We start from the raw sequence: 232,388 nt of genomic DNA, 5'->3' as shown, positions 1-232,388 counted from the left end.
TTTCGCTTTATTTTTTCAAGTAGGAATTTAAGTTTGTAAAAGCCCGATTAAGAACCGGGTAAGGCCCGATGAAGAGTTAAACAGGCCCACAACCCGGTTAAGACCCAATTAAAGCCCGATTTTAGTACCCGATTAAAGACCGACACTGACCGAACTCCGATCGAGCCCGACATGGCCCGGACCGAATACTTAAATGGTCGGACACGGTGCAACCTGTACAATTGGTGAGGCTCGGCTAGGCCCGACCGAGCCCGACCGATTGACACCCCTACTTGTTATTTTATATTTTCCTACTCACAAGAGTTTCAAGAGAAAGGCTATTGGAAAACTCTACAAATTTGGGGATGGACTTCAGTTATCAGCCAAAAAAGTATGAATCTTATTCATTGTCTTCCACAATCTATATGGGATCTTATATTCATGAATGAGTGATAGAAAAACAACAAACGTGACTCAAATCTAGGGTTTTAAAACAAGGAATTTGTATCTGAATTGGGCCCAACCGATTCCAATTCAATTTCGTTTTGGATCGATCAAAATCGGCAAGATTTCACCTGAACCCTAGAAACCAAGTGTGGATCAGCTTTGGAATTGTGGTTTTGTGGACAAAAGGAATGGAGTAGAAAACGCTTTGGGCAAAATCCAACTAAATCCAAATATGTGTGGGGTTGGTTGCTTGCTTCTCTTGATTCACACGTACAATCCCACACTCCACCTTTCCAAAACCTTCTTTAAGTTAAAATTAGAATCGGATAAAAGATAGAGCAGACAGCAAGGGTAAGCCGATTTTAGCAGTAAACGGGCCTTTCATTTCATTTCTTGTCTGCAACATATCACACATTATAATTCACAAAGCATGCGTGGTTGAAAATTTTGAAACCTGGTACTTCTATCTGTACATGTATGCTTCACTTATCGTTAAGTGATGACATCTGTCTCATTCGTTGCCATTAAGTATGCATAAAAAAGGGGAATTGGGCTCAGATTCCTCCAATCGTGATGACGGGAGCTAAAGGATCAGCCCAATCAAAACAGGGATGTTTAAATCATTTCACAGGCGGGCCCTATGAAAAAAGGGGGGAAATGTCATCACCTTAACTTTTAAGTAAAGCATACATGTCCATGCTATATAATAAAACAGCCACACTTTGATCCCTTACTCCAAATTCTCACAAGCACACTTATCAGTAACTAATTAATAATGGAAGAAGCTTCAAAACCTAGAGCTTTCCCGGAGGAGAACGGTCGAGAAGCCACCGATGCCGGAGTTCTGTTCGTGCTTCAATCCAAAGGGAAGTGGTGGAATGCGGGTTATCATCTGACGACGGCGATAGTAGGACCACCTTTCAGGGGGTTGGGATGGGAATTGGGCTTCCTCAGCTATATTGCTCTCAGGGGACTGTATTGAGGTACCCCTACCCTTCGATCTTCTTGTTCTTCATGCTTCCCGTTTTTTGTTATTTTAAAATCCATTTATAAATGATTCACTTATTATTAATTAGATGAAATATTATTTTCACAAGGTAATTTTTTTTTTTGGGGGGGGGGGGGGGGGCGGGGGGAAGATCTATACTTGGTGGTGTTTCTTATGCCCTCTCACAGGGCACCATGAGATGATGTTTCTGCCCCTTGGATTGGTATCCAAATGGACTCACCCATTGACCCAGATGCTTGTGTAGAGACCAATCGATCAAGTAGAGATCTTTTGCCTTTTTTCTAAATACCACACTCATGTGTCTATTCCGACTATTGGCCAAAGAGGACATGATCTTGATTAGTCATATGTTAAATTTTTTAGACTAATTTAATCAAGGTAAAAAGGATTCTATTCGAGAATGTGACTCTTACGCCCAGACATAGAATGAGGCTCAATGTCCGCCCCAACCCCATGAAAGGTGGAAATCCTACCCCTTCTCAATGTTTCTGTGCATGCTCCCATTGATTTCCATGTTGGCACAGGGGCCATGCTCTCAGATAGAGAACACGTTCCTTGTTAATAAGCATCTATGTGTATACACTTGCACCATGTGTATATCCATTCATGCATGTGCACCACTACTCTAGCCCTTTAGGAGAAAGAATGTTACCCGGTTCTGTGCCTTGCCGTGTAATTGCATCCAAACTCATCCCAGCATGAAAAAATCGGCACACCCCTGAAAAGGCAGAAAAGACCAGGGATGTGTCAATCTTTTCGCGCTGGGCTGTGTTTGGACACAGGTACACAACAAAGCACAACAAAAAAGGCCTAAGCAAAAAGGCCGTGAAATAATAGACATTATACCAATAGGGGTTATGCACCAATCAGGTTATGCTCTCGAACAAAAAAATCCAATAGTATCGGAATATTTTTAGATGAATAGGTGACTCACAAACGGAATCTAATCCAATTGGACCCATATCCCATTGCCACTTTTTCTGCTTAATCCTATCTATCTGATCTATCTTTTACCAGTCGGAGAGAATAATATATGATTTTTGGTGGTAATTAGTACATTTTGAATTGCGAATGATCGAATATATTCCTCTGAAAGAAGTAACCGAATCATAGGATGTTGATATTATTCCTTATTTACCCCCTCACCCAAAAAAAAAGGATATTATTCCTTATTTCCCTATTTATTAAAAGACGTATTTAGGATTTCAATATTATTCTTTATTCCTATGAAAGAAAAAGGAGGGGAGCGTGGCTCTATGCACTCGTGGGGGCCAAGGAGATATCATGCAGAAGCATCATGGTGGATTTTCGTCTTTCATAGGGGTGGGACGGTCATTTCACCCCATCGAATGGATAGTGCATTCACCCATAAGGAATTTTTCTCCCAAAAAAACAAAACCATTTAACTAAAATTTTCGTAATAGAATACCAAGAATTTTTTCTCCATCGTTGAAATGAGCTCATGATGGATTCTTGGGTCATCATTACATTTCTATTCCTTGTATGCAGAATAACCCAAATTACCAAGCCCATTCAGTCCATTTGGTTTACCTTACTATTGTTTCCGGTTTCATTCAGTCCATTTTGACTCAAATCGAAGCCAGCCCAGTAAGAATTCGGTTCGATTTGATCAGGAATGAACCAGAATTTCGGTTCGTCTGACCGGTTTGGCTGAAATTTTTTGGCCCAATTAATAAAACATCAGTTGAGAACTTGTTTTGGGTTGCAATAGCATAATTAAGTTTTCCAATTACTGAGAACACAGGTATATTCTGAAGTTGTCTATGAGATCATGGAAAAGAAGTGAGCTGATGTGAATCAAGGACTCTTCTCCAAAAGAAATCTCATTCCAAGTCTACTGCTTCAATCTCTTTACATCATTTTCTGTGGATTTTTTGCTGCAATGTTACCATTCTTTGGAGACATAAATGGGGTGGTAGGTGCCATTGGATTCATTCCCTTAGATTTTATACACCCAGTGCTTCTCTACAATATGATCCATTAACCTGCAAGATATAATTCAGGTGTAGTTGCTCCTCCATCATTTGGCTTTGTATTAAATTGTATCAACAACCACAAACTCAGTAGAACTAATTACACAGAAATGGATCAGAATCTTCAGGGATATCATTAATTGCAGAATCTCAATGGGGGTATGAGACAAAGGCCTCTTATGCGTGAGATCATTGAATTTGTGAATTAATTTTGAGGGTATTTACACATTCTCAACCGTGGAGGGTGGGTCTTGATGCAACGGTAAGGGTGCTCCATTGTGACTAAGTGGTCATGGGTTCAAGTTTGGAATTGCAAATGTAGGGGTAGGGCTGCGTACATTAGGAATCGGATCCTCTATGGCTCGGCTGCCCACGCTTGGGCAGGGGTAAGGTGATCTTTGCATGCGGCCCTGTGTCTGCGCAATATAAGTAAGATGGGCAGCTGCACCGTAAAGGATCTGAATCCCGTACATTATGATCCTTCCCAGGCCCCACAGTGGCGGGAGCCTCGTGCACTGGGAATACTCACACACTGTGAACAGTGAAACTCCTATCCATGTAATTTATTTCAAATCAGTCAAAAGATCCAAAACCAAGCAACATACGACACTGAACTTAAAAGGAAAATCATGCCAAAAAAAAAAAAGGTAACAAACAAGACCAAAGAATAATGATCCAAGGCCAGCAAAAGCTCCATGAAACTAGGGCCAGGTCTGGATTAATTTCACATACGCAAGGCTAAGGAACAGAGAAGAAGCCAAAACTTTACCTTGTTGACTCGAATGCTCTTGATGGAATTGGAAGATGATTTCATGATCCTATCATGATTATAGTATGTTAAGTACTTTGTCGATATGCCAAAAGTTTCAGGGCTGATGGAAGAGTTAAATTAAACCCTTTAATCTATTTCATATTTAGACTGGCTCAATCTAGCGCCCATACACTATATCAAACCCAATTAGACACATAACATAGTGTTGGATTGTGTCTTGTATATATTCCGCAATCAATTCCCAGGAAGTTATTCTTGGGCTTAGTGTTAACTTGGTCAGGGTTTGAGTCCATTACATGTTTCTGGTTGAAATTATATTTGTATAGGAATTAAGATTTTTAGGGTTTCTATTTATTGTCTATTTCAAGAAAACCCTAGAGAGACCTTATAATAAAGTGGGGAGAGGTGTAGAACACCTAACTAATCGAGTGGTTCCTGCGTTACACAAGACCGTGTGAATTTATTGTTTAGTCACCAGTGAATTAAAAAATCTCATCCAGGCAAATCTCCTTGTGCGTACTCTCATTGGCACCCGTGCTATTGTAGTCAATACACGACTAGAGACAACGATCTCTTGCCCTATTTTTTTGATTCTCTTGGTGAGGATGTAACCATACGGACCGAACCACAATAAATTTTTGTACATGTGTGTAGTTATTTGCATTTATTTTCGTTTGCTTTCTTGTACCTAACACATTGTAATGGTGTAGATAGTAGATTCACATGTGACATCCTGTGGACGAGGATGAAGTAAACTATAAACTTTGAGCTCATGACACCCATATCTCTTTTAGACCATTTCTCTATCTCTCATTTAAAGAGAAGGGACATGTACGTGAATGCCAAGTTGATCTTATCTTAACTACCTACACGTAGTATTACCATCAATTTCAGGGACCGTAAGATCATCAATATTCTTAGGATTCCCGACTGTATTTCTAAAAGGCTCTATCGATTATGTGTACGACAATTTAATAAAATATCATTATGTGGTTGATGGATTCACATACGTCACCACCTGTTCCACACACTCTGAATAGACATCCTTTTACCCCAAAAAAAAAAACATACACACACACACACTAACGTTAATGAAAATTGAAAAAGTAAACGTGTGTTTGGGATATTTCAATGGCGGACCCCCCTATGAAATGATCAAACCCCCTCTGTTTTTGCTAGGTTGAATCCTCTAATTTCCGCCACGGTTTGGAGGAGATCCAGGTCCTCATTGGAGAGGATCTGGACTCGTAACCAACCATGGCGAATGGAAAAGAAGGACAAAAAGAGGGATCCAGAAAGAACCATCACATGTCCCATTGATTCAATGCCTACCTACATTATATTACAACCACTACCATGTCATTATATGGAAAAATTAATAATTACTTTGAAAAGTCTATATATTTATAAAGAACCATACCCAATGAACAATACACAATGGGTCAATGACTACACCAGTACTATATATATACAAATTGGGAAAAGCTTTTCCCAATTTGTAAAGAGAGAAAGCTTATTAACACAAAATTGGGTTTTTCCCATCCAATTCCAACTAGCTTGAAGCTCCAAGAACAGAGAAGATGGACAAAGAAGCCCAGCTGGGGCAACAGAAGAAGTCTCTGATTTGGGATTGTGGAAGCTCTCTATACGACTCTTTCGAGCTGAAATCATTCGAGAACCAGATTCAATCGGCCATCCTCACCTCAAGCCGGACCTTATCCATGCCTCACTTGTCCTCTCATTCTCATCATCAACCTCTACCACGGGCACAGGCTAATAAGAGATCCTCCTCCTCCCTCTCTCCCTTTAAGATTTCTCGATCTCTTCAGAAGTTAATTCGCTTGGTTTTCAGGTCCAAACCAGCTTCAGGTTCCTTATTCCGGGTGAAGGAAGACCAATCCGGTTCAGTTTCAGGTGGGCTTTCAACGATTCCAGAGGTTCCAGAGATGGGTTTTGATTCGTTACCAAGAAGAGCCGCTTCCCAACGGTTTACACCTTCTACTCCCCTCGGCGTTTCCTGTGCTTAACACACAACCCTCTCACTCTCACTTTCACAGAGATCAGATTAGGTAATTAGAATTAATATTTTTCTGTTCATATTAATAAGTTTAAACTGGATTGTATGACTAGGCTTGTGCTATCTCTCTGTAGTACTAATTAAGTATTTGGGATTAGAACTTAATTAGGAATTAGCAGGAAGGATGGATGGTTTGTTCTAAGTTTGTATTATTTGACATCTCTTAATTGACTCTGGGTATGTATAAATCTAAGTTTTAAACCCCAAATTAGGGAAATTTTTATGTATGAACAAGAGATGACGCATATAATTATTAAGCTTTGTAGATGGGATTTAATGGTCCTTTTCATCTTTCTTTTTCTTAATCTTAATTAATCTTCTTAATGCCACTGATGATGAGGAAAATATTGACCAAATGTGATTTGGAATATGTGCTAATCTTCCGACCTTGTTGGAGTTTCCATGTTTCCATTTTCGTACTCTTTGATCTCTCAAATGCAATTTTATGGGTTTTGCTAACCTGAAAGGTCCTAGACGGAAATTTATCCTCTCAAGTTCGTCACATAAAGTTTTTAGTTTTGTCATCGTAATTGTGTAGAACGAAACCTATAACGATGCAGAAAATGAATGGAAATCACAAATAACAATCATTTAGTCGCGCATAAAGATTTACGTGGATCGACAAAATTACTTACATCCACAGTGAGATGAGAAGTACTTCACTATTAAATTATTATTTTTTTCGGTAAGTACTTCAGTATTAATAGAGAATAGTGTTAATTAGAGTCACTTCATGTCCTCACACCGTTACAGAAAAAACAATCATCGCTATAAATTTATAATGAAATCTTATACAAGAATTTTACCGAAGTACTATATATATGGTTCTAAAAAAATATTCCTCAAAGATTACCTCCCCAGAACTCCTACACAGTATCTTAACTACCTTCAAAATCAGCCTAATTATGTAAGCGACGGAATACAAAACATCGTACCACAACTACACATTTTCACATTATTTCTTTCCCTTGTAAAAAAATTATATCTGAGCATTTTCCCTATATTTAATATTGAGCAAATTAAGTTAAGGTCCTACAGATTAGGTGAGCATATATTACAGATCATCCAGTTAGTATTTTATTCTCCATTGACCCTATTTTGTAGGGTTCCTATCCCAAAGGATCCCATGTGAGCTGTTCGTGTTGGGTTGTGGCTGACTTTTTTACTCCCACAATTTTAAGAAATGGAGAGGATTAAACCCACATACCACTGGCAGAAGCTGCCTTTTTCATATGAATTTTAAGCGTCAAAGCTTCATTAATGGCGGACAATGGAAGTTTACGTTGTTGTTTAGAGGAAGGAAGAAAGCGTGAAACGTAAGCCACCAAGTGTTGAGAAGAGACTAGCAAAGTCATCCTGTTAACGCGTACACTTTCTTATAGTCAATTTTTTTGGGATTTGGATCCTCGGCGGCCTGAGGTTGAGCGGCCATCGTGCTGCGCTCAACTCCCAGGTGGCCACATTGGATTTCATGTCGATCCAATAGTTGGTAGACAAGCTCTAATCATTTTGAATTTTGAATTGAACTTTTCTACCAACCATTGGATCGGCATGGAATCCAACGTGATGACCTAGTAGTTGAGCGCAACACGATGGCCGCTCAATCTCAGGCCACAGAGGATCCAAATCCCTTTTTTTAAATATTTAAATTTGACAATTCTAATCGTTAGATAGATAGGGGAAATCACATATATAGGTCACATGTGATATTTGATGACTTATTTCAATCATATGAACATTTTTATCTTCTTCAAAAAATTCCATTGTTTGAATATTTCCAAAGAGAATTAGTTTTTCGGATGAGTTTTCAAAACACTATATTAACTCGTGAAGAAGTTAGATTAGTCTGAAAAATATCTAAAGAGTAAGTATAAAGAGTCGGTCTCCCAAGAAGTAGTCATGCGACAATCATTTTGAGAGAGAGAAAGAGATCATATGGTATCTATTGAGGTAATAATCCCATATCGGCTGTGGATGCTCAAACTATATCAAGTATAAGAGCCACAAGAAACCATCCCACTTTGAACTAATTGGTTTTACGATGAAAGCTTTATAGTATGAAAATGTCTATTTGGGAAACCTACCCCATTTTTTTGAAAGCTGTGGGTAGATAAGAGGAGAGTGTAGACGCTGAAATCCTACTACTAGTGGGATTCTGCATCAAGTCTAGAATGTCAACTAGCTACTTACAATTGACGAAGATATGGTGCACTTAGCCCATCCTCACTAGGAGGTCTCAAGTTCGAGTTTTGTAGTCCTTATCTTTCTTCACCCCACTTTCTATAGAGTAGGTACCAATCAAGGAAAAACAAACCCTAATGGAAACCAAGAGAAGAGGAGCAGCGGAACAAAGTTATGGTTGTATTGTTGTCATCCTCATCCTCCATTAGATAGGAAAGACCAAGAATTACTTCAAGAACTTGCATGTTATTTGTTTGTGAAATCTCACACGTTTTTTGAGTTCATATGTGAAATGATAAAATTTTATCTTCATTGACAAAATAAAAATTATCTTATACTAAGAGGGCAAAATAATAATCTTACAAATTATATGACACATGAAGATATGTCAATAAGAAAATCCCTATGGATTTTGAGAAAAACTGAATTTTTTTATTTTTTTGATGATACCAACCTTGCATTATCCCTTGGTTAAATTGTGTGAACAATTTTGTTTTTTTGTTCGAAACTATATGAAATGATTTCACCTTGCTTTTCAAATGCACTCTTTCCAAAATCCAATTATAGCGTCAAATCACTGTTGACCCTGTTTTCACCTACTAAAAGAAAAATTAAATAATCAGATTTCGTAGTAGCGTGGCTAAAAGAGAAACTGAGTTTAAGTGTCTAACACTAAATCCTTTATCTTTCATTCTTTTTCTAAGTTTTATTTCAAGGTCAAGTTATAGTTGGAAAGCAAGGTTTTGACTTAAGTGAGTCACCTGAGTTGAGTCAAAAAAAAAACATGACCCCTACTCAAAAGTCATAAAGACTTGCCCATGTTTAAGAAATGACAAAACTACATTCAAGTTAGTCCGAGTTTTCATTGACTCAGTGTTTTATCCCAAGTCATGTGAAACTCACTAAATCTTGGTTTTTTGTTTTTTTGATTGATCCATATCCTATTCATAGACCATAAGTTTAGTCTATAACTATGCAAAACCTTATATATATTTTTTTCTTTTCAATATCAGCCCACTGTTTTCTTCTCAATATAAAGCGACCATATAGCCTCAAGTCCTTTTTCACTCAGAGAAAGAGAAAAAGGAATATACAACAACAACACAACAACAACAACAACAACAACGACAACAAACTCAGCCTTATCCTAACTTATTGGAATTGACTACATGGATCCAAACAGAACATACTAAGGAAAACAAAATTTCTAACTAAACAAGAGATATACAAGATGGGAAAAGAGGGATAGAAAAAAAAATGAAGGATAAAAAATAAAAAACATGACTCGTTTTGATTAGGTTTGACTTTCTCTACTCTTCAGACTTTGAAAAAAGCGAGTTGAATCGAATAATTTTTCCGATTTTCCAACTAGGGGTCGAACAGGAAGGATTTATACCTTCAAGAAGGGGGACACGTAGAAACGGTGTTGGGCCGCTTGTAAGGTCTAAATCCATTTAGGCCCAAGGATATTATGGTTTAAAATTTCAACCTGGGTGGGCCCTATTGCTGGCGATGGCCGGCCCATTAATAGCCCTAGTGCCTATGCCCGCCCTATCCAACTCTATTGTGTAATCTTTGTCATATCAAGCAGGTGAGTATAATGGTCGAATGGTACAATTAACACAAAGGGCAAGCTACGTAGTATTTGGTATGAAGGAGAAAACAATACTAGGGACCACGAATGTCTGGTTCACTTGCTTCTCATAATAATGATCCATAAAAATGAGAGTGTGGAAATCTGAATTTTTCTCCTCTCAGCTTCCCTGTCCGGTTAGGTTTGTAGGTTCCTCTTATAGGGAGAGCGGAAATGACGACCTCACCCCACCCGGGCAATGTGTTTGGGCAGGGGGTGAGGGCATCATTTCCACCTCCTATCAGAGGAACCTACGAACCTAACCGGGCAGGGAACCTAAGAGGAGTTAGACTCGTGAAATTTTTATTGTTTTTTTGGGTATAAGAGATCGACTAAGAGTGATGTTATAATAATGAGGGTTCTTTGAGCAAGTGGCATAGGGAGCGCACCAATGAGGAACACTATAACAGTATTATTGTATGTAGGGGATACAGAGCCTGGGTGAGTCCATGCATAAGAACACCTACTCAAATTTCACTACGTACTCAAATATTATCACCAAAACAAGTAGAAATGGTTTAATCTTAGGCTATGTGTGGAAGCCAAGAAAAATAAAAATGAAATTAAGGAGAAAGAAAAACACAAAAATCAATTATTATTTCATCATGATTTTTGTCATTTTATATATTATTTTTTCTTTTCTTGGTTTCCAAACATATCCCCATGTAGCCCATATGGGGATTGCATTCTATATCTGTTCTCACATAATAAGCTATATATATAGGCTTACCCTATCTATTTTGAAGCACCATGTGGTTCCATACTGAATCAAAATCATTCCCACACTCTCTCTATTGGTGGTGGACGAAATTTTATTGTTACCAAGGTGACAGGAATGTACGCAGGCAACCAAGGAAATGGAATCTTAAAGGATATTTTTGAAAATACTAAAATCTATGAAGGTATTTATTTATGAATCCAAAAGGAAAGTGAAATATTCCATTTCCTTGACTGCCAGCAGGGATAGCAGCAAAAAAAAAAAAATCCGGTGGTGGCCACATGGAAACCCTTGCCCTAAAACTTAAAAGGTGAAATTCGATGATGTTCCTTAATGATAGAGTATTATTGTTAAGGGAATTCAAGTGTGATGGGAATATGGGATCCAATGGTTTTAGGTGAGAATTGAAGGATGTGATGTATGATCTTTTTTTTTTATCATATGGATGGACCCACATATACATATATGGTTTGGTAACATGGAATTGAAACTCATGAAGGATTGATTGATTGATTCTAAATGTTGGTTTTTCTAAGCAAATCAAAAAGATATTGAGAAGGTAGGGGAGTTGGAAGCAGTCTCAAAATCAAAACAATTAAGGAGCATTGAGGAGGAAGGAGTCTTCTCTGTCCCACATTGGATTCCTTCCTTTATTCCCAACTCAATCCCACGTCAGCGACCAGACCACCTACCTCATTAGATATGGAGTCATGGGTAGTTGTTGGGGTTCTTTCTTTTTCTCTCTCTCTCTCTTAAAAGGTGGCCCCCATTTAATTGGTAGAGAAGAAAGAGAAGGTGTATATATAAGCCAAGCCAATACTGATGATGAAGTGAACCACATTGAGATTGAGATTGAGAGAGAGGTAGAAGAGGACCGAAGATGAAGAAACGAATAAGATAAAAGAACTGCTTCAATTCATCTGAACAGGTGATGAATGAATGAATGAATGAAGAGAGAAGAAAGTGACAAAATTAAAATACACTACTTGGAATTGAAGATGAAGAAGAAAGAAGAAAGAAGAAGATCCAAGTGGGCCCGGGTATCCAAAATTAATCCTTTTAAATTAATTACAAGTGATGGATGGATGGATGGATGGATGGATGGATGGATGGATTGGATGAGCATGAGGTAGGTAGCCTTAGCTTATCTATTAATGCTAGCTAGCTTCCTCATTCATTTAATACCATGCATCGATGTATATCTATCAGAAACTGATCAGAACATTGGATCTGCAATTTATAACTTCCGTTACTTTTGCCGGCGGCTTTTTTAATTTGTTATGTACATTTATATGTATGGGACTCTAATCTAATGGGACTGTAGAAGTGGAGCCCATAAGCCATAATAAACGGTGTGTAACGGACTAACCATTACACTTCACCTCAACTTCTTTGTTTTTTGGTTCGGCAACTCGAAAGGGAAACTCAAGTAGTGCTTGCCCCGCATATATTTCACTCATACCACCTTCGTGCTGCTATTTAATTTTGATGCTTAAATAAGAGAGAGATGCGTCAGATACAGCGTTAAAGGCGAAGAACAGTGGGAGGGAAGGAGTAGATCCCATTTATTTATTACCTTTTTCATAAAAACCCACCACAAAAAAAAAAAAAAAAAAACCCCTCTTTACCACTTGATGAAAATAGGATCTTAATTTATCCCCTCCAGTTCTGATCCAATTCCTCAGTCCCCCTAACGAGGAGGCGTAATGACCACCCTACCCTTGCCCAAACATTCTGCCTAGGTGGAGTCAACCTCCTTATTATAGGTATTGGGAGAACTAAGAATTGGAGGAGATAATTTTTCATGAAAATACCCCCAACGATTTTGAATGTAGGGAAGGGTCTCTGGGATCTTTGTCCCCTCCAGTGCCCTACCAGACACAGTTTCCCCAGTGCCCGTAATAAGGGGGGAGGGAAATGACCGTCCTATCCCTGCCCAAACACTCTACTCGGATGGAGTCCATCCCCTTTATTACAGGCACTGGAGAAGCTGGGCTGGGCAGAAAATTAGAAGAGATAATTTTCCAGGGTATCAGGTCAGATGTGAAAGTACAAGCCTACAAAGGCGATTAACGAATTGGGATTTAAGCATTTTCTTTTCCCTCACTTGTTTTTTTTTTTTTTTTAATTTGAGGGAAGGGGGTTAATTAATCAAGGGACATGGCCGAGGCAGGCGAGAGGCATAATCTCTTGTGACAGGGAGTGGAATGCGGTCAAATTATCGTGCTTAGTATCCCATCCTTACAGAATTCATAAATGAGTAATTTGTATTTTATTTGAATCTTTGGATTACTAGTTAAAAGGTTCGGGTTTCTTGAATAAATGCTCAGGGTTGAGTCTTGCAATGTTGAAGGTTTGGACTGTCTCCAAACTTGAGAGAAGTCATTTTCTTATATATTCTCTCCAAACTTAACTTAAGAGATCACTTTGAGCGTAAAAAATGCCAAAGGTTGGGATTGTCGATCTCCAAACTAACCCCTCCGAGAGACCTAGATAGGCAAGACTAGCATTGAGTAGTAATGGTCTTGTAATGTTTAAGGTCCTTTATATATAATTGTATTAAAAAAAGAAAAAATCCTTTTTTGCTCCATTTTTTACCCGTAGAAAAGGCTATGATACTTTCTTTGATTTCAATCTCAATTTATGTTTTCTACCCCGAAAAAGGAAAAATAATTTCTCAATTTTTGTTTCAAGGGCTTTATACGTACCCAATTTTTTCTCTCTCTCACTCTCTACTAGCCGTTAGCATTTCAATTAATTCCATTTTCAAAATTGGAATGAAATTATCGTAGCTAGGAATTCTGTGACACCACAAGTAAAGGACAACGAAACGTGTAGCCCTGAGAGGTTCGGTTCGGTTCCACCAAAAAATCTAGCTAGAGATCAGCTGTGGCTTTTTGTGTTTTTTTTTGTGTAATTCAGGGTCCATCGAACGTACCCAAAGGCTCCACTTCTTGGAAAGCAATTAAATGTGGATTAAATGTCGTTAAGAAGACTTGAACCACTAATCAAGTGTCTAACGCAGTTCTCCCAAGGGAGTAACGAACTACCAGAGCAAGCCTTGGATCGACAGATCAACTGTGGTTGGACAAAGATGGAGGAGAGTCAAAATCATTTTACATACTTTCAAAATTCAAACGGCTTTATATCTCTTCTATTCAGAGAGGTAGGAGAGGAACCGAATAAGTGAAGGGGAGCTTAATTAAATTAATTAATTATAGGTAAAGTTAAAAAAAAAAAAAAAAAAAAAGCTAAGAAAAGGAATGAACGAGAGCAGAGTGAGCAGCAGCAGCAGCAGCAGCAGCAGAGACTGAGATGTTTGAGAAGTTAATAGAGTGAGGGTCGGAGGACGACGACCAACTCCAAAACTTCTCTCTCTCTCTCACTTTAATGTAAACGGACTTTCATGCAGAAGTCGCAATTACTCAAGTGGGAGATTGCCTAGCTTCTTCCATTAACCGCCCCTTCTCTGATCTCTCTCTCTCTCTCTCTCTCTCTCTCTCTCTCTCTCTCTCTCTCTCTCTGATCCCTCTGGGCGAATTGAAGCTGCTGGAGTTGATGTGAGAGAGAGAGAGAGAGAGAGAGAGAGAGAGAGAGAGAGAGATTTGTATGGAATTTAAATACTTAATCATCATCGGCACGGAGATACCGTGTCTGCAAAATTGAAGGCGGCCTTCTTCCACCTGCTATCTCTCTGAATAAAAAACCCAGAGACACATTTCTGCCTGCTGTCCTTGCTGCACACCTGCCAACCAGCTTCCCCTCATTTATTTCTCTCTCTCTCTCTCTCTCTCTCAATAGTAATTAACTCTTCATCTTTGTTTTGTGATTTTCAAGTACTACTGCAAAGTGTAGTGCGTCATCACCATCTTCATTCCTCCCTCAAATTTATTTGTCCTTTGATTGTTCTTAACCACCCCTCAAATTTACCATATTTCCCTCAACATTCTCTCCCTCACACACATTTATTCTGGCTGTGCTTCATTCATGTCAACTGGTTGGAAGAGGTAATTTGTTTCATTTTGGTAACCATAGAAATAAATGTGAGTGCTTAGGATCACCTTAACCCTATAAAAAAACTGGATCCATTTCCAATGTGACTAACGGCTACATCCGTTTAAATAAATTACAAAGACTTCCCAAAAAAAAAACAACAATTTTTATGGTACAGTTTTTTTTTTTTTTTTTTTTGGTTACTATTTTTGGTAAAGTAGTTATCCATGTCACGATCAATATGCATCTATATTTTGAGAAAATGCACATTGGTATATTTTTTGGGGGAAAGAGAACGCTACCCGGTCACATAGTGCATGCCGTCCATGTGTCCAGGCACAAAATGATCACCGTACCCCTAGACATTTCCATCTTTTTAGGGGGTGCGGTGGTCATTATGCGCACCCCCATGTTTGGGCGTAGGGACGCGTGCGTTGTGCGACTAGGTGGCGTTATTTCTCTCTTTTTTTTTTTATGAGAATGCACATTGATCCACATGTGTGGATTTAACCCTTCACTCCCCCCCCCCATCCCAGTCCCCCACACTCCAACAAAAAAAAAAAAAAAAAGATACACATGCATGGATATACATAGGATGCGTGTCAATAAAAAAATAGGTATTTGATTGAACAGAAAAAAAAATGTTTGTAGGTTGTGTAGCATAGTGCCTCCCTATGACAATGTCTCTCCTCCCACAATAGGGGTAGATATGTCATTTCATAAGAGAGAGGAGAGAGATAAACACAAGGAGATGCTAGCTATATAGCAAGACAGGGAACTCAATACCTAAATTGAATTGGACTCCAGAATTTGATACATGGCTAATCTAGACCATCTCCTGTTTATCTAACGGTCATAATGGATACATCATCAATCCACATGGTAGAGTGGATATCTTGTGATATTTGAAAAAATAAAAATAAAAACCCTTGAAAACAATGATAATTTTCCAAAAGAAATTACAAAGTGTTTTGTTAATATTGTTAAAATTTGGAAGTAAATACCACTTCATTTAACAACTAAGGATTTGCTAATTGTTTAATCATTTTTCAAACACAAATATGGATAATCTTGATAACTCAAATCGTTGACTATATAGAACAATCAATGGATGGTTAATAAGTACAATTTTTGTAGCCTATCTCAATACAACCCACCATGTAGGTTATTTTCTTTCAAATCAAGAAAGGGTCAAAGGGTCAATTTGTCAATCACACTTATTAATTAGATAAATAGAGGACCATGTGGATTGACCAATTGTTAAGTTTGAAAGTCAAAATTTTTTTTACCAAAAAAAAGAAAGCCAAAGTTTCTCTTATGTGTCTAATGGGATTCACTCTAGTGTATAAACGCTAGATTGAGCCAATCTAGTATAGAATAAATTAAAGGATTTGACTTGACATATTCTATCAGTTATGGAGCTTTTGACGTATTGACAAATACTTAAAATTATGAAGGATGGTGTTAATAGTAGAATTTTTATCTATTGCTGTAACTACAGCATTGCTGTGCGCATCGTGCGGTGCAACAATGGCCATATGTGCACAGTAGACTCCACTAAACACACATGATCACTGTTGAACCACACGATACGCATAGCAGCGGATAAAGGTCCTTAATAGTATGTCCTCAAATTTTGAGATCAAATTAACATGCCAAATTTTAGATTGATAGGATTATTTAGGAAAAGGAAAACCTATTTTGAAATTTGTCACGTGAGAGAATCTATAGATTGGTGAAGCTTTTGATTTCTATGGCCCCCATCTCGCCCTTTATGGGAAACAATGCAAAGAGACAAAGGCCATATTGCTGCCATGAGTCTGCGAGGGGTTCCTATCCTTTTCTTGGGCTTTTCCTCGTTTTAAGGGCCCCAACGGAATCAGCCTTTCTACGCCTTTGCTGTTTTGCGGCTTTTATCAATTCTTCTTCAATTATTGACAAAGACGTGTGCTAACTACTCGGGTTCAGTCCAGAAAAACACGTAAATGTGTACGGGCGTTCCTCGGGCGCCCGATAGAATGCATCTATAGTGGGTCCCACGATATTCGACGGCTGGGACGCACCAGTAATGTAAACGCGTGACCCTTGAACAAAAAAATAAAAAAAATTCTTCAAACCACTGATATGGTTTCTTGTGGGTTATTGGGTTATGGATCTTTATCCGTTGCTGGAACTACAGCAGTATTGCTGTGCACGTCGTGCGGTGCAGTAACAGTCATGTGTGTACATTAATAGGGTCCACTATGACACATGGCCATTGCTGCACCGCACGATGCACATAACAACAGATAAAAATTCATTGGGTTATGATCCACGACATCTTGTTGATGTGCTCCTCTATGTTGTTTGTTCAAAAAACTCTCTTTCTCTCATAAGTAAATTTGCATCTTATAGAGGTCATAATGGTTTTGGTTCTAATTGGCTTCTTTTTTGGGTTCTGTATCATTGTTGGAAACCTAGGTTTTGAATTGGCCAAGCCATCCATGTTGAGTTTAAAAAAAATAAACACATGAAATCTAGTGATACTACATGGTGAGGACTCACCCAAGTTTAAGAAATTATCAAATCAGTTTGATTATTTAATATATATTAGATTATTATTCATAGATCATAAGTTTGGTCCATGACTAAACGAAACCCTATAATATATTTGTGTGTTTTGTCTTCAATATTAGTCACTTTTTTAATTTTTTCTTTTCATTTGCAAAACAATCATAACCTCACTCACTCCTTGGTTGGAAAAGGAGAAGGAAGATATTAAAAAACATGATTCGCTCGACTCTCCAAGTTTTGAAAAAGGCAAAAGTTTAGTAATAAATCCTAAAAAAATAATTCGTTCAACTCGTTGGAAAATCCATCTCATTCTATTTACTAATCAAATCCAAAATCAGCATCCAAAACCATCTCATTTAGTAGCAAATGGGTTTCGAGTTTCAGTGGGTCATTTCTACACGATTTTCGGATCCAATCCCAACTTGACAACTTTATCTATATTGAAGGGAATCGTGTAGCCTTGCACCAGAACGAATCAATGAGAGTGCGCACAAAAGCATTTGTTTGGATATGTATTTCTTTTTCTCATTTATTAATTTAAATGATTATTGAAAGGCTATAAATTTCCCACGGTGCCCTAAATCCCGTATCTGACAGCAGAACATTCAAACTGTCATGTTACAGGGGATCCAAGTCGAATCGCAATTCCCTAGGGACACCCCGTACCATAAAAAGAAATCACCAGGGGCAATCTTGTCACTTAATCAAGAGATAATGGTAGCATCGTAATTTCTGCAAATGCCAAGACCCATTTTCTCTGTCTCATGGACGTTATTAGATAAAACCCCAAAATTTGAAAACCACACCACGACGAAGAGAAGAAATGGGGAAATTATCACCTCTTGAGAGAGAGAGAGAGATTCAGTGTTAGAGGAGCTCAGAGTATAGATCCGATGGGCTGACTCGACTTGCTTTGCTTTTTGTTCAATGTATATATATACACACACAGACACACTTGTGCAGAATCCATTCTTCTTCTGTGCCTTTTTGTTTTGTTTTTCTGGATTCTTCCCTTCCTGAATCACTCTGCCACATAACCTCCCGGAAAAGAAGGAAAGTGATCAACAAAAGACGAAAGATGATGATGGCGATAGTTTAATTACTCACTTTCACATCATATTTGCTCTCTCCATCTTTGGGTTTCTTCTTCTTCTTCTTCTTAGTATCTCTCTCTCTTACTCTCATGGACATGGGAGAGAGTGGCGGCAGCTTTTCTAACCTTTTTGAGGAATCGGAGTTCGGAGACCCCAACCAGCTAGCAGGAGCTTCTTCTCCAGAAGATCTCTTTAGCATCTTAGAGATTCTAGAGGGTGCCCCAGACTTCAATTCCTTAACTTCTTTCGATGAAACTACTGCTCTCATTAGCCCCAAACTTAGCACTACCTCTTCGACTAATAATGCTGCTTTCCAAGAATATTCCGAGATGGAAGCCGACACTGAAATGGATATCAGAGGCGAAGCAGAAGCATCCGACGCTGCCGCTCGTAAGCGGCGAAAGCTATCAGAGACGACGTCGATGGAGGATGAAGAAACCAACCCAGATGGACAACCAAGAATGACTCACATTGCTGTGGAAAGGAACCGTAGGAAGCAGATGAACGAGAACCTCTCAGTCTTGCGTTCCCTCATGCCTTGCTTTTACGTTAAACGAGTAAATATAAAACAAAAACCCACTTACTTATCTCTCTCGTCTTTCTCTTTGCTTTTTGTTACGATTCCATATCAGTCATATTGCGGCATAAAGTGATTTGGTGTGAGTTGACATTTTCTTGGGATCTTTTTCTTAAGTTTCAAAATCCGTATCATTGGTATCAGAGCATTGTGATACTCGAAAGGATAACCTAATGTTAGAGTGAAGTCACTAGGAAAGGACTATCTACCAGATATTACTTTGACTTCGCTTACATGATTTTGTTTACACCATACATACAGGGAGATCAAGCATCAATAATAGGAGGAGTGGTGGATTACATCACTGAGTTGCAACAAGTTTTAAAGTCATTAGAAGCAAAGAAGCAAAGGAAAGTTTACAGTGAAGTTCTAAGCCCAAGGGTACTTGTTTCAGCTGGTAGTCCAAGACCCTTATTACCTCTGAGCCCAAGAAAGCCACCACCACCACCATCCCCTTTAAGTCCAAGACTGAACCTACCCATTAGTCCAAGGACCCCTCAACCAGGGAGTCCTTACATGTCAAGAATGCAACAACCATCTGGTTACCTCTCACCTACCACCACCACCATGACTACTAATAACTGCCATGAACCCTCCCCAACTTGTTCTTCTTCTTCCTCTTCTCTTGATAATGTGAAGGAACTAGCTGCAAACTCGAAATCAATCATTGCAGATGTAGAGGTTAAATTTTCGGGAACAAATGTTCTGTTAAAGACCATATCCCCTAGGATTCCTGGTCAAGTTGTGAAGATAATTGCTGCCTTGGAAGGACTTGCACTTGAGATTCTCAATGTGAGAATTAGTGTTTTTGATGATACCATGCTTAATTCCTTCACCATTAAGGTACCATTAATTACTACTTAACTTGGTTTCTTCTTCTTCTATTTTAGAAGTGATTAAGAAATCTTTGGGGGTTTTGTCTCATTTAAAGCTAATGAAAAAGTACTGTTTGTTTGTTTGGATAGATTGGATTTGAATGTGAACTTAGTGCGGAAGAACTGGCACATGAAATTCAGCAAACCTTCAGCTAGCTAATAAGCTCTAATAATAAAGACTGCCTTTGTCTGTCTCTGCCTGTCTCTGCCTGCCTGCCTTGCTGCGTGACTGCTAGCTTAGTACAAGAAAAGGTGGCCTGGGAGGAGGGCTGATAGAAACATCTAAAGCTGTGTGCGTGCAAGAAAATGTAACTTGACGTACCTTGACTTTCTAGTTGTTAATGTAGTTGTGACACTACAATTATTGTGCATTGAAGCTTTATTTTCATTGTGAGGTTGTATTATTGTCTTTGTTAATTTTACTCTTTTTTTTTTAATCCATCTATCTGATATTTCTTCTTGATCTAGAATTTTAAAATTCGAATACCCGTGGCGTCAGATGTATTTAGAACTTGTAACCTTCTTTTGAGTGTCTTGTCTTATTCTCAAAAATCTTTAAAGTAAGACATTAAGGAGAGTTGTCCAAAAAGTTTTTGAAAATGACTTATAACTATGTCATTATCATAAACTATATATCATTGTCTTGCACATTTTTTGAGTATACATGTGAAATGACAGCATTTATTTTTATTAGAAATAATTGTGTTATACTAAATGGGCACTAAGCAAATCCCTTTAAAATTTTCCCATTTTGCTAAATGTACATGATTGAGTATGGAATATAAGAAGCTTTGGATTGGAATGAGTTTCACCGCTATCAAAACCGAATGTACATGGTTAAGTATGGATTGGAAGAACCTTTGGCTTGGAATGAGTTTCACCACTATCACAAGTGTGTGAATTTAACTTTGATCTATTTTGAATCTCTATATATCCAAATTTACTGTAGTATAAGTGGAAGTAAAAGGAAATGAGAAGAAGTGAAATCAATTTAACAGAGAGAACATAAGCTTTTGTAACCGTTATTATGTAACTTAATACTATTGGTCCTTCTAGGCGTCATTATGCCTAATGAAATATAACGCTTCAATATTTGTCACTTGACAGTATTTGGGTTAGTCCATGTGATAGAGGATCTCACATACATCTCAATGGCCAAATTATAGTCCAAAGTAAGCAAGAAAAGTTACTCAAACTCTAATTCAAAGTTTTAGTAAAATTTTGAAAATGCCATCAAATGGAGATGAATATAAAATTCAAAATGACATCTTTTATAATTTTAGCAACTTCCTATACTCCTTTTAAGCTGAAATTGTACCAATGAGTTGTTTGTCTAGCCATCTATCACAGTGACTAGCCCATGTGCTGCCATGTGATAAATAGTGAAGCATTATACTTCACAGGGCATTGTGACAGTGAATAAAACCCTAAAAATATTAACAAAATTAAAATGATAGTTAAATTTGAAGTGAATTTTTTAATTTTCTATTCAAATCCAATAAATTTAATTGAAAAAAAAAAGGAACAAACATAAATATATAATCAAAGAACATTTCATATTTTATAAAAGGGAAAGGATGTACATCTCTCTCTCTCTCTCTCTCTCTCTCTCTCTCTCTCTCTCTCTCTCTATTTTTGCTGAGATTCTGTTGGGAAAAAAAAAAAGAAACGTGAATCCAAATGGTGGTTTAAATCGTTTAATTTGCTTTGGAGGAAAAAAGTTAAACCAAGTCATATTGTGAGTAACCCAATGTGGCGACCCCTTTATATATATTCCGGCACACTATTTTCGACGGTTATATATGCCATTTTTCAGCAATTTGAGATCGAAACGGTCCTCCAAAGATCTCAACTGCACTTTCTGGACGAAAATCAAGCTTCACCAATAACAGGATGACTCCATATTTTGTCCGGCTAGTAAGAAATTAAGGCTTCGATCTTTGTCCCCAAGTAATAAAAGTCTAAAACTCTCCCTCTCCTTCTCCCTCTCTAGCATGGCAAAATGAGTGTACGTTTCAACTATATATGAAAATGAAATCTTCACAGAATCAGAGGAGGCTAGAGAGGGGAGCTCTAGGGTAGTAGAGTAGGCTTCTAGCTAGCTAGACATTCTAATTGTCGATGATCGCCTCCTTCATTTCTCTAGCTTCTTCATATTAAGGAGTGTCAGAATCTTTTTAAAGTATATAGTTGCTGCATTTCCGTTCCTGTTTATATATGTAGAGATCGATCAATGCATGAAGATCGAAGCAGCCCTTCTCTTCTCAGCTCAGGCCTTCTTTCCTATAGGCCCTACCTAGCTAGCAAGCAGGCTACCAGCAACTTGTGACCAGGAAGGAAGGGGGACACAAAGGGGGACACAAATTTATTGTTTTCAACATTGAGGAGGAGAAGGTTTTTACGTTTTTTAATGAACTTTGGTCTTTGCCCAACAAAGTCTAAAGCCCAATTTGTTTCCATATAAAGCCTCCAGGCTATATGCCATTAATTATAAGCTAGTAATTTCTGTACCATGTAATACCTATCTATATATGGATCAAGATCCTCAACTGCCGAGCTGCCCGGCAATACTGTGCTATCAGACACAGTGCTGCGTGCAATGACCGCCTTATCTCCACTTGGACAAGGCATTTGGGCAGAGGTAAGGTGAACATTGAGTGCAACACCGTGTCTGGGCAGCACGGTCCTACCGAGCAGCTCAGTAGTAGAGGATCCAAATTGTCTATATCTTATGGGGAATCGATGGCAAGCTGCATGGCGTGACCCCTGCACCAGCGTGGGGCATCCATTAGGGCCGAATTTTTCATATCATCAGAAACGGGACGACGCATGCGCCATGCATCCTGGTTGTCTTCTTTTTTCCATATCTTAATTATAGTAGGTGCCATGCAACCTAGTAGTCTTTTTTTTTTCTCTCTCATATCTTAATTATGAAAAAAAAAATGCTAATCGATCGAGTGGTTCATGCTCCTAAACACAGGATCATGTGAATTTACATGCACTCTCATTGGCCCACGTGCTGGTGCAGACGCTACATGACTAGACAACTATCTCTTATCCCTTAATTATAATAGACAAAAGTTTTCCTTCTACAAAAATGGTTCAACCATTTATCTAAAGTCATTATTACTCTCTTATTATACAACATTGATAATACCTACTAATAATTGCCTAGCTCAATTGGTGAGCCATGGTGCGCTTCATGCCCATGCTCACCAGGAGGTCTCGAGTTCGAGTCTCTTGCATGGTACCTTACCCTCACCCCAGCTCACTCCCCCCCCCCCCCCCCCACCTTATATATATACCCAAAAATTGATAATATCCCCACTGTTTCTTAATACCTTCAACTCACCATCCGAACCCCTCCGTCAAGGGGCCAAGGGATTCTCCCTTCTCCTTTGAAAGTGGGTGAAGGAAAACTTTGTCCATTATAATATATGGGAAAGGGTTCTCTAAACATGAGGTGTAGGAAATAACTACACACTTTCACTTTTTTTTCTTCCTTTTTTACATCTGAAAAACTGAGATTGGAACGATTTTATATCAATAAGGAGGCCGTTAAAAGAATTTGATAACGGATCGAAATGGGCCAGATTAAACCAAAATCAATTGGATACCTTATCAGTCTGGTTTGGTCTGGCCTAATATATGCATAAAACGGGGAAAAATGACCGAAACCCCAGCAAACCGACTATTTGACATCTCTACTTAACACCACATGCAAATATAAAGAGCAATGGATCCAACAGTACTAATACTGGGAGAGGGTTCTCTCAGTAAGCACAGTACTCTCCACCCTCTCACATAAACATTGTTTATTCATTTATTTAAGGAGAGAGAAGAAAAAAAAAGAACGAAGAAGAAGATGTGAAGAGGCATAGTGTACACCTTAGGTCAAGAGAGCTTTTTCCCTAATAATAAATAGGGAAATTTTCAGCGCCCCCCCCCCCTATGTTGGACCCCAGTATTAATGCCAACCCATTAAGTCCTAAAATTTGAGTTTGAACCCAAAAACTAACGGACATCACTTGGGAACAGTTAAACAATGACGTCAGCTTGTAAATTAAAATTTAATTCCAATGTTGCCCTTCCCATTTCAAGTGAAAAACCCTTATTTTCATCGTCTTCCTCAATCTAGCTTCTCGTCTCTGCTACTCTCTTCTCTGTCTTTGAAAGCTTGCACCCCACTCTCTTCTTTGTCTTCTCTGTCTTTGAAAGCTTGCACTCCACCTCAGTCGAACGAAGAAGAAGGCGGCTCGCATCAGCTACTGCAACTTCTCAAAATCACCTCTCCAACTTTTCCATCGGCTCAAACTCATCTCTCCAACCTACGGTTCACCTCTGCAACTCTGCTCCATGTCTTGGCACACATTCCGACGACCAAAGAGAAGGAGACAAAGCTCTGAAGGAACGACTTCACTCCAAATGTAAGTTCTCACAAAACCAGACTCCTCAAAATCGAATTTTTTCCCCCTAACCTACCTGTGTAAATTGCATTTACACAGGTTTAATGGAGTTGGGTGTGCTGAGTTTGTCTAAGAAGCTGGTTTAAGCTTTGGAGGGAGAGTTGTCCTTTTCAATTTCTTATCTAAATCGGATTTAACCAATTAAATCCTAACAATGAACAACCGAACCATGTAGATAGAGAGAGAGAGAGAGAGAGAGAGAGAGAGAGACCATAGGAAGAAGAAGAGGGAGGAGGGGACTATGAGTTCAATAATTTCAGATTCTTAAATTAACCCTTTTCAGATAGTTTAGTAATGGGTCCTTTTTTACGTAAGTTTTCTCTGCTCCCTTCTTTAGGGATTATACTTCATTGATTAATGAGGACCCTCTAACCAGTCGTGAACAGGAAAACAAGTTCTTACACATGAAGTGGTTTGGATCTTGGATTATCAAGAACTTGAACCATCCCCCCCCCCCCCCTCTCTGATTAGATGAAACATTCATGTAGTTTTCTTTTGGTAGGAATATTCATGTAGTTTATGTATTAAGAAAGTGCTTTAATTTTGAATTTTTCCCCTCTTTGTTGGAAAACTAAATATGGGTTAGTCAAGGAATAATTTAGAACTCCATTTAGGACTATATTAATAAAGCCCGGCCAGACCAAATGAATGAGATCACTTGTGTCGTCGTCAGTTAAATGGTTTGGAATATGATCTTTCTTTCCCAATCACACACCCCTCCTTCTACCTTCTTGCATATAATAGACATACATGCCCCTTTTTGCTCTTATTTGTGGAGTGTTTTATCAAAAATATGTGCTTATTTGTGTAATGAGTGCAGGATGGATTTATTCACAATTTATTACTATTATGATGGGAATGTGTCACATAAGATAGTTGATAGAGATAGGTATGGATATATTGATATGGTACAAGACATCCACAGCACGGTCCTAGGTCATATACCAGATGGTAGAGGTGTGACTTTCAAATGCAAAACTATACTACCTGGTGGGAATGAGGATTTGGAGGTGTGGGATGATCAGTCTGTGATGCAGCAGTTTGACATCTTTGAGGCTGACAAGGTAATCAGATTGTATGTCTCTAATGTGCAAGAGAGTGAGCCTCAGCATGGAACCAAATCTTATAAGATTAATGGGTTTGAGCGGGAGGTGATTGGTAGGACCACTAATACAAGAAGGCAAAGATATGTGGTTGGTGAATCTACAAGGGTGAGACAGCAAAGTGCTATTGTTCCTAGTAGTAGTAGACCGCCAAAGAAGACAGTAAAAAGAGGGGGTGGTACAGCAACTGGTGTATCAAGTAGGACACCTTCTAGTCTTGCAAGAACTAATGAGTATGAACCTGTGGAATTGAATGATTCAGGTGATGATGATAAATGGCAACTTAGTGAGGATGATCTAGATAAAGAAAGTGATGGAATTTCAGATGTGGTGGAGGAATATTGGAGTTGGATGAAGGGATGGCTTTTGATTGTGTGGATGAATAGAGAACCCACTTGAAGAACTATGCAATTCAAGAGGGGTTTGAACTATATAGGGTAAAAAATGAGAAGACTAGAGTAATTGTGATTTGTGCAAGTGATGGTTGCCCTTGGAGGGTACATGCTTCTCTTGCACTTGATGGCAAGACTTTCATTGTGAAATCATTTGTAGACAAACATACTTGTAGTGGAAGAAAGACAGAATTGGCAGCAGCTAACTCCAGATGGATAGCTGGTAAACTTGGTCCCCACATCAGGGCAGATCCTGCAATGACTATTAAAAGCATGGAAGCAATGATGAAGGTACAATATGATTTCCAAAGAAGAGATTGAAGGCAACCATACTAAACAATTTGCACAGTTGCCAGCGTATCTTGATATGATTGATCAGTATAACCCATGAGCAGTAGTCAAGATTCAAATGATGGATAGACATGATATGAATCAAAATCCAGTGTTTCAAAGGGTGTTTGTGTGTTTTAAAGCATATATAAAAGGTTTTGTACAAGGTTGCAGGCCATTTCTGGGACTGGATGGTTGCCACTTAAAGGGAAAGTATGGAGGTGTTTTTTGGCAGCAATATCATTAGATGAAAATAATAGTTTATTTCCAGTTGCTTTTGGAGTAGTAGATGCTGAGAGGAAAGACAGTTGGATGTGGTTTCTTGAGTGCTTACACATTGCTATACAATCAGAGACAGACTTCATACCCCACTTGACCTTTATGTCTGACAAACAGAAGGTTAGTACATGTGGTGAATTTAATAGTTGTGCTCCCCATTTTTACATTTATATGCTTTAATTAATATATATATTAATTTTCATTTACAGGGTCTAATTGATTCAATTCAACAACAATTCCCTCGATGTAATCAGAGACATTGTTGTAGGCATTTATATGCCAACTTTAGGGGTGTTTATCCTGGAGCAATGTTGAGGACTGCCTTTTGGACTGCTGCCAAAGCATCCACTGCTGCTGATTTTCAGAAAGCTATGGGGAAGCTTAAAGATATAAAATGTAGAAGCTTATGACTGGTTGATGAGAAACTCACCTGCAAGCTGGGCAAGACATGCCTTTGATCATGGTACCAAGAGTGACCATGTGACTAACGACCGAGTCATTCAACCAATGGATTGCACCTTATAGAGACAAGCCAATAGTGACACTGATTGACCAACTTAGGATGCAGTTGATGACAAGGTTTCAACAGAGGTATGCTACTGCATGCAGTTTAATGGGTATAATTACACCAGCTATTAAGAAGAAATTGGATTCTATTGAAAGGGCAGCAAGGGGATGCACTGCACATGCAGCAAGATTGTATGAGTTTGAGGTTAATGATGGAAATAAAGTTGTTGTGGTTAAGTTGGATGAGAGAACTTGTACATGTAAAGTATGGGAAGCAACTGGGCTGCCTTGGAAGCATGCAGCCCATGCTATTGCTGTGAAGAGCCAGAGCATTGATGACTATTGTGATCCATACTATACTGTGCAGAGATATCAACTAGCATATGGAGAGATGATCCATGCATAGCCAGATACAGTTGGATTATCTGAGACTAATTTGTATGGTGTCGTGTAGCCCCCCCTTATGAGAAGGAGACCTGGCAAACCCAACAAAAATAGAAGAAGAGCTATTGATGAAGGTGCCCCTCCAGTCTTCAGAAAAAGATCATCATCAGTAAGATGTAGCAAGTGCAATACAGTAGAACACAACAAGAGAACCTGCAAAGGGGGTGTTGTGAAAGGGAAAGGAAAAAGGAAAAGAGGGGGTAGTGAGGTAAGGTTTTTTTATTATAAATCTAACTAGTTATTCATTAGATAAATTTATATATTTATATTCATATTCAGTTTTTTTTTTTTTTTTTTTTGGTGTAGAGAATGGAAAGTGGAACCAGCAGTCAGGGTGATTCAAGTAACTTCCAGAGACAAACAAGATCAAACACTGCATCTACTGGGTCTCCAATTGGGTCTATACAAGAGAGAGTGAGATCAAAGATGGCGGCCTATAGAGCTAGAAGGAATTCAAAAATTGCTAGTAGTTTAGCCACAGAGGGTAGTGGTCAGTAGTTCTAGTGAGTGGTTTATTTTCTGTTAGGAGTGTTTTTAGGGAAATTTGAGAAGTTGTAACTGTGTTTGGGAACTTTTGAAGTTGTAATATTTGTGATGGAACAAATGGAGTCGATGAACCAATGCTTTGAATGTTTTTTAAGTTGTAATATTGGTGATGGAACGGATTGGATGCTATGATTATGCCAATGAATATGATTATCTTAGTATAATTATCTTGATTGTCTACACGCTCTGTAGCTATGTGTTCCTTTAATAGATTGAAATGAGCAAAATTTTTGAAAAAGTAAAACAACTCAAAGCCAACAACTTACAATTTCATTACTAATACCATTTCATTACTAATACCAACAACTTACAGGACCAGACCAACAACTTACAAGACCAGACCATGACCTTCTAATTACCAAGTTTCAAAGTTACATCATACTTTAAAAGCCAGCAGTATAAAGTTCACCATACAGAGAATCAGTACAATTAGACACACAAGATATATTTTGGCAGACATGTCATCCTTCATCACACACACTCCATTTGGGTGAATTCCACTCCCATCTATTGTTTCGTGGTATAGCTGTAGACATGGACAGGTTTCCCATATCTTCCTTTGGATAGCACCATGCAAAGAAATCACAGCCTCCTTTGCCTTTTCTAGGACAGTTGTAGTAGAGCCTATTTGGATTTTGCTCGGACTCTGAAATCCTAACTACAGCTCGTAATCCACAGTCACATTTCAAGTTCTCAAATTTCAATGCCCTTGAATTCGTACTATTAACACTAACGGATGCTGACATCATTATCTACAAAATACACAAAATATATTAGAATTTTATTTCAAGTAGTCAAATTTGTGTGTGTGGTACAACAAGGGGTGTGTGTGTGTGTGTATGGTGTGTTGCAGCTAGGTGCAGGGTGTGTGTGTTGGGTGTAGTGCAGCAGGGGTGTGTGTAGGTGCAGCAGGGGTGTGGTGTGTGTGTGTGCAGGGGTGTGTGTGTGTGTGGGTGGGGTAGTGTGTGGAGTGCAGCAGGGGTGGTGTGTGTAGTGCGGGGGTGTGTGTTCAGGTGTGTACAGGTGTGTGTGTGCAGCTATGTGGGTGGGGTGGGGTGGTGTGTGTGTGCTGGGGTGTGTGTGTGTGTGGGTGCAGGTGTGTGTGTGTGTGTGTGTGTGTGTGTGAGTGGGTGGGGTGGTGTGTGTAGTGCAGCAGGGGTGTGTAGGTGCAGCAGGGGTGGTATGTGTAGTGCGGGGGTGTGTGTGTGTGTGTGTGTGTGTGTGTGTGTGCAGTTGTGTGTGTGTGGGTGGGGTGGTGTGTGTAGTGCAACAGGGGTGTGTAGGTGCAGCAGGGGTAGTGTGTGTAGTGCGGGGGGTGTGTGGTGTGTGTGTGTGTGTGCAGGGGGTGTGTGTGTGTGCAGGTGTGTGTGCAAGTGTGTGTGTGCAGTTGTGTGGGTGGGGTGGGGTGGTGTGTGTGTGTGTAGGGGATGTGTGTGTGTGGGTGCAGGTGTGTGTGTGTGTGTGTGTGGGTGGGGTGGTGTGTGTAGTGCAGCAAGGGTGTGTAGGTGTAGCAGGGGTGGTGTGTGTAGTGCGGGGGGGTGTGTGGTGGGTGTGTGCAGGGGGGTGTGTGTGTGCAGCTGTGTGGGTGGGGTGGGGTGGGGTGGTGTGTGTAGTGCAACAAGGGTGTGTAGGTGCAGCAGGGGTGGTGTGTGTAGTGCAGCAGGTGTGTGTGTGTGTGTGTGGGTGCAGCAAGGGGGTGTGTGTGGGTGGGTGGGGTGGTGTGTGTAGGTGCAGTGGTGTGTGTGTGTGTGTGTGTGTGTGTAGGTGCAGCTGTGTGTGTGTGTGTGGTCTCAGGTACAACAAGGGGCAAAGCCCCTGCTGTGTGGGTGCTCTCAGGTACAGGAGGGAGGGGTGTGTGTGTGTGGTGCAACAAGGGGCAGGGGGTGTGTGTGTGTGTGTGTGGTCTCAAGTACAGCAAGGGGCAAAGCACCTGCTGTGTGGGTGCTCTCAGGTACAGGAGGGGTGTGTGTGTGTGTGTGGTGTGTGTAAGTGCAGGTGTGTGTGTGTGTGTGGTCTCAGGTACAGCAAGGGGCAAAGCCCCTGCTGTGTGGGTGCTCTCAGGTACAGGAGGGTGGGTGTGTGTGTGTGGTGCAACAAGGGGCAGGGGGTGTGTGATTCAGCAAGGTGTGTGTGGTCTCAGGTACACAATTATTACTTTAAAGATTTTTTTTAATCCATCAATATGATATTTCTTCTTGATCTAGAATTTTAAAATTCGAATATCCGCGGCGTCAGATGTATTTAGAACTTGTAACCAACCTTCTTTCGATTGTCTCTTGTTTTATTCTCAAAAATCTTTAAAGTAAGACATTAAAGAGAGTTGTCAAAAAAAAATTTGAAAGTGACTTATAACTATGTCATTATCATAAACTATCATTGTCATGCACATTTTTTAGTATACGTGTGAAATGACAGGATTTATTTTTATTAGAAATAATTGTGTTATACTAAATGGGCAAAAAAATAAAATTTGAAATTATCTAACAATAAGGAGTATCAATAAGAAAATCCCTTTAAAATTTTCCCATTTTGCTAAACGAACATGATTGAGTATGGAACATAAGAAGCTTTGGATTGGAATGAGTTTCACCTCTATCACAAGTGCGTGTGAATTTAACTTTGATCTATTTTGAATCTCTATATATCCAAATTTACTGTAGTTTAAGTGGAAGTAAAAGGAAATGAGAAGAAGAGAAATCAATTGAAGAGAGAACAGAAGCTTTTGTAACCATTATTGTGTAACTTAATTATATTGGTCCTTCTAGGCGTCACCATGCCTAATGAACTATAACGCTTCAATATTTGTCACTTGACAGTATTTGGGTTAGTCCATGTGATAGAGGCTAACATACATCTCAATGACCAAATTATAGTCCAAAGTAAGCAAGGAAAGTTACTCAAACTCTAATTCAAAGTTTAAGTAAAATTATGAAAATGCCATCAAATGGAGATTAATATAAAATTCAAAATAACATCTTTTGTAATTTTAGCAACTTTCTCTACTTCTTTTAAGCTGAAATTGTACCAATGAGATGTTTGTCTGGCCATCTATTATGTTGACTAGCCCATGTGCTGCCATATATATGTGATAAATAGTGAAGCAGTACACTTCACAGGGCATTGTGACAGTGAATAAAACCCTAAAAATATTAACAAAATTAAAATGATAGTTAAATTTGGAGTGGAATTTTTTAATTTTCTAATCAAATCCAATAAATTTAATTGAAAAAAAAGGAACAAACATAAATATATAATCAAAAAAATTTTCATATATATTTTATAAGAGGGAAAGGATGTACATCTCTCTCTCTCTCATTCTATTTTTGCTGAGATTTTGTTAGAAAAACAAACAAAAAAGAAACGTGAATCCAAATGGTGGTTTAAATTGTTTAATGTGCTTTGGAGGAAAAAAGTTAAACCAATGTGGCAACCCTTTTATAGATATTCCGGCACTATCTTCTCAATGACTAGCTTTTACAAATGTGTTTTAACCAAATCCCTAACAAATAGTATGTCAAGATTGTGACAATCCGATGTGCCTCTGAAAATGAAGTTCAAATAGATTTCACAACACACTATTTTCGGCGGCTATATACATTATTTTTTGACAATTCGAGGCTGAAATGACACTCCAAAGATCTCAATTGTATTTTATGATCCGAAATCAAGCTTCACCAATAACAAGATAGCTCTATGTTTTGTCCAGCTAGTAAGAAATTAAGGCTTCGATCTTTGTCCCCAACTAATAAAAGTCTAAAACTCTCCCTCTCCCTCTCCCTCTCCCTCTCTAGCATGGCAAAATGAGTGTAGGTTTCAGCTATATTTATGAAAATGAAATCTTCACAGAATCAGAGGCTAGAGAGGGGAGCTCTAGGGTAGTAGAGTAGGCTTCTAGCTAGCTAGACATTCTAATTGTCGATGATCAATGCATGAAGATCGAAGCAGCCCTTCTCTTCTCAGCTCAGGCCTTCTTTCCTATAGGCCCTACCTAGCAAGCAGGCTACCAGCAACTTGTGACCAGGAAGGAAGGGGGACACAAAGGGGGACACAAATTTATTGCTTTCAACCTTGAGGAGGAGAAGGTTTTTACGTTTTTTAATGAACTTTGCCCAACAAAGTCTAAACACCAATTTGTTTCCATACAAAGCCTGCAGGCTATGCCATTAATTATAAGTCTAGTAATTTTTGTACCATGTAATACCTATCTATATATGGATCCAGATCTTCTCCTGCGGAGCTGTCTGTCAGTACTGTGCTGCTTAGATACGGTGCTGCATGCAATGACCATCTTACTTCCATTCGGGCAAAGCACTTGGGCAGAGGTAAGGCGTACATTGAGCGCAATACCGTGTCTGGGCAGCACGGTCCTGCCGAGCAGCTCGGCATTAGAGGATCCAAATTGTCTATATCTTGTGGGGAATCGATGGCAAGTTGCGTGGCCCCTGCACCAGCGTGGGGCATCCATTAGGGCCGAATTTTTCATATCATCAAAGACGGGATGACGCATGCGCCACGCATCCTGGTTGTCTTCTTTTTTCCATATCTTAATTACAGTAGGTGCCATGCAATCTAGTAGTCTTTTTTTTTTTCTCTCTCATATCTTAATTATGAAAAAAAAAAATGCTAATCGGTCGTGTGGTTCTTGCGCCTAAACACAGGATCATGTGAATTTACATGCACTCTCATTGGCCCACGTACTAGTGCAGACGCTACACGACCAGACAACTATCTCTTATCCCTTAATTATAATAGACAAAAGTTTTCCTTCCACAAAAATGGTTCAACCATTTATCTGAAGTCATTATAACTCTCCTATTATACAAAATTGATAATACCTACCAATAATTGCCTAGCTCAGTTGGTGAGCCGTGGTGCGCTTCATGCCCATGCTCACCAGGAGGTCTCGAGTTAACGAGTCTATTGGTTGGTACCTTACCCCAACCCCAGTTCACTCCACCCAAAAATTGATAATACCCCCACTGTTTCTTGATACCTTCAACTCACCATCCGAACCCCTCCGTCAAGGGGCCAAGGGATTCTCCCTTCTCCTTTGAATGTGGGTGAAGGAAAACTTTGTCCATTATAATATATGGGAAAGGGTTCTCTAAACATGAGGTGTAGGAAATAACTACACACTTTCACTTTTTTTTCTTCCTTTTTTACATCTGAAACACTGAGATTGGAACGATTTTATATCAATAAGGGGGCCGTTAAAAGAATGATAACTGATCGAAATGGCCAGATCAAACCAAAATCAACTGGATACCTTATCAGTCTGGTTTGGTCTGGCCTAACATATGCATAAAACGGGAAGGAAAAAACATTCAATTTAGTCTGGTCCAATGTATGCATAAAAAGGGGAAAAATGACCGAAACCAAAGCAAACCGACCATTTGACATCTCTAACTAGGACCACATGCAAATAAAAAGAGCAATGGATCCAACAGTACTAATTATGGGAGAGGGTTCTCTCAGGAAGCACGGTACTCTCCAACCCGTCACATAAACATTGTTTATTCATTTATTTAAGGGGAGAGAAAAAAAAAAAACCAAAGACCGAAGAAGAAGATGTGAGGAGGCACAGTGTACACCATAGGTCAAGAGAGCTTTTTCCCTAATGATAAATAAGAGTTGCCTTTTTGGGAAAATGCAATGCAACACAATTGTGGATGCCTTTCTAAGGTAGGGGTGTCAACCTGTCAATGTCCATTGGGCTTGTCTCGCTCGGGCCTCAATCAAGCTTGCACATCTGAATCCCATTACTGAAACTGATCCTTTAAGTAAAGTAAAGAATTTTCTTATGGTTTTTTGCCCTTTTAGTGTAAGACATATTTTTGTTCTAACAATCTAACCAGGATTATAATATCATTTCATATGTATATTCAAAAAATGTGCACGACAATGGTATATTTATTTTCTCGCTTTTTAAATAATCAATCCTTAATTGATCTGGTAATGGTCTTTACTTGGATTCATTCATAAGGGGCCCTTAAATCAGGTTTGGACCCGGATTGAATAAGAAAAAAAGGGCATACCCAATGCACGAGGCTCTAGCCACTACGCGGTCTGGGGAGGGTCATAATTTACAAAACCGTACCTCTACTTTTGTAGAGAAGTTGTTTCCAGACTCAAACTCGTGATCACTTGGTTACAATGGAGTAACCTTACTGTTGCACCAAGGACCTGAATTGAAAGGGATCAAGATTCTCTCCAACTCCAACTCCTCTCCAACCACTTATTCAACGGCGGGGAGGACTTGGACACCCAACAGTTGGAGAAGATCTTTTTCTGATTGAATGATTACTATAAAATCTAAAATAAAAACAGAACTATTTATTAAACAATCAATTCTATTTCGGACTTGAACGGGTGGTTTCAATTGGGACCAACCATCTGTGTCCGAGCCTGATTTTGACATATCCTGTATTTATAGCATTCTTACATGACAACAACAGAACAGAACAGAACGACATATATGAATGCAGACCAAAGAAAGACAAATAATAGGCACAATCAGTAAAGAGGATCGAATTAACTCCTGATGCGATTATCTCTATTGGTATTATAACATGGAGAGGACAGTTTCATGTCTATTGTTACACCAGGTTGACATGCTCATTATATATCTAATAGCGTGTCTTTGCCTTCGTCCATCCCTAGCTACAATATTGCTAAGACCTCTCACAGGGCTTTAATCAAACAATTTATTGACGTATAATCTGATCTAGTTACTGCAGTTCCTGTTTATTTCCGAAGGGTATTGTTATTGCAGAAGTAGCATAATTATGCCCCCCCCCCCCACCTTTGGTTGCTAGCACTGTTTAAAAGATAGAAATAGGATCAGTTGGATCGGCCGATTCAGATTGAAAAGGCCATGATCGATTCTGATTCTAGATGTTTCAGAATGACTGATTGTAAGGTTTTTAGGACCAGAACACTGGGTTTTCAGATCTGAGGAGCCCATTCTAGGGTTTTTGGGATTGATTTCGATTCTATTGAGATCCGAATCAATATGGACCATTTTGACCACTTGGATTCCGAGTTGGTTGCAAGTAAAAGGAAGTGAAAAGAAGCAAATTTTTTCCAAAAAAAAAAAATGATTTTTTTTAAAATCTATCTAAAACTGTAATCATATTTGATAAATATGCTCTTTGGAGAAAAGTTTCCTTCAACAATGGAGAAAGAAGAATCCTCCAACTTGTCATCGAACTCCTATGTAATCATAAACTCCCACCCTCTATTGTACATGATCGAAAACATCTCTCCTTAGTTCCAATCATATGGAACTGAAAAAAATGGTGAGTGGATTCTTTCTTCACCGTGAGTGAAATGTATTAGCTATTTTACTTCTCAAATAAAAAGAAATTGATTGCAAAGTATTGAAATTTGTTAAACAGCAATGTGAGATAATGATTACAAAAACTTCCACCAAAGTATTAATTTGATTTCACTTCCCTTCCCTTTGTTTCCCTTGCAACCAATGGGAACTAACAAGAATAACCTTGTGTATTAAACAAGAAATTCGTTTTCTTCGCCTAGGTGAAGAGAATAGAGATTCTCTACACTTGTGGTGATTTGACGCTATAATTAGGTCCTAAGCATAAACCTACTTTGCACAACTGCTTACAAAAATTTCCCCCCTTTTTTCTTTCTGTGCGAACAGTCTTCATTGCACCAACTGCTATGGCTGTTATCCACATTTTTTCCTTTTTTTTGGAAAGTCACCACAGCATTGTTAAATACAGGAAGAAGACAAAACAGAGGGGGGGGGGGGGGGCGCTACAGAACGAATTCAATTTCTATTTGAACAATGAAGAAGACACATGCAAAGAATTCTACAAATGGAATGAATGATCACAAGCTACCTATTGCAAATTCACGAGGAAGAAAGGGACAGTGTTCCATTATTGTATGAATAGTTAAGGTGCTGCAAGAAGACAGACATCAATGGATGAGAAATTGGACCACCTACTTCATTATTGCATTAAATGTATGAACAAAGGAATCAAATATATCATGGAACTTCATGACTTAAGGACTTTTGACAAACTAGATCAGTATCAAGGATAAGATCATCAGCCATCAGATACCCTTTACCTCTAAAACATTTCTAGTCAATTACAAGACGAAGTTTTGAGATGACATATCATTTAGAAAAGAAGGAACAACTACCGCCAGCTGAACGACAAAGCCAGATTTCCGGCACCTTCAAGAAGCTTCACTTGTGAAGGCCCATCTGGACAAAATGCAATTACAGCTCCTCCACTTCCAGTAAATTTTGATGCTGCTGCCACCCTTCTGGCTTATTCCACCATTTCTATATTCATAGATCCAAGAGCATCATCTCCAAACATATACCTGTGTTACACCCGCACAAATAGGAATATGAATTCCAAAGAGAAGGGTGGGTGGAGGGTACAAAAAAATTATTATGAATAAAATTCACCAAAGGCTCAATGAGAATGAGAGAAACCAATTTGGCTACAGGGTGTAAGAATCAAGGCAAACGATAACTTCTGGATATAATAGAACCTTTTTTTTTTTTTCCTTCGAAGATCAAAATTAAGATTAACAAGTTTCGCAAGTCTGGTGAAGTCCTTTTTAAGTAAGGCTGCACGGCCTTCTAAAGCAATATTTGCAACTTCTGTCATTGATGACATTATAAACTCATCACCGTCAAGCCACCTTTTGCAAACAGTACTATGTACCTGCTTTGACATGTATTTTATGAAGAATCCATTTCAAAATAGAAAGCTAATGTATATGATACAAGGAAATAATAACCAGTTACCAAAATGTAAAAAATAAGCTTCCCCACCTCAACCCCCCTTTTGGGGGACCCAAAGTAATAAGTGGAACTATGCATTATCTAGATTCTTAGAGCTAAAGTTCTAAATATTTTGAAGACAATCATAATATCCTAGGATAGGATGATCAGGCGAATTTTCTCAAGTCACTCTTCAATTAAGAAGATGAAACAATGCAACCCTCCTCAAAAATGTCACAGCATGCCACATTAATAGATAGACAGAATTTGTAGCTTGCCCAACTCCAGAAACACCAGCACTCCCTGATGTGTGTGATGCAGCAACCACAAACTTCAGTGATGATGTTTTGCAGAACATTTGCTTTTTCAATGCCTATCTTTCTGATTAGGTGTTAAACGTGCAAAGGTAAAGGATGAGAACACCCAAAACAGAAATAACCCTGGTTATGGACAACCATTACAAGGTAGATCTGTGCATCAACCGAGTAAGAAAAAATAGGTTGAGAAGAGAGATTAATAAGACAATAACAGAAGCCAAACCATCCCAGAATCACTCGGAAATTCAGCATAAATGAGATAGAGGAGGGAGACCACTGAGATCCATGGGTGTATAAATGCCATGCCCCAAATCCATATATTCCTTGCTAAAATCCTGCAAGATATCAATGTTGAAAGTGGTAATTGGAAAAATATAATTGAATGTCAATTAGGTGTCTGTATCACAATTTAAATATTGTGTACCATGTAAACAAGTCCTCCATAGACCTGTGCAACCCAGTCTTGAAGACCAGCAACAATTCCAATCTCCTTCTCCGCATCACGAATAAGGTTAGGCCTGATCTCAACTTTAACCAGATGCCGGACTTTATAGAAGTCAAGGAGGCAATTCAGGGCAACACATACAATGGCACTGGAACCTTAAAGTCCTGTTGGAAGTGTGAAAATGTTAAGCCATACTCCATCCATCTGATGGAGAATAAATAAATAAAGGCACTCACATGAGCTCCTATGAGAAAACATTGTCCTAATATAAAACAAAGACTACACGCGCTATTAAAAATGACCAATGTGATTATAACCTAGAATACAAGTGCCACAGATCAAATCATATCAAAAAGGAAGAAAAAAGGTAAAGAATAATAAAGGAAGATAAACATTCCAAGTAACACAACATCTAAACGGTATGGGATTTGCAAAAGAAAATCAAATAACAAAATGTGCAGTTTTGAGATGCAATCATATCAATGTTCTGTAGGCTCCGTTTGTTTCGGCATAAAATTTGACAATTTTACTTCGTAAATGTAAAATTTTACATGTTGAAAATTTTTATAATGTTTGTTTCTGTCAAAAAACAAACATTGGAACACTTTTCAACATTTAAAAATTTACATACTAATTTATTTATTTTTTGTGAAAATTTTCAAGTAAAATTTTACGCCGAAACAAACGGAGCCTTAATAGAAAGAGGAATGTCTTAATTTATTCCCACCATAATGCCAACTAGTAGTCAGGGTAAGGTTGCTCCATTGTGACCAAGTGGTCACGGGTTCGAGTCTGGAAAAAGCCTCTCTGCGAAAGCAGGGGTAAGGCTGCGTACATTATGACCCTCCCCAGACCCCGCAGTGGCGAGAGCCTCGTGTACTGGGTATGCCCTTTATAATGCCAGCCAGTGTGTTGGCCAAATAAATACTTCTTGGGAAGGGGGTATGCTTTGCAATGTGAAAACAGCAAACTGAAACAGGAATTGATCTATTAGTGGTTTGAACATGTGTGTAAAGACTTGGAAACAGCCTCACCTGCGAAGCACGGGAAAGGCTATGTAAATTTGCCCGTCCCAGACCCTGCAGTAGTGGGAGCCTCGTGCACTCGGACGCTCTTTTTTAACATGTGTGTAACTGAATTCATATCTCTAATTGACACTCCAACAGTAAAAAATCATTTTATCAAAAGACCTATCCTGATTTCCAAAAGAGAGAGAAACATGCTATCACATCTAATGACAGCAGGTAACCCTCTCTGAATTTCATGCAGAGCACTATGGTGTTAAACTGCAAATCTGTAAATAAAGTTGACCATATGATGCTTGAGCTTGTAAACTTGACTACTGATAAAGTTTCAGATATAAGGTTGTTTTGGTTCAGCTGCCACATTACAGATGAACGAACAAAAGGTAGAACTAACCCTATTCTTTTTTCTTTTTTTGATTGGAAGTAGAAGGAAACACAATTTAATTGGTACAGAAAGACAAAAGTGGGTGATTTGACTAATAGACTGTCCTTGGATTGGCAAAGCTAGAGTGGCACTAGCAGTTGTATCACTCTTCCTTTGTCCTCATTAATACCAAATACCGTTACCAAAAAAATGAAAATAATACCAAATACAACTGAAAAAACAAATTACATATAATGGAATGGAGGAAGGACAAAATTAGGAGTAGCTACAAAATATTGATTAAACATGATTTTAAATATCTGAAACACTCTTATCCCATAAACAACCTCATTGGACCACCTACATGTAGAAACCCTTATTAGATTTAGTAGGGACTAGGGTTTGTCAGCCCCCCCCCCCCCCTCAAAAAAATCCCACCCCTTATTCATAAACCACCTCACGATGCAGCCAATAGTTAGAAACCCTGATATGATATGGTAGAGATGATTATAGTTCATCACACCCCCCCCCCCCGAAACCAAAATGGAGGAGAAGAAACAGAAAAAAGGGGTGGACTGGGGGTTTGTTACGATCATGACTTCAGTAATTGTACAACTTAACATTCAATCAATTGAGACATCCTCATGGAAGAGCAATTCACAACAAATTTCCATTCATTTTCCCAAATGATAAAATTAAAGGAAAAAAGTGTGGGTGCCACAATAACAAGTAACTATGATATCAAAGGAGTAAAAATACCACACTGCCAATTCGCTACACTACTGCTACTGCTCCTGATGACAGTCTCTAATACACCTTTTGGACCCCACCAAAAGCCACAATTAATGGATTCCCTAAATCAATCGAAACCAAAAGGAGAAAAAACAATGGGATGGTCTGAGATGATTTTTTATAGGAAAAAATTTATGAAGGAAATGCCCAGGCTTTATATGGCCTTTGATTGCCTCATAAAATATATAAGAAATAAAAATAGAACTAGGTAACTTTCTTAAGATATTCTCAGAATCAATGGGTGAATGAAACAGAAACTAAGACTATTCTGCAACAGCTACAAATAAAAACCTCATGAGAATTACGGGAATAGTGGCACTGAATGTTCTTGGAAGCACAAGAGAAGGAAAGAAACCACCTTATTGGTTAGTAAATGAGCACTTGTCTTCTCTCATACACCAATATGTTAAGGTTGTGCAAGATATAGCAGATACATTAGCTAACCTATGTGCAAACTGAGGCTTTTGGAGAAGGAAACATTCTTCCCATTCTGTCCATTATTACTAGTTTTGTTATATATTCCCGCAGGAGAGTCACAGATGTTGAAATAAGTTGTTCCTTCCCATAGAATCCACCTTCTTGAATAACATCCCACTGGACCAATTATTGTAATTCATAACATTAGCATTACATTTCCCAAAGTAAGATTTTTCGCAGTTGATAGGAAACAATGCAGCAAGCTTCAAAAGTATATATATTCACATTACTATAACAAGGAAGTCACACTAACATATATATATTTTTTTCCCAATTGAGCATTGCTGTAGTCAAACCACCCCACCTCCAAAAAAAACCATCGTTGCAGTAACCCTTTACCGGCGATGAATGCAGTAAAGGGTTACTGCAACAATGGTTCTTTTTGGAGGTGGGGTGGTTTGACTATATTACCTATTCGATTCAGTAAGTTTGTGGTACGAGGGCTCCAACCGAACGGAAGCATAGAAATTGGCGAGACTGAATGACATGGTCCGACCGAAGTAGACATCGCTAGGGTTTCCAAGGAGGCCAACTCTGGCATAGTCCTTTACTCCTTTTGCTCGATGGATGATGGAAAAGGAACCAACATCGTTAAGGACAGTGTAGGAATCGATGTCCCTCATTGTAGCCCAGCTTTTCTTCTTTCCCGAAGAATACCCATCAGCCAACACCACTATTTCTCTCTTATGTTGCTCACAAGGGGATCTGCACTTCTCAGTTTTTTACGAGAAGAAACTGCTCTTCTTTTGTTCCAGAATTTCCATACCAATATGTTTCTATTTCAAAATACTGTTTGATCTGATTTTTTCACATTATTTCAGAGAAATAGAAATCAAACCCCCACCCCCAATTGAAATAGTAAACAGAGACCCTTTGGCGAATTAAAATCCTCTACAATACCGGCGGGGCAGGAGTGAACTCCATCCCGTTTGTTCAGGTAGGGTGGGAGAAATAAGGATGTTCACGGATATTCAAAAATTTATATTCGATCCGGGTGGTTTGTATCCGTTTAGGAGAATTTGAATTTATTCGAAAACTAATCAGATACGAATACGAATATAATAATTCTCCTATTCAACCGATAATTATCTGATTCACTGGCCAATCCGATGGAAATAAAATGGGTGAATTATCTTTATTTTCGTTTATCCAATTAAGTTTTTTTTTTTATATATAATTTTATAAGTTAAGATAACGATATTCTTTTTTAGATTTTCTATTGGTTATATATATTGTTTTATGCATTGTGATACATAGAATCACATATCTATTAAACTAAATACATGATAAAATCAAAAGTTAAAAACATTAAAAAATCAAAGACGAAGAAAGGGTAGGTGTTGAACTCTCAAGTCTCAACCCTAACCCTCATCAAAAAAACGGAAAAAGTGTCAACAAATAGGATAATATCTAGGGGTGTAAATGAATAGCCGAAATCCGTTTCCATATTTGTGTCCGTATCCGTTTAGCACTATCCGAATCCGTCCGAAAGCTAAACGGATGCAGATACGGATAGGCTATAGCTATCCGAAAGCTATATTTACATGTAAACGGATAAAATATCCGATCCGTATCTGTATCCGTAGAGCACTATCCGAATCCGTCCGAAAGCTAATCAGATGCGGATGCAGATATAGCACTATTCGAGCCAAATCCGATCCATTTACATCCCTAATAATATCCAAATCCATTCAACCATTTTTGCTCGTACTAGTGCCCCCCAAAAATTCTTGGATTTATTGCAATATGAAATTGAATGCCAAAACAAAAAAATGTCAACGAATAGGATAATATTCGAATCCATTCGAATATAATCGGATACGAATATGGTAATGCCACTTTTCAACCGAATTGGATCCATTTATATCTTTAGGGAGAAGTGGAGTGAGAATTTGGGTGCCATTAAAATGCAACATGCTATGTCATTTGTGAAATGGACCTAGGCATGTTTGCCACATAGCAAATAGTGACAAGTCAAAATGCACAAGCCGTGGTGGTATTACCCTATAATCAACTCTGAAATTGCACATTTATACTTTCTTTCTTCGTTTTGTTTCGTTCTCGTCCCAGAGTTGCGATTTGAAGTATGTGGGCAGTGAGTCGGCTTACAAACCTCTGGATTCATGGTACCTTTCTCTTCCAGTTCTCACGTCTGCACTTCAGACTGAAATGCGTCTCCTCGTGTTCTAAGGTTTGCTTTAGATTCACCTTTCTCTATTCGCTTCTATGTTCACTCTTTACATCTAAGCTAAAATCCGGCGATTCGTCGAGAGTTTCTCACTGTACATTTTTAATTGTTTCAGGCTGTGCCATGCCTAAGTGAAGATTGCGATGAGTTCTTGCCGTGGTTAGAGCGGAAGGCAGGGGTCGAAATTTCTTCACTTCTTTCGATTGGGAAATCTGGACATGGCAGGTTCTTCATTTATGGAATTTCCCACATCCAATTTCTGAAGATTTTGTGAGTTACTCGCTCTGCCTTTATCCATGTACTTTGATTCTGGATTCTGTATTCTAAATGCAGGTCATTGTTAGCATCGAAGTTCATACGAGCTGGAGATTGCATACTGAAGGTTCCTTTTAGTGTGGTATTTCATCTTCGAATTAAATTCAAAGTGCTTTTTTATAGTTTGTAGTGTGCGTCATTGAGTTGCTTAAGACCTGAAGCTTCTTGTTGTGTTTTGTTTATGCAGCAGATTACACCAGACAAAATCCTTCCCGAAATTAGCTGGTTATTAGGAGATGATGTTGGATATACTGCACGGCTTGCTATTTTTATTTTAGTCGAGAAGAAAATGGGCCAGGTATTGTCAATTGGTGATGCATTCTTTGGGGGGAGTTTCTAGTAGTGGACTTTCTTAGACCGTGGAACTAAACTGGTAATTTTATAGAACTGATAACTATTCCCCCCCCCCCCCACTCTTTCTGTCTCTTTAATTGCAGGACTCCAGATGGGTCCCCTATATAAGCCGTCTTCCTCGGCCCGGGGAGCTTCATTGCACTGTACGAGCTATTAGATTTACTATCTACAAGAAGTATAACTGTGCAGAAAACTAGAATGGATTTCTTGACTCAGTAATGAGTACCATTGCTCTTTTTGTATTACATACTACAAGATTCATCTCTTTCAACTTTGGTCCTTAAAATTTGTTCAAGATATATGGTCAAATTATTAAGAAATAATCAATAATGGCTTGATTGATGTATGGAAGAATAAGTTTTAAAGACAGGAAGGATGAAATCAAGTCTACGGAAAAGAAGAAACAAAGTTACTGTTAAAATTATCCACTCTCATTTAGTATTTTTTCACTTTCTTTTCTATCTCATTTTTGTTTGGTAATTCTTACAATGAAAAGAATTAGTCAAAACCAAAATGAAAGATGCATGAGAGTTTATAGTTATGAAACATAGAATGTAAAGTACAGAGGAAATGACTGTTACAACACAGTGAACACACTATGGATAGAAGTTTATGTTAGGGAGTAGGTCTAGGCTGGAAGAAGCCGGGCTACTACTAAGTTGATGGCACTTAACAATTTTGCTTGGCACTTAAAGGCCGATTACAGATTGCACAATGTATTTTCTTTTTGCCTTTCATCCAAGGATAAAGAACTCAGTGCTGCCCTAGGTTTCGACCAACCAGAAACCAAAATTTGGTCGAAACCTGGTCTTTTTTTGGCAAAACTCGACATGTGATGGGCTGGTCAAAACTGATCGAAACTACTGAAACTGGGTTGGTTGAAATTGGTTAAAATTGGCCGAAACTTGGTATTTTTTGGTTGAAACTGATCGAAACTATCGAAAATTCTGAAATATTGTCAAAATATGTCAAAACCTGGTTGAAACAGTAGTACATATAGGTTTCATCTCGGAAACTTGGGAAACCGAGATATCTCGGTCGAAACCACTGGTTTTCAACTGAGTTCTTCTTCCATGCTTTCATCCCTCAAACCTAGCAATATCACTCTCTCTAATCATGATAATTTTGATTATTTAAAAAAATGTGACTGATTGCTTCTTTGGTTCTTTCCCTGCCCCCTCTTGGGGCTCGGTAATATATTTATTTACCAAAAAAAATTAGAGTCTCCTGGCTTGATTTATGGTAGTTTCAACATAGCCATTGTTCTTACCAGATAACCTGTGAATAAAAGTTTTTTGGAATTATATTTTTTTGTATCATGGTATATTCTATGAGCATAACCCTATTACTGATTTTTTTTTAAGGATAGGTATTCAATGGATATTTAATAGCGAATTGTTTGATATCTTTCTAGATATTCTGGAGTGAAGATGAACTGGACATGGTTCGAAAAAGTGCAATATATCATGAAACTGTCAATCAACAAGCCCAACTTGAAAAGGAATTTTTGGCAATTAGACCAGTATGTATTCATTTGATTCTTTCTCCCTCTTCCCTGTGTGTATCTGTGTGTGTGTGTGTGTGTCCCTTCTTTGATAAGAAATTATCATATTATCTTTATAATTGAAGATAAGTGTGGTTCCCCAGTATCCTCTTGTCTTTCTATTGGACTACCATTTTGAGGGAGGTCAAAAGAATCAAATATCCATTTCTTTTACAGAGAACTGGGCAGGCTTATTTCTTTTTTTATTTTGTTGAGGGAGTTCAAAGGAATCAAATAAAAAATAGACAGACTTATTATTTTTTTTAAAATTTTGTTGATGAATTTCAAAGGAATCAAATATCCATTTCTTTTACCAAGAAGTGGGTAGACTTATTTCTTTATTTATTCATTGTAGCTTTACTGTATCACAATTTCATTTCTGATATCTTAAGTCAAGACGATCTTGATATACTTGTAAACATTAGGGTTTATCCCTTAATTTAATGAATTTTACCTTATTAATAAGAAGGGTGAGACACCTTGGTGTTTAGTCAAAAAATAGGTACAAACAAAGAAACCCACCAAGGCAGGGATAATACAAATGTACATTGATCAGAAGCATCTTAGTGAATATGTTTAGTATTTTAGTAAATCCAAATTTATATGTTAATTTTAATAAGGTGCTATATATAGTAATTTTGATTTTACAATTTTTATATTAGTTTTTCTTTCAAACTGTACTATTGCTTTGGTTTTTGGTAAGACTAGTAGGGCTGTGTGATTGATTATTTTTGGGTAATTTCTAATTTCAGCTGGAGCTTGTTCTAAGCTTGAATTCAAATAGGAATATTTATTTTGGGAGCCTCTTAATATGTTTGTAAGGAAAATGACTAGGCCCCCATTTTCATATGAATGAATTGTCTTGCTTCATCTTTGTTGGTTATTTGATACTTCCCATAGCTTTTCTTATTTTCTTAAGTTTTTCAACAACAACAGCAACAATTCAACATTGTCCCAACTAATGGGGTCGGCTACATGGATTCTTTCCTTCAATCAGCTCTATTCGAGGTCATACTTGATACAAGGCCTAAGCAATTGCATGTCTTTCCTCACCACTTCTCCTAAGGTCATTTTAGGTCTGCCCCTGGCCCTTTTAGTTCTTTCAATCTAAGTCAAATTGCTCCTCCGTATTGGAGCATCCAAAGGCCTCCGCTGAACATGGTCATGCCACCTCAAACAACTTTCTCGTAGCTTGTCATGTATCGGAGCTAACTCCCAAACCAGCTCTAATATGATCATTCCTTACTTTAACCTTCCTAGTTTGGCTACTCATCCATCTCAACATCCTCATCTCTGCTACACTGAGTTTATCTATATGATGCTTCTTAAGTGTTTCCATCTTCATAATTATTTACATAAATGCACTGTTTGATTGTTTCCAATAGCACTGCTGAACTATTTTGCCATTATGAATCAAATGTAACAAATTAAATTAGTGCTTGTGCAGTGGGTTGAAATAGTACATATCTGGGATCCTAATTTCTTTAACACAATGGAATGTTGGAACAATGAGATTTTCCACTCGGTTTCTTTGAGTATGGACCTCTGTAGGGATGTTTCAAGGACTAAATTTCCTGTATAGGAGTTTTCAATTTTATTTTTATTTTATTTTTATGTTAGTATTGATGTGACAGTGGTGTTTTCAATTGTTGAGGTCATTTGGTTGCTTCCATTGGCTTCATGATTGCCCAATAACAGTTAATCTGTCATCTCCATTAATCTATCATATCCAATATGTTTTGAAATTTTAGTACTGGAGGTTAGACTTCTGAGATACCATAATAGTTCTTTAGTAAGATTTTAAATATATTTCTGGTGACTAAATCTGGTTTTCAACTTAGCTCGTGACTTTTTTAAACTAAGGAATATTGTAATCACTGTTTGCTGGTTCACTGTCCTGTTTGAACAGCACACTTGGGACCCTGGCATTGGAAACCCCATAAAATAAAGGGGAGGGAGGGGGAATAAACAACATTTATGTGACATTTGATTGGACTGTGATGTCACAGAATGCTTGAGGTTTACATTTTCCTTATAATAACTACATTTCTTTGACAGTTAGTATGTCTTATGGTTCCAGGTTCTTGATCATTTCCCTCAGATTTTTGAAGATGTTACACTGAAGGATTTCATGCATGCATATGCTTTAGGTACTAAAATTTTGTATGCATTTACTGCTTGTAGTCTTATGACTTATACTTTTACCTCATTGGGGGTATGCTGCACAATTGCTTTTAATTTGGAATCATTTTATAAACTTTGAAGCTTATTCCCTTTTGCATCACACTATAGTCTTAAACTATTCTGATTGGTTATTTGTGAACCTTCCAGTTGGATCCCGTGCATGGGGAAGTTCTAAGGGTCTATCTCTGGTATCATTCTTGTACTTATTTTTCCATCACTTATACATATTGTGCAGTGGCAGTAAGGGCTATTTCTAAATTACTTATACATATTGTGCAGTAGATTCCATTTGCAGATTTTCTAAATCATGATGGGTTTTCAGAGGCAGTGTTGTTAAGTGACGAACATAAACAAATCTCTGAGGTATTAGTTCCTGTTTATTGTCAAGTTTAAGTGGTATGTTTGCGGAATAATTATTAATAATACAGGCCCATCCCTTAATTTTTTTTTATTTTTGTAAGTTTGTGCTTGGTTGTTGCAAATTGTTCGGTTGATTGGATGTTCATGAAATTTAATTGGTTAAACTATTTTGACTTAAATACGAATACACCAGCTTTCACATGCTTGACTTGTCTTTCTGAATCCTCAATTCACAAAGCCTCCCTTAAGCTACTCTTCCTCAACATGGTAATCTCTTATGGGCATTCCAGCAATGTTGCTCTCCTGCCGGGAACACTGAGACAACAACTACAACAAACTCAGCCTTATCCCAACTTAATGGGGTCGGCTACATGGATCCAAACAGAACAAAGTAGGGAAAATAAAGTTAAAAAAAATAAAATTCATATCTTGCAGATGTCGTTAAATTTATCAACTTGGGTCTGGGGAAGAATCTGGAGTTCCACTGCCTTCCATTGTAGTGGTTCATCACTTCATCTTTCCTGCAGCTCCTTGAAAAGTTGGACCATAGAACTATTATCTTTGTACTCATCCTTTTGGTTTAGTCTTTTACTAGATATGGATGGTATAAAAGGATAAGACTTAGATCTGATCTGGCATACCCAAATTTGTCATGGTGACACATCTACAAGATCTGAATGCAATCAGAGAACCAATAAATCTGAAAATATTGTTTCCATGTTTGAATCAATTAGCTTTGGATCAGATTGGGATGTGTACCTTAATTTCTATCAATGTGAAATATCATCATTGGATTTTGGACTTGCAACCTTCTATTTATAACTTTACACTCAAAATCTTCAGCATGCATGTATTAGATGTCCTTCAACCATGCTGAGAAATGGATCCAATTTCCAAGGGATGTGAGTTTTAACTTTTAAGAACCGACTGTGTTGCTTGACTACCAGGTTGGGTTTTGGGTTAGTATTGTTAATCTTTGGTATGTATGGTATCATGAGAAAGAGTTCTTAAATGCTTGATTTATAAAATAAACATTTGTAAGGCAGCACTGCAGAATTGCAGAGGAGTTTTTTGCATGTCTGTCTTTGCTAACATTAGTAGAAACCTTTTGGTCTTGCTTTAATTCCTTCGTTCTGTCTGTGCAGGTTATTGCTGATAGGGATTATGCTCCTGGCGAAGAGGTTATATGGTGCTTAATGAATTTGTTATTACTTCTGTGAATCTTTTCATGTTTCAGAAGTGAAATGTATGTTGATTTAATATTGTGATGATGAAAACAGCTAGATGTTGTGAGAATTCATTTCTTCTTCTTCTTGATCATTTTTACAGTTCATTCCTATGGGCTGTGTGCTACTCGTTACATAGTTCATTACTTTCGATGATCCTTGATTCCACTGTCCCTACTTCTACCATTTAGCAATCCAGCAATGAGTTCAATATTAGTGGTCTCATATGTTAAATTTAGTGAGAGATTCATGGGTAGCATTTGATCATGGTAGATCCTGATTGGTGTAATTTTGTCACCTAAATGTAGTGTTTAACATTATTGCTGCTTCTTGTTGCCTCGGCCCCATTCCGCACCCCTCCCCCCCCCCCCCCCCCCCCAAAAAAAAAAAAAAAAAAAAAAAAAAAAAAAATCCCTACCCTAATGCAGATTTCCAGCAGAAAGAAGAGGAATTTTCAGGAATCTTATCATCAAGACTAGTTGTGGGTTGAATTAGGACTTTATTTTCTGTGTTTTATTTAATATTCAGTTGTGTAAACAAATTAGGATAAATCCAGTCCAGATAAGAGTCTGTTATGTCACAAGTTGTCAGTTAAGGACTCTCCAATGCAGCCTTCGGCTGGGAGGAAAATCCTTTTTGGCTTAGGTTGTTTTCTTTATTATTATTGAAGTATTTGGTTAAATTAGGATATCTCCTGGACCTCTGGTCGATGGAGAGAGTTTATTTGGGTGTTTTCTTTCAGTTTTTATAAATACATGTAAGGCTTAAACAACCCATACGATTTACAGAGTGAATGAGAATTTTGGCTTGTCTTTGGTTCTTTGGTGATTCAGAATTCTCTCTGCTGTGGTGGTTCAATAGGATCCGTGGTGGTGATTCCAGAATCCTCGGTAGTGATTCCAAGGGTGGGGTACTGGTGGTGATGCCAACCCTGCAGATTAGTTGGTGATTCCTGATCTTATCTTTTCTGTCGTTCTTTTCTTTTCTATTGTAGTTTCAGTTCAGTATAAAAAACCCTAAAATCCTATTGTTTTTCAAGAGTTTTAGTTTGTTTCTGCTTCTTCAAATTCTCCTATTTTCTGGATTTGTTTTCTGTTAGCTATAATTTCATAAATCATCACCATTCGATTCTATTCTGAGCACCCAAAGACCTGCCATCAGATTTATTGTTTTGCATGGGTTTTGGATTCCTAATTCAAGTAAACTTCGTCAACATCCTAGAATCCTACCATTGGATTTCTGTCATACTTTGATGAGATGTTCAGCTGACCTAGCAGAGTCTCAGACCAATGACCAGAATTTCATGCATACTTTGAGTTTATTGAGTTATCTGGTTTTCTATCAAATCTGGTTCTGTCCCTATACCTGTGATCCTTGTTGATATACATTGTTTTCCCTTACTTTACAACTCGAGCTTTTGGGATAAACGGTTGCATTATGGTATCGGAGTAGGGAGGTTGAGTGTTCAATCCCTGGGAGGTGCAACGTGGTTCCCTGACACATTCTCCCTTGGTGCCACTTGATGGTGTTTCTGAGCGAGTATGTGTCACGTACAGGGTCATGCGTGTACAGGACTGCTCATTGGGGGGAGGGGGATGTTGATGTACATTGTTTTTGCCCTTAACAGCTCAAGCTTTTAGGATAAGCAGTTGTAATAATCCAGTCACAAGCTGATCTCCCACTGGCATCCACTAGTTCGGGTTCGCACCGCATTATGCCCTTTTATGAAATCCTTGATGTGAGCATAGGCACAGGTGAAGAGACATGCACAGAGCTACTAATGCTTGTAAACATGGCATTGTAGATATTTGTATGCACATGCTGAGTTGCATTTTCTGGTGAACTAATTCTATTCTCTTACACCTGCATGAATAAAATGTTCACCTTTTTTTTTTTTAATAAAAAAGTTCAAGTTTGATGTATCTTTTTTCATTTGTGAAAGTGGTGTTCATACTGCATGCTTTTGTAAATTGCCAGGTTGCTGTAAAACAAGTTTTAGTTTCTTACTCTATTACTTTAAAAAACATTAAAATCTGAGATGTACAAAAATGATTGCATTTCAGATATACTGCCATTGATCAGTTAATTGCAGTCCCAACTACTGGTGATTCACTTGATTCATTTTGCCATTTTGATTTTAGGTTTTAATAAGGTATGGGAAGTTCCCAAACACCACACTCCTGCAGGACTTTGGATTTACACTTCCATACAACGTTCATGATCAGGTCTGTCATAGACTTATCGTGAAAAAGTGTATAATTGTTCTACACTAATGCCATTTTTGAATTGAACTGATTCATATATCCTAAAGGCTTGTACATTTGTTTTTGTTTTAATTATTCAAAGGCTTGCATCATCCTTTACAAATAATTTCATTCACTCAGGTTCAGATTTGGGTTGGTGTACCTCAACATGATCCTCTACGTATGATGAAATTGGACCTTTTACGTAAACATTGTGCCCAGACGGTCACAAATACCGACGGTTTTGACTCGTTCAAGACTAATTTTACAATCAAGTTGGTACATGCTTTATGGCTATAACTTCTGTGCTTTATGTTAAAGCTCCTTCTATTTTTACAGTGTCTTTTTGCTTCATTAAATGGTATTTAACCATTATTTGCTTAAAGAGAGACGTGAGACTTCAGTTTACGGGAATAATAATGACAAAAGGACCGTATTTACCTATATTAGAGACAAAAGATGCATAAATGGTGTCCAAACGAGTGTCTAGCAGTGTCTGACACGACACATTTTACAAGTGTCTGACACAACACATTTTACAAGTGTCTGACATGACACATTTTGACAAAGGATAAATCTACAAGGGGAAGCGTCCAACAAATCATAGTAAATAAAATATTTTTTTTTGCTAGGCATGGCCTGGGTCCTGAACTCTTCTGGTTTGATTCTTTTACTTGATGCAAGTTTAATTATCAGAAACCATCTGGACCGAACGGCTAGCCATGTATTGGATTCTTTCTCTAGTATTTTGAGTTGTCCATTTTTTGTTAAAGGATTTACTTCGCAGTCCATCCTGAAACCTGTTGACATGTAACAAAATCTGCCTGATTGGGCTGACAGGAGTAGAGGGTGACACAGATGACAATGTCCGGAGTTTGACAATCGACTGGACTGCCATGCACTAGATATACCCTCATGCCATAAATGCTTTCTTGTCCACCAGACAAGGAAAAAGTTCTCTATTATTTCTTGTCAACCTCATTCAGTTGGGATAAGGCTGAGTTTGTTGTTGTTTCATCCCTTTTTTAGTTTGTGGTTCATTTTTTGTGACCTGGTTCTTCAGTTTTGCTTCTCTGCTAAAATGGTACCCATATTAATAGGGAAGTAAGATCTGCCAGTAGAAAAGGGAAGGGGATTCCACAACCACTTCGTGCATTTGCTCGTGTTTTATCCACCACTTCTGTTGAAGGTGTGTTGTTTTCCTTTTTCTTTTCTTCTACATCATTTCTTTTACTCCATGGGAATTGGTTGTTGGAAGCTGTCTCTTCATGTTTATAGTTTCTTGATCAAACTAACCTCAGAACTGGAGGATTTGGTTTCGGAAGCTGCACAAAATGATGGCCGTCTGGCTCGACGTCCTCTACAGAACGAGAGTAGGGAGATCCAAGCCCATCAGTTCCTGCTTTCGCAAATTTCACAATTGATTCAGGAATATGAAGTGTCTATCAAGGTAACTGTTATCAATATTTACTTGAATTATTACAACCCCCCTTTAATCTTCTTGTAGTGAAACAGTTTGCTACCAAATGCAATACGGAATAGAAAAATAAAAATTTTATATTAGCTTTTTACCCTGTTCCCAATATTCCATTTGAAAACTTGTATAATGGTTTGCCAATCTCTCATGCAGCAATCCCTAAAGCACTTTAGTCATACTATTTATTGTTTATGGAAATATTAGTATCTAAACTCATTTGTCTAGTCTGAGAACACAATAGAAAAATGGCATGACTGATCTCTTTCAACTGCATAGTGTTTCAAAAATGCATCTAAAATACTGCAATGGATCAAGGCCAGCAAAACATATACATAAAGTGATTCAGTTTGATATAAACTAACAGTGGCAGTATAATTTGGTTTTAGGGATGTGTTCCTACATAGCTTATCTAGCAAGAATTTTCAATTGCTTAAGTGGCAGTTGAAAAGATGTCCTCATGTCCAGTTGCTTCATGTAGCAAAAGCGACTCCTCCCTCATCTTGCGTTATTCAAGGGGAAGACCTCAAGTTAAAGTGGATGGTTGAACGGTACACATGACCAATCTAATAGTGGGGGAGAATCCTAAATGGTCTGTCCATGAAAATTTTCTTTTGCTAGGTCTTCTCCATTGAAACCCTGGATTGCTTGCTTACCATATTGTTATACATTTGCGTCTTTATGACCCTTAATGTTTGCAAATTGCAAACCAACCATATGTGAACCAGAAAATACCATCTATTACTCAAAAACTTGCTAAACCCACTAAGCCTTATCTCAAGTCCCTAGTCCAAAGTCCCAGTTACTTGGGGTTGGCTAAAATTAATCCTGTTCTTCCATTCCACTAAGTTGTGACTGCGGTAAACTCCATTAACATTAATGGTCTTTTCCAAAACTTTTGTCTTGATCATCTTTGGCCTACTCCTTGTCCTTTTACCACCTTTCGTTGTTTTTTTGTTTTAGGATTTGCTATTTTTCCCTCAGCTGATCTTTTTATTGTGTTTGTTGGCTAAATGATTTGATAAATGTCTTAAACAAATGAAATTATACCATGGATTTATGACTTCAAATGAAATTATCGTTTTCATGTGAGTTTGAATGATAAGTAACAAGAAGCATATTTGTATATCCCTGCATGCTTCCTGTCTTTTTTCTTCATTTTGATCTGTCCATTTAAATTTGAAGTCTCTGAAGAAGTTGTTTTCCAAGGAAAACCAAGCTAGTCAAACTTCTGAACCTCTGTTGTGCATTTACAGTCACTGAATACTGACAAGCCTACCTCAGTTGGACGGCTCACTATCCGAGCACAAATGGCTCAAGATCTCCTTGCTGGGGAACTTCGTGTCCTAAAGTCAGCATCTACGTGGCTGAAGAATTACTGTGCAACCTTATCTACAGCAGAAGATCAATCATGAGAGCATGGTAATGCCACCGGTGATTTTGAAAATTAACTGGAGAGTGAGTGGCCAAGAAGAGTGTGACAAGAAATGTGGCTTCCAGAATTCGAGTCGAATAAATATCATGGATGTGAACTATTGCATTATATTATGTGAATCTGCACTTGAACTGTATGCAAATTGGTGTGTGCATGTCAACTTGCAGCAAGGATGGCCCCAAAGGACACAAGTTATGTGAGGACTGTTGGGATGTGGAATAGTCCTAGTACCAAGACATCTACCTGAAACTGTACTGAAGCTATAGAACTTGTGTTTTTGGATTTCCAGAAAGAAAGGGGAATGGGGATGGTAAGGAAACTTCACATTTAAAAAACAAAAAAGGCCGTACCCAATGCACAAGGCTCCCGCATTTAGTAGGCTGATTCAGTCCCAGGATATAAAAGAAAAGAGGGATTAAGAACACTGTAAACATTTCTTCAGAAATAGTTAATGTGTAAGAGTTGCTCTTTGTCCGTTTGTCATTATGTTGTCATCAATAGTTGTCATTGTTCATATGAAATTATAGTAGCTACCCTCGTGAGAAAAAGAAATGTGTTATTCTGAAAAAGTAAAAAAAGGTAAGGTTACAACTTTTTCACGAACCTATATATAGTTAGTTAATTAAGGAAATAATCCCTCTTTAATGGACATCATTGTTTACTGACATTGAGGAGTACATCAATGAGGAGCGATAAAACGGTTTTGTACATAATGGAGAGAAGTCATTTCATGTGAGAAGGAGAGGTTTTTAGTGTACCATCATCTATGGACGTTTCAAAGAATCTTTACCCATCTGGATGTTGATTATGTTATTAAATTTCACTTTACTTTGCATCCATTTCCTTTTGGTTTAAAATGTAAAATGTAAAATGTATCTTTACTAGATATGGTAAGAAATTTAAGTAATTTATACAATCACATGGGGTAATGATTACAAAAGTTTTGTTTTTTAGGTTTGAAAATTTTCCCTTTAATTCCCTTTGCAATCAAACGGAGCCTAAAAGATAATGATCTTTTATCCAATCATTTTCAGAAAAGAAAAAGTATATAGGGGTATATCAATAATTAAATATCAACCTGATCAAATACATAAATACCCATTACATCTGTTTTTTTTCCATGTCAGGTTAGGGTGTTAATTTATAATTGGATAATTGAAATTTCGTTCAATTCAATTTTGGTTTAAAACTAAAGGCCATATTAAACCCTACAATCATTTGTCTTTGTTGAGTTGTGTGAAATTGCCTACTATGAGTTATTTGATTAGTTGTGTCAAAATGATTGAAAAGTATCAAATTTGACATTATGGGACTCTATCTTCATGATGTTGTAATGTCTCTCTCATTGTTATTTGTTCAAGGGGGAGCATTCTCTGTGCGAGAGCATAGGGGCCATGTGCATACAATAACCAATGAGAGCTCACATTGACATATTGGGGGAGGGATTTTTTGCTTTTCATGGGTGGTGGGCAATCATTTTTTATTTCACAACCCACCCCCCCCCCCCCCAAACTATGGGCGGGAGTGGCCCGTGTCCCCCACGAAGAACTTTTCTCCTTGTTTCAACAGGTTATTTTCATTTAAACTGAATTACTCAAATTATTTACGAACCAAACATAAGCCGAATAAAATCAAACTGATTTGGTTCAATTTCTATTTTGGGATAAAGAAAAGGGAGAAAGAACACCACCCGATCGCACTAGACACGTATCCTTTGTGCCATGACACAGGAGCATGTGAAATGGCTGCCACACCCCTAGACATTTTTGGTGATCGAGAGGGTGTGGCAGTTATTTCACATGCACCTGTGTCAGGGCGCAGGTACAGCATGTGCTGCGCGACCTGGTAGCGTTCACTTTCCCTATAGAAAAATATTTTACTTCAAATCGATTTGAGTTTGTACATATTTCTTGAATCGAATCGAACCGAACCGAACCGATTGAATATTGACACCAGAGTACCAGACTCGGCGTCCTCGGATCCTGTTTAGCATTTTCGCTTTCCTTGTTCGAATACAAAATCCCCGCCGCTTCGATAGTGCAGGGGACTGGCGGGACGCGGGAGAGAAAAAGTAGGAACGGATGTTAGGTTAGGTTAGATTAGTGCAGTTGATAGATAGGGATCAATGGAGAAATCTCTGATATCACTCGGTAAGGGCACAAATTGTTCTTCATGGAATTACTGTGGCCAGAGACTGGCCACTGGATCGATCGATGGAACGCTTTCCATCTTTGATTCTCCAGAACCAGATTCCTCGGCCTTCACCTGCACTTCGAAATTCAAGGTTCGTAAGTCCTTCTTCTTCTTCTTCATCTTCCATCTCTCTACTCCTCTTTAACGTCATTTTATGACACAAACTTGGGCCTAGGTCTCTGAACAACTGTGGATCCTTATTTCATCGTTATCTGGAATCATCCCCTTGTCGTTTGGTTAATCAACATAAACATATTCTTTTCCATTAGCTTTTAATTTCTCCAATTTTGCTACAATGCCACCTGCTTTACGACTGCTTTTCTTTAACTGTTCTCTCCTCGGACCCTCTACTACTTTCTCTTGAGACTGGGTGTTTGAATCAAGTAATGCTTAACTATTGTAGAGAGAGAAATGTTTTCGTGCATGTCATCCTTAACTATTGAGTTGAAATTATGAGTTAAGTTACGCACTTGCAACGTTCAGTTATCTGGAGATATTTTTATACCTTGCCAGTAGAAAATAGATGGTGCGAAAGGTCAAGCCATTTATGTGTTTCAGAAGAGGTTCTATAACCTTTGGTTACAGTAAGTTACCTAGAGATTACAGTTTATTCTTACTGAGAGAATCTCGACGTTTTCCATGTGTGTCTTCAACTTGGACATATGGACTCATCAACTGTTGCCCAGTAATTGTAGTAAAAGGGATACATGACATTTCTTCATATTGAGACCTCATAGACGTGATATGCATTGTATAAGTAGACATTCACGAAATATCCCCTCGTCTGTTTCATAGACAGTAAAGTTTTGAACTTGTCCTTTATAAAGTTGCTTCTTTGATGGCATTTTATTTCTATGTGCTGAAGTTAAATTTCTTGTAGGCACATGAATCAAGCATTTTGAAAGTTATTTGGATCCCCCCGGAATATGGTGATGCAGTTGCATGCATTAGCACAGATGGAACATTTTCATTGTGGGAGGAAGTTGAAGAAGGTATGCAATACAATTTTATTTCTAAACATGTCATGATCTTTGTACCTTTAGTAGTTGTTGTCTCCTATCCATCCAATAATGTCAATAGGATGTACTTTTCCATTGCAGGCAGAATACAGAACACTTTTGTTGATTCATTAAGTTAACTACAAAGTGAAGTGGTGATTCAATTTTTGACTTACAAAAACCAAACAAGTCCATACCTGTGTAGCTTTTTTAGGGAAAATAGGGAGTAGATTTCCAGTACAGCATGTCAAGAGAGGTTTCCTTGCAAGCCTAGTTCTGCCACATGGCATGTCCAGTGGGACTGACATTGTGTGGAAAGGTAGACCCCAAAGTCCCCTGCTACATGTCAAGCTTTAGCACAATGGAGTTGGCCAAGTGGCAAGATAAAGCTTTGAAAATCCAACAGAAAAATTGAAAAGAATGGATGGGTATACAAAGAGAATATGCCAATACATGACAGGGTATATGATTGTGTTTGTTTATGAAATGTTATACATGGCCAATCTATTCCATTTCCTAGATATTCAATGGTTAGATTTACCACATCACCCTTCCATGTGGCACAACGAGGTGGGCAGTCTAGAGATTCCATCTTGATTGCACAGTCCAGACTCCAGAGAAACATTTTTTTTGCAGAAAAAGAAAACAGAATGGAAAATTTTATTAGAGAAGAAAATATTTTGTACAAAGATGTAAAAATACTGCAAATAACAACAAGAGTTATAAGCGGTCCTTGATAAGGAGCAGCACTTCTCATCGCTAATGTCATTTGTTCTTCTAGATGGTCAACCTCTCAAATGGAAGGTGTGCAAATGCTTTGAAAGAACTGCAGCTCTAGTGCTGGATCTCCAATTTGGAATTTCCACTTCAAGTTTGAGAATGGTGAGTATTTTGTGCTCTCGCTCTCTCTGACTTTTTTTTGTAAACCTCCTTCCTCTATCTCTATTGCTTTTGATCTTGTTAAAAGCCAATTTAGAAATGATTTTTCAGGTCTCTTTGCTGTCATTTATTTATATTTCTACTCTGTAATATCATGAGTCTTTGATTACTCTGTGGAAATCTCACTGCTGTTAGTATTATTTCCTTACAAGAATGGAGCTTGGTGAATTTCCTTTTGTTGTGTATCTCTATAATATTCTCCTTCAGTCCTTGTCAATTCTTCTGAAGATGGAAAATGGGCCTTTGGTTGTCCATTGAATTTGATGTTGTAGCTTTCCATATTTTTTAACTAATGGAGGTGAGCTTGACAAAAACTCATGCTTGTTCTCTTTCGTCAAAGAGCTAATAAGAACTCATAGATATTCACTCCTGTGATGATAGTCAAGGAATGTAGAACCTTATAAAAGTGGAGATGGTGCTGAGCCATATGGTCTGGGAAAATAGACAAAATATGAGGTTTGCTATGTAGTTTCATCACTTTCATCAAATAGTAGTCTTTTGAATGGCCCACCAATGAAAATTTGAATGAACCACTAAAATTGTTGGAACGCCTCGAAAATGGTTTGAATCATTGGAGGATCCTTAGCTTTCCAACTGGTCTTCCTCAATACTAGAGGGAGGAGTCTTCTGGGATGACTGGGAGGCCTGTCGCAAATAAACTCTGTGGCACCTTGGTAAGTTGTCCTACGGAGAAGTTTCCAAACAGATAGGATCCTCAAAATTAAGATATCAGATATGGGATGCAAGCTGCATGAGATCCTCAGTATGGCTTCAATGTCAGGCAGTAATAAAAGAAAAAAAAATGACATTAAGTGAGTGAATGATGAGGTAGTAGTGGGAATCTAACTTTGGAGGGGAGGTCTGAAGTTCATTTATTACCAATGCTGGGCAATTTTTCACAAACAATAGCGTACTGAAGGCCGTTGGAATCATATGCCAACTTGCCATCTGATATTGGAAGGCATTCGCCTTTAGAAACCCGGGACTGTTTAATCTTAAGTGCAACCTTGCAAGAAATGTGTCTCGATCTTCAATGATTGAAAGGGCCACAGTATTTTCCCATATATCAGTGTAGTTTTTGAATGAAAAATGGAAGCAGGGTTTTGGAGTGGTTTAGAAATGTATAGTGTAAAAGGAGTAGGCTAACATATCTTTCCCTGACCTGTCTACTCTTGCACTTTATTGAGTCTTCTAAATTTTTTTGCTGATATTCACCAAAGAGTTGACATGTAATGGACTTAACATAACTGGACCAATTTATCCACTATTTACATTGCAGTGCCAATCTTTTAAAATTTTGACAGGAATTGTCTAGGATTTCTTTGACGCAGGGACTGGTTCATCATTATTATAGCCATTGAAATTTGTTCAAGGACTGGTTAGTCAGTCTTTTTTTTTTTGTTAGCCTAAAAAAAAGGGCGTACCCAGTGCACGGGGCTCCCACCACTGCGGGGTCTGGGGAGGGTCATAATGTATGCAGCTTTACCCCTGCTTTTGCAAAGAGGCTGTTTCTAGACTCAAACCCATGACCACTTGGTCACAATGGAGCAGCCTTACCGTTGCACCAAGGCCCGCCCTCCTTTTGTTGGCCTATAGATGGAATAATAATATGATGGTGCACTTATGTCACATTGTATTCTTTGCAACTACCTCATAGTCTATCTTTATAGGGTTTTTTTCCTATACTAACAAAAACTCATGTGTGTGAATTAGCAAACCATGGCAACTAAATGTGTATCCTAGCAGGCAATAAGTTTGTGTTTTCTGAAGGTACTTTGTAAACAAATAATGCGTTGTAAGTATGAACTCTTACTGTTTTTGAATTTGAAAGATAACTGTAACTGGAGAGCTTGTTTCCTGAATAGGAGAAATGCCCGTTGAACTGTTCAAAGCTATTAATTGGATTGTTTTTCCTTCTTTAGGTAGGGACTAATAATGCTGGGTGTTGTAATTGTTTCTTTTTACATGCTTCTTTTGCTGATATTATCTGGTTCATGGGTGGATTGGCATTTACTGATAGCTGAACAATCTCTAGGTTATTTATTTCTCCTTCACAAAATAACTTCGTAATATGCATGAACTTGAAAGGGAAAACCCTTATATTAGGTTATTATTTGTATATTATCATTTACTGTCTCAATTTTTGTCTAGGTTGTAGCTTATTCAGATGGCCATGTTAAAGTCTATGAGCTCCTGGACCCCTTGGAACTGAAGAAGTGGCAACTTCAGGTACATCATTTTAACTATTCTCATCTAGCTAGTAAATTACTTAAGATGTAAACATGTTATTTAAAGGTTTCTTAAATAGCTGATCGTTTTTCTTCCTGTTCCTTCAAAACAACCCTTGTATGTGGAATTAATATCCTTTTTCTACTTTCATTACATGTCTTTATACTTTCAGCTTCTACTTTTTCCCAACTTTCCTTCCTTATTTTTCTTATATTTTTTGGCTTCTTTCTTTTGATTTCTTGGAGAGAATCATTGGTATGGCATGTTTCATACTTCTGGTTGTAGCTATGTTTTATTATTGTTTGGGGTAAGCTTGCGGAAAGGATTTGAATTCGCAGGTATAGTCTGAATACTCTGATGGGCTAAAATGCAGGTTGTTAAATGAACAACTGGGACATCTATATAACAGAGTTTTAATGCAGTCAGAATTATTTCCAAAAGTGACATTTTGATAGGTTGAAGGATAGAACATTTGATTAGTACTCTTTATGATTTTTGGAAAAGTTCTATGATTTGATCGTTGTTTCCTCTAAAATGTTCTTTAGGTTGCTGTGTATATAGCACTGATATCCTGTTGTAGGTACCAAAGTCTGGAGTGGCAGTGTTGAAGCAGTGAAGCACCTAATTGAAAAGCTCCACAAGAATAAAGTGCTTATTAAGTCCAAGAAGACTTGAGTAGAGGATTGTAACTCATCCTTCTTTTTTTGGAAGGGGGTGGGAGGGTGAGAGGGGCACAATCTTGACTTATTGGAAGTGTATAGAATTTAAACACCATTGCCGTTGCAATTCCTTTGGTTTCCAAGGCTGAACCAAAATAAAGGTTTTGACCACTGATAAAAAAATAGGGTCTTAAACTGCAGCTGCCAAATAATAAAGAAGAAAAACCCCCAATGGGGAAGGAAGAAATAGAAACTGTCATAGAGTAACAGCCCTTTTATAAATTAGTCATGACTCTCTTGGCATAATTCAGAATTGCAAGATCTTGGTCTCGTTGGGTAGGTAACTTCATAACTTTTTAGACTGCAGGCACCAAAATAGCAGACAATTTTTAATCTTCAAAAAACAGACCTAAAAAATTGATGGAAGAAGAAAAGATGCTCTATTCTGCTTCAACTTCTATGGCTTTCAATGCTACATCATTTTGGCATACTCTGCCCTTCTTGTGAAGAAAGTTCAGTGACCAATTAGTGAGTAAAATAGCATAGCAGTTAAATATTTATGAATCACCAGTTCCTAATATTTAAAGTTCCAGTAAAAGGAAAGTGCCATATGGGATCAGCACCCTATTGGTACTGTTCCTGACTTCCAGTTTCTAGGATCCTGATCCATTTAACTGAGGATGCTATATGTTTAAGAGTTAATACATGGGTAAATTCAACTCAAGTAAGCCTTATCCCAACTGAAGTCATGTTGCTTGTCAACACATAAGGTAAGTTGGTCAATATATTTGAATTACACAGTTTACTGCTTCCCAAATGATGTGACTCCGGTTTTATTGAACTTTTTCATTGATTGGCATGAGGGTAGCATATAAATGGAAATTCATGAATTTAATCTTTTGTTTATGATTTAGTGGGAGAAAATAGTTAAGCAAATATAAAATTATAATTTCTAATTGTCCATTTACCTCCTATTTGTGAACTGAGTGGCTATTGTACTTTTTGAAATAAAATGTAAATCTACTCAACACTGTTGCTGTTGAGTTGTGGCCAAAGACTAGTCAGCTATGTTCCCTTGGCGCTGCTAAATTCATCAATATGAGCAAACAATCTCTGTTTTATGATTTATTATCATGAGCTTTTAGATTTAGAGGTAGCAAAATATTCAATTTGTTTTTACGGTCAATTGAGATTTTCATGACTTTGACGAGACAATGTTTACATCTTCTGTCAGGCAGAATTTCAGAATGTGATTGATTCTGTATCGGGCTTCCAAAAACCTTCATGTTTATCTGCATCCGTCTCTTGGAGTCCTCAGAGAAGTGAAAGCGTCCAATCAAGTTTTGTTTTGGGTTTTAATTCAAATCTACCACAGTTCAATTCCTCCAAGGTATATTAAGCTTTAGTTTTCTGGTTCTCTATCTGCACTACTTGTGAGGACAGTTGTCAGTTGTAGACTATTTTATCATTTACTTCATTAAGTTTTTCTGTATTTATTCCTTCATCCATTACATGCGGTGTCCACCTCCATCACTGACCGGATGGAATGAAACGGTGCTAACTCTAGAGGTCAACCCCCCCCCCTCTCCAGTGTGATCCTATCTCTTAAGTTATTGAAGAGTGGATGGTTAGGATTTCATATAGTGTACACGTGCTAGGAGTTCATGTTGTTCCTCTGATGCATTAAATTTGATGATAAGTCTAATCCTACCGTTTTAGTTATTGAAGAGTAGATGTTTAGGATGTAATAAAGAATAGGTCCCTTAGTACATTAGTGACAGACTATGATACTAAGGTATCCTATTCCCTATTAGGGTGAGATGATTCTTTTTAAGTTTAGAAGACCTGATTAAGCCAACAAAGAGTGGATCTCCCCTTTACATTTATGGTAAACAAAGAGCACAGGCAATTAGGATGGATGGTCTCAAGTTTTAGTATTGCTGTCCTTCCTGAGTTATATAAATCTTAAATTAAACATGGTTAAAAACTTAAAATGATACAATAACAAATAAATCTGTCCATGCCTTCTGTTTTACTATTGAAGTGTTCTGGAAAGGATGAGTTGTCAGAATGGTAGATGTTGCTTTCTCTCATGAACAAATGATACAGGTTTGGGAATTTGACGCGGCGCATCAACGGTGGCTGCCTGTTGCGGAGCTGGCTTTGGCTGGTGACAAGGGTGATCAGGTCTATGCTGTTGCATGGGCACCCAATATTGGCAGGTAAGCATCAATCTCAATCTTTCCCCCTGATTGAGTCGGGGTTGGAGGTTAGTAGAAAGCATCTTTATAGAGAATTGGCTGTTCATTCTAAAGATTTCTCATCCAAATCAAAATCTGGAAGTAGTGGGATCTGAACCCACTTCATGTTCACATGTTATGTTGTTGGTCCCAGCCTACATAGGATGACATGCTTGGTAAGCTATGATCAAAATGATTTTTTTTGGTATATTTCACATTTTTTTGAACGGAAACAGTTTAATTTTTTTAAGACATGAACTTCATCAAGCTTTCTTGTAGGCCATATGAAGTAGTAGCTGTTGCGACATACAAGGGGATTGCAATATGGCATCTGGACCTGAGCCCTGACACGGATGGAAGGCTTTCAGTGGACAAGGTTGCGTTGCTTTCTGGCCATGAAGGCGAGGTATATATACAGGAAGTAATTGTATTGTCATTGATGCTGAACTGCCTCGTTACTGGTGGATGTGTAGAGGCAGATTACTGATTTTGCTTGGTACAGTAATGCTGCATGGTTGTGTGTTGTAGGTGTGGCAAATGGAGTGGGACATGAGTGGAATGACATTGGCAACAACTGGAAGTGATGGGGTAGTTAGGTTGTGGCAGTCTAACTTGAATGGGGTGTGGCATGAACAAGCTACCCTTGAATCCACTTCCTAGGTCCTGCTCCTCTATCCTCTTTTTGGTGGGCATTTGTTGTAATCATATTTGGTTTGAAGTACAGAAATGGAGCTTAGCAAATGATGAATAGACCTAATTGGAGAAAAATGATCTATGTGGTTGACCGTATTTAGTTGGGATATATATTGAGTTGTAGGAAGTCCATGACGGATGATGAACTTTAATGTGGAATGGCTATCATGGCTTGACATTTTTTCCCCCTTTTGTCTAGTGAAATAGGTTGTTTTAAGGTTGGTAGGACCAATTTGGGTAGTTTATACTATCAGTCCACTGTGCACGGATAGTGAAAAGAGGAAAGAAAAACCAAGAAAAAAATTATATTATATTTGCAGGTCCTGATCTATTGGCTTCATTCAAAAGATTCCAAATGTTACAATTTGATTAGCTGGGAGCATTTTTTTTTTAATTCACCCCTGATGGGCTTGTTTGATTTTTCATAAACTGTACTTTTATGTCTGACTCGTTGCCTCTTCCACCCTTGTACAATGGGTTCACAAGTCCCTTTTCAAGTGTTTTCAGCTCTGAAAATTTATGTGCTTACTTCCCTTGTAAATTTTCCTAGTCCCAAGCATATGGATTCCCCCCATCCCTCCATCTCTGGAAAATGGGCAAAACGTGAATGTTTCTTGTGTGGCCCTCCACTACCTTGAGCCATATGTGGGGTGATCTCGTTTATGGATCCTACTCTTGAAAAACATATCACCACCTTGTATTTGTGGCCATTTTAATCAGATTTGTTGATTTCTATCAACAAACCTATCATGGTGATCATGGATAGGTATCAGTGTCGTAGCGGCCTATCCTCAACTCGGGCTTATATGATTCGATCTGTGTTGTATTGGTATTGATATTGGCAATGACCAATACCTATAATAATCCTGATAATGATGCTATGGGTCTTGCTTTTGGGCGCTGTAAGCCTAACTTCTTGTAGGTGTATATGCCTTAAAATTGGAGTTGGGGTATAATCGGTCGTGTCAATTCTGATTCGAATCAGATTAGAATCGGTCTCAAAAACCCCAGAATCGGCTTGAATTGGTTAGATCGGATTCCAATTTATCTGTGTGTGTGACACAGTGACAAAACCCCGTCAAGGTTAACTTAAGTGCAGGTCTCTGGTGTGTGGGCCTTGGGCCAAGTAGATCCTATTGGTTTTGGATGGATAAGCTGTTTCCCCAGTTTCCGGAAAAAAGAGGATTATTTTTTGGGGTGTTCAGTTTGCACAGAACGAAGGAATAAGCTCGAATGGTGGAAGATGAATGCAAAAAGGATGGGAAACGAAGGAATAAGCTCGAATGGTGGAATATAGTCTACGGGGTGCTCAGTTTTTCTCAGGAAAACAATCGTAAGTTTTGCTGAAAGATGAACAATGGTTTCACTTGGCAAGCTTTGTATAGGAAGCCCCAGTTTTCCTTTGCCTTCCACTTTTCTTGGTTCACCCCGAAAGCTTCGTAGAAGCACATTTACAGGTGGTCCAGACTTGAAGTGTAACCGAAGTGGAAGATGTATCAGGGGAAGACAGACCACCGTCTATGGATTTCTGCCAGTTGATCCATGGGCACCCACCATTGATTCTGAGAGCATAACTTCACAGCTTTTTGCTGTTTCTCTCTTCCCTTACTTGGGTTTCTTGTATTTCATCACAAAATCGAATTCTGCTCCAAAGCTCACACTCTTCGGATTCTACTTCTTACTAATCTTCGTGGGAGCTACAAGTAAGTTAACTCATAAAAATTTCTTCCTCTTTAGTTGGGTTTTTCTTCCTTGATTAGAGTGTTTACACTGTTTATAAGTTGGGTTCGCAGGGCGATTGGTATACATATGAAAGAAATTCCATTTCTGCTTTGCTTTCTCCTTTCACTGTGGATTTATTTATTGCTTACTTTGGCTGTATATTTCTCTGACAGATTCACGGATATTTGAGGAATTGGGTAATTGTGGTTGAATAAAAGTTCCATTTTATTTTTCAAGTTTGGGTTTTTATGCAGTTCTTAGACGGGTGTAAACATTTCCTTTTTAACTGTATTAACTTGGCGAAGAAAGAGATGTTGGGACAATTTGCCCTTTTCCTTCTCTAATTTTTCATTTTGGAATTCAGTAGCTTGTAGGCAACCTCAGAAGTGAGGTATGAAAGAAAAAATTTCCTGTCTTTTCTGTTCTTTTTTTTCCCCACAAGTTGTGTTGGATGTGGAAACCATATTAGAAATTGTTTTTCTCGAAGCTCTAGGACATTGTGGGAGAAGTACAGCTACAGCTTCGTACAGTTTTTTTAGGAAGAGGTGGGCTTCTTTGATATGGAATGAAAATGCTTTTAAAGAACGAATGCTTATTTGATAACTTGTAACAAAATTTGGATCATTGCAATCTGGGATAGGAAATATGGAACTTACATCGTTAGATGTTCTTTCCTGTAAAACAAGGGAAATCTGACTAGTGAGATATTGCTTCCCGAGCCCCCACCCCACCTTCTTCACCCTTCTCAAATTTTACTGGTGGGTGTTGTATAGGTTGTTAAATTGCATGCTGAGGTTGAAAAATGCGATAAGAAACTTTCTTAGTAGGACATGAATTATGGAGGATCCTCATGATAATATTCATGGGCAAATCTTCTACAGAGAGAGAGAGAGAGAGTCAGTGATTGAAGTTGTACTCTTCATGGAATTGCTGGTGAAGATGAAGCTTTCATATTTTCGGCTGATTGATGGGATACTGGGTTCAGGCAATGGTATGGAACCCAAACTGGGTTCTTACAAGAAGGCCCTGGTTGTTAAGTTATTGAATCCAAATTTGTACAAGAGAAGTTCATATATATTTCCAGTGCTGATGATTCTGATCATTGTTGATATTGACTTATAACTTTTTCTTAGGAATGGGTGACAAATTCTTTGATATGGTTACTATCATCTTGTTGGTTTATGGTATGGAACACAAACTGGGTTCTTCTTACAAGAAGGCTCTGGTTGTTAAGTTATTGAATCCAAATTTGTACAAGAGAAGTTCATATATATTTTCCATTGCTGATGATTCTAGTCATTGTTGATATTGACATATAATTTTTTCTTAGGAATGGGTGACAGATTCTTTGATATGGTTACTATCATCTTGTTGGTTTTGCTTTTGTTGATCTGTTATTGCAAAGTAGAGCAGTATTTTCAAATTTACTGATCCCTCTTCTTTTGTTCTCACTGTTTGACGTCCTCTGTCTAGTCCCTGCTGGAATATATGGTAAGTTCACCGCTGGCTTCTTGTGATTACTGCAACTTGCTTTATTGAATACTACTCTAGGAATTCACTCCATCAGATATAATAATTGTGCTGATTTATGTGTTTGGACTTTTTACAGCCAAGGTGCATTACGGAACCTCTTTATCTAACGTAGATTGGCTTCATGGTGGGGCTGAGTCTTTGCTCACTCTCACCAACTTGTTTATTGTGATGGGATTACGTGAAGCTCTGAGAAAGACTAAGGATGAAAAGGAAAGCACACCAAGAGTTCTTCCAAGGATCAAAGAGGAGGAGAAATCCTCTGCTTAGATATGGAAGAAATTTTGGTGTTGTCCTGCTTTTGCCCTGCTTCTGCATGACTCTATCTTGTGTTGGCTGTCTGTTTAACTAAACCATTTTAACTTTGGTTTCCCATTGCATTTCATACGCTCAAGATTTTCTCAGCTCGAGTCCTCCCGGGTTTGTTCCTTAAAATATGAAGTTATTGACAGTTGGTAATGACATAAGATGAGCCTATGATCTGTTAAGATGTTATGCATCCATATGCTACTAGAATCCAAAATGTAATGGTTTCATTTCTGTAAAGAACCTGGTGTAGCATCAATGAATGAAGCCAGTGTGCTTCAGCTTCTTGCTTATGTATTTTTCCTCTATTGGTTTTTGGTTGAATCATAAATACTATAATTTCATATTGAAGCTCCCATGTCAAAACTGGTTCCATATGGCAGTGTGCTTTCACCTTGTAATTGTGCCCGTGTGGGCTATGACCCATCTGCCCCTTCTCCACTCTTTTGCTCAGTTACATGCTTAATTTGGCTGCTGTCAATCCATTATTTCCATCTTTGATGACATCTCATTTACCTAGAGTTGACAGATGATCTTTGTGTTGGGTCTTGGCTAGATGAGAATTGTATTATCGGTATCATCCTATAGAGCATGTGAATTAGGTTAGGATCAAATAATCTAATCTTAGATCAAAGAAGGTTTAACCAGTCGGTCAATTTTATATCTCGGTCGAATAGAACCGTATTGCGTGAGACTGATGGATCGATTCATATATGGTTTCAGTTTGTTCATCGTGAGACCGATTAGTTGAGTTCTTTGGCCTTGTTTTTTCTAGAGAGGAGGGGAGGGGGGGGGGGGGGAAGTTGCTATCCGAATGAGTCCCAGTCTTAGGGGAGTGGGAGGCTGCATCTGTTTCAGAAGGTCTGGAGATTCATTTCAGAAATCTGGAATGCAAGGAGGGGGAGGTAATCCTGAGTCCTTACTGAAGCCAAACTATATGCACCCATATCATTGTCATTTCTGGGGCCAATGAACAATTAGAAAAATTTCTTTGGAAAAAGTAAGAAAAGAAATTGTGCTCTATGTAACTACGATTGGTTGTACTAGGTTTGTCATTATACCAAATTTGCCCCCCTTAATACAATAGGGATGGTTTCTTTGTGAGGGGCATAAATAGTAATACAAAAGTTAACATATGTCATATGGAGAAAAGTTCCCTGCGTGGGAGGGCGTGGGACGTAGAGGCCACACCCATGCATAGCGCGGGGGGAGGGGGGCCGGAATGACTGCCATGCACCCCATGAATGATAGAAATTCTGCCGCCTAATGTGCTACCATGTACGCGCTCTCATTGGTTGGCGTGCACAGCGTGGCCCTTGCATCCCACGCAGACGCCCTATATCAGATAATCATAATGTAACCATGCAAAGTTACATGTGGAATATACTTAAAAAAATTGTGTCTATTTGAAGGAAGAATGTTTTTTGTGCCGAGGGCGTAGGCTGCGCCCAGACAAATAGGGTGGGCGAAATGACCATCCTACTCCTTGAATGGCAGGCCCTTATGTCTGGACACAGGCTGCGCTGCGACACAGAGAACATCATCCCTTATTTGAATTATCGTTTGATCTTTAATCAATCATTTGCTTCAACATAATCATCCAATCGTGAACTTGTTTCTGATACTCCGTTACCCGATCTGGGCATTTACAATCTTCAAAGATAATTAATATCAAATTTAGGACCCAATTTGTGAAGTGTAGCTTCCTTCTCAGTCTAAAATTATACAAACGAATGTGTTTTTAATTGTTTTTCTATCATTTGAGTTTTAACATTTTAATTTTTTTATTTTAGGGTCTTGCATGGTGTAGACTGAAGACACCATGGATCAAGGTATCAATATTGTATCAACTGATCTGATAGTTGATATTGATACGGAATGTATGATTCTATCCAATCTTCCTAATTATGAAGGAGACATACGAATGTAGGACCTACTGATCTAAGATCCCAACTGTTGAAGTGACACAGGCCGTACAACCACTAGTGTCTTGTGTAGGATCTAGATCCTCTCCAACTACATGATCGTCCAATTCCTCTCTAACTACCCATCCAACTGTTAGAACGACTTGGACATATCCCAACACCTGGGGATGCATATCCAAATCTACCCTACCATTGAATGAGTGATTGAAAAAGGGTTGAAGTTGGAGAGAATGTTTTTCCATCCTGTGTATCATCCATAACAGTTTGATCAAAAATCTGATCTGGATTGGAATCGGAATCGGTAGAGAGGTTATCCCTGATTCCAATGGATCTAGAATCTAGATACGATGGATCTTGTATGGAAACAAAGGCATCAGGTTTTGTTTTCTTGTTGTAAATTTCCACTAATTTTAATTCGATCCATATCAGAATCAGAGGCTATGTAACCGATCCGGATCCTGATTCAAATTCAGATTGGATAAGAATTTGCCAGATCGACCCGGATCCGACTCCAATTTTTAAAATCTGGATTTTTTTTTTGGAGACAGGAGGGGTATCCGACTTTACGCCGATTAAATTCCCCTGGACGCGTACATGATCCCCGCGTCACACACGAACTAAGAGCTTTTAGGCCCAAGTGAACCTAAGACGGGCGGTGCCAAAAAATTATACTGCGGCGAAAGTTTGAATCAGTCATAACTCATAAGAACCTTAGAAAAATTGAAGCAGTCCACACGTCTAAGCTAGTAAGTGAAGCTTCCAATGGTCAACATAAGCGCCGGAACTTCTAGAAAGGACGAGACACTATCACTCACTCACACGGTGCTCGGTGGTCACACATTCACACCTATTAGCCCCCACCCCCACTACTACACTTTACTCATATTACATAGCCCCACTTCCCACTGGACGATATTATTATTTACACCCAATGAAATCAAATCTATTTCTTTTTGGTTTTTTTTTTTTTGTTTTGTCTTTTTTTGATAAAAAAAAATATCAAATCTATTTCATGACTCTGCTTGAATGGCTTCTTGTGGTTCATGAAAATTAACCATTGCTTTCATCTATGTTTCAATCTATAATAATAGATTTCGAGGGTTCTGATTGATTTTGGCTGATTTTCAATCATTTATATATGACTATATCAAAATTGACTGAACCCCATTCCTTACCAATCTACTTACTTGAATCTTGACTCAAATGCTTCATTTGCCTTTCAATCTTCTTCTCTTAAATTATTATTTTTTTGATTTTTTTTCTATCTTTATCTATGTCAATGTTTATATGACTAGATTTTTGCCATGAGTTCTATTTAATTTTAGGGATAAGGTTCTCTGAGTAAGCAGGTAGTCTACACCCCCCTTAAACCGTTTTCTTAATCATTATTTCTCTCTTTAAAAGGATTAGGTTTCTCAAAGAGACTTTTCTTCAATTAAAAAAACAGAAAAAAAAAAAAAGGAGACTTTTCACTTAATTTATATGTTTATGATGGTTATTTAAGGAAAAGGTTCTCTAAGCTCAGAAGTTAAATCATCAACACTAAATAAACATCACCACTATAACGATCCATATATGGTGGGATTTCCCCCTAGTCCCTCCCCCAATCAGATTCCATACATGGTCAGGTCAACTACATAATCTATGAATTACACACTAATTATACCATGTGAGAGGATGATGTGGCAATTTTAACTACTAGAGTTTTAGGGTCTAGAGTAGTGACTAGTCAAATTTAGCATAATATTTTATTGGGTAAGAAATCGTTTTCTGATTATGTATCACCAGCACGAATGGAGATCAATGAGAGCGCTCACAAGGACATCAATAAAAATGCAAATTTTCATTTTATAAGAGGCAGGGTGTTGCTTTCATATGCTCTTGTGTTTGGGCATAAGAGCCACGCGAGCAGGTTAATATTTTTCCCTCTATTTATAAACTCCCTTTCTTTTTGTTGTTGTTGTTGTAAACCACAAGCGCCCTCTCAACGTTGTTTTAGCAGCTTGCAAAATATATATCCAAAATTACTAGAATGGGTTGCTAGAATGGGTTGTTAAGAATAGAAATCATAATTTGCCACACGGCTAGTGTGGCATGAAAGTGAATGTTCTCACCAATGCAGAGATGTCACTGATCGATCTAGATCAAGCCTCAGTGTTCTAGTTATCAGTATTGTATCTCATGATACGTATCGATATCGTCGGAGATTGATACCAATATAATTCAATTGTATTACTAAAAAAATGGCTTTTTGATATACAATCAACTGTATCGATCCCCCTGATTTTAAGAATCGAGAATCAAATTGGTGAACTTGGTAGAGATCCCAATTCCATGTTTTTGAAATCTTGCCATACCACCCGATACGATCGATCCATACCGATATCAGTATCGACTGTGATCGATACATGCGATACTGTATTTTATAAACTTACTCTAGTCGATCAATCACAAACATAAATGATACCAAGAAAATGATTCTTCAATCCAAGGGTGAGGATGAGAATGGGGATGAGGAAAATAAATTAAGAAAGATACCCATGCCCATGGCATGCATACATTGTCTAAGAAAAAAATTAAGAAGAAAATTCAATAAAAAAATTATTGACGAATTTTAAATGATAAAACTTTTGTCAGCATTTCAATGTCCCTTATGATACCAGGAAGGATTAAACCTGCAAGTACAAGTTGAAACCCTAAATTATATTTGCGTTTTCCATGAACAAAGCTTTGTTTGCACCTTTATGAATGCGTGCGTCACATACCGGAAATCCATCGGCATCAGCCCAACCACAAGGGTTCACTGACGTGTGGGGCGCACGTCACTCTCTCTCTCCCTCTTATCAACATTGGGTTTGTCCTGTTAGGGCATTCATGGTCAATGGATGAAGAAGGGTAGGGAAGCAAGGAAGAAAGTCAGAGAAGAGGAAGCTGTTAGGGAGGAGCAGAAGACCAAGAATCTTCAAACCTTCCTCCGCGTTACTATTCCAATACTCCAGTTGAGATAGAGAAATAGATCTTTTAAGATTTTGTTTGAACTGGTCAGCAATTGGATCCTCTCTCTCTCTCTCTCTCTCTCTCTCTCAATCTATTCATCATATTTCAAAAAATCCATGACCAGGTTTAAGCAGAAAATGATACTAGGTTTTCTCAGTCAAACTTCTCCCACTCGTTTTTGTTTTAAAGGAACCTTAACCCTTCCCTTAAATACAAATCCCCTCACCTTCTCTCCTTCTTCAGGGTTTATACTTTCTTGTTTATTTGATCTTCTTCCACACTCCAACTGTGACTGTTTTGAGTTATAATCATCGAAAAAAGACAACAACCCAGCCAGTTCACCCAATTTGAATTCCACTTCTTCTTCTGATCTAGTTTACCGACGTTTTTCGAAGCATTTGAAGTGATTTCTGCAACCTAGCTATTGGTGATTTTGATCAGTGAGAATACTATTTCTTAAAAGCAATCTCAAGCAGCTATTTTTGATGTTTATAGCTTCTTCTTCTTCTTGTCCTCAATTCTTTCCTGGTTCTCTCTTCTTCCTTTTCCCCCCAAAAGTCACAGTTTAGTACTACTCTCTGTTCCCTGATTCCAACCATTCGTCGATCCCACCGGCAAGATCCATTAAAAAAAAAAATTTCAAAAAGAAGAAATATGGAGAACTCCGGAGATTGGGAGCAGAAAACTTTGCTTAATGAGCTAATGCAGGGCAAAGATCTGGTGAAGCAGCTCCAGATGCATCTTGATCCATCTTCTTCCGACGACAAGATGCGCAATTTGTTTGTGGAGAAGATACTATCTTCCTACGACAAGGCACTGTCCATGCTCAAATGGGGCGGTTCAGATGCAGTGGGAGCCACCGCCGGCATGTTGGGCTCTCCCGGCTCCGACAGTGGAAGCCTCCTCAGTGAGGACTCCGATCGCAGAGACATTTATAAGAAAAGGTAACATTTTTATAAACATTAAACACTTCCTGCAACTAATACTCATCTGTCCATGTCCGTATTCAAATTTCATTGAAGAAAACCCAAAAAAGTGACTTGTTTCTGGGATTGATTTATGAAATTATGTGTTGCAGAAAGATATTGCCCAGATGGACAGAACAAGTGCGGGTTAGTTCAGAAACTGGAATCGAAGGACCTCGTGATGATGGCTATGGTTGGAGAAAATATGGCCAGAAGGACATTCTTGGAGCCAAATATCCAAGGTAAGAGTGAGACTTAATTGGAAGAGTAATTATAATCTCCTTCCTCTTCTACTCCATCTGAATTAAACTTTAGCCTCGAGCCCATGAACAAACAAAAGCAGCAGAAATGGAAAAAGGAAAGCTATAATTGGGAAAGGGCTTAATGCTAACTAAAAAGTGACACTTATTGGTCCACCACAAAAGTCATAGTCACAGAAGCCTTTCATTCAATCATAGATTTTTATTTTATTTTTTTAAATTATAACCATTGGACAAGCCCAACAATAGTGAAGCAAGTTTTAACTTCTAAAGTAGAGTTCATGAGAAGCGTAAGCTGAGCTTGAGCTAGGATGGGGGTTATTAGGGTTAAGATAAAATTCTTTGTAATCAAAGAGGCTTTGTAACTCTATGCTCCATTACTAGTGAATGTTGGGGGTATGATGACTTGTATTCCGTTGCTTGCATAAATGGGCTGATTCTGAAAGGCCATTAAGAGGCCGGAGGGGTTTTTAGGGCTATATGAATATTTCGATAATTACTTGTATAGGGTTTCGCTGAAAATTTGTAGCGAGATTAGCAATCTGAGAGAAGTGTGAGGACTAGTGGCTGTAACATCTAAATCCTTGTTTTAGATTCTTGTTTTTCTACAATGAAGCCACTCTCATCTTGCCGTAGATGTAGGCACCTTGCCGAACCATGTATATCTTTGCATTAGAATTCAATGTAACAAAAAATGGTTTGATTTTGAACTTGCAGAGGCTATTACAGATGTACCCATCGAAATGTTCAGGGCTGTTTGGCTACAAAGCAAGTGCAAAGATCGGATGAAGACTCATCAATCTTTGAAGTCACCTACCGGGGAAGACACACCTGTATCCAAGCATCATATATGGTATCAGCAATGAGGTCATCAGAGAACTCAAAGCAAGGGCCCAAGCAAGACCATGTCCCACAGAAACAGCAAAATCAACAAGAAGAAGAACAGAAAACACAGGAGATACTCTTGGACTTCAGAACTGGTCTGAAAGTGAGGACCCAAGACTTGGACACTACTGTGGAGAACCAATTCATGAGCTCCCCCTCCTTCTCCTTGCCTTCTATCCCAATTGGATGCTTAAAGACTGAAAACCATATCTTCTCTTCACCTACAGTGGACCATGATTTCATGGGCAGCTTCTCTCCTTCCTTTGTATACCCAGTGACAACTGAATCAAACTATTTCCCGGTGTCACCGTGCCGGGTCAACAGCTTTGGAGGTGATGGATCTCAGAATTTGCAGACATCTGAATGTGATCTGAATGAGATTATCTCAGCTGTTACATCAGCAACCAATTCTCCCACTGTGGATTTGGATTTCCCAATTGAATTCGACCCTTATTTTCCATTCAATAGCCCTGACTTCTTCCCTTCATGAAACTGAAATCTTCATTTTAACAATTGGAATACACTTGGAATCTATTGAGCCTTTCTAGTTCCTTGGTGTAGTAGCATCAGGCCTGTCTTTGTGTTATTGAAGCTTCCTCTATTCCTAGTTCAAGAGATCTTTTTTTCTTTTTCTTCTTAAAATTTTTGAGAGCTATAACCTGAAAATGGTGTGTAGAGATTCTTAACCCATCCTCCCCTTGTTTCCATCTTGTAGTTAATGTATTTTTTTAGCAGTTCTCTTCATCCTAATTGCAATCCTGATCAGTGCTATGAAGAAGTGACTTAATGGATAATCTTTTGATTTTTTCTTAATTTGTATTAGTTGAGAAGTTTATCTAATAATAGGGATACTATTAATCCTGAGTTGGATACTTGGATGTAATTTTTCTTTGACCCATCAAAGACAAAATAAAATGCAATTTTTTCAGTCACCAAATGATTTGGTGCTGTGGTGTATATAAGGGGGTTGTTTCTCCACCAATCATTTTTCGCTTGTTATTGGGGTTGATCTGCTCCACCAATCTTTTTTCTCTTACCAGTGTGGGTGTCTGATCTTGACTAATGCCATTAATTGTGGGTCTAATCATGGGTTATTGGAGTAGTTATTTTTGCCATGATTGATTCTGATTCACTTATTCAAGTGATTGCTCATGAATTTCAGTTTATTATAAAATGGATAGAGGAAGATCTCATATTTGGAATTTACAAAAGTATCATTCAATCTGATTCCAAAATTTTTGGGAAATATGTTAACAATGGTAAGAATCCAATGAATAATATGGTGAATGTTAGAATTACATTCTTTATTTTTTCTTTATCATGATCATGGGTGAAGAAAAACTAGGTCCATCCGATAATAGGGAAAAAGCTAGGTATGGTAGTAGTATACTGTAAACTAGCACCATATGTCTCTATCTCTCTCTTCCTCCCTTTGAGAGATAAGGGAGTCATTTCAAAAGGGGGAAGAGAGAGAGATAGACACATGGGGTGCTAGCTTATGGTATACCGCTAGCATACCCATCCCTCTTCCTATCTTAATATATAGAAAAAGGGAAAAAGAACTCTGCTCGGGAGTGTGGCCTACACCAGCACTCCCATGAGTCTATCTCTCTCCTCCTTATATGAAAAGACACCTCTGGTCCCTTGTTTTGAGGAGGAGAGAAATAGACACATGGGAGTGCTGGTGTAGGCCACACTCCTGGACAGAAAACTCCTTTCCAAAGAAAAAAGTTTCTTTTCTTCACTCATGTATATCCCACCATTGGATTATTAGTCTTCTTCCATCACTGAAAATGGCCTTCCCATTGTTGTTTCAGGAGCCTCATCCAACCAACAGAATTGGTGGATGAAGAGATTCTCTTGGTCGAGGTGAAGGAAAACATTATTTTTTTTTGGCTCCAAAGGTGAAGGAAAACTTAGTCTTAACTCTTAACATGTATTATCTTTTTCCTCCTAAAACAAAATTGGACTTGGTTTCTGTCCACTCATGGTTAATAGAGTATTTCTTTATTCAAATTGAAGGGAATTAATGATGAACAGAGAGTCCAATCATCGCCTCACATCACCATTGATGAAGAGAGAATGGGTGAAGGAAAACTAAATCCAAAATGTCATCCACATCTCATCTAACCTTTTGATTGGATTGGACGAGAGAAGGGTGGGAGTTCATGATGAAACCCTATCCCCATTTGTTTAACGGAGAGAATGATGTGGAAATGTAGTTGGATTGGGTCTCATAGTATAGTGGGTTGGGTAATAGAGATAGAATTTTTACTTTTTCCGTGAACAATAATCGAAGTCCTTTGTTTTTTGTAAGACTTTGGATAACATAAGGGTGAGATTTCAAGTGCGATGTCAACAGACAAAGCATTTAATGTTATTCCATAGGCTTTTGTAAGTTCATCACCCCAGATTAAAAACACAAGTTTGGGTGGGATTTTAAATAAACGATGCCTAAAGTCTTGGAGAAGGGCTCGAACTAATGATGAATCCAAACCCCAAAAATCCAATCATAACATTTGTGGAAGAAAAAAATATAATTAAGGTGAGGAGATTCTCTCTTCCTCATCCTATCATCCTGGATGAAGAAAAACATAATCCAAAAAACTTTTATCTTTCACCTTCTAATTCTTCTTATGAAACCCTTCTTATTATTTAATGTAGTGGGAAATTAGTTCCACATTGCTTTTATGAAATAGAGTTGAGTGATGTTTATATTGTATAATAGGTATTAGAAGGATAGGATTCTTTCGAAGAAAGACTCACTATGCTCTTTATAGGGTTTGGCTAGGGCATTATTGAGAGAGTTTTAGGAATTGGTATCAATATGATCAAATTATTGGACCAGGATCAGTATCACTGTATCAGTATTGGCTGAGGCAGATATTATTAATACCTGGCAAATACTAGATCAGTGGTACAATATAGTCACAGGATGAAATAGTCAAATTAATATTGGTATCGATATCTATGAAGGCAAAGAATGTCCAATGTAGAACGATATGTATTGATGTTGATATCAATTTCGGAACTTGCCCAAATCCCCACCAGATACCGTGAATTAAATCCATGATTCTGTGGGTAGAGTTTGCGATGTAAGCGGGTGTGACCTAAAAAGCAACCTTTTAATTAAGGAGGGGGGCGGGTGGGGAAGTGAACAACTGCTTGCTCAGTTGGTCGGTGGCTTACCGGTAGAGTGTATTCTCCCAAGAAGTCAAGGGATTGATTCTCCTATTTCACATTTGTGCCCTAAGGCACCCTCTCCAAGCCCTCCCCTTCCCCCTTTAGTGGTTAGAAGAAGAAAAAGAAAGGGGCTTCTTCCTTCTATGGTTTACCCCATGGTTTAAAGTATCAATCGATACGGATACGTATCGGTATCAGTCAATATCGATACGATACATACTGATACGTCTCCTTTTTAAAAAAAATGAACTATCTCGAATTGTATCGAAACGTATCGATCGATACGGATCAATACGATACGATACGATACGTATCGATCGATACGGATCGATACCATCCATACGTCCAGTAAAGGGTTCAGTGGGTGATTTAATATGTATCAATACGTATCAGTCGATACGGCTTGATACATACCAATACATCACCGATACATATCAATACACACCGATACGTACCGATACATACCGACACATTCCATAAAAAAAACCATTTTCACTCACAGACTCGATACAATTCCTTAATCTAACGAAAAAATGAAGGAAAACTCTCAACCAAGAGTCTAAAATCTTGCATTTAATCCTGGTTTTTCACACTTTTAAACTAAAAAACGAATCAAGGAGTGCTACAACATCATCCGTTGCATTATCCAATACTCTTCATAGCTATAGATGATTACAACATGTGAGAAACTTCATCTTTTATAACAATTTCAATTTAATGCACTTGTTTGTTATACATTATTCATCATTTTAGGTTTTATGCATGACACTTATTATATATTGTTTATTTATATTATTTTTTGTTCCAAAAGTGTATTTTCATGTGTATCTTGACCATTTTTATGTGTATTTGTATTGTTCCATACGTATCTTCGAAATAAAACGATACGTCTCTTAAAATCACCCGGCCGATACGATACCCAATACCGATACTTTAAACCTTGGTTTACTCTACAAGTACTTGCACTTTTCAGAACTGATAAGAGTTATGAATGAGCTAAGCTGGCTATTGGGAATGAGATAATAGGCCAGCCCTTTATTGGGCCATGGTTATGAATGTGCCTTCGCTTAAGGCATATGGGCTAGGCCTGAGATTTTAAGATTAGGCCCATTCAAGTGACCTGGATGAACTTTATAAACCTGCAGTCTATGGGACCGAGCCGAGCCGAGTCGATCTTTAAGGATTAGCAAGATGGCCGGCCGAGGCAATAGTAGGTTAAGCTATCAAACCCAAAAAAATCATATGGGCTAAACAAAAATAAGAACTGTCAAGCTAACACTTTATGGACCCACTTTTCCTACGTGGAGGTCCTGAATCCCAATATCAGAACCATTCTATTTATCAAATGGTCCAAAATTAGGATTCGGTTCGGTTTAATAATGAGACACTCTGATTCAGGTTCTTTCACGTTTCTGGCTCTCATGTCCCGAATACTGAAAAAAGTTTAGGGAGAATGTTCTTTGCACTAGGGGTGTAGGATGCGCCCAGATACATGGGGGGTAGGCCAAATGATCGCCCCACCCCCCTGAATGCTTGTAATGAACCTCCCATCCTGCCCCATGTGTCTGGGCGTAGTATGCATGCGCCCCCATGCGCTCTCGGACAGAGAACATCGCCCCAAAAGTTTATTATCTTAATGATTTAATCCTCAATGGTGTAATCCTCATTAATATTTAATAGTAACAATTAACAACATGGCTGATAACCTTTAGCTTTTACTCATAATTACAATATAATCCTTATAGAAGTCATAACTATTATGTATTAATTAATCCTAAATAAGTAATTTCTGCATGTTAAACAAGTCATAACGGTTCCAGTTTTAGCTGGTTCGTTGTTAGGTTTTCGGTTTTGGACCTATTGGTAAACCTGTTTCGGAACCATTCTGTCCCATTTAATAAACAATTTCGGAACCATTCTGCCCCATTTAATAAACAATCTCAAAACCAATTCCTAAAGAAAAACATTCTTTTATTTAGGGGATGGGCATTTCAAAATTTAGATGATTCCTAGCTCCTGACCTAAATTAACAATTTTCGCTGAAATTTTGTGGATCGTTAAGATCCCAAAGTTTCCTATTCATATGTCAAGTTTCAGCTTACTCAAAATTTACTAAGTTGCTAAATAAAGCGTTGAAATTTTAAAGGTATCCTAGTAGTACGTAGATGGCACGACATGGAGGATATGGCATTAGATGTTAGGTTAAATGATTGAATTTTAAGTTAAAATTTGTAATTAATGTGTCCTATTCAAATCATTATCTAGAGATTCAATTGTCAGAATTACCACATCACTCTTTCATGCCACAAAACTACATGCATCCATTAAGGAGATTCTTTTTTCAACCGTATCTATAAACATTGGATGGGAATGAGGGGTCACGTAACGGTCACGATTATGCCTATCCAATGATTGAAAACACGATCGTGTACCATGCATGGCTGTGGATAAAACTTCTCTCCTTAATTCTTTTTATGTCCATGAAACTTCATCCTTCGCCCTTCTCCCCTTCCTCCACCTCCTACAACTTTTTTTTGGGGGTGTGGGCTTGTGAGAGGAAGAACAGATTCGGTGGTAGGTGAGTGATCACTTCTATCATCCGTTAGCGCTTCTCACATTCCACTCTCTAATATTAAAAAAAAAATAATAATAATAATATCTTGTTGGCATATTTATAAATGCTTCCTGCGGAGCCAAGAATGTGACATCTGTCTTAATGTGGGGGTATTTTAGTCATTGCATATAAGCAATAAAGAATATCTTTGCAGGATAGGATGTCAGTTCTTATACCCTGACATGGTTGGGCTGGGTGGGCTTAGAGCTGAGAGTGTGGGGGGTTCTGTCGCTCACATGACACACTGATCATCTTTTCCCTTCAAGCAGTTTTACTACTTTTAGCTTCAGTCAGCCTTTTCTTGACAGTTGAGAGGATAGGGAAGATTTGTTAAAAACCCAATACAATTATACAAATCCCTTGGGATTGGACTGATGAGAAATCAAAGCCCATGTGAATCAGGATCTCTAGCTGTGCGCCGAGATGTGTGCGGCACAATACAACCATTGATTCTCGTGATAACACCCTGGGCGCACGACTCCATGAAAACGTGCTAAATTCCATATCATATAGAACAACTGTATAGAGATACATATGTGAACTTGCATGTGATTGCTGTGAATATGATCAATTCAGTGACAAACACCCCCACCCCCCTCAAAAAAAAAAAAAAACCAAAAGTAATTTAGGAAAATTCTACAAAGAAACTAATTAAAGAGAAGGGGAAAAAATGGAAGAAAAAGAAGATAAGACTCAAGAAACAAGCTAGCTAGAAGCATTGTGAATTCTGGAGCCTCTTAATTAAGCCTTTTTTCTTCTACCAGAGAAACCTTCACCGTGTCTCATTATCCAAAACCTCTCTATTTCTTCGGCATTTCTTCCTGGAATACGCCCTGCTATCAAATGCCACCTTCACCCAAAAATAAACAGTAAATAAACAACAATTACCTTAAAAGTACAAAAGAGGGAGAGATGTCGCAATTAATGATAGGGAACAAACCCATTTTCTTTTGTGGAAATGAAGCCCATGAATGATGATTCTTCACTTCTTCTGCTTTCTCTCTCTCTCTCTCTGGGTTTTCTTTCGATAGGGTTGTTAAAGATTTAGCTCTAAAGCCAAAACTTAAGTTGGTAGATGAGTTCCAAATATGCATTAACACAAAGCTCCACAACACTAGCTGACACCTATTAGTACTCCTTTTATCTTATACCCCTCCATGTCCCATGTCCACATCCTCCCTTGAATGATCTCTCTCTCTCTCTCTCTCTCTCTCTCTCTCTCTCTCTGTGTGTGTGTGTGTGTGTGATTAGCAGTAAATTAAGTTGGGTTTACCTGTCTCCGACGAGTCTATACATCCTATAGATGAGATCTTCTTCTTGTTCCGTCATGTTTATGAATTCCCACTCAATGCTACTCACCTCTGTACCAAAAAAGAGCAAAAGGGTAGTAGAGAGGTTAGAGGATAAGAAAATAGAAACATGAAAAAAACCCATTAAAGGTTTAGCCCAAAAAAGCAAGAACCCATGAAGATTTAGTGGATTAGACTAGAGAAACTGACCTTCAGAGTCATACTTGACTGTCTTAGCTTGCTTCCGGCGACGTTTGTCCATGGGTTTCTGCAACTAGAAAACAGAGAATGATGGAGTGAAAAGAAGGGAAGGGAAGGGAAGGGAATATTCAGAGAGATTGAGAGAGAGAAAAGAGTGGAGAGTAATCTGGTTAAAATATGAAGGTGTAGTAGGTATTTGTAGGGGAATATGGAATAGGGAGTAATGTGATTATCCCTTTTTTGGTCTCTTGGTCAAGTGGGTTTTGTAATTTAATAAGTTCGGGACTTACCCAGTTTTCCACAATTGACAAAACCAGAGGGGGAGAGAAGGGGGGAGGGCAATTTGGTGATGCCAGAGACACACAGAGGAGAGAGAGAGAGTGAAGATTGGGAGTTGCAGTTGCTGCAGATCATCTTTTATTAAACCCAAAGAGGGATTTGGGGGGGAGATGGGAAGGTTTTGAAGCAACTTTAGAAAAGTATGGAACGACAGGTATTACCAAACAGGCACTTAATTTTTTGGGTTGACTTGTAGTTGTCGTCATTTTCTATAATATAGTATTGGATTGTTATGATTGACACCTAGAAAGGTATCAAATCGAAATTCTAACCTCACTTTATTTTATCTACTCAACTCAACATTTTACTTAGTCACCATTTATCCCCTCCTTAACCCCGTATGCAGATCGTCTACGGCCCAGCTGCCCGTATCAGTTTGTGCGGTGCAGACTGGATTGTGCATGCAATGATCGTCTTACTCCCTGCCCAGCGCCCATGTATCTGGACATAGCTTGCGCTGCGGCACAGAGAACAGCACCTCAAGATTTTATTTTACATTTACTGCCTACATACTTATTTTCAAGTTCAAATGGAGGATATAAGAATAAATTTATAATGGGAAGAAGATCCCTACGATGGCACAGTGGGGATTCTTTCCTAAGGTTGCCAATTGGTTTGGTTCGTTTTGGTTTTTCGGTTCTGCATTAGTTTTTTCGATTTAAGATTCAATATTTATAAACAAATCGAATCGACATTGAATACTTTTTCATAACCCCAAAACCGAAATCGATTCGAATGGGTTTGGTTTTATTTGTTTTATAATCGATTTTTCTGTATTTAGTTTCATTTGGTTTGTATATGGTCTTCAGTAATTCGATATTGTTTGATTTATTTTTTTATTCCTACGTGACTGGGAAATATTTGGTGTTGGCATTGAATAAGCGAGGCATGAGAGAGGAAACAATAAGCAAAAGTGCGAAACAAGTGAACTTCTTTTGATTTTTTTTTGTGGTCTGAAGAAAATTTATTGCAAAGCGCGGGGTACACTCCTGTCGTCTGAGAACAGAGACTTAGACAAGCAGGGATTGGAATTGGGTCAGACCATCCTCCCCGAAACGGATAAGGCCCTCCTGGCAAGGCAATCTGCTACAGAGTTAGCAGTCCTTGAAACATAAGAAAAGGAACAATCAACCAAATACTCAACACCTGCACTATTCAATCAAACAAGTGAACTTCTTCAGTTCATTCGCTTTGCATACGGTCATGGTAATTTGATTTATTTCTTCGATTTGTACAAAATTTGATACTGTCACATGCTAGCCTTGAAGAAGCAAGATATGAAAGACGAAATGATCAGAAGTGAAACTGCATAAGAGAAATGATGAGAATCGATAGTCGAAAACGGAGGCAGAAGAGATGAAGTGAAAACAAAAACATTTTAGGGTTTAGTATGGTTTAGGTTCAGTTCGGGTTTAGTTTATTTAGGTTAGACTTCTTCTAGGTCGATTCAAACTGAAATTCTTTTAACCAGAAATCAAACTAAACCAAAAGAAATTTTGAATTCCAAAACCAAAATCAAATCGATTTGGTTTGATCGATATATATTTTTTCTGAATGAATCTGTCTCCCATCCTCTCATTGATGTGTTGAAAATCTCTGTCTATTTGTGGTATCCATATGAGAAATAACCCATTTCTTTGATCGATTCCCTCTTCTAGGTCGAATAGTGCAAGTTTCCATAATAAAACTCATGACCAAAGCTCCCCCGTTCCCATCCATTTATTATGTCTGTTGTTGAGAGACTATCATACATTTTTGGGCTTAGAACAAAGCCACAACCATAATTATCAACTATGGATTTCTTTATGAGGAGTCATAAAAGTAGATTCAATTTTGTAATCAAACTCACCAGGGGAGATAGCAACCATGCGATGAGCTTCATTTGAGAACCCAACCCCCTAAACTGATTCAGTTAATGCCAAAAGAACCGGCCCCTACCTTTTTACATATCAATTGAAGGTAGAGAATGGTTGGGGGGGGTTGGGGGGGGGGGAATCTGTTTTTGAGGATTTTGTATGATAAAAATGGAAAACATCATCTCCTGATCTATTCTCCAATTTGAGCTACCAACCCCTAAATGGATTGGTTGGGATTCTCTCCATTGCATATAATAACAAACTTTGAGATGCTCCTTCTTAGTGAATTATGACAATTTTCCACATACGGCGAGTTACATTTTGCCCTAGAACTTTTTTAAGTCACGCATATAGGTTGCAAGCAATAAAAAGAGGGGAGAGGGATCTACATATGCATCTCCTGCTCATATTGGGATCATACAAGCCTAGCCAATAATGGTAATCATAAGAGGAGTTTTGATGAGTGTCAATTCATATATGAGTGATTTACATCATTAGATGACGAGAGAAGATTGAGAGAATATGAGGAGCATGTACCTTGCAATACCTTGCAATGCTAAAAAATCCGTTTGATTCAGTGACCCTTGTTTAGTATACAAAAGTAAAAGAGAGGGGGATTGTTGTTAGGTCTTGTGACCCTTGCACTAGTGCAGGAGCCAATGAGATCGTGCATGGGGGTATCCAACAGTAGTGAGATTTTTCATTTCACTAGGGGTGGAGTTTCACCATAATTAAAATAATAAAGGATAACTTATACCTTTTAATCTCTATTAAAATCACACAAATTAGTTTTAAGTGTCTTCCATCCATAAAAGGCAAAACCTCAAGTGAACAAAATGTAACCGATGAGGTTTCAATATTCTTTTCAATCTAATTATCTAAAAAAATAAAAGGCATATCAAGTACACGAGGCTCCCGCCACTAATGTACATAACTTTAGCTTTATCTTTCCTTCGTGAGAAGTTGTCTCTGACTCAAGCCCATTAAATTTCAACTATCTACATAATTTTTGGAATCTCATCCAACCACCAAAACCTCGTGACAAAAGAATCTCTTTCCTCCCAATGTTAGGTGGAAAAAAAATAAATTGAAATAGTAATTAAAATTAAGGAGTAGGGGGTGGGGACTAGCAAAAGGAATTTGTGGGGGTTTGCCTTTGGCCAGTTCCCTCGTATCAATATTCGGATCACATCATTGTCTCAGTGACTTTTCGGTTGGGGTTGGGGTTGGGGTTGGGGTTGGGGAGGGACTAGTAATAATCACCGTAGCAATGAATGATGTGGAAATGCATATAAACAAATGGATCGAGACATCCTCAAACTCCAATCATAGTACTGGTGAAAAAGGCATTGCAGATCACCGCATGGTTTTTGAACGAAACTCAGATCAGCCCCTGGTTTTGGTAAAATCTCAAATCATCCATTCTACCATTACGGTGTTAGTCTGTTGTTAGTTACTGGTGTGAAAGAACTATTTTTCCCTTGTATTAAAACATTAGAATTAAATTTACAATACTATCCTTCTTTCATCTTCAACATTAGTCAAGGGTAATTTAGAGATTTAAATTTATATATTTGATTGACATCATCACTTAACAGCATAAAACTAACGGTAGGGACTAATTTATCATATTGGAGTCTAAATCCGGTGGTGATTTGGATTTTAAAAAAAATCAGGGGGTGATCTGAGTTTCGTTTGAAAACCACGGGGTGATATGTAAGTTACCCATTACAATTTTGGCCAATTCCCTTGTATCAATATTCGGATCTGTTTTGGTCAAACCATAGTTCTAACTTCTAAGTATCGGTATTGGATCATCCGTATCGGGCTATCCGTACTGGTTTTGTACCTTGTCGATCTTGATACCATGTCAATATTGTATCAATGACATGGTACAAACAAGGGATAAATTGATAAATAAAAAAAAAAAAAAACTATTTTTAAAGAATGATCAGGGGTAAATTTGTTTGATACGACCTAACCTTGTTGATACCGTTCTGATATTGTATTGATTTCCGAGTTAACCGATACTTGTTCTAATGCCGTGCACTAAACCATTGATCAAACTTATATCGATTTTTATCAATCTAAGATCTCCTCACATCATTATCGATTGTTCAAGTAATCAAGTCTCAAAGGACATGCTTTTATTTGGTCCGTCGACCACACTGGACTGTTTACTTATCAGTGTGTCCAATGTCGGGTTTTAACTGATCGGGCTGGCCAGGTCAAACTACCATTTGACACTCCTATCAATCCGGCCAGATCAGTCCCAGCCGATCCTGGTTTGATTCTGATTTGGATCAGCCAGATTTGGTAAGAAATCAATCAAAATCAGACGGATTATGTACTACTCATAGAAATGCAAAACGGATTGGCTGGTTCGGATCAGTCAAAATCGTGATTGGCCTAGCTGATTCTGATCCGAATCAGCTAGCCCAGATTGGCCTCGGCCTTGGCCTATTCCAATCTAGATTACCGGATTGGTCAATCCAGCCGATCCAATCATTAGTTTTCAAACCCTACTCTTCCCTCTGCACTGCACCACCGCACTTTGAGAGGATAAAAATCCCTTGCCTTTTGATTTCCCAGTTTATCAGCTCTGCAATATTTAACCATCGCAGATTCGGATCCAACGGACCCACACCAGACCCATGCTTCAGTGCTTCACCACCGTAGGGTTTGTCGTATCTTATGGTGCACAGTACTTCTAGTTACCAAAGAGATAAGCGATTCTAATCCTATGGCACAACTCACAAAGTATCAGTTCTTGTCCATGGAGAAATAAATATTTTATTTTTTTGTTAAAAGAAATAAATATTTTATTGTAAAAAAGAAAAAGGACATTTTTTAATCCGCACATGTCAACAGTACAGAATCCCTGCCCTGATGCGAATATTCATAAACGGATACGATTCACTTTTGATTCATATTTAAGTCTCATAATTCTCATTTTCTCATTCTTTAAAAATTTTCAAAATCTCTTTATATCATTAGTTGAATACCTATTCTTCGGATCAGATAATTTTTTTTTCAAACTATTCAAATAAATATCCGAATACCCCTAAATAGATATTTGGCTTTTCAGGTACTTTTAAAAACCCTTACCCCTCATTTTCGATGAACAATGATGGGAATATACCCAACAATGATGACACTAAAACTACTCTCTTCTTCATGTCTCAAGCGCAAGTGGACATTAAAACAAAAAAGGTCTATTACTTTCTCTGCTTCCATCTCTGGTTGAGATTTGATATATTTACATATATAGAGAGAAAGAGAGAGAGAGAGGAATTTGGTATAGGGAGAAGACAAGGTGAAAACAGAAGAATCAAGCTCGTGACCTCTTGAAAAACAGATTAATGATCAAAATTGCACATTCTTGGAAAATAGGGACAAATGCACGCAAAATGAGAATTCATGGACGAACATATAGAACGTGCAAATCGATTTTCGTGCAAAATAATTTTGTCATGTAATGAGCATGATAATGTGATTAAAATATCATCCCCCTTCCCTTTAAGTTTGTCTAATATTAATCCAATACTCAAGTTTTGAAAAATATCTACCCCTCTCCTACTTTATAAAGATTATACCAATCGTAGTCTAATCGTTAAAAATGACCATTAATTGATGACGTGGACAGGTCTAATTTATCTAAAATCCCAAATTGCCCTTAAATTATTTTAATTTCAATTTTACCCCTCCAATCCCAAAATCCCTTTTTTTTTAATTTTTTTTTTTTTTTATCGTTTTTCCCTCATAATCAAATCCCATTTTCTTCTTTGTTCACAGGTTTCGTCTTCTTTGTTCACAAGTTTCTTCTTCGTTGCAGGGAGTGCTTCAGGTTTCTCCGACTTCTTCTTCTTCTTCTCCATTCACAAGTTTCTCCGTCTGGGTTTCTTGGATCTGGGTTTCCATTTATCTTGGAACGAAACCCAACCAAAACCAAAAGAGCCATGGAGAGGAGAATGTGTGAAAAGCATCGTGTATGCGGGCCTCGACGCCATTGTCATCTGCTTCGCCCTAATCTCTTCCATCGACGCCATTGTCACCTGTTTCGCCCTCATCTCTTCCATCCCACAACCACTGCACCTGGAAAAAAAAAAGACAAAAAACCAAACTTCAAAGAAGGCGTCTCTTTCTAGTTTCTACACCTCCACTTATTCTAGATCTTAGTTGGGAAGTTGGGACCTCAGCCTTCCTCAGCTCACGTTGATTCCATCCCAAACCCATATGCCTTCCATTTTTCTAATCCAATCTATTATTCAGATTTCTAGATTTTCAAACGGAAAAAAATGGTAAACTTATATTAAATAATACACAACTTCGTCACCCGAGACAAGCACACCAGATTTCAACTAGCAACACCAAGCAGTTGTAGCACCTTCAAAGTTCAAACCTCCGACTTTTTCAAAGGAATCTCTCCTTTCTCTCACTTCCTCTTGAAATTTGACAGATCCATCGCGCCCAGTAGATTGGAAGGCCAAACACAAGAAGAGAAACAAAACCAGGAATCCAAATCTTACGAAATGATTTGAGGGAAAGGTTGTAATTAAAGAGACGAAAACCAGATTAATTAACCTCCTAGTTGTAGTCACCAATCATAAACAAAAGAAAAGCAAAAAAAAGATCGAATGGATTGGAGTTCGATCATTCAACAATCCGGCGAAAGGAAAAGTTTTTTTTTTTTTGGGTAGAAGTAAAAGGGTAATAGAGCCTTTTCATTAGCAAGGGAGAAAGACATATGCTTTCAATAGATATTAAAAAGGGTAATTTTGTCTTTACACAGGTTTTTTTTAACACCGTTACATGCTTAGGGTATGGTTGATATAATATTTACAAAGTAGGGGAGGGGGTAGATATTTTTGAAAACTTGGATACTGGATTGATATTAGGCAAACTTAGTGGGGAGGGGGATGATATTTTCCCTAGAATTTTCTTTTATGCCTGCCATACACAAAGAGAGAGGCCCTTGCACTCAAAATTTCACCCCCCCTCAACACACAATTTGGATTCTCTATTGTCGAGCTGCCTAACCTGTGTTGTGTTGTGCTGTGCAGACACAACAAGGTGCACAATGACCGCCTTATCCCTGCCTGAGCGCTTTGCTCAAATGAGGGTAAGTATGTCAATTCATGCCTTGTTGTATCTGCGTAGCATGGCAGTTGGGGCAGCTCGATAGTAGAGGATTCGGATCCCCTCACACACCGTTTTAATTCGTTCAATCAATTATCAATAGATTTCACATGTCCACACACTATAAAGTCTGGGCACACTGCCGATATACTACAAACTAGCACTTTTTATGTCTATCTCTCTCCTCCCCACTCTTTTGAACTTACTCCTTTGTCCTTCCTATATAATGCCCCGTCCTGTGTCCCATTGGTGTTGTCCACTAGCTTACCACACACAGGAGATGTGCCTATCCCTCTCCCTATATATATAGGGCAAAGTTGACACAGTGCTAGGATTCTCAACATGTGTCTTCCTCTCCCCCTCCTTTGTTGAAAAAGATGTTCTTGTCCTCTTGTATCCAGCCCTATAATTGGTGTATGCTGCTAGTTTACCAAAAATGACAGTATATCATTCCATAAAAATAGATCATCTTAAGGATGTTAAACGGTTTGATTTACGGCAAGTTTTTTTTTTATTTTAAGTAAAACAAAAACTGAACATATTGAAACCGAAAAAGGTTTTTTTTAAATTTATTTTATTCAAATAGCTACTTCCTAATACATGTCTTTTACTTTTTTTTTTATTAAAATGGATGTATGACTTGAATTCTCATAAATTTTCTGTAAATGATTGTTTATTTATACCATTACATATTTATTAATTATTTATTATTACCATTAATAGTTAATTCTTGTCATTACATATTACTAATATTTGCTATGATTTAAACGGTTTACCATCGATTTAAACGATTCAGTTTGATTTAAATAATTTATAAATGGTTTCACGACTTCCATGTAAACGGTTTCGATTTTTATAAAAAAAAACCAAAAAAGAGGTTTCGGTTTGATTTTGACATCCTTAGATAGTCTAGTTAAAATCCCAATATAATAAAGAGAAGACGTGTCTCGTGATCAAACCTTCGCCGCTGCATAATTTCTTGGGGCCACCCGCCTAAGACTCACTAGGGCCCAGAAGCTCCCAGTTCGTGCATGGCGCGGGGGTCATGTACGAGCCCAAGGGAGGATTTAATCGGCTTAAAGTCGGATACCCCTCCAGTCTCCAAAAAAAAAAAAAAAAGAAAGAAAGAAGAGAAGACGCTTTTGGCGGACACGTGGGAGTCCAATAGATTTAATGGAACCCCCTCCCCCAATCTTAGGTAAGCAATCCAATATAAAAGCGTTAGTTAATAATTGGTTAGTGGGTTAATTAAGTGCCATTTTGTCTCATGCCTCGTCGCATTAGTTGACTTAAGTAGATTAAAAGTAAAAAGGGCTTAATAAGGTAACAATAACTAACCTATAATCTTAAGCATGAAGCCCAACAAAGTTTTCTTTAACTTTAAAACCTTTTTTTTTTACCAAAAAAAAAAAAAAAAAAAACTTTAAAACCTTTTATTTAAGGAATCATCCATAATAAATTATGAACTTCTGATGTGGATTGTGGATTTTTATTTCTACTTCCCATCTGTCTTTACATGTTTGGTATTTTATTAGGAGGATGAGAAGTGGCTGTGGGCCAATGCAAACATCTTGTCCTCCTCTTGCCTCTCTCGGAAGCTGTGTTTGGCTGTCCAGATAATCTGGAAATTACAATTTTCTCATGCAAACCCGTGAAAATGGGATCTCAATGATCAACATTTTTTTTCCTTCTTTCTTAGAGAAAATAATATTTTCTCACTCGGGTTTTTCATCGGTTTTGTTTGTTTCCATGTAAAAAAACCCAAAAGAATAATTTTATTGTAAAAATAAGTTTTTTGCTGTTTGTTACTTTGTTTTGAGGTCAAATACAAGAAGATATTGAAAAAACAAATATTTAAAAAAAAAAAAAAAAGGTTAGACATAGCATACGGTACTCCGCTAGCATACCCAGTCTTTTTCTAAAAAAATTATATGAACTACATTTTTCATGTAAAATATCATTTGTAATAAAAATTTTGGTCAAACGTGTTTTTGGGACGGGGTGCAGGCTGCGCCAGACACATGGGGAATGGACGAAATGACTGCCCCGTCCCCTAGAATGGCTGATATACCACTCTCATATGTCTGGACACAGCCTGCACTGCGGGACAAGAAAACATCAACCCAAAAATATACTTTTATGGCAACAAAACATGGCATGATGGTGACTCATTTAGGCCTTGTTTTGTTGGAAGTAAAGTGAAATAAAAGGGGGGAAAGTTAAGGATGCCTACCTAACTTCTAGGTTTTGTAGATCTATGGGTTTGGAAAGGGATTAGGATCGTCTCCAGGGAGCCGAGCGCCCAAGGTACTGCCAGGGGCATCCAACTACTGAGCTGTGCCACACATATCTCGGTGCACTCCTAGGGATGTGTGCGGCATAGTCCAACGGTTGACATCACCCTAGGCGTGCTGGGCTCCCTGAAGACGAGCTAAATTCGAGAGTTTAGTTTACACAATTATTTAGTGCAATATGAAAGATGATAAGTAATTCTAAACTTAGACATCTAGAAAATTGTCTTCAACCATGTACCCTCCTTCGTATAAAGAATACCTCTTTTGGTATTCGATGATTTTTTGAATGCTTTGTTACCCACTAAGCAAGTTTTGTTTGTTTAGACCTTGATACCTAAGCAAGGGAACTTGCCACCTTGGTGTCCATCTCTCCACAAAAATTTTAACGCCTTCCATTCTACTACATGTCTACAAAAAAAAACCCTTTGTGAACACTTACATGTTAAACAATATGCGTTAGGTCATGGCCTAATAATGAGATCGGCTTTATTACTAATAGCTTTGCTTTCATTCATGCGTAGGGTTCCCTATATTACAAGAGTAGGAATAATCTCCCACACTACACCAATAGTAGTAGCATGTTGGACGGTATTGTTGACAGGAGAGCATGCACAATGGTCAGAGCTGTAAGAAAACAAAAACAAAAAAAAATTGTGAGAAAACATATGGTCATAGAGGGGAGAGAAAATGAATTTTAAAATTAAAAAAAAAAACCCTCTTTTAAAAAAGACTTATGTTAAGCGGACATCATTGGGATATTTTTCATTAATTAATTAAGTCATGGTCTAATAATGATTAAATACCAAGCCATCAATATGAAGGTGGCCATGCATGAGGATGTGCAGTCTCCGCCATGCAATTCACTTGGATAACATTGGAATGAATCTTGATTGTGCTGTAGATGTAGTGCCGCCTGTGTACGGTGAAATTTCGGTTTAAATAGTTTGGTTCGATTTGGTTCAATTTAGAGTGCATTAGATAGAAATTGAAATCAGCTCCTTTATTAAATGGTTCCAATTTGTGAAACTAAAATCATTCATTAAATGGTTTAGGTCTCAATTTTTTAACCAATTTGAGGTAATTAATAGGTTCACAAACGGTTTCAGTCTAGGTTTTGTGACTCTCTGGAACTCGAAGATGGAAGGAAAAGGTAATAAGTTCATGGGGTGTTGTTCTCTGTGCCGCAGCGCAGGACAAACCCAGGCACATGGGGGTAGGCGCAATGACCACCGTGCCCCCCTGCATAGGCTGCCCATGTGCCTGGGCACAGAGAACATTCTCCCTAAGTTCATAAACAGTTTCAGTCTAGCCTCATCTTCTCTTGCTTATATAGTGGAGCCCCATTAGGGTTCCAATGATTTTTAACATTTAGTTTCCTAAACCAATGTGACTTTGGTGATGTTTAGTATTTGCACAATCATTCTTGCTTCTAAAGAAGGAAGCTTCTAAAGTGGGAAGACGAGGTAGATTCTAAAAAGGATTTCATATCTCTTTTAATTATTGTTGATGATTTAATCAAACTAAATTATATCATAATTAAAAAAATAATTAACCTATAATTATTTCTCAATAATTGTTCACTAAATAATATCTCATAATGAACTATTGGGTATATAATTCAATACTGTTAAACCCCAAATCATTGTACATTATAATTTGTAAATCAAAGTACGTGCTTGATTTCGGTAGCTAAGACAGTTGGTATAAACTAGAGATAAGAAATTATCTATGTACATGGATCATGGTTTTAGAGCACGGTATCGAAACGGGTATCGACAACACGTCAAATCGATATGATATTGATACGGTATCGGCCTGGATGGACTGTATCGGATAAAAATACCCCTGAAATTTTTAAAAAAATGAGTTTTCTGACCATTTTATCCCTTGTCCGTACCGTGCTATCGATACGATATCAGCATAGTATCAATATCAGTGATTAGCACAACCGATACATATACGGACAATACGATACCGATACTTAGAACCATGATATTGTTGATAACAATGTGAAAAGCTTTTTATTTAGTTATTATTGTTTGGTCAGTACTTCTTTTCCCATTAAAAGGAAAACATCGGGAGAGGTATGGGCCCACCTACCCGGCCAAGTGGGCCTGTGCTACGCGTGCGCAAAACCTGTGCCAATGAGACAAATTGTTACCACGAGAAAAGGTAGAAGAAAGAACAGTGAGAGAGAAAGGGAAGCAAGTGCTGTGAATGAAAAGAACTAGTCAGGTGGACCTTTACCAGTTCATCCCATGGATTACAGTATTAGTAGTAGTAGTAGCAGCAGCAGCAGCGTTGCAGTGAATGTGCCCTTCCTCACTGTCACCTTTACTACTATCACGCACCCATTTTGATATTTGTATCTCTTTCTCTTCCCTCGTTTTATCTCATCTTACTCTCTCTATAGTAGACTGGTTGGAGAGGAGATCACTCTTCCCTTCAAACCCAGAAAAATATGTGTAGAGAGAGATCCACACTCCACATAGATCTGATTGGTAACATGGTTTCACATCGGCTGGCTGCCTGGGTGACTTGATGTGTGTTTATAAAATTTTGGGCTCTTCCTCCTTTCAATCTAGCTTTTGGGTTGGGTTCTCCTGAAGTCTTATAACATTGGTGCTTTCATTGACCCCATCTTATACGGTTGACTACTTAGGAGAGGGGCGACATAGGGAGAATAAAAGGGCTACTTGACAAAAAAGTCAGAATCCAACATCAATTGCCTTGGTGACTTGATGTGTGCTTATAAGACTTTGGGTTCTCCTTCTTTTCAAGTTAGCTTTTGGACTGAACTCTCTGGAAGTCTTGTAACAAGAGAGAGGTTTCTTTTTTTTCTTTTTGGTGTGATTTTGTTTTCAACAAAAAGTGAATCCAATGGATCTCTTTATCCCCTCCGGTTCCTTGCCTAGCCCAGTTCCCCAATCCCCCTAATAAAGGGGGCACAATGACCACCCTACCCCTGCCCGAACACTCTGCCTAGGTGGAGTCCACACCCCTTATTAGAGAAACTGGGGGAACTGATCTGGACAGAGAACTAGAGGAGATAATTTTTCGAATCCAACTAGTAAGACAGATGATGGGTTTTGAAGAATGAGGTGAGCCACTACTAAGACAGTTCCATCACAGCAGTATCATATTATACTATCCTCGTACGTAATTCTCATATGTGAAGAACTTTTCAAGTAATCAAAGAACAGCACTGAGCCACTGATCGAACAAGGTATTGAAACCCAGAATGCTGGGAATAAATGAATATAGAATTTTTTTTTTAGGGTAAAGGGAAGGAAAAAGAGAGAGAATGAATAAGGAAAGATTAATGGTGAATAATGGAAGCCCCACAACAGCAGAAGAAGACAAAACTTGTTTCTAATTCCAAGCAAAATATATGGTTTCCTTTTCTTTTAGTTTGTTCTTTACCTTGAATAAGTACTTAAAATACAGTTGAGGAGAGATTATTTGGGGGAATAGTTTTTTTCTCACTTTTTTGCTGTTTTGTGATTTTCTGTTAATTTTACACCACACAAGAGCATATGTGGTGTTTGTTGGGTATATTTTGATTCTCAGGATGGGAATTGAAATGCTTCTTCTACTCTTTGAGTCCAGCCATCTGTGTCCTTTTTAAGAAACAGAATAAAAAAAACAAAACTTGCCACCATTTGGCTAAGAGATATATCACATGTGGTTAGGAATTAGGATTAGTGGAAAAATTCCTTACAGGGTTGTGACATTTTCCACTCACTAAAGAACCAAAACTTACCACAAATTCCTTATATTTTGTGCCCCTTTCCCATCTCATTCTAACTTTTCTTTTATTTATAAAAATCTAAATAAAATTCCTTTCAAGTAATCAAATTCCTTATGTTTTAACTCGAGTCATATATCTTTGTCATTCACCTTTTGATAGTCTAAGCAAAGTCATGCACCCTCATTGCTTGTCCAAAGTTTTTGAAAGCTTTATTTTACCACTTGGGGATATCTCCAATTGAGTTGAAACTTGACATGTGAGCAGGAGACCTTAGACTCTTACCTCTCTACAAGATCAACCCTATCAGACCTGCTATATAATACAAATAAGTGATTCGTCCATAGATACCCTATGACCCCTGCTCTTTCAGCTCAATTAAAATTGGCCAATTGGAAAAATAAAGCTTTTAAAATTCTTAGACTACCAATGAAGTGCAACACAACGCTTACACTACCAAGAAGGTACAATTGTAACCAATCCAGAACACTATCTAAATATCAAATAATTAAAATTTGGAACACCCATTGATATTCATGTAAATATTTTTTTGGTGAATGATATTTATGTACATGAGCGTTCATAAAACCTTTTGCCTTTAGTAAGTTATTAGAATTAGGCATCCACTAGGCAATGGGTGGACCTTGGTACAACGATAAGATTGCTCCAATGTGACCAAGAGGTCATGAGTTCGAATGCGAGAACCTTGTGCACTTGGAAATATACGATTGAATTTAAGTATGAAATTTGACAAGCGACTGATCCAGAGCATTCTCTAAATATCAAGTTATCAAAATTTTCGACATGATCCATCCACTAGGCACAACTAGATGGATCACCCATAGATATTTATGACTGTATGTTCATAAAACCTTTTGCCTTTACTAAATCATCAGAATCAGGCATCCACTTGGCACAACTAGATGGATCAACCATAGATATTTATGGGCATGACTGTTCATAAAACCTTTTGCCTTTGGGACATAAGACAGCACCTACCCTCCCCTTCATAGCTTATTGGGACACAAGACAGCACTTACCCTCCCCTTCACAGCTCTCTCATCTTATATAACCAACCCTTCATCAGGAGACATCAATCATCATTAATTAAGTCCATTCTCCTGAGAGGCAAAGCCATGGGATTTACCTTGCGCATGGCAGTTGGAATAATGGGTATACCTAGCTTGCCTTCCTTCTGGTTTTCTTTATTTCCTTTACATTTCTATCCAGTTTGTTGATGCCAAACATACAATTAAGTTCATAGTAATGTGTCTTACTTACTTGTTGCAGGGAATGCGGCTTCTTTGCTACTATATGCTGCACCCATGTAATAACAACCCTTTAATACCCTGTACTTCATTTCTTGCATTCAAAGAAAGAAAAATCCAATTGATACTTGTAAATGAGGTTCTAATCTTTTTTTTTTTTTTTGTTGTTTGTTGTTTGTTGTTTGTTTGAACAGATTAACTTTCAAAAGGGTCATAAGGAAGAGGAACACTGAGGAGTTCTCATGTGTCCCTTATATTTTAGCTTTGTTTAACTGTTTTCTCTACACCTGGTATGGTTTGCCTGTAGTGAGCAACAAGTGGGAAAATTTCCCTCTTGTCACCATTAATGGCCTTGGGTTTCTCCTAGAGATAACCTTTATCATCATATATTTCTGGTTTGCTTCACCAAAGGGCAAGGCAAGTAAATTTTTAATTTATATTTTGATCAGTTCCTTTCTAGTTCTTCAATTAACAGAATCAATATATATTTCATACAATACATTCAACAATACATGCAAACCATCTTCATAGTAAGGCTACTAAATACCGCTTAAAGGTTCAATTCAAAATCTTGAGGCTATAGGTGAAGAGAGTTCCTCAAGTATATGAGGTCAATCAAGACTTGAAAGGAAGAACCAAAAAAAAAAAAATGTGCATGGGTCTATAGCTCTCTCTCTCTCTCTCTCTCTTACTTACATGTAAGTGGATGAAATTTTGGTGCTAGGTGTAGTAGGAAGGTTCCTTCTACAAGGCTGACAGCCAAGGAAATGTGATCTTAAAGGATATTTTAGAAAATACTAAAACCTATGAGGGTATTTATGAACCCAAAGGGGAAGTGAATTATTCTATTCTATTTCCTTGGCTGCTAGCCTTGTAGCGGGAATGTAGTAGCAAAATTTTCTTTCCCATGTAAGTGTACCGCTATGGCTCTATGATGAGAGCCCAGATCAGTTCCTTAAATGTGGAGTGTAATGACTCTTTTATGTATGGTTTTGTGATTATATATGTTCTTTTTCTTCTACAAATGCCCTATAAACACTCTTAATAGCAACATAGAGGTATCGTCACGAAACCATCTGTGAAGCCTTCACGTAACTGGAGCTGATCCGGACTTCCTCTATGAGTGGATATAGTGTTGGGGTGTTTTTTTGGTTGGGGGGGGGAGGGTGATAATGTGATTGTAATATATAGAATAATATGAGAAGATAATAATGAAGGAGTAATGGACATGAAAGTGCAGAAGGTGGTTGCCGTGGTAATGCTACCAGTGATAACAGCAATCTTCATCACCGCATTTGCTTCAACATTCGCATTGCATACCCATCGTCTGCGCAAAGTCTTTGTAGGCAGCATCGGCCTGGTGGCCTCTGTTTTGATGTACGGATCTCCACTGGTTGCTGTGGTTAGTATTCTCTCTCTCTCTCTCTCTCTCTCTCTCTCTCTCTCTCTATATATATATATATATATATATATATATATATATATATTTAGAGGAGGCAAAATAACCTGCCCCTATGATGCTAATGTACGCACTCTCATTGGCCACTGCATGCACGCAAGTGCCACACTACCCACTGGGCCACTGAGAACAATGACCATTAGTTTATTATAAAGGACCTTTTTAAGTTACAAACTGATTGGACCACTCAAACCTATAGTTTTATGGGATAAATTTTTCTGCACAGGGCGCAGGGTGCGTCTAAACACATGATCATGGGAAAAATGACTGACCTGCCCCTCCTGAATGACCCAAACTCCGCCGCCATCCCATCCCATGTGTCTAGATGCAGCCCTATTTTTATAGTGTACCAACCATACGGTATGTCAATATCAGATTTTTATCACATATTTCCAACACCATTAAAAAAAAAATTCCTAGAAAGTTTAGTCCTTCTCTAAAAAGTTAAAATTGAAGGTGATGTTAAAAAACAAGAGAATTTTTGTAGTTCCGCCTCAATCAGCTTGCAGTTTTCAACTCAACCCCCTCCCTCCCAAAGCAGCCCTTCAAATATTTTAGGACCAAGTTTTCCTTCACCACTGTGGAATGAGAAAAAATTTCCCTCTATCGGTTTTACGAAATTGAAATTACCCTTCTCTAATACAATTTGATGGCACCAATGACCTTGGTGAAGGAGGAATTACTTCACCATAAGCGAACAGAAACCATGCCAGAAAAAGATCGAATTTTTCTCCGCCCACATTGGAAAAATGAATTCCTTCACCTATGACCATCATTGTGACAGAGTGCCTAAACTTAGTTTAGGATAACTTACCCCAGAAAAGAAAAGAATGTAACTTTACTTGTTTTGTGAGAATTTATAAGCTTCTGGTTCACCTAAACCCTTTTATATTTTTGCCATTTACAGAAAAAAGTGTTTAAGACGAAGAGCGTGGAATTCATGCCGTTCTACTTGTCCCTCTTCTCATTCCTGGCTAGTTCACTCTGGATGGTATATGGTCTACTAAGTCATGATATTTTCCTTACGGTGTGTACACCAACCATTTCAGTATTTCACACATTTTCTTCTTCTTTAACCCCCTAAACCCTCTAAGCCCTAGGGTTTAACATTTCTCTACCAAATTATTTGACATGGCTACACTTTTTTACTTGATTGGTGCAGAGTCCAAATCTCATAGGGAGCCCATTGGGCCTTTTCCAGCTGATACTATATTGCATTTATCGTAAGAAGGGAGTAATTGAAGAACCAAGCAAGAAGGACATAGAAACCAATGGAGTGGAACATAAACCGCAGACTCTGATCAATGGCACCAATGGCAAGATCTAAGTAAGAATAGTTCGGTCTTGTTTCTCTTTCAAAGGTTTTTAGTAAATTTATTTAGTTTCACCCCTTCCTGTTTACTCTAATTTTAGTTACTTCTATACAAGGAAGACTAAGTGGGCTTTCTCTTCTTTTTTGGTGGCTGTAACAGGTGAAAGTGAAAACCATCTTTTATCGATTTGCCGGCAGTCTCATTTTCTAAGAAATGAGATAAGAATATATACAAGAGGGGGAAAAAAAAGTGTAGGAAGGGCTTGGGGTGTACTTTTAACTGATTTAGGGTGTAGCTTGTTTGTAGCAAAGAAAGAATGAATTTTAAGTCAATATGAACAACAAAATTACAAATCCAATGTTGGTTTGGTTGAGTGGAGCTTTACTGTTGGCACTTTCTTATCTCCATAACTTTTGGCTTTTGTCCAAGTGGAACAAAATAATCAAACAAATTCTGGAAATATTGAAAGGAAAGGCTACGAAGAAATCACTCTAAGCATCTTCCAGAGAGAGAGAGCGAGAGAGAGAGACTGCGGAATTGTTGTTTTCCTTTATTGACTCATAAAGGATGACTCAGAGGATCGATGCCATGAAAGTTGTAAATTTCTAGTGGAAATATTGATGGTTACTAATCAGGTCAAATTGGGAGTTGGGTGGGTTTCATTACCAAATTTCAGGTTTAAATCTGATGGCTGTGGAGGGCAAACTGGCGGCCTAATCAAATCAATACTCTTGATTTCTAGGAAGTTTAAGGCTATGCTGTGCTTGGTACACATTCTTGGAAAAGATTACGGGTCCAGAACATTCTCAAGTGGAGAAAAAAAAAGAATCAAGTTTTAAAATACATTCTAGATCCAAAATATATTCCAAGAATGCATACCAATCACAGCCAAAGTTGCTAAGCATTCAACCTACGTGCACAACAATTATAGAGATGTCAAATCGATCGATTTGGTCCGATTTCAATCAGGCTAAATTGGTCTAAGAATGAGTGAGACCAAAACCAAACCATTAAGAAACTTCGATTTTCGATCAATTTCGATCCCAAATACCAAAATTGTTCTCCACATAAAATACCATTGAAACATAATATGCAAATGGATCAAAAAATTTGAATGCATTATTAATCAAATAATTAAATGGATCAAATAAAACTCAACCTCGTGCCAAATAATAAATACTCATGACATCTATCAATTAGTGTAACAAGGTTTCAAACTTACTTGCACCCTACCATATTCGTAGATGAATATCTAAGGTGGTGGTTCCACATCCACCTTGACATCGTCTTCACTACCAGTTTCAGAACATTCCAGTACAGAATCAGTTTTGGTTCTTTTTCTCCCTCCCCACCACCCCTCCTTCCCCCTCTTTTGTGGGCATGGGGCGGGGGGACTACTGGAGTTTACGTAAAATTTATCTCGCACCAACTTCTCTGTCTAACCCGAACCAGAAAGAATATCTCTATGCAGTTTTCATTAAAAAACAGAGTTCCAAGGATATAGCTAAGCCCAGTATTTAACAATTGAGTGAAAAAAAACTCTCAACCTTCTGTCAACCAGGCCTGTACAATTGAACAAGTAGATGGATATTTGCTCCACTGGCCCAACGGATACCAAGATTTGGCCCATCTTGGCCTGGCATAGCTTTAAAATTGTCATCAGTTAGAGCGAAAAACCAGCCTATACTTATGCCCAGGCACGATTACTACGCCTCCAGCCAGGATTGGGTTAGCAGTAATGCCCCAATTTAGAATAAGCCAAGTTTAAGCTAACTCAGCCCAGCTTGATTCCAGTCCAACCCCTCGGTCCACCGACATTACCCTTCTTCACCAAAGGTTTCAAATAAATCAGAAACTAAAACCAACCATAACTATGGCTACTCTGAAACTGTTCACACATGTTTTGTATGTAAACATCTATGGAAACAAATATTCTAAGGGTAACACTTTTCAGAACAGCCTGCCTTGATAAATTTATCAGTTATCAAGGCAGCCCAAATATCTGAAGCAATACAGATTGGCCCAACAGGTAAACCTCAAGATACCCTTGCTCACATGTAAAATTTCAATCCAAACAAAGTTTGCCAAGTGGCAAAATAGAGGTTTGAAAATTCAAGACTTTAGAAGAGTGGCATGCATAGACATACATGGGGATGCATGCTAATAATACACAAAGTAAATTGATTGAATTAAGATTTGAAATTTGACACATAGCTAATCCAAACCATATATCATCCATCTAACAATCACAATTGCCACATCATCATTCCATATGGCACAATGAAAATAGGCCACTTTGGTAAGCTTACCAAAACCGGTCCATTCAAATGAGTTTTTTTCCCTTAAGAAAGATATACTAAAACATCTTAAAATAGTAATTAATAATTGCAAGTTAAACTTATTTCCTTTAAGAACTATTTATTTATCTTGGGTTTAGGGTAAGAAATTGTTCTTGATAAATATTTGTTAAGTGTGTCTCGGTTTACTGCTGTGGGTTTATTCCTTTTCTTTTTTTTTTTGGTTCTTTATTATTATTAGCAAGAGTTAGTGAGGGGTGCTTTGGATATTGTCTTCTTAAGTTACTTAATTGTACTTGGATTTTATTTAATTGATTATAAATAGAAGTAAGAAGCCCACGGTTGAGCTATTCTGCTCAAAACTCAACCGCGGGTAGTTCTCCCTCTTCTCTGATTCTCTTATTCTTCTCAGCTACTGGTTTTATTGCTTTGATATTCTCATTTCTCACAATATTAATTATTAGAAGGTTGATCATTTTTACCCTATGACTTTAGGATATCGCAATCAAACATGTGGTCTACTAATTGGAACTTGGAAGCATCCATTTGATTAGACATCCACTGGTTACACTGCTATCTCCTGTTGAATGACCCCTATCCATAACACCCATCCAAGTCAGCCAAACCCCCTCCCCCCCCCAACTCCACCAAAAAAAAAAGAATCTTGGGCTAGATTATGAATCAGATAAGACTCAGATTACTCCATCACCATCCAATAAATCTCTGAAGATGCTACAGAACCGACAAAAGCACTCTAAGATTGGTTACTGTTTGCAAATTTTGTCATATGATTACATAAGAAAAAAAGAATGCAATTGCTATCAAACTTAAAAATAAATGTAACATTTAACATCATTTACAAAAGAAGAAAAAAATGCAACATTTACCATCCACAGGTGGTAATCCCAAAAAGTGCTGCACCCCCCTCACCGAGGCCTCCCTTTCCCTCCCAATCGTCGTGCTAGTGCCCAGTCCTTTTGCACTAGAGCGAAAACAGAGAAACACAGACAAGTTAGTTTACAATGGAAGCAATTACTAAAAGATATCTCATCAAATAACTTAACTTTCAGGGAATGGTGAAGGCCAATGGCAAAAACATAGGTCAGTAACAACTTCATCCCAGTACAACTAGGGCCATACTAGCATATTTAACAGGGAAATAATTGAATACATAATGAACAATATTGAAAAGTCAATTCGACATGACATATACACCTGTATTATAAGTTGCACTTTTTAACTTATTCTAGTTTCTCAATGCAGATTCCAGCATTATACAATGTACTTGAGGGCTTCCCCACTTTATAACTTATGCATCACCTTTCCCAACTTTATTATTTGGTGACAATTGATATTTAGAACATCAAAGAAAAAAATGCTATGGAAATTGGGCAACAAAAGCAACTAGCAAATGTCATACGGTTAAAAATGAACCATTCCAGGAGAACAAAGATGTGAGCTTCATTTGTCCAGCAGCTATTAGAAGTAAATTGGAAGGGAACTAAGCCTGCTCAGAACCCACTGAAACCAGAATCAGGTGAAATGGCAGAATCTATGTCTCTTCATTATATCTGTATATTTGTTTTCTCCAATGATTTGATAGCTAAGCAAACAAACAAGTGCAAAAATGATGGTGACAAATTAAATCCTCAATGAGATATTCCTAGTATTCCATGCAAATTCCTAGAACCATATTAAAGTTAAAAATGTTCAATGTTCAATGCCATTTACTTCATGGAAGTGGTAGTAATTTCTTCCCAACCATAAGTGCATAACAGATAATGCAACCCACTGTGGAACCATGCCCAGACTCTCCCTTTTTGTTAAGTCCACACACTTTCTACCTCTAGGTTTTATCCTCTTATATAGTATCCATGCCCCTCCAAGCATGGTTCTTATCAAATGGCCAATTCTACAAACTTATATAAGAAAATCAATGCCTCAGCCTGACAAAAGACAAACGACACCAAGCCAAAAAAAATTGGGAAATTGCTCATCCACATTAAAGGTTCACATTAGAGCCTCCATCTACCGACAACCAAGGATACTTCCTTGACACAATGATATTGATTATGCATAAAACAAGAACAAAATAGTAGGAAGCAAGTTTGTTAGAGTTCCATGAATACAGGACATTCAGCACTGAAAACAAAGACTGCATTCTTTGAATCCCAACCCATGCATGATTTATCAAGTAAAAGCATTAAGAAAATGATTATCAAACCAAATTGTTGTTGTCGATAAATAGTGTTGAATGAAATGATCTTATCAAGAGAAAAGGAATCAATAAACTAATAAACCTGTCACCAGCTCTAAGCATCATGAATATGCACAAGAAATCTATGAGGTAAACAGAATGCTAAATGAAAAGAAAGAACACAACTCCACTTCATTAAGAACTCCAACTTACTAAGAGTAACACGCCTTGCGTGGATTGCACAAAGCATTGCATCTTCAAACAGATGAACCAAATAATCTTCTGCCGCCTACAAAGAGGGTCATCCAGTAAGTGCAACATATATTTATAAAGATCCATAAGATGTAATGGCTTGGCATAGTTACTAGAGAAAGGCATGATTGGAAATCTTTGGTGAGCAGCACCAATAGAGAAATAGATTTCATAGATGATTGATTCTCGATTGACTTGAATAATGACATTTCAAATGTACATTTAAATGATGAATTTAATACACGAAGAGATAGAGGATGGCTCCCATTGGAGAAAGGGGATAAAATGAGTTTCTAAATAGACATGGTCTAGAGGCATTTTAGTGTGTTTCGACTGATAAGGTATAAACTAATGGTTTTAGTACCTCTTGAAGAGCTACCAAAGCTTCAGCTGCCCAACGAGTTACCCCTGGAGCAAAGAAGGTACTAATCTCCCTTACCTGAAACAAAAATGAAGCTACTCATTAGAATAAGTCTTTAATAACTCATTTTCTACAAGCTTAAGTACCTAAATTCAAATGATCAACAAGCTCAATTAACTAACAGCAAATGAAAAAGTCTTACTACAAAGCACATGCTCAACTCAACTCGGCCTTATCCCAAATAAATGGGGTTGGCTACGTGGATCCTCTTTTTTTTTTCAATCAGCTATATTCAAAGATTACTACAAAGCACACCATAACCAAAAAAAAATAGCACAACAACACCTAAAACTTAAAGTAATTGTTGCTTTACGATCCATTTACACACTCATGAAAGAAGAGTTTATCACAAACCAAACCTAACAAAACCTAAATTTGGATAAATGCAATAATGTTGAATAACATATTTTGAGTTGATGTATATAGACTGATCATCCATCCCTAGTTTTTTATGCTCATGTGTTCATCTGTTTTTCCTACTAAAAAAATTCTAGGTCAACTGGAGATGTCTAAATGTTGGGACAATCCTTCAGAGGCCACAACAAAGGAATGGTTTCGTTGTTTCTAAGAAACCTATCCTACCGTCTGAATGAGTGTTGTACATACAGAAATCTATCCAGCCTGTTTCACTTTCACACACTAGAACATCTCCTGGACCACCCATGAACCAAACATTGCACCATTAAACTCTTTAGATGATCCTAAAAATCTACATAGGAGGGCTCATTAGGACAGGTTACAAAGAGCACCATTGCTTCAATCAGATGGATAGAAATAGTAAGAAAAGTAAGGTGTTCAGTTCTATAGCCAACTCCATGGCTAAGCAACAGTTGGACAGTCCGGGACAATGTCCATGAATGTTGTCCTTGTTAATGAACTCGGGACAAATTTAGCTCTCCCAAGCAAAATTGCCTATATAAAACGCATGTCCACAGGGCACAGTTGCAGTTTTTGTTCAGTCCATTAAACAAACAGTTCTATTCGAGGATCCAATAATTACCAAACCCAAATTCATATTAGGTTTAGCTGGTATCATTTTATCAGACACTGTTCCAAACAAGCTTACCTTAACAATGTCTGAGAAAGTACAACACTTAAGATCAATGTGAGCTTAGTAACTCACAGTTCTAATGAAAGGTGCCGCAGGTATCAGCAGTTTATAAGATTTCTGAAATTGGCGAATCTCCCGAAGAGCTACCGTTCCTGGGCGGTGGCGGTAAGGTTTACGTTGCCTCTGTCTTGCCGCAGAGCCTGAGGCATCAATAATTCACTATTTCAGCTAGAGAAACCACCAATTACAGAGTTCGAGGCAGCAAAGGACTTACTTCCCGGTGCGTCGGCCGCATTTCCTCTAGCTTGTCCACCAGAATCCTAAATGTTAATTTTTGTAACAGATAAATTTAAAAGATTTCAGGAATCAATTCCAGAATAAAAATGTAGGAGAGAAGAAGATCAATAAGAGAAATTGATAAATTAAACATGAGATAAGTACCGAACTCGGGCCAGCAGATGCAGAAGTTGCTTCAGCTCCTATTAGAAGATGGAAAAGAGAGTAACATATAAAATTAGGGTTCCATGATTGAGAACTCCACAGAAATTCAGATAAACTTCCTCCCGACCCAAAGCACAGAGAGAGAGAGAACAGACCTGATAATCGTACAGATTTTCGTATAGAACCTCTGGACCTGGTGGCCCTATGTTTAACTCTCGCCATGGAAGCGAGGGGAGAGAGAGGAACAGTGATTTCGGTGTTTTCAGTTCAAACTTCAAACTACTCCAAATAACAATTTCCCGCTCTAGGTCTCATTAAAAAAAACAAAAGTTCCCCAGAATCATCTCATCAAATTTCCCGCTCTAGGAACCGGGAAGTAGTAGAGTCAGTAGGAGGTCCAGAAGTGGGCAGGGTACCGTTGATGAATTCGGTGATTTCGATTCGGTCTCGCCATTTCAATCGGTTCAGGATCGGTCTCGTTCGATACTGATCTGGATCGGACTGAATTTCCTTGGATTCTGATCCTCTACAGTCGGGCAGTCGAGCGGCCAGCATGCGTCCTCACACATGTAGGGGCAAAATGATCACCCTACCCACTGCCTGAGCACCTGCCCAGGTGGGGTCCACATCCTACCTGTGTGAGGCTGCATGCCAGCCACTTGGCTGCCCGGCCATAGAGGATCCAAATTGAATTACCTCAGCTTTTTAATAAAAATTGGTTTTTATATATTTTTTTTACCCTTAGATTGTATGAGTGGATCAGTATCGGATCGGTCAATATTCAGACCGAACTGATCTGAACCTAAGATTATGAGCCATGCCCATTGTTCATAATCTCGGATCGGATCGATCGATTTTGGCCAAATTGGATCTGTATCGGCCGAGACCGATCCCAATATCAATCCGATCCAACTGTAAGAATAAGGGTAAAAAGGTTAAGAAAATCAGGTTTTTTATAAATATAAAAAAAAATAAAAATAAAACAGGGGCAAAAGTTTCATATTTGCCTAACTTTGGGTGATTCTGATTTGAATTGGCTGATCCGATCCAGCCGATACCGAGATTACGGATGAAGGTGTCTGTTAAATTACATATTTGCCCTTTACAATGTTTGAACCAACTCTGGAGTAGGGGTACAGCTTCAGGCCGATGATAAGTGGATTGGTTTGATTTTCATTTTTTTTGTTCAGCTTCGATTGGGTTCAAGATACAACAGGTACAAATGAAACCAAATATTTTTCATAACCTCAAATCAAAAACTAAACCAATCGATTCAATTCATATTTTGCTTCATTCGGTTCAGGTCTTGATAATTCGGTTCAAATTTAGTTTAAGTAGAAATAAACTGCTATTTGAAAGTAAATTACAACCTCGTTAAGATACACTTCCATTGTAGATTCAATATCTTTTAATCTCTTTTACACAACTGAACAAAGAAATCATAGTAGGTAACTTCACATAACAAAACACACATGTTTGTAGATTTAGTATGATTTAGGTTCGGTTTATACGGATTACAATATTCGGTTCAGTTCAATTCAAACTACCGATTTGTAATCTAAAACCAAAATCGAATCTAACCAAATGCAATTTTACTTTTCAAAACTAAATTGAACCCCTTTTTTCTCAGTTTGGTTTTATTTTAATCCATCGATTTTAGTTTCGGTTCTAAATTGACACTCTTACTTAGTAAGCCAAAGCCTACCTTGAGCCCAACGAGAACCAAGCTGGGCTTTTCAACCTACAAATTAGCTAGGCCAAAAGTTGAGAATTTCAGGCCTAGGGTTGAGCCTGGACCGAGGCGAGCCCAGCCCAACCCTATCATATAAATGCATAAAAGGGAAAAAGAACGCTACTAGTCTGCGTATCATACGCTAATGCCTCCCTATGTCTATCTTTCTCTTCCCTCCTATGAAATGATATATCTGTCCCCTATTGTGGGAGAAGAGAGATAGATACTGGGAGGTGCTAGCGTATGCTACGCAGCTTGAAAGCGAACTCAATCTATAATTCTATATATAAGAACAGGGGGAAATGTTGAAAATGCCCATCCTAGAGTGAACTAGTTTCCAATTTAGCTAAAGGGTGGCATACATAAAACTACCTGCCTTTGAAGGTATATAACTTCAAGCGATGTTGTAGACAATGTTCATTGAATGCCGCTGAAGAAGGCTATCATCTCATTCTGAATAATAACCTCAAGAAAATGAATAAAGGCTTCCTCCTTTTCTTTGAATGGCACCCACTAGGCCACTACCCATGATCAATTTTGGCCATGGTTCAAAATTTCACGAAATATTTTCGTTTCCATAGAAATTGTAATGTCAAAATCGCAATTTCGCTGAAAGATTTTGGTTTCGACAGAAATGACAAGTCGAAATCCAAAATTTCACACCTTGATCTTGATTGAGTTAGGCACAAGACAAATAACAAAATATCGACATCAATATACATCACATTTCATACATTTCCTTGTTTGATGAAGTTACCAATCAAGTAATGAGCTTCGACTTGATGTAAGAAATGATAAAATTGTTGAGAGGTCTTTGTTTCTTGTAATGGTATACATCACTTTTATTTTTATAAATCGGAATTACAACGCTTCTCCTCCATTCACCTAGTATTTTCCTTGTATTCATAATCTTATTAAATAGCTTGGTTAGCCAAAATAAACCAAAGATTACAAAGTTCTTCCACAGTTCAATGAGACCTCATCTAGGTATGGTGCCTCATCTACTTTCATCCTCATATTTTCTCTTTCTTCAAATGCCTTATTTCTCATATATATCTACGACATATAGTGTCTTAATGGGTAATGTAGTCATCTGAGATACTATTGCTCGAAATGTCTTCATTTAGTAGAGTGTAGAAGTAATCTTTCCATCTCTCTTTAATGTCTATATCCCTTATTAGTATTTTCCTCTTCATTTTTATTACATCTAATATAGTTAAGATGTCTACTTTTTCTTTTCCTTCATTTTAGCTATCTTATATATAGTTTTTTCTCATTACTTTGTGTTCAGATTGTTATAAAGATCTTCATATTTCTTATCCCTTATTTTTCCCACAATCTTCTTAGCTTCATTTTTTACTAATTTAACATTGTTGTTCTATTATAGAACATAGTGATGTAAGATTTTTTGGTATGCATGTGACTATATTTTGTCTTGGTTATAAATAATGTGCATTTCTTTTTTCTTTTTTCTTTTTTTTTTTATGAAAAAAAAGTTAAAATTAAGAGAAAAGAGAAATTACATTGTTCAGAGTTCTAGAAGTAGAAATTGGAATTTAGATTTACAAGCCTTAGCAACAAGCGAACTGAAAAAAGAATAGATTCTATCATCCACTTATTTACAAAATGTATTGGTATGAACAAATTGTGAGATAATGTGAGTGGAGTTCCAATGCCAAGGATGTGTAGCTGGCTCCAAAATCATTTTCTGCAAAGCCTGAGAAGCATTTCAAATATGAATATTAGACCATCCGAAGTTAATAACCATTTTTAAACTCTTAAGAAGGCCTCTAGCTTCGACCTCAATGGAATTGTTTGTCAAAATATTATCCGACTCTATCAAAAAAAACAAAAAAATTGGAACAAAAAGTCAAAGGCCCATCTAGAGGTGTTTAAGGAGCTGTTAGATTGTCCTGCACAATTCAAAATAGGTTGTGTTAATGAAAACACCTCAATATCTGAATAGAAGAGATAAGATATACCACTATGAGTGAATAAAGAGGGCCAATCCTCATATTGAATGGGGATAGTCTCCAATCAACAATCAACAATCCATCTGTTGATATTGTCTAAAGATCCGCTTCGGATAATGAGAAATATCTAAAATAACAACCTGATTTCTATGCTTCCATCTAAAATAGGAAGTGATGGAGATCACATTGAAAATCCATTTACAAGTTAGATTAGAATAGTAGGATAAAGAAATAAAAAGATTAATATGAAAAGGTTCAAGCGAAAGAAAAGATAAAGAATGTATTCTCAACCCCAAAATCCCTAGAGTCTAGGTTCTTTTTGAGAAATCACGAGTAAAAATAATATGCCAAATTGTTTCTCGATTCGATTTGTAGAATGAACAGTAAGTGTCAAAGTTAGTCTATTTGCCCAAAATGGCCCAAGTCCTTTGTGAATGATTCGCCAGAGATGTAATTTGAAAGAGAGTAACTAAAGTATAGAGCAAAACAAAAACAGTTAAAAAAAAGCACGCAGGTCCAAGAAACCAAAGAAGCCAGAAAAAAAAAGCTTAAAGAAGAGAGCAGAAAGATAGACAAAACAAGAATACACTAGAAAAAAAAAAACACAACTATCAAGCACCACACAATAAAGCTTTATGATTAAGAGTAAAAATGGAGATAGATAAGGATCCAGATCCTCTACGGTCGAGCTGCCCAGACACGGTGCTGTGCGCAATGATCGCCTTATCTCTACTTGGGCAGGAGTAAGACGGACATTGAACGCAGCACCGTGTCTGGGTAGCACGGTCCTACCAGGCAGCTCGGCAGTAAAGCACAATAATTTACATTTCTTGTTGCTGATGAAGATACATTAATTGCAGGATTGTTCCGATACTTTGCCTGTTACCCTTGGGAGTGGTATAGGTTTATTGGCATCAGGCATGTACGGAGGTTGAGCCATGAAATTTTCTCATTGCTTGGATTGAATTTTGCAGATAGAAACAATACTTTCAGCTTTTGGGTTCAGCTGCACTGGTTCAATTTGCTAGAAAGAAACTTCTATTCGCGTTTGGAAGTTAAGTCTCTAATGTCTTCTCAACTACAATTTAAGCCATTAAAGAATTTAATGCAGGGGAAACTTTGTGGATAGAAGGACCAGGTCTTTTAATCTGTATCCCTTTTGATAAAGATGAAGCTATTCCAGAGTTGAATGCAGAGTCAATAATTGGAACTGCTCCAGAACTTACTCCACAGATTAATTCAGTCCTTATAACAAAAGTTAAAAGCAGAATCAGTTCCAGGACTGCGAATTGAATTGTCACCATATCCATCAGTAATTCCTACCTCTTAGTACCCTTTCTTATTCCTGTCCTTACTATTATTTTTGAAATTCTATAGGTGCAGAAACATTAATGTCATTACAAGCCACCATATTAAAAAACTTGCAGTTTCGTATACTATTTCCATCTGCGTTTAATATGATAGTTTATGCTTCTTAAACATAAGCCCATTATCTGCTACATAAACAAGATGTTCATGTTATGAAGTAAATTGATGTGGTCGTTACCTTTAAGAATGCAGTATCCAGGTTTCAAACCTCCAACATCCCCCCGACTCCTTCCCTGTCACAGTCATGAATCTCATAGTAATCTGAGATCCACAGATGAATTTTTGCAACTAGCAATGGTGGCAGAAAAAATGGAAAGCTACCCTGCAAGCTATACATTTACAGTCTTGTTCTGGGAGTTCTCTTGGAGCCATCTTAATGACAATTGCAAACTGAATGGCGATGTATGAGAGTTTCATGAGTTGATTAATTCTTGGTTTGTGAGAAATTTTCCTGCTTCTTTCAGCTGCAATTTTAATGTTTCCAAACTCAACTGTCTTGTTTCATTTTGATGTAAATGAAACTGCAAACCAGCAGGGGAGGGTAGCAACATGTGGACATCTTTGGGTACGACTGCCACCTAAGCTGCAACATGGACGAAGCAAGTTACTGAGCTATACCTGGCCAAAATACAAAAAGGGCAAAGTATCTCCAAGCTGGCGGTGGAGGCTATGCTAGCACCCTCTCTCTGGCTGCTTGGATAACCTTCTCCCAATACAAAATTATGACATCTGACCAAATGGTCATGGAGGAGAGCAGAGTAAATGCGTCTTATGGTGAGAAAGTAATGGAATCAAACTCCTGCAGATGAACCATCCACAGATCACAAGATCAGTTGTGGTTCCACAATCCATTGTCCAACATCAGGTTAAAGAAGCAATGCCCTTCCATAATTGAGCTGAATGTATGAGCAGTAATGTCACCTGTCCAAATGAAGTGGCATCCAATCATCTCCGTTTATAAAAAACCATGGGCTCCATCCACAAAAGGGGATCCCTGTACTTTATCTTGATTCAGTGGTTATTATAGGAAGCATACCTAGAGAACTTATGGAGGTGATCAATGCATCGGTTTTGAATAGATAGAAATGCAACCTTTAGAAAATTGACAACATTTTCTTTCTAACAGATCTGGTCACTAAGAATTGAGGCTACATTAACAAAATTCCTGTTACACTGTTTGAAAATGAAAAAACAACATAATTGAGTTCAGAGAAGATCAAAAAAATAATCCAGACCTTGCCCTATTTCCCAAATAGAGATGCCAACCCCCAATGTTTGAGCTTCTTCCAGGCGCTTTGAGATAGACATCAGTGAAGGGTAGAACACTGCATGCTTGACTCGTTTGTTATCGTAGTAGACAAACAGATGCTCTGCACTGTTTTCCTCCCACTGCAACACAGGCTTGTGCTTTTCCAACAAAGATAGGTATTCCTTGCCAATGATAGCTCCACCACCAAAGCCTGCAAAACATTCCAGTTGGATATTAAATAAGCCTCACTTAAAATGCTGCAAAGGAGGAAGGCTACAAAATTTTAAACACATGGGTAGACATGGGCCACCGGTATCCACATCCCTAGTTTCAGCACGTGGGTAACCGGACAATCTCTATAGAGCATTGAATGGGACAGTCTCTGTAGAATCATTAATAGCTTAATGTCTTATCTATGTTTCCCTTGGAAAGTAAAACGAAGCATCCCCCCTCCTCCCAAAAAAAAACACACACACACACACACACACATGCAGAGGGGAAAAAGGGGAAAGGTTTAGATTCGAAAAGAAAACTACAGGATGCTCTGAATCATCTATTTTTATATTTAGGAAAGAGACCCCAAAAAGAGGGGGGGGGGGAAGGAAAGAAAAGAATGCAACTTGATGTTGGGACCCCTTCCCCATCAGTCCCATCGTGTAATACATATCAAGTGAATTACCATAATAATACCATGTCAGCAAACCACTTGATTTAAGACAAGGAATCTGAAACTTAGAAAGCAAGCAAACAAATATTTCATCTCATCCAGAGAACACATAACACAATAACAATGCCAATATAGAAGATGATCGAATCAAACATCAAGTATGAACTGCTTGGGCTCGATGTAAACTATCCTACTGCATACCTTCTGAAAGCATGAAATCATTCCCGTAGAAATTGATGCCAAGGAGTATCTTATGAGCCATGCTTGGATCACTCCTGGTATTCTGAAGCAGCAGCTGTAGAGTGGATTGGATCCATTTGAGAGGAGCATTAGGTCCAGGGTTTTGAGGACCAGAGAAGTCATATGTCATAAGTGAGAAACCATCTACTGCACTGCTCAAGGTTTGCAGATCTTCTGGCCCAAAATCATGTGCCTGGAGGTCCCTTGAATGTGGTGGGCCTATAACATAAACCAATTGTAGATAATGCTTGGGTTTCCTCTCTGAGTTCACTGCATGCAAGGCATCCCCAAGTTGTTTGATGAACTGTAGTGCCTGGGCTAATGTACCAACAAAGAGTAAATTAAGTTGATGCAGTAATAAGACAGTAGTGAATGAAACTGAATCTCAATAAATCAATTGCACAATTAATGTGCCCACGTTCTCTATGCGACATAACAGAAAGGAACTTTCTTCCACTAAAAAGATGAGAAGGCTGGTTGTGCATATCCAAGAGAGAGAGAGAGAGAGAGAGAGAGAGAGTGGAGTGCTAATGCTTAGAAACACAATAGCTCAAACCTCCAAAGCTTCTAAATGATGTTACGCTGCCAGTAAATAAAAAATTCAAACTTCTATATAGCTTTCAATCATTTTCCATCCATTTCATACGTTTCTCAATCTCAAAACATACCCATATATACCAAAGTGAAAATGAATAGCAATCACTTTAACCATGAAGCTTTTAGGTGATGTCATGCAACAAATAAGTCACTTCTATACAGCATCACACAATCATTTTGCCTCTATTTCAATTGTTTCTCAATTTCAAAGCTTTAAGAATGTTTCTAGTTTTGTAAATAAAATAGTTGTTCATAAAATTTTGCTCTTAATGGTTCTTGAACCATCTATGCAAATACCACATGAGGTAAATACATCAAGTAGCCAACATAAAAGGCGTACACATTGCAAGAGGCTCTTGCCACTGCTAGGTCTGGGGAGGGTCATAGAGTACACAGCCTTACCTTCGCTTCGCGAAGAGGCTGTTTCCCGACTCGAACCTGTTGCAATGGAGCAATCTTACTGTTGCACCGAGGTTCGGCCCTCTATCAAGTAGCCAAATTAGCCACAGGGGCGTACCCAGTGCACGAGGTTCCTGCCCCTGCGGGTCTGGGGAAGGTCATAATGTATGCAGCCTTACCCCTGCTTTCGCAGAGAGGCTGTTTCCAGATTCGAACCCATGACCACTTGGTCACAATGGAGCCACCTTTACTGTTGCACCAAGGCCCGCCCTCTAGCCAACATAGCCAAATAAATTAATAGTAGTCCCAAATAGAACCCTTCTAGCTAAGAGAAAACAATAACAAAAGCAGTGCACACAAGCTTTTAGGATTGGGCAATATACATAGGTGATGTGGTCAGGCCTAGTCACTAAGGCAAGGAGGAACTCCAATTATTTGATTGTCAAAGGCAAACAGAGACAATTTAAGTGCATAAATATAATTCTATATTTCAATCGCCTATGGCATTAACTACTGGACCAATAAGTGAGAATGCATCAGGTAACTTGCTCCACACCCCTTTCTTTTGATCATCTTTTCATTTGTTACAATTGCTTCAAGTACCTTGCGGAGTTGATGACTTAAAAAAATAATAAAAAGAAATATATAGACTTGGAGAAGCCTATGACAGAGTGCCTAGAGATTTAATCCGGTATGCTATTGAGAAGAGAGGGGTGTCGAGTAAGCATATAGATGTAATTAGAGATATGTATGAAGGTGTGGTGACTAGTGTGAGATCTGTGGGGGACCAGGGCAAGGAATTCCCAATTATGATTGGGTTGCATCAAGGATCAGCCCTAAGCCCTTATTTGTTTGCGTTTATCATGGATGAATTAACTAAGAGCATCCAAGATGAGGTACCGTGGTGTATGCTCTTCGCCGATGATATCATTTTGGTGGATGAGACAAAAGCAGGGATTAACACTAAGTTAGAGTTGTGGAGATTGACCTTGGAATCAAGAGGCTTTAAGACTAGTAGATTAAAGACGGAGTATGTGATGTGTAACTTTAGTCACACTATGATGGATGATGACATGGTGAAAATTAGGGAGCGAGAGATACCGCCAAGTGATTGCTTCAGATATCTGGGGTCTATCATACACAAAGAAGGTGACATAGATGATGATGTTTCACAAAGAATTAAAGTAGGATGGATGAAATGGAGAAGGGCGTCTAGAGTCCTGTGTGACCGATACATTCCTTCAAAGCTTAAAGGAAAGTTCTACAGAACTGTTGTCCGATCGGCTATGATGTATGGGGCAGAATGTTGGCCAGTTAAGAAGTGCCATATAGCGAAGCTATGTGTTGCGGAGATGAGAATGTTAAGATGGATGTGCGGCAAAACTAGGAAGGATAAAGTGAGGAACAAACGTATTAGAGCGGATGTGGGAGTTGCCCCGATCAGCGACAAGCTCAGAGAATGTCGCTTGAGGTGGTTTGGGCATGTACAATGGAGGCCTGTCGATGCTCCAGTAAGGAGAAGTGATCTGATGCCAATTGAGGGAGCTAAAAGAGCTAGGTGCAGGCCTAAAATGACCATAGGTGAGGTTGTGAATGATATGCATAGTCTGGGCCTACCGAGTATAGGGCCTATTGGAGAGCAAGGATCCACGTTATCGACACCATGTAGCTGAGATTTTCCTGAATTACTGGGCTATCCTCTTTCCTCTTACTTACACCTTTCACTTTACATTACTTACCTTCCTTATCCCATTTCTTTTAAGTTTCTCTTACTTCCATTTCCCTTTATGAGGAACTCAGTTTTTCCTACTTTGTTTTGATAGGATCCATGTAGCTGACCCCATTTAGTTGGGTTAAGGCTGGGTTGTTGTTGTATAAAACAAAAAATCTTGCAGGTTTCATGACAACCATAGAAAGTTAATTGCCCATGGCAATTTCTCAATAAAGTTGAATGAACAGAAATTCCTTCCCCAAGAACCATTTGAAAATTCCTCAGCATTTCCCCCAAAAATTATTCCTTCATTCCTTTGACAATGTTGTACAGAGAACTAGGACATATTCCTCTTCAACATAACTGTTATTAGAAAAAAGTCATCCGGGTGTACTATATTCAGTGTTAACTCAAAAGGGAAATTAGGAAAGAAAATTAATTGTCTAGCCTCTTAAAAGAAGCAAAATACCAAAAGTTTTATGACTTCTCATTATTTCAAAATAGTGAAATGTTATGCCCCAATAAGATTCAGGATAGTGAGTAGAATCAAGGGAAATTTGTTATAACATACTTCGCAAGCCAGGATCATCCAAGACACCATAAGCTGCCCACCTCGACCAAGATTCTAGGACAATTCCATCATATCCCATCTCCCTGTATACAGTAAGAAGTCAGTGGACATAAATGATGTTTCTTCACGAATATAAACATCACATACAAAATTTTCAACATATTGAACCTTAGAAAATCGAAAACTACCTCGAATACTCATGCATGGCTATGATACTGCATTAATAACATACCTTCAATTCCAAATTCCATAATACAAATTAACAAAATTCCCAAACAAAAAGAAGCAGGCGTTATTTCGTAAATTCAGACCAATTTTTGACTCTTTTTTTGAGACAGATAAAACAGTACCTGGTATGAAACAGAAGTCTGGATAGGACCTATATGTAAAGAACTTCAACTGGGGAGAGCTAGATGTAATATTAGAAAATACATAAATATATGTTTACCAGAAGATGTAAGATAAATGTACTTACTGGTAATAAATAAATATAAAGATGCAGAACTTCAAACCCAGACCTTACGATTGATCCAGCTCACTTTGTACAAGTCAGAATGAATTTGAAATTTAAGAACTGGTTGCTAACTCACTGGTCTCTGAAATCCAACTAATGACACATCCAATCAGGAAGCAGGAAATATAATAAAAACCTCTGAAGTCATACCAGGCGGAACCAGTAGAACAAGCTATAGTTTCTGGTTCGGTATTTGCTGCTCCTGTGAAGTTTGGATCAGAAATTTAGATGGATGAATTGCCTGTGACTTAGGATTTACTTTCCAAAATTTCAGGTTGAATGGATCAGAACTTAGAAAGATCGAACCAAATTTTTGTGGACGCAGGTACCACCCAGAATTCGGGTTAAAAAAGTGTTCTTATAATTTAAAAGCACAGCACATGTATTATACATGTTGAAAACTAGGGGTATTAAGTCTTATATTTTGGGTTTTCTGTTATTTTACATTAATTCTGTCCTTAGTTTGTAAGGTTGTAATAAGCAAGGGGTTAGGGGTAATTTCATATATTCCTAACTACCTTACCTTCCCATTTTGTCTAAATTTAATTATATATTGAGAGACTGCCTGCGATAGGGAATTCTAATTTACCTATCGCAGGCTGCTCTCTTTCTCTCTTGCGGCATCTTCTTCTCCCTCTCTTTCTTCTTCTTCTTTCATCCTTCTTCCTTCATCCCTGATGTGATTAGTTTAATTCTGATTTGCAACATGGTATTAGAGCTATACTAATCGATCAAGGGTTCTTCAACCCCTTTCTTCTGGTTTTCTCCTTCGGTTTCCAGTTTGTTTTTTTTTTTGGGTGTGCAGTCACCGATTGCTGTTCTGGTTTGCTATGGATTAAAGCCTCCTTAATTAATGAATGGAGGGCTGGTTTTGATCTCTCTCGATGGAGTTTGGGAGACCTCTATGCTCCAGTTTGAGGGGGAGTGTTGAAAACTAGGGGTATTTTAGTCTTATATTTTGGGTTTTTTGTTATTTTACATTAATTCTGTCCATAGTTTGTAAGGTTGTAATAAGTAAGGGGTTAGCAGTAATTTCATAAATCCCTAACTAACTTACCTTCCTATTTTGTCTAAATTTAATTATACATTGAGAGACTGCCTGTGATAGGGAATTCTAATTTACCTATCGCAGTCTGCTCTCCTTCTCTCTTGCGGCAACTTTTTCTCCCTCTCTTTCTTCTTCTTCTTTCATCCTTCTTCCTTCATCCCTGATGTGATTAGTTTAATTCTGATTTGCAACAATACGAATCTAAAGCAGACGCTTAGAATTGATACATTTTTTGCCGTATCTTTTGGCATGATATGCAAAACGTTTTAACTAACTATACTCATGACATCCTCTTGCATCCTTCTCTGTGTAAATATTTTACCACAAATGATATAAAAGGATTATGACTACAAGGCAAAAAAAGGGGGGGGGGGGGAAGAATGAAGATTCGCCAATAAGAGGATAGACATGCATCCAGCACATCTACTCCTTTCCTTGAGAAATGGATGTTTTTGTTACTAGGATTAGCATTCTTTGTAAGGGGAAGGATGCTCTAGCAAGAACAGAAGTAAGGGTAGATGTCTTACCTGCACTCGCTTACTATGAGATCAATTGCTTTACCCTGTTGCTTTTTCTTCCTAAGAAACTCCTTGGGAAATGCTTCAAGAACAATTCTAGGTAACACCTATTAATCAGACAATACCAAAAGACTGGATGATCCACAACAAACACCAAAAGAAAAAACAAAAAAAAACACATGGTTATGAAAGCAAAATTAACTGATACGACAACTGGTTAAACAAAATTCTAAGCACCTGAGAACGAATCAAAGACAAGTTTTGAAATATATAGAAGGCAATATTTTTTAGCAAACCAATATAATCACCATTACAACACACCTTAAATGAAAAAACTTTTCTATCCCCCCCCCCCCCCCCCCAAACAAAAAAAAATCTCTGCTTCTTTCCCACAGGAAAACTGCCATCATCACTACAGAATCCTTAAGGGTGCAAGTGATGCAGCATAAGTCATCAACCAAAAAATTAGGTACTCCAGTGGTAATAATCCATATTCAAAACTGAAATACTGGTGTGAATAGCTCTCACAAACAGCACTAATGCAATGATGTAACAGGGAAGTGAACACTAACAACAAAATGAAGCAAAGTCGGAGGAGGCAACAAACTTCCTTCTTCCTCAGGAGACCCATCTAATCCAGGATCCGAGGGAGATGCAAAACAAAACAAAAATAATTATTCACTGATACATGCTTCAAATGTTTACCAGCTAGCCTTAACACAGAGGCATGGAATTCTCTGGATTCTAACTGGAAACTATATGTACTCTGGAAGAGTCTTAAGCCTCTAAGTTACAAGGACTTGCATATTTCTAGGTTGCTAATAACTTTTGACAACCATTCAGAACCCAAGTCACATAACTTTAATTTTAATCTTTTGCCATGGCTTTATCTTGGTTTGTAATACACTTTAGCACTTGTATGATAAAGATACACTTTAGCACTTCTATACTTCTACAGGCGTTAGCACGTTCTCTGGACTGATGTAATACACTTTAGCATTTCTTAAAGGGGGGGACCTTCAAACCTACATTTGTTTAGTCGTACTCTAGTAATGTATCAAAAACAGTTTATGTTTACTATTCATGATTTAAATCCCTTCTTCTCTTAGCATCTTTCAGTTAACAATGGAAAATATACCTTTTGCTGAAAAACGTCCATTTATTCTTAATTTAAATTGTAAAAAAAAAACACAGTCCAAGCCTTTGATATTATGCATTTTAAAGGAGAATGTGTCAGGTTATTAACCATACCAGAGCATGCCCATTCATTCTAAGATCAGAAATCCATCCTTTATCAGCATTGTGGCGTCCATCCAGAATTAATTTTCTCCCTTCACTGGAATTGGAGAAACAACAAACAGGACATTAAAATGAGAGCAGCCAGAGAACAAGTGAGTACAATACAACTTTGATCATACCTTTTCAGATCATACCAAACAGGTGAGATATGTGTGATCTTAGAGATGAATCTCTTTGCCAGTTCATAGCCTTTGGGATTCCTACAGGGAGCAATTGGACAAGGATATCATAATTGCATTCATTGTGTCAATATGTCGAAGGAAGCACCATTAATTTTCAAAGATAAATGAACAATGGAAGAGTAATACTGTGTGATAAGTATTATAGAATATAGAAAACTAAACACTGAGACATATGGCACACAAGCAGGGCCAAGGCAAACCACTAATCGGCATTGGCAGTAATCCAATATGATACACCACAAACATAAGAAGGACACTTCAATCATTGGCAGTAATCGATACACAAAATGCATAAGCATTATCATCCATATTCACCCAAATTTTATGAACCAAGTGGTCGTTTATCGGGTCCATGTAACATTGTGCACATGATCCAGGAGTATCTTCAGCTCCATCATCTTCCAAGAAGCTGATAGCAAGTTGTTTGGAAGGCTAATATATGCCAGAGAAGAGGACCATGGCATATGATGCTGCAGCTGTAGCAGCAGTGGTTTTCTGCTGGTTGTTCAATTCTTAGTTTTAAGATCTTCCTTATTTATTTAGTATTTTACTCCAGCTTCCATGGTGGTATATTTTTATTTATTTTAGAAATAGCGGCTCATAGTTGTCAAAGCATCGCCTAGGAAGACTTCTTGATCGCCTTGTTGGTGCCGCCTTGCATCCATGCCCCCTCCAACACCTTGGATCGCCTAGATGCCCTGACAACTATGATTGGGGTTTCTTAAGTTGTTGAGGACCAGCATTAACAGATAAAAAGAGGCTGAGAAAACACAAATATATGGGGTTTACAATTTTCTATTATGGTCTTCGTACTGCTACATTAGAAAGATTACCTATATTAAACCTTAACAGAGGGAACCATTAGGTTATTGGTGCATTTAGGTTAATTGATTTGACACTCATAGTGCTCTGAGCATTTGGCCCAGAGTTGGGACCTATAGAACAATTCTAGCCTTCAGGATAATTCTCATCAGTGAATCTCATATTGTTTGTTATTTTACAACAATGAGGAAGGTTTGAAAGGATTTCTACTTAAAACCACTTTTCATGTATTTGGCTGAATTCCTTATTAGTGGGCAAGCCTTGGTGCAATGGTTAAGTTGCGCAATTGCAACCATCAGGTTATGGGTTTGAAACATGAAAACAGCCTCTTCACAAAGTGGTGGTAAGGCTGCATACATTTGCCCCTTCCAGGCCCTGCAGTAGCTTGAGTATATAGTTTACCTCTACTATTGTTAAACTGCCCTTTTCTGGTGTTATTGTGTATGCCACTTTACAAAGGAACAAATATTGAATATGCCTATATAGTTATGCTATATGAGTTTTTTGAAACTTCACATTCATTAATTAGTTTTTATTAAGTCATAATTAGCATACTTATATCATATTGCATTGATATGAATTTTATACTGATACTAACACAATGTAATATATATTATATATACAAAAATATATATAATACACGCCTAGGGTACCCTTGCGCCTTGTCACCTTCACTCACAATTTCCACACAAACAGTGTTTAAATTGAGAATGTGTATAATTACATATACAAAAATCAATATACACAAAGTGTTTGAAAGGAGATAAATTCGCTCCAATCAGAACCATTAGATTTTGTATCGTTTGGAGTGTTCAATGAATAAGCTGAACAAAATACCATTCTAAGAATAAGAATTGATGTTATAGAGAAGCATACCAGGGAGTTATATAAGCCAGCACTGGATACGTATAGTGTCGATGGCTTGAATTTTCCAAAACGTTCGAATGTTCCTGAATTCCTTGGAAGCAAAAAAACAACAAATCTGAAATCCCGCATTCTTAAGAAGCAAAACAATGTACTGCAACTCTGATATAAGGAAAAAGAGGGAAGAGGGAGATGAAGGAGCAAGACGAAGAGAGAAATTGAACTTACGGCGAGGATTTCTTGGTAGTTCACATTAGGCCTGACAAGGCTTCTGTCGTAAACAGAGAGGAGCTTATCGGTTGCCTGCGGAGCCAGTTTAATACGATAAACAATTAGGGAAAAGATGGGAAGCAAGACGAGGGAGGAGAAGAAGATAACGATAAGCCGGCGATCAGAAGCAATGCTGCTGCTCCTTCGATCTTCTCGAGCTGCCGGTTCCGTCTGTTGTTCGCGATTGGGATCGGCTGGAATTCGTCGGTCTCGTCTCTTCCCCATCCGTACGTACATTCACTGATTCCGAAACAAAAATGACGCGTCACTCCTCTATACTTCAACCTTTATTTTTACTCAAAAGTCCCATATGCCCTTTTTTCTTTTTTGATTCCCCCAAAAAATACAAGTTCTACCTCTCCTTCTCCCCTAATATTTTAAAAACCCCAGATTACCCCTGGTGCTTTCTCCTCTACTCCCATATTCCTAGGGGTGTAAATGAATAGTCGAAATCCGTTTCTGAATCCCTGTCCGTATCTGTTTAGCATTATCCGAATCTGTCCGAAAGCTAAACGGATGCGGATCCGGATATGCTATTGCTATTCGAAAAGCTATATTTACATGTAAATGGATAAAATATCCGATCTGTATCCGTTTAGCACTATCCGAATCCGTTCGAAAGCTAATCGGATGCGGATGCAGATATAGCACTATCCGAGCTGAATCCGATCCGTTTACATCCCTACATATTCCCCTCCCGGCAGCCCAAAGCCACCCCGCCACCACCGCGTAAAACTCTACAAGAAGAATACGGGTCTTCGACTCAATTGCAAACGAGTAAGTGCACTCCGTGCTAGTGTACATCAATTAAAGAGCTGCCAAACATTAGAGATATAAAAAAGCTATTACGGTAGTTTTTAGGGATGAGAGGGGGATTAGGAGAGGGTGTGGGAAAGGGATTGTGATAGGTGTGGGGCGGGGGAGAGGGAGGATTTGGAGGGGATTGGGAGAGGGGAGGGGGGCCGGGTTTGCATGAAGCATGTTGGGGCTAGGAGGAAAGGCTACAAGGAGAGAAGGGGATGGGACGGGGTTGCAGGAGAGGGGAGAGATAGTGTGGTGGCAGGGCAGTGGTGGGTCGTTTGGGGGGGGGGGGGGGGATACCACAACAAAGGGGTGGTGGCTACGGATAGTCTGAAAATTTTGAATTATCAATGGAAAAGGAGAAGTGAAAGTTTGCATTGTTAAAAGAAAGAATAGAATATTATGGGATAAGGCTGAATTGTTATTGTTATTATTGCGTATAGACCCATCAGATCATTTAATTTGCAACCATTTGGGATAAACTACATCTTCTTCCCCTTACCTACCAAGGGGGGGTGGGTGTCTACATAGCAATACCCTCCCCCCCTCTCCCATAGCAAGAATTTGATGATGGTTTGTGATACTTAGTTTCTTTTATGTGTGAATTGAAAAATGACAAAAATATCAAAATGGATGAACATATATGCCACCGTAACATCCAACGTAGAGTTCCGACAAACAATCCAGTTGAACCCCTTACCCTCAAGCCTTTAGTTAATTTTGTTCATAAAGATTTTACTCTTTCACGATCCCTGTTAGTCCATTACTAATGGGGTACACCGGTACAGGACGTGTGGACAGATAAAGCTAAGCCCATATAGCCAAAAGATCTAGATCGGCAATCACTAGACATCTCTCCCACAAATAAAAAGCAAGTATAAAAGAAGAAAAAGTTATCTGTGGTTGGGGCGCAGGTTGCACCCAGACACATGGGGGTGGCGAAATGACCACCCAACCCCCCCTGAATGACAAATCCATGTGTATGGGCTAAGGGTGTCAAAACCTAGCTTGAACTGTTAAGATCGATTGAAAAAACCCGAGACCGAATCGAATCGATTCTTATTGGATTGGTTTTGGACGAAGGTATGACGGGACCGGTTGACAACTGGACCACACTGGACCAACCGATAACAAACCGAAAACCGAACCGAATGAAACCGATAAGAAAATAATGAGTATAAAGGTTATGAATCATTGAATTGATTTCAATATTAGTGAGCAAATTTATGGTTGTAAGATAAATTGTTACAAATCAATGAGTATGAGATTATGAAAATAGGGAAATTGATTTGTAACAATGCTTGTTCCATTGATCTCCTTTTAAGTGTGGGGCTAATGAAATATTTTATGTAGTTGAAAAGAGAAAGAGAAGAAAATAGGCACAAATCGAACCCAACTTGTTTAAAAAAACCCGGTACCGAATCGAATCCAAACCGATATCAACCCATAATCATAAATCAAAACCGACACGAAACCAAACCGCACCGAAACCAGACCGAACCAACCCATTGACACCCCTAGTCTGGGCATAGTCTGCCCTACGGCACAAAAAACGTCCGCCCTAACCTTAATAAACTTTTGGGAAGCAATTTTTTGTGCAGGAGTGTGGCCTACGCCAGCATTCCCATGTGTCTATCTCTCTCCTTCTTAAAACAAGGGGGCAGATGTGTCTTTTCACATGGGGAGGAAAGAGATAAGTGTGTTGACGTAGGCCACACTCCCGGACAGAGATCTTTTTCCCTAAACTTCTTTTTTGGAACCAGCAATTTCTTCTGTATACGCACTTTAATGAATAATAAAGCACCATTTAGCTCACTAAGAATGGTCCTAGCACAAATAATGGATAGCATACAACAAGGACCACGTAGATGACCATTGAGATCTGTACACTCACCTCTTTTATTTTTTTAACGAACGGACCAATTACTTACGACTTTTATGAATCAAGAATTTGCAAAGAACACACAGGATATGAAAATTTGAAATATGTAACAAAGACTGCCCGAGGCACAAAGGCAAAGATGGAAACAGATAAACGTTTGTACTAATTGTAAAGAAATGATTGTTTGGCTCACTCAAGGGAGCAAGCAAGGGTCGCCACGGGAAACTATCAACTCTTTTAAATGTGTAAATATACGATGGAAAGATCATTGACCGAGTCATCATGCATGACTTAGCTAAGAGAACCAGGGTAAGAATGCACCCATTTTGCTATTTGAAGCACACGATTGGTATGGGTGAGGGTATTTTTGACCCTATATAATAATAAGAGGTGGGAGTTAACGACGATAAAAAAATAAAAAAAAAAAATCCAATCCAAGCATATGGTGACAATACCAATGGGAAAGAGTATTTAGCAAATGAAATGTACAAATGGCGTGTAAATAGAAGAATTTAAGAAACTAAAATCTCACGAGAGAAGCTGATATCTTCATAAAGTGGTGCAATACTAGTTTTTGCCATTTGCATTCTATAGAAAATCTATATAAGAAGATATGGCTCTGTTCAGAAATTATGACCAAAAGGACCAAACATAAGTCAAGACAGCCTAGAGCCAGAGAAGATAACCCCCTCACTAATCAAGCCCTTAGCTGTCAACTAATTACTATCATAGTGAGCAACAAACATCACCAACATTTTGTGTTCCTTCGAATCTCCATACAAAACCATAGCCAAAGTGGAATCATTAATTGGCAAATCTAAGAGCCGGAGATCGAGGTACTTTCATTTACAGAAACTGAAAGGCCAGAAAATCCCCAGAATCAACAAACCAATTGTACAACCCCCAAATCATCTTGAGCCGTATCTAATGAGAGCGCAAACTGAAAAAAAAAATTGTAAACAAACCACAAGTTATTATAGCCTGCATACAGCCCTAGTGCAAAAACTTCTTAGTAACCTCTCATGTTTCTTCTTTCCCCAGTTTCACAGACACATGCATTGGAGGCCATAGGGTTCAGTCAATGACTTCGCAGGGGTTCTCAGCTTCGACCCAGTCGCAGATTTTTCTCTGCTTCTCATAAGAACCATTGTTCTGCAAAAATTGGGAGACAAGGTCACTACTGCTGTAATGGAATATCTAAGGTATCTACTGCTGTAATGGAATATCTAAGGTATCTGCAAACTCTTGCACTCTTTTAGCAATCACATATTAGAGAAGAAAAAATATTTCACACCATCTGCCCAAGTCATCACCAATCAACAAAAATAGTGATCCCTCCAAGATATTGCACTTTACCTGATTGGCTACATAAGCCCTTTTAAGAGTACTGTCCGAGTGCCCCAGTCCAAGCTGTTGCTTCCATTTTCCATCGGTATCTGTTATCTGAAGACGGGATCAAAAACATTTCAGGTCACAAGGCATAGAATAAAAGACAGAAACAAAGTAAATAGAATAAAGACGAAAAAGGTATATTAGAAATAACACTTTCAAATGGACCTACCTGAAAATCGCTGGATACAATGTCATAATCTTCAAGATCGTTATTAAACTTGACAGTACCCGATTGAATAAATGTGAACTTCACCTGAACCGAGAGAGAGAGAGAGAGAGAGAACAAATACCTATTAGATATACTGTGAAAATCATTTTTCAAATATTAAGGGATAAGGCTGAGATGTTGTTGTGTATGGACCCATCAGATCAGTTGATGTGCAACCATTTATGATAAACAACATTTTCATCCCCTTACCTACCAAAAAGGAGAAGGGGGGGGGGGGGGGGGACTCTACATAGACCCCCCCCCCCCCATAGCAAGAATTATATGATGGTTTGTGATACTTAGTTTCTTGTACGTGTGAACTGAGAAGTGACAAACATATCAAAATAGATTACATAAAGATTCTGTTCATAAAGATTTTACTCTTTCATGGCCCCTGTTAGTCCACCCCTAATGGGGTACAGGAAGTGTGGACAGATAACACTAAGCCGATACAACCAAAAGAGCTGGATCGGCATCCACTAGGCATCCCTCCCACAAATAAAAAGCAAGTATAAAAGAAGATGACCTTAACAAACTTCTTTTTTGGAACCAGCAATTTCTTCTGTATATGCACTTTAATTTCAGCTAAAGTAGGATAGCCTCATATCTGATTGTAGACAATCTAATCCAAAAGAAATATGCTGACTGAGGAATTCTCTAAACCAATAAATAAAAAAGCACCATTTATCCCTCTAAGAATGGACCTAGCAATACAGAAAAAGGATAGCATGTATACCCCCTCTAAAGACTAAAGAGAAAAAGGCAACAAATAAAATGTCAGACGACGAAACAAGGACCACGCAGATGACCATTGAGATCTGCACACTCACCTCTTTTTTTCTGCTCGGACCAATTTTCGGAGCTGGGAAACGTTTAAATTCTGACAGAGGTCTTTTCAATTCTTGATAATACAAGATATCTGAAGTCTGTCAAAAAATAATTCCATTTGAAAATTGAGCGATTCAAATATATTGCCAAAAATGGGAGGACATAAAATCCCAAAAAAAGAATCAGGTTCCAGGCTGATGACCAACCTGATCGCCGAAGACCAGCATGTCTGATAAATGTTCCACCTCTCTGTACCTAAATGATCGGAAATATGGCTTTTGATATAAACAATCATGGGGTCTGAGACAAATTTTGGATGGATCACCTATACCAAGTTTGTCAGCAATTTTATTGACAATATCATCATGTGTGTCAAGCTTTGACCTAGAGATTTCACAAGGAGAAAAGGGAATGAATGAGGGAGAATTTTTTACTGAAACAAGCTCTCTAACAGTTACAAATAACAATGAAAGTAAAAGAAACATTCACTGATACTTACAGCTCCAGACAAAAAACATCGTCCTTTGGTTTTTTAATACATCGGAAACGAACCACCTTTATATCATTAAATTATGTAAAGTCAAGACTTCAAATATTCAGGATGAAGTAATAATTAGACAGAAAAAACAAAGTCTTTGAAGAGTGAACTTTTGACTATTCTACCACTTGAAAGCAACAAGCCTCATGAATTGTAGAAAGTTGATTTATGACATAATATACGACTTAATTAGCTATTATTGTTTAACCTAACCTCACTGCAGAATGCCATTTATGATATAATTTACAATCATATTACCATTAGCAACAACAATATTAACACTAGTTGCCAATAATTGCCAATGCTACTATTAACACAACTAATATTACCATTAGTACATAATTTGCTGCCAAATGTTGTTTTTAACAACTATGATAAGTGAATGCTTGTAAATAGTCAATATCGACTCACACTTAATCAAATTGCAGAAAAGGCATACCTGGCGATTATGTACATATTCCAAAAATGATGGAACATCAGGATATTGGTATTGTCCAGAACTGTCAAAAGGAGAAGACTTCTGAAAATAAATAATGTCCCCATCTTCAATCTGTAAATAAAGGTAACAAATTATATTAATCAGCATAAAAAATGCAAGCAACTAAACAACAATACAATCACCCCTACATAGTAAATACCTGTCTAGATCGAAAAGTGAGTTCCTTGTCAATGTGTTCACACTTGACACTAGGCTCAAACTTAATTTCCTGGTCAGCACAAAAGCATGGGCATGAAGCTTATATAAATAACGAATTCCTGATGTATGGTATAACCAAAGTGGAGTTATCAAAAAAAATAAAGGCACAATTTCTCAACAGATATTAGACGGAATTATTTTCCTTCCTGGTGGGATAGGGAAGAAAGAAAATTGCAATAAAGAACAAGAGATGAACCTCATAAAGATCAATTTCGTCATTAGGGTCGAAGCCAGCCATTTGATTTAGTTTTGTTAGGATATCCACAGGCTTATCAATACCCTTAACAAAAAGCCTTCCAACATACCTGACAAAATTAAAATCAATCACGTTATTTGATCTACTCAAAAAAATGTCTTCAGAAGAAACAGTAGAGGGAAGAAACACTAAGCACCGGAACTCTTTTTTCTCTGGGTCATATAGCTTGAAGAAAAGCAGAATATCGTCTTTTGTCTTGTCCGGTGGAAGAATAGGACGCAGACCCTATATAACATTACAGAAAAGCATTGAGAGTGTAAAAATACACAATTCAAAAGCAAGCTTGACAATGTATTAAATTAAATTAAAGACAAGTTACCGGCCCAAGCTCCACTTCCAAGAATAATTTAAGTTCTGCATTATGCGCTTTATTTGAAACCTTCATCAACTGTCCAATCTACAAGGAAGGTTGCAAAAATTATACGACATGTGTGTTCCATGTTCTAGGCAGCAATAACATTAGAAAACCAACCACCCAGTTGATATAAACGCCTAAACAAGAACCAGGACTGAAAATTTAATTTAATGTCCAAAATTTAGCACCCTTAAGTTCCACTACAGCTGGACTGAATTCCCAAGAGACAAGTCTGCTTTGACATACCTTCCTCCTGCTTTGAATACTCTGGCATTTACCTCCACGTACCACACGATAATATTCTTGGTAATGTTTTGCAGGGATGAGTACATCCCCCCCTCCCTAGACACTGCAGTAGTGAGAGCCTCGTGCACTGGGTACGCCCTTCAATGTTTTTCGAGGATATCACTGATTCCTTTTTAAAAAACTTTTGCTTGGGGGGGGGGGGGGAACTTGAAGGATATAGGATATATTATATTTAACACTCTCCTTATACCCACCAAAAAACTGGGTAAAGGTGGGGCATCATTGATTCTTGCTCTTGTATTTAATTATTAAGTCTCCCATGATGCGATCCCAAGGATAAAATACCCTGTTGGGTTTGCTATGGGCCCACCAAATACCAAATACTCGAGTAATAAGGAAAGAGTGGCAAATCTGTAATTTATCAAGTTCAAAAAGGGGAGTGACAAACTTGTAATAAACAAGAATTTGAAAGGCTATTGGGTGATATACGGGGGATAAGAGAGATAGTGAGAGGCATTTAGGGAAAATGAAGGAATAAAATAAAAAAACAATAAAAAGAATTGTGGTGTAAAGGGTTATCTTCAACCTCACGATCTCTCAGCCATATACGAAACCAGAAACCAGCAGTAAAAGGGGTCATTCAATCATAAGTTAGAACTCTTCAATGGGATCTCCAATCGAACCAGGATTTTGGGGAGTCTGCCAAGTCTTAACTTTCCTCCAATCAGCAACCTAAGGGCTGATAAGAAATATTGGAGATGAAAATTAGCAGAGGTTCAGGAACCAGTCTCGGTTGCAGGTATGTTTCTCACAACAGGAAAGGAATAGGGGGGGGGGGGGGGGTAAGGTTTAGGTCGCCCAATATCTCAGGTCGAATAGGCAGATATCCAGGGAGATCTAACAGCTTCTTCCCACTCCAACTAGTAATGCAAACAATAGGGGAAAAAAAGAATAACCGAAATAAAAAGAAGAAAACAAAGAATAGAGGAAAAAGAAAGACAAAGGATCTCAAATGGAGATGGGAGAGAGAGAGAGCACGATGGGCCAGCAGGCCACGCCATACCACAGTAACTCAAAACCACTTCATTCTCAATCAACTGGCAATCAACAATGGGGTCGGCTACATGGTTCCAAACAAAACAAAGTAGGGAAAACTGAGTTCTAACCAAAAAGAGAAAGAAGAGGTGGGAAAAGATGGATGGCGACAGAGAAGAAAGCTGAAAAATGGAAAATAGAAAAATGATAAATGGAAGATGAAAAAGTAATAAAAAGAAAAAGGATGAAAAGTAAAAGATAGTAAGAGGAAAGAGGCACAGCCCAACACGTCAGGAGATTCTCAGCTATGGGCTCTATCCGAGGTCATACTTGGTACAAGACCTAGGCTAAGCATGTCCTTCCTCACAACTTCTCCTATGGTCATTTTAGGCCTGCCCCTAACTCTTTTAGCTCCTCCAAGCGGAATCATATCACTCCTTACTAGGGCGTCCATAGGCCTCCGTTGAATATGGCCATACCACCTTAAACGACACTCATGGATCTTGTCATTGATCTGGGCAATGCCCAAGTCCGCTCTAATACGTTCATTCCAACTTTATTGTCAATTATAAGAGAAAAAGATGAAGAAGAAGAAGGGAAATCGAGAGAGACAGAAGAGAAGATATGCAACTTGGGAATTACACTTATAGTACTAAAACTCGTTTCGTCTCGGTCAAGATTTCGAGAATTTCGAGTATCTCGGTCGAGTCGAAACAAAATGCAACAGCAAATTGAAAAATGCAATATTTCGAATATTACGAAAATTTCGGTGAAATTTCGATCATCTCGTTTCGGAAATTTCGGAAATCTCGGTAATTTCAGTCAATCTCATTTCAGAAATTTTGGAAATCTCGGTCATTTTTTGTATTTTACACCGACAAAAAAAATACCATATTTCGACGAAATTACGTCAGTTTCGGTATCTCGAAATTTTCGATCTGATCGAAACACCGAAACGAAATGAGTTTTGGTACTATGGTTACACGATATGTGTAATCTCCCTCTAAACTTCATTATATATATTACCACTAAGGGTAAAACAATAAACATAACAATAAAAAAGAAATAAACATACTTAACAAATCTACCCTCCTCACCTATCTCGTTATTAGTGTTACACTAATAACGAGACTTATACAAATCTCGATAACACTCCCCCTCAAGCTGGAGCATAGATGTTAATCATGCCCAGCTTGTTACAAATATAATCCACTCTTGCATTCCCCAAAGACTTTGTGAACACATCTGCAAGTTGTTCTCCTGTACGGATATAATCAGGAGAAATCAACCCTTGTTGTAGCTTTTCTCAAACAAAGTGACAATCAACTTCAATGTGTTTCGTCCTTTCATGAAACATCGGATTTGAAGCAATATGGACAGCAGCTTGGTTCTCACACCACACTTTCATTGGAGAATCACCAACAAAGCCTAGTTCAGCCAATAATTGTCTCAGCCACATTAACTCACAGGAATGAGCAACTACTGTCTGTTTCTTGCCCTTCCAGGACACCAAATTCCCTCCAACAAACACACAATAACCTATAGTAGACCTCCTATCAACTGGGGATCCTGCCCAATCCACATCTGAAAAACCCTCTATCCGCCCATGGCCATGATCACTATAGAGAATACCACGTCCAGGAGCCTTTTTAAGATAGCGTTAGATATGTAGCCTCCCAATGAGACGTCCGAGGGGCAGACAAAAATTGACTCACCACACTAACAGGAAAGGCTATATCAGGCTTAGTCATTGTTAGGTATTTTAACTTCCCAACTAGCCTCCGATACTTCTCAGGATTAGGCAAGACATCACCATCATCAGTAGTAAGCTTCAAATTGGGATCCATAGGAGTACCTAGAGGTTTAGAACCCAACATTCTTGTCTCTGAAAGAAGATCAATGACATATTTTCGCTGTGAGAGCAAAATTCCTTTCTTCGACTGAGCCACTTCCACACCCAAGGAGTACTTCAACTTTCTCAGAGCCTTGGTTCGAAATTTTTGCTGCAAGTGAACCTTCAAACCTTCAATACCAGACACATCATCTCCTGTAATAACGATATCATCTACATAAACCATAAGAAATATCTTTCCCGCACCAGAGTGGCGGAAAAATACCGAATAATCACTACCACACCGTGTCAGCCCAAACTCTGACACAACCTCAGTAAACTTGCCAAACCAAGCCCTAGCAGACTGTTTCAGCCCATACAGAGATTTCTTCAACTTATACACCAAGCCAGACCCCCCCCCTAAGCAACAAATCCAGAAGGTTGCTCCATATAAACTTCTCCATTCAAATCCCCATGCAAAAATGCATTCTTGACATTTAGCTGATACAAAGGCCAATGGTAAGTAGTAGCAAGAGAAATCAAAATGCGAACAGAAGTAAGCTTCGCCACAGGAAAAATGTATCCAAGTAATCAACACCATATACTTGGGCATAGCCCTTTGCCACAAGGCAGGCCTTCAAACGAACCAAGGATCCATTAGAGTTCACTTTCACCACATACACCCACCGACAACCAATAGCAGATTTACCTGAAGGTAAGGGAACAAGATCCCAAGTCTGATTTTCCTCCAGTACCAACAATTCCTAATTCATAGCAGCCTTCCAACCAGGACTGGACAATGCCTCTACGACAGACTTAGGAACAGGATGATTTTCAGCAGTTTATAAACAAGAATGAAAGGTGGAAGACAAACCATAATAGGAAACAAAGTTAGAAATGGGGTGTTGGGTACAAGCCCAAACACCCTTACGATGAGCAATAGGAATATCAAGATCAGAAGGAGGTTCCAAAGGAGAAGGAATATTACCTATTGCATGATCTGCCGGTGAAGAAGTAGATGGGGCAGAATTCGCGGGAGCGGGGGGAGCCCATACTTTCCATTGGTGACATTGAAACACAATAGGTGGAGGTGCCGGTGATGAGGCAGCTTGCGGAACATGGGGAACAACAGACTGAACAATAGAAACGGGAAGATCATCATCCAAGTCGGACACAATAAAAGATGAACTATCATAAGGAGTAGACTCAAAGAAAGAAACATCAGCGGTAACAAAATATTTTCACAACTCAAAATAATAACGATAACCTTTTTGGGTACGAGAATAACCAACAAACATACACTTGAGAGCCTTAGAATCCAACTTGGAAACACTTGGACGATGATCACGAATAAAACAAACACTTCCAAATACGCGTGGTGGTAAAACAAACAACGGCATAGAAGGAAACAACAAAGAAAAGGGAATACCACCACGTAAAACAGAAGAAGGCATGCGATTAATGAGGTAACATGACATCAAGACAGCATCAGTCCAAAAGGATTTAGCTATTTCCATCTCAAATAAAAGAGAACGAGTAACCTCCATTAAATGTCTATTTTTCCTCTCAGCTACACCATTTTACGGTGGGGTGTAAGCGCAAGAGGATTAATGAATAATGGCACGTTGAACCGTAAAATCAGCAAAAGGAGCAGAAAAATATTCCTTAGCGTTATCACTACGAAGAATATGCAAAGGAGTCTGAAACTGATTATTAACCTCATTCACAAAAGCACAAAAGATGGAGAATAACTCAGAATGATTTTTCATTAAGTAAAGCCAAGTAACCTTGAAATAGTCATCAACAAAAGTTACAAAGTAACGAAAACCCAAAGTAGAAACGACAGGACACGGACCCCATACATCTGAATGATCTAAAGCAAAAGGTTGGTCAGATCGTTTATTGACTCTAGGAGGATAACTCACACGGTGAAGTTTTCCAAACTGACAGGACTCACAATTTAAACTAGAAAGTGACCGACAACGACTATCCAGAACCTTCAAACTCTCCAAGGAAGGATGACCCAAATGACAATGAATCTGGTGGGGTGACGCCACACCGATACACGCCATAGATGAAGTGTCCTGAAGTATGTAAAGCCCCCCCCCGCGACTCACGACCTCTACCATCATAAGATCCTAAAATACACAAGAGTCAGGGAAAAAGGTTACAGAACAATTATGGGACTTGGTAAACTGATTAACAGAGAAAAGATTGAAAGGAAAATCAGTTAAATAGATAACGAAAGTCAAAGATAAAGAAGGTGTAACATGAACAGTACCAGTACCAGATACAATAGCTAAGGAACCATTAGCTAAAGTAACACTAGACGAAGATTTTTTAAAGGAAGAAAGAATACCTGAAACACCAGTCATGTGGTCCGAAGCCCCTGAATCAATGATCCAGGGACGAGGAGTAGTAGTCGAAATACAGGCAGTAGCATTACCTGTTTGAACAAAGGTAGCGGTTGGAGGCCGGGCTGACTGAGAAATCTGAAACTGGGTAAAACAGGCATATTCCTCATCAAACATCTTCACGGTCTTACCCTTAGGCTGTGTAAATGCAGAAACTGTAGAATCAGTAGTAGTAACAGAATTGGCAAACTATTGTTGAGGTGGTTTGCCATGAAGTTTCCAACAAAAACGTTGGATATGTCCTGGACGGCCAAAATGGTGACAAGTCTTCACCAAACCCGAACCATCAGTAACATTCGGAGTACCCAAGGTAGGTGGTTTGCTAGAACCAGCCCCGCCACCACGACCACGACCACGACCACTATTACCACCAGTACCAGCCCCATTATTGGGCTCATGGTTTTGGGGAAAAGAAGCCAAAGCCGAACTCTCAACAGCAGTAGTGCTCTCACGAGAGACACGTAGAACCAGAGAAAAGGCCTCAAAAAATGTGGCTACCTTGTCACCACCAAGAATTTGGGATCGAACTTAATCAAACACCTTCCCAAGTCCTCCTAAAAAGCCCATGACAGCAAGCTGCTCCTGCTGACTTTGCATTTGTTCCAAATCAGAAGCAATAGGAAGTAAGGAATTTAACTCCTCATACATCCTCTTAAAATCAGCACAATATTGGGTCAAAGGACGACCCTTTCTATCAACCCTATAGAACTCCTGGGACAAGTCATAAATGTAAGAAAGGTTGTTTTGTCCAGAATACAAAACATTAATATACTCCCACAGCTCCTTAACTGTATCAATGTGTGTCACCAAATCGACAATTTGGTGCCCCATAGAATTCAGCATTTGTCCCAAGATTCGAGCATCAACTGTATCCCATAATGAGTCATCATCAGGCTTGAGCTTAAACAGATGATCCTGCTGATCACGTCCCGTCAATACCAACTTAACAATTTCCTTCCATTGTTGAAAGTTGGTGATTCCCTCCAATTTCTTTTTAGTGATATGATTGGAGGAAGAAGAGAAAACTTCAGTCATCACAGCCTTGAAACCATCACCCATAATGCACTATCAAATGGATGAAATGAAGAAAGAAGAATAAAAATTCTGGAAAAATCGAACTTCCAAAAACCCTGACAAAAATTGACTTTGCCAGAAACCCTGACAAAAATCAATTGCAATAAGGGATAATCCACCACCAAAAATTACTAATAAATATCCTTCAAAAAAGGGAAGCACACTCCAAAAATTCCAGCCAGGTCAACAAACAGCCCAAAAATCGATCTCAAAACCCTGTGGAAAAATCGATTTTTCTCCCTTGAAAAATCGATCTCAAAACCCTGATAAGTGCTACCGATTCTCTGCTTCAGCCTTCAATGCAACCCTCACTCCATCCAAAGCACTCAAACACATCCACAAATACAAAAAGAGACCTAGTACTTAATTTATACCATGAACTAGTCTCTAGAAGGCCCCAAAATACAGTACATAGGATGCTGCACCCCCTTCAAACAGAAAAAAAAATAAAAAAGAGAAACCGCAAGTCTTAAACCTTCAATACCCCCCTTCAATCTTCAATTGCAGACTGTAGAAAAGAGAAGAAGAGTTCCACCGAGAGCTGTAACAGTGCCTATAGTTCTAATACCATGTCAATTATAAGAGAAAAAGATGAAGAGGAAGAATGAAAATCGAGAGAGAGAGAGAGAGAGAAGAAGAGAAGATGTGCAACTTGGGAGTCACCCGATATGTGTAATCTCCCTCTAAACTTCATTATATATATTACCACTAAGGGTAAAGCAGTAAACATAACAATAAAAAAGAAATAAACATACTTAGACAAATCTACCCTCCTCACCTATCTCGTTATTAGTGTCTAACACTAATAACGAGACTTATACAAATCTCGATAACATTTATCCTTCTTTGTTTTTCCACACACCCATCTTAACATCCTCATCTCTGCTACACATAGCTTACCGCTTATCGATATGACATTCTTAACTGCCTAACATTCTGCCCCATACATCATAGCCGGTCGCACAACAGTCCTATAGAACTTTCCTTTAAGCTTTACAGAAATACATCAGTCACATAGCACTCCAGATGTACCTCTCTACTTCATCCATCCCACTTTAATTCTATATGAAACATCATCCTCTATGTCACCTTCTTTATTTATGATTGACCCCAGATATCTAAAGTAGTCACGTTGCGGTATGTCTCTTTCACCAATTCTCAAACATGTCATTATCCATTGTAGTGTGACTAAAATTACACATCATATACTCCCTCTTCGTTTTGCTGATCATAAAGCCTCTTGTTTCGAAGGTTGACCTCCAAAACTCTAACTTAGAGTTAATTTCTTCTTTTGTCTCGTCTACCAAAACGATATCATCGGCGAGCATACACCACGGGACCTCGTCTTGAATGCCCTTGGTTAGATCGTCCATGATAAGTGCAAATAGCTAAGGGCTTAAGGCTGATCCATGATGTATAACATAATTGGGAATTCCTTGCTCTGCCCTCCCACAGATCTCACACTAGTTACCACTCCCTCGTACAATCATTAATTACATCCACATATTTACTCGACACCCCTCTCCACACAAGAAAATGTCTGATAAATCTCAAGGGACTCGGTCATAGGTTTTTTCCAAGTCAATAAATACCATATGGAGATCCTTCTTACGATCTCTATATCTTTCCATGAGCCTCCTCAATAAGTGGATAGGTTTTGTTGTGGATCTACCTTGCATAAAGCCAAATTGGTTCACCGAGTTATGAGTCTCTCTTCTCAAACGAGCTTCAATAACCTTCTCCCAAAGTTTCATAGTGACTCATTAGCTTTATGCTTCTATAGTTATTGCAGCTTTGGATATCACCCTTATTTTTGTAGATCGGGACTACAATGCTCCTCCTCCATTCATCTGGCATCCTCCTTGTGTTCATAATCCTGTTAAACAAATTGGTTAACCAATAAGCCCCACAATCTCCAAGGGTTTTCCATACTTACATTGGAATCTCATCTAGGCCTGGAGTCTTGCCAGTTTTCATCTTTCAGGGTCATATCCACTCGACCTACCTTCATTTAGTAGGTTACAAATATGTTCATCCCCTCTCTTCACAATGTCCTCATTTCTTACAAACACCCTTCCATCATCAGCCTTACACCTCACCTAATCGAAATCTCTACTCTTCCTTTCTCTCATCTTAGCTATCTTATATATATATATGTCTTTTTCCCCTTCTTTAGTGTTTAGGTTGATATAAAGATCCTCATACTTCTTCGCCCTAGCCATCCCCACAATCTTCCTAGCTTCGTTTCTGGGATTATTATATCTCTTTTTATTTTATGTTTCTTTAGCCCTTTGCATGTCTTAACATGGTTCAAAGACTCTTCTAGAACAGCCATCTTGACCAGGTCGAGTCTTCCAAGTTCTCGAGATCTCTCCGAGAGCGCTCGGCGAGACAATGTACTTCTTTTTTTTCGGTTTCAGAACTATGTTTCGGTGGGCAAATGGCCACAGTTGGCTCTGAAACTTGAAGGGAAGCTTGTTTTAGTCTGAGTAAACATATTTAAAGCTTCAAATTGGAAAAAAAAAACACCCAATTTAAAGACTTAAAGTTGCTACTACAAACCACAAGATACAGTGAAGTGTTCACAATGCATATTACATAGACAATCAACCCAAGTATAGTGAATAATACATAGTTCACAATGCATATTACATATACCCAAGTCCCAACAATACAATACTATGACTCTAGGAGTATTGAAGAGGTCGAGATTCTTGAAATATTCGAGATTTCTCGAAATATTCGAAATCTCAGTTGAGTTTTTCGAAACATTGCATTTTTTATTTTGAATGCTATCTCGTCTCAACCAAGTCGAGTTTTCCGAGATCTCGCCGAGTTTTAGAACTCTGTATTAAAACAATCTTTCTTGGTCTTAATGGCTACTTGGACCTCATTGTTCCACCACCAAGTCTCCCTAGGGCCCTAACAACTACCCTTCGCTTCCCCTAACACCTCTTTGGCTGTCCTCTTAATACAAGTCATCATGCCGTTTCACATCGCATTGGTGTCTCCCTCAAAGTTCTACTTTCCTTATTTGACCACATTATCAGAAAAAGTCCTCAGAGACACCCCTTTTAATCTCCACCACCTTATCTTAGGGTACATAGGTTTCCTCCTATGCTTCTGTGCACTGAGGTATATATCCAGTCCCACCAGTCTGTGTTGGGTGGTTAGGCTCTCCCCAGGGATAACCTTACAGTCCTTACATACCATTTTGTCTGCCCTTCTTGTAAGGAAGAAGTCTATTTGGCTAGTATGGTTCTCACTTTTATAGGTAACCAAGTGTTCCTTTCTTTTTCGAAGAAAGTGTTCACAATGAGAAAAGCTACCGTAAAGTCTAGGATTGAGGTCCCCTCCTTGTTCCACTCCCCAACCCTGAAACCGCCATGGACACCTCCATATACTCTACGATCACTCCCAAAATGCCCGTTCAGGTCACCTCCAATAATACTCGATTCATACTAGCCAAAACCTTGCGTTAAATCATCTGAGTTCCCAAAATTGATGCTTACTACCTTCATCCAAACCTATTTGGAGTGCATAAGCGCAAACTATATTGACAACCTCTTTCTCCAATACCAGTTTGATGGATAAAACTCTGTCTCCCAGTCTTTTGACCTCTACTACATCAGTCTATAGATCTTTGTCCACTATTATACCCACTCCGTTTCTATTACTATGGTGTCCCGAATACCAAAGTTTGAAGTCATCCAAAACCTTAGCTTTCTTACCCTTCCATCTTGTCTATTGGATACATGTGATATTAATCCTTCGACTCCTCATTACATCTACCAAATCCAGGCACTTACCCGTTAAGGATCCAATGTTCCAAGAAGCTAGTCAAATTCTACGTTTCTGGGCTGAACAACTTCCTCTCACTTGCCCTTAACTACTTATCACCGTATTCGGGTGTCGATACAATGCGTCGCATATGGGGGACGCCCTAGTAAAAAAGGACGTAGAGACAAGAGATCAAGAGAAAAGAGCTCATAAAACAAATGGATTCATGCAAAAGTGATTGGCAGAATATAATAAAGTGCAGGCTGCCGACCTAATGCACCACAATAGGATATATATATACATATATCCTCGTAATTTACAAAAATTAGAAACTCTTAACTAGGAAACGAAGAACAACTCAAACTGGGAAACCAAATATGCTATGTAACTAAACTTCAAAAGATAAAGAAGGTTACATATCATTCTAATAAAGAAAATAGATATCTAATTATCCTACTAGACCCAAATACCAATCCGGGCTGTCAAACAGTTTCAGCCCAGTCCAAGTAATGTAGATCTAGATAGGCAAAAGACCTACTAGAGGCCAAATATCCAGGATCTAATGATAAAGGAACCAAGGGGCTGCTGGTTCTGCAGTTGCAATGGGGCAGAATTGAAGTTTAGGACAACTTCTAGGGTTTAGGTTAGAATAACAGGTGAGTGTCAGAGATGATAAAGCCAGGCAGGTCTAGGGGAAGCTAATGGTATAGGTTAAGTTAGATTTGAATGAGTTTCTAAATTCCAGAAAATTAGGGTTAGGATTTTGGGTTTTGGGAAACAGGGAAAGTAGCTAAAACTAGGGTTTAAGATAGGAATCTGGACCAGGGCTTCTGGTCGAGTGATAGGGGCAATGGGAAGGAGGTTCGTCTGTAGTATGGGGTAATTCTGATGGCTGGTTAGGTCTAGGAAGCTTTTGGGGTTTTTAGGGTTTTACTAGAGGAGAGGGGAATTAGGGTTTCAGTGATAATTTGGCGCAGCAACTTAGGATTGAGTGGAGGGGGTGCTAAGGGGAAGCTGGGATTGAGTGGAGGGGGTTCTAATGGAGGATTGAGACTGGACAGATTTAAGATGAATTAGGGTTTAATGGAGATCTAGAGTTTTGATGGGATTCAAATAAAATAAAAGGGGATCAATTGGGGGGAGGGATTAGAGGGTTAGAAACAGAGTTTGAAGCTCAATCTTACAGCAGATTCCACTGGCAGCAAGCTTGAACAATGGAGAAGGATAAAACCACCTTCAATGGAGATCCTCCCGATCGTCTCGATGCAAGGAGTCGTAGGAGATCCACCTTGATAGAACCACAAGGATGCAACACTCTCAAGGAGCAGCAGCAGCAACAATGGCGGCAGCACAAATTCTTTTTTTTATTTATTAACCAACTGTGGGGGAGCCTCCTGTTAGAGTTGTTAGAAGTGATGTGATAAGGGTAGTTTGGGAACTAGCCTTTTGTCTAGTTGCCCCATTTTGTATTTTCTATGTTTTACCTTTTTATCTTTTACCTCCCTAGGGAGGTATATGTAATACTCTCTTTTTCTATTAATGAAGTAATATAGGTGTGGAGAGATCTCTCTTACACACAAGAGATTCACAACCGAAATATCTCTCTCTCCATTCTCTTCTTCCTCTCTTCCTCATCTCTTTCTCCTTCAACTTCTCCTCCTCCTCTTACTTACATCTCTAACCTAAAACACAACTTGGTATCAGAGATTTAGGTTTGAGAGTCGTATCAACCCTCTTTCCTTATTCTTTTCCTCTCTTTGGAATCCTAGGACACAAGGGATTTCAAAGAAGAGGCCCCTATGTAAACAACTTGTTGTAGAGAGATGAAATAGGTTCTATACAACCTATTTAAGTGTTTGAAGATGATCCTTGAGCTGTATTGAAGCTCCATTGAAGTTTTTGAAGCTAACCAAGCTGCACCTAGGGTTTCCGCCAGCTCAAAGTTGCAGCTCCCGTCTCTTCTCTTCTCGGCATGGGTTTGGAGCTTGGAACAGCTCACTCGGATCGTATAAGGGTACTCTTTATGCCCCATGTATGCCTCTTTGATGAAGGGTTCTCTTGGTTGAGCATAGCTCACTTTCGTGGGGCTTCTTTTCTGCCCAGGTTAAACCGTGACTGCTGCAACCTCTTTTTTTCTTGCATTTGGAGTGTCATGGACTTCTTCTTTGGTTGAGAAGTGATTATGGACATCTTTGTTTGAGGTCATAGGGCTTGTTTGAGTGGGTGTTGCTTCTTGGAAGGTGTTGGGTGAAGTTCTGTCCAGATTTTACCTGTGTTTTTTCTGCTGTAATTTATTTCTTGTGTTTGGAATCCTTATTTGGGTTGAGTGTGTACTCCCCACTTTGTTTGGAGATTCTTGTGTATGGTTAAGTGCCTTTTTTATCCCTACAATATGTCTGGATCTGATGTCTCTGGCATAGTTGTCAAGGCGTCGCCTAGGCGGTGCCTTGCCGACGCCTAGGCGTCCAGGCGCCTTGGACGCCTTGTTCGCCTAGTTGGTGTTGCCTTGAATTTTGACCCTCTCCACTGCCTTAGGTCGCCTAGCCGCCGTGACAACTATGTACTCCGGCAGCCCCTCAGTTTGTCTTTGAGAACTCACACCCACAAATCTCCATTGTGAAATTAGATAACACCAATTATTTGGATTGGTCCCACTCAATGAAACTTTCCCTTAGGAGCAAAGGAACCTGGGTATATTACAGGTACCATTACTGCTCCAGCTCCTAGTTCCCCTACCCATGAGAAATGGGAGACCGAAAATTCCAGTGTCATGACATGGCTCATCTTCTCCATGAAGCTCGAGATTGGGAGAAGATTTTTGAGAAAAGAAACCGCCAAGGCAATTTGGGATAGTGTCTCCCAGACATTTGACAGGGTGGGTGACTCCGCCATGGTTTATCAGCTTCACCAAAAAATTAATGCATTGAGGCAGGGTGACAGGACCATTTCTGAGTACTACAATGCATATATTAGTCTTTTGGAGGAGTATGATCACTACAGGGACCTCCAATTGACCAACCCAGTGGATGAAGCAAAGGTGTATCGTGTTCTTGAAAAGGAGCGTGTCTTCACTTTACTTGGTGGCCTGAACCCTGATTATGAACCCATCAGGCTCCAGATTTTAGGCCGGTCTCCTCTTCCATCTCTTGATGAGGTCTGCAGTTATTTACAGTATGAGGAGACTCAACGTATTGCTATAGAACCAGCACCAACACCATCCCTTGAGAGATCTACTCTCAACTCTAGTTCTTTCAAAGACACCTGTGGAGGTGGTAGAGGCCAAGGGCCTAACCGTAGGGAAGACAGAGTAGCTAAGACTGGTGGTACTAGTGGAGGTGGCAGAGACAGGTTTAAATGTGATCATTGTGGGAGATCTGGACATACTAAGGATAGGTGTTGGACTCTTCATGGCCGTCCTCCTGGTACACGAGGTGGTACTAGTAGTACTCGTGGTGGCCGTAGAGGGGGAGCTCGAGCACACTTGGTGATGACTGAGGCCAATGCTGGGGAGTACCCACCTAGCACACATGATGACTCCACTTTGGCGGATGCAGTGTTCTGGTAAGGGATAAGGTTAGGATAGCTGATGGCTCCCTTTCCTCCATCTCTGGTAAGGGCAGTATCCTTGTTACATCATCTATTTCTCTTACTTCTGTTCTTCATGTCCCTAGCCTTATTCTTAATCTTCTATCTATGAGCCATTTAACTAAATCTTTGAACTGTTGTGTCACCTTTTTTCCTTCTCACAGTCTTTTTCAAGATTTGGTGACGAAGAGGATTATTGGTAGTGGACGTGACGATAGTAGTTCTGTGGAGTATGTTATGTTATGGCATCGTCGTCTTGGCCATCCATCTTTTGTTGTAATGAGGAAAAAGTTACCTCACTTATTTTCTTCTAACCATGTATGTTTGCCAAACACAATCGTTCTTCCTATCCATATCATGGTAATAGAACTGCTGCTCCTTTCCATATTGTGCATACTGATGTTTGGGGACCTTCCCCTACTACCTCTTTATTTGGCTATCATTACTTTGTGTCATTTGTTGATGATTTGTCTCGTGTCACTTGGACTGTTCTTATGAAACACAAAAGTGATGTTTGTGATGCATTTCAGAATTTTTATCAAATGATTCTTACTCAGTTTGATAATCGAATCAAAATTGTTCAGTCTGATAAAGGGGGAGAATACATGTTTGGTGGCCTCCAAACCTTCTTTACTAATAATGGCATTATCCATCAACTAGCGTGTGTTGACACACCCCAACAAAATGGGGTTGCTGAGGGGAAAAATCGTCATTTATTGGAGGTCACTTGTAATCTCTTGTTTGGCATGCATGTTCCCAAAACCTTCTGGTCTGCAGCTCTTCTCAGTGCTTCCTTTCTCATCAATCGCATGCCTACCAAACTTCTTGATTTCAAGTCTCCCTTAGAAATCTTATCTCCACAGGTTTCTGCCTTCTCTCTTCCTCCTAAAGTCTTTGGTTGTGTTTGTTATGTGCATGTTAACAAATCCACTCACACTAAACTTGATCCCAAAGCTCTCAAGTGTCTCTTTCTTGAGTACTCTTCTACTATCAAAGGTTACAAGTATTATCACCCATCTTCTTACCGGTGTGCCTTATCTCTAAAGATGTCACCTTCCTTGAGTATGTCCCTTTCTTTGCCCCTTCTCAGCATCATCTTCAAGGGGAGAATTATGGAAGTGAACAGGGTGCTGATTTACTTCATTCTCCTCTACCTATCTCTCCTTTTATGCTTGACATTGGAAAATACAAGACTGTGGATGTGGTTGATATTGATGATCAATCAGGTGTGAATACTACCAATGAAAAAGAATTGGTTGTTGAAAGCACAGTTCAAGAACTCGTTTCGTTTCGGTATTTCGGTCGAAATATTGTATTTTTCTGGTATGTTTCGATAGGTCATTTCGGTGGGTTTTAGGCCAAATTAAGGCCTGAAACTTCATGGAAACCCTATTTTAGGCTATATAAACACATTTAAATGTTCAAATTGCAAAAATAGTCACTCAAAATGGTGTTTTGGATGTGTACCATTGATTGGCAACGTACGGTCGAACCCTAATGTATAACTTAGTTAATTACACATTTACACATACACATTATACATTAAACAAGTAAATTGACTTAGAACTAAGTTGGAAACATAATGACTCATAAGTTAAGTCATAAATCATAATAGTAAGTACATAAGACATCAAGTCAATAACAAGTTAACAAATAACAACTTAAGAGTTAAGATTTAAGAAGATGATATCAAACATTCCAAATCACAATATGTCAATATCCCCAATTGTCCCCTACAAGGCTACAAGTCAAGTAGTCAACTAGTCATCATTCATCTCAAATGTTTACAAATTTGCTAATAATAACTACTCCGCCGTCCAGGATCAACCCCACTCATGGTCCACTGGAGCCGACGTGTATTGCTCTCCGACTGTAGGACAAATGCATGCCACGTCATAGTCTGGGAGAAGAAGCGAGTGTAGTCATCCACAGTGGCCATGTAAACTGCCTCATCAACATGTTGAAGGTAACCTATCCTAGGATATAGGTCATCAAACTGTGAAGAAGTACTACCCACTGATCCACTATGATATGAGTCATATGACGGCTCTGGGAGCATGTACGGGTTGTACGGCTGCGGCTGGTGGGTTGGCTAGCCAGTGTAGGAAAAGAAGTCATCCAGAAAAGACGATCCACTATATCCCTGTGAGTGGGAGTCATACTCAAAACTGGGAATGCATGGAGAAGATATAGGCTGCTACCCCCAAGGGTACTACCCAGAATGCCCTTCGCCATATGGATGTGAATGAGATGAACCATGCTCTGATTGTGCTGGAGATGGATTGTTGTCTACATGAAAAGATGGGGCACGGAAATACCCACTCGATCTACTGTCTCTATCGCCAATACTCAGTCCACCAACAGAGCCAGATAGGGCATCAATGTCCATAAGCTCAGCTAATCATGTATTTCCCTAAACATGTTAATCATGCATTTCCCATAAACAAGTTGATCATGCATTTCCCTAAAAAAATCAATTTTGAGAATATGGTTTTACCTGGAATAGTGGAAAGGCTTCAAGCGATGTGCTAGAAAGTTTGTTCTCAGTGATTCCGGTGTAGATGCGGTAAGGATACAAGTAGGATTCGGTTCATAGACCTTCCCATTCTTTGTGTAGAAAAGGTAAAAGAGCTTGTACTAATCCTATAGCCCGGTTTGTTTCCTATGATGCTCTTTCTCCTATAGGTCTTGCCTGTATTGCTGCTCTCACTTCTGCTTATATTCCCAAGAATGTTACTGATGCTATGTCTGACCCAAAGTGGAGACAAGCTATGTCTGAGGAAATGATAGCACTTGAGAAGAATGGTACTTGGCAATTGGTGGATCTTCCCACCTACACAATCAAGTATAAATCTGATGGTACTGATGAGAGATACAAAGCAAGGTTAGTGGCCAAGGGGTACAGTCAAGTCTATGGAATTGACTATTATGAGACATTTGCTCATGTGGCTAAGCACAACTCTATAAGAGTTCTTTTATCATTGACTGTCAATAAAGATTGGCCATTATATCAGTTAGATGTGAAGAATGCCTTTCTTCATGGTGACTTGGAAGAGGAAGTGTACATGCAAACTCCACCAGGCTTCAAAATGCTTTCAGCTGAAGGGAAAGTGTGCCTCCTCAAGAAGACACTGTATGGCCTCAAACAATCACCAAAGGCATGGTTTGAGCGCTTCCAACAGGCTATTCTGAATAATGGATATTTCCAGCGCCAAGCTGACCACACTCTCTTTACCAAGCGGGACAATGGTACCATCACTGTCCTCATTGTCTATGTTGATGATATTGTGGTCGCTGGAGATGATACAACTGAGATAGACAAACTGAAAATCTACTTGGCTCAATAGTTTGAAATCAAAGATCTGGGCCCTTAAAGTATTTATTAGGAATTGAAGTATCAAGGACCAAGAGAGGAATCAACATATGTCAACGGAAGTTTGTTCTTGATTTGTTGACAGAGACAGAGATGTTAGGCTGCAAACCAGCAAATTCTCCTATCGAGCAAAATCACAAACTAGGAGAAGATTGTGGTCCTTCTCTTGTTGATGCAGGAAAGTACCAAAGGCTAGTGGGGAAGCTTATCTATCTCTCTATGGCACGCCCAGATATCTCTTATGCAGTGGGAGTGGTGAGCCAATTCATGCATGCCCTCAAGAGTGGTCGTTTGGATGTTGTGTATCGCATTCTCAGATATTTGAAGTCTTCTCCAGGGAAAGGACTGTTATATGCAAGACACAATCACTTGAGAGTGGAAGGTTTCACTGATGCCGATTAGGTTGGATCCCTTACAAACAAGAGATCTACCTCCGGCTATTGTACATTTGTGGGAGGTAATTTGGTTACATGGAGAAGCAAAAAACAGTATATTGTAGCCAGATCCAGTGCAGAAGCAGAATTCAGAGCTATAGCTCATGGAGTGTGTGAACTCATACGATTGAAAAGACTTGTTCAGGAATTGGGATTTGACACTAAAGGCCCTATGAGACTCTACTGTGATAACAAGGCAGCCATCAGTATTGCTCACAATCCAGTGCAACATGACAGGACCAAGCATATTGAAGTGGATCGACACTTTATCAAGGAAAAGATAGACTTTGGTTGTATTTGTACTCCTTTTGTGAAGACTGGTGATCAACTGGCGGATATCTTCACCAAGGCTCTTACCTCTATTCAGTTTGGTACTCTTCTACGCAAGCCAGGAATGCATGACATTTATTCTCCAACTTGAGGGAGAGTGTTAGAGTTGTTAGAAGTGATGTGATAAGGGTAGTTTGGGAACTAGCCTTTTGTCTAGTTGCCCCATTTTGTATTTTCTATGTTTTACCTTTTTATATTTTACATCCCTAGGGAGGTGTATGTAATATTCTCTTTTTCTATTAATGAAGTAATATAGGTGTGGAGAGATCTCTCTCACACACAAGAGATTCACAACCGAAATATCTCTCTCCATTCTCTTCTTCCTCTCTTCCTCATCTCTTTCTCCTTTAACTTCTCCTCCTCCTCTTACTTACATCTCTAACCTAAAACACAACTCCTCCCACGAAATTTAATATTTATAATAAAAGGCCAATGGCCAAAATCCTAGCCTAAGCAAAACACTCCCTCACTAAATCATAGAGGGGTGGGGACCTAATAAAACAACTTAAAACTTAAAATAAAAAGACCTAATTGTCCCAAACTAAGCCCTAATTTCAGGGCTGCTTCTTCTTCCTTCGGGTGTGGGTACTTGGTGCTGCATCACCAAGGAAGTGCTCCTACATCACCACAACATTGAGAGAAAGGAAAAACATCCAAGAAAGCTTTGCATTGTCTAAGAACAATGCGTTGCAAAATAGAAGAAGCGCAGCAACGAGATACGGTTCCCAAAACAACAACCAAGTAAGCGACTTTCTCCATAATGATATCACAGAGGGCATATTGATTGTGGATTTTCATATTGCATACTTCAGAAGGCAAAACTTTTGACTAAGTAAATAGTAGTCTGCCGAGGGGAATGGCTCCCTTCACCAAATGAAACTAGGGATTAAAATAATTACAACCCTAGCTCAAAAGTTGGAGTAGGATAAGTGGAGAAAAACAATAATAGCTTTCTCATCAATGCTTAATCTATACTCAAAACCCTTTTTCTGGAATTTGCATTCCTCATCAAGTGAAGGAGCCCTAACCAAAGCAATGAATATAACTCATTCAACACCTACAGAATGCATCCCAGCTGTTGTAATTTGGGTATACTTGTAAGTATATTCTGCCATAAGGGTATGCTTGTAATTTTGTTCTTTTCTCCTTTATTATATGTTGAGCTGTGTTACCCGATTCTATAAGGGTATTTTTGGTATTTTTCTGTTGTTATTTCTCTATAGCTTATATTGTAGGCTATATGGGGCTATTTCTGTAATTTTGTTATTTCCTACAAGTTATAAATATGAAGGCTGAATAATCACATCGATTATTTTAGCCATTCTCTCTCAATTCTTGTTTTGTTAACATGGTATCAGAGCAGGCAGGGGTCACGGTATCGAGTCCCCCTGGGAGCGGGCAGGTGTTAAATTATTTATCCACCTGTGTCCCCCTGTGGATAGTCCGCCGTGTTATGAGTCCATTAGAGTTAAGGTTAATTTCAGTTTTAGAGTTTAATTAGGAGTCTTTAATTGTATTTCTTTAAATATCAGTGTATCAAACAATAATCAGATTTGATGAATTGAATTTTGATTTGTTTGTTACCAGGTTGGAATAACAAGGTCATGTGACCATATCCCTCTCTTTCTCTCCCCCTCCCCTGGTCTTCTCTTATTATCATCTTCTTCTTCCCTTTTATTTCCTATTACTTACCTTCATTACAGATACCCTATTCTGTCTAAAGTGTTTTGTAACCCAGGTGTTGACATCGATCTCTACTGTTTCTCTTCAGAACGGTTTGAAGTTGTAAAGAAACATCCCTGTGATAGAAACGATTCACTCCTCACAGCCTCGAGTCGATCTTTGCTCTATGTTGGAAGTTCTAACAAGAAAATCAAATCTGGTTCTCAGATTTCTGCCCAACTTGTTTCAGCCCTACTATATCAGCATATTGCCTGAAATCTGAGTCTGCGCTTGGATGATCTTCAAGGTCAGTGAGTTACGAAGCTTTGCCTAAAATTTCAGATTGATAAAGTTTCTAACCAAAGGAGTTCTATCCTTGAAAGACCTGCAGGTTTTCCACCTTATTTCAGAGTCGGGAGGTAGGAGACGACTTCTCCAACTCCCCTTCTTTCTCGTGCTTTTCTTTAAACCAATTTTCTCTTTAGTTTCCAATTATACCCCTAGACTTTAGGTTAATTCATCCTCTACCCATATTTTACCTTTGATTCCCAGATTACCCTTCTAATTACAAATCCACTCACCCACATTTGGTTCCCTTTCTATTGTTAGTTGAGTTTCATTAAATTACGTTACTGCCATCTTATAAACTCCTGTTTATTTACAATTCTGCCATCTTCTTTTAGACATTGAGTTATTTACTATTTTGCCATAAATTTTGGATTTGAATGCTTCTTTGCTTGGGTGGGCCCACAAGCAACCCGATAAAGGGTTATGCCAATCCGGGTCTGCAATAGGTGTATACAGTGAAACAGAGAATTGACGGAACAGTTGATCGATATTTGCAAAGGGGTTCACCCAAACTTATGGGATTGACTAACATGAGACGTTTGCACCGGTTGCAAAGCTGAACACCATTCAAATCATCCTTTCTTGTATTGTTAACTCCGGCTGGGAGCTACAGCAACTTGATGTTAAAAATGCCTTTCTTCATGGTGAACTTGAAGAAGAGGTATATATGGAAGTTCCCCAGGGATTCACAAGTAATTAAACCCAAGGGAAAGTTTGTAAAGTGAAGTGTGCATTATATGGGCTGAAGCAGTCATCTAGAGCATGGTTCGGTCGTTTTCATAAGACTATAATCACAGCCGGGTACACTAAAAGTAATGTTGATCATACCTTATTCATTAAGTGACCTGGTGATCACATTACGGTTCATCACTGGAAGCGACTCAGCTGAAATTACCAAGTTGAAAGCCTATTTGGCGCAGAAGTTTGGGATTAAAGACTTGGGGCAACTACAGTACTTCCTTGTCATTGAAGTTGCTCGATCTTCTATTGGTATCTTTCTCTCCTAAAGGAAATATACCTTGGACCTCTTATCTGAGACTGGAATGCTTGGTTGTCGTCATAGTTGTCAAGGAGTCACCTAGGCGACGCCTAGGCAGCTTGGTCGACTTGATCGCCTAGGCGGGCGCCTTGAATGTCTTAGTCGTCTAATTGGTGTCGGCTTGATTTTGGACCCTTTTCAACGCCTTGGGTCGCCTAGACGCCGTGACAACTATGGTTGTCGACCTGTTTATAATCCTCTTGAATCAAACACATCTGAAGAGTAAGGATGGTGAGCCAGTTGACAAAGAAGGATACCAACGGCTAGTTGGGAGATTGATATATCTCTCTCATTAGTCTCACACTTGACCAGACATCACTCATGTTGTAAGTTTGGTGAGTCGATATATGCATGATCCATATTCAACTCACTTGAATTTTGTGTATCGTATTCTACGGTACTTGAAGTCTGCTCCAAAAAAAGGGTCTTTTTTTCTCCTCATAATCACATGCGAATAGAAGCCTTCACAGATGCTGATTGGGCAGGTTCTCCAAATGATCTAAGGTCCACATCTGGCTGTTGTTCCTTTGTAGGGGGTAACCTTGTGACTTGGTGTAGTGAGAAGCAAGTTGTGGTTAATCGGTCTAGTGCAGAGGCCGAGTTCCGTGCTATGGCACATGGAATATGTGAGTTGTCGTGGCTTAAGGATCTTCTTCTGGACCTTGGTATTAGTTCCTGTTGGCAGAATCGTGGATTAGAAAGAGAGAAAAAGAGAAAATAATGTGTTGTATTCATTGATAGGTTAGCCCCAGGGGAAATTACAAAGAGACTAAACTAAGCGATGTGGGACTAAAACCCACATAGCCCACTTACACTTAATAACATAAGAAGAATAAAACTACCCCAAAAAGACCAGAATACCCCCACGGTATTCTGGATTACATATTCCAATACTCTCCCTTAAGCTGGATTATACAAATAAGCAACGAAAGAAGATTCAGCTTGAACTAAAGAAAAAATAACTCCTAATAATGCTTACACTCCCCCTCAAGTTGGTGCATACAAGGTACTAATGCCCAACTTGAACAAAAAAGGGAAAAAACTAAGTTGTAGCAGAATCCAACTTGATAGATGAATGCAGCTCCCAAATAAACCTTCAAGAACTTGAAAAAAAATAGGTCTTCAAAACCTGCCCCTTGAACAAAAAAAGGGAAAAAACTAAGTTGTAGCAGAATCCAGCTTGACAGATGAATGCAACTCCCAAATAAACCTTCAAGAACTTGAAAAAAATAGGTCTTCAAAACCTGGGCAGACTTGAGTAGCAAACTTTCACCAATCTTTAACAACTGTCCAGTGATGAATCTTTGACTGATAATCTTGAAGATAAGCAACTAGGGCAGCAAGCAGATGAATCAAGCAGTCGAAAAGATCAAACAGCGGAAAAAATCAACCCAACAGTAGAACCTCATATAGGCAGGCAATAACCAAACATCTTCAATACTTTAATACTTCAATCTCCCCCTTACGGCAAGCTCAACCCAATAACAAAGTAGATACCCATTGGCAATGGTGAAAACTCTGATCTTCTATGTTTTGCACCAAGTGTTCCTGCAAGTTCTGCTTCTACAATGTCTGCAGGTGTACTGTACATAATCCCCCCCCTCACATGTAGTACACGTGGACATAACAGAGATGATGTAAGAAATAGGGCAAAAACATAATATTCCAGAATTTTCCAAGAGGTGCTAAGGCTAATGGAAAAAGAAGAAATGGCAAATTAGAAAATACCATTAACTTCCAAAGGGGTTATGGGTATATGCCAAAGGTATGTTTTGGGAGGTGGTGAAGTGAAAAGAGTAATGGGATAATGAACCATGGACAAAAACAATGCAACACAATAATCTTCAACCTTTTTCAATCGATCAAACTAATTTCAAAACACCAATCTCCAATGATCAGATCTGAATTATAAAAAAACAGGTCTGATTTTTAGAAGGAGAAGGCACCATTCTTCAAAAACTTGATCGATCTTCACACAAGGAAGAACCAGTGTGCAAAATTCCAAACTATAAACTCCCACAAGCTAAATAGAATTGATGAAGATATCTAGACAGCAATGGATGTAAGAAGCTTAAACAAAAAACTTGGATCAGATCTGAATTAGTGAATAAGGCTAGGATCAAGCTCTCAAAGTAAGCCGGATATGAACCAAAAAAACTTCACATAACTGAATAGGTTCGTAGTTGCAACCAACAACCTTGGAACACACTGTTGTAATCCCAACTAAGCTGATCTCCAAGGTAGTAGATTCGAGTCTTCAATAATGAAAGAAATTTGATCTCCAATAGTAGGATACTCAGTTTCAATAATATGGCAGCAGTAGTCCACATAAAGGTAGCAGTAACATGTCAACCAGTCATGCTTACAGAAGCCAATCAATAGAACCAGCAAGGTAGGTAGTAAAGCTCAATAGAACCAGCAAATATAAGATAATTACTTAGTAGATCCAATAGGTAGTTGAAGCAGCCAGCCACATAAGAACAAGGAAAATAGGTTGATAATTGGAAAAATCGAGCCATAAGAATGAACCTGAATTTTTTCCAAAAATAACTGATGAATGATGCTGAACCTCTGATATGTATAAGATTCTCCTCAAAATATGAGCGTGATAGGAAAACCCTAACCCTAAAATCGATTGTTGTCAGGGTTTTAGAAAACCCTGAAATTGAGATCGATTTAGGGAAAAGGGGATGTAATTGCTGATGTAGACATGTACTAGATGCTGACCAAGGCTGCTAGAATGGAACCTCCAAGGTGAACAATCAATCTCCAGTAAGAGTGAGACCTAATCTTCAAAGGGGAGAAACTCCAAAAACTCGCAGAAGTAAAGCAGGGCAGCATTACAGCACTACACCAGCATAAAGGACCTTCTTCAAGCCTTGAACTGATGAAGGAGAGTTCTCTTTTAATGTTAGAACCACCTCCGAAGCACTCGAACAGCAGCAAACATCCCTAGCCCAAATCGATTTTTATCAGGGTTTTGGAAAACCCTGAAAAGAAGAGATCGATTGGGGTAGGGGTCTTCAAAAAACTTGGATAGGTGCAATATTGAGGTCGATTGGTCCTTGAAGTGGGAGTAATCAGCCCTCCAAAAATTAGCAAAAACTGAAACCTGAAAGTCAGGGTTTTTGGCAGGTAACCAAATTAGCAGGTTAAGGAATTTTTGCTGTAGAAACAAATCCAGCCATCAGAAAGGGTCCAAACTTAGGTCGAGTAGGGCTTGTAGTAATAGGGAATCACCCCCAAAAGATCAGCTGCATCTGAAAAAGGAAACACCAAAATCGATTGGAGTCATGGTTTTGAAAAACCCTGACAAGTTGAGATCGATTAGGGTATGGTGGCTGGAATTAATTAAAGCTTGGAGAAAAAGGAAATAGGGAATGAGGATAATGGAATAGGGTAGAAAGGGGCTGGAGAAGGGTACAAAGGGAGCTCCAATGGTGGAAGGTCAGCCTTCAATAGTAATAGGAAGTTGATCTCCAAAAAATTCTGGAAAACCCCAAATCGCAAAGATGATTCCAGCAGTATTTTACTATAAAAAAGTAGATAGAATGGAGGAGGGCAGCAACTAAATCATTGGTCAGGGATTTTACCTCATTAGTGCTGCCCCCTTACAAGGAGGAGAAGAAGAAAACCAGAGAAAGAGAAGCCGAGAGAGAGAGAGAGAAGAAGGAGAGGTCGATTGGAGAGAATGAGAGAAAATAATGTGTTGTATTCATTGATAGGTTAGCCCCTCTATTTATAATAGAGGGGAAATTACAAAGAGACTAAACTAGGCGATGTGGGACTAAAACCCACATAGCCCACTTACACTTAATAACATAAGAAGAATAAAACTACCCCAAAAAAACCAGAATACCCCCACGGTATTCTGGATTACATATTCCAACACTCTCCCTCAAGCTGGATTATACAAATAAGCAACGAAAGAAGATCCAGCTTGAACTAAAGAAAAAATAACTCCTAATAATGCTAACAGTTCCAATTCCCCCATGACGCTATATTGTGATAGCAAATCTACTATTAGTATTGCCCACAATCCAGTTCAGCATGACAGGACACAGCATGTGGAGATAGACCGTCATTTCATCAAGGAGTAGCTCGATCAAGGAGATGTATGTATCCGCATTTGTTCAATCTGGTGATCAATTAGCTGATGTCTTCACTAAAGGGCTTAGCAGTAAGGTTTTTCCTTCTATTTTGTGCAAGTTGGGCATGTGTGATATATATGCACCAAATAGAGGGGGAGTGTTGTAATTTGGGTGTTTTAGGTATACTTGTAAGTATACTCTGCCCTAAAGGTATACTTGTAATTTTGTTCTTTTCTCCTTTATTATAAATAGAATATGGCTGTCATCCCAAAGGACACAAGTCATTATTCTCTCCAACCAATTTCACCACCAGCTGATGGACACACACACACACACAAAAAGGGGCCCATGGCCCCCATCAACAAAAATCAGGATGACAATTACTGTGTAATATCACTTTAAACGTAAAGTGGAGGAGTAGGTCACCCGCCTTTTTGTTCTTTAATAGAGAGCACCAAGAAGTAAAGCAATGCATCTACAGCTGGATTCATGATAACTTATTTTAGGAGGGAAAAAAAGGGTAAGAAATAAAGCAATACATGTAGCGCTAGATTCATGATAACTTCTGAATATAGGTGCTGAAAACTAATAAAACAAATACGATGTGACAATGGAAGTACTTACAGATTGTTGCTCTTCCTGACAAGTCAATAGCCTGCTTGGACGATAGGTATTGTTTTGACGCTTGGCCCACAGCCAAAAGCGCTGGCACTGCACTGGAATGCCAAACTCTTTAGCAACCCCTTCCTGTAAACCACTTCAATAGTTAGATAAACAGAACCCAAAGGAAAAATAAGAACATGATTATTGCAAGTTCTCTGCATGCATGAAACAGACCTCAGTACCACACATCACAAAGGCTCTCTATGGTTTGATTTCTATTTCAATTTCAGATCGGTTTATTAAAATAAGTCAACAAATAGGTTTTAGGTCAAGAAATTGAAATTGTGTGGTTGCATCCATGGTTTTAGTGCATGGTATTGGAACGGGTATCGGCAACACGCAAAACCGATACGATACCGATATGGTATCAGCCTGGATCGGCTGTATCGGACAAAATTACCTCTGAATTTCCTTAAAAAATGAGTTTTCGGACCATTTTACCCATTGTCCGTACCGTGCTACCAATACGTTATCGGCACGGTATCGGTATCGGTATCGGTGACTAGCAAAACCGGTACGTATCGCTCGATACGGACAATACGATACTGATACTTAGAACCATGGTTGCATCAATTGAAAAAAATTCAAGAATAAGAATTGAACCAAGGATAGCCTTGTTAAATTGAACATTTTTTTATAAACCAAGTCAACAAAAAAAGCAAAGAGGATCGACATAACAAGATAAATAAAAATGAAACCACTAATTCACCAACAGCAACAAAATAAATGATTCATATGAAGAGTGGACCCCTTTGCTAAAGGGTACAAGTAATACCAATTGCAAAGTTTGGCAGCGAAATTGACCTCCATGAAAACCAGTTCTCCACCCTCATAAGCTAGGAACTCTAAAAGATAAACCTTGGGTAAAAATTCAACCCTCAAGGATTTTGGGTAAAAATAAATTTCACCTCGGGAATTCTCTCTCTGTCACTTCAAAAATGTAATCCACGTTGAGAAATTTAAGGAATATGTTAATCCTTCAATCTAAAACTAAACTGCCATTACAGAAGCATTCAACACTATTAGCTCAATCGACAAAAATTTATGGCCAAATGTTCTCTGTGCTGGGGGAGCAGGATGTGCCCAGAAACATGGGGCTGGGCGAAATGATCGCCCTGCCCCCCTAAATGGCCGAAATGACTGCCCCATGTGTCTGGGTGCAGCCTGCGCTCCCAGGCAAAGAACAATCACCCAAAAATTATATATCAGCTATAGGGAGGGAAAGTTCCTAACTACACCTTTGGAGGGGGACGTTATTTTCAATAAAAGATTGGCAGGATGATAATCAGAGATGCCAAATGGCATCTTAGACAACACCAGAGAAAGGGTAGGATTAGTGCCGACACCCCTGAAACATATTAAATTCCAGTAAGTATATTGCCATCGAATAATACTACTTCATTCTTTCCAGGCCTAGAAAATTACCACGAGGACAATAAAGAAGATCACCATATAAAATTATTTTATAAGCAATTTACTCTGTAAAAATCAAAAGCAAAAGTCCCTCTACATCAGCAACATTTTGGAAGGGCCTTCCTAAATGTTCCCCCATTTTGTGCCACCTGGAAAAATAGTGTGGCAATTCCCGACCTAAGATAGAAAGCACTTGTATGATAAGCCACGTGTAAAATTTCAGGATATAACGTAATCAAACTCCCTCCTGAATAATTCCGTGTTTGTACATGCACGTCTACCGTACTCCAATCACTAATATTAACTCTTGCATAGTACTAGATTTTTCAAAGCTCTATTTTGACACTTGGCAAGCTCCAATTGGGTTGAAACATGACATGTGAGATGGGTCCCCAGGGGGTCTACCTCCCCACAATATTTGAACCCTTCTAATCTGGCCAGTGGCCACGTGGCAGATTTCTAGGGCCATTTTGGTGAGGCTTCCAAACTGAACTGTCTAGGACACTTTTACCCTATTACTATTCATAAATCCTACCCACAAAGTTGGAGTTTTTTGGAATAAATACCACATTTGATGGAAATACGTTACTCCTTATAGAGAATGTCATCGAAGCAGGATCTTTCAGGAACTCAAGGGGAGCACAAAAACTAAATAAGATTATTCTTTATAACAATAGTTCTACTTATTTTACAATGAAAGCACTAAGCATGATGGTGAATACAGTGGTAGGAAAATGGGCCAATTCTTTAAAGGCTTCTCAGTTTCTAAATGTGAAAAAAATTGCAAATGACTTTTTATTTAGCAAATATAAAGCACTTCAAGTTACACATTAACTTATTTAAAAGTTAGGTGATTCCCATTGGGAGATGCTGTAACAACAAGAGAAAATGCCGCTAACCTGAATCATAAGGTGAACATCCACCCCAAGAAATATTTGGGACAGGAAGGCAGAAGCACAAGCACAAAGCCATCTGAGAACAGGTGGTGGAAAGGTAAGAGCATCTCTCTCCCTCTCTCCTCAAGTGATTCTTTCTGTTGCCATCTCCCCACTGGTCAATGGTTTTAGCTGCTGTAATGGTCATATTGAACCTTGATTACTTTTATGGCCTTTTGGTAAGGCATTCTTAATCAAGTTTAGTGTTCATACTTTGGATAGGTGCATTTTCCAATTTGATAATGACATTGAGGGAGAGATGGTAAAATAGATGACTGTAAGAGCTGAAAGAAGGCTTTAATTTTTATTTTTATTTTTATTTTTTTTTGGAGGGGAAGGGGGGGACGAGAAGTCATCTCATTAACTCCTGGAGTTGTTTTCCCTCTACATATTTTTGTCCCTATGCTACTAATGCCAAGGGTAATTCAGAGAGCTTGAAAAAAAAGTTCAGCTTCACCCTTAAACAGGAACGTGGGACCACTTTATCATATAGATTCCAGCAGTAAGCAAAAAAAAAAAAAGAGAGAGCAAGATTTCTTGTGGAATGGAGAGGAGCATGTCTGAAGAATAGCATTTGATATATTGAGCTGGTTATTTATTGGGGGCCAATGTAAGATTTGGACCTTTTGGCATCATACATGGTGCGAGGGGAAGCCCCTCATAAATCAGGATATACTGAGTTATTCTCACCCAATTAGTTGGGACAGGGACTAGTTGTTTAGTTGTATTACCATTGGTTATTCTAAATTTCCCATTACAAGGAGACATGGAAGTATGTGTGGAGGAAGGAGGTAGTGTGTGGGATCCAAAAATGCATTAAAATCCTAATAATTGGGAATTGAAGCCCATGACAACCCTATCATCTAAGTTGAAGGAGATGGTTTTTAGGATACCAGGCAGTTTAAGTTGCCTCTTATTGGCTATAGTACTGCCACCACAATTACTTTGTTCACCGGAAAAGATATAGACGGTGGATCACTTGATTGGTAGGAATGAGATCTACAGAATATACACCTAATGGGTGATTATTTGGAGTAACATGTAATTCATTTATTCACCTAGGGCAATTTGCCCATGGTATTCGGGGAAGATAGTGCAGCGCTTCAATGAGTCTATACAGCTTCCAGAAACTGATGTGCAGCAACTGTAGACATCAGAAATAGTCAACATTGAAGGAACTCTCAAAGAGGTTTTGAATGTGATGAATTGTTTTAGGAATGAAAGGTGTGTTAGAGTGTTTGCAGACAAGGCTCAAATTCTGGAGCTGATGCACAAGTGAGTGATGTAGACAGGTTCATGTGCCAGAAACATAGCCGCAGCAACGTAAGGAGCCATGTCCATAACACTAATCATGTCCTGCCTTCGAGCAGTTTCTCATCCACATCTGAAAAATCTAGTTTCTATTTTGGTGACTGATTAGTTTCTGGTAGAAGTTCGCCCTATACTGTCAGCCGCAGTGGTCTGGTCAGAGTTTGTAACCAGTGATTATATATACCAATTTGTTTTGTGTTGGGGAATTAATAGAGTACATACTCTGTTAACTATTTACATTTACTGTTAGGGTGAGTTATCTCTGTTATTGGTGCTTTGCTGTAATCTGTTACTGTTGACATATAGTGATCCTATTGTGAGACTAGTGTTTAGTTGGCTATTGTAAACTGGTCTTACATTACTGAGACATGTTGATGTAAATATTTTCACAATTTGCAGACTTCAACAGTCTAAAAATGTGGAGGGATTGGGCTTCCTTCCTCAGAAATTTGGCAACCATAGTTGTTATGTGATTGTACATCCCCCATGTACATCCCTTTGATACAGCTATGAGAGAAATACAAAGACCAGAAAAGGGATGGGGGAGAAGCATTGGGGGTAGAAAATGGAAGCAAGGCCTATCAAACAAGAATCTAGCCCACATGACAAGCTTTGAGAGGATGGGATGAAAAATGGTTAAAGGACAGCAAGGTTTGAATTGTAGACTGGATAGGTCATTTTGACTCCTGTCAAAATCAATAGTGATACATATATAAATATATGGGATCAAACATTCTCCCCATCTCAAGGAGGGCCAACACTTCTCTATCCTAGTCAATTAGGCACACTAAGCCTTCGATGTCGATCACTTAGGACAGAGGGTCATAGAGTAGGTGTAGTAGGAAACGGGGTAGGGGGTACAGAATTACGAAAAGGAGTTCAGAGAGAGCAAGGCTGCCATTTCATTTATCGAATCCCAACATCATTTTTCCTTCCACAAACCACGAACCTAATCTCTTCTTTTTGCCTTTTTAACCCTTGTAAGTAACACGTTAGGAAAAGTACTTAGAAAAGCTAATTTTGGGGTCCGATCAATCTAACACCAGGATACAAACAGAACCTCAACACTACAACCCAAACCACAGATCACTGGTATTAAATCATAAAATATAATAGCAAATACTATATATGGCTTAAGCATGCATGAAAGAATGGATTTCTAAAACATAGTCGTCAAGGCGACAGCCTTGACGTCCAGGCAACCTTTGCTGGAAGGGCGCCATGGTCGCCTAGGCAATGCCCTGTCGACTTGATTTTTTCCTTCCTCCAACGTCTACGTTCGCCTAGACACACTGACAACTATGTTTTAAAAAGAACAAATTCCCCACCATAGCCAATAATTCCAACATAAGCCACAATTTCTGAATAGACCAACACTACCATACTAAGAATGGAAGAACCACCAAAAAATGTCAAAATCCCATCAATGAAGGAAATATAAAGAAACTATGCTTTATTTAATGTGTACAATATTGCATTTTGCAATACAAGATAACAGATTTGCTCATCCACATCCTCTTCCCCACGAGGAAAGAAAAACTACAGATATTAAATTGGCACTTTGCCACTTTTTCCATTAACTCTCTCAAATAATATGCCAACTGAGCACGTCAAGAACCACTCTCTGTGGTAATAGAAAATAAACACCCCCCCCCAAAAAAAAAAGAAAATTATTTCAACAAGAACCAGTAAATTAACTCAACTCAACAAAGCCTTGTCCCTAGAGGCTAAACTTAATGAGATGCAATGCAAACACTTACTGTATACCTTGAAAAGGATAAAAGGAATTTGTTTTTGAATACGGAAGCTCTTGACTTTATCATGATCCACAAGATCAAAAGAAATATCCCTCCCATTCTGCCCAATGAGATCTTCATTTTGTGCAACCTAATGGTACGAAACAACTACTTAGTAAGAAAAGCAAGTGGTTCACCAATTCTACTTTTGGGTAGACAATCAATGATTCAAAAAGCCATTGCTGCATATATATTTACCTTTATGATTGTATAAAGATGATCCTCTGCCTCTGCCTTTTCCCTTTTCTTGTGCTCCTTTTTTTCCTGTACTTTCTTCCAATCTAAGTATCCTTCCCTAAGGTGATCAGCTATGTCCTTCTCATCCATGTCACAAATTATTTTCTCCTTGTCACTTTCACGTATATAGACAAGCATGTAGGAAATGGTGTTTTTCATCCCATCAAAAGGAGTGTTGCTGAAGCAAGGATTTGTCTATGGCAATTGTTTGGAGGAAAGATGAAAAGTATAAGCACATGTTAAAATTAAATGCCAGCTGAAGGATCCTTGGAGAAAATGCACTTATAAGCATATAGGTTGCAAGAATATCACCTTTTCCTCACCACCAAACTGCTCTTCAAAGGCCGTCTTCCTATCTTCTTTTGTTACCCGCTCATCATAAAACTTGAACCTGAATATAACAACTTAAATGTTACTATTGAGAATTAATGATTGATATACTCGCAACAATGTTGGACCATAATAAAATAGCTCGACAGGAACCTTGAACAGTTCATTTCATAAACCATAATACAGAATCATGAGGCAGTCGTGCATCATGATCTCACAAAAACATGAATCAGACTGCACAAGCCAATGCTTCACCCACACACAACAGCTGAGCAGTGAACGGTGAAAAGTAAATACCAAGAAAAACCACCAATAAGACACTGTAACTTGTTGGGCAACTGGGACAAATTTGGAGGTGTGTCGTCATTGTTGGCAACATCTTGGGTATTGTGACAGTGTTCCCAAGTGTCTCGGAAGGACAGACAGTGGCCTGACAATGCATGTCTGCGTGGAAATGCATAAATGAGGTGGCTTGTGATGGAACAAGTGATGGGGTGGTATGTGATGACACAATTAAAAAAGATGGTATGCAAGTGTGTAAAGTTAATAATTCTCTTGATCATCGATCGTCTTAGGCAGCAGCCAAGCCACATAGGCTGCAAATCCTATTTAGGAGCTCAAGCCCACAAGGCAGCTTTGCGGGAGCATGCGCGCAAGGTTTAAAGTATCGATATCGAGAATCGTATCGGTCGGGTGATTTTAAGAGACGTATCGTATCGTTTCATATCGTATTGGAGATACGTATCGACCACATCAGATACACATAGAGATGGTCAAGCTACACATGGAAATTCACTTTTGGAACAAAAAACAATATAAATAAGCAATATACAACAGATGTCATGCATAAACACTAAAATGGATAATAATGTATAACTAAACAAGTGCATTAAATTGAAATTGTTTTAAAAGATGAGGTTTCTTAGATGTTGTAATCGTCTATAGCCATGAAGAATATTGGATGATGCAAAGGATGATGTTGCAGCACTACTTGATTCAGTTTTGAGTCCAAAAGTGTGAAAAACCAAGATTAAATGCAAGATTTTAGTCTCTTGCTTGAGAGTTTTCCTTCATTTTTCCGTTCGAATAGGAGTTGTATAGAGTCTATGAGTGAAAATGGTTTTTTTATGGAATGTATTGGAAAGTATCGGTACGTATCGGTATGTATCGATACGTATCAGTATGTATCGAGTTGTATCGGCCGATACGTATTGATACATATCGATATGTATTAAACCACCCATAGAATCCTTTACTGGACGTATCGATATGTATCGGTCCGTATAGGTCGTATTGTATCGGTCTGTATCGGCCGATACAATACGATACCAATCGAGACGTACTAGTTTCTAAAACAATATATATGTATCGTATCGGTATCGATCGATACCGATACGTATCGGTCCGTATCGTATCGATCGATACTTTAGACCATGCATGCGCGTGAGGTGCATCATGCACTTGGTGCACTTCTTTTCAAAAATTACTCTTAAAGTGTTGAAGAGGCGTTTATGTGATCGACGCTTTAGGTAAGTATGTGAGGCAAAATGTTTGCTCTCGGGTGGTTTTTGCAACCCCAATCGATGCAATTTGAATTTACACCTCCAGAATCTTGACAACCATTAGATCTGAATATATGAACTATCGGCTCATATCAAGGCAATACATCCAACCGGCTTACATTCTTGCGTGCAACGCCCTATTGATCAGAAGTATAGCCAGTGGTAGTCTGCAAGCACAGAATCATCTTCTAATGGCTAATGCACACATGCTTAATTGGTACATTTATGATTCCTTTTAAAGGAATCTGGATCGTTGCTCATGGTTCTAATCTCTCAGTGGTCCTTAGTTAAGGTGTACTAACAATATTTGGTACACCACAAGATCTAATGGCCTCCATCTGACGCGGGTTTTGGAGCCTTGATCCAACGGCCACAGTTGCAGCAAAATCGGGTGTCATGTCTCCTATTGTCACAAGCTCTAATTAAGAGGTCCAAATTGCCCCTGGAAAGATACCATTTCATAGGTTCAACTTCAAATGGCCATATCTCCCTCATTTTAAGTCAAAATTACCCTTGTTCTTTCCTATATGGCTCCATTTGTTTCGACGTTAAAAAGCCGGTAAAACAAATTTTACGGTAAAATCAAAATTTCCATTGTTTGTTTTGTAAATTGGAAAATTTTCATAGATGTAAAATTGTACACCCTACCCTTCTCCGGAAAAAGCAATGGTAAATTTTACCTCAAACTTTTCAGTAAAATTTTCCTTGTGTAAAGGGCGTCAGAGGTCAGGAATGTTGGGACTCGTGGACGTCGTCTCCATAGTTACCTATCCAACTCTCACGCTCTCATCTGAGCTCACTCGACGAAGCTGTGGGCGTCTGCAACAGGAGTCGAGTTCTACTAAAAATTGTTCGTTTCCTTCAGGTAAGAGTTTGGTTTCATTCATCTTTTCTCTCATGTTTGTCTCTGATTTGTCCTTTTCTTCCTCTCTTTAAGGTTTTTTGAACTGTTGTCGGAGCATTCGTGAAGACGTGGTTTTTTTTAGTCATTCTGAAGCCGACAACAAATTTAGCTTCTGTGTTTCAATTTCGTTCCTAGAAATAGGCCTTTCCTATTATTGAACCTTTTTCTTCGGTCATCTCTAATGGCGAGTTCACAGAGGGTCGACATTAGGTCTTTCTCTCTGAGAATTTTATTGTTCTTTTCACAGAGAAGGTCTTAGCACGATACCAGTGTCCAATTCAAATGAAGTCCAAATGAATATCGTTCCAATGCACACGGACTTAGAAGAAGAGATCTATGGTCTCCATAGAAAGGTTAAACTTTTGAAAAATGTATGTTTTTCCCCTTTCCCTGAAATTTTTGTTGTTGTTGTTGTTGTCGTTGATTTGTCTGTTATTTTTTCAATTAAATCAAGTGAATGTTGCAAACCTTATGTTCAAAGAATTTATGCCCCTGGCATGATCTTGTTTGGTTCAAGGGCCACATCCCTAGACAATCCTTCAACGTCTGGAGATCCCTCAACCATTGCTTCCCCACCCAATCCTTTCTCCTTCACCATCACATCCCTGTCTCCCCCTCCTGTATTTGCTGGAACGGAACTGAGGACATCGACCACCTTTTCTTTTCTTGCCCCCTAGCCTCCTCTATTTGGAAAAAGAGACACTCCTTCAACGTCTAGAGATCCCTCAACCGTTGCTTCCCCACCCAATCCTTTCTCCTTCACCGTCACATCCCTATCTCCCCCTACTGTATTCTTTGTTCGAACGGAACTAAGGACATCGACCACCTTTTCTTTTCTTGCCCCCTAGCCTCCTCTATTTGGAAAAAGCTTTACAATCCATTTGGCCCCACTGTAGGCGCCCCCTTCCCTTTGCTCGAGAGTGGCTTTGGCAGTTTGGCTTGATAAGTCCTTTTCTGGTAGCTCTATTTGCGATACTATTGGCAAGCTTGTGTTCGGGGCTGTTATATCCCATATCTGGATGGAGCGGAAAGATATGGGGCGGAACCTTCGTAGATGGACCTCCAATTCCCGGTCCCTTGACCTGATTTGGAAATCCGTCTTCTTCGATGCCAGCTCTAGGCTTCACTTACTCACCCATGGCTCTCTTATTGACTCCCCAAGGAACAGGCACATTGTTGTCAACTGGGGCTTAGATTCTTCTATCTTTCGCCTCCCCCTCGCTAAGCCCTCCTAGCCTTGGGCTTGTATAGTTCTCCCACCCCCCTTTCTTTCTCCTACCTTCGGAGGTTTTGGTAATGAATTATTTATTCACCAAAAAAACAAAAGAATTTATGCAATCTCTAGAATGAAATTGTCTTTTCGTTACACGAACTTATTGATCTCTGATGAAACTTTTCTTTAGATGAGATCTTTAAAGTGAAAATACTGCCCAAAACTAATCCCTAGTCAAATACTGGTTATCAGATGATTCTGATGAGTTCGAGGGTGCATCTCACCGTATTGTTCAATGTGGTGATTTATTCTATTCACTCTCAATCGAGACTGCTGCAAATGTAGGGTTAACTGTCAAGATGTTTATCCCTAAGCCAAGCACTTTTTGGACTCAATTTGTTTAAATTCCTAGCTTGAGGTAGCTACATCTGGACAATGCAACAGGGAGAAGCAGGCAGGATTCACATTTGTTATTCTGATATTTTCCCTCTGTATACACTAACTTGCAGTCTTTAATGCGGTCCATTTAGTCTTTGATCAATCCCTTTTCTAGTTCACATCGAAAATGCCAGATCGCTAATGGTGTGGGTTTTAAATGGGAAAAACTAGATGTATGATGACCTAAGACACAAATGGAATGTGAGGATGGGCAAAATCAAGGTCAGGGCTAGATTGAATTGGGACATCAGTAAGAAATTGCAGGTTAGATTTGTAAAAGAAAATTATAAGAAGGAATCAAATGTATCAATTGGAAATTAACGAACGAAAGATATGAGAATAACAGAAACTTTGAAGCAGGAAAGAAAATTGTGTTGAAATGTGATCAATCTACTAGAATAGATTCTTGATCCGTCTTGAATTCTCAAAGTTCTAATTGATTAACCCATTTTTACACATCTAGCCATGTTTCAGTAGCAAAAACTATTGCCATGTTCTTATAAGAATGTAAGATAAACATGTTTTTATGAATCATTTTGTCCCCCAAACACCTTCTTGAACTCCAAATTTGACAAGAAATTCTCACACGAGGAGCACCCCATCGATAGGACTTTATTTGTGAGTGGCATTGAACCAAGTGCAAGATTTCAATGCCATGTACTTGACTATCTAATTATTTGGTGATGAAAATGTTACCCTTAATTTCCACCTTGACCAAATTAACTTGTAAAACTAATCAATTAGAAAACCCAGAATAAATAAATAACTGAAAATAAAACTCTTGCAAGGTGCTATTCCAGGTAAACCAGGAAAATTGTCATATCATTTGGCTTGAGATATTGCAAAATGAAATGTGTTAGTTGGATGTTTGTGAAGGAGGAAAAACTTTATATGAAACTTCAGGGAGAGTGCTGGTAAGTAAACTCCTTCAGGTAAGCTTGACAATTTCTTCTCCCAAGGTGTTTGATGGGGGCTTAGGAGTTATTAGTAGGGATGTCAAGTCAATCAGTCCAGTTGGTTTCTGAAAGACTGACCTAGGCCCTTGCCACATACTGGGGTAAAGCAAAACCGACTGGGAAGCAAAGGCTGAATTTAAACTGTTTAGGGGCTATACAGAAAGTGAACAACGTCAGTGACAGATGACCAGCATCATATTCCCTCAGTCAAAAAGAAAAAAGCCCATGTCCTGTATCAAGCTATACAGAAAGTGAACAACGTCAGTGACAGATGACCTTCTGAGAACCATAACCCTGATTAACATACTAATACAAGAGAAGGTAGGTTGGTTCTTTGGTAGAATAGGTTTCTAATCAATTGAAACTTAGGTGCTTTAGGCTATAAGCATGTAACAGATTTTAAACTGTTACATTTATTTCCCTCCTTAAAGTCAATTTGTCCGGTTCAATTTAAACTCCTTTACATTGTTACTGTTATTTACCCTGTTCTATAACTTGTAAGAGGGTAGAGTTGAGGTCCTAACAGGTCTTGAAAGATATTCAATTGGCTTCTAATTGACATCTTTGATCATCTATTGGTTTGTTTATTGTTCAGGGTTAGGGTACACTTATGTTGTCTATCATCTTGATGTATATGGGTCACTGTTAACATGCACAGAGATCATTGAAGATGCTCATATATCCTAATAAATATACTTTGTCTGTTGTGTGCATAATGACTATTTCATTCTTGATAACAGCCTAACTATTCATGTAAGCAAGGTGTCAAGTGAAAAAATGGTACTTTCCAACACCACATTGCATGCATCAAAATCTGGAAGGGGGCGGCTAAGAGGTGGACAACTAGGCCCCATCAGCTGCTATGGTTTGGGTGAACTGGCAATTACCAGATGGTCTGTTTTAAGATTGGTGGAAAATGTAATAGTTTTCAGGCTTTCTTCTGTTTAACAGGCTTGGACTAATGTAAGACTAGGTTAAGGATAACCCAGCCCCAATTAAACCCACAATAATTCACAGCAGTCAACTAATATTAACCCCAACAGCGGGGTACAAACCAGGCCCAAAATTCATATTTAGGGTGCAACAGAAGCACAGGTTTCAGTCAAGTAATGGGACTGAAACCAATTAGGGGCTGATTTGAATGGTCAGAAACAAGACTACCAACAGAACACCAAAATTGCAAAGTATAGGACCGGGTGTAAAAACCAAACCAGCCAGCAGTTTGGATCCAGACTTGGATCGAGTGGAGGGTATGAGGAGAGGGCATTGTGCTCCAAATTTCAGCCTATAATGATGGCTGATTGCTGAGATATGAACTGGAATCATAATTAGAAGGTTTGTCGAGATCTTGCAAACCAGCAGCAACTTGGACTCCAAACAGGGATCGAGTGTAGCTCTCCTTGACAGGGTATAGCCCTCCAAAGCCCTGCTGAAACAAGGCTCAGGTTGTAGAGAAGTGTAGGCTCAAAGTTGCTGGAGAATTTTTGGGCAGAAAACTGATCCGCAGGGGTGACTCGATCCTTTTGTGAGTGTGATCAGTTTCTAGTTGAATATGGGGATGTATTCTGGTTCGTCACTGGTGCAGCAGCAGCACTCGATTGTGGCCTCAAGCAACAGAGAATGTGGAGTTCGAATGGGAGAACAAGAGAAGATAGAAGAGAAGGGGGGTAGGTAATGGCTCTCTCAGCCTGAGTCTCTCACCCACAGCTATCCCAGCTGTTGAAACAAGGAAGTTCTCCCATAATCGATGGCAAGCTTGGCCAGAAAATTCTATTCTCAAAAGTTATGTTCCTTCCTTACAATAGGAGGCCTATTAATAGCCTAGGCAAGATAGAAACTACTAAAACCTAACTAAAATAAAGGGTAACTAAAATTAGAAACTACTAGGCTTTATAGTTCAGCCTTCTAAAACAAACAAACAAGGACAATAAAATAGAAACTAGGCAGTTGGAGATGTGACTGGTCAAAGACCAGATCTCCTGTGAAAATCGTGGCCAACATAGGCTTCATCTAGAAGGCCAGCTGGCAGGCTCGAGCTGTTCTTCTTGGCTGGTTTGAACTGGTCCAATCTGGTCCACAAGAGGCTGACTCGAACCACCTTTGTTCTTCTGTTTCTTCTTCTCGCCAGAATCTACATCAAATGAACTCTTTGGCCTTCAGCTCCTCTTGTCTGTAGTTGAGAAGACTGAAATGCTCTCTCTTGCTTGGTCATGGAGCTCTTGTTACTTGACTTATTGCCAGTTACAAAATATTCTAATTCCTTCTCCCCCCCCCCCCACCACCATAGAACTAAAACTCGCGAGATCTCATTCAATTTTCAACTTTCTAATGCTGGGGTTTTTCTCAAATCTAAAAATTGCATAAATCTTAATATGATAAAACATTGCTAAAAACCAAAAGTGCGGTAAAATATTCATTTATTTTGATGTCCAAAAAAATACTTTCATTCAGAGCGATATGAACAGAATTCGCACACACTAAATTAAGTTTGACCAGTACATAACTCCTTCAATATAAATCAGATTTAAGCAATCTTTGACTTGTTGGAAAGCTTTGATTTTTTAACTATTTTTATTGGATTCAAATAGGGGGGTATTTGCTTATTTATGAATAATATCTTAAGTAAACGGAATACAAATACAAAAACATTTACTTAAATGATATTAGGCATAAATAAGTGTTTGTCCTATGTCTGTCTCGGTTTCTGGCATAAGTGTCTGTCCTGGTTTCCCACTAAGTGAAACTCCTATTTGGACTTTTTTTTTGAAAAATCTGACAGTGTGATTGTGTTTACATGGCCTAAAATAAGCTGAGTACCAAGTTTCAGACCCAAACTAGGTCTAAAACCCACCGAAACCAGGTATGCACCAACTTGACCGAGATCTCGAGATATCTTGAGGCAACTCGGTTTTTCCTAGGGTCCAAACCTGGTCGAGTTCCGAGTTTTAGTACTATGCCCACCACCCTGATGGGCATAATGAACTTTTTCTGATTGAAAACTATGAAATCCTTTATGAATTGGAATGAAGGCAATCTTTTTCTGATTCACTTCTAACCTGTAGTGAGAGACTAGAGATCTGAATGTCATGACTGATAATGTTCAATTGTATTAAGGCTGATATACATGCCCCCTCCTTGGAGCTAGTTTTAGTCGTAAATCATAAGTAGTAAATTTGTCACTTGTGGCAATTTTCACTTTCCTTTGTACTTTATGGTTTATCTTACTTAAAAAAAAAAAGTTAAAAGGTTGGGCACGCTGCGAGGGTGCCAAGCATGAGTCATCCTCTCTCCACCCTTTTTGGAAAAGACCCCCTTGTCCTCATGTGTCCAGCCCTGAAACTCCAATTACAGGGCCCCTGTCATTGGAGTTTCATCCACAGCAGAGCTGCTCTATCTAATGGGTCACTCAAATTAGTCACACCGTCTCTCTATTATATCCCTCTTTGCCCTTGAGATCATCATGTATGTTTCATAAGCCTCAACAACAATTGATGGTAATAGTCTTCAATAAAAGTTACATAGAGAAAAACAAATTATAGTTGATCATGAGTATTTGAAAAATAAAATTAAAGATGGAATTGTTCCACATTAAGCATATCTTTTGTTGCCTGGGATCAAATATGACCTAAATATATGTGGGTCCCATCATACGTAATTATTCTAAATAATTTTACGGCAAACAACCATTGGAAAATTTTACGGTAATATTTTACGTCTTGGAAACAAACACTGGTTTGGTTCATATGCAAAATTTTGTGTGTAAAATTTTACATAGAAACAAACAGAGCCTAAATGCTCAAAATTCGTGGGAGAACATGAAAGAAGCATTTGTGAGAGCTTTTTGTGCTGGAAAAGTTGATTGAGGTAGTTGAATGATGTATATGAAAGCACCAACATTTCAACAACAGTAAATTATGAAAGCCTCTATTCAAGTCCAGGCAATACTCTTAAATTTCAAAATAGTTCAATGCTTACAAACACCAACATTTCAAGGATAGTATACACACCATTGATCAGAGAGGGTTGGCCTGATAAAAACATAATAAGGTTCATGATCAAAGCAAGCACCGCAAACCAAAACACTGCAAACAAACATGGATGAGTAAGTGGCGGGATGAAGGGAAAAAAGAATGTGATTCCTTAAAGTTGCATAACTTTTGTTGATAAAATCGAAGTACAAGAACTAAATCCTACTTTTGAGTATAATACATAATATAGTAAAAAAAAGAATATTATAGTAAGGCTGTGTAAATCCAAAACTACTCACCAAACAACAATCAAGCAAGAAATTTGTTTACTAAGTAATTTCAACAACCCAATAACATCACTCAAACGATGATCAATATTTTAATGATCGAATCCAAAGAGTGTAAATCCTGATAAAACTGATACCTGTGAAGTGTATAAAGGTTACGAACACTTCGATCTGCTTTATCAGACAAATATTTTCCATTATCCCGATCAAGGTCCAATTGCAGAGGATACTCATAACGATCATTTATCTACAACAATGAAAGCCAATAAATTAAACCATTTTCAAAAGAGTATCAAATAAGTAAGAGAGGTGAAATTATTCTCCCAGCAAAAGAAATTCAATTACTACTACAATTGAGGGGGCAAAAAATCAGTTCATAGCGCAAATATATATATATATACTAGTTCAACCAAACAAAAGACCCAAAGAAGTGACCCAGCTGCTTACTAAAAATGCAGCCTCTAAAAGGGGCCATTAACCAGTATATAAAACAACAATCTGAAATTTGACTTGAATCATAGTTTTTTCAGTTAACCCCAATACGGCTCCACAAAAAAGACACTTAAAGATGTCAAGCGAGGAGGAAGAACATGGCGGCCGTGCCGTGATAGGATCTGTGCCTACCATAACCAGGAAGCAACATCCTCCTTAACCTCCCCCCCTGGGGGTCCCCAAAAAGATTTAAAAAAAAAAAAAGGCGCGGGGGGGGGGAACGGGGGGGGGGGGGGGGGGGGGGGGGGGGGGGGGGGGGGGGGGGGGGGGGGGGGGGGGGGGGGGGGGGGGGGGGGGGGGGGGGGGGGGGGGGGGGGGGGGGGGGGGGGGGGGGGGGGGGGGGGGGGGGGGGGGGGGGGGGGGTCGGTAAACCCTTAGGCACAAAGCTTCTACCAAAAGATGGCAGTCCCAACACTACTACACACAGTAGTGACAAACAGTGGATGTTGGCAAAGTTGGTCACTAGAGTTGCAAGGTTCAATGTAGTATTAAAAAGAGAAAACGGAAAACAGCATTAATCTGATGTTAATTTATATCAAGATTTAAGTCGGGAAGACTAGCAATGGTCTCAAAGTACGCCTGATGCTATTACACACAGCCTTGCAGTCAACAATCTGTATGCACAAGACTAGCAATGGTCTCAAAGTACGCCTGAAAAATTGTCTCGAAACTAAAACAAAGCTTTATCACAACAACCACCTGTAGACAACCAAATTTTGTCACCTATAATCTAGACCTAGAAGCCATATTTTTCTAATCTTCTAAGCCTAATCCCACGGCCCAGTGGAGTATAATGTGCAGGGGAATGTCAGTAGGGGTAGAAAAGCCATTTCACACTGTTTATAAAAAAGGCGTTTTCAAAATATGTGGGGAAAATTTTGAAAATCATTCTTATGAGGAAGGGTAAACAGGACATTTTCTTTTATGTGTTCATTTTTATGTGCAATTTGGAACATTCCATGGTTAACCAAAGCATATGAATGGTTAGCCAAGTGGCTATGATAAAGAACATAGGCACATGGGTGGTGGGGGCCACTTGGTTTGCCCCCAAGACTAGGAAAAAAAGGGGTTTTGACCCCTCGGGTTTTTTGGGGTTTTGAAAGGACAACAACAACAAACTCAGCCTTATCCCAACTTAATGGGGTCGGCTACATGGATTCAAACAAAACAAAGTAGGGAAAACTGAGGTCTAAACAAGAAAAGGGGAATGAAGAGATGGGACAAGAGGGATGGGGAATGAGATGAGAAATGAAACAAGGAAAATGACAAATGAAATATGGAAAATAAATAGAAAAATGAAAGATGAAAGTAAGAGGAAAGAGGCACAGCCCAGCAAGTCAGGAGAATCTCAGCTAAATGGGGTCGGCTACATGGATCCCTGCCCTCCAATAGGCTCTATCCGAAGTCATACTTGGTATAAGACCTAGACTATACATGTCCTTCCTCACAACTTCTCCTATGGTCATTTTAGGCCTGCCCCTAGCTCTTTTAGCTTCTTCAATCAGTAATTCAGTATTATATCACTCCTCCTTATTGGGGTGTCCCTAGGCCTCCGTTGAATATGACCCCATACAACCTCAAACAACTCTCTCGGAGCTTGTCATTGATCAGGGCAACAACCAAGTCAGCTCTAATACGTTCATTCCAAACTTTATCCTTCCTTTTTTTTCCACACACCCATCTTAACATCCTCATCTCTGCTACACATAGCTTCTCAATATGACACTTCTTAACTGCCCAACATTCTGCCCCATACATCATGGCCGGTCGAACAACAATCCTATAGATCTTTCCTTTAATCTTTAAAGGAATACGTTGGTCATAAAGCACTCCGGACGCTCCTCTCCACTTCACCCATCCCACCTTAATTCTCTATGAAACATCATCCTTATATCACCTTCTTTATTTATGATTGACCCCAAATATCTAAAATAGTCACTTTGCGGTATCTCACTTTCCTCAATTCCCACCATGTCATTATCCATCATAATGTAACTAAAATTACACATCATTTATTACGTCTTCGTTCTACTAATCTTAAAGCTTCTTATTTCTAAGGTTGATCTCGATAGCTCTAACCGAGCGTTAATCCCTTCTTTTATCAATGGCGAAGAGCATATGCCACGGGACCTCGTCTTGGATGCTCTTCGTTAGGTTGTCCATGATATGTTAGGAGTAAGGGGGAGTCGTGAATAGGCTAGCGTCAGCCCCTATTCACGATTCCTCTATTGGGGGTATTTTTGTCTTTGGGTGTTATTATGTTTTAACCTATTTAATATTATGTTTTGGGGGCAGTTACTCTTCCGGCTGCAACCCCAATTGTGCAGTTTCTCTCCTTCCTTCTCCTCTCTACTTCTTCTTCACTTAAATTTACATGGTATCAGAGCAGGGACTGTAGGAGTCGATCATTCATCCTTAATCCTTTCTCTGTTCCTGTATTTTAATTTGAATAAGCCTGCGGTTTTGAAGACTTGAAGTTTTGGGATTTTTCGTGATCTGGTCTTAAAAGGGATGCAGCACCCTTTGCTGCAGTCATGTGGTTTTATGTGAGACTAGTTCATGACTATACATAAGAACTAGGTCGCGGTTTTGTGGTTTTATCGTTGGTATGTGCCAAGGTTGAGATCAATTCAGGTTTTGTGATTTTATAGTTGGGTGGTTATTGCTTGTTGCTGGCTGGTGTCTGTTGGTTGTGGCTGCTTCTACAGTTTCAGCACTGTTTATAATTTCAGAAGTGTTTGCAAGTTAAGAGGTATTTGCTGTCCATCTGTTTCAATCTGTTCGGGACTTCTCTGTGAAGATTTAATTTGTGTAGTGAAGCATGGGTGATGCAAAGACCACTGTGACTGAGCTGTCCTCCTCTTCTCATCGTATTACCGAAAGGAAACTTGAAGGGATTTCTAATTTTCAGCAATGGAAAAAGGTGGTTCGATTGGCCTTGACGGGGCGTGATCAACAGGATCATCTCACAAAGCCAAAGCCTGAAGGAGATGCGACATGGGATACGGTGGATGCAAGAATATTGAGTCAGATGTTGAACTCAATGGATAATCAGATTGCAGACCTGGTTACTCACATTTGACACAGTAAAGGAGTTATTGGACTACTTGAATGTCCTATATTCTAGGAAGGACAACTTGTCTCGAATTTATGACCCGTCCTAGGCTTTTTATAAAGTGGATCAAAAGACTCTGATTGTTACCCAATATTTTGCTGAATTCAAGCGACTATATGAGGAGCTGAATTCCATTCTTCCTATCACATCTGATGTGAAAGAGATGCAGCAACAGCGAGAGCAGCTGGCTGTTATGGTATTTTTGGGTGGACTTCGAAAAGAATTTGAGCCAGTACGGTCTCAAATCCTCGGTGGGGATAGAGTCACCACACTTTCAGAAGCTTTTTCAAGACTTTTACTGGTTTCTCGTGAGAACAGCCAAGATTCCTTTCATGGTAATGAGAGTTCAGCCCTTGCAGCCTTTCCCAACCGTGGGTCCAGTGGTGGGACAGGTACGGGCAGCAGTGGTGGTAGCCATGGTCGTGGGTCAGGGAACAATAAAGCACCCACATCCGGTACTTCAGAGACTTCAGGACAAGTGCGCACTTGTCATCATTGTGGCAAAGTTGGTCACATTCAGCGCTTTTGTTGGAAGCTTCATGGTAAACCACCTCAGTTTGCAAATTCAGCCAGCAGTGATCTGGTGGTTACCCCTCCTTCTAAGCCTGAGGGTAAAACAGTAACTATGTCTGATGAAGACTATGAGCGGTTTTCTCAATTTTAGAATTCTCAGTCATCTCAGTTCTCCACTGCTACCCTAGTTCAGCCAGGTAATGCTATTGCATGTCTATCATCTACTTCTCGTCCCTGGATCATTGATTCAGGTGCTTCGGACCATATGACTGGAGCATCAGGTATTTTTCTTCATTTCGTGAATCTTCTTCCAATGTTGTATTAGCCGATGGGTCTCTTGCTAAAGTTCAGGGTACAAGCACTGTGCATGTTACCCCCTCTTTGTCGTTGTCTTCCGTTTCTTACTTGCCCAAATTTCCTTTCAATTTATTATCTGTTCGAAAATTTACCAAAGCTAACAATTGTTCGGTTACCTTTTTTCCTGATTATTGTGAATTTCAGGATCTCCAGTCGAGGAAGACGATTGGTAGAGGTTGCGTATCTGGGGAACTGTATCTTCTTGACGACGCATCCACTGTGGCGTGTTCGAGTGTGGCACTTCCTCATCAGATTCATTGTCGTTTGGGTCATCCTTCATTGCAGAGTTTGAAGATTTTAGATAGTTGGTTTCAGTCCTTGTCTAGTTTGCAGTGTGAGTATTGTCAGTTTGGGAAACTTCACCGTGTAAGTTATCCCCCTCGAGTCAGTAACAGGGCTGCCCATCCCTTTTCTTTAGTTCATTATGATGTGTGGGGTCCGTGTCCTATTATTTCTGTGTTGGGTTTTCGTTACTTTGTCACTTTTGTAGATGACTTTTCCAGAGTTACCTGGATTTATTTAATGAAGGATCGTTCTGAATTATTTTCCATTTTTTGTACTTTTGTGCTTGAAATTCAGAATCAATTTACTACTTCTTTGAAAATTCTTCGAAGTGACAATGCAAAAGAATATTTTTCTGCTCCCTTTAATGAGTTTATGGTTCAACATGGGATCATTCATCAGTCCTCTTGTGCGGATACACCTCAACAAAATGGTATAGCCAAGAGGAAGAATAGACATTTGATGGAAGTTACTCGATCTCTTTTATTTGAGACGAAAGTGGCAAAAGTTTTTTGGGCTGATGCTATTTTGACTGCGTGTTATCTTATTAACCGCATGCCTTCTTCTGTTTTGGGTGGTGGCATTCCATATTCTTTGTTGTTCCCTTCCCATCCGTTGTTTGTCTTACCACCACGTGTTTTTGGGTGTGTTTGTTTTATTCGGGATCATCGTCCTGGTCGCTCTAAGTTGGATCCTAGAGCTCTTAAATGTCTTTTTGTGGGGTATTCTAAAGCCCAAAAGGGTTACCGGTGTTATTCTTTTGATTTGCGAAAGTACTTTGTTACCGCTGATGTCTCCTTCTTTGAATCTACTCCATTTGTTGCATCCTCGCTGCCTGCTTCAGAGATGGACGATGATCTCCCTCTTTATGTTGTCGATACTTGTTCCCCTGTGCAGGACCCTTTGCCTCCGGTGCCACCTCCAACAAAACCACTGGCTGTTTTTCGTCGTCGCCCACCTGATGAGCCAACACATCGCATTACACCTATAGAGAGATACAGTACCCAGGCAGCACCATCTACCACATTATCCTCCCCTTCAGATCCCACTTCAGGTACTTCCTCCTCTGTTACTGTACCTCCTATTTCTGATCTTGATGTTCCTATTGCTACCCGTAAGGGGGTTCGAAGTTGTACCCAACACCCTATTGATCATTTTGTGTCCTATGCTCGTTTGTCCTCTTCTTTTGTTGCTTGTTTGTCTACTCTTGACAGTTATCCTATTCCTAAGTCGGTGGTAGAGGCCTTGGCTCACCCTAGGTGGAGGGCTGACATAACTGAGGAGTTATCTGCTCTAAAGCACAATCAGACATGGGATCTTGTTTCTTTACCCTCTGGTAAGTCTGCTATCGGTTGTCGTTGGATATTTGTGGTGAAGGTTAATCCTGATGGGTCTGTGGCTCGGTTGAAGGCCCGTCTTGTTGCTAAGGGCTATGCCCAGGTATATGGTGTGGACTATCTGAATACTTTCTCTCCGGTTGCAAAGCTTACTTCTGTCCGCATTTTGATTTCTTTGGCTGCTATACATCACTGGCCGTTATTTCAGCTAGACGTCAAGAATGCGTTCTTGCATGGGGACCTCCTTGAGGAGGTGTATATGGAGCAACCTCCTGGTTTTGTTGCTCAGGGGGAGTCTGGTAAGGTGTGTAAGCTGAGGAAATCTTTGTATGGGCTGAAACAGTCACCGCGAGCTTGGTTTGGCCGATTTACAGATGTTGTGTTGGAGTTTGGTTTGACTCGGTCTGAGAGTGATCACTCAGTGTTTTTCAGGCAGTCAGATGTAAGGAAGATATTTTTGGTAGTTTATGTAGATGATATTGTCATTACAGGGGATGACTCTTTAGGTATTGAGAGCTTGAAGACATAATTGGGACAGCAATTCCAGACTAAGGACCTAGGACGACTAAAGTACTTCTTGGGTATTGAGGTAGCTTAATCAAGGAAAGGGCTTTCGCTCTCACAGCGAAAATATGTACTTGATTTACTTTCAGAGACAGGATTACTGGGATCTAGGCCTTTGGATACTCTTATGAATCCAAATGTGAAAATCATGGCAGAGGATGGGGATGTTCTGGATGATCCAGAGAAGTATCGAAGGCTTGTAGGGAAACTCAACTATTTGACTGTGACTAGACCTGACATCTCTTTTCCTATCAGCGTGCTGAGTCAATTTATGTCCGCCCCTAGGACAGCTCATTGGGAGGCAGTTATAAGGGTATTGCGATATATTAAGAAGGATCCAGGGCGTGGTCTCTTGTATTCTAATCATGGTCATAGAAGGATTGAAGGATTTACTGATGCGGATTGGGCAGGATCTCCTATTGATCGAAAGTCTACTTCGGGCTACTGTGTCTTTGTTGGAGGGAACCTAGTTTCATGGAAGAGCAAGAAACAGACTGTAGTAGCTCGGTCTAGTGCAAAGTCGGAGTATCGGGCTATGGCTCATGGCACTTGTGAGCTAATGTGGATTAAACAGTTGATGACTGAACTTGGATTTGGTGATGATTCTCCTATGCTGTTGTGGTGTGACAGTCAGGCTGCTATTCATATTTTTGAAAATCCGGTGTTTCATGAAAGAACGAAAAACATTAAGGTCAATTGTCATTTTGTTCGTGAGAAGCTGCAGCAAGGGATTATTTCCCCTCGCCATATTCGCACTGGGGAGCAGCTTGCTGATTTGTTCACCAAGTCTTTGGGAAGTATGTGAGTGAATTACATTTGTACCAAGCTAAACATGATTAACATCTATGCTCCAGCTTGAGGGGGAGTCGTGAATAGGCTAGCGTCAACCCCTATTCACGATTCCTCTATTGGGGGTATTTTTGTCTTTGGGTGTTATTATGTTTTAACCTATTTAATATTATGTTTTGGGGGTAGTTACTCTTACGGCTGCAACCCCAATTGTGCCCTTCTCCTCTCTTCTTCTTTTCTTCTTTCTTCTTCTTTCTTCTTCTTTCTTCTTCTTTCTTCTTCTTCACTTAAATTTACAAGCGCAAATAGATTAGGCCTTAAGGCTGATCCTTGATGTAACACAATCGTAATTGGGCATTACTTGCCCTAACCTCCGACTGATGCTGATTTATCACCAAACTGGGCTTCTTTTATTAGGAATAAGTCATTAGGAATAAGTCTAGGGTTGGGTTTATATACATGTTGGGCCTTTGATCCCATGGGTTTTCAATTTAATAGACCACTTTTATGGGCCTAAACTATGGGTAATAAGGTTACATACGGGATTAGTTAGTAGATTTCTTTTTATTTGGTTAAGTGGTCATGTGATCACTTAAGTAATCATGTGACTTGGTTAAATGGTCATGTGACTACTTAATTGTTACTTAAGTTGAGCTGGATTAGGACTCCATAAGTCCAGCCATGTTTTGAGTCTATTTCCTTCGTTATTTCACTTTCCTAGTCAGTTTAAGTTACCTAATAAGGATTGGGTTAGGCCTTTCCTTTTTACTATAGGAGTCTATTTTTGAGTCTTTTATATAAGGTTGTAAGGGGGGCAAGTATTACACACGAATTTTATTAATGAAAAAGCTTTTGTTGCTCTTCTCTTCTTCTCCATTAAAGATTTGCCTTATGTTTGATCAAGGCTGGTGGGATTGGTGTTTGGTCCAATCGACACCTTGCGGTGCGAAGCCCGGGCGGATTGTTTGAAGGAATCGGTGTCTGATCTGATTGACACCTTGCAGTGGGAAGCCCGGGTGGTTCGAATTGGTTATTTGTTCTCTCCATTGCAGTTACGTTCAAGTTCTACATTCAAATTCTGATTTCAAGAGTGATTCTACATCATCAAGCACTATTCAAGTCTACAACATCACCCCAAGTCTGATCCAATCTGTTCTTCATCCACAAGTAAGTCTAAAACTGAAAACTTGCAACTATTCTTCTTCCCTTCTAGAAGGTCACATGCAAGGTGATTTTCGCGATAATTCTGCCCAGCCAAATCTAACCATTAGAACCTGCTAAAATTTTGATCGGATCTTCCTCAAATCCCAAGAGAGACTCGATCCAAATTTCATTACCATCCACCCAGCCGGTTGTCTGAAATTACATTTTTACGCCTCTCCTATCTCTACTAGGAAACCTCCATAACTCCATCCTACCCACACTCAACCTAAATATTAAGCCCATTCAACCACCTGATTTCCTGTTATTATAAACCCTAGATTCCATAATCTTCGATCTTTCAAAACCCAAAACCCTAAACGTAACTTGCTGCCAATTCATTCCAACACATCCATCAAAACTTAACGTAACCTTCACTGATAGATTCTCCTCCACCGCCTAGCATAACCAACACCTCAAGCCCTAACCCTAATTTTGACCAAAAATTATATTTTGCCCTATTCGGACCACCAGTTCATATCAGATCCTGGTTTATTGGCTCCTAGTTGGTCTTCTACCAATCTAGGACTACATTACCCACTAGTCACCACACCCTCATAACTATCTTTCATTACATCCACACATTTACTCGACACCCCTCTCTTCACCAGAACATGCTGGATTAAATCTCTAGGGACTTGGTCATAGGATTTTTCCAGATCAATAAAGACCATATGAAGATCCTTCTTGCTATATCTATATCTTTCCATTAGCCTACTTAATAAGTAGATCGCTTCTGTCGTGGATATACCTATCATAAAGCCACCAATACCTTCACCTTGAGATCCACAAGGCAAACACTCGTTGGGAGCAGAGCAGCAGCAACAATGGCAGCAATAGCATAAAGCAGTATTTGAAAACTTGAACTGTGGGGAGCCTCCCACGATTATTCTATTTATAATTCAATGGCCAATGGCCTTGCATCAATTCAGCTTAGGAACCTGAGTCCTAAGACTGATTCCTAATACAAAAACAAATCCAGCCCTCAATAGAAATCGTGGAGGGGGATAACTTAACTTAAAAGCTTATTACTTAAAAGATTCCCTAGGAATCAATGGGATTAAAACAACTTCTAGCCAATAGGAAAGAGTCACTTAAATTGAACCGGTCAGACCATGGTTCAATTTAAGTATTCAAATAAAAACTAAGTACAGAAACTGAAAATTAAAACTAAGGTTCCAAACATTCAGCCCTAATTCTAAGGTTGTTTCTTCTTCTTGCGGGCGCTTGGACCTGCATTAGCTCTCCCTGGCTTAAAAGCATTCATCTCCAACAAAATGGGTGAAGGCCATGTAACGCTCATACAACTCGAGATCGAGCTTCTTGAAATCATCTGCATGGATCCAAGTACAGTCCTAGCGTGGGCGATCTTTCCATTTGACAAGGAAGGAATGGTAACCTGTGCCGTGTCAAGTAGTCTTGTGCATGTCATCTAGAACTTCCTCGATCACATCTTCAGTGGGTGGCTTGAGTTGGGGCAGCCTCAGCATTTGTTCAGAATCACCATTGTCTGATTGATGTCCCACATATAGGTAGAGATCAGCCACATTAAACACCTTGCTTATGCCCATGTCATCAGGCAACTCAAGAACATAAGCATTGGGTCCAATACGTTTCAGCACCTTGTATGGACCCATTTTCTTCGGGTGGAGCTTGCTATTAACACCTGTCTGGTGTCTCTCTGGGTTAACTCTGACCATGAGCATGTCTCCAGGCTTGAACTCAACAAATCTTCGATGCTTATCAGTTGTAGTCTTGTAGTGATCAGTGCTGAGTTCAATTTTTCTTCTAACATCTACATGCACCTCAGTGATATGGCGTAGGAACTCATCTGCTTCAATGCTGACCCTAGCTTGAGGGGGTAGAGGAACAAGATCAATGGGACGTTTGGGCTGAATCCCAAGTAAAATTTCGAAAGGGGTACGTCCAATGGTCCTGTTCACAGAGCTGTTGTATGCAAACTCAGCAATCTCAAGTATGGAGGGCCATGTCTTCTCGTAGTCTCTGACCAAACACCTCAATCGATTACCAACACTTCTGTTTACCACCTATGTTTGTCCGTATGTCTGTGGATGGAAGACAATAGAGAACAGCAGCTTGGTATTTGTCTTCACTCTTCCGGAAGTAACTCATGAACTTCACATCCCTGTCAGAAACTATAGTGCTCGGCAGCCCATGGATGCAAACTATTTCCTTGAAAAACAACTTGGCAATGTGGGAAACATCAAGTGTTTTTCTACAAGGAATAAAGTGAGCCATCTTGGTGAATCTGTCAAAAACGACCATGATGGAATCATATTTCTCACGAATAGAGGGCAGCCCAAGAACAAAATCCATGCTAAGATCAACCCAGGGCTGGTGAGGAATCGGCAATGGTGAATAGATACCCGTGCTCTGCTTGTTACCCTGAGCTAACTGGCAAACTCGGCATCTCCTGATTACATGCTCCACATCCTTGGCCAAGTGAGGCCAATAGTACCGATCAGTCACCTGTAGGATAGTTTTATCTTTCCCAAAATGTCCTCCCAAGCCTCCTCCATGTAACTCCCATATAATGTGATGGCGTAGGGAAGAATCTGGTATACACAGCCGTGTACCAAGGAACAAATAACCATTGTGTATAGCATACTTAGTGTGTATCCTCATATAAGTGCCGCACTAGCATCCAAATCCAGTCGACTCTCTACGATAGAGGACGCAATACAGGTGGTATATCGAGTAGAAAGAAAGTCTAAAGAGGCCCTATACTCGGAAGACTTTTACAGACACTTTCTCTCGGGGTTATAGCAAGAGCAAGCAACCTGCTCAACTGGAGAAGTCATTCAACAGGCCACAAGCTAGTGGCTCTCCTATGGTATCCTCACGACCAAACCGTCTGTATTATCCACCTCCACGTGGTTCCAATAAACCTTCGAAACCGCAAGCTGAGATAAAATGTTTTACATGCAATAGGTTCAGACATTTCTCTGCTCAGTATCCTAATCGTCTAGTCATTTTTGTAAACAACGAAGAACTCAAGGCTACTGCCTCAAAGTAGCAACAAAGAACAAGATAGCACTTTTAGAGCGTGAGATTGATGATGATGATGATGATAGTGATGGAGAGCCACAGTATTGCTACGTTTTTCGTCCATTACTGGTCACACATAAGGTCTCTAACGAGGATGATTGGCATCACAATAGCATATTCCCGACAAGATTATGATGCAACGACAATCTATGCAGTATGATAATCGACAGTGGCAATTGTATCAAAGTCATCTCTGATAATGCCATTCGGAAGCTCAGTTTGAAGACAAAGCCACATCCTAACCACAACAAAGTTGCTTAGTTGAACATGACAGCATTCGCCAAGCTCGGTTTGAAGACAAAGCCAAATCCTAACCACTACAAAGTTGCTAAGGTGAACAAAACCAACTTAAAAAACAATGAGAGTCTACTAGTGTATTCTAATGAGGGGTTGATCGATACAATTCAATGTGACATCCTACTTCTAAAGGTGTGTCACATCCTTCTCGGGCGACCATAGTTATTTGACAAGAAGGTATAACAGTGTAGCTCCGAGGAGACTTATTCCTTTAAGCACAGACAAGGATGAGAATCAACAAGATATTAGAAAGTTGATACACACACGCGCACGCATACACAGACACAAAATATACTATAATGATATTATAAAGTTCAATTAAAAAATTGGTGGGGAGAATCGGGATATCTAATGAATATTGCAATTCTACATTTTATAACACACTCAAAGATTTTCATAGGATTAAAATAATTCATTTAACGTTATATTTGTATCTCCAAATTCTTATTAGGAACCTAGGGGTTTATTTTCTCAATAAAACCCTTGGGACCATAATATTGTGAGTCTGTGAGCACAAAAGGATCCTCATCCTCATAATAGATTTTTAAAAAATCCAATCTCCTCTGGTGTTATTTTCAACGTATTGGATTTTTATAGTAAGTTTTTTATCTAACGTTTAATATAAAATCATTCATAGTTTCATATTGCATTATGTATGACTTCGTATAATAGAAGCTCTTAACTTCTCTTCGCAAATGGACAGAGTTCATAACCTAAACCATAATGACATTTAGACACTTTTTCCCATTCTCATTTTACTGAACTGATGATTGAACAAGACAATGCACATCAAGCAAAGACATAAACAGGGGGAAATGCGTAGCAATCATACAAAACAAATCACGATGTAGAATAAGAGGTAGCATACTTCTAACCTTCACCATAGGGATCCCCCATTTATCATACTCAACCCGTTTTAGCTGAAGCTGAAGGACAGGAGGGAAGTCAATGAACCGGACATGCTTCCTAGCATCCTGGAAAAATCAAATTAACAACATTTCCTCTAAGAATCATCTTCAACCAAGTTATCAGGCTTATGATCACGTTTACATTATCATGTTAAGCAATCAAATATAAAACAAATTGTTAAATAAATCCAAAGAAGGTTGAAGAAGAGCACAATAATAAACAGGAAGACATTAGAAATGAAAAAACTTCAAAAATGTCTGTTCTACTTGTCATTAGTTTCTGCAACTTCTGAAGGCCACAATAGATGAGTTCAACAGATCTAAGGAGAAAGGGACTGATAAAAAGAAGTCATTTTTGACTTTCAAAACCAATCTAGAGTTTGATTTCTTACTCGAAATGGCTCTCATCATATATGCCTTACACACACCATACATTGTGATGCAGGACAAGTATGGAAGCCCCTGTAACCTATCAGTTTGAAGCCTGAGATGCTACCACATTACTATATTGCTCACCATAAACCATGAACAGATAGCATCTTACCTGTAGTCCATGTTGCGCATCATCATACTTGATATCGCCCTCAAGGCGTTCAACTTCCACGTACTTATCAAAAGAAGCATAGACATCTGGACAGCCTTTGACATCGAGCCAAAGACCTGTGGCACAAATATATAGAGTTGACTATCAGGTAAGGATATTGATTAAAGCCATACAGTTCTAACCTGGAGAACTCAAACCGAAACTAAAATACATACCGTAAAATGATTCCTCTTTTTCACACTTGTAGTCCACAGTATAATGCCCTTCAAACAACTCCCTTATTCTACCCTCCGCACCAGTTCCCTGAGTCAGTAGATAAAATGCTAGGTTCAGATTGCCTCCATAGATCTTATAAAATGGGGGGGAAGAAAAAGCAACAAGCACCTTCATTTCATCTTCCAGCTTTTCACAAAGAACCCTATTAAATCCCAGTGCATAATGTTGATTGAATACAAAAGATTTTCTCAGTTGTTTCATTGCAACAGTATTGTCACTGTATTGAAGCCTATAGAATAAGCTCTGAAGAGCCAGGGAGTTGCTCCTTGGTTGCTTATCATTCTCGGTTGTTGGAATCTGGTACACAACCTGAAATACACAATATAAAATACAATACTTTATTATTAGGGCGGGGGAAGCAGAAAGGGAAGATTTTAGCAAGTAGATAGCATGAAAAACAATTCAAGGCTTGACCTTTCTAAAGCAAGGGATATGGTACAAAGTCTGGAGGAGAGAATTCATGTAATGGGTTCCACTTTTCTCCTTAAGTCCAACATAACCTATTTCCTTTTTCAAGTCATAAACAGCCTTGACAGCAACCTCAGCTTTCACTATCACTGTGTCACCCACAATATATCCGCTAGAAATATCATGTAGTTTACTGCAAGGCATGAAGTACATAAAACCCGGGCGACTTCTTCGAGCATTAAATCGATGATGTGTCTCTGACTCTGACAAAATAAAAGACTGGAGTTATCACCAAATTTATAGGTATAGCCAATACTCAATCACCCTATCTCTTTCTCCAACAAGAAACACAAATACCAAACACACGCTGGAAGAAAATCGTTCCAACCTGTATGCAATTATTTAATTTGACATCTGTGTGCAAATCATACTGAAAATACCAGATTTCCAGTACAATGATTAACGCAAATTAACCCTCTGTAGTGGAATGCATCTGGCATAAAACGGGAAATAGACATTGTTTTTTCTCCTATAAAGCTCAAGAACAACTACAACACAAGCCCATAACATAAAGGCCAATGGTTTTATCAAAAAAAAAAAAAAAAACATAAAGGCCAAAGGAACTCTTTGGCCCAGTTCCTGCAAGTGAGGCAATAGGGAGTCAAATCGTACAAACCCAGCACTCAGAAGGCGATAAAATATTATGATGTATGGCGATCACTCACTATTAATATGCCTAGTCCGAACCAAAAGTCCAATGGAACAAAATTAAGGCTGGTTTCACAACTATGCATTCACATCTAAAACACAAATTCAGTCCAGAACAGCATCTTTCCCCAAGTAAGCAGTGATGCAGGATTTTACAAGAAATTTATCCAACCAGATTAAAAAACAGAGAAGAAGATGAATGAGGATACCATATCTAAATGTGTTTCTATAGTCGAGTTGACAAATCACAGCCAAACTGAATTGAGCATAAATACACCATTTGTAAGGCAAAAACGCCGAATCTGCAAGATCTAGATACATGGACAAATCGCCCCAGCTGTTTAAACAACTGAGCATCCGCCTGCCCAAAGCAATGCAAGGGTTAGAGATCAATCGGAAGAAACACAAGTATCCACCAATTTGCAGAAGAAATCAAACAAGAGAACAGAGATCCATATACCACTTATAACCCCCAACATAAAAAACATCAGAGTAGTGCTCCTCGTCAGTGTTCAAACTAGAAAAGTTTTCAATCTTCCACGTGATTGAAACCTTACTGGCAGTCTCCGCTTGCACAACTACTAATAAGTAGCAAAGTAATAAGTAAAGAGAAAACACTGAAACCCTGAAAACAGTCACCGTTAACAGACTAAGAAGACAACTATAACTGCCAAATCATTATAAAAAACAAATTTGGTCCATGTCCAACGAATCCAGCTAACCAAATCAGAGAGACCTATAAACACTAGGTCACAAAATTCACAACTCATGCGCAAAAACAACTAAATGTATCACCTTCCATTGGCTTGGGACCGTCGGCAAAAGACGAATGACGGACCAACATAGCATCGTCCTCCTGCTGCAAAACAAAGCATGAATCAGAGCTTGTATCCAGTAAAAACAAACCCGTCAATTGAGTGAAAACCCTAAACATTAAATAAAACTGAAATGGAATAAGAACCTCCTGGTCAGAAGCAGAACCCTAGGACGGTAAATCAATGAAACTAAACTACAATAAATAGAGAACTAACGAGAGAATGATTGATCACAAAAGCAAATAAGACAGAGCACACCAAGTTAGCGTTTTAAAGATTGAACCAAATTCACACAGCGGGATGAGAATAATGAATGTTTTGGGGAAAAAAAATAAGGAGATGAAAAAGGTGTGAACCAATTGAGAATTCAGACAGTAATTGCCCTAATTGTTAACGAATGATAGAGAGAAAAAGATTCAGCACCGTTAAAGAGAGCAGAACACATGTCTTAGTTGCTCTATCACTTTCTATAGCCAGACCATCGTCTTCGTCCTCCATGATTTGCGGTATTAGGAGACTCGTAGTTGCAGGTTCCATGAGAACAGTAATCAAAAGAGAGAGAGGTGAGAGATGTGAAAGACTGTCATGGGAGGAGATTATAAAGAAATTTCATGGGCGGAGGCCACACTCCCGGACAGAGAACTACTTCCCTTACTCAAATTACTGCAATGCCACCCCGCATACCTGATCGTGTGGCCAGCGTGCTCTTGTGCCTAGACGCAGACGCAAACCGCCTTGCCTCCACAGAAAGGCAGAAATCCCACCCGATACTTATGCGTGCACTCCCATTGGCCAGCGTGCATGTGCAGGCTCTAGAGGCCCAGAATTCTCTTGCCGAAATATATTGACAAAGGGATAACATAGTTAAAAAAGATCCCATGTGTTCAACGGATAAATTTTGAATCACAAGATCCTTAAGAGAGCTAAAAATATCTTTGTAATTCTTAAAACAAAAAATTATACTAGGGGAGAGGGTTAAAAATGTCCCGCCAAATGACTATTTTAGATATCTGTTGCTTATGATAAACAAAGAAAGTGACACAAATGATGATGTTTCACAAAGAATTAAAGTGGGATGGATGAAGTGGAGAGGTGCGACGGGAGTACTGTGTGACCGCCACATTCCTTTAAAACTTAAAGGAAAGTTCTACAAGACTATTGTCCACCAACTATGATGTATGGGGCGAAATGTTGGGCAGTTAAGAAGTGCCATATAGCGAAACTATGTGTTCCAAAGATGAGGAGGTTAAGATGGATGTGCGTCAAAATTAGGAAGGATAAAGTGAGGAACAAACGCATTGGAGCTGATGTGGGAGTTGCCCCGATTAGCGACAAGCTCCGAGAATGTCGTTTGAGGTGGTTTGGCCACGTACAACGGAGGCCTGAGGATGCCTCAATAAGGAGGAGTGATCTGATCCCGATTGAAGTAGCTAAAAGAGCTAGGTGCAGGCCAAAAATGATCATAGGAGAGGTTGTGAAGAATGACATGCATGGCATGGGGCTTGTGCCAAGTATGACCTCAGTTAGAGCTTATTGGAGGGCAAGGATCCACGTTGCTGACACCATGTAGCTAAGATCTTCCTGGTTTTCTGAGCTACCCTACTTCCTCTTACTTTTATTTTTCATTTCCCATTTCTCAATTTTCTTATCTTGTTTATGCATATCTATTCTTCATTTCTCTTACGTTTCTTTCCTTACGTGAGCACCTCAGTTTTCCATAATTTGTCTTGAAAGGATCCATGTAGCCAGCCCCATCAAGTTGGGGCAAGGCTGAGTTGTTGTTGTTGCAAAGGAGGGAGGGTTGATAGTTCACAAGAGAAGAGAAACCATGGCCGGACGTCCATCTTTGGCTCAGGAAGGAGATTTGTAAAAATACTTTGATCAGTCCATATTTCCTTGATCCTCCATCCTTTTTTGGTTGCATCTTTGATCCTAGTGATCATGCTTTGGATCTCTGTTGCATGGTTATGGCTTGTCTTTGTATAGGTCAAACCTGTCAAATTGGCCTTGGAGCAAAACAACATAGGCCCATCCTAATGCATTCAAGATGGGATTAAATATTCATGCGAGATTAAAACATGATAATTCAAATTGGGCAAAGTAAGGTGTTGTGGAGAAGGATAGCAATAGTTAGGGGTAGGGGGGCATTTAACAGAATTTTGGGTACTAGAAAATAAATGTAGACCTGACATCCAACGAGCAATATTTGTGAGTACCCGCATGCATGGGTTCGGGGTTGAGTTTACCCATGATACAACGGTTCTGGAGAGCCCCAAAAAAAAATAACAGGTCACAATAAAAAACATAGAAAAACCAAGTTCTACAACTTGGAGAGAGATCACCATAGTTAAAAAATAAACAACAGATGATAGTAAAGAGGGATTAGGGAAATCTTCACATCACAACCCTATTGCCCTGCAGGCCTGCACACAAATCCTTCGAGACAATCCACATTCGAAAAATAGATGCCAGGTAGATTTCATTATTTGAAATCTGATATATTAATCTTGCATTATACTAGGTCTCTACACTTTACAATGAGTAAATCCGACTTCTGGAGAAGGGTTCCCGAAGAATAGAGAACGATGGAGGGAGAGAATAATAATGGGAAAGGGTTCCTCAACCAAAGAAGTTTATCATATAACAAAGCTAAACAAACATAAATCTCATCATGAACACTGGTATACCAACGAACTTAAACATATAAATTAAAGAAAATAAAACCAGGGGGGAGATAACATTCATGTATTTTTTTTTGGTAAGGAGATAACATTCATGTTACCCTAAACGAAACCCTTTAACTCCACCAAATTCGAATAGAATAGGAACTCTTTATTTCTTTTACTCATAATAGGACTAAATTAGGTTATTAGGGTCCGTTTTTAACATGAAACTCTTCGAGGAAGAGATGAAATTGCACAAAGAAAGAGAAGACCAGACCATAATTTAAGGTTACATGAATTGAATGGCAATTCCACCGTAAGAAATCGGTTATAACAATACCTGTGTATGCTTAGCAGTTTGCAATGACCAAGCTCTGCCGATATTTGCGAGTATCGACTGAATAGTTAGGAGAGCAATAAATAAGCCTGCTCATATGATAAAAAGGGGGGGGGGAAATGAGGCTACCAACAGCTGAGGGATTAGGAAAACCACGACAATCATACAATCACAATAAATCCCAAATTAATTTAATTCCATGTATCCAGAAATCCAGGACTACTTCATTTGAATAGCAAATTTTATTTTATTTTTTCATTTGAAATCCATCCTAGCATAAGGATGTCCACTGGTGAAGTGAAGGAATTCCTTCTTCAATGTGGCTTAAGTAAAGCTAGAACCTAAACTTTGGAGATTGATTGAGCTTCGTATGGTACTGGTATAAGGTTTGATTAAGTAACGATTTTGTATTTGGCCGGGCAACTCAGCTCTTGTTAACGTGTAATATGTTTGTTTGGCCCTTTGTTTCAAAATTTTTTTTTTTTATCTGAAAGTGTAATCACACAAACCACACACTAATCTCAAAAGATTAATCGAATTTTCTTCTTCTTGCTTTTCTTATTTTCTTCTTTTATTAGTCGTTTTGTTTCCCAAGCTTGGTAGTTGTTCTATTCGTTTCCCTAGGTGTTCTAAGATGGGGGTTGCCTTTTTTTATGTTTGGGGTAACAATGGGGGTTGCTTTTCGGACCCACTTTCCCTTGGGCCCTTTGTAACTTTTTACTTTGTTTTCCCTTCTTTTATTGGCTTTTCACTTTCCTTTTCCCTTTTTGGGTTTGTTTTTTTTTTTCTTTTCCTTACTAGTCTGTGTTGTTACTTTGGTCTGTGTAGTTGCTCTCGTCACGAAGTCTGATTTTTTATGCTTGTTTTTACCCTGACTGGTTTCATTTCCTTTCTCGATTTCCGGCTCTGTAGGGAGTCTTTTATTGACGACAGACTTCCACCATAATTGCTCTTGCTTCGTGTTTGGCTAACCCTTGTATTCCTATTTTCTGTGTTTCTGATCTGGTAGGCTTTCTTTGCTTCATCCATGTCACAGGCTTGGGGTTTTCACCACTGCTCCTCCTCTGGGGGATCTTTTCGTGGTCTGGCTTCGATTTCTTCAGGGATTGGACGTCCTGATACCTCTTCTCGTCTTCCTTCTGCTGTCTAGAGATAGTGTGTTGATGCTTCAGTTGTTGTTGGACCTGGTCCTATTGGAGGCAATATTCTATTTTCATCTAGGATCCTCTATGATTACTCCTTGGGGTATCCCAGTCCGTCTAAGGATTCTATTTGTTCTAAACTGGTGGAGCTTTAGGCACCTTTGGGGGTTGTGTATATATGTTGTTATGAGAAGAGTGGCTTAATGGCGGAGTTTAGTTCTGGTGGTGAACGGGACAAGGTTCTCGCCCTTGCTCGTAGGTGGTGTGGAAGAGTTATGATCAATTTGGAGAAACATGCCTTGGATGATGAGTTATATGCTTATGAGAGGGGATCCTTCCCTATCTGGGTCCAAATCAGTTTGGTTCCCGCTAAAGCTTTTTTCTACGAATCCATTAAACAAGCTGTGTCCGGTGTGGGTCGTGTTCTTGATATGAATCTTACCTCTAAGGAGGTTGGCTTGCCAACAACTGTGGCCAGGGTCAAAGTCCTGTTCCGTCTTAAACAGCCGATCTGTTTGTTTTCTTCAGCTAGAAGCTCCAATGGTATTTCTCTGCTTGTTTCTATTAAATATGAAGGTTTTAAAATATGCTTCCACTGTGGAAGGTTGTTCCATGTTGCTGATTATTGTTCTTATGAAAGATCTTCTTTACCAAAACGTACACCTCGTGGTTTATTTGAAGGAGCTTTAACTCAGCCAATTCATATAAATGTGGCCTCTTTGCTTCCATCTTCCACTTTGGATGTTACGATGCTGGATCCGAAACCTACCTCCTCTGATGAATTTTTGCTTTGTGCCTTTGAATAACCTGATCACCATGGACTGTGATGCCCCAGTGTTTGAGGCATCAGAGCCTTTGAAGCCAGGCTCTTCGAATCCCAATTCGGTACCGTCATCCTCTGAAGCCCCCGTTGTTGTTTCTGGATTTACTATGACTGTTAAAGTGTGCCCTGAAGTTGATGCTCCACCAAAGAACCCTAGCCCTCAATCAAGTGAAGAGTCTTTTATTCCATCTCTTTTTGTGGACCTGCAACCTCTACCATCCCTGGGTGATCGGTTTGCTGAGAACATTTTGGCCTAGTCCTTTACCGTTGATCCTCTGATACAAAATGCGGTGGTGCCCCCACTGTTGGAAGGTTCGAATTCGACTGTGGCTTTTAGTCCATCCCCTGAGGTTCCTGCTAGAGAAGGAGCGGTTTTTCTGGGTTCCGTGGTGTGCTCCCTTGTGGGTAAGAAACGTAAGTTGATCACCCCTTCAATCCCACCGTCTCTTGCCTAGGAATTCTATAGTTTTTGCTCTCTTTTGGAATCTTCTCTTGCAACTTCGGCCGATCCTTCTTCTTTGCTGGCCCTTATCAAAGAATAGATTGATGTTATGTCTTTTGGGTCCAACCAAGATCCTTCTATTGACACTGTTGGGAACACCCCCCCAATCTTAGAACCTGGTGAAGTGCCTGGGATAGACCTACTCATAAGGGCATTTTGGTAATTATTCCCTAGCAAGGGTATAACTGTATATTATCCACGGTAATATGGGTAGGTTGGGGTTAGGTTCTTAAGAACAAATAGTGGGGGTAAAAGGGTATTTTCAAAATAAGTTAGGGCAAAAATGTCTTTCCAAGTAATGAACAAATAGGTCAGGACAATTAGGTCTTTTCAAATTTTAGAAAATAGATAAAAGAAATGGTAGTTTGGTTAGTTTTTAGCATCTAACGCCTAAAATTAGCAGTGCGGACTTAAATGGCTTTAGGGGGTAAAGTAGGGGCGGTACGTGGAATTTTCAAGGGGTGCGTGTGGACTTGTCAGAACCTTAGGGAGGGCATGAGGAATATTGGGTGCATTTTAGGGGCGTACGTGTATTTAACCTGAAAAAGAATGGGGATTTATTTTACATTTCTTACTAATTAAGGTCGAGAAGAGAAGAGAAAGAGAGATATCTTACCAAAAAAAAAAAGATATATCTTACAAGAGAGAGACTTGGAATGGACGGAGAATTTAGACTTTCCAAAAATTGAAAGGGAATTGTTAACTTTTATATCTCAAGAAAAATTTAACACTAATTACGATCAAGGGTATTAAGAATATGATAAACTTAAAAGAAAAAATATGAAGAATAACAAGAGAAAAAAAGAAATTACATAAAAAGAATAAGGATAAAGATGTCCAATCAAAGTTTTGCCACGAAACATACATACGTGCTTTTATATAATAGTATGATTTTGTATAATAATATGATATATAAGAAACATATAACGAATACCATATACTATACCAAATACATATTAAAAAAATCGTGTATTGAACCTGTATCATATAGTATGGTATCGATATGGGATGTTTGACTTCGGTACCGTACCAAATTAACACCCTTACCCAATTCTGCCATTTCAATTGTCTAACTGTATTGTGACTCCCCAGGATTCCACATGTTTTTGGTGTATCTCCTCTTCCTTTATCTTTCTGATGATACGGCTCGTGTGAAAGCTATGATGGGTGGCAAATGGTCATTAGAGCAAGAAAAGCATTGGCCCGAAGCCAAAAACACCGGCCACTGGGTAGGAGTGCGACAAAATCGAGTTGGGCCAGAAACTTTACAGACAATATGCAGAACTCGTGAAATGGTAGGTGGGTTAGTGGGTTCGGGTGTTCAGATCGTACGATCTGAAAAGTATCCCCAGAACAGAGAACCTCAACAAGTCCATTAAAAAAACCTTATCTTTGAAACCCTATCTTTGGCAGTGTCGTTCTATTGGTAGTCAGGATCTTTCGTTATTTTTGTCTGTATTGTAGTAATTTCATCGAGTTCCCCGTCTTGGGGTCTTGCTTCCGATAGGAGCTCAATCGCAATTGATATTCTTCAAGATGTTCACTCGCCCATCCCATTCTTAGTCTTCTTCCCTGTTCTCTTTCATCGGTTTCTGTTGTGTCATAAGACCAGCATCCCATCCCCGCACAAACCCTATCCCTCTCCCAACCCAAACTGTAACCTTCCCTTTCCCTTCCACAGCAACCACTCTCCTCACTCGATTTCACAGCAAATCCATTCCTCCTTCCCTCCCGCCTCTTTTCTCTCCCTTCCTTGCTCTTTACCATGATTCCTTTTCGTTGGGACGAAAAGGTTAGTTGCAAGAGTTCACCCTAAATCATTCAGGTTCTAATGGTACATTACATATCAAGAATGTTATTTTCCAACACTCGTTTGGTAGGTTTGTTACTAGTAGTGGATACTCTTTTTCCTTCATGGGATTCTCTGACAGATTATTTTAAATATTTAGTCGATAGCTTAATAATAGGTATTTTCTTAAATCTCTTGGTTCATTGAGGTCGAATATTATTCTTTATGAGCTTACCATGTGTTTTAATAATTTCCTCCATCAGAACAGACAATAGCTGTTCATTGATAATTTTTTTTATTTTAGAACATTAATTTATTTTTTGAAGTCTACTCTTCCAAAAATCCTGGGAAGAATTCTTAGGTGCTATGATTTAATTCGGAACTCAACATTTTATAGCAAGTATTCCTAAATGTATTATCTTCATTGTATTCGACACACTCAAATTTGTCAGAGTACGTAACAAATAATACGTATTATCACTAATTCGAGTGAGCCAGTTACAGTGAAGACAACAAATTTAGGAATACTTGCTATAAAATGTCGAATTCCGAGTGAAATGATAGCTTATAAGAATTCTTTCAAGAATTTTTGGAAGAGCGGACTTCAAAAAACAAATTGGTTTCCTAAAATAAAAAGGTTTTAAATGAACAACTGTTGTCTGTTCTGATTGAGGAAGTGACTAAAACACATGGTAAGCTCATAAAGAATTATGTCCGACCTCAGTGAACATAATTCTTCACTGTAACCGGTTCACTCAAATTAGTGAGAGTACGTATTATTTGCTACGTACTCTCACTAATTTGAGTGTATCGATTACATTGAAGACAATACATTTAGGAATACTTGCTATAAAATGTTGAGTTCTGAATTAAATCATAGCACTTAAGAATTCTTCCAAGAATTCTTGGAAGAGTGGATTTCAAAAAATAAATTAGTTTCCTAAAATAAAAAAATTCTCAATGAACAGCTATTGTCTGTTCTAATGGAGGAAATTATTAAAACACATGGTAAGTTCATAAAGAATAACACTCGACCTCAATGAACCAAGAGGTTTAAGAAAATACCTATTATCAGGTATCGACTAAATATTCAAGATAATTTGCCAGGGAATTCCAAGAAGAAGAATATCCACTACCATGAACCTAATCTGAAAGTGTTGTCTTCATTGATCCCCTCCATCCTTTATTATGTGAATTGAATCAACAAGAAGTTGCTGCATAACTGTTGGCTATTCTTCTCCGTTAATCATCTACTATTGCTGCTATTGAAGATCAACACCAGTTACTGGAATTCAGAAAATTATTTTGCCACTACTTGCAGGGTTTCTAATCCTGACTTCTCCAAAGCTCGATTAAAAAATGGAGTTAATCTGTTGGCTGGTTTGGTATTTATTCACTAAACTTATAATTCTGAGTTTAGTTTCTAATTTGGTGACCTGTTGATATCTTAGCAATCGACCAATAGTTTGATCCAATATTTTCTGGGATTCTTCCTCCCTCTTGGCCCTTTCTTTCTTTGATTACAAAGTTAGGCCCATCCATTGGTTATATCCATTAATTCTGAGTTTTTAAAGTTAACTGTGATTTGCTGCAGCCCTATTGAACTGTTGATTATTACCTCTAATGCTGGGACTGTTAGACCTTATCCCCAGTCCATAAGGGTGCCTGAACCAAGAGTTTCGAACTGAAACTGAGACCTGGTTTCAGAACATCTCTGCAGGGCCTTTATAGATTGCATAATTGTTGGAATTGAAAAGTAGTAAAAGATGAGAACCAACTATAGACTTGGAGATATGGATGAGATAAACGAAGTTAGGAAATTGCAAATTCCATGACCTTCCCTTCATGTAATGTTTACAAGTCAACCTCTTCTCTTTTTCTTATTATTTTTTTTCCATGATTCTTCACTGATTTTGCCCTTGCAGATTAATCCTTGTTTCCCAACTAACAACCAGAGACTTTACTGAGAGAACCTCTAAGGTATGTTTTTGTTGAGCCTCTGGTTTCCTGGAGAGGCTGAAACTCTCCAACAAAGGATTATTTTTCAACGCCTCTTCTTAGTAATAAGCCCCCAAAAATATGCTGAGCACTTCTCTCCCCCTTGACAGATTCATGTTTCATTCTCTTTGTTGCCAAACAGTTTACAGTTCTTGTTTCATGCATGTGTGCCAACTGTTTGATTAATTGACTATTGGAACTCCACTTTTTTTTTTCAATGAATGTATAAATGAATGATTACCAATTGTTTTTTGACTTATTGACAATGAGCTTCTCCTAAGCTCCTCCCTAAGAAAGCCACTAACCCACTTACCCACCACCCCTCCATCACTGAAGAAATTTATATTTCAGAATTCAAACCTCAAAATCTTGAGCCTAAAGCCAACGAGAAAAGAGTATTTATTTGATTTGGAGTAAAATGTCTTCCTTGGACATAGACATGGACATGATCTGGGATCCCTTCCAGTGTCCGATACAAGACAATGAGTGGTAGTCTTGAGTGTCAAATATGGAATATGGTAAAGACTGGGTTGAGAATTATAGTGAACCCATCATATATGAAAGATTAGATCAGATCTTCAGCTGAGTATGTTTGTTTATTTCATCTTATATTTCAATGTCAGTCGGAATCTTAGGTTGAAGTCCTACATCATGTAATACTTTAATCTTAGCTCCATCTTAAATTTATATTTAGTAAACTGAAGTCCATAAACTAGAAAACAGAAATACAGTTTCAGAAAGTTCAGATTTGAAGAAGTGGAGTTGAAGTAGGATTTCAGAAATTACTGGAGAAAACTGAAACTAATAATTGATTAAACAAGTTGATAAAATCAAGAAGCAGCGATTGATTGGTGTTAACTCAACCGCTAGGAATTGTACTAACCAGAAACTGAAACTAGAAGATGTTCACTTTTAATTGTAGTGAAGACATCTAATCCCATTCAAGCTTATTAGATGTTAGATCAAATTAAAAAATTTGCCTTCGGTTTTCTCTAGGATACATGTTAACTTTTATTTCATGCGAACTTAGAATCTAATGTTCACAGGAAATGGGAACAACATAGTATAATAAGTAAAAAAAAAAAAAAACACTTTATTAGCATCTGATGGTCTGTTAAAATCAATTTTCAAAATCTGATTTATAGATTCAACAGTACTCCTAACTCCTAAGTTCTTGAACTTGCTATTTTTGCTACTGATTACTTATTGTTTGTCCTGTTTTAGATCCACAAGACAGAATATAATTCTGCTTTTAAATCTGGTTAAGTTTCTGATCTATTGTATAATCATTCCTCAATTCTAGAATAAATTATTCCAAAAAAAAATGTCATCAAACTCAAATTGTTTCAACAAAAACATTTTAGATTTGGATTAGTTTGTTTCCTTCTAAGTGAACACTTTCTATTAATCTCAGATCAGCAAATCATTATCTTCACTTTGTACCACTGACCAGCATTTAAACCTTCTTTCTTTAGCCTCAACCGTAGCCTTTATTCCAACAAACCATATCTTTCCTATAAGATTCTATATAAAATATTATGCTGTAAATAGGCTTGATTTAATATCTGAAGTTTCATTCTCAACATGTTTGACATGTCTTGTAAGGAGCAGGAAGCCTAGTCATCTAGGTTAGAGGAGCAGGGAACCGGCAGCATGTGCAGGGGGTTTGATCTAAGTGGGATCAGAGAGAGAGAGAGAGAGAACAAAAAAAAAATAAATCAGTGGGTTTGGGGAAGAGACATCAGCGATTCGTGTGGATGGTCGGTGTTGGGAGTGGGGGTTAGAGACAGTCGATGGGTATAGGAAGTCGATGGGAGTGAGGTCAAAGGGAGAGTCGGTGGGCGTACAGGGAGAATCTGGAGGTGATGTCAGAGAGAGAGAGAGAGAGAGAGTCGATGGGATTGAGGTTAGAGAGAGAGTTGGTGGTGTACAGAGAGAGTCCGGTGGTGGGTGTGGGGAGTAATGGGTTTGCACAGAGATCCGGCGATGGGTCTGGGTAGGAGAGATCAGTTAGAGAGCCGAGAGGATCTGTGGGGTGGAGGTAGTGGGTGGAGTAGGGGGTATACTTACCTTTGAGTCACCTCACCGACCGCCACTACCTGAGTAGGTGGGGGGAGGGAATCAACCGTTGGCGAGCTTGAGAGCATTCAGAGCGCTTGAGAACTCTTAAGAATTCTAGGGAATCTTCAAGCATGAAAGAAAATGAACCATCAATGTTGTACCTTTGACTACAGCTGATATTGACTTCATGTCATAACCCTAACACCCCATATAAGTGCATTAGAGATTTGAGCTCAGGTTGTGACTACAGCTGATGTTCTTGTTCTACAACATCAGGTAATTTTTGGAAAAGAGAAGCTTTATTTCAACTTGTCATTATTAACAAACCAAGTATTTTTCATGCTGCTCACTTCGTTTTCAAGGATTTTACCGTTTATATTAAAAAAAATTAATAATAATAATAATAGTATCTTAAAAATTCTAATGACTTTCACTTCATGCATGAAAGAACATAAACGGAGCAGACAGCAAATGAATATGAACTGATAAAGTAACATAAACAATGGATAAATCGTGTGTTATATACAATGCATAATAGATGAATGCATAAATGAGTCAATATGAAACTAATGAAATTTTTCTGAAAAATAAAATAAGGATAGCAGTAAAGAATGCTTTGTAGGAGACATCAGTATTCCATTTTAATTGAGGCATGGCCCTATGTTGCATTATTCCATTTTATGATAAGTTTTACTATTGAGGAAGCTATACTTTATTGTAACTTTTCAGAATTTATGAAGCTTTTGTTTGTCACATTAAGAAGTCATATAACTAAGAAATCAATGACTGTTAGCTTTCTTGATTGAGGAGCTTTTGGAGTGCTAAATGGAAGATTTTCAGTTTATATCATCTGTATGTACAATTGTATTCAATAAAAAGCGAAAAAGAAAGGGAATTACCTCTGAAAGAGTCAAAATTAAGTTTTTGATTTTTAATTTGTTATTAACTTAGTTGCTTGGTGCAGACACTATTATAGCTGGAGCCGGAGAGTCCTGATGGCAACTGCTTCTAAGAACAATGCTTCTGGGTTTTAGTCTTGTACAGATCAGTTCTCTTATTTGGTTGTGCTGTTTTGAAGCTCTACGTATTAAATTTTCTTTTAATCCTACAAGGTTTTGGTACACTTTAAATTAATTTTGCTTACCATTTTAGCCACAAACAGATTTGATAGTGTGTGTGTGTGAAAAAGTGAGTACTGTTTTATTATGTGGTTGAAGAAGTCCATAACAGATTCAGGCGGTCGGGACTCAGGCCACTGTTTCAAAAGTTGGAATCGGATTCGTCGAATTCGTCGATTCAGATCCGAGTTGCCATGACCGTTCCTGACTCTAGGGCTGTGTTTGGTATGCATTCTGGATTGATTTTGTATTCTCGAACGATAAAAACAACTATTTTTATCATCCAAGAATATGAAATCGTCCCAGAATACACTCCAAATGCACCCTAGATCTTCTTATTCATCTGATTTTAGGGTTTTTACTCACCGGATCACTAGGTTTTCAGTTTTGAGAGTCTAAGAACTGATTCTAGGGGGTTTGAGACCGATTTCTGCTGATTCCGATTTTCATAATTGAGATGTATCAAACAAGTTATTGCATAAATCCCAAGGCTAACTCTTTACATTCTCTTGCACAAGTCAATCTATGCCTTTTTTGACAATTCATAGAGACTAACATTTGCCAACCCCTGTTCTTGCTCTCCTTGCAATCCTTGATATATTCCATGTAGCTATCTATGATTCTTTGAATTCCGTATCCTCATTCCAAAACATTCACATAGGTCCTTAACCCAAAAAAATGAAACATTCACACAGGTTCTCAGGCTGGCAGGATGAAAAAGTAAAATCCACTTTTTGGCTGATACAATCGATCTGTATTGGTAAGGTTGCTTCATTGTGATCAAGTGGTCACGGGTTCAAGTCTCTGAAAATAGTCTCTCCAATCTATACGAAGCGGGGGTAATGCTACTTACATTATGACCCTCCCCAGACCCCGCAATGGCGGGAACACTAGGTATGCCCTTTTAACAATCGATTTGTATTGGTATCAGTCTCCAATGATACCAATACGTATTAGCCAATATGACATCGATACCTAGAACCCTAATCCCATATCTCCAAATGGCAAGAGGCGACAATTATTCGGAGAAAGTTTTCCTTCACCAAAGATGAAGAGTTCATCCACAAATCTACGATCATTGTTACTTCTCCTTCATATATTGAAAGTTTCAAACGCCCGTCACTATTTCCTTGTAAGAATTCCTCCGTCATCGTGGCTTAAGGGAAATTGGGTTGTTCTTCTAGAGAAATGGATCATCTGCACGTACATGCAGGTGAATGTACGGATCTTTATCCTCTAAGGTTCCCTGCCTGGTACAGTTCGTCCGGTTCCTCTCATAGGGGAGCGCAAATGACCACCCCCGTGCCCAAAAACATTGCCCGGGGCGGGTCCACCCCCCTCTTATTAGAGGCACTAGGGAACTGTATTGGGAAGAGAATCAGAGGAGATAATTTTCCATGAACGTACGTGTGAGAGGTAACCACTTGTCCTTTTTGTTTTCATTAATACCCCACCTCCCCTTGTAAATGACAGAAATGAGACAGGTGGTTACCTCTCACATATACTTCTAAAGTAAGCGAGAAAGTTCTCTGTCTGGGAGTGTGGACTACTCCAACACTCCCATGAGTCTATCTCTCTCCTCCCCATATGAAAAGACATCTTTGCCCCCTTGTTTTGAGGAGGAGAGAGATAGACACATAGGAGTGCTGGCATAGGCCACACTCTCGGACAGAAAACTACTTCCCTAAAAGTAAATAATTGAGAAAATGTAGACAAAGTTTACATACATAAAGGAGTGTCCATACTTTCGCAAAATGATAAAAATATCAGAAAGGGAATATAAAAAATTGGCGTATCAGGCTATCAGCTAGGAAGTTTTTTATCCTAAGGGACTACGATACTAAATGCATTGGCCAAGGATGTATTGGCTTTGGCCAAAAAAGTTTGATTCGCTCGTTTGGATACTAGACTACACCTAACTCCAATTTTAGAAGCACCGCTTGCTCGAAACCCATCGGAAGACCGTACGCATCTGCTTTCAATGCATCAGTTTTGTCCACATAACCTGCAGCAATTAAAATAAGTTGTCCGTCTAACAAAATGGAATATGTCCACCCTACTCTATCTAAGACTGAGTTAGCGAATCCTGCGCAAATCAAAACAAGATAATTCAAAAAGGGATTATAATTATAAAAGGACGAGGGAAGTCTGTTAACGATAGCAACATTAGAGAAAATATGAGCATGGAGGAAGGGCAGAGGGGAGATATTAAGTTCGTACGACCATTTTGAGCTAGTACAAATAACCCACATAGAATCTATGGAAGACAAACCATAAATTACCTTGTTTCGGTTTTGCCAAATAAAATAACAAATAATAATTAAAATAGAAAAAAAAAAACCCACTTAAGAAATGATTTATCAAATTATTTGCTCGAGAATAGAAATACAAAGTTAAAGTTGTTCCAATGCAGCAGACGAGAGAAGCTCCGTTCTCAAACCCAAAGGCCTGCATCCCAGATATGTTCGTAGTTGTAATTAGATGAACAGTTTAGTTTAATAAAACTTGGGCTGGACCTGAAGTCTACATTAAGAACCCAACCATTCTGCATCAACTAATCCAGAAACCAAACCCAAAAGTGCACGGAGAATATTAATTAGGTCATTAGGTGACACGTATTGCAATTCTCGCAACACTTATGGAAGCTAACACTTTTGGGAGCCCCATGCACCACGACACGTATCTCCTTCCCAACACCTGCCCATACGCATCGATAGAACTAATAGAAGTAGCAGAAGCATTCAATTCATACATTTTTTTCGCACAAAAACGATTTTCTCTGCTTCTCTCAGGATCAGGAGAGTGTCTGAATCTGTGTTTTAGGGAGGAAGGAAGACGTTCCGTGTAATAATCAGCATCTGGAGTCACAAAGATTTATTTTATTTTTGGTTCGGAATGGTGAAGCTCGCAACAGCCAGAGAGCTCCGATTATACGGTCCATGGCTTTCCCGTAATAAATTGGAGTACATAAATGCCGGCATCTATGTCTTTGCTTCGATTCTCCTGCTCGCTGGATTTGTATCTCAGCTCTCCCCCATGGATGCCAAGTCAGGCCTCGTTGTTCTCCTCATAGCTTTAATGTTATTTACCCTAGTCAATTTTCATGATCTGTTCGCGCATTTCGCCGGCATCGATTATCGCTTGTCGGTGGTGGGCTTCGATGCGCAGCTCGCGCTCGTAGAGTTCGCAGTCCCTATCGTTCACGCTTTGGGATCGATCCTTACATTCGTAGCCATTCTTCTCATCTTCATTCAGGTACGTAATTTTAAATTTTAATTTTAAACGAGGAATCAAACCATATCAGATCAGTTCTTAATTAGTGACTTGTAAAATTGATTCGAATTGCAGGAAGAGAAAGGGTTTGGTTATTACAGATGGGAGAAGCATTCTTTAAGTATGCTTGTTGCAGGCCCTGCTTTATGGCTCATAGGTTCAATACATAACTTATGCCAGATTTACGAGAGAGCTGACGGTCATGTTCAGATTTTACAAGTTAGTACTCAAATTCCATTCTTGATGGGAAGTCTCCTGTTCATGGTGGGCTCAATTCTAAACTTACATGACCGAACAGGGAAAATCCATCATGGCTTGATGTTACTGGTAAGAAGTCTGATGAACTCTCTAAGACTTCATGAATCGATCTGGTGGATTAAATAAAGAGATTTGCTCTGTTTTTTTATTTTTTTTTAAATTGGCAGGGGAAGAACTGGGTTTGGATGGGGATACTTGGGTGCTTGCTTTTCTTGTTAGGGGGACTTGTGAATCTGGTGAAAGTGTTTAAGATGCAGCAACCAGGTGGGATGAGGCTAGAGAAGTTGCGAGGTGGGGGACAAGAGAGACTCATCCAGGAGAGGGAAGGTCTGGTTCCTCTCATTTTGGAAGAGCATAGGAAGAAGAAAAAGCAGAGCGATGAAGAACAACAACCAATTATAGTTCCTACTCCTACTCCTACTCCTACTCCTACTCCTTACAAGGATGTTCTAGTTAGTGGTGGTAAGTAAGGCTTGAAAGCATATAAGATTTTCGTCTACATTAATTGTCTCATTGATATTGTGTTTTTTTTGTTCAATAATCTTCGTTGTACAAGTCTACAAATTAATCAACATAGGTATGAATGTTCAGTTATAGCTCTTTTAGGTAATCGAAAAAAACATGTATCGGCCGACACTACCATAAATCGGTATCGGTTAGTATATCCGACATCAGCTTATCAGACGAAACCCATTGCATGATGGCTATTATCGGTAGCTTGTACCAACATGATGTTGGTTTACACCGACGGTGGTGAATTCCAGTTGTGTGTCAATCAGAGTTTGTTGGGTGCTGGTGTTCATCTGTGTTGGCCAAGGTATCGTAGGGTACGATGTCTTATATTCCATGTTTGTATAAATGGCTGATTCCAAATGACCATTAAGAGGTACTAGGGTTTGAGGAATTTTTTTTTATAACTATAGGTATTTCAGTAAATTATTTATGAGAAAATGTTTCTTCCTGTGCTGAGAGCACAGGCTGCTCCCAAACACATGGGGATAGGTGAAATGATCACCCTGAATGACAGACGCATGTGTTTAGAACATCAGTCTATTATTTATATAAGGTTTTGTTATAAATTTGTATTGAGGATTTTCTCTAAAATCAATTTGTGACAGATGCATGGTCGTTAGTGGTTACCCTATCCTTTATTGATAGTAAAGTAGATATCCTCTAATTGTGGATGGATGTAAGTAATCTTACCGAACCACGTACATATTAGCTGTGTGATAGAAGTTTGCGATTTTCATTTTTTTCTTACATCGTGATTATTTTCTACAAGCCCAACATTGTACAAACGAAACCCATTGCATGTCGACTATTATCATTAGCTTTGTACCGACTTTATGTTGGTTTACACCGACGTTGAATGACCTTGTGCCGATACTCGTGAATCATTTGTGTGTGAGGCACTAGTTACGGTTCACAGTGTGTTTCAAGATATCGATAGGGTTTAAAAAATCGAGATCTGATCCGCCAGATTGCCCGGCCAATTCTGATCTGAAGAAACCAGGGCTAATGGGTTGAGATGTCACCGTCCACACAAAATTAGATAGGATGAGTCGGATTGCTCGGCCGATTTTGATTTGATTTGGGCACATTTTGGTTAATTCTGGCCGAATTTTCATTGATCTTGATCAGAGTCGGCCGGGACTCATCGGATTAGGATTTTTAAACCCTGGTCCACGATAAGGGAGTGGTTTCAACTTTCAATGGATTACAGAGAGAGATTTGCGGGAGTGACGCCTAAACTCACACCTGGTTTTGGATAGATTATACACAACGCAGGACGCCAAATTCGCCAAAAAATATCATTCTCTTCCAGCTCCACCCAAAGTTATGTGAACGAACTATGCTATTACCTTGATAGCCATATTCCCCAAAACTGTCATTCTCCTTCAGCTCCGCCCAAAGTTATGTTAACGAACTCTGCTATTGCCTTGATAGCTTGATCTTCAGCTTCATCTTGGGTCAATCCATTCAACTGTAAGTGTTTTTTACCAATCTTGAAGGAGTGATCCCCTCCGTCAATCACATGCAACTGATTGGCGCATTTCATCTTCTTGCGAACGGCAGCGAGTTTGTCCAGTGGACACAGCCCATCTTTGCTACCCTTTGGAGAGATGAGAAAGCATTCATGTCAGAACTATAAAAGCAGTAGAACAGGAACACCATAACCAAATAAACAGAAAAATATATGAATAATACTTGTTTCTCTTTTAAAAGGAAAACATTTTGTTGGCTCCCTCACTGTGTTCGAGTCGAATGAGGCGTAAGAAATGTTTGAAGCTTTTGGAAAAGGGTTTCCAAACTCTGAACAAATCTGCCAGATACCAATCAAGCATTCCAGCATTATGCCTTTTTTTCTTCATGTCAAGGGTGTAATCGGTCATTCTAACCATGAAGAACTCTGAATACATGTCAGATTTAATGATCCAAACAAAGTTGAAACTTCAAAGTTTTGGAGCATCACATTAACATGGTGGCAAGGCGAAAGTTTTCCCGCCCTTTATTGTCGAAGGCCTACCATATAACATGTCAGATGTGGTTCAAATTTTGTGGGTGAGTAGATCCCTAAGTTCCCTACTCATATGTCAAGTTTTAGACAAATGAAGTTTAACCAGTGGCACATTATAGCGATTTAAAAATACATAGCTATGGGAGAGTATACAATAGTTGTCTTGAGAGTTTGACAGATGCACAGTAGTTATCAGAACATCGTAGTCGTGCATGAAAATAAATAGGAATGCATGCAAACACACAAGAAAATATATGGTTGAATTTGAGTTTGAAACTGGACAAATGGCTTATACAGCACCATCTACTGACTATCCAATCGGCAATTTACCACATCATTCTGCCACAGCAAAATTTTGTGGACTGTCAAGGGAAGCTTAATGTTACGGGTCTGTGAAGGGACCTTTATCCGCTGCTGTGCACTGCAGCGCTGCTGTGCCATCGTGCGGTGCAGCAGCAGCCATGTGTGCACAGTGGGGCCCGCTGTGCACATATGGCTGCTGCTGCGCCGTACGATTGCACAGCAGCGGATAAAAATTTGGCATTTTTCCTAGTTTTCTGAATCTGAAATTTCAAAAAGAATATCATTCCTTTCTTTTTTCCTTGACCAAATCTGTCTTTTCAAACAGTCCATACGAACAAAAGAGAACAAGAATGTCTTTCACTGTCATTCGGAGTTTTCGCATTGGAGGCATCCTACGTCGGATTAATGAATCAGAATATGGGTAGAACCCATCAGCAATTCTGCATGTGCAATCATCTCAAAATTTGATTGATGGTCCACTATAGCAGCTACATAATACTAACATACTCAGGGTGGCAAAATGCCAGAAAAATTATGGAATATAAATGTTCTTACCTGTACAAAAACCACAGGAGTGTTAAGTTGAAGTAGTGTCTCATCTCGAATTGCTCCATTCATACCCTGGGCAAAACAGTGATATGAGGATTGAGATTCATACATTTTATTAGTAACAGGAAGCCTTCACAGTTGGCAATAAACAATGAGCAGTGAGGGAATACAGCAAACCAATAAGAATAAGCAGCACCTCAATTGCATATTGGTTAATGTTTCCTCGTCTTTACTAAACATTGTTTGCTTTTTATCATGAAATAAAAAAAAAGTTTAGTTCAACTGAAATATATTTACCTTCCAAGTGTGAACAATGTAACTGTAGTCTACATAAGATCTGTGGTAATGAGTATCCAAGGTAATGCAGTTAGCCAGGTAGCTGTCCTTGTTGTAAAGCAATTGTAGCACACTCATAGCAAGGTTGCACATAATAATCAAATGAATCCTTCTAGCCTCCCGGCCGAATACGAACTAAGTTTGATGGGCAAGGATTCATTGGAAACCACATCCGTGGAGATTATTCCCCAGGTTTGTATCATGGGCACAAAAATTGAACCTGACATTGGAAACCCATTTTGAAATTTCCAGTCAAAGGCCCACCCTTTCTTCAGCAGATGTCTCGTAAGATTCTTAATGAGATTTTAAAGCTAGACAACTACATGCTTCTAACATGGGAATGGATGATCCCCAGTTATATCTTTGCTATCTTGTGACAACTAGTGAAAGTCATTTTAAGCACTCGCGACATATCCTAAACCACATATACTGGCTCATTTCTTCATGCTGCTTACTAACTCAAAGTGTCTTCTACAAAACCACTTAGTATCTACGATAACATGGAAACTGAACATGATGATTGGGTAAAGTAGTTTTCAGCAGTATAATGAACAAAGATTGTGATTACATCTATTTATTTTCCTAAGGTAGAAACTCCACAAGTTTATATAACACATATCCATGAGTAGTATCAGTTGATTCCTTTCCAAGGCTTAAATATTTGTGATCACATGTAATCCCCATTATATTCATATTTCATAGTTCTATTCATGGTGAAAATATAAACAAACATGTACATAACAATAACCACATTATAATGAAATGCTTATACAGTTCAGAGGTAATATCATAATATAGCTACAATAAAATGAATTACTTATATATTTACGTATCTAAAAATAAACTACCCTATTTATATTTTAAATATTTTATATAATACGTTCTGCCTTCCTGAAAAAATGTAGTGTCCTATTCTGCCGCTTCAGGTGCCTTAGCTGTTTTGTATGATTCATATGAAGCAATCAGATGTGTCTACCTCTGCGTATTCATATGTTTATGCCTCTTCAGCTTAGGAGGCTTGCTCGGCTTTGTCCTATGACGCTGTAGTTGCATTTTCTTGTGTTCTATCCCCCTTACCTGAGACGACCGAGAAAGAAAGACTCCGCATTCTCCAAGTGGTTGATCTTAGCATGCTAGCCACTGCTTCATTTCGTATAGTGATAACTCTTTCTCTTTCTTAGCATTCTGCCCAGCGGAGAACTCTGGTTGCGAGGGTTTCTCTTTTAGGTCTATTTTCTCTGACTTGATTCAGCTTGACTTACTTGACTCAGCGGTTAGATTAGGTAATAACATAATTCCTTAGTCCATTCTTGAATATAACACTAATACCTCTAGTTCTACTACATTGAACTGCTAAATTAGTAATATTCAAGAGAAAGATGCAGAAAGCTTAAATAAAAGTATAAAACTGAAAATCATCCTCCGACTGTGTCCCACCTACTACCAGTACATTGTTTTCTTCCGAGAACATGTACACCACATATAGAAAATGTACATTGTTAATGGTCAAAGTTAAATATATTGAGTTACAAGATTTTATTGAAGAATTCAAAAGGAACCATAGTTGTCAATATGAGTACGAGACTTAAGGCGTTGGAGGGTAACCTAGGCACCTGCCTAGGCGTGCAATACATGTAGTATAGCAATGGTAATTTAATATAATTATACTTATATTCAACATAGAAGTCATATCAATGCAACATGATATACTTATATTAGTAATAACCTAATATGAAAAGCCCAACATATAATAAACAAAGAAAATGATATATTACAAGCATATTCATAAAAAAACAAAGCAATAAACATAAACCCGTGAAGTGTCAAACAAGGCGTGTTATCGCCTTGGACTCAAGAAGGAGCATGGACACCTAGGTGACGCCACCTAGACAACTGTGAAAGGAACAGACTCAGAATAAAGCATTCAAAGTTTTTAAAGAAACAAACTTATCAAGGATGCGCAAATTGGATTATAAAGCAACACAATGAATCACAACAAACCTTTAGTGGGTAGCCCAAGCAAACTATTGCAGAAGCACTTATGTCTTCCTGACCAGCCACCATGCAGCTGACTCTGCAAATAATTATAAGGGGGATAAAAAAACTTAAGCATCAACAACCCAAACCAAATGACACAAACAAAATAGCCAATTTTTTTTTACATTTGTGTCGAGGAAATATTTTGACAAGCAGGGCATCCAACACGATATCAACAATACCTTGAACCCATGGACTTCCCCACCAAAATCAATGGGTGCCCGGAAAATTTTGCAACAGCCGCTTTGATAACATCAGAGTGGTATTCGACCAACTTCTCTGCCTTGGGAGGTGCTTTCCGTTTCCCCTCAGAGATGTCTGGAACAGATTAGTCCAGTAAGGTAAAAATCCCCATAGCCATTTAGCAAATACCTCGAAAGCTGTAAGAAAACGCTAACGGAAGGTAATGACAACAAATTATTAGTTGAATTCTATACTTGAAATCCTTTGATAATGAAACCCTAGATAATCAGATACGGTTGTTATGTTAGGCTAAAATTGCCAGGGCAACTCAAAGGCAAGATTATAAAGATTTTAAAGATCTAATTAAGATAGCTTAAGACTATTTAAAATGAAGAAACCAAGCAACATCCGTTGGGACAAACGTACAAGGGTAATCAAATGTAACTACTTCCACAGCGTCCAATGATTTGCCTAGCATGTCCTTCCATCTACATAAATTCCAGATTTTTAGGTTAACATCGCATCATCAAATGCATAGTTGAAAACACTTAAAGTAGATTTTCAATTAAATGAAACCAGCACAGAAAAGAGAAACCAACTACTGAAATGAAAAGGAAAAAAAAACATTCGAAACCACGGAAGAGAGAGAAGACCTCAGCATCCAATCAGAAGTGGAAGGAGCTCCAGCGCCATGAGCAAAAACAACGAGAGGTGAGATCTTCTGAATAGAAGCGCCGGCTGATTCAGCTTCATTCTGTTCCTTACGACGACGCTTCGAAGGAGGAGAAGAAACCATGGCCAAAACTCCTGAAAGTTGCTTCTGCTTTATCGAAACCCTAGAGAATCGAGAGAGGGGGAGAGTTTTCGCGCCAATTTTGCGAGACAAATGAAACGAAGCACACTGCAGGGGAGTAGTGTACAAGCCTAGGGAGTAGGGACTCCGGACTCCGGTTTCCGCGTACGACGCCTCTTTCCACGTAGGGGAGCGCAACAACGCACGCGAGGTTTTTTTTTCTTTTTCAAAGTACATGCGAGCAATTAGTGGGGTTCAATCGGTCGATTCGGTCCAGCTTAGATGAGTTGAACCGGTTTCAAGATGGTTATAGTCTTATAGAGTAAACCTAAACCAAGGCTATGTTTGGATGTCAAGAAAAGAAAAAATATAATGAAACAAAATTCATGATGACACAATGATTGTTTTATGTGTCTATCTCTCTCCTCAAATTCATTTTTTTTTTCTTTTCTTTTCTTTTCTTGGCATCCAAACATGGCCCAAACCTTTAAGCCAAAAAATCATTTGGTTTTAGTCTAGTTTGGATCGATTTTTATTGTGTTGATTTAACGGGTTCTTATCGGTCCATTATCAAGGCTGCTATCGGTTTGGTGTCGCCTTTTTTATGCATATATATGCACTAAAAATACTAAAAAATAATGTTTTATTATTATTTTTCTATTTTTATTGGTTTCGTTTCTATCAGTTTCATAAAACCTCAAAACAAAACCAAATCGATAAGGTTCTATTTCATATGAACCATTTGACATCGGTCGATCGGACCGGTTCGGGCTGAAAATTGACGCCCCTACTAGCAATGCTTAAGAGTCATAGCTCATTTAAATAAATAAATAACTAAATGGAATTAGTTTGACATTTAAGCCATGCATTAGCCAAATTTGCTATGAAATTGGTCGGAATCAATAAGAAAGGTGTTGGAACCAGATTCATTTAATGTGAATCAGCCAATTCCATCTTTCAAATTCCGATTAATAAATCCATGGGCCATGCTAATGGCAGAATGTTGATTATGGTTGTAGACAATTATATATGAAATCTCTCGCCAAAATATGGGCAAGAGATCTCTACTTGATCGTACGATCTCTACATAAGTGTATGGGTCAATGGGTGAGCACGTCTGGGTATCCACTCAGGGGACAGAGGTGTCATCTCACGGTGTCCTGTGAGAGAGCATAGGAAACACCAACAAGTAGAGATCTTTTTCCCCAAAATATATTTACAAAAAGATTTCCCACATAGTTGCTTACGAGAGAGAGACGGTTTTGTCACGTTAAAAAAAAAAAAAAAAATTTTGATGTAATAAACTTGACCATTGAATTTACATAAAATGCCGTATCAAATTTCAGCCTCACAGTCAATCATACAATATATGTGGAAATTTGAGCTTTGTTTACTTAATTAGACGGAGCACTAGAGCCAATAAATGTGGCCGTGGACCAAGGCGTCAGCCACCGCCAGGGACTGGTGACATAATAGTGAAAATGGAGGCATCCTTCCCTTGATATAGATCACATCCATGACAGGGACCACGAGCAGGGACAGTGCAAAGCCCAAGTTGATTCGAACCGAGGCATACGATTTTAAAGATTTGTATCCGATGCGGATAGGATTAATTCGGCCTCGACCAATTAGAATTGGGCTATTTGGGTTCGGTCTCGGCCAAGGGAATTCGTATAAAAAAAACGGGTTCAAACTTTGTCAATATTCCCCTCCCTCTCCCCTTGCAACCACCCCAATGCTCTCCCTCCCCTCCCGTTGCAATCCGGACGGCGAACATTACTCTTCTAAGCCTCCAAGAAGTGACTAAGCAGCTGCTCACCAAGTGATAAGCCATTTCCTCACGCAAGAAACGCCATGCGGTCACAAAATTGACTTGTGACAAGTTCTCTAGGACTTGTTGAGCAAGAGGGAGTGCAAGGCCCAATTACTGCAAGAAGAAAAATGTTAATATGATAACGGATCGATTCAATTAAGGGTGTCACTTTGGAATCGAAACCGACCGTCTAATATCGGGCCAAATCAAATAAAAGAAGAATCATTTTGATATTGGTTTAAATGAAACCAAATATGAATATGAAACGAAATAAATATTGAAACTAGATCAAACTGAGTCATTTTGATTTTTAATTTGGTTTGAAAATGTGTTCATATTTCGATTTTGGTTTAGACATTTTGTATCTTGTACCGAACTGATTCACACCCTTATATGTTGCAGGGGAACTATGTTAACTCCCTCCCCCCTTCTTTTCTCTTTCCCCAGCACCCTTTTATGCAAGGTACCTTTCTGTCTCTCTCCCTCTCTCTCCCTCTCTCTATCTTAACTAACAGCAGTCGATAAACCTGTAAAGATTTGGTAGTTTACTTTTTGAGATCTCGTCTCTCATTATAATCTTGGAATTTGTTAGGATTTTACAAACCCATTATTGCTCTGGTTGCAAGATTGGTTAGTAGTTTACATTTTTTGAATTCTTTAGTTTAAAGAAGTTTTATTAAAGATTTGAGGAAGAGATACTGAAACCTTTAACCCTTATAGAGTCTTTGGATTTTTGTTCTGTATGAGTGATTGTGACCCACTTCTTAATTCAAGTCTTTCAAATACAGAAAAAATAATCTATTTTCTTTCATATCTTTTAACCAGAAAAGGTTTATAGCGAATAAAATTGGATTTCAGTAGGGTTTTAGGGTTTCAGATATTTGAGCTTTTTTATGTTCTTCATGTGTGAATACCCAATGCGATTCAGGTACTCCCCATATCTGAAGCATTCAAAATGGTTAATTATAGTGTTCCTAATATTAGGTAACGTTAGTCATCCAAAAAAATATTAGGTAACGTGGGCTGGGCCATCATCATCAAGAATTACCACAGTTTCATCGATTTATTCTCCCCATCAGTTACTTGGGTTTTCTATGCTGATACTCATCATCATTCTTTACAGTTCCTCCCACTTTTACCACTTCACAGAAATCCCATTTTGTAAAATGTCAGGATGGATGGGTAAAAGTGTAGATTTGGGAAAATCTAGGGTTTTGGGTTTAGTGTATGATTGGGAATTCTAGGGTTGAATGGAGGGATGGGGGAGAGACTGCTGTTGAGTGTTAGGGAGATGGTAAGGCTGCTGTGGGTGAAGTTTGGTTGTGATTGATGGGGGGGAATTAGCCTGGACAGGGTTTTGGAGTTGGGCCTATGGGGATCAAATGTGGGAATGTGAGCTTAGGTTGGAGGATTAGGAGAAGAAGGGTAGTGAACTTGTTGTAAACTTACAGTGATAGCAAAACATAGCTAATAGATGCAATGCCGAGCTAGTTGTGAACTTGGCTTGCTATGTTGTTTTTGAATATAGATTATGCTAGTAATGAGATTGATAGTTTTCCTTCAACTGGGTAATCACTACTACTCAGTATTTGGTTTTGAATCCTGGAAACTATTCCAGAATTTTGCTGTAGATTGACTTTGATTTTATTTTTATGCTTTTGAATTTTATAGTGGTTAAAGTTTGTAGTTGTCTTTGATTCTTCAATTTCTGCAGAATTCTGCTTTAGACATTTTATAGTTTTCTGATTGTTTTGTTTCTATGACTTGGGTCCCCATGTTTTCATTATTATCCATGACTGTGTTTGTAGTTCCATGACTGTGTTTCATGTGTGCAAAATTCTGCTTTAGACATCTTATAAGTTTCTGATTGTTTTGTTTCTATGACTTGGGTCCCCATGTATTCATTATTATCCTTGACTGTGTTTGTAGTTCCATGACTGTGTTCCATTTCTGCAGAATTCTGCTTTAGACATCTAATAAGTTTCTGATTGTTTTGTTTCTATGACTTGGGTCCCCATGTTTTCATTATTATCCTTGACTGTGTTTGATCTTTCATTTACATTATTATCCATGACTGTGTTTATAGGTCCTTTTAACTTTTAACTCCTTTTGTTGAATCCTTGTCAGTAGTCCTTTCTGGTTTTATGCAAAAATTATTAACCCTTTGCCATCTATCCTTTCTTAGTTTCATGTCTGTTCTTATCAGTTTTCCTTTTGCTGAATCAGATGAACCGTCGGATCTTTGATGGTATGTATAGGTGGAATGAAAACATGGAAATTAGTGCCAGTTTTCACTGGTATAGATATTTATTTATTATTTTAAATATTGTTCTAATGTTTATGTTGTTTTCTGTATTAGGTGTAGCAGCAGCATCATTAACTGCCTTTTTTAATAGACTGGTGGTAAAAATACACGGGCTAGCTGCAATGCGCAATTTTGTTTATTTCATATTTTTATAATGTTCTGTTTTGTTGAATGCATAAATCTATTTTGTGCATATGTCAGCAACTTTCAATCTTCTAGTCCACACAAGGGACCTGAGGAAGTGGAACTACAAGTTTCTCATGCTTTTTTTACATCACTTTCAATTTTAACTTTTAGAGGAGGACTAAACTGTGTAGGAATTTTATTTTTTTTAATGGTGTTGGAAATATGTGATAAAAATCTGAATTGACATACCGAATTGTACACTATAAAAATAGGGTTGGCGTTGTCTGCCTGGGAGCGCATCTCGGACACATGGAGTAGGGTTTGGGTCGGTCAGGGGGTTGACTGGTCATTTCGTCCATCCCCCATGTGTTTAGCACAACCACCCCCAATGCAGAGAATTTTATCCCATAAAGGTAATAGGTTTGAGTGGCCCAATCAGCTCCTAACTTAAAAAGGCACATCTTTTATAATAAACTACTGGTCCTTGTTCTCAGTGGATGGTGTACAAGCTGTGTATGCAATGACCAATGAGAATGCATGCATTGGCATCATATAAGGGCAGGTTATATTGCCTACAAAGACTATGCGCAGACGATGGGTATGCAATGCGAATGTTGAAATAAATGCGGTGATGAAGATTGCTGTTATCACTGGTAGCATTACCACGGCAACCACCTTCTGCACTTTCATGTCCATGCATTACCCCTTCATTATTATCTTCTCATATTATTCTATATATTACAACCACATTATATCCTTCACCCCCACCCCTTCCCCTGAAAAAAAACCCCAACACTATATCCATTCATAGAGGAAGTCCGGATCAATTCCACTTACGTGAAGGCTTCACTTATGGTTTTGTGACGATACCTCTGGCTTTGTTTGGTAGAGGTATCGTTTGATTGCAAGGGGAATTAAAGGGAAGAGAAACTTTTTAAACCTGAAAAAAAAAACTTTTGTAATCATTACTCCATGTGATTTGTATAAATTCCTTTAATTTCTTACCATATATAGTAAATATACATTTTACATGTAATATTTATTTTACATTTTAAACCAAATGAAATTGAATGCAAAGTAAAGTGAAATTTAGTAACCAAATATGGAATGATTTGGAGTTATTGATATTGTCACATGGTTTCACATAGGGTAATGATTATAAAAATTCCTTTTTTAAATATGAAAATTTCCCTTCCCTTTCCTTCCCTTTAATTCCCCTTGCAACCAAACGGAGCCTCTATGTTACTATTAAGATTGTTTATAGGGAATTTGTAGAAGAAAAAGAACATATATAATCACAAAACCATACATAAAGAGTCATTACACTCCACATTTAAGGAATTGATCCGGGCTCTCATCTTAGAGTCATAGCGGTACACTTACATGGGAAAAAATTTTGCTACTACATTCTTGCTACAAGGCTAGCAGCCAAGGAAATGGAATAATTCACTTCACCTTTGGGTTCATAAATACCCTCATAGGTTTTAGTATTTTCTAAAATACCTTTTAAGATCTCATTTCCTTGGAGCCTTGTAGAAGGAACATTCCTGCTACACCTAACACTTGTAGCAGCAAAATTTTGTGACGAATGTCTACCTTACCAGATAAAGGTCAGTTTTTGGGGACCAACCTCCTTCCTGCGAGATCTTGAGGAAAGGGGTCTTTGGAGCAGGGGCTGCTTGCATTGTGTTCACTAGCAAACTTATTGAACTCTTCTATGTTTGTTAATCTAGGGCTAAGGATGGATTCAGATTTGACTTTGGCAAAGACATTGGTGTGGGGTTGGGAACCTACAACTGAGTTAGCATAAGATACAACATTGTTAGATAAGGATGGAATTGTTTGCACTCTGGATTTATAATGTTTGGCTCACTCGTTGAGTTTCATTTGGTGTTTCTTGGGGAGCTTAATTTTGCTGTTTGGATATGGTATTTGATCCTAGTTTCTATTCCATATAAATAATCTTTTCTTGTAACTTTATCCTTGCCCTTGAATGCAGTGCTCACATCGTAGTTGAAAAACTTCAATTAGGAACTTGACATTGCAATCTGATACAGACATGTCGTTGGTTTATTTGGTAAGCAAAATGTACTATTTGGATTTTTTTGGTAGGAAAATGTACTATTTGGTTGATTGAGGAAAAATCTAACCGGTTGTAGATAGAATTTTCTTTATCCTGCTTGTCATTGGAAATCGTTTTATTTTTCTCTTCCACACAAGGTTAGAGAAATGCAGAAGAGGCATATTGAATGTTTGCATTTTGAATCATTAGGCCCGAATTTACAGCTTGGTTTTGCTTCAATGGTCATTAATGACTATAAATGTCTGCCCAATTATTTATGAATATCTGATAATATCCCCCCACTGATGTGCGATACCCTCTCCCGACCATCCAAATTGTTAGAATTCAGAGGCTCTCTAATTGCCAATGCACATTTGTGTGTAAATGTTAGTGGGTCTCAACGGGTAGCTATGATGTGTTTTCAAATAGTATTTCAAATTCATTAAAATTTTGTTATATATTACAAAAGTTTGAAATGACTGACGCACCCCTGGTCCTTTCTGCCTTTCCAGGGAGTGCGCTGGTCATTTTATGCGGCTATACCTAAGCGTAGGTACACACTGCGCTGCAACACTAGTTAGCTTTCTTTTTCCATAAATTATTAAGAAAGAGCCTTAATAAGTGAAAGTTAGTAAAGTGGGTTGGATAATTACCAAAAAAAAAAAAGTAAAGTTGGTTGGATTACAAATTTTAAAAAAAAATTACATTGATTTTACATCAATTTTACAGATAACCAAACAACTTAGCAAAATTAGTTTCACTTGACTTCTTTTGCATCCAAACGACTTAAAAAAAAAAACATTCTCTTCACTTCCCTATCCCATTTCCCTTGCAACCAAATGGAGCCTCTGTGATTTACCTTTCCCAGGAATTGCACCCTTGTTGGATGCCTCGTGTGCTCTTATAGGCCCTGCACTGGTGCACAGGGGCTACGCAGCCTGGCAACGATCTCCCTCTCTAACTATAAATACTACCCCATAGGTTTATAACAAAGGAAGAAGGGTGCAAGCATGTGTGTTGCCTACGCCCAGACATAAGAAGAGCAAAATGACAGGCCCGCTATAAAATGAAAATTTTCACCCCTGTTTGATGCCCCGTGTTCTTATAGGCCCAGCACTGGTAGCCAGGGACCTCACAACCTATATTCGCCTGAAGCAAATGGAGATCTCTCTTTATCTGCCTTTGGGCTTTGAAAAACAAGGCTTCATACCATCAATCATATATAGATGGATTGATCGACTCGCGGCTAGTAGTCTGCAACGAGCAGACCAAATCCCTCCCTTGGCCTCCCGGCAGTACGTCGAGCAGAAAAGAGACTTTCTTTTTCCCTCCGAGCACCATCAAAGTAGTTAGTATTTCAATCAAGGACGATCATTTGATTATTGTTAATAATTCTCTTGATCGTCGATTCTTGCAACGATCCCCCCTCTCTACCTATAAATACTACCCCATAGGTTTAGTCTCTCTTTCAAACAATTACAGCACAGAAGTCTATCTATAAACTCTAACTCCTTGTAATAGAGATATATACAACCCTTGCCACTGGTCAATCCACCATGGACAATTGCAGTAACCTAGCTTTCATTTTTCTCTCTTTTTTTGTGGGAGGGGGGAGGGGGACTAAATTCATAGGTAGTTTTCAGAAGCAAGAGGTGGTTCTTGCGATACTAAAGAGACAAAAGGAAACCCCATTATCCTTTTAAAACGAAAAAACGATAACAAAAAATATAAAAAGCAGACTAGGTAGCAAGGTCTCCCTGCTGATGGAAGAAAAGCTGCTACCAGTCTGTCTCCAAAGCTTCCAAGATCCAAAAGCCTCGTAAGCTTCATCCATGGCGATTGGAGCCTCCACCACCCCATGCCACCTTACCATCGCCATTTACTCAAATATTTTTCCCTCTTTTGTGGGGTGGTGCAAACCACTTAGATTGGATGTATTGGTTCGGTTCGGTCCTGCACCGCTAGTCGCTCAGAGACATCTGCCAACGATTTGAGGTTGCACTTAATCAAGGCCTGGACAAAGTAGCAAGTTTCATCTTTGGTATTCCCATCAGGTACGTCCACCACAAATGACTCGATCACCAGTGTCGCCGGTCTCCCATCAATGATCTCTGGATGAAGGCTAATGATTGATGAATAGTTCTGCCAAAAAAAAAAAACATGAAAAACAGTAAGAAAGATGATTGGACTGGTTTCGGCTGATTGCAAGAGGAAGAAAGAAAGATAATTGAGGGAATGAAAAGACAACTGAAACTAATTTGTCATGTTATAAATATTCAAATACAATGGATGGGAGGGGGAACCTCCACCAGTCACTATGCATGTAACCCACATGGGAAATGATGTCTAAAGGTTTATATCAAAACCAGAACAAATTATAATGTTGAGGAATTTAGTTACATCTGCAATGATTCTTGTTTCAAGGAACACTAGACTGCTAGAGCTTCCTTCCCTCCTTTCCCTGAATTTGCATGGCAGACATGAAACAGGTTGGTTCTAAATGGGTGGAATGTCTTCAGGAACCAACAGGAGATCAGATAATATATCCTCTGAAACATTTCTGGGACTGCTAATATTACAGTAATTTTGCATGATCCACTAGAAAAAATGGAACCAAATGCCATAATCAGTTGGTAGCTACAGATCTCTCCTAGGTGGAAAACAACTGCATAGAGATTCTGAGGAAGGAAAACAGGACTTCGATCATCTACTGCCGCCTGACAGTCCAAATTGAGGAAAACATTGGCTGTATGACAGATTCCTCAGTTTTATTTCTTACCTTCATTGGAAAGGAAAAAAAAAAATTCACTCTGCTCATAAACAAAGGGATACTAACAATGGATGAATGTTTCATCAAAACCAGAAAAAAAAAAAAAAAAAAAAAAAAACGGATGAATGGAATTAAAGATAAATATTAACTTTTCCAAAGCCAATGAAAAGAATGTAGAACCGCAGACTGGTTTCAAAGACTTTGAAGAGAGAATTTGGGTGGGGATTAGCATCCGATTCAAAGTAACATTTTAGGACCATACGAATAAATATTCCATCTCTCCTAACGGCTGAATGAAGATTAAAGTCACCTCAATCAGAACGAGAATTGTACAAGGACTTCTTAAAATGGTAAACAAGGGAAGCGACTGTTCAAGATAAATTTTCATTTTCTGGGAAAACTTGCAAAGAATACTCGAAACAAATCTTGCTTCACCAAATCTTAATTAAACAGACCAGATAAAACAATGAAAAGATTTCCACACCATTGTAAAACATCCCAAGGACACACGAGTACTTTATACATTTTCTGTAATTAGTCGAGAAACCAGTGCGCATGAAAATCATCAAAAAATCACAGCAAACAACATAGTAGTCCATGCAAATTCCATAAAATCTGTTTAAAAGCGCACACGAAATTCTTCTTGGTTATTGACTATGATAACTTAACCCATTTCTAGCCTAATTTATGATCCTATTTGAAGGCAAAATTGAATTGGCAGAGGAGAAAGAGAAGAGTAAAAAGAAGAGAAAAGCGCCGACCCTTAGCCTGTGATCGCCGCCGACAATCCGGATGCTGAGGATATGCTCGTTATCGTCAAGCAATTCAAGCCTTTCGGTGCTGGTTGTGGCTGGGAGTCCGGATTTAACATTTACTTCTCTAACACTGCCAATCTCAAAGTCTCCCTGTGCAACGCACCTGCTGACAAATGGTTTATACTTCTGCGGTTGATCAAATCTCCTCACCAAAGACCAAACCTGATGAGAAGAAGGGAAAGATGAATAATTAGACCGGCAAACAAACACTTAAGTAATCTGGAAAGGCATAATTGCGAAAAGTACCCCAAAAAAAGCAGCTTTGAATCTTATTCTGCATAAAGAGGTAACGGAGTAATTATCTGAATTCTAAGGAAAAAAGGTCATGTTTCAGTTTCCGCAATTCCTATCTTCCACAAATAAGGTCTATGGGGATAAATTCTCCTAGGATGACCATAAGAAGATGAATTTTTTTCTAGTTTAAATCTCCTTGCCAGAGAAGAATTCTGAAGCAGGAAATACTCGGTGAAAAAACAGAAATCGATACTTTTGCCACAATGAAGTAGAGGAAGAAAGATACCAAAGAACTTCAAAATATCTCCCATCATCCCCAAACCTAACTCCTTCGAGCAGAAACCCAAAATTTACCGCTAGAACAGTCCACATAATACCAACCAAATCCAGACACTTGACTAAATCGAGTTGAAATTTTTTTAACATAGATAGACGTGGAAGCATAAAAACCACAAAGAAAGCACCGCGAGAATGATTAGTAATACTCCAGAAAATACGCCAGATTGTATTCGATCATCCAAAATTAAACAGACTACCGGAGATCGAGCTGAAATAATCAGATCTACACGGAAAATTTCGTTCAACGATGTCTGAAGGAAAGGAAAGCTACAATCGAATCTTCCCAAAACATCCGCAAACTGATCCTGAAGCTTCAGAAATAGAATTGAAGCCTCAACAGAAACACGAAAACAAAAATATAGGGAACCGCCTTGATTTGAGCTAGAATAACCGATCGCGATTCGAGAGAAAGAGGGAGATCTTACGAGATGAACTGGAGCTTTGATGTGTTTTACGACTTCAGAACTGCACTGATTCTCTCTGGCTTCATGTCTGTGATGTCTCCATATATACTCAGACTCCATTATGCTATATCCATTACCGTTCATGGTGAAAATCTTCTCACTGCGACCATCGACTGGAATACCACCTAATTGAAGACAGAAAACTCCTGGAACAACTCCGCCGCCGGAAAACCACTAAGAGAGCAATCTCGAAATCTCTCTTCGTCCACAGTGTCGAAGAAACGATCTCTCCCACTCTCTGGATTCCGCTGTTCGCTTCGTAGCTTCTCTAAGAAACCTTTAAACCCCTTTGCCCTCGCGACCTTTCAATACCAAAACCATCTCCTCATCGCTTGAAATAAAAAATTCCTCCTTATTACATTATCATTTGTATTTATCTATTTCTTTTTTCTTTTCTTCTCTTTTTAATTTTTTATATATGGGTCGTTTTTGGATCACAAATATTCTTGATTTTTCTAGAAGTTTTAAATAAATCTTAACCGTTCATTTTCTTCTTTAAACTCTTTATACTTGTTTAAGGGTCGATGACAAGAGTATCGGTACTTGTGCATTAGACATACACTTTTCTTTTGGTAGAATATGCATTAGACATACTTTTTTTTGGTAAAAGTATACATTAGACATACACGGGATGCATACGCGATTGTATTGATTGTTTGACTTTGAAAATTGATAGCGAAAAGGACTGCTAGCCGATGGCTGGGTGCGGCGTGTATTTGCGTCAGACACTACCTAGCACGAAAAGATCGACACACTCTTAAAAAGGTGAAAAGGATCGTGGATGCACTGGTCTTTTCGCATTAGATTGTGTCTGAGCAACAAGTACACACTGAGGCACAACACTTAGTGGTCTTTCTCCCAAATTGATATATGCCTAATGGGGGAAAAGAAGCTTGGAAGCAGGGTGGCCCCTGTCCCTAGACACAAAGGAGAGCGAAATAACCACCTAGATCCTTTGGAAAGGTGAAAAGCTTGCCCCTATTGATGTTTTTGAATGCGCTGCAGGGTTACGGGTCACACTACCTTTTAGGGAACCCTCTCCCATGATTAATTTATTCCATTTCCTTTCCATTTAACAGTCAAAATAATCATATCATCTGCCACATGGTAGGATAATTAGGGTAATCTGGTCTTATGATGTTTAGTATGACTATAAACTTGTATGATTTTTTCATTGTTTGTCTTTTACTAAAAAAAATTTTTTTTTTTTTTGTCCTTTGGAAAAGAAGTGCTAGAATGCATATTCTAGAGCATCTCTTCTCATATATTGAGATGTAAGACCCACATTGTCTCTCTGTCTCTCTATCTCTCTCTCCTATTCTAACTCATGTGAGCTCTTTGTAAATGATACCATTCTCTACTACAGATTCTTCCCCAGGACTGGTCGGTTTCATTTGTCGCCATTTACTATAGTAGGTCGCAAGCTATTGGATGATTTCCCACCCAACACTCCCTTTCGCCTTCGATCAAGTGGACACTGTCGAGTCTCTCTCGAGATCCAAGGGAAAAGTAAAGGTGGTTGCAAATTACAATTCCCACCCGTGAAAATTTTAAATGGTTGTCGCGGGTGTCCCAACGCTCTTTATCTCATAAACAAGGACTAAAACCCAACGTTTGAATGTCTCTGAGCCGCCAATAGATTTAGTTCACTGTATCGGTGATGGTATCGGTCGTTATCGATACTGTTATCAATACTGTTACTGATTCGTATCGGTTCAATTTCATACCAAAACATTATTTCTTATTAAAAATAAATAAATCATATCCATAGGGTATTGATCGATTTGTATCGATCGGGTACGATATATATGAAATGACATCGGTACCCGTGAGCTGTAATATTGTAATATTAGGTAAAAATTCGTTTTCTTTTTATTGAGTTTTCATGTTTGATGACATTTCGTGCAGGGATCATCGATAACAAAATTGTTGACACTCTTGAATTTACCAAGAAGCTACGAGCGGCTAGTGGAGAACATCTAATAGATGCTATCCTCTATCTCAACTTGTTGGTAATCTTGTGTACTTGAGAGTCACTCATCCCGACATTACTTATGTTGTTCATCTTGTCAATTAGTTCATGAACACCCCCAATCCACTCATTTTGCAAGTGTTCTTCAGATTCTTGATATGTTAAGGGCATACTCATGCATGGCTTGATATACTCCTCCCACTTTTCCCTTGCGTTGAGGGTCTATTTTGATACTAATTGGGCAAATGATGTTATTGATCGACGTTCTACAACAACCTATTTCATCTTTCTTGGTGATTCTTTTGTCTTTTGGTGTAGTGAGAAACAAAGTGTAGTTATTCATTCTAGTATCGAAATGAGTATCGTGTTCTTGTTGATACAACTTCTAAACTCATCTGGATACATTGGTTTCTTTAGGATATAAGTGTCACTTACCACTCTGCCCCCTGAATGGTAGGCCCATGTGTTTGGACGCAGGCTGCGTTGTGGCACAGAGAACATCAACCCTTCTCTTTATTTATTTTTTTGGATATAAAGAGCTATAATAATATTATTAAAAAAGTGTAAGAGGGAAATTACAATCTTAAGAACTTCCTCCCACGCACAAGGCTAGAGAGAGTCGGGGAAAGATTAGTTACATCCAGATGGACCACCTGATTCACACGAAGCAAACCCGCCAAATAGTCAGCACGCCTATTAAGCTCCCTGTAGGGGTGCGTACAAAGCAACAACTCAGGAACCCATCACGTAGATGATCAATCTCCTCCAATAACGCCATGCAAGACCAAGGCACCTCAAAGTTCCCACCAACCATCCCAATCGCACAACTTGAATCAGATCGAATCTGCACCCGCGGTAAGCGAAGAGACCAGGCTTTTTATTTGAAGCATTGAAACAAGTTTATACCTTGTTTCTCAGCAAAAAAGGAAAACTATACCGTTTTTTTTGTTTTTTTTTTTTATGAGAAAGGAAAACTATACCTTTTTGTAAAATTTTGAAGCGCGAACAAGGGGAGAAGTTTGGTCATGAGTGGTCTATATCTGTGACACTTTCTCTATCCGGATGATGGAACCATCACGATGGGAAAAGTTTCTCACAATGTTTGTGTGTAATTTCTCTCACATAAGGGTGTCAATTTGTTTCTACTTCCGTTTCAATTTTTTCAGTGTAGTTTTGGTTCGGTTCAAGATACAACGTTTGGAAATTGAAATTGAATAGGATCTTAGACCTACATGATAACACTTATTGTCTCTCTTTTTGTTTTTGCTCCAAGAGAAATAAAAAGGTAGAAATTTGTTTGTTAACATCGGTTCATTTTTTTGTTATTGGAAATGAACTTGAACACAAAAAGTAACTAAGAAATAAGAAAAAAAACACCCAATTTGGAACTTCTCTATTCCAAGAATAAAATGAAGAAATAAGGGAGTGGGGTGTTGGTAGGGGTGTTAATGAATAATCGAAATCCGTTTCCGTATCCGTGTCCATATTTGTTTAGCACTATCCGAATCCATCCGAAAGCTAAACGGATGCGGATACAGATATGTTATAACTATCCGAAAAGCTATATTTACATGTAAACGGATAAAATATCCGATCCGTATCCGTTTAGCACTATCCGAGCCAAATTCGATCCGTTTATAGCCCTAGGTATTGGCATCCTATCTCGACGAGACTCCACTTCCACCACCAACACCTCCTCCACCACCACTGCTATCACCACTACCACAGCACCACCACCACCAACTCGACCAAAATTTTGGATATTCAATGCATTTTGAAAATTTATTCAAGTTCAAGAAACAAAAATTACTACGCATAACAAACATGTTTCTATTTCTGTTTTGGTCTAGAAATAGAATTTACTATGCGTTACCAAACACGTTTTGTTGTCAAGAAATTTGCCCAGTAATAGAAATACAAAAATTTATTTATGTAATAGAAACATGGCTCAAAAGCAGAAATGTTATCATGCAAGCATCTATTTTCCAAGCTTTTATTTGGTTTCTTTGGTTAACTATTCGATTTAGACCCTATTTTAGGTGTTTGAACCAACTTTTTACATCTTCACTAATAAAAAATAAAATAAAAACCGACTGCAGTGGTGAGCTATGGCGCACTTAATGCCCATGCTCACCAGAAAATTTCGAGTTCAAGTATCCTAGCTGGTACATTCCCCCCTCCCCTTAAAAAAGTAAGTTATATATAAAAGTTCCCAATTCCAAATAAATAAATAAAAGAACTCTTTATTTGTTAGTATTATAATCCATTAAAATGTTTCTATACATTAAATGGAATAGAATTTATCATCCACATTAATTAAAAATGGTTTATTTGGATAAAAAATGGATAACTCAGTTCGATTTGATGGTTTTAATAATAAAATGAAATTGAACCAATAAACGGTTCTAGATTTTAATTTTCCTTGTTGTAAAATTTTTTATTTTTTGCTTCTAAATTGAAAGTTTGAAACTAGGGATGTAAACAGATCGGATTCGACTCGGATAGTGCTATATCCGCATTTGCATCTGATTAGCTTTTGGATGGATTCGAATAGTGCTAAACAGATATATACACGGATACGGAGCGAATATTTTATCTGTTTACATGTAAATATAGCTTTTCGGATAGCTATAACCTATCCGTATCCGTATCCGTTTAGCTTTCAGATGGATCCGAATATTATTAAACGAATACGAAAACGAATTTTGACTATTCATTTACATCCCTATTTGAAACCTTTACCTTTACATAGATTTTTTTTAATATTTTTTTATTTTTTTCTTATTATGAAAGTAAGTATGGGCCTCAACTCAAGTAAATGATCTCTTTTTCAAGACAGGGCATGCACATTCGTCCCATCACCATCCTTTAAAATGGGACTGTCTCTGAGCCTCAGTTATAAGTCTTGCTTTAGAATGGCGCCAAAAGAGGAATCAACGATGTAGATCACTCACTCAATCATCAAGGGTGACGTGATCAAACATTTCAAAAATACTGTCATTGGTTTTCGGCTTTTCGGTTCCTTCTGCTGACAAAGTCATGGGATTGGGTGCCACTATATAATAAATAGTATTATGTTAATGTGAATATAAAAAATGGAAAATGAAACTCGTCCGGTGTAGAGATGATCATGACCCACCCCACTACTCAATGGAAGATGCATTTATACCAGAGATTCCCTGTAGGGACTAGGGAGGAGATAACTTTTGCTTTTCTTTCTTCTTATTGATGTTTTTCCTTATAAAATTTCACATTTTAATCTTATTTTATATGTAATTTTTGTATATAATAATTTTATTTTTTTTATATATTTTGATATTTTACATGAAAAAAATAAAAATTTATGGAAGAATTTTTTCTTTTACCCTCTTTTTTACATTGAAACTAACGGGAGTCTTTGAGGAAAGTTTTCTTCACCGTAGGTGAAATGAATCCTACTATTCTAATGTCATAGTGACTTGTCTTCTTTTATCTTAATGTTTAGACTATACTTTCGGCTATTCAAAAAATCTCATCCAAACACCATAACTCATCAGAGAAGAGATTCTCTTTCATTGTGGGTGATAAAAAAAACTCGATTCTTTCATTTATTTATTAGGGAGAGAGACACACACCGCCCACGTGCGATAAACTAACAGGTAACACCACTAGGGGCAAGGGACAAGGCATCATTAAAGAGGAGTAGAGGAATCAATGTGAAGGGATGAAGAGAGAAAGGAATGTGCGAATGAGATTCTTTTTTTTTTTCTCTCAAGGTATCTTTTAGGCAGGGAGCCTAAGAAATTCTTGTTTTAGGGTTGATTTACATGAATTGTTTGTAGATTATTATATATATTTTTTGAGTAAAAATGGCCAAGATGAAAAGAATGGAATCTTTAGAGTGAATTGTGTTGATATATTATTATGAATTGGGAAGCGATGGAATCAACAAAGCTAAACCTTGACCACTACCTCCCCCACCCTCAACAAGGACCTTCTTAAAATTTTTTTGCTTTAAAATTGCATTTTTTTTTTTTTATACATTATAATTTTGCATTCGTTCAATGGGATAATAGTTTTGTAAAAAATAATTTTCATTTGTAAAATAGGCAAGTTATTATTATTGGTATTTTGGATTGTACATGACAAGATTGTGTATTACCGGACGGTGGAATAAAAAAAAAACTTATCTAATCATATGATGGAGATAGTCTCAATAATTTACATTTTTTTTTTTTTTTTGGTTTTGTTATTTGGGTTATAATTGATTCATCGATATGACAAAGACACTTTTGTCTTTTGTCTTTTTTTTTTTAATTATAATATCTACTGCATGACAATTTGGGTGGGACTCAAATTTTGTGGATACATAGACCCCAAGTACTGACTTGTAAATTTTAATCTAAATGTAATTATTTAAATAGAAAAAAAATGGTTTGTCAATTAAGGACTTTGCTAGAATGCACAATAGTGGTTGAAGTACCGTATTTGTTCATGGATATACATGAGATGCATACACAAGCAGGTATTTAATTGAATTGGGCTCGTGGGTACTCTTGGCAAAGCAACTTTTGGATGGATGGTTTTGCAAATCATAATTAGACATCGATCAAAATCGTTACTTATATGATTTTGACATTTGAAATAAAATTGTGAATTTGAATTTTCTTCATCTTAAAGCTTTATATTTGAATTTTCTTCTGTTTTAAAGTTTCCCCATCTCCACATAAAAAATTGAGTTATACTGAAACTTACCAAATTAATAGATGTTGTCACGGGTAAGGGTGTCAATTTGGGATCAGAATCGGGAACCGTCTCAATACCGTTCCGCTAAAATCCGGTGCCGGACCGTTCCATTAGTAAATGGGACGGTACTAGTATTTGATTTTGGTACCGAATGATAAATGGGACGAAACGGTTCTGAGACGGGATTTCCAACGGTACCAGTATCGAGATATCAATTAGGTACCGAATAGTACCGAAACTACTAGTACCGTTTAAAAAGAAAGAGTATATAAGAACTTTTTTTTTTTTTTTTAAAAAAAAAAAAAAAAAAGGGTATAAGAATTACGACTCATTAGGGTTTCACTAATTGCCTTTTGAATATGAAGAGGAACAATAGGTCAACAGTCGTAGCTTGAAGTCTCTCCTCACAAAACCTGCTACAGTGCTACTCCCTCCTCCCTCGACCAACTACATCTACTAGGTTATTCTTTTTTACACTTCGTACCATACTACCATGTGACATGTGTCATAAATAGAGTTTTATTTGAAAAAATCAAAGAGGAAAACACAATGAGATTCTTCCATTTTGTAGGACTTCCCTAAATCTAAAAAAATGAAAAGCTTATCACATGTGATCTTAGGGAATTTGAAGAAGTAAAACATTGATTTCATAAATTTTTTTGGGTACGAACTATGATTTCATAATTTAAATTGCTTTATAAAAAGTTGTAGACAACTTAGATTTCATGATAGTGATAAAATTCTACAACAGTAATAAATCCGCCTTGTTAGAAACAATCAAACTTCTTCTCCCTTTTTCTACAGTGCCTAGAACCGTTTAAGAACCGGTACCGTTCCGTCCCGCTAGTAATTGGGATTGAGATCTAGGTTTGGTCCCGTTAACTAAATGGGATGGTACTGGGATTGACACTTTTGGTGCCGTTACCGGTACCGTCCCGTCCCAAATACCGGGAACCGTCCCAATTGACACCCGTAGTCACGGATATACAACAACAACAACAATTCAGCAGTATCCCAACTAAATGGCATCAACTATATGATTCCTTGTCCTCCAATTAGTTCCTTTGCCGTTAGAATATGATTTGTCACGTAAGTGGGGAGGCCTGCACACCACAAGGTAAGAATAGAGCAAGAGAGAGGATCGGAGATGAATCCAAGCAACAATGAGAGTTGGGAGCTGAGTGAGTAGTCGGGTGAGAGTAATAAATGCGATTAAGCATCCCATTACCTTGTATAGTGCCATTTTTTCCATGTATATATAGGTATAAGGATGTCAATGGGTATTCGAAAATCTGTATTCGATCCGCGTTCGTATTCGTTTAAGATAATCCAAATCCATCCGAAAATTAATTGGATACGAATATGATTAATCCCCCTATCCAACCGATTATTAATATCCAATTCATGTAGCAATCCCACGGTAATAAAATGTCTGAAATATATCTTTGTGTCCATCTAACCAATTAAGTTACCTTATTGGATTTTGTTTTCTTATTTTTATAATTGTGTAAGTTGAGATAATGTGATTCTTTTTCTAGATTTTCTATTGGTTTATATATATTGTTTTATGCACTGTGATACATGAAATCATATCTATTAAAATAAAAACAAGATAAAATCAAAAGTAAAAAACATAGAAAAAATAAAAGATTAATAAGAGTAGAAGACGATAGTTGTTAAACTCTCAGGTCTCAACCCTAACCCTCATCAATAAAACGGTAAAGATGTTAATGGATAGTCAAAAATTCGAATTCAATCTGCATTCAAATCCATTTAGGAAAATCCGTATTTACAAAAAATCACTATCCGAAAAATACCTGAGTCCGTCAAAAAACTAATAAGGTATTATATGAATCCGTCCGAATATAATCGGATACGAATATGATATTGCCACTATCTGACAAAATTAGATCCGATTACATCCTTATATATAAAGTGTATGACGATAGAATTAGGTATCGTGTCAATAAAGTAAAGTAAGTTCCTCGTAGAAGGTCCCTTGTTACAACAACGATTATATGATCCAAAGACTTATGCTTAGATGGATGACAGCAAAATTCACCTTAATCTTCCACTCTAAGTGAACCTCACGCTATATGTCAACCAACCATAGGTGGGTCGGTTTTATGTACATCAAGCTCTATTCGAGGTCGCGGATATAAATCTACAAAAAATATTGAGTACAACAGTTCTGCCATAAACCATTAAAAAATTACTCCTCTCAAAGCCCGCACCTAAAAAGAATTAAATAAATAAATTGAAAAGAAATTATACCCTACTTGGTTTTCCATATGCTTGGAGCATCCTAAAATGCCTATTTAAATGTGAGTGCATCTTTTAAGGCAAAAAGTACTCTAATCAATTTCTATTTGGAAATTCTTTGATCAAGAATCTCTTTGTTTTAAATGCAAGGTCATCTTTTATGGTTGCGTTTGGTATGCATTTTTTAAATAGATTCTGAATCTAAAACGCATTTTGAAATCTGATTATTCTCCATATATTTGTTTCAGAATGCATTCGAAACCCCCAGAATTTATTTTGAGAATACATATCAAATACAACCTATATTTTCATTGCATAAAAATATAGGATGTATGTATGATCTTATCGAATCTCTATCGTGTCAATTCTCACTAGGGGAAAGATTGTCACTACGCCACTATGCCAGTGTGCAATTTCCCTCTCGTGTGAATATTTTTTTAAATTATTTTCTCTCACTTACTCTAAAAATATGAACCCTAATATACTTTTTTCAAGATATCCAGAAATATGGCATGCAGATTTCTTCCCAAACTAGCAACATGGGGACCCCACTCGGCCACTCCTCTTTTAATAATAGAGAACTTCTATAATACAACCAAGGAGAGGGATATGCATATCATCTATGTGCGGTAATCTAGCAGGTGGCACCAATAGAGGTGTGGAATGACGTATATATGAGGGGTAAGGGAATCATTTCGAACGATGAGGGAAGAGAGAGATGGACACAATATGCACTAATTTATAGTACACGAGCAATGTGCCCAACCTTTTCCCTACTAATAATTTAGGATACGATCTATGATATTGGGTAAGGACCTAGCTAGGTCTATCCCACCATGACCCATGACCCATGACCCATGACTGTAACTACAATACATAAATATAAAGTTGAATGAAGAGAGAATGATGACTCTCTAACCCTCTATCTATACGTCAATATCTGGAAGCCTTTAAAATTCGTCTCTCTAATGGAGGCTAATATGGTAGTTTCATCCTGATCTAATTTAACGTTTGTGTTTCCTACCTACTAAGCACGAGTGCACGACTAGGAGGGGTGATTAAATTAACATAAAAAGGGTAGAGGTTTCCCACAACGCTAGTGTGAGATATCACAGAGAATATTAGTATAGACTACATTGGTATCGGTATTGGTATTGGTGTTTATATTGGTCTCAATCACTACTAATATATATCGACTAGAATCAGGTCATAATAAGTAGGTTTCAAATTTGTTTTATATCCACTACTTTCTATTTTAAAAAAATTTACTTAATCCCTAAAATTGGTTAGTACTTATCCACGTAAGAATAAAATAAAAACAAACTTTTAAAATTATCCCAACCTCATTAAAAAAAAAAAAAAAAAAGAGGCCGTGCCCAATGCCCAAGGCTCCAACATTTAGCAAGGTCTAGGGAAGGTCAAATGTATGTAGCCTTACCCTTGTTTCCAGGACTTGACTGTTTTAAAAACTGTGACGTCGGATCAAAGTGCATCTTAATTGTAGGTGTAGAAATCAAAACTCTTATTACCCCCTAAAAAAAAGAAAAGAAAATAAAGCAAGCAGTGGGTCCAAGGGTAATTGTTGGAATAGAAAACAATAGAAACGTGTTTTAAAAAAAAAAACAAAAACAAAAAGAACATGGTTTACCCACCATCTTAGGGTTCACAAACCCCTCCTAGGGTTTTAGTATGTTCCAAAATACCCTCTCGATGTCTTTTCCCGCCCCGCAGTGAATGAGATCACCATGGGAGGAAGGAAACTCGGTTCCAAAAACAAAAAACAAAATACAAGAGTGAGAGAAACAATAAAAAAAAAAAACATGTACAAAAGGTTGTGCTTTAGATACGCTAGCCAGACGGAAAGGCGGAAGTGATGGCACCCCTTCCCTCGTATTTTTCCCATCGTGGTTTAAAACAGATTTTGGAGGCAATTTTGGAAGTTTGTTTTTATTTTATTCTTGCATGGCATAACTATTAACCAACTTTGGAGATTAAGTAAGTCTTTTTAAAATAGAAAGTAGTGGATGTAAAACAATTTTAAAACTTACTTATCTTGTAATTGTCGTTCTTATCTAAGTAGATCTAAGAAATTATTCCTAAATAATATTCCACTTTTTGGTCATACATCCGATCTATATCAGTATCGTATCATACTCCAAAGATATAGAAATTGAAACTTATCGACGATATAGAAAACAAAGCATAACAGAGAAATGGAATGGCGCTCAGTTGATCAAAAATTTTATGAGATCTTTGAGTACTCGGAGGGACATCAAAAGGTGTCTAGGAGAAGATGGCCTCACAGGGCGGGCCCTTGAGGTTGTAAGGTTTAGTTACCATAGCTTACGGCTAGAGCAATGGGAGAGAGCCTAGTAGAGAGAATAATAAGGATAACAAGTGCTCCGCCCGCCATGCAGAGAGCAAGTGCTTGGTAAGACAACAGCCTAGTGAACGAAGTGCAATTGTCACTTCTTTGTGGTGTGTCAAGCTACACAGATGAACATGCCAATCCTAGGAACTTAACAATGGCAAAACTGTTGCACGCCCTTGAGTACCTCCATTGTTACAAATTGTCTACCGTAGAGGCTGCACGTACACAATCATCAGTATGACTAGAACCAAGTTCAGTCCCTTATGGAGTAAGGAGGGTGTGGATTGGAGAATATGGTTATAAGCTCTCTTCTTCATGCTTCTCTTTTTACCACAGTTAAAAACTTAGGAATTAGATCAGTAAATAAACCGGCCATGATCAATCCCTCTTTTGATTAATTCAACACAAACAACAAGATAGAAATTCTGAATTCAACACCCAAACCATAGAATACAATACGTCAATCCTCAACACGAGATTTTCTCTCTTTTTACAGTTTCATGAACGAACGAAAAAAAAGAAGTTCTAGAACAGCTCGACGCAGGCAGGTTATAAATCAGAGGTGATCTTAGACGAACAGAAAAAAGAGGCCTACACACGAGATACTAAAACGTATCGGCCGACTTCTTCCCCAGACCCCACCACCATTATTCTTCCTTTACAAGGAAAGCAAAAATTAAAATAATCCAGGCCATATGATCTTGATCATATTAGATGTAAGATCCATGGTTTATGGCAATCAATGTGTTGCCGTCGCCCACAGATTGATAAAAGATAGATTATTAAATTAAACCCATTTACTGGTTTATTATATTATATTATATTCCTCGATTATTGAGTTCCATTTTTTACTTACTTTAATCTCTCGAATCTTCTAGGAGATCGCAGAAATGTCCCATTCCTCCCACTATCACGGTATTCAAATGGGTTTCATTAATGCTTCAAACTCAGACGAAGAAGAAGACGGAAGACCAAGAAAAGGCAAATACAGAAGTTTGGAACTATCACCTGTGATGTGTGAACCCCACACGGAACCCCACACGGAGCTGAAAGTCGGAAACCCGTATGACTTCACGTACTAAAATCTCTGGGGTGTGTTTGTTTGGGCCTTGCGTTTGAAGAATGGATGCACGTGAATCATGATAGAGATTAGACGGTGAAAAGGAAAATTTTCTGTTTTATTTCTTGTCCTGTTCATTTTCCCAAGTCCTTCTAATAGGGGGTGGATCCTGAAAAATTATCGCCCCCAGTACTGGGGGCACTGCTATACGCATCGTGCGATGCAGCAGCGCCCATGTGTGCACAATATCCATGGATCTCACCCAGGAAATGTGTTCGGATAAGGGATAAGATGGTCATTTTCACCCCCTATTAAAAGAACTTGAGGAAATAAACCGGAGCAGAGAAATGGAGCAGATAATGATCCGAGAGTGAAGACAAATGTTCTTCATAGTTATGATTTTTTTGTTCCTTAGGAGTTCACTTTTTACATACTTATTTTAAATGTTGATAATTGTCTTGTGGCAAATCCGATCGGTTGTCAAGTTTTAATCTTATTAGAGTTTGCCATGTGGCAATAAAGAATTTTGAAAATCTAAAATAAGTATACCATGCTAATACATGGAAGGATATTCAATGAATAAAGAACATTTGACACGTAACTAATCTAAATCATGACATCTAAAGCTCACCGTCAAGATAGTCACATCATCTGTCAAAGTGGCAAAAATATAGTGAACATATAAGAATGGATTCTTACCATGGACTTATACGAGCCATTTTTCTTTTCTTTTTCTGTTTTTTGGGAAAATGACCTTTATATGAAATTTTATCCACTCAAGTATGGTGCATTGCCCAATACACTTTTAAAGTGCATTTGACGATGATACTCCTAAAGTCCTTATATACGAATCATTTGAGGTTTCATCCCACACTCCTATTGTCTTGGTGTAAGAGATTAGGTTCCACACCGGTAGCGTATCAATTTACTATCTTTCCTTCTTTCTTTCTTTCTTTCTTATTTTGGTATGATGGAGGGAGCCGGAGAGGGGCGAAGAGGTTTCTCTAAGCAAACAACAAAGGAAATTGCATCAATAAGGTGTATAAAACAATATCGTAAATAGGAGGGCAGCGAAGTTATTTCACGTAAGAAAGAG

At 38.6% G+C, this 232,388-nt stretch overlaps 12 protein-coding genes, 2 long non-coding RNA genes and 2 pseudogenes across 17 annotated transcripts; 8 read left to right on the top strand and 8 right to left on the bottom strand.

Moving 5' to 3' along the window:
• Window positions 1-6,156: 6,156 nt before the first annotated feature.
• LOC122644200 lies at window positions 6,157-15,593 on the bottom strand. Its single transcript, XR_006330249.1, has 3 exons — window positions 15,583-15,593; window positions 14,494-14,504; window positions 6,157-6,239 (listed from the first exon to the last, which is right to left on the bottom strand). It is a non-coding gene; the product is annotated as an uncharacterized LOC122644200 (long non-coding RNA).
• A 2,952-nt stretch (window positions 15,594-18,545) lies between these two features.
• LOC122644808 (transcription factor SPEECHLESS-like) lies at window positions 18,546-25,530 on the top strand. The gene is made up of 5 exons (XM_043838193.1): window positions 18,546-19,007; window positions 19,289-19,870; window positions 19,993-20,093; window positions 25,022-25,030; window positions 25,520-25,530. Exons 1-3 carry the CDS (start codon window positions 18,546-18,548, stop codon window positions 20,056-20,058), a joined length of 1,110 nt encoding a protein of 369 aa, XP_043694128.1. The 3' UTR covers window positions 20,059-20,093; window positions 25,022-25,030; window positions 25,520-25,530.
• A 10,607-nt stretch (window positions 25,531-36,137) lies between these two features.
• LOC122655840 lies at window positions 36,138-37,702 on the bottom strand (annotated as a pseudogene).
• Window positions 37,703-42,141: 4,439 nt separating this feature from the next.
• Window positions 42,142-53,586, top strand: LOC122662327 (ribulose-1,5 bisphosphate carboxylase/oxygenase large subunit N-methyltransferase, chloroplastic). Of its 3 annotated transcripts, none has more exons than XM_043857936.1 (15): window positions 42,142-42,347; window positions 42,460-42,569; window positions 42,678-42,741; window positions 42,850-42,957; window positions 43,097-43,156; window positions 44,428-44,535; window positions 46,637-46,706; window positions 46,888-46,928; window positions 47,023-47,103; window positions 48,246-48,281; window positions 50,468-50,551; window positions 50,711-50,844; window positions 51,670-51,758; window positions 51,871-52,019; window positions 53,300-53,586. In XM_043857936.1, exons 1-15 carry the CDS (start codon window positions 42,243-42,245, stop codon window positions 53,456-53,458), a joined length of 1,398 nt encoding a protein of 465 aa, XP_043713871.1. In that variant the 5' UTR covers window positions 42,142-42,242; the 3' UTR covers window positions 53,459-53,586. The 3 variants fall into 3 exon arrangements, with proteins under 3 accessions (XP_043713871.1, XP_043713862.1, XP_043713879.1); XM_043857927.1 differs by having other exon boundaries at window positions 42,847-42,957; XM_043857944.1 differs by lacking the exon at window positions 48,246-48,281 and having other exon boundaries at window positions 42,847-42,957.
• A 1,888-nt stretch (window positions 53,587-55,474) lies between these two features.
• On the top strand, window positions 55,475-63,504 carry LOC122662345 (protein SEH1). The gene is made up of 8 exons (XM_043857957.1): window positions 55,475-55,762; window positions 56,552-56,663; window positions 57,451-57,551; window positions 59,760-59,837; window positions 61,731-61,886; window positions 62,606-62,718; window positions 63,016-63,142; window positions 63,265-63,504. The coding sequence occupies exons 1-8, from the start codon at window positions 55,604-55,606 to the stop codon at window positions 63,394-63,396; spliced, it is 978 nt and encodes a 325-aa protein (XP_043713892.1). The 5' UTR covers window positions 55,475-55,603; the 3' UTR covers window positions 63,397-63,504.
• Window positions 63,505-64,678: 1,174 nt separating this feature from the next.
• Window positions 64,679-67,270, top strand: LOC122662352. Its single transcript, XM_043857969.1, has 3 exons — window positions 64,679-65,132; window positions 66,625-66,642; window positions 66,761-67,270. The coding sequence occupies exons 1-3, from the start codon at window positions 64,787-64,789 to the stop codon at window positions 66,949-66,951; spliced, it is 555 nt and encodes a 184-aa protein (XP_043713904.1). The 5' UTR covers window positions 64,679-64,786; the 3' UTR covers window positions 66,952-67,270.
• A 5,217-nt stretch (window positions 67,271-72,487) lies between these two features.
• LOC122660337 (probable WRKY transcription factor 53) lies at window positions 72,488-74,769 on the top strand. The gene is made up of 3 exons (XM_043855598.1): window positions 72,488-72,853; window positions 72,988-73,116; window positions 73,852-74,769. The coding sequence occupies exons 1-3, from the start codon at window positions 72,564-72,566 to the stop codon at window positions 74,507-74,509; spliced, it is 1,077 nt and encodes a 358-aa protein (XP_043711533.1). The 5' UTR covers window positions 72,488-72,563; the 3' UTR covers window positions 74,510-74,769.
• An 18-nt stretch (window positions 74,770-74,787) lies between these two features.
• LOC122660346 lies at window positions 74,788-80,039 on the top strand. The gene is made up of 3 exons (XR_006332669.1): window positions 74,788-75,060; window positions 76,874-76,880; window positions 80,029-80,039. It is a non-coding gene; the product is annotated as an uncharacterized LOC122660346 (long non-coding RNA).
• Window positions 80,040-80,539: 500 nt separating this feature from the next.
• Window positions 80,540-81,484, bottom strand: LOC122643447 (transcription factor TRY-like). 2 transcript variants are annotated; one of them, XM_043837066.1, is made up of 3 exons: window positions 81,316-81,484; window positions 81,090-81,177; window positions 80,540-80,666 (listed from the first exon to the last, which is right to left on the bottom strand). In XM_043837066.1, exons 1-3 carry the CDS (start codon window positions 81,365-81,367, stop codon window positions 80,558-80,560), a joined length of 249 nt encoding a protein of 82 aa, XP_043693001.1. In that variant the 5' UTR covers window positions 81,368-81,484; the 3' UTR covers window positions 80,540-80,557. The 2 variants fall into 2 exon arrangements, with proteins under 2 accessions (XP_043693001.1, XP_043693004.1); XM_043837069.1 differs by having other exon boundaries at window positions 81,090-81,174; window positions 81,316-81,446.
• Window positions 81,485-95,804: 14,320 nt separating this feature from the next.
• LOC122658857 (bidirectional sugar transporter SWEET3b-like) lies at window positions 95,805-107,103 on the top strand. Its single transcript, XM_043853999.1, has 7 exons — window positions 95,805-95,855; window positions 95,973-96,009; window positions 96,145-96,367; window positions 97,191-97,352; window positions 98,317-98,436; window positions 98,572-98,805; window positions 107,093-107,103. The coding sequence occupies exons 1-6, from the start codon at window positions 95,819-95,821 to the stop codon at window positions 98,734-98,736; spliced, it is 744 nt and encodes a 247-aa protein (XP_043709934.1). The 5' UTR covers window positions 95,805-95,818; the 3' UTR covers window positions 98,737-98,805; window positions 107,093-107,103.
• LOC122658850 (histone H3-like centromeric protein HTR12) lies at window positions 101,697-105,614 on the bottom strand. Its single transcript, XM_043853987.1, has 8 exons — window positions 105,537-105,614; window positions 105,382-105,419; window positions 105,215-105,260; window positions 105,013-105,140; window positions 103,833-103,907; window positions 103,430-103,505; window positions 101,901-102,001; window positions 101,697-101,863 (listed from the first exon to the last, which is right to left on the bottom strand). Exons 1-7 carry the CDS (start codon window positions 105,601-105,603, stop codon window positions 101,946-101,948), a joined length of 486 nt encoding a protein of 161 aa, XP_043709922.1. The 5' UTR covers window positions 105,604-105,614; the 3' UTR covers window positions 101,697-101,863; window positions 101,901-101,945.
• A 4,451-nt stretch (window positions 107,104-111,554) lies between the features above and the next one.
• On the bottom strand, window positions 111,555-121,665 carry LOC122649029 (chitinase domain-containing protein 1). Its single transcript, XM_043842375.1, has 8 exons — window positions 121,364-121,665; window positions 121,148-121,221; window positions 119,387-119,467; window positions 119,220-119,304; window positions 117,978-118,075; window positions 115,889-115,971; window positions 112,572-112,928; window positions 111,555-111,914 (listed from the first exon to the last, which is right to left on the bottom strand). The coding sequence occupies exons 1-8, from the start codon at window positions 121,640-121,642 to the stop codon at window positions 111,661-111,663; spliced, it is 1,311 nt and encodes a 436-aa protein (XP_043698310.1). The 5' UTR covers window positions 121,643-121,665; the 3' UTR covers window positions 111,555-111,660.
• A 5,692-nt stretch (window positions 121,666-127,357) lies between these two features.
• Window positions 127,358-185,010, bottom strand: LOC122651210 (annotated as a pseudogene).
• Window positions 185,011-185,807: 797 nt separating this feature from the next.
• On the top strand, window positions 185,808-201,740 carry LOC122643305. The gene is made up of 6 exons (XM_043836942.1): window positions 185,808-185,821; window positions 185,860-185,863; window positions 198,831-198,837; window positions 200,619-200,979; window positions 201,073-201,324; window positions 201,423-201,740. The coding sequence occupies exons 4-6, from the start codon at window positions 200,620-200,622 to the stop codon at window positions 201,723-201,725; spliced, it is 915 nt and encodes a 304-aa protein (XP_043692877.1). The 5' UTR covers window positions 185,808-185,821; window positions 185,860-185,863; window positions 198,831-198,837; window position 200,619; the 3' UTR covers window positions 201,726-201,740.
• Window positions 201,741-203,130: 1,390 nt separating this feature from the next.
• Window positions 203,131-208,082, bottom strand: LOC122659866 (KAT8 regulatory NSL complex subunit 3). Its single transcript, XM_043855015.1, has 6 exons — window positions 207,835-208,082; window positions 207,608-207,669; window positions 207,181-207,316; window positions 206,963-207,035; window positions 204,632-204,697; window positions 203,131-203,368 (listed from the first exon to the last, which is right to left on the bottom strand). Exons 1-6 carry the CDS (start codon window positions 207,975-207,977, stop codon window positions 203,144-203,146), a joined length of 705 nt encoding a protein of 234 aa, XP_043710950.1. The 5' UTR covers window positions 207,978-208,082; the 3' UTR covers window positions 203,131-203,143.
• Window positions 208,083-215,922: 7,840 nt separating this feature from the next.
• On the bottom strand, window positions 215,923-219,202 carry LOC122648991 (abscisic acid receptor PYL8-like). Its single transcript, XM_043842332.1, has 4 exons — window positions 218,864-219,202; window positions 217,812-218,027; window positions 216,204-216,422; window positions 215,923-216,162 (listed from the first exon to the last, which is right to left on the bottom strand). The coding sequence occupies exons 1-3, from the start codon at window positions 218,984-218,986 to the stop codon at window positions 216,204-216,206; spliced, it is 558 nt and encodes a 185-aa protein (XP_043698267.1). The 5' UTR covers window positions 218,987-219,202; the 3' UTR covers window positions 215,923-216,162.
• Window positions 219,203-232,388: the final 13,186 nt, after the last annotated feature.

Source organism: Telopea speciosissima, chromosome 1 (assembly GCF_018873765.1).
Source record: "Telopea speciosissima isolate NSW1024214 ecotype Mountain lineage chromosome 1, Tspe_v1, whole genome shotgun sequence".
NCBI lineage: Eukaryota > Viridiplantae > Streptophyta > Magnoliopsida > Proteales > Proteaceae > Telopea > Telopea speciosissima.
Note: the sequence above shows the minus strand (reverse complement) of the source record. Positions and strands in the feature narration are given on the sequence as shown.

Excerpts from the sequence above, each read along its gene's own strand:
- LOC122643447 (XM_043837066.1), bottom strand. The coding sequence starts at position 81,367 with ATGGACAAACGTCGCCGGAAGCAAGCTAAGACAGTCAAGTATGACTCT. Across the intron at positions 81,178-81,315 it reads AGTCAAGTATGACTCTGAAG|AGGTGAGTAGCATTGAGTGG; the intron begins GTCAGTTTCTCT and ends TTTTTGGTACAG. Across the intron at positions 80,667-81,089 it reads TATAGACTCGTCGGAGACAG|GTGGCATTTGATAGCAGGGC; the intron begins GTAAACCCAACT and ends TTTTGGGTGAAG.
- LOC122662327 (XM_043857927.1), top strand. The coding sequence starts at position 42,243 with ATGTGGGCAGTGAGTCGGCTTACAAACCTCTGGATTCATGGTACCTTT. Across the intron at positions 42,348-42,459 it reads GCGTCTCCTCGTGTTCTAAG|GCTGTGCCATGCCTAAGTGA; the intron begins GTTTGCTTTAGA and ends TAATTGTTTCAG. Across the intron at positions 47,104-48,245 it reads AACATAAACAAATCTCTGAG|GTTATTGCTGATAGGGATTA; the intron begins GTATTAGTTCCT and ends CTGTCTGTGCAG.
- LOC122662345 (XM_043857957.1), top strand. The coding sequence starts at position 55,604 with ATGGAGAAATCTCTGATATCACTCGGTAAGGGCACAAATTGTTCTTCA. Across the intron at positions 59,838-61,730 it reads TGAAGAAGTGGCAACTTCAG|GCAGAATTTCAGAATGTGAT; the intron begins GTACATCATTTT and ends ATCTTCTGTCAG. Across the intron at positions 63,143-63,264 it reads TTTCTGGCCATGAAGGCGAG|GTGTGGCAAATGGAGTGGGA; the intron begins GTATATATACAG and ends TGTGTGTTGTAG.
- LOC122644808 (XM_043838193.1), top strand. The coding sequence starts at position 18,546 with ATGGGAGAGAGTGGCGGCAGCTTTTCTAACCTTTTTGAGGAATCGGAG. Across the intron at positions 19,008-19,288 it reads CTTGCTTTTACGTTAAACGA|GGAGATCAAGCATCAATAAT; the intron begins GTAAATATAAAA and ends CCATACATACAG. Across the intron at positions 19,871-19,992 it reads TTAATTCCTTCACCATTAAG|ATTGGATTTGAATGTGAACT; the intron begins GTACCATTAATT and ends TTGTTTGGATAG.
- LOC122658857 (XM_043853999.1), top strand. The coding sequence starts at position 95,819 with ATGGGATTTACCTTGCGCATGGCAGTTGGAATAATGG. Across the intron at positions 95,856-95,972 it reads CATGGCAGTTGGAATAATGG|GGAATGCGGCTTCTTTGCTA; the intron begins GTATACCTAGCT and ends TACTTGTTGCAG. Across the intron at positions 96,368-97,190 it reads TTGCTTCACCAAAGGGCAAG|AAGGTGGTTGCCGTGGTAAT; the intron begins GCAAGTAAATTT and ends ATGAAAGTGCAG.
- LOC122659866 (XM_043855015.1), bottom strand. The coding sequence starts at position 207,977 with ATGGTTTCTTCTCCTCCTTCGAAGCGTCGTCGTAAGGAACAGAATGAA. Across the intron at positions 207,036-207,180 it reads GGGAAGTCCATGGGTTCAAG|AGTCAGCTGCATGGTGGCTG; the intron begins GTATTGTTGATA and ends AATTATTTGCAG. Across the intron at positions 203,369-204,631 it reads CTCCTGTGGTTTTTGTACAG|GGTAGCAAAGATGGGCTGTG; the intron begins GTAAGAACATTT and ends ATCTCTCCAAAG.
- LOC122648991 (XM_043842332.1), bottom strand. The coding sequence starts at position 218,986 with ATGAACGGTAATGGATATAGCATAATGGAGTCTGAGTATATATGGAGA. Across the intron at positions 218,028-218,863 it reads TCAAAGCTCCAGTTCATCTC|GTTTGGTCTTTGGTGAGGAG; the intron begins GTAAGATCTCCC and ends TCTTCTCATCAG. Across the intron at positions 216,423-217,811 it reads GCGGCGATCACAGGCTAAGG|AACTATTCATCAATCATTAG; the intron begins GTCGGCGCTTTT and ends TTTTTTTGGCAG.
- LOC122643305 (XM_043836942.1), top strand. The coding sequence starts at position 200,620 with ATGGTGAAGCTCGCAACAGCCAGAGAGCTCCGATTATACGGTCCATGG. Across the intron at positions 200,980-201,072 it reads TTCTTCTCATCTTCATTCAG|GAAGAGAAAGGGTTTGGTTA; the intron begins GTACGTAATTTT and ends TTCGAATTGCAG. Across the intron at positions 201,325-201,422 it reads ATCATGGCTTGATGTTACTG|GGGAAGAACTGGGTTTGGAT; the intron begins GTAAGAAGTCTG and ends TTAAATTGGCAG.
- LOC122662352 (XM_043857969.1), top strand. The coding sequence starts at position 64,787 with ATGGTTTCACTTGGCAAGCTTTGTATAGGAAGCCCCAGTTTTCCTTTG.
- LOC122658850 (XM_043853987.1), bottom strand. The coding sequence starts at position 105,603 with ATGGCGAGAGTTAAACATAGGGCCACCAGGTCCAGAGGTTCTATACGA. Across the intron at positions 105,141-105,214 it reads TGCGGCCGACGCACCGGGAA|GCTCTGCGGCAAGACAGAGG; the intron begins GTAAGTCCTTTG and ends TTGATGCCTCAG. Across the intron at positions 103,506-103,832 it reads CTTTGGTAGCTCTTCAAGAG|GCGGCAGAAGATTATTTGGT; the intron begins GTACTAAAACCA and ends CCCTCTTTGTAG.
- LOC122660337 (XM_043855598.1), top strand. The coding sequence starts at position 72,564 with ATGGAGAACTCCGGAGATTGGGAGCAGAAAACTTTGCTTAATGAGCTA. Across the intron at positions 72,854-72,987 it reads AGAGACATTTATAAGAAAAG|AAAGATATTGCCCAGATGGA; the intron begins GTAACATTTTTA and ends TATGTGTTGCAG. Across the intron at positions 73,117-73,851 it reads CTTGGAGCCAAATATCCAAG|AGGCTATTACAGATGTACCC; the intron begins GTAAGAGTGAGA and ends TTGAACTTGCAG.
- LOC122649029 (XM_043842375.1), bottom strand. The coding sequence starts at position 121,642 with ATGTACGTACGGATGGGGAAGAGACGAGACCGACGAATTCCAGCCGAT. Across the intron at positions 121,222-121,363 it reads ACTACCAAGAAATCCTCGCC|GAACATTCGAACGTTTTGGA; the intron begins GTAAGTTCAATT and ends CAAGGAATTCAG. Across the intron at positions 118,076-119,219 it reads GAATGAATGGGCATGCTCTG|GTGTTACCTAGAATTGTTCT; the intron begins GTATGGTTAATA and ends TCTGATTAATAG.